The 288,358-nt window shown below is 40.1% G+C and overlaps 2 protein-coding genes and 4 pseudogenes across 3 annotated transcripts; 4 read left to right on the plus strand and 2 right to left on the minus strand.

The window, feature by feature from the left end:
- The first annotated feature begins 11,371 nt into the window (after positions 1 to 11,371).
- St18 (ST18 C2H2C-type zinc finger transcription factor) lies at positions 11,372 to 123,701 on the plus strand. Its single transcript, XM_032906474.1, has 22 exons — positions 11,372 to 11,450; positions 26,331 to 26,373; positions 40,363 to 40,417; positions 42,337 to 42,367; positions 66,173 to 66,360; positions 71,929 to 72,714; positions 77,586 to 77,720; positions 79,311 to 79,401; positions 80,618 to 80,722; positions 86,533 to 86,726; positions 87,795 to 88,006; positions 95,746 to 95,991; positions 101,395 to 101,510; positions 103,821 to 103,883; positions 104,563 to 104,631; positions 106,498 to 106,560; positions 106,668 to 106,748; positions 108,592 to 108,813; positions 112,136 to 112,224; positions 117,995 to 118,098; positions 119,977 to 120,120; positions 122,547 to 123,701. The coding sequence occupies exons 3-22, from the start codon at positions 40,363 to 40,365 to the stop codon at positions 122,685 to 122,687; spliced, it is 3,135 nt and encodes a 1,044-aa protein (XP_032762365.1). The 5' UTR covers positions 11,372 to 11,450; positions 26,331 to 26,373; the 3' UTR covers positions 122,688 to 123,701.
- A 27,756-nt stretch (positions 123,702 to 151,457) lies between these two features.
- On the minus strand, positions 151,458 to 156,090 carry LOC116903838 (60S acidic ribosomal protein P2-like). The gene is made up of 2 exons (XM_032906599.1): positions 156,037 to 156,090; positions 151,458 to 151,820 (listed from the first exon to the last, which is right to left on the minus strand). Exons 1-2 carry the CDS (start codon positions 156,088 to 156,090, stop codon positions 151,458 to 151,460), a joined length of 417 nt encoding a protein of 138 aa, XP_032762490.1.
- A 79,349-nt stretch (positions 156,091 to 235,439) lies between these two features.
- Positions 235,440 to 236,188, plus strand: LOC116889607 (annotated as a pseudogene). Its single transcript, XR_004386503.1, has one exon. The product of XR_004386503.1 is annotated as a ferritin light chain 1-like (transcript).
- A 1,044-nt stretch (positions 236,189 to 237,232) lies between these two features.
- Positions 237,233 to 237,653, plus strand: LOC116889613 (annotated as a pseudogene).
- Positions 237,654 to 239,811: 2,158 nt separating this feature from the next.
- Positions 239,812 to 240,689, plus strand: LOC116903909 (annotated as a pseudogene).
- Positions 240,690 to 249,911: 9,222 nt separating this feature from the next.
- Positions 249,912 to 251,582, minus strand: LOC116903984 (annotated as a pseudogene).
- Between the last annotated feature and the right edge of the window lie 36,776 nt (positions 251,583 to 288,358).

The raw sequence follows: 288,358 nt of genomic DNA on the forward strand, positions 1-288,358 counted from the left end.
TGCTGGGGCTACTGGGGCAGTTCTAAGAAAAGTAAAATAAAAATTCATCTTCTCATAAAAGGCACTAGTAAAGTCTTCTATTTGTAGGAAGATGAGCTTTTATATGAATTTATACTTAGAAAGTCAAAAAAATTCACCAAAAATGGTCTTTGAGCTAAAAAGTTTAATGAGATAGCAATTCACAAAGTCAAAGTGCAAAAACCAAGTTGTATTTCTACATAGGAACAAGTAAAAATAAAGACATGAAAGTGAACATAATCCACATTTTCAAAAAAGGTCCAAAAATTATGATACACGGAATAAAACAAGCCCCTAAGGTAAAAGCTTACTTCCGAGTACTAGAACACTTCTGAAAGCAGTCATGTTCTCCTGCATGGCTTGGCGGGCATGCTGTGGCAACACTGCAGAAGAGAGGTCTGAGAAGGTCACTCAATAGTGTTCTTACCCAAAGCCAGATGATTTTCAAATTTAGGTGAAACTTGTGAGAGACCTACAATTACAAAAACCATCTTGAAAAAGAGTAACAACTTTGGATAATTCATGCTTCTCATTCTAAACATACTAAAAAGCTAATATGATTAGGCAGTGCTACTGGGATAAGAAGTTGGCACAAATTTATGAAATTATAGTGAAGTTAGATATATATCTATGCATATATGATCAATTGGATTAAGTAAAGCTAACAAGAGAATTCATAAGAAAAAACATTATTTCTACACATGATATTGGGATAAATAAGAATCACATAGTGAAATATTTCAGACCCCCTACCTCATGCCATGTACAAAATAATGGCTCAAAATGAATAACAAGATAAAATGAAACAACAAAAATATAGAATGTGAAGGAAACATAAGTATTGTTATCAACCTGAACTTGATGATAGTTTTTAGATGTCACATCAAAAAACAAGTGAACAAAGAAACATCAACAAATTGAACTTCACCCAAACTAAAAGCAGCGTTTTCAAAAAGCTTATCAGGAATGTGAAAAAACCCACAGTGGGAAAAAACTGGTGAATTTTCTACCCAATAGAAACGTGTAATAAAACACATATGTAAAAAATTTAGCATAATCAATAACCAAAAAACATTATGGTTTAAAATCAGAAAACTATCTGACTAGACAACTTTAAAACCCAGCATTATGGAGGACTAACAGAACATGAAAGATGCTCAGTCATCGGGCATTATAAATTCTAAAACAAAAACCGCCACAAGACACTTTTGCATCCATTAAGAGCTCCCCCCATAGACAAGCCAATAACAGAAGAAGTATTGGCCAAAGTGTTGATATGTGGAACTCTCTTATTACTGTTAGCAACTATGAATCATGACTTGTGACACTTTGAAACAATTCTTTAGTGCTATCAGACCAACTGATAAGTTACTAAATGATCTTACTGGTCTACTCCTAGGAACACATACAAGAGAAATGAGAACAAATTTTATCATGGTAAGTAGAGAAAATGTAGTATATTCAAATGGTAAATATTAACCCATATTAATTAATAAACAACTAATCTCACGTGAAAACAAGGGCATAAGGCTTAAAAGCATAATCACCAAAGTGATATTGATCAATGATAAAAATAAAATAACTTTATGATCTTGAGTATTTTCAAAATTTAGTAGATGAAGGTTGGTGTGATCCTGAGGGAGAAAATTGGGGGGCAAAGAGTGAGTGATGACAGCTGTTGGTATGCAAATCTCTTGTGAGGTGATGAAAATATCTTACGTATAATTATTATATTTGGTGTATGATTAAACTAAATAAACAGTAGATATATTTCATAATAATCAATGAGTTATTTTTTTTTAATTCCTGATCTTGATGACTTTTATTCAGAAGTCGTAATGTCTATTAATTGTTACCTAATTTGAATTGAGTCCTGAATTTTGCTGAAATTCTCCTTGCTGTGTTATACTGAGTATCACCTGTGTTAATCATGTGATGTTTTCTGTACATTCCCAGGGTGGAAGTTTTGCAGTGGAAAGGTACTCACCTTGGATATTGTCTTTAAACAACCTGCAGTAAGAGTGTGCACTAGGCGACTAATGTATCAGAAGCACCAAATGTGTCACAAGATACCAATGAACTGATGCTGAATGTCACTTTAGAAAGGCGGTCTCAAGAGCACCTGCCTACAGCCTTGTATGGGGAATGTAACTACTCTAAAAGTTAGATTGTCAAGTATTTCTCTATGTGATATAGACCTATCTCTATGTGATATGTGACCAGCTTTTGTGGTAGCATGTTTTTTCTAAACAGAATTGGATTCTAACATTGTAGAGATGTGTGTGGTGTGTCCTTAGGGAGAGTGGATTCCCAGGGAATGGGGCCCAGGACTGTGTCTGAGGTTTGTTGAGTTGTAAATCTGAAGTTTCAGACTTTTCTCACTTTCAGCTACCCTCATCCAGGGTCCATGTATTAAATGTCTGTCTTTGAAATTAGAGCAAGTCTAGTTTCTCTGTAGATATCTCATAGTGCCTTTTCTTAAAGCAATGCAAAAGGTAGCTCTGGCTTCCAAAGAAGTTTTTTTGATTATGGTTCAGCCCTTTAAGGAGAAAGGATGGTTTTGATAGTCAACATATGAAATGAATTGTAGGAAATACTTTTAAAGAAAGTTTCAAGGATATGATCTGATCTCTCCATTTCCTTCCAATCACTGTGTTCTTGGAAATGGCCCCAGTGGACCTGAAGTCCTGGTTAGTCATTCCTTTAAAAACCAGAAAATTAGACATGTGAATTTTAGAAGAATGGTTAATTTTCTGAGATTTTACATTTTTAAATGCAGTTAGGAATAGAAGTCTATGGAATATTCCTTGGAGTCCGGAATAAAGAATGCCTGTGGGGAAGAGCCCTAATAGGAAGGCACAGCCTGCACCGTGAGAAGTGTGTATGTTCTGTCCAATCCTGACAGCCAGTCATGGAAACAGGCTCTGTGCCTGAACCCAGAAGTATTCATGTGCCACTCACAAGGAGGCTAGCTCCCACCCCCAAAGTGTGGCTGCCTTTGTATTTAATTGACCTGTGTTTGTGAAGTGGGAACCTCTGTTGCCTATAGCTTGGGGCTTGTGTTTACCAAGCCTGGTGGAGAATAGTGACAGGCTCCTGCAAGCTCTCCTGCTGCTGTATCTTGAGCACTTTTTCTTTCAGTATTGGTGCTGTCTAATTCGTGAGCCTAATGAAGCAAGCGCAGGAAGTACAAAGGCCCCTAATTATAAATATTATGAGCTCATGTAGTCACTGAAATAATTTCAGGTCCTGGCTTTTATAGATAGCCTTCTAGAGGCAGGAGGACACAGCCCCCTTTTTAACTCAGCCCATTCACTGTAAATCAGAACACTCCAGGCCTGCAAAATTAATAGCACCACTTCCATTACATATATTTTAGGTTATTTGTTGCCGTGGCGATAAAGTCGAGACATTAGTCCTCCTCTGTTGAGCCATTGTTATCATCCCTGACCATCTGCTGCAGAGGTATTCCATCTCTATTTTACATGATGACTGATATATGGGCGGTTGGAAGGACATATGCACAACAATCATGTGATGAAAATTAAGTGAAGTTTTGGGCCCAGGCGAAAAATCTGTATTGTTAGCATGGGCTGTTGATGTGCAAATGTGGATCATATTGAGAGGTCTGAATGGGGAGGTGTGGCGTGGAGGGCTACACGCAGGTGCTTATCTCAAAGGCAGTCCAAAAGGCACTGGATGTCTATCATGGAAACTACCTTTCAAGGCAACAGCTGAAGTGGCTCCTGTCAGCACACCAGGGAGGAGAGAAATAGTTTTGAAACAAACCTAAAAAAGTTTAAAACTTTTATCATTCTGTTCACCCGATGTCTGTGAGCTCAGACAGTGAGCAAGTTTCAGGTCTTAGTTGTTAATAGTGACTTTTGTTTCTGACTGGGTGGGTGGATGGCCGGTGGGGAGGTGCGGCTTCTAAAGAATTGAAGTATGTTTTTTTTTGGGTTTTTTTTCCCCCTGCGGTTTGCTTTGGTTTCTAATTCACTCTCCTCCAAAATGGGTTATTGAGGAGTTCAGAGATAAAATACTGGTGTGCTTAAGCTGTGTCAGCTACTACTTTTGTTCATATATATTTCTGAAATGCGTGAACTGGCAACAGAAAATACTTGATATGAGGCGGTACACTTTTTCTCTGAGTAAATAAAACTAAATGAGTGAGGAGTCACAAAAGAATTATCAGTGAGATCTCACGTCTTACAAACCTTTATTTAGAATTGATGATATCTTTTGCAGTGCTGAGAGTTGTTAACTAAAATTTTGCATTAATAGCCATTATCTAGGAGGGGTTGTGGATTAACTTTGTGAAAAATCAGAAACCTGTTTTTAATTTGCTTTATAAGAGAAAAAGTTTGCTGATTGGTGGCTCATAGATATTTAAATTCATGAGTTGGGCATATATAATACTGTATTTGAATATTTAGAGAATTGAATAAATAGCTAGTCTCCTTATGATTATACTTCGTCTTTGATAGATGGACATGTCAGAAGACTGTTGGGAAGTTAGACTTAATGTTTTAAAAAGCTGAACAGAGCCTTATCCTCGCAAAATTTTTACAGAAGGATGATTTCAGTGAAACATTCACGAGAGAAAACTTTTATATGCTGATGAGGTAATACTTAGCTCATATTTTGTTGTCAAATGAAACACCTGTTAAGAATGCTTGTTTAATGTAACATTGAGATAATCAGTTTCCTGTATGAAAGTGATCCTGATCTTTTTCTTTTTCAGTTTCAAAGCTTTTGCAGCAGTTAATAGGCAAAGTGTGTAATGTAGCGGCTCTGGTCTAGTGGTGCTTTTAGGAAGTATGTCAGTTGTGTGACAGCGTCATGTATAGATTAATTGACTCTCTGTAATTCAACAAGCTAAGAAGAAATTTTGATGGAGAAATATTTGATATAATTCTGTATTCTATCGTAGCAGCGAGGAAGTGTTTTTCAGGATGTAAATCAGAGATATAAAATAGGATTGAAATTAGACTTTCCCTAACTTTTAACATTTTTCTTTGCTAATATCCTCCCAACCACGATATCCTAGTTTATCCTGTAACCTAAGATTATCCTTGATCTCTTTTTTCTCATTCTAAATATTCAATTACTCAGTGGCAATTATTAATAGCTTGGCCTTCTTGGCTTACTACAATATTAAATTAATATAGATTTCTTATATGCAAATTAAGCGGAAATCACCTGTTGCTAGAGAGCAATTCTCTCTTCTCTTAGTCATATTTATGTTACAGCAGGAGCATCAGAGGCTTTACTATTTTAAACTTGCATACACTGTGTCCTGGAGCACATAGGGTTTGCATCTGAAACCTATATAACGTGCATACGTGGAGACCTTTAGCAAGAGTCTACAATCTCATTTAGGGGTTAAATGACAGTCTTTGCAGTGACCACCATCCTTCTGCTATCCTCGACGAGAGAAGATTTCCAAAGTTCTGTGTTTCCTTGTGTGTGTTCAACTACAGGTGACAGGGAAAGACAAGGGTAGTGTGAGGAGCTGTCCAAGGTATTGGGCTGCTGAGAAGTTAATCATAAAAATGCATTTCTCTGTGATCCGTGGAATTGTTGTCCCTATTTCTGAAGTTAGGATTATATTGCTACTAGAGGAAACCAAACCTAGTGGATGTAGCATCTTTTCAGATAATGTAGAAATCTTGTAGTATAGCTGAAATTTGACAAAACAGTTTAAAGCTTTCCTACGTTCAACTAGTGCTCTAGTTTACATCTTTGAACTATTCAAGTAGAAATAAGCAAAATTCACAACTACCAGATATGGGAATTCTATACCATCACCGGGGAAGCCACAGGAGAACAGTCTGTGGCATACAGCAGTGTGGACAAACATATCAAAATGCAACTCACAGCAATTTATTTGCTCTTAAATTATTTCTTATCCTTATATGACCTTCATGTCTGCTATAGAAATCCAAAAGATCATAATTGTTTGATAGGAAATGAAAAAGAATAGTTAAGTTGAAAGTTTAACATCATGAAATTTAAAATCCCAAGTGGTATATAAGCATTAAAAGAAACTTTGGACTGCTAATCCTAGGAAATGAGTTTTATGGATTGAATTCAACAAGGCTTCAGAAATGGTTCCATCTGCTGCCTAGCAGCTGGTGAAGAAAAGGATAAATTTAATTCATTAATTCATTTGGAAAAAAGGATCCAAGCAGTAAAGAGTTCATTGCTCATAATGCATATAGGTGGAAGCACACTGAAGTGTGGTCCTGTTGTCATTGTACATAATGGTTACCTTGTCTTTGCCTTTTGGTAAGGTCTTCATCATTTGAGTCAATACAATGTTGATTTTATGACAATAGCCAATCATTTTTGGATTTGTTCAATGCTATAAAACACTCAGGGAAGTTAAAAAGTCTCAGTTTTCAATCTAGGAAAGTATGGGCAATGGAAAAAAAGCCATCTCATATTGCATATGTGTCTATGGGAGACCCGTGTGTGCATCTCTTCCTACCATATGTACCTAAGCATCCAGGTTTAAACATAAATATTGTCCAAAAACTCCCTTCAATGACATTTTATATTAGGTAGGCATTCTATCCTATTTGCAGAAATGTCCAAAATATTTAGTATTTTAACATTAACATAAATAGATTATATCTTACATTCAAAATTTGTATCAGCTCACATATTGGAGGTCAAATAACACACCTTTTTTCACCCACTTTGTCCTCATAACATCTAGTCTTTCAGTCATATTCAGCAGCCTGATTTAAAAGATTGGAAAGTTATTACCTAGTACTTTCCTGTCTACCTGTGACATTAATCATTTTGGCATAAAGTATTAAAATCCTGTAAACATGGGTATACAATTTAATTGAATATGTTATACAGGATGCAGTAGTGCCATTCTATAAAAGTGTAATGGAGTTCTGATGTCTGGTTCTCAAATCATATTCAATCAGCTGATCAGGTACTGGAAAGTTTGTGTGGTTTATGTTTAAACTGCAATCACTTAGAACAGATTTTTCTTAACTTTGCTAACACACTTTAATAGAGCCAGGTTTCCCTTAGATACAGCTCACCTTTTCTGTGGTAAATATTTCCTGGTTGCCAGTTAGTTGATCATTGATAGAGGTAAGTGTCCCCCGACCAGGCTGTTTCAATAACCAGTGTACATATTAGCTATTTTTTGTTTTTTCTGGTTGATGATTTCAGGAATGAATTGCTTAGCTTTCTAACAGGGCCCACAGCTCACTGTGGTGTGTATACTGAGTTTGCTATAAAGGTTCTGTGTGTACCCTGGGCTGGGTTGAAATCAGGGTTTATGCATTTACTTGTGCTGTTGCATTGTTTAGCAGCTTTGGTTTTTAGTTTTTGATCTTTTTTTTTTTTTCCTTTTTTGCCTTTGAGGCTCTTCCACAGTGTCAGCTGCTGACTGATAGTAGGAAAACACCTCGTGGTGTAGATGAAAAGGGACCTAGCAATTTAGTGAAGCAAGGATAAAGAATAAATAGAGCACAGGCAAAGGAGATAGTTCTGTAAGGGGCCCAGATTTGCTGCCAGTCTGTTTCAGGGAGATAAAGAATGTCCTTTCCCAAATTAAATTAATTAACGAAATCTCAGTGACCTCCTCCCCTTCTCCCCACACTCTTCAGCCCAAGCTGCACAGCCTCTGCCGTAAAGTAGTCATTTTACCAAGGGACACATGGACAATGGAGCTCTCCCTGATACTTATGGACAGCTGTCGTCATTCAGAGGGCTCTCAGCATTTCATTTTTCATAGGAGTTAAAAGGGTTTTTACCTTGGAAGCGAAAGGGGGGGCAGGATCATAACTTTTGCCAGTTCTGAGGCTGTTTGGGCAAGAAAGTCTGACTGGGCAGGAGTCAGCTGTGAGCAAGAAAAAATCTGCAGGAATTGATTTGTTGTTGTTGTTGTTGTTGCTGTTTTATTTGTTGTTGTTGTTGCTGTTTTTGCTGTTGTGCTTAATGTAGTTAAAGCTAAGACAAAAAATTAATTTCAACTCTGGGTTCCTCATTAGAGAAAATACCTTTGATTCTGAAAGTTTCATAAAATTAAAGGTCATCAGTGCAAAATAGACAATTTGCTTATCCCACCTGATCTTTCATTTTGCCTAAATAACCTGCATACATTTTATTACCTTTGAATAAGCACCGGGTAAATATTAAGTCTGTGAGATACCGGTAGTCCCCATACTTTTTATTTTTTTAGTGATTTACTGCAAATATATTCAACATTTGACTGATTAAATGAAGACCTTCGGCAACCTTGAGGAGGGTCACTGTGTAGGTATGTACATAGAAAATGCATCAGCCATTGTACCCTGGCAGCTAGCCAAAGATTGATGCGTTAAGTAAATGACTACAAAACCTACAAAAAAAAAAAAAAAAACAGCTCACTAGGTATCACAGAGTGTCCCTTTTACCAGCAGCACAAACGCTGGACTAACTAGCCCACCCTGCTTTATTCCTCATCACTGCTTCCTGATGTCGTGAGGAGGCAGAACAAAGAAAGCTAGGAGGGCAGTGAATCAGCCTGGCAATTAACCCCTAGGGAGAAAGTGGACAAATCTCTCGTCCTAACGAGGGGCGAAAAGTCCGTTTCTGGACAAGTGGGTCCAGATGGAAGGGATTTTTGCTGTTACTTCTAGAAATCTGCCTCAGTGCGGCCAGGTTCTGATTGTGTTGTTATTGTTGTATTGTTTTGCTGTCTCACAAAGTTTTGAATCTCAAGTGCAGTGCAGCCCAAATGGCAAGTGAACATAAATGTGAGAGGTGGGTATTTGTTGGAGAAGAGGTGTGTGTGTGTGTTTCAAAACTTTCAAATGGAGGAGGCAACTTTAATTTTAGTTTGACCTCCTGCTCGTAAAGCATAAAGGAAACCGCCAAGTTCATTCTTAATGAGATAAAAAATTCCCAACCCTTAATGTGTATTTAATATCACGTATGGGATAGTCAGTGTCTTAGAAATGAGTCAATCAATCAAACACAGTAAACCAAAAAAATAAAAGCTCCTCTTTTGCCCAGATATTTCCATTTTCGCAAATCTTGAATTAAAAATTACTGTAGTATGTGGTATTGGATGGGAACGGTAGTCATTTGCTTGCTCTAGTTGGAAGGGAAAAAAAAATCAAAGCTATCTGACAATCAAGTAGCCCTGGCTTCTTTCTTTCAGAAAAAAAATGCATTTGCAGTATTGAAGTGTAACATTGCAGGATCCTTTTAGAGAAATATGGCAGCAGAGAGTTGCCAGAAAGTCTGATTTGCCTTTCTGAAATGTCTGTCTGGCTTAGATGTTGATATTCTGAGGATGTTTAGTTCAAGAGAGGATAATTTTGTTACAAGACATTCAGGTAAATTAAATATTTTATTCTAAGAACTGTCAGCTGAGTAGGTTGCCAATGGCATGATCAACTCTTGTTGATCTCATAGAAAACATTTTAAAAGTATTGTTAGCATAGTGTTGTATTTGTAAACAGATGTATTCATGATATCATTCGATTTTTAAAGGCACTGCATTTAATATTAGAATGGCATCTCATACTCATCTGCTCATGAATTAAAGCGACATCATGTAGAAATCCGTTTGCTAACTTACAGTCCTTGCACTGAAAATTTGTTATTTGTATAGGGATATAAAGATGGTTTGATTATTAATAATCATTAATAATCATGAGAGATTCATAGGTTCATAAAAGAGTCTGAGAGATCAGAGGTTACATGCTTCTTTTTATTTTTGTCTCGAAGAACTTTTCCTGTTACAAATGTGTCCTCAGCTTTCATTTTATTTGTATCATTTAAGACTAATACATGTCTGTGCATAGAACATATTACATACTGCAATTCTCTCTGTTTTCGAAGTAGCTAGAAATTGAAGGAAGGAAATTTTATGACAAGAATTAATGTTATCTTATTGATTTCAGGTGAAATATGTGCTTTGATTTAGCTAACTCGAAAAATCATAAATGTCATCCCTTTAACATGCCTTTTATGTGAGTGGAATCACAGAAAATGAAAAGCCATCTGAAAATGGCCACACTCGCTTCCTAGAAATTTTACTTTGGGGCAGAGTTATGCAAATAGTTTGCTCTCACAGGCAGTGCGAGGACTTCATATTTTCTCTGAACATTCTTCATCCGAATCACCTGCGTCATAATTTCTCTTTCCATAGTTGCTAATGCTTGTCCTGTTGATACAAGAGTGTACGTTTCAGAAAGCATACAGTCCTTTGGTTAACATAACTATTTCCAACCCCACCCTCACTGGTGCAGCAAAGCATCAAAACTCAACTAAAGTCTCTAAGTTGCTTCTCTGCAGATAAGACTAAATAGATTTACTTAACAGAAATGTAATTTTTATTATTCAAAGCAAATTAGGACTGTGTTCTAATTAAAAACAGAGGGCATAGGGCATAGGTCATTACTGTTAGTTTATATGAACTTATTTCTACCAGTATTGTATTTGGGGTGTGTGTGTGTGTGTGTGTGTGTGTGTGTGTGTGTGTGTTCTAGGAACTACTATTGTGTTGGATGATTCCTTTCTTTAAAGAAATTTGAAGAGTTTGATTTGTACTGAGAAAAAGGAACTTTGTTTTAAGAAACTTTTTACTTCAACTAACTAGTTAATAAATGAGGCTTAAAATTGTTTGGTCAAAAGATTTTAGCATATTCTCTAAGCAGTGTAGAGTCTTTATTACAACCAGAAATCCACTAAGAAAGAGAACCAACATTTCCTAAATAAAGGGCAGCTGTTATACATGGTCACGTCAGAGAATCGTGGATTTGAACCCTGGGTCTTCAGTGTGTGCTGCTGGCTGTGTTTTATCTTTTTAAACCTCAGTCTCTTGGTCTGTTTAATGGGGATCAGTGTAGGGAGCGGCTAAAGATGGCGCCAACATCCGGTGGTCGTTTGTGGTAAACACCTACAGCGCATGTGTTGGCATGCCCCCAGCATCTACAAGGCCAGGGTGATATTCATGCTAAATAGGTTATTTCATACTCCACCAATCCCCAGTGGACAAATTTACAGCCACAGTCTGTTTTGTATATAGGCAACTGCCTTTGTTCTCGGGGTCCCATTACTATCAATGAGGTGTCCTACAATAAAGGTGATTGAGAAGGATCCAATGGTGTTAAGGTCTTCCTTGCCGGTTGAGTGATGTGCAGTACAGTAGTAGAAAATAAATGTGATGTGCAAACTAAACAGGATGAGGTGTGTTGTGCCCCTGTGGATCATGCTTACAGTTTTGAATTTGTGCTTGAGGCTCACAAAGCAAATAATGCCACACTAAGACACATCACAGTCAATGTTTTTCACTCCCACAGTATAGAACCTTATCCTCTCTTCACTTTCAGAGGCCCCAGTTCTGTGAGAGTCTTTGAAGGACTGTGTCAATTCCATTGTATGTGGCTGGGTGCTCATACCAATTTAAGGTAACGTGTTTAGACTGCTATGTGTATGTCAACTGTATGCGGCCACATTGACTTTTTATACAGTTGTTTAGTAACTTTCAAAAGAGCATATTAAAATTCTAAATTGTATTTCAATGTGAACTTCCTGTAAAAAATATTTACTGATATTTAAATACATAGTAAAATATCACAAATTTAAATAATTATAGCTAAGTTTCTTAACTCTAAAGATAATAGTTTAATTTTACTCTTAATTTTTTATCAATAAGTTTAATTTCTTGTGCCATTGGAATTTATTTAGTTTTTAGCTTTCTTTTCATTTAACCCTTAAATTAAGCATACATTTTCTTTCTTCATGCTATAATTATTGAAAAGGACTTTATTCTACTTTGTATCTATATGATACTTGAACTCACTTACTGTTGAGTATTTTATAGTAACAGATAAAATTCCCTGCTAGTAACTTGTAAGAGATACTAGATTGCATTACAATATTTGAATATTGTTTTGTCAAATGTTGCAATAAATCAATGAGTTTTTAATAAAAAATAAAGTTTCTATTTTGGGGAGAATATTGTTGCTGAGGAATTTTTTCCAATTCCAAATATCCTGTGCCTCTGGAAAATTTTCTGATTTCATTAATCCTGTGTCTATGAGAGAATATTGTTAATTCACAAAAAATACTATAAAAAGTAATGTCTTAAATTTTTTAGTTATATACTTAAGTTATTATACATAATTAAATATAATAATAGAGTAGCTTTTCAAACTGGGGTATTTTAGTTTATTTGATTGATAATGGATAAATACAGAATTGCTATATATATATGCCTATGTTTGCTAAAACCTCTTTAATATACTTCTAGTTTGCTGATGAGAAGTATCCATTGATACTAGTCTAATGAGGGTCCGCAGTTTGGCAATTCCATAAAGAACATAGACACTACAATTTGATAAACACAAAATATTAATTTTGTCTCATATTTTCTAGACCCTCTTTAAGAGGGTGAAAGATACCAGTGTCTCCCAAAAGGGTTAAGGAAATGCATTTTGTTGCATCTGCTTACTAAATCCCTTCCTTTAGCAGAAATTCAAATTTTGTAAAGATTATTTGTTTTATTGATGCATATAAACTTACAGAATTTAATTTAATTTCCTAAGTTAAAACGTTTTCTTCATGTAGAAAGCATGGCTAAATGCTGGTTTGGAAACCTACCTTTTTCCCTAATGTGTCACATACATGCTTAGTATCTGTGTGAGTGAACTAATGCCTGGCCTGAGCAAACTTAGCTTCCATTGCCTACACCATGAGGCAGAACCACACAAAAAGTGAAATGGTTAATTGCTTAAAAGGAATAAACAGCATTTTCCTCCCTAGAATATAAATTAAAGAGAATATGAAAACGGCGAAAGAAGAATTGTGCTTTTAAAAAGCTGATTTGTAAACGACCATCAGTTGGAAAGACACCCTGCTTGTTTCTGTGGTAGATTTGGTATGAATTAGAATGAAAGTATTTACCTATTTTACATTTTCCTCCTCCAAATATCAAACAGTTGTGGAGAATTAGTCTTAATATTTCTATTCTGAGGGGTGAAAAAGAGGTGAGGATGAAATATGCCCTGAAGAAAATCAAATCAGGAAGAGACTGAGGCTTACGATGAGACTGCCCCAGAAAGGGGACACGAATTTGAGCACAGGACCTGCAGCACACAGAGCCCTTGGTGCTTTTGTGTGGGTGAAAGATACCAGTGTCTCCCAAAAGGGTTAAGGAAATGCATTCTGTTGCATCTGCTTACTAAATCCCTTCCTTTAGCAGAAATTCAAATTTTGTAAAGATTATTCGTTTTATTGATGCATATAATTATAATCACAAGCCATCTGCTGATTTGGCAGGCATGGTTAAAATTCTCTAACTCTCATAACCTTTCAAGTACAGTGCCCTTGGGACTCTATTTCACTTTTATATTTTGGAAAACATGTAGGGACAAATAAGGGCGGTCATCTGCAGAATGTCAGACCTGGGGAAATGCAAGAATGGGGATGGAGATGCTATGGTGGCTCTTATCAATGGTAGGGGAAGTTATTCGCACCCACCCTCCTTTTTTCTGACTTCATGATGCTAGTTTCTATGATGAATTTTGGAATTTTTTCTCAGGGATTAAAGCTCCCTGTCATAACCCTCCCAAAAGGCAGGTTTCAAGCCTAACCCAAAAGAACATGCCAACAATCCTTCCAGACACTTCTTATGTTGATCTTAACAGATTAATTCAGTATATTTCACCTAGTCTTTCTAAACTGTGGAGTGTTTGTTTTTTATTTTTCTCTAAATAGTCAGTTAAATAACCTTACAGATTAAGATTTTGGGTTGCAAGATAGCTTACACATTTTGATGGCAGCCCTTTGGTTGAAAGACCAAATTCCCAAGTATTTTGACTATGTTGTTTTGGTATGAAATTGTGCGCCGGTCAGATTTCCCACAGCTCGAGTCTTATGTGACCCCTTTCTGCAACTATAAACATTCAGAGCTTGGGGAGTGTCCATGCCTGAATCCCTTACTTCTATGGGAATATTTCTCTCATAATCTGACTTTATCAGCCTTAATACCCCAATGATCTGACTCTATATACAGACAGATCTGAACAGAATGCTGGCCAGCTTTAGGGAACTTGGAGAAGCCACTGGAGTCCAGAATTTGGCTTCATCAGATAGCAGAAGCATGCACATACACACCCAGTATGTTTCTCAGTCTTTCTTTTCCTCTCTCTCTCTCTCTCTCTCTCTCTCTCTCTCTCTCTCTCTTTCTCTCTCTCTCTCTCTCTCTCCATACCACATGAAATCATTCAGAGAATTCTTTAATAATAACGTTGCACAGGTCAAGTTTTTCATGGTGGTAGTGAAGTGTTCAACTTGACTACACGTAATAAGAATAACTGTCCCATCTGCCAGATGCTTGCTTTAAGCCAACTTCTGTTTTAAGTTCTTTAATGGATGGTTTTATTTATTATTCAGAATAATCATGTCTCTTAATCTTTCCCCATGTACCATGGTCTCTGAAGCAGAGTATCAGGACAAAGCCAGTGTCAGCAGATGATTCTGGGCCCCAGGTACATATAGGTTCAATTATAGTTAAATATCATTAAGACATTGAATGACCTGACACTTTTTTTTCCTTATCATCAACATCTGTCACTTTAAAGGTGACCTCTGAAGTTCCTTTGGTCTCACAAATTCTGTAACTTTGAAATTTTTGTAATTAAAACATGAATTTGAAAAATAAGTTAAAGACAACATAAGTACTCATGATACCTTTCAGATAGATATTTACCATGCTAATTAACCCCGATAGCAGAAATAGTCTGTTTACGAACCACATGGAGTCTAGGTCCAACCTAAACAGTAGATTAAGACTTAAACATTGGGTTTCACACTGAAAAATCTCAGCTCTGTGATGGAAAACACAAATAGTCAGAAGCATCTGATAATTAAATACAACTCTTACATATTGATAGTAGTAATATCATGCTGACATAAGTCTAACTACCAAGCAAAGTATTTTATATCAATAAATTTTCACAACTACCATACGTGTCACCAGCCAATAGCACAGAGTCAGTTCTTCTCGCCTTGCTGGAGGTCAGAAGCTGCACTGATGATGGGCCAAGCACTGTCACGATTCCATGCATGGCTGGAAGGGCAGAACCCGGCTGAGGTCAGGAGTCATGACCCTTTGAAGAGACATACAAATGAGTATGTTCTCTGCTTCCAAGTGTTTTCTATTGGCCTCACTTGAAAGAAAGTTCCACTGCTCTAAATAAATGCGTGAAACCCTATATATACTGCAGGCTACAGCACTCTTAGACACATCACAGGCTTTGCTTTTATACTAATCTCAATGAGCTGGTAACTGTTAAAATAATCATATACTTTCCTTAAATCATTACTGAATTAACCTGAAGGTGCTTTTTAATCTTTTATGAATGTCATGAGAAAATTATAAGAATAAAAAGTGGGGGAGGGGAAAAAAGAATAAAAAGGCAATTAATAAGGTTTAACCAAATCCCTTAGATAATAAACTAGCTTTAAAACTATTTGATCTTCTTATTGACTAAAAGAGAAACTCAGAACATTACTAAGAATGGCTGAAATGCTTGTTAAGAAATAATTTCAGAATGAATCGTTCCAATTTCAGTATTGTATATCTTCTTAGATCAATGCCCATCAAGTGACCCAGAGTTAAAATATATCATTTCAACTGGATAAGATTTTAAGCAATTTGTTTGAGTAATAATGCCCAGAGAGAGATGTGACAGTGTAAATATCAAGGTAAAAGGTTGCTTGGATTTTATATATAATTGATTAGCTATGAAATATTTGTGTGTCTAGGTTTCTGAAGTGTAGAAAAGGAACAGAAGCCTGGGTACATGGCTCTGAGCACACATGAGTCAGCACAGGACAAAGTAGTACAAACAGATCAGTACTCACATCAAAGTAGGTTTGTTAAAACAGGCTGTGGCCAGGTGCAGTTCTCAAACTCTCAGCCTTAAAATGAAGGACTCAATACAATATGGGAGAGACAAAATGAAGGACCCAAGACTAGCCCGTTCTACCCAGCCTTCAAAAGACGAAGCTGCAGCCCAAACAGATGGCTCTGAGCAGAGGCCATGCTCTTGCTTAGAGAGGGCTTCATGGAAGATCTTGTAGAGACAGCACTGCAGCAACATTGAATCGTTCAACAGACTCATTGAGAATCTGCCGTGTGCCACTAACTTGTTAAGCAGTGAGAGCAGTAGGTGAGGAGTCACAGGAAGTAGACTATAGTAGGACTAATGTGGAAGGCACAACAAGTCCAGGAGTTAAGAACTAGAAAATATTACTAAGTGAGTACTACAGGTAGAGGTCAATGTATACTACAAACCTAGCATCTAGAAACTGGAGATTAGATCCCAAGTAGAAATGACAGCCTTGGACAACCATGTGAATGATGAATCAAGACAGGATATGAAAAGTATTCAGATGGATCAATGTTGGCCTCTTTGAGGATTATTGAGTTTCAGACAACTGGTGCTGATGGTGAGTAGGTTAAGGTGAAAAGTGAGATCCAGGATGGGAATGGACATTTGAATGGGATCATTAAGGAGAATATTGACAATGAGAAAAGAGTCCAGACTGAAACTGGAGGACCAGCTATGAATAGAAAGATGGAGAAAGTGGGCTTACCAAGGGAAGAACTTAAAGAAGGCCACAGAAAAACTGGGATATTAGGAGGAAAAATATAGACATGATTTTGTCAGCTGGATAATAATGTTGACTACTCAGAAAATGACTGAAAACCCAGTTAGCTCTGTCAGAGAGAAGATCACTGGTGGCAACAACCAAAGCAACATCAATGGAAGCCACATGTTCATGTTTAGGAAAAGTTGGGGAAGAAAACAAAGTTTTATGATATTTCAGTAGTTTGACTCTAGGGAGCAGAGACAGCAATATAGACAGGAGAAAGGAGTATATGTGGAAATTCAGCAGAATGATAAGAATTTGAAAGACAGGATACATGGAGGGAGGAGGCAGGACACAAATGCAAGGAAATATCTTGGAGAACCCACTCTTACACAGAAGAAAAAGGCCTCTTCCTCTACATCCAGGCAGAAGGCGGCACATTTTCGTGGAGATTTGTAGTAAGTACAAGAATGAGTAGCACCATTCACCCTTAACCAAGGCAAAGCTGCCCGCACAATTTGTCGATCCAGTATGAAATGCATGACCCACTATGATTCAGCTGTGAATTCCTTTAGCATGCCAGCTTTTATTGCTTACTACATTTATAGAATGAGATTAAAATTAAGGCATCTACCTAATAAGAGAGACGAAGAGACCTAGAAGAACTTTTCAATGTCCTCTGGAAGGTAAGCTATCATAATAGATGGACGTAGTTAGGTGGGTTAAGGAAAGTGGATAATGTTCCTTCAGCTGTTGCCATCTGCAGGAAGGGGTAGGAAAATAATGAGACAGGCTTCTTTCCAGAGTTCATCTATGGATGGAAGTGACCAGAGAGGACCTAGATCCTAGCAGGCAGCAGACATTTGACTCTTCTTCAAGACATTTCACCTCATACTTTTGTTTGGTACCATAGGCAAAAGCTTTGCTAGTTTTCTCTTCGTGGTTAACATCCCCTCCAATCTGTCTCCTTGTGCCCTGCTTATGTCTTGCCTACAAGCTGGCTTCCCTTATCCAAACCTGTGTGTAAATCAGTTTGACAACATCTTGTTGTGTTTTTTTAAGAATGCAAACTTTTTAAATAGTGTGCATGGCTTTAAACAGATAAACAGATGGGATCTGATTCATATATTATGCACTTTACTCCTTTATAGTGACTTAGGTAGCCTTTAATTTGTGCTAAGTTGCACATCTGTCATCAATGATCATTTTAGAACATTTTTATTTTTCCTGAAAGTCTTCTGTCCTTCTTACTTAGCATCCTTCCAAACCTCTGCTTCCAATTCCACACAGGCAGGAGTCTACTCTGTACGTCTGTCGAGATGTTTCTCCTGAACATTTCTTGTAACTGATCACACCATTTGTGGGTTTCATGACTGACGTATTTCATTCACCAATTCTTACCAATATTTTCAAGGCTTTTATTGATTTCAACACATATCAGTATTTACTTACTTTTATTGGCAAATAAAATTATGCCAGTGATTAAATATACTACTTCCTTATTTCATTCATTAATTGATAGCGTCTTGAATTGTGTCTACATGTTGGCTATTGTGAATTATGCTTCTAAGATCACTCCAGTATAATTTGTCGATATGTAGTTTTATTTTCATGTATGTAGCTCATAGTTGTGTTGCAGAATCGGAGATTACTCTGCTTGCCTAGTTGAGGGAATACTAGGTACGCTTGGACTACTACATTCTTACCAGCAATGTATGAACTTTTTCACATCCTTACCAGTACTTCTTACTTTCTATTTGATTTTTTTCCACATGGGTATAAAGTGACATCTCTTTTTCGTTTTCAAGTTGTATTTTCTCTGCGGCTAATGATGCTGAGTGTCATTCTGTGTGCTATTGTGTCACATGTATGTTATTTTGGGGGAAATGTTTGTACAATTCTTTTCTCCACTTAAAAATTTTAAATGCATTTTCAAACATTTTTTGATTATAACTATTACATCTTAATTGTACATCTTAACATTTCTAAGCACACACTTTTCCTTGATTATTCATATTTCTACTCTTTCTTGCCCTCCTTTGACAAATTTTAATTGGACTAATTTTGTTATTGGGTTGTAATTATTTACAGTATATTATAAATACACAGACTGTAGATGTTTATACACTGACACATGGATCTCACTCTCTGTCATCTCTTTCTGGCTTTGTCTGTCTGTCTCTCTCACTCTGTGTGTGTTTCTGTGTGTGCATGTGCATGGCAGCACAGAGAGCGTGTTTGACCATGTGTGTGTACACCTGTGGGTCCAGGTGAACACTTGGGTGCCATTCCTCGGCTACCATCAACCTTACTCTTGAAACATGATCTCTTACAGACCTGGTGCTCAACATGTAGGCTAGTACAGATTCTCTGCCTGCTTCAACTTCACCAGCATTGGGATAACAAACACTCTGCCATACCCTGCCTGCCTGTCCGCTTGTCTGCCTGCCTGTCTGTCTGTCTGTCTGTCTGTCTGTCTTTAAACATGAATTCTCAAGTTTGATTTCAGGATCATGTGCTTGAAGAGCAAACATTTTACTGACTGAGCCATCTCCCCACCATTGACACATGTGGCTCTTTACTCTCTCAAATCAACAAGGTTGATTTCATTCCTTGATTTAAGCAGCTCCTCCTACCCTCTAACATTATTTTTCTATAGCATGTATTACTTACTTTAATCTGGGCTGTGCGTTCACTTACTCTGGCTTTGGATATTACCCCTCAGTGGGAACATTGTTCCAGTGCTTTTTATTCCGGCATCTCTATCGTCCATCTCATGATACTTAAAGACTGTCAGAGTGGAGAGCATGGACCTTAGAGCAAGAGGCCAGGCCCAGGAATTCTGAGATACTGACTGACTAGTCAAATTTGTAGGTTTTCTGTGCTGCAGTTTCACTTTGGTGGTTAAAATAATGACTAATTTCTGATTGATATTATCGCGTAGGTAGAGTAAATATGCACAATGCATTTATATTAAGCTCTAAGACAAAATAACAGCAATCAGTAAATATTTTAAAATGTGTCTTAATGAATTTCCTTGCCATGCTCATATTCTTTTCTGTTTAGATTGTTAGTTTATAAAGTAAGAAGTTTCATTCTGACATTTCTGCACAGGCATAGTAATGTACTTTGATCACTCCCATTTATGTCCTCTTTTACTTTTATATCCTTCCTCCTTTTCTTTTCTCTTTGGTGTCCCTAGTCTGTCTCCTGTTCTCTTGAAGAACATCTCCAAAGATGTAAGGCCTCCTATCAACACTGTTGTAACGTGGAGCACACACCTGTGGACTCTACTCAGGAACTGTCCTCCATGGTCCTGGAGTCCACTGTGTCTACAGTGCATCATGGTTTTATGTCCGTATAGCTCATGTAGTATTCACCGGTCTAGAACAAGTGTATGTTATTATCCCACAGTAAACATGAAAGATTTAAGAGTGTTTCAGGGACTACAGAGTACATGTGCCAGATTCGGATCTCATGTCAGACTGCTGTTGTAGGCAAAAAATACCCTCAGTCTAACTCTGCTGCCCCAAGCCGGGGTTCATAGTATCCAGTCACTGTGAAGCAACCCCCAGCTCACTTTTCAAATCTTCTGCAGCATACTGCTTTTGTGACTCCTACTTCAGTTCCAGTGTCCTATTTACTATTGCTTTTCTATGTCCCACCTAAGCTATAACTGTTCTCATTGAACCATAAAAGTTCACATTCCAGGAGTAACCCTGTCCTGGGTCTGGGATTTGATAAAAGGCATGTAGGTGATAGGTTTCAACTGCTTCTTAGCCAGTAAAATCCAGAATGAAGAATGGTAACACCAGGAAAGTTCTCTATAAGAACTTTTACAATATAGTGAGTTGATTCACCATAAACTGAACAGTGTCAATTCCCGAAGAATCTGGTCCAGTGTCTGAGATATCGTTCATGTATAAGACTGGAAGCTACCATTATCTCACTTAGTGTCAATGTTCTGAAGTAAATCCATTTGTATGCTCGGGTAAAAACAGTTGTCATTTCTACTATCCTTTTATTTCACACCTTGTTTCTCTAGAAGTACCCAGTTTAGTTTTCTGAAGCATTCAAACATGTAGCCCCTCTTCCAATTTAATATGACAGTCCTTTAATGCTACTGCTTTCTCCCCTATGTGTCCAAGCTACTAGTTTTGTGCAATGAACAGTATAGTAGTGTTATGCATACTTTTTATAGTTTTATTCTCATCTTTGTGCGTGAGAGAGTGATGCACGTGTGCACATGTGTGGAGGGGAACACTCATCCATGCATGAACATATTAAGAGAGTGATGCACGTGTGCACATGTGTGGAGGGGAACACTCATCCATGCATGAACATATTAAGAGAGTGATGCACATGTGCACATGTGTGGAGGGGAACACTCATCCATGCATGAACATATTAAGCCCAGAGCATGAGATTGGATGTCTTCCTCTGTTACTTTCTGCTTTGTTTTTTGTTTTTGGTTTATTTTGAGACAATGCCTCTTACTGAACCTATTTTGGTTAGTATGACCAGCAAGCAAGCCTACAAGATTTTCTTGTCTCTACTTCTACAAGTCTAGGATGACAGGTACATGTGACTGAACCCACCTTTCACATAAGTGCATGGGGATCTAAACTCAAGTCCTCATACATTCATGGCAAGCATTTAATCTATCAAGTCATTAACAAGGCCCTGCTTTTGCTTATTTGTAAGTAGGTATCTGTTTATTAATAAACTGTGCGTGATATTCTTTCCCACTTAGGTATAGTGGCTCATTATCTATCATCCCGACGCTCAAGAGTTCAAGACAGAAAAATGCTTATGAGTTTGAAGCCAGTCTAGACTATAGTGTGTTCCAGGACAACCTGGACTAAACAGTGAGATATCTCAAAAACAAAATAAACCAAAACTAAAAAGATTCTCTTTCCTTTGTAAGTATAGTATCAATAGACAAGATAATCAAGTTTAACTATGAGATTACTGATTATGTTATCTAGTCTGAATGGATACCTTTATGCTCACCACCTTTGCTGCATGCTGTGGAAGGTTGTTTCATTTGTAAATACTTAGTTTGTTGATTTAATATATTATTTTTTAAAATACATAATACAGAGGTAGTGACATTATCCTGCAGTCCCCTTATCTTATTAATTTGATAGATTGGTCCTCACTCAAATGACATCACTCTGGCTGAATACTTGCTCTTGGAGAAGAAGTGGAGTTGCTCATCCTTGCTCACAGGAGATTCTAGTCTAAAAGGAGCAGGTGGGGCTGGGATAGGGCAGGTGAGATTTCTCACAGGGACACAGAGCTATGAGTAGGAAGGGGAAAAAGAAGAGGTAAGTAGATGAAAGGGAGCCTTTATAGCTACCTAGAGGTGTTATTTTTATGAGCATTCTTGCCAACTTAGTAAATGAATCAGATAGATTAGTTCTTTATGAGCAGGGAGTCTGTAGTTTCGAGGCATTTTACTTCTGTGTACTTGTTTGCAGAACTTTCATGTGATAGAAAACCAAGAAGAATTAAAGACGTAGAGTCAGACACCTGAGTATTGGTTATGTTGGAGATGGGATAGAAGGGGAGATGGCCAAAGGTCCAATATCTTGGTTAGAGTAGATGAATAACTGATAAATATTTGAAGTGGTATAGATATGTTAATTAGTTGACTCAGTAATTAAACTTTATACATATAATGTGTATAACTCTCATTTATCAATACGTAATAAAATAAACAATTCTTTTAGGAAATGATAAAGGCCACCTTCATCAGTGTCTACCAGCACTAACAATGCTGATTTGGCAAAAGTCTATTGGTTGATGATGAGATTGTAGACTGTATAAATGACAGAACCAGCATGAAATGAGCTGGACTAACCTATGAGCCATCATACGAAGCAGCAAACCTGGAGGTTCAAATGACCACATTTGTGTAGTGAGATTCATTATAACTCTTAAAATCTATATAAGGAGGGCTGTCAGTTAGTATTGCTTTGCACTCTCAGCCCATGACATTGTTTATCTGCCTTAAAAAAATTTAGAGCTATAAAGAAACAATACATTAATTATATTTTAAGGTCAGGATTTCTATAGGTTTAAAGAATTTTATTCTTGCACCTCCTTTTCAGAAAAAGATAACATAGCCAACAATCTGTCCATTGTGTTTTCTCTCAAACTTTACATTTGTATTTTGGGACCTAGTTTTTTTTTCAATCAAACCAGTCAGGGTGATTTCTAAGTCATGAATAAGTAAATCTATACCTGTATCTCAAAGACCTTACTAGGTTGTCTCTGATTTGCATGACAGGTTTATCTTCCTTAACACAGTGGTAGCAGAGCCTAGAAGCATGCCCTTTGCAGAGGACTTGAGCTCTGACTGGTTTCTCTTCTACAGAATAGGTGCTGGAAGAAGATTTTGATTTAGAAGTCAATGGCTTACCTAGGTAATGCAATTCTGTACCCAGAACATTAGTTACACAGATATTAAGTGAATTCCTTATCCGTGATGTTATTGTTCTCATAGTTATATTGACATTCTCTGTTCTTTCTGTGGGACAACAGTACCACAGAAAGTACCTTAAAGTACCTTTAAATCCTTATCATGTGTTTACTGAACCTGCACACATAGAGCCCTATTCTCTGAGCTTCTTGAAGTGCTGGTATATAAGTTCACATCCAGGAAAATCTTTCCTGCTTTTGCTGTGGCTTTAGTCATGGTCTACTATTTTGAGAGCCACTCTCCACTTCCTTAATAAAACATACCAGGAAGATATTTCACTCTAATGTATCTTATTACTTCCCTCTTTCTAACAGTGTTGCAGAATGCCATAGTCAGGACTCTGACAGTGTGCTGCCTACATGAAGGGAAATCAAATATTTTTTTTATTAAAAACAAGTTTTTTCATCCTCCAAGAAGTCTCTAGTATAATGTGTCCTTCAAAGCAGCAGTAATCAATACAGAACACTTCTCATGTGAGTGTGTATCAGAAATATACTGTTCCAGTTAGGAGGATTTACTAGAATTTGCTAATACTGAATGTCTCAATTTGTATCATTGCTTGACATTTTAATTTCTCTTTATTTTATAATTCGTAATTAATTTATTCACATATTTTATTTGCCTTTTGAAAATTTAAATATTGTGCAAAATCTTCTATTTGTAATTTGTGTGCTTATATTTGGTAATCACACCTGTAATGAAGCACATAATTACTATGTCTTTCTTGGTCTGAATGGCTTCATCTGAAGGTAAGAGCAAGTTCAGTAATTTATAAAGTGTTTTTCAGGATGTGCTTCAGTGTTGGGACAGAACATTCAGTATTTATCTATTCCTTTCTATCGTGATGTTTTAGTGCTAGAGCAAACAAATGGCTCTGAAATAAAGAGGACATGCTTGTCTGATCCATGTGGGCATTTGTTAGCCTTTGAGTTTGGGGACTTTTTGGTATCTTTAATAATGAGTAGTTAAAGCAGTGGTTCACAAAGTGCAGTCTCCGATGACGAACATTATCAACATCCAAGATGTTAGACATGTAGACGCTCAGGTCCGGTCTCCCTCTGTAACTGGAATCAGTCCTCTGGCCTGAATTAACCTCTGCGTAATTCTGATGCAGGCTAATGATTAAGTACGGCTCCTGCCTGCTCCAGTTGTTTGGGATCCACGTGAAGACCTAACTGAACAGCTGTCTGTGGGGAGGCCTAGGTCCAGTCTGTGTATGCTCTTTGGTTGGTGGTTCAGTATCTGAAAGCCCCACAGGTCCAGATTAGTTGACTCTGTTAGTCTTCCTGTGGAGTTCCTGTATATGGGATATGCTCTTCTAGCTGGACTGCCTTATCTACCCTCCATGGGGGAGGAAGTGCCTGGCCTTCCAGAGACTTGAAGTGCCAGAGTGGGGAGATAGCCAGGTGGCTCCCACTCACTCAGAAGAGAAGGGGAGGGAAGAAAGAGTGGGGGACAGTGAGTAGGATATAAAGTGAATAAGTAAAAAAATTGTTTATTAAAAAAAAACCACTGCTTCATTACTTTGCTGTCAGTGTAGCCTGTGGACTAACAAGGAGCACTTGGTACTTTGTGAGTACTGTATGATGTCAAGCCAGACTTTAGGGTCAGACACGAGACCCTGCCTATTAGTAAAATCTGTCCATGATCTCTGTGTGTGCAAAAGTCTAAGAGTTTAGGGAGGTAGAGACTGGGAGTTTCCATCAGAAGAGGATATTTTATTCAGAGGCAATTGAGTATGTTTAACTAGAGCTCCATGCTACTTTACTGTTTGGCTAGCCCCTCAGCTACCTCTGGATTAAAAGGGCAAAAGAGAATCAAAACTTTTTCACTAAACTGTTCAAATTATATAAGGGCTCACTGTGTCAATATGATATGATGGAAAGAGAACAGTTGTTTGAATAGAAGACCTGTAATATAGGTAGTAAACCATCTATAGGCTGTAGGTATATGTATACCTAGACTTACATATGTATATGCGTGCGTACTGTGTGTGTTCTGTCTAGCGATGATAAAGTATCCAGCAATGTTCTTGACACAGACGTAATTTTGAAGTCTCTTAATTTTTTAAATTTGCTTTGCAGTCTCAAAACTATACTGGGCATCCTTCCCTCTTAATCTCTCTTCTACCTTTGAATTTAATTTTCAGTAACATAACTGTTGTAGAGAAATCTCTTGAAAAGTGAAGGAAGCTGTACAGATCAGGGGTTATTTGTCTCACATTGCAGTGGGAGTTTTGCCATACTGGGGTACTAAAGAACAAGTGACACGCCTTTGAGGAAAGCGATGAACTTCACCTCCTTCCAAGGCTTTTACTCTTATATATCAATCAGGGATGAACCCTGTTTCCAGGCAGAAAAGTCGCTGATCAAATAAAACCTTATTTGTCAAAAATAATTTTATCATGGAAACATATGAGCAGTAAGGGATTTAAAAAAAAAACCTTTTGAAATCTTTACAACACCCCCATATGTAAATAGGTCTGTCACTCCTGTGTTTGTCCACAGCCCCAGCTCCAGATGAACCAGGGTAGTGTGTGGTGGCAGGAACAGCTGACTCATTAGTAGAGAGCAGTGAAAGGTAATTAACCCTGGGAAAAGTACAGCTGCCATGCGGGCTGTTCCTTTCTGTAGGATCTGATTAGAAATTAGTGTTAAACCACTGATTCTTTTTTTAAAGACTATCGTTGGTAATTCCTTTCCCCTCTCAGGTGTGCTCCTAGAAAAGGTTCTCAAAAGTACTTATGTACAAAGGTCTCAAATAGACGCAATGTTTTCTCTTAATAGTGGGCACCTGTTTCTGTTGTTATAGGACAGTCTTTAACATAATGTATCTAGTTATCATATGTGATTCTACCTAGACTCTTATTCTGATACACAGTTTTCATGTTACTCTAAAGCAGGGGTTCTCAACCTTCCTAATGCTGCATCCTTTTAATACAGTTTCCCATGTTATGGTGACCCCCATCATAAAATCATTTTCATTACTACCTCATAACTGTAATTTTGCTACTGTTATTTAATTCGTAATGTTAATTGTTTTGGAGATAGAGGTTTGCCAAAAGATTCAAGACTCACAGGTTAAGAACCACTGCTATAAAGGGTTTTTTATGCAATAAACAAATGGTAGATAATTGCTATTTAACTAACTTTTCTCTTTTCTCCTTTCCATGTTTTCTCTGATGATGCCCCCTTTGTAGCCATGACATCTCTTCTGTTCAAATTCAGTAGCTGCTAGAAAAGGTAAGTGATGCCTATTTAAAATAAGACTTCCCCTCCAAAATGCCTCTCCAATTTCAGTGCCCTTCCAAAATATATGATAAGTTAAGAAAGTTGATTTTAGAAAACCAATAGAGATATTGTTATTTATTAATATTGGTACCAAGATTTGTGGCATCACACGTATGATAATGAGCTGTACTAGTACTAAAATATTAAGAATTCATGTAAGTGACTAGGAATTGTGGCTTACAGGACAGTTGCCTCCCTCCCAATTAGTACCTGAAACTTTGAGATGGGAAGAAAGGAAAGAGTAGTAGAATTATTCAGAGAGCTAGAGTTGGATAATGTTCAATCAAACCACATTGCCAGCTTTGAAGACAAAGGAGGCATAGTTAAGGAAAGTATCAACCTCCAGGAATGACCCTCATTGTCATCTTGTAGCTCCATGTTGTCGAGAATAAGGAACTGAGCTCTATCAAGCCAGGTTGCTGAGGAAATTGATTATCCCTTACAGTGTAGCATGACTTGGTTTCACACTGATAAGACCATAAAAAGACCCTGGGGCCTCCACAACTATAGAATAATAATAGGTCTTTCTTTAAAGCTATTAAGCTTATTAATATTTGTTAAAAAAATAAGAGAAAAGTAATAGAGTGAGCCAACCAATGGGCAGAATACATTCTACAGCTAGTAATGTAAATCCTAGGAAGACTCTTCTAGTTCTAAATGAAACAAATTCTTCGGAGGCCAAAATTGATACTGTAGGATTATTTATTTGGGAATATAAGTGATAATTATTGATACACAGTGACTTTATCTTCTATTTTGTAACACTTCAAAAATGCACCGTGTCATATTTCTATAAATATTGTAATTATGTCACTGAAAAACAAAGGAACACATGTTTTGTTGGCCCCTTCAGTGAGCCTGAGTGAACATGGGCTAGGGTAAGAAGAATATTCTCAAGAATCTGAAAATGATTATTTTGGGCTTACTTCAGTAGTAATGTACTGAGCACATACCATAGCCTTAAAATTGTTCCTAGGTGATACATCACTCCTTCCATGGACCTACCCAAGCCCAAGTAAAAGCAGACAGCCATGAGCAAGTAGAAGGCAAGGCAGAACCTCATTGTCAGAATTGCTGGACCATCAACATTCTCTTTCAATACAAGATTTTTGGGGATGCTGTCAATCATGACTGCAGGCAGATTTTGCAGTTCTTATCCTAAAGTTTTTTGGAAAGTTACAAATAAAATCAGCAAATTCAAGACATTTAATTTCAGCTAGTTAGTTTAACCATCTACTGTCTTTAACCCTTTTGCAGCTGCATAAAAATGTAGCTTTAACCCATTGACCAAACCAGTTTGACCACTGGCATCCTTTCAGGGGTCTTTGAGAACATTTTCTTATTTTCTTTAGGCTTCTCCAAATGTCCCAGGAAGCACAGTCTTCAGAATTTGTCTGAGCTGCCCTCATATCCACTGATTCCTCTGTCCCCTTCTCTCTTAGGACAGTCCAATCACATCAGGATCCTTGACTTGCTAATTTGTAATGAGGATGACAAGAGTAGTACCTTAAATTTCATTTTATACTCTTTGTTCCTCATGGGGCAATATGTATATTGCTGTGCAGTAACCGAGCCATATATTGAGCCATTGGTAGTATATTTGAGAAGAAAGATACTTACATGAAAATAATCGGTATGAAAGATTCAACTTTATAATGATAATAAAAATCCAAAGATTATTTCTCCAAAATCCATTAGTTCATTGGCCTCAACAACGAGGAGTCATGCCATTTTTCTTTTAGACTTCAGTAGATTCTCCCATTCCATTTTCATCATTAGACAATGAAGGCAAACGGCTTAGTTTTTCATCTTAATTCATACTTAAAGACTATTATGTAGATGTTAATGAAAACCAAACATTTACTTTTGATAAAAATATCAGACTTGCTAAAAATATTCTAAGGAACATCTTGAAAATTGTAAGGAAACTGGAAAATGTCCAAGGATATCAAAAATAATGTGTAACCATATATATAATGAAATAACCTAAAGAAATAAAATTCCCTTTGCATAATGAATAGCCTTGTTTTTTAATCAACAAGTGTTCTTTGAACTCCATTAAAAATGTTTTGACATTGTAAGGATGCTTAGTATAGATTTACTCAAAATAGCATATTTAGTTGTAACACAAGCTTTGAAATGAAGTGCTTAGTGTAACAAAACATGGTTTCCATAGTTACCACAGGAGAACAGAGAATAACTTTATTTCTTTGGAAGCCAGGAAGGGGCTTTAAAGAAAAGATTAAGCAAACAGATCCAGGCAGATTCATTATTTATGGTTCACATCTGATTGCCTTCTTAAAAGAATAAATTCTTGATATTATATGAAATTAGAGTGTTTTCACTAAAATCTAAGGGAGCACATTAAGAAATATCAACCTTCCTGTACTTCAGCCATTTCAAACTCAATTCCGAGTCAGAGAAAAGACTGGTGTAACAGGCAGCTGTCAGGTACATTTTTGTCCACGGTACTTTGTTGATAGCTGTGTCATAAACAAGTTGGTTAAAAGCTGCTTGAGGATGGTAGTAACTCATTGCTCATGGCAGATCAGGGGCCATAGGCAACTTTATTATTCATAATCAGTTGTGTCTTGATGGCATGCCTTACAGAAGGGACCTTGAAATCCATACTAGTGAAGGTGCCTTCAGTACTGCTGTCCTTGTTTTCTCTGAGTGTGGATGGAGGTCACTGTCACATTGTCCTCTGCTGCATCTAACCCAAGGAGTTTTTCAGTTTCCAGTTGAGACACAGGATGATGGGGTTTCCAGACTCTCAACCTTCGGCTCACCGGTCTTCAAAGCAGTTGTGATTAACAGGACTTTTGCAAAGTTTCTATGTAGTTACAAGGACAGTTTCAATCTTCTGTCATTTTTTTGCATTAGCTATGATTATGCTTTTACCACAAAAATGCATTTGTTTTAAAGGTAACAATACAGACTGGGAGAATAGCTTATGTTTCATCTATATTTATCAGCATTCACTGTACATTTGTGTCTTCATTACCAGGAAATATTAAGGGACATTGTGCCATCTATTCCTGTTTACAGTTTATTATGCAGAGATAGGAAACACTTAGCATGTAAAATGAATGTAGAAATTATTCCTGGATAGAAACACGGACATTTCCCACTCGTTGGCTCTTTCTCCTCCATCACCGGATCAGAGTGTAATTGTCAGTAATCAGGCCTGCTTGCTGCTGATAAAACCACTCTGAATGCTAGCAGCCTTCTTTGTGTGATGACTCAATTATTCCAGAAGTGCCTCATCAAATCTGCCCCATCAGCTGGGCTAATAAATAAGGAGAAGAAACTGGCCCCCCAAAGCAAATTATAAATCCATTTGCATTAACCATTTCGCTGGTCCATGATCTAGGCAGAAATAAGCATGGCAGATTGTGTTAAGCTTATTTGAATATGTTTATAATGTTTACAGCATGCAACTTTTTTCCCACAAGGTGTTGGAATTATCAGTCATGAATAGCATCTAAATGCAGTTATGTTAATTACCACATGGCTTTAAGCATCTTTCAGGGCTATTTTGTTGCTTAAATCAGGTAAAAAGTTAAATCATCTTGAGGGAGAAATAGAGGTCTTATATAAGGTACTGGAATTGTATCAGACTTTAAGGAAGGGTATTGTTATTTGTAAAGGGACTGGAAGTGCACAGATCAATACTAGAATACCTACTAGTGTGAGTATAAGCACTCTGTCTGAGGACTGTGGAAGCTACACTTACTTCATTCCTCTACATGACTTCAACCTCCAAGCACAAACAACCTGTTCTGCAAGCAAATCAAAGTGGCTTTAGATCTCCTTGCACTCAAGGTTTCTAGAAATGTTCTGTAGGATAGAGGTTTAACAGCTGGACCGCTAAAAGTCGACTAAATCTCTCAATGCTCATCAGTACATTACTTAGATACTACTTTATCCTTTTAAAGCGTCCAACTGTATTAAGTTTGGATATAAATCAGGGAAACATAAAGTATTGAAGTAGATGATGAAAGGCATTTGGGTAAATAATGTGAAATCTAAGTGAATATCCAGTAACTTAAAATTGGAAACAACCTCACATTGCCGTAGGACCGCTTTTCCATGTGGACCATGCCAGGCTCATAGAAGCTCCCGCTCTAATCAGACACCTGACTGTGGACGGCTTCTAAAGTACAGCTTATGGACGGCAAGCAGCACTTTTATTTGCCTAAAAATCTTGAATTAAACTCATACTTACATTCATTTGTTCCAGAAAACAAAGTGTATTATCTAATGCCAACCTGGAGAGCTCAGCAGAAGAAATTTGTTTCTAACAACATAACTATTATGTGGCAATAGACTCACAGAAATTGGATGCATCATCTCCTAAATAGAGAATTGTGTGCTATAATGGGAAAAAACCTACTCTGACGCTTATTGACTAGAACTGAAAAAAACAGAGAGACAAACACAAATGGTAACAGGAATTATGAGATGTAAAATGACAAATGGGAACTGGAGTCACCTTGTGTCTGCAGGTAGCCTTCAACATTATTATGCACACTATTAATATATACACAAGCATGCTAGTGTGCAGTATTAACAATGCAAGTATTTATATGCATATGATATAGTGCATCATTACACAAATTTTAGCTGTAACTTAAAACACTATATTGATTAATATAAAATATATCTTGATATTTAGAACTGCAAAGGACTTGCGTTACCTTTCCAAAGACTAGTAATAATGTGTGAAGCTGTTAAAAGTTGGAGCAGTGGACCGGACAGTAAAACTGAAAGACATGGTTAAAGCAGGACCTCAGAAACAGTGATGCAAAAGAAAATACGCTGGTATTTTTATGTGGACTTATTAAGGAAATAAATCTTTCTGACATTGAAATCTTTGGAAACTATATTTGAACTTGCCAGGCTTCTGGGAGGACTTGGGATTGCATTTCCTGACTAGACAGAGCAGGCTACTTTCCCAAGTAGGCAATGCCATAAGATCATTGCCACAAGGTCACTAACATGATGGTGAGCTCATGTTAGTCATACCACAATGATGGTAGTGGGGAGGTCATGGTAATTAGAACACATTGTCAGTGATGGTTATTTTGTGCTATGCCCCATTGGTGATAGTAGTGAGCTCATGTTAGAGCACATCGATGGTGTTGGTAAGTTAATATTATACCACATGGATAGTGGTGGTGAGGTCATGTCAGTTACAACACATTGGCAAATGGCATTGAGTTTATATTAAGCCAGAAGTTGTGTGTGGTACACACACACACAGTTTGAAAAATTCATTTGACCCTTTGCCAAACTTTTCACTTTACATTTAGTTTGGGAGGTTTAATAAATGTTACTTCCTTTGGAACTATAAATATGACTATCATTTTTTGTTTGGGGGACAGAGTTGACATATTGATCATCTTGATCCATTAATCTATAAGAACAAAATACCATCTCAAATGTTTGTATTTCTTTTCTTTGAAATAATGTAGCAAATTCATCATACTGCAACATATGTTTGCAGAAGTAGGTAGACATCCATGAAGCAGTTATTAAGGCTTGACATCCTCTGATTATTCATAAAAAGGGAAGTCATCACATGGACTAGTGGCTGATGACTTCGTGGAGCTAAGCTACCTGAACATCTGAGTCATTAATTAGAAAGACACTGTGTGGGCCACATCTTGGTTGCAATGTAATTTCACCTTTGAGGTTGCTGTTTCAGAAAAGTAGGAGCTTCCATGAAAGTGGTACAGGTAGCCCCGCTAGAAGTCCTTGGTCCTTGGTGAAGTCTCCAGGCCTGAGGGTCTTAACAATGTGCCTTCCCCATGGGGTATTATGCATTTAAATTGGGAAAAAGATGTTTTGTTTTGTTTTTTACAGAACATACAAAACAACTAAAGAGTAGCAAATAATAATTCTTAAAACCTGAGAGTGACATTTAGTAAGAGTGGGGGTTTAAAGGTGCCATGGATATGTGGGAAGAGAGGCGCCCAGGTTGCAGTGGGAGACCCCTGTTTGACTGTGGTGGGCTTCCACGGAGGAGCTGGGTGGAACTGTAGTGACAGACCCAGTGAGCCCCCGGAGAGGCCCTGCTTCCCATTTCTTTCACTCTGCTTCCCACATCCTGGGTCTTTGCGTGTCAAATCATATTCCTAAACTTATCTTTCCTCAGCACCCTCTGCACACTTCGCGAGCAGATCTCAGCTGTGCTGCCTCCGTTCCGGTCTCCAGGGAGGGAAGCCACAGCAGATGGGGTTAGGGCAGAGGGCTGACGCATCTGACAGCAAACGGCTAGGCTGCAGAGTAGAAGCTGTGAGCGTCAGGAAGCTCCTTCTCCCAGGAGACCCAACTAACCACTGAAGAAAGTTGAAAATGAGCCCTTTGAGAAACGCTATTAAAAGTAGTAAAAAATTGCGATTGTGCAGATGACGTGCTGCTGTGTGCTTATTCGGATGCTAATGAGTTTGACATTAGGGAACTCAGAGGCTTTACAGCTACTCCCTTATGTGATTCTGTTCTTTATTGGCAATCTTTGAGAAAATAAATGGAAAATGTATTGCTAATAAATACATAACACGATAGGGCATTAGACAGAAAGCCATTACTTTCAGGATTTAGAAAGAGCTTTGTTCACCACTATGACTGCTTCCAGGATCTTTTGTTTTAGGTTGGTGTGTGGCAAACAAAGGGAACTAGGCAGGTGGAAGGCTCCAGAACTCTTTATCAAGAGCACAGCAGAATGGGCCAAAAACGTTTCTTTAAAGTTGCAATCAAACACAGAATACGAATTTCCTAGCTGTGGTACTACTTTTCCATTCTTCTACTCGGGCAACTGTGTGGATTTGCTGCCTGCTTCTTCTGCACAGCCACAGTTGCTGACTTGAGTTATAAAAGCATCTGCTTTGTCTTTGGTCAAAGCTTGCAAGGAACAGGCATGTGTGGCTGAGAGGCTGCTGCTTCAGGACACTGCACTAGGTAAAAGGCCAGCGTCAGAAGTCTCCTGCAAGGAGGGTTGGAGACCTGTGACTTAAAATGTCAAAACTTGTAACCATGGGCATGCGTGCTCGTGGCATTGGTGCAGCAGGGCCCCCTCTAGGATGCTGAGTGCACTACACTGCTTTCAGTGTCTTTTTTCCCCCCACGCTGGAACCGAATAGAGGGGATGCAGCCTTGTATATTGTTATTTGGTGGTAAAATAAATGAAAAAACAGGTTGTTTCCCTGAAAAGTGAATTCAAACTCTAGCCATGGGATTAATAATATCATCTGCTGGCCCCTTTCAGAGCAGCTCAGGTAGCAAGGGAACATTTTGCAGCTTCTTCACTAGAGCTCAAAGAGGACCATGCCCTGACATCTTCCTTTTGATGGATGAGAGTAATAATAAAAGTCATCATAGGACTAGGGATAGAGCTCAGTGGTAAAGGGCTTGCCTACCATGCACAGGTCCTGGCTTCAATCCCTAATACTGCAAACATGAATCATAAAATTATTAGTAAGAATAATACAATTTTTAGTATGACAAGTTCATTCTGTTTGTATTGTGGCCAACCAAATTATAGGTAAAAGATGCCAACATGTCCTCTGTCATTCACTAAGGTTCTTTTAAATAAGCATTTTTCTGGTCCAGCCTCATAGGCTTTCTTTCTTTTACTTTTTCTCTCACTAGGATGAATTTCAAGATTTTCTACTAAATTGAACAAAAATATTGAGTCACTCTGAGGGGCCAGAGCAGGCAGTTGGCATGCCCAGGTTAACTGCAGAAAGAGTGGTGTGATCTCACTTTTATTTTTAAAAATTAAAGTAGATTGAAAGAAAAGTCATTTAATCAAAGAATATAAAGGCTTTTCTAGTCACCAGTGGTCACCTCTGTGCATTTGCTTTGAAATTCGCTGTTGCTGCTGAGTTTAGAATGATGATTTTTTTTTCAGTACAACCAACACTCAACTTACTGTTTTAACCGTTAAGTAACTCACATGCTCTAGGGCTGCAAACTGTTGTGTATCTAGTTACTGGTATTTGCCCTTACAGAAATGGTTAATGATTGAACAGATTTAAAAATCTAATGTATGTTCATTTGTATTAAAAATTGGTTAGGTTAAAGATACTTTAAAAATACAATTGTATAAGTATCCCAGATGACTTGCAGGGTTTTCTCCTACGAAAGTGAGAAATTTGATTGTCCATGAGACAAAGTCAATTCAAAATAATGTATGTCTTATGAAGAAACTATTTTCTAAAATTTGCCTGTTTTGCAGCAGATAAATTTCAAAATATGAGGAAGGGAAAATATCAAAGGCCTTTTAGATGTTAGTTGTCTTAAGTTATATTTAAATGAGGCATATTTTTAAAATACGCAAAAACATAAAGCTAGCAATGCATCCGACCCCATCCCATGTCACAAAACTGTGACTTTTAGGCCACAGTGCTGCAACTGTGCACACATACACTTGTTACCTGTGGGGAAAATAGAACTATTTGTTGCAGATATTTGGCAAGAGGATGTAAACATATGGCTCTGGTTTACATTCAACATTGCCACTTGTAGAAGTTTCTAGACAGACTCTACAATAGTGGCAGCCACTTGAAATCAGAGAGACAATGTAACGAAAGTCTCCACTATAAAGTATTTCCTCTTGCTACTGAAATTCTTGGGGATTCTAGAACGTTCTCTTTGCAAATTATCTCACCTGTGAGTAGCATGCACGAATGTGGTCCTTAGATAGAGCTATTGCCAAGAGTACAGTCTAATAAACTATACTGTCTGACAGCAGGCTGAATCTACTTCCCCCTTCCAGTTTGCTGTTTGGTAGAGAATTAAGGGACAAGAGAAAAAAGACCACTCGTAACTCTAAACTAGCATGCTATTCAACCTCTCCACTTTCTCTACAGAATCAAAGACTATACAATGATACACATGCAGATATAAAGAACTAGCATCAATAATTGGGTGCCTTAAATAAGTGGGAATTAGAAAAAACTGATAAAAGTCACTATGGGGTGCTATGTGAAATCGTTTTGCTAAAGTTTACACTTCTAAAGGTTGACACAGAACATGCTTCTGTTCATTCTCAGCAATCAATAAATGCATAGAAAACAGAATAAAAGAAAGTTAAGAATAGAGAAATATAGACAAAGTCTAGCTCCGCATCTCTCACCACAAGTCAGCACCTTCCTCTATTTAATATAGCAGCTCATTTCTTCACAACTTTCCTTCTTTAAAGTAAACATCTAGGCTACCATTTTATACTGACCCACAGGTGCATTTAGAACAGACTAGCATCATTTTAAAAAGGACAATTAATACTGGCCTCTTTGTCCTCAAGCTAGACAAATTTTATTCTGATAAACTGTCATTACCTAGTGAATTTATTTTCTTGAGTTCTAGGCCTTTTCTAGTTTCCTAGGTTTCTCTTTTTTTAGTTTTCTAAATTTCACTTCTGACAAGGGAAGTATCCACCAGGGATACACAGCATCTCAGGGAGAAGGCCAAGGACTGTCCTGCATAACACAGTAGCCTCTCCATTTTGCAACAAACTTCTCGGGATTGAATGAACCTGTTGTGAGCTGGGGCTGGCTGTAGGTCAGAAGAAAGGCACGTGCCTGGCAAATGCAAGGCCCTGAATTCAATCCCCAGTACCACTGTAAATAGAAAAGTTAGAGTTGACATTCCACAATAATAATGGAATATATCCAATGATGTAATATAGTAAAATATTGTCATTTTAGACATGCCAGGAAAGAAACACAGTGAGCCTTGGTTAAGAAGTAAAAGAAACTCAAACACATCTTGATTGATAAAATGCTTTTTGCACAAGTATGAGGACAAGAACTTGATCCCCAATACCTAAGTAAAATACCATGCATAGCAGTGTGCACTTATAAACTTAGTACTGGAGAGATGGAGACAAGAAGGTCCTAAAACTCATTAGTCTGCCAGTCTGCCTGTACCTGAGAGCCCCAAGTCATTGTCTCAGAAAATAAGATGGACGTCTACTAAGGAGGACACCTAAGGTCGACGTCAGGCTTCACACACACATATGTGCACACACATCCACATACGCATGTGCACTCATCCACATGCAGCAACTCCCCAGTAAATAAAACACACAAATAAAAACAGAAAGCAAAAACTTTAAAAGAAGGGTAATGAACAGTGGATATATGGGGAAATCTCTTCAAAATAAAAGTCCCTGTTTGAGGTAACTGTTGGCACAATGTTAACTGTGTAAGAGTTTTCAGAAATTACCTCAAACCAAAGTTACTAGAATGACTTTTCCACATGTTATGAACCTGCTCTTCTCCAAAGAACCAGAGTGTCATAGGGTTCTACATAGATCTCTGTTGAAGAAAAGGCAAAGTGTAAGTGCAATTGAGTTTATAAATTCTGTGTGATGTTCCTAGAACCTTGTCTTCTCAGAAGACAGCCTGGGACTTGCTTTCAACTCCATAGTAGGGCTCAGATTTCTGCACCAGAGTGTTGAGGGAGAGGTCTATGTTTTTGCCTGTGATATAGCAAACGCCAATAAAAAAAAAAAAGCGGTCAAGTACAGTAGCTAGGAAACTGCTCATACATCTCTGTAAAGGCCTGTAAGCAAGCAAAGATGCTAAACAGCGTCTGTCATCAGTCAGCTAAATAGACGTCATCGGTTTTCCTGCTTCATTGGTTATCGGCTTATTCCTCCCTCTGATTCTTCTGTATCCTCTATGAAACGTTGTTTATTAACATTCTTTATTTCATTAGTGTTTTCTATACTTGCCATTTGTTCAGACATTTGCTCAGCTATCCAGAAGACCATGTACACCAGGAAGCCTTTTGCAAAAGTTTCCCTGTTGATTTATGTTAGATTCTGGACAGGAACTACCTTTTTTCCTGCTGTAATATTTCACATGGTACATGGGAACTACAAATTACACTGAACTCCCCCCTGTTTGTTTGTTGGTTTATTGACACAGGGTCTCACTGTGTAGCCATGGCTGACATGGAACTTACTATGTAAACCAGGCTGGCTGGCCTCAAGCTCAGAGGATCCACCTGCCTCTTCCTCCCATATGCTGGGATTAAAGCTGTGCACTACCATGTGTTATTCATATTTATGTGGTTTCAGAGAAAAAAATGCAGTGGCAAATTAGAAGAATTGCTGTAGACATCTCAGAAGCTCTACAAAAGCTCTACAGAACAAGTTTTAAAAAATAAATCTCTCTTTAAAAGAAATCATAAATTTGCAATGTTAACGACAATCTTTTCAATAACATTGTAATGCCTAAGCAGAAAGATAATGAATATCACTTGCCAGTAGGCCAAAAAAAGTTTCTAAGAACTGTAATTTTCAAGATTACATTACATATTATTTAAATCACTTTGCCTCAGTCATGTAACAGTCATGTGCTCCTTTATAATTCATGAGGAATTGGGAAGGGTAGGTACCACTCCTACCGCTCGTCTTCAAATATGCACAAGACAGTGGTTTTCCCACCTTGAATGCACATGATTAGACCAAGACATCCACTTTAGTAAGGTTTGTCTGTAGAAAAACTACCCATGTTCCTTTGCAGTTTATCAAGACCCATGGAGTAATTCAAATGAAGATCATTTAGAAGTTCCTGCTCTCATGTGTAAAGTTCTAGAGAGCAAAGACCTGGTATGTGTATATGCACGTGCACACGTGTGCGCATGTATGCATGTGTGTGTGCGTGTGTGTGCGTGTGTGTATGTGGTTTTCACAGTGCTTCCTATTCATGGTCCAAAAAGATCTGGTTTTGAATTAGAATGGAAGAAAAGATAAAAAACATCTCACAGTTTTAAAAATTCCCACCAAAAAGAAAGGCTTATGTGTTTTAGATTTCTGATTTATTACCTGCCATGTGACAGACACTGAACTTACCACTGTTAATCAGAATAAAGAAGAAAAGGCTGGTGAAACTGACAGCCTTAAATTTTAGCCTTGTTCCATTGCATGCCTATGAATTGGCCCAAGTTAAACTTCAAAACTAACACTTACATAGGAATATATATATATTATCAAAAAGAAAAAATAATAGCCCAGAAATACAGTTATGGTGAAATTCAAGGTCAGAGTTTTGTACATTCCTACCTTCCCAGGTGTAGTATCGGTGAAGAGATGGATGTCCAAGGTAGGACTGCCCAGACCCCACTTTATCAATGCTGCTATAAAGAGGAATAATATGGAAACTTTTGTATATACCTCCTGGGAGGCAGTCTATTTTCAGTTTTTTCACAGACTCATCCCCTTCCCTGAGTTAAAGGCCTTTTCAAAATGGCTAGGCAGTGTACTTTTATGTTGTCATAAGCTGCACTATGGCTTCGAAGCTTCCTCAACAGGTTTCAAAAAAAATCAGTCTCTCTGTTTTGTTGTTTCTCTTGCATTGGACTGAACCAATTTTATAAGCGGAGATCCTTGGGAGGAGGATTTCAACAGTCCATGCCGTCCAAATAAACCAAGTTTTTAATCCTAGGCAGTGTCGCATCTGTCATAAACTCACATGGCTTCGAAAGAAAGGAAATCAACAGGAAAAAAAAATCACCTCTGTTTTATTGTTGTTTTCTCTTATTGTGTACTTTTAAAATATTTATAACAATGAACCGTTTTATTTAGACTAAAGTGGCTGCTGTTCAGCCAAAGCCGTGAACATTTTTTGTTTGCTAATTTAAAAAGCAGTTCAATGATTGGTGTGGCGCTTATTATGAAGCCATGACAAAAGAGTTCTGGTGGGTTTAATAGTTTTAGCTTACGAGAGCTGTTGTTAATTTCATCTGTAGTGTTGCAGGTGAAAAAATGCACAATGGATAAATAGTCTATATTGGTTTAACTGAACATAATATATAGTGTGTTGTGGAGTTGTTTGTCTCAATAGACTATAGTAATCAAAAGTAATGAACCTATTATGTGCAGGACCTTGGAGAGCGTCGAATGGCAGTAAAAGTGTGGCACATAAAAGGTTTATTAAAGGAAATTAAAGTCCATCATTGCCACACCTGCTCCCCTATTATAAGTCCATGGCAGGTCAGTGCCTTCAATCACAACCTAGCGTCTGAGAGCGGAGTCTAGCTTCCATTACCACGGCAGTCGCACTGCCGCTGTGCATGTCAGGATTTAAGGACTGGAGCCACGAAGCATTCCTGCTCACCGTCTCATTTCCACAAGCAAAGTACCTTGTTTATACTGAAGAATTCTAAAAATGTGCAGAAGTGAATTAAACTCAGAGGTTATTACTGGATTCTTGCAAAATGGAAAATGCTCATGGGGTCAGAGTATATGAAAACAAAAAGGCTTTGAAAGCCTGTATTTCTTTGATAATTTATTTGATTACATTTAAAACCTTCAGTAATGATAGGAATTGACGCTTCCCTGTGCCTCACTTGGATTTTATGTTTCTTCTACATTTGGGTGATCTCATGACTGGAGTTTTTCTGGAATTCAGAGAGAAATCGTAGTTTGTTGTTGATAGTATTTTGGCGAGGCACTGCAAGGGTTTGTCTTTTGGTTGTATTTTTACATAGGCAATTGTTTTTCCTAACTTAGAAAGAGTCATAATCAGAAAGCATCTCCAAGGGAGGCTGCATTTGAAATCCATTAGTCAGTCTGGATTCTTTGGCTTGATATTTGGAAATCTTCTCACTCTAGCAACACTGAGGATGAGACAACCCCCTTTCAGTCTTTGGAATTCTAGAAGCATGCAAATCATTAGCAAACACTTGTGGACAAGGCCATCTGCCCTCTCGCTGTTTTCATTTCTGGTTTCTAACATCTGTAGATGTGTCTCTAAAATCAGTAGTACTCAAGAACTGTCAGCCAGATTCCATAGAGCCAAGAGGAAATTCAGGAACATGGAAGGCTGCATGCCTTCATAATGACCTCCAGAATTTCTAATTACATGTTTTCATTGACTGGTCAGTATCAAAGTAATGATCTCAGTACTTGTGTTCATTTTACAGATGGATGCAGAGGTTGAAGATAAAGCGTTGCATACTCTGTCAAAAGGAACCGAAGGTGAGTTGGTGAGCAGCCTCTCTGACACTGTGCCAACCGCACCATGAAAGACGGGCATACCTATGCTTGGCCCTCGTGTCTAGTAAGTGAGGACACCTTTGGGTTACAGGAGTGATGCTCTCTAGTGACTGGGACTAAAACCAGATCGTCAGTCTATTACCACAGTTAATTGTATGTTTATGCTGTCTGGCTTAATAGTCCCAGTCTCTACCTAGTTCAAGAGAAATGATAACATTTGCTTTTCCACCATTCCTACTGGGAGTTCCAGACAGCTCCAGAAAGTAATGTTTGGAAGGTTCAACCTGTTGGCTACCCCTATTTTTTTTGTAACCAACAGATGGTAATGTAATATTGAAATATAAACAGACCCTTGATGATCTAAACAGCTGGAAAACAAGATTGACTGGCAATTATACCCCTCAAGGAAAATAACTTTTATTGTAATTAGGTATATTTTGTGACCCTGAATTCTAAGTAGAAAACTAGTTTCACCATGGCTCTGAAAACATTCTAGAGTGCTGTCCTTCACACTCATACTAGAGTATTGATGCTGACTGAGGAGAGCTGAGCCGCTGTAACCCTACCTTCCTGGGAGGGTTCATGATTTATGAGAGTGACTAAGTAAATGTAATGCATTTGTTAGCTATGCATCGACATATGTAGTCAGCATAGTTAATTCCGATTTAACCAAATACAGGGTCACAATGATTTTTATTCAGTCAAAGATGAAAGTGTTTAGTTAAAAATGCATGTGGTTGTTGTCATTGACCACGGCATTCCAAATGCAAAGTAATCCTGACTTTTCTCTGCTGAGAAGAACCTTTGCCCTCTATTATTATGGAGTTTCAGCTTAAATGACTTTCGAAGTGATTATATCCTATATCTTTAAATTTGAAATAATATGTTTTTAGGGCTCTAATTTTCATGCAGCAAACATCTTAATGGGATATTATGCTCAAGAATACGAGTCTATTTTATTATTTAGAATATGTTCTTGCTTTTTCTAAATAGCAGGATTCTAGAGTTAGACTGTTTGGCTCTTATTTTGATGTCTCAAAGCATACCACTCCACCACAGTTTCAAGATGTGGGTCTTTTAATTTGCAATTATTTTTGGACTTTATTTTTTTGGCAATGCACACACGGCCTTCAATAGAGCCAACATGTTCTTTTAGAAGTGTACTACTGTTTCTTGTGAAGCGTGAGTAATTTTGGAAACCACCTGTTGTCTCCCTCCATATGCTGCTTATCCTTGTGTAGGCAGGTATTTACCAACACAAATTCCTTTAGTTCCTAGAGTTTCAGGCAGAAATTCAAAGCTCTTTGAAAAAGTCCCTTATTTTGAAAGGCTGTTAGTACTAACAGTGCTGAAGCCTGTTCTTGTCTCCCATATGTAGGATCTGTTTGGAATCAACTTGAGATGCTTACTAGTAAAGCTTGCTGTCATTAAATATGTATACCGAAGTCTGTGATCTAACACATAGGTAGATGCCTGCGTAGAATCTGTGGCCTGGAATAAAATAAATAAAAGCAATAGTCTTCATAGTCCTTTGAGTAGTTCTCCATCCCAAAGAGAATCAAGTTTTCCTTGTTTCTGAATTTTTTTTTCAAAATACATCTAATGTCAGGTCACTGTAAAGTCTAACCTACTAATCTATAAGGAGCCAAGGCTACTCAGTGCATCAAACCTAGGATGAATCTGTTTTGAGGCCATGTTGTCTGTCCTCTTATTTCCAAAAGCCCAGAGTAAAAGAAAACTCATTCCATTCAATGAGAAGCCAAGTGGGGTCTGTCCTAGCCGTTCACTAGTGTTAAAGTTTCAGTCAAACAGTTTTAAAAATAAACTCAATTGAGACTTTCTCTTTTTCTTCCTTCCATCCTTCCTTCTTTCCTTCCTTTCTTTCATGTTTTTGTGAACAGTTCCAATGGATTCTCTGATCCCAGAGCTCAGGTAAGACCTCCCCTACGTGACTCTTTCATATATTGGTTGGTGTGATTAGTTAGAATGAGTTGTTTTCCCCAGCTCAGAGCCCATGCTTCAGAATGAAGACTAAGCCAGAGTGACTTTTCTTGGCTCATTCTAACCCTCAGGGAGGCAGAGAAGGGAGCAGTTGTGTTGACAATGAGGCTGAAAAGTATTTGATCTAATATTCTAATTAAATAAACACTTTTGTATAATGTCGATTATACCTGCTTTTCCTCACTGGCCACCTATTTTCTAGGTGCTGGTATGTCTTGTGTGGCGGGACTTTGCACTGATGGTCCATTGGCTAAATAACAAATTGCCTAGATTCTAAGCTATGCAGTTTTTGTTGTAAATAATTAGGAAATGCCATCAGCTAGTTACTTCCAATTTTAGCCTACACAATGGAAAATAATGCAATCTTTCTGAAGCATGCCCTTCCATTTCTGTGTTACGTATTATAGCTTAGGCAGTGTTCTGAAAATTCTACCTTACTGAGTGATACAGAAGTTCATTAGATCTGCTTTCACAAAATTATTATCGAAGTATAAACTTTAAACATAAAGTACAAAGAAAAGAAAGGACTTCTGGTGAGAAGGAGCACAGCCTTAAGATACACTTTCCTTGAGTAATACAATTGCCCTTGCCAACCCACCAAGTCCCCACTCCATGAACTGGCCTGACCTTCTGAACTCAGATACCTCTATTTATGTGTGTCGGGGGATGTTTGACACAGAATGCTATAGTGTCTTGCCTACTTACCCTGCAGAGGGACAGGCCATGCTGCTCATCCCAGGTACTGTGCTTGCTGATTTCCCTGCAACACGGGCAGTCAGTTACTTCCTCTTTTAAGTGAGTTAACTTGTCTGAGTATCCATTCATTTCCTTATTTAGAATTTGGGTTTACTTTTTAGGCAAAAATTGCTATCAGGAAATCTATATGTTTGCCTGGGTTAATGATATCACCATTAAGAATTTAAAATTTTAAACTAGAGCATTTGGAGCACTGCACATGATATGCGAATACATTTGGACCACATTAAAATTATGGAACTGATCACATGTAAAGTATGAGATTGCTTGCCTCATTTCTAATTGTTCCTTTTAAACCAACTCCTATTTAAAATTCCTGGGGTTTTTTTGGCGGGGGGTTGGGGCTTGATGTTTAAATGATGAAGGGGTAAGAGAACCTGAGATGTTCGTAGTACCATACAATGCGTTTCTAGAGGTTTGCTGTGACCACATAGATGGATTCCTTGTGGCCATAACCACAATCTTTTTAGGGAATCAAGTCATTCACAGAAAGGAAAGGGCCTTTTTAAGTGATAAGAGTTTATAAAAGTGACTTTAAATGAGACAAGTCTGGAGGAATGATGTGTATGCATTGACCTAGATGGAGTGTCTACCTCAGATGAAGATGCAGATAGAATTAAAAGAAGAAAATGTGTGGAAATGTTTTATGTAACTTTTTGTAAAAAAAAAATTCTTTTTAAGTATGCTATTAGCATTAATGACTACAGTAAAATTCGTTTTGTTAAGATCCTATATACCAGATGTTAACTTTATCATCCAATAACTTCATTTAATCCTCATAGTAACCTTATATATAATGGCTGAAATTTTCAAAACAAACATGAAAGTCCATAGCTAATGCCAGTATCCCACAGGTGCACAGGTAAATCATCTGAACTCCTGATTCACAGACCTGTTTCTCTCCTGGGCTGGGCTTCCTCTCCTCACAGCTAATCCAGTGGAAGGTGTAAATCACAGAGCTGCTATCCCATCACCTGGGTGGGACCTCAAGAGGCTAGACCTCGGGGTTGGGGATTTGGCTCAGTGGTAGAGCGCTTGCCTAGGAAGCACAAGGCCCTGGGTTCGGTCCCCAGCTCCAAAAAAAAAGAACCAAAAAAAAAAAAAAAAGAGGCTAGACCTCAGAGTGCCCCAGTCAGCCTGGGGCTGACCTACACCAGACTAATTATGGACAGGGAATTCCTTGTCTTCTAATTATATAAAAATTATTCATATCAAATATCTCATTTTACCTAATCGGCTAATAAAATAATTCAAAGGGAGGATCTCAGTGGCTGGAGAAATTCACAAATTTTCAGGTCTCCTGAATGAGTTCAAAGAAGTACTTACTGAAATTGAATCTCTGTGCTCAGCAGGACAGCCATGCTTGGGATTCTTTACAGTGTAACCTCACCCAGGCCGAGACCCTACCTACCATTCTGCATGTCTTGTGGATGAAACTAAGGTAGTGAGCTATATGAAAACATGTATTGGTATCCTTTTTAGTTTTTCTGTCCAGTTTCCTAGATTCACTTCTAACCAACTCCACTGGCTTTTTGTTGAGCATCACAGCCATGTGTCTGAATTCTAAGTGCCACTAAGAAATGTGGAATTCTTTTCCCAACATAGGAGTTCCGATTATTTCATAGAGAAGGTTAGTAACTTTACACAGTTCACTTTAAAATGAACTGGGCATGTTACTGCTTTCAGAGTGGCGATTTACAAAAAAGTAGTAATACAAATGAAGCTAATTTCAATATACTGTGTATTGTTCATGGCACTAATAAAAATTGATACTGACATTCTCGTCTCCTTATTATTCTGTATGCCAGCTACTATCATCACCATTAAAAAAGCAATTTATAACCACAGGTCCACCTTTAATCATCTCCCTTATTAGCATTTCCACTTTTCCTCTAACATGTTCAGGTTACAGGCAGTATAGAGAAAGCTCTGCTGGCTTCCTCAGTCACAACCAGTGCATTATCTCTGCTCTCTCCTTATTACCACTCTCTGAGATCTGAACCTATGCTATTGTATCTACTAATTCTGGTAATTGGCTCTCATGTTGGCAGTCAGTCCACCCCCTTCCTCTAATTAGGAAAACATATTCTTACCTCTAAAATGACTTTCTTATGTGACTCCTTAGAGAGACAAATAAACACAAGGCCCTCAGGTACTTTATTGTCCTTCAGTGGTCTATTGCTGTTACCAATTTGTCAACTCAAGTGTTATAATGAAATGTCCACTTTGATGTCTCTTCTTACTTTATTTTCTTGAATATTTTACTTTACTTAAAACCCCACCTTTGATATTGTAAGTTTTAAACTGCTGAATCTTTTATGAACTCTAGTCAATAAGTTAAAAAGCTAATGCTTTGATGAAATAGATGAAAACTATTCTAATTTACAAAGTTAGATGGTGTCCGTTTTTCTCATGTTTTCTAACAGCCTCATTTTAATACTTTATGCATTCAATTTTAATAAAATAAAGCTTCCATTACTAGTCATGATGATATTAATACTACATGAATATTTCTAACAACTAGGTAATAACTAAATAAAATATTAACAGAAACTTACTTGGTAGAAAACCATTTCAAAATCTATCAGGGAAGCCTTTTACAAGAATGAAAACAAAATGAAGTTTGGTGCTTAGCAAGAAAATTCAGTGAACTATTATAATACTATCATATATTTGTCTATTTGCATAAACCTGATAGCACTGAACTTGTTACTTATTAGCCCCTGAATTCACTCACATGGACTTAGTTCTTGAAACAATATCCACAATATCTAATTGGATCCACATAATAAGCCAGTTAGCACTCAGGACAAATGACATTAACTGTATTTTAGCTTGGGTTCTGGGTACAGGCTCAGGAAGTCCCTAAAGTGCAACCTGAGTAGGAGACTCAGAAGGAAGAGCTTGGGTTCTGTGTGCCCACTACTTCCTGCAGCTTCTCTGTAGCTTCCTGCGTTTCTACCTACCTCTGCTCTGGTAGACTGTACACCATGTCTGCAGTCTTGTGTCCTAGCTACTTTAACTTAAATTTTGTCAGCAAATTAATAAATCAAAGCAAAACATGTTCTGGGTTAAAAACAAGCTCTACTATGCTTTCTTTGTTCCTAGAATGCCAGTTGCAAAGTGAGCACTGCCTCTTTCTTCCAACTGTTTTTCATGCGTTGGCTCTCATTTCAAGTCTATATGAACATTTCAAGAAATGACACAAATTCCTCTCTTGCATAATTTTTGTTTCTTCATTGGTGAATTATCAAGGGCCTTAAACTTTTATTTTGCATTGTGAAAGAGTTGCTGGGCTAACCATGAAGTCCTAGTCTGTCTCACACCCTTAAATTAAAGTACTAAATGACTCTCATATCCCTGGGTTCCATGTCTTCGATTCAACCATCAATATTAGAAAGTATTCTTCAAGCCTGAGAGGTACTGAGCCTGTACAAATATAATTTAAGAAAATTAATCCAGAGCCATATGACAGCTAATCACTTATCATTTATGCTTTTGGGCGTTAGGAGTAATCAAGGCATGATGTAAACGGGGGGGGGCTATATTCAGGACATGTTTGATTACTATGTGTTTTAGAAATGGGTCTTGAGCATTTCAGGTTCTGGTCTCTGAGGAGAAGTTTTGGAAATTATACACCAAGGATACTGAGGAATTGGGGTGTGTGTGTGTGTGTGTGTGTGTGTGTGTGTGTGTGTGTATCACACACACACGCCCTCGTGTAGATTATGTTGATAGCTATGGTATTTTTCAGCTTAATTCTGTACTTTCTACATTATATTATATACATTATATTTCCTACCAGAAAATACTATAGAGCTAAGAAATAAATACAGCTATTCAAAAACTCTAAAGCAAGTTGCAAACAAAAAATTTTATTATGCCTTTGTTATCTCTTACTTCCATGCTCAAACACTATCTCAAGGAAATTGGTGATTTCTATTAACCCACTGTTGATATAAGTGAGGAGCCAATGTCACTAGCATCTCTAGAAATCACGATTGTTGCCGAATTCTACTACCCCAGACTATTCAGTTGAGCCACGAGGATTCATTTGTTGACTGCTAGGATGTTTTCCAAAGCATGTTTAAATTTTCTGCTCCAACCAAAGGATGAATGTGCTTTGATATTTATCCTCTCACTGCTTCTTCTGCACCTGTGCAGTGTTGATACAGTGGACACATAACAAACAGCACCCGTAGTAAAGCCATGGAATCAGGTAACAGCATCCCCAGAAGGGATATAAACAAAGCATTTTCCCAGGCAGTGGGAGAGGTCACTTCTAATATCTTACCCGTTTCCCAGCACATATAAAATACAAACATTCAGACCCTTAGTCTAAAGATACCCCCAATTTTTCATTTCAATCTCATCCCCATACTTCCTTCCAAGAAAACTCTACTCTTCATGCTGTTTCCTCTTTTGCTATTATAAATACAATTTACAGAGAAATTGTAAATAGAGGTATGATATTTATATTTTGTTTACTTTTGAGATTTTAATTTAATTGTGAGCAATGCTTCAAAAAAACACCGAGTAAAAGTCTCTCTGTGAAATACAAAATAAAACACTTTTTTGCATCTCAATTTTGTTAAAGGCTCTGGCTGACCAAATTCTCCTCTTTTAGTTTTTCTGTGTGGAACACGTGTTCATTCTTTACAGCTTAGGAGTCACAACGTTTCCTCTCTGAAGTGTCCCATGACCTCCTAGATGGACTAAATCTTTCTTCTTTGCGTTTCCAAAGCTTCTATACTTCTCTCTTTAAGTCACCAGCTCCTTTGGCCCCTCAGCCCTTTTGTTACACATCCTTCCATTTGTCCATTCACTCAGAAGAAAGTGGATTCTCAGCCTTCAGATGCAAGGCTAGTTTGGAAAGACAACAGAAAGGGAACAAATTAAATAAAAATCTAATCAATTTGATATAATTTTGTCTTTTTATATAAAATCTACTTCTTTAAATATAGAGAATTTATTTCATTCTTCTTTGAATCCCCATGTTACTTTAGAAATAAAATACTCATTCATCATTAACCTCTATATTTGTTTTTTGTCTTTTAGAATAAATCATGTTAAAGGATACATTGTATGAAGCATTTCTATTTAGCCTGTTCCTTCTTTATAACTAGCTTCAAAGTGCCAACATGAATGGGAGAAAACACCTAAGACCCTAAGCCTAGAGAAGGAGCTAGTCAGTTAATAGTTGCTGAGAGGAGGAGAATCAGTCTTCTCTAAAAACAAGCCTCTTGATAGGCTATCCAGTGACAAGTGGTTTACAGACATACGTGCACACGCACATGAACACACACACACACACACACACACACACACACACACACACACACGGTGGCATGTGCATGTATAAAATAGGAATTTAAAAAGAAGTCATGAATTTGAGAGAGTTCAGTCAGAGAAAGGGGTTGGAAGTAATGTAAATATACTACTTAGATATAAAAGTTTCAAATTTTGTTTAATTTTAAAAAGTGCCAGCCATGCCTCCTCTTCCAATTTCTTTCTACTGACCTATGCCTTCCCTTATTTTTGAAGAAATTTTTATTAAATTGTGATGAAGACAGATGCCATTTTTAATATGGCCATGCCTCCTCAAAGTCATTAGTGCTTCCACTGGTCCCTCAATTGCATGTCAACCAGTTGTATATTCTATCAAGTATTATAGTAAAGTGTTAAATGTAAAAGTGAGTTGCTTTTGTTCTTGTCAATATCTACTATGGCCTGATTTAGTCATTTATAGTCAAGAAGAGAAGACAAAACTTTGAGACAGAAACAAATACCACCAGTCCTGAGCAGAGGGATCTGAGGAGAGGGGCCATACAAACAAGCCAGTATTCCAGCAGGACATGTGAGTACTTGAAGGTCAGAGTCTCAGGCTAGCCAGTGCTAAGGAGTTTGGGACAGAACCCCACCTGATTCTCTGCACCTTCCTGATGTGGCAACCATGGAGTCAACTGTTCTTCCAGGTTCATCCGTGGGAGCAGTTAAGTAAGCCTTGCAGACTCTTCACGGTGCCCACTGTAATAGATGCAGAGCTCCCCATAACCCTCCAAGATCCCTGAGCCCTCTTTGCATGAGGATAGCACAACATAGCCAGAGGTCAGTGTGTGGGGGGATCACTGAGCTTAAAATAAGAGCAGGAAGGCCAGGCCTCCAGGCATTCTAGAAAACACGTGTTCTAACTTGGCAGCCATCTTGATTTCCTTCTACCACTCGTGGCCGCTTGTCTTTGATTCCCTAATTTCTTAACATTAGGTTCCTCGGGGTATATATTTCTTTCTCTATACCCATGATTCTCTGATGGTCTTATCTCTTTAAGTACATGTATGTGAAAAAGGAATCTATACCTCCAGCTCTCCTTTCTTCTTTGAACTTCAGCTGCACAATCACCTCCAAAATGAGTTCCCTGGGAGATTGCTTATTACAAACTGATAAGCAGATCCTCTACCATGTGATGAGGATAAACTTTCCTTTAAAAACACATTGGGTATTTCTCTAGGTTCCAAATTTTTAGTTCAGGAATAATGGGAAGAGGACAAAATTGTGGAACAAATCTCTACATTCAGATAAATGTAGCAAATAAATTGGTACTTCTGTTGCAGGTGTGACGTAGTCACATGTTCTTGGAAAAAGTAATTTGTCTTCGTTTCTAAATTACATTAATGGGAGAAGTTCACCTTTATGGATGAATCTCATTGTGCTTTATTTTCTCTCCCTGGGTTGCTGTGACTTTTTTTCTGCCAGCCTTTGGCTTACTGTGTCATACACATGCATGTGCACACTGGCTAAATGGCACCTTCTTTCCCTCCACCTCACACTTTAGAGTTTCTGTTCCTAGAGTTTTCTCTAGAGAACAGAAGAATGGCTTTGAATTACTCTGATCACTGCTAGCTACAGTGCTTCTTAGGCTTGAAGCCCTTCTATATTAACTCCATTGAGTTTGAGTGTTTCTGGAGTTATTATCACTTCTTCACAAAGCAAAAGTCAACAGCTGATGAGCTGTTTAGAACATATTGACTTTAAAAAAAAAAAAGAACATATTGACTTTTGCTTTGTGTAGAAGTGGAACCATCTTAATAATGGAGTACCTGTCTCCCAGACACACACTGGAACGTTTAATGATTTGAATTAAGATAACATTTTATTAATTCATTTGAGAGTTCCATACAATATAGTTTGATCTCATTCACTCCAACTCCTCCAACATCTATCCAACTTAGTCTTCTTTTTTTTTTTTAAGTGTGTTTATTTTTTTTTTACCTTCTCATGGGTTTTAATTTTTTTTTTTATTAACTTGAGTATTTCTTATATACATTTCGAAAGTGTTATTCCTTTCGGTTTCCGGCAAACATCCCCTTCCTCCCCACTTCCTTATGGGTGTTCCCTCCCCACCCTCCCCCATTGCCGCCCTCCCCCACAGTCTAGTTCACTGGGGGTTCAGTCTTAGCAGGACCCAGGGCTTCCCTTCCACTGGTGCTCTTACTAGGATATTCATTGCTACCTATGAGGTCAGAGTCCAGGGTCAGTCCATGTATAGTCTTTAGGTAGTGGCTTAGTCCCTGGAAGCTCTGGTTGCTTGGCATTGTTGTACATATGGGGTCTCGAGCCCCTTCAAGCTCTTCCAGTTCTTTCTCTGATTCCTTCAACGGGGTCCTATTCTCAGTTCAGTGTTTTGCTGCTGGCATTCGCCTCTGTATTTGCTGTATTCTGGCTGTGTCTCTCAGGAGCGAGCTACATCCGGCTCCTGTCGGTCTGCACTTCTTTGCTTCATCCATCTTGTCTAATTGGGTGGCTGTATATGTATGGGCTACATGTGGGGCAGGCTCTGAATGGGTGTTCCTTCAGTCTCTGTTTTAATCTTTGCCTCTCTCTTCCCTGCCAAGTGTATTCTTGTTCCCCATTTAAAGAAGGAGTGAAGCATTCACATTTTGATCATCTGTCTTGAGTTTCATTTGTTCTAGGCATCTAGGGTAATTCAAGCATTTGGGCTAATAGCCACTTATCAATGAGTGCATACCATGTGTGTTTTTCTGTGATTGGGTTAGCTCAGTCAGGATGATATTTTCCAGTTCCGACCATTTGCCTACGAATTTCATAAAGTCTTTGTTTTTGATAGCTGAGTAATATTCGATTGTGTAGATGTACCACATTTTCTGTATCCATTCCTCTGTTGAAGGGCATCTGGGTTCTTTCCAGCTTCTGGCTATTATAAATAAGGCTGTGATGAACATAGTGAAGCACGTGACTTTTTTTATATGTTGGGGCATCTTTTGGGTATATGCCCAAGAGAGGTATAGCTGGATCCTCAGGCAGTTCAATGTCCAATTTTCTGAGGAACCTCCAGACTGATTTCCAGAATGGTTGTACCAGTCTGCAATCCCACCAACAATGGATGAGTGTTCCTCTTTCTCCACATCCTCGCCAGCATCTGCTGTCACCTGAGTTTTTGGTCTTAGCCATTCTCACTGGTGTGAGGTGAAATCTCAGGGTTGTTTTGATTTGCATTTCCCTTATGACTAAAGATGTTGAACATTTCTTTAGGTGTTTCTCAGCCATTCGGCATTCCTCAGCTGTGAATTCTTTGTTTAGCTCTGAACCCCATTTTTTAATAGGGTTATTTGTTTCCCTGCGGTCTAACTTCTTGAGTTCTTTGTATATTTTGGATATAAGGCCTCTATCTGTTGTAGGATTGGTAAAGATCTTTTCCCAATCTGTTGGTTGCCGTTTTGTCCTAACCACAGTGTCCTTTGCCTTACAGAAGCTTTGCAGTTTTATGAGATCCCATTTGTCGATTCTTGATCTTAGAGCATACGCCATTGGTGTTTTGTTCAGGAAATTTTTTCCAGTGCCCATGTGTTCCAGATGCTTCCCTAGTTTTTCTTCTATTAGTTTGAGTGTGTCTGGTTTGATGTGGAGGTCCTTGATCCACTTGGACTTAAGCTTTGTACAGGGTGATAAGCATGGATCGATCTGCATTCTTCTACATCCAACTTAGTCTTCTTTTCTTTCTCATTTTGTTTTTGTTTTATCCCATCAGATTCAAATGGTGCTTCCCAACTACTCTTAAATAAGGGCCCTGCCCTGGTCAACCCTCTGCGGGGTCATATCCTTAAAGTAAACTGATTCTCCTCTTTATCCTAGTAGCTATCAGATGCCAATATCTTTACAACAAAGAGTACAACACATATGCGCTTACCTCTTCACCACCATGCCATGGTTTTCTTTCTGGCCTGGGATGGCACAAGTTTAATGCATGCTATGATTATTGTGTGAGTATACATGTGCACATGTCCTGTTGTATTTTTTAAATACTATTTCTTTGTTTTCATCCACCATCTGTCTCTTACAATCTTCTCAGCCCTTCTTCTAGTATAATATCCAAGCCTTGGGATAAAGAGTTTGATATAGAAGTCCCATTTAGAGCTGACCACTCTATATTCTTTTATTCTCTGAAGATTAACCAGTTACGTATACCAGTGTTATTTACCATCAGAAGTGTCCCTGATCAGAGTTGAGATATGCACAAATCTATGGGTATGATAACAATAAGTCATCAGGGATGGTTCTAATCCTATGTCTACTTGGTAGAATAATAATAGTAGGTTCTTCCCTAGAGCCTATAACCTATCTAGTCATAGGCTCTTGATGCTATGATGGTGTGAGGTATGAATCAGGTCTTAAGTCTAATGAGAATGTAATTTGATACTGCCGTAACATTTTTGCCAATATTGTACCAGTGTCTTCTAGCAGAGTCATTATTGGAGCCCACAAAGTTCACAGCTGGGTAAAATTTATTATTAAATTGAAATAAAAAATTAAATGGATAAGGGAAAAAGTACAGAATTTTAGTCTGAAGAGCAGCAAGTGAAACCTTAAAAGATTAGAGTCAGTATTGTGTGTGCAATGTCCCAGGACAGCACATAGGCCCATGTAGAAGGAGTAGAGGGAAAGCCACAGGAAATTAACACAGAAAAACAATGGGTCTGGATTGTGCTGAGAATTATATGCCATTTTAGAACTTGTGACTCTTTTGAGATATAAAGATTCTGTAATGTTTTGAAAGATGACATAATGATTTTCCTGTTAGTAATATTACCCCGGTCTGTGCAGAAGAGGCTGTAGATCATGTGTTTAGAAGCATATAGAGTAGTGAGAAGTTTACTAATCATACCCATAAGAAATTGTGGGTGACTTGGTCTATGATGGTACCTACAGGATGATGGAAGATTCTGAACACATTTGAAAGAGGAAGCTAACTCACGTTACTGTGAGAGTAGATATGGATACAGAAAGGAGTGAAGACTGTTTAAGACTTGTAACTGTGTTATCCACATGACTGAGAAGCAAGATTTGAGCTTCCAGATTAGGCTGCACAATCTGGAGCATGTTGAGTTGACATGTTTACTGGCTATGGAAATAGAATATACTCAGAAATATCATATCCAAAGTGTGTCTTGGCTCTCCAATCTCATGAAATCCCCCTCTTCTTGCACCACACTAAAGATGATTCAATATTTTTATTTTGTGAGAGGGTGAATGCTTCTATCTTCCCTCTTTGCATCCTGGACAAAAACCAAGGTCAATATATAAAATCATCTGGCCTGCTAAGAGTAGAAAGAGCCCTTATGCCAAGCGAGCTGCAGGATCTAGCTACTATTCATGGCAGGAGCTGGAGGAGTACATATGGGCTGGATCCTAGGGGTGCTGGATCAAAGGTATGGAACATCAACTTGGATAAGAAGAAGTTGATGTGGAAGCCATCTCTCGTGTTACAGGATTTAATACCCTGTCAAGGAGCCTGGAGGATGGTACTAGCATGCTGATAAATTGGCTCTTGGAAGGCTAGAGAAGCAACATCACACTCTAATTTAGAAAATCTAGAACTGCCACTGCAAACAATAGAAGAGAGAGACATGACCATTCATGGAATCTATGCATAGGCCAGAAAACCCACCCTATAAAATTTTTATGCCTTGCCAAGTTTGTAGGTCTGGGGAACTTCTTAGAAACCAAGTCCAGTGATTCCCTGTGTGGGAAGCCCTTCTCACAATGATGGCTTCATGGCTATTGTTTCCTTCACCTGTTATCAGGAGGATCTATGACAATGTGCTTGAAGAACAATTGTTCTGGTGAGGAAAGACTGTACAAACATTTCAAGAACTGCGGTATATTATGGTCATACTCTGACTCCACTTCTTACCCTAACTCTTCCCAAATCTAACTGCCACATCCCCATCACTTTCCAACTTCATGTGCTTTTTATCTTTTCTTTTACAAATAACCCAAGTCTAGTCTTAGCTGCTTATACACTCATGAGTGTAGATGACTTACCAAAAGAAAGCTGAATTTCCATTCTCCAGAAGTAGAAGTCACCAGCTATTAACAGCTCCTCAGATTGGAATGGAAGCTCATGACCCACCCCAAATACACACACACACACACACACACACGCACGCACGCACTCACGCACACACACACTCATGAGTTTTTTTGTAAGTGCTTTTTGAGATTAAAATATGATAGTATAATTTACCCATTATCTTTCTTCCCTCTAAACCCAAACCCTCTGGTACACCTCTTTGCTCTTTTTCAAATTCATTCCCTCTTTTTTTTATTGATTGTTGTTATATACATATATGTGTGTCACAAAGTGAGGTGAGTGCATTTCTAAATATGTAAATATAATATGCTCAGTCTGTATGATATTACTCATATTTATGTTTTAGGGCTGACCGTTTGCTATTAAATAATGAACTGATGTACTCTTCCCTGGGGAAGATGATTTCTCCCATTCTCAGCATTCTGTAGCTGCCTGTAGTTCTTCGTGTCATGCTGAGGCCTTTTGCGCTTCCTACAGTAACAAACACTCACCCATGTTAGACACTTACTTGTGTCCTCCTTGCTCAGCTCATTTTTGTGCAGTCTTGTGGGTAAGACTTTATGAATGGAGCTTCTGCCTTTTTTAGGACAAGGTCTAACAACAAATTCCTGGATCCTCTAGCTCTTAAAATCTTTCCATCTACTCTTCTGAAATGATCCCCAAGCCTCCCTTGCTGAGATCTGCATTATATTGCAGTTACTATCTGTTGGGGCTGCATTTTGGCATTCTTCTGTAATGGCCTCTGATAGTTCTAAGTGTCCTTGATGAGAGTGAGCGATCGTATCTGTGGATATAGACAAATGCTTTGAATGTGGCTGTGCATTATGCTGCTTTAGTTCTATGCTCTCTTCCAGTGTCCATGACTGTACTAGTCCTGTAGTTGACTAGGGTTCCAGTCCCAGGCATGATGTTCCTCCAGTTGAGTAGGACAAGTTAATTTTCTTAATGGAGATCTTTCTTGATTTCTCAATATGCTGAAGATTTGATCTAGCACATCTTCCAAAGACACGAATGTTAAAGGCGTGGTGCACAGCCTGGCTCCTTTAGAAGGTGGAAGGAGTATTAGGATGTACTCTGAAGAAGGTTGTGTGGCACTGTCCATGTCCTCCTCTTGCACCCATCCATAAAGTAAAAAATTTTGATACATTTTGCTACTGCAATGTAGGCAATAGGACAAGCCACTCATGGTGAAACCTCACAACCATGAATTGCAATGAATTTCTTTCTCCTTCCAAGCTGATTATAAAAGACTTTTTGTTGCAGTTACATGAAACTGACATACTATCTAAACTCTGCCCCATAAATTTCTGATTCTTCCCTTATTCATCATTTTCCAAAATATTTATCCTCACACATACTAGTGTACCTAGTGTAGAAAATTTAACTAGAAATTTTCATTTTTCTTTTTGCTTTAATAAAAACTCTAGGAAGGGAGTTTTTTTCAACTTCATTCAATGCTATATCTTTATTGCCATCTTTATATATATTATTAAATATCCTCTTATAGCTAATAAACTGAGCCTTAGTACTGTCCATATGCATTACTATTGTTGCAAATTGTTGAGTTGTGTTTTTTTCCAAGAAGTATATAAAAAGCCTCAGAAATCAGCTGTACTAATTACTAGTTATTGTTTTAAGTATAGAATTTGTTTTATACTGCAAAGCTTCTGTAAGGCAAAGGACACTGTGGTTAGGACAAAACGGCAACCAACAGATTGGGAAAAGATCTTTACCAATCCTACAACAGATAGAGGGCTTATATCCAAAATATACAAAGAACTGAAGAAGTTAGACAGCAGGGAGGCAAATAACCCTATTAAAAAATGGGGTTCAGAGCTAAACAGAGAATTCACAGCTGAGGAATGCCGAATGGCTGAGAAACACCTAAAGAAATGTTCAACATCGTTAGTCATAAGGGAAATGCAAATCAAAACAACCCTGAGATTTCACCTCACACCAGTGAGAATGGCTAAGATCAAAAACTCAGGTGACAGCAAATGCTGGCGAGGATGTGGAGAAAGGGAACACTCCTCCATTGTTGGTGGGGTTGCAGACTGCTACAACCATTCTGGAAATCAGTCTGGAGGTTCCTCAGAAAATTGGACATTGAACTGCCTGAGGATCCAGCTATACCTCTCCTGGGCATATACCCAAAAGATGCCCCAACATATAAAAAAGACACGTGCTCCACTATGTTCATCGCAGCCTTATTTATAATAGCCAGAAGCTGGAAAGAACCCAGATGCCCTTCAACAGAGGAATGGATACAGAAAATGTGGTACATCTACACAATGGAATATTACTCAGCTATCAAAAACAATGACTTTTGAAATTGAAATTAGAGGCAAATGGTTGGAACTGGAAACTATCATCCTGAGTGAGCTAACCCAATCACAGAAAGACATACATGGTATGTACTCATTGATAAGTGGCTATTAGCCCAAATGCTTGAATTACCCTAGATGCCTAGAACAAATGAAACTCAAGACGGATGATCAAAATGTGAATGCAGATCGCTCCTAAGAGACACAGCCAGGATACAGCAAATACAGAGGCGTATGCCAGCAGGAAACCACTGAACTGAGAACAGGACCCCTGTTGAAGGAATCAGAGAAAGAACTGGAACAAGCAATGCCAACCAACCAGAGCTTCCAGGGACTAAGCCACTACCCAAAGACTATACATGGACTGACCCTGGACTCTGACCTCGTAGGGTTGCAATGAATATCCTAGTAAGAGCACCAGTGGAAGGGGAAGCCCTGGGTCCTGCTAAGACTGAACCCCTAGTGAACTAGACTGTTGGGGAGAGGGCAGCAATGGGGGGGAGGGTTGGGAGGAACACCCATAAGGAAGGGGAGGGGGAGGGGGATGTTTGCCCGGAAACCGGGAAAGGGAATAACACTCGAAATGTATATAAGAAATACTCGGGGTTGGGGATTTAGCTCAGTGGTAGGCGCTTGCCTAGGAAGCGGAAGGCCCTGGGTTGGGTCCCCCAAAAAAAAAAAAAAAAAAAAAAAAAAAAAAAAAAAAAAAAAAATACTCAAGTTAATAAAAATAAAAAAAAAAAAAAGAAATATGAGACGAAATAAAAAAAAAAAGAATTTGTTTTATAATTGTGATGTGGAATGCAGTGGACTCATACATAGTTTCTCACTTTGGGTAATTTGCACTGGATAATCAGACTAATGTACACACCAATGGCACATGGAAACATTTGTAAAACAAACTTTCCTGTAGTCATACTAAGCTCTGTTCTGAGTCCATGAAAAATGACTTCCTTTTCTTGCATCAAAGAAAATGTTCTCTACCAGTAGCTCAAAGTAATTGTGTGTCATCCTTTAAGAAAAAGTTGAGGCTTATAATTGTAAGCCAAATAGGTTTTGTCAGTTGGCCTATACAGGAAGCCTGACATTTGGAAATCTTCCTGGGGTCTTCCATGATTGGCTGTCTCAATTCACTGGATTAAGTCTTCTCTGTTTATTAAATCACAACACCAATGCCAGGAAGCTCACTACTTCCTATAATTCCAGCTTCAAGGAACTGAACTCACATCTACTGGGAGAGCAGTAAGCACTCTAACCATTTGACTATTCCAGTCCCCAAGCCACCTGCCCAGAAATTATCTATTTTTTAAATTGACAGCCTGTCCTTTTTACTGGGAAGAATTCTTTTGTAGCCTACATCATGCTTTATAAGATACATGTTTCAAGTACCTTCCCCTGCTCTGTGGTTTCCTTCTTAATCTTGTCCTTTGAAAAGTCTTTTTAGGTGTGTGATGTATGGTAGGATGGGTAGAGAGCTGATCTCCATGGACCATGGAAACTGATGGAGACCCAGGGATGGTCTACATCCTAACTGGTACCTTCTGATACCAGAAATTTTACATTTAAATGTGATATAATTTACTAGTTTTGTCCATTAGGTTGGTGTTTTTAAATTAAAATTTTGCATCCCTTAAGGTTATGAAAATGTTGCTTCACACTTTTTATAGTATAAGTTTTAAATCCATAACCCTTCCAGAATTATTTTGATATAGTAAACCACCATTACCCACAAAGCAATGGAGAACATCAACCTAGTTGAGGTATATTTTCCTCAGTTGAAAGAAATGCCTATCTTTGCCATTCCCACATTGAAGGTCACTCTTGCCATTAAGTAAAGCATGGAACATTGTAGGACTGGCACTGCAGTTCCTCAATAGTCAGTTCTAATAACCAAGATGGTGGCTGAATGTCTAAGGTGAGTATGGCTTAGTGTACATGGGTACTCTGGACCAAAAACAGAACAGGATAGGACCAAATTGTATCCTGTACCTCAGAATGGCATAGTTTAAAACATGATTTATTTATTTCCAAATTTTTAAACATTTCTTGATTTGTGATTAATGGTTGATAAAGAAACTGAAAAATAAAGGCTGTAGTAATGAGGAGAAAGTACACAGTGTGCTGGACAGGTATTTGAGATTTTGCTTGTTTGTTTGTTTCAGAAAAACACCCATTCTACCGAAAAAACAACTATTTCTCCAGTGACACATACCTTCACTGTAAGGCAGCCATGGAGTAGGTCTGTTTCTGTCCCCTCAGTGTGGAACATCTACAGGGTTCCCTCCATCTGCATTTGTGTTTGCATTGAAAAGGCTGGACACTACCAAGTTGTATGACAAGACTTTGCAGCCAAGGCCATCAGCTCTCCAATTTTATTTTTACTCATTTCCAAATAGTTTTTGCTCTTCTTGGGTTATTTTTTATTTCTATAAACTGGAGAATTAATTTTTCTCTTTCTTTTTAGAACTCTCTTGGTCCTTTAATGGGGATTACATTGATCTGGGGAATTTAGAGAAAGATAGGATCTTTTTGTGTTGAGTCTTTTACTCATGAACAAGTTATAGTCTTTCCTTGACTTAGCTCTTCTGTAATCTCAAAAAAGGTGTCAGTTTCATGGAAGTTTTGCCCCTTGTCTGTTAGATCTGTCCTTAGGTATTTTTCACATCATGATGTGATTCTAAATGGCCTCATTTATTATTAGTTTATAGACGTGTTGTTATCCTTTGAATAGCAACCTCACTATATTTATTTCCTTGTGATCAAATTCTATTTGTAGAGATTTTGGGATTTTCTTCAGATACAATCCCAAGGCTGGGGATATGTCTCCATGTGTAAAGTGCTTGCTTTCAATGCAAAGACCTGAGTTGAAATCCCAGAAGCCATCCATGTAAAATAAAACCAAGCACAGCAGCATCTATAATCTCAATGTCCGTATGTTGAAATGAGAGACAGAGACAAGAGATTCCTGGGAAACTCACAGGCCCACTAGCCTGGCATGTACAGTAGCAAGTAAGAGACCCTGCCTCTCAAATAAGTTGAAAGACAAGGATTGATATCACTAACCCACACATGCACAAGAACATAAATATGCACATATATAAGTATCCCTCACACACACACTCAACCAGTTTTAAAATTAAAATCCTATTACAAAATGTTCTGTTTTTAATCATCATGCCTTTGTTTTTATATCAATTTTCTTAGTACAGATTCATATCTCTTGGGCCTTGCCAATGGATTTATAGTGTTCTGACCAATTATAAGGCATCCATGAAAATGTTGGATGCAGAGTTTAATAATTGCTACCTATTTTTCTATTTCATTCATTTGTGAGATCTCAAAACAAGTGCATTTTGGATCTATAATTTTAATTGGCTTAATATCTTCTGCTTGCACTGAGAATAGACTACTATTGAAAACAGACTAGAAAGCACATAGTGTGAACCTGGAGTTTCCAGTGTTTTGTGTTTTTTTCTAGAGCCTGAAGTTTTCACAAATTTAACTTAAGAAAACATCCTGTGGTGATTCTCTTGTGACTGTTCGCTATGTGTGGCTTGTGTGAGTGAGTTAACTCGGGTATATGTCTCACAATATAATAATATTTTAAATTAGAATTCCAATTTCTAAATGGAGTCTTTTCTCAGGAATGTAACCCCAAAAGTTCTCATGGGTAAATACAGACGCTATGAAACTAGTTTAATAAAATCAAAACCCCAAAATATGATGTTTAAAGTGTTTGGTGCATTGATTAAGTCCCCTGGGGGGCTCAGGGTGTTTAAAGCAACAGTTTGATTGAATAGGACAATAAATGCAGAGCTGACTGTATTTTTCTCTTTCTTTCTCATCTGCTAGAAAAATATAGATAATAGAGCTCATTTATTTTCTTTACATTTCAGAGCTCTGCAGATGGGAAAACACAGCCCAGTGGAAATGATTTCTGGCAACCTTGAGAAGATATGTTAGCATTCTGTGGCATTTCTCTCTGTGACATGTAAAGCATGGCTTTCCCTCATTGCAGTGTCACAGAGAAGTGTCACAATAAAGCCAAAATAGTGTGCCCTCAGGGAAAACTAGAAAGGGACCATTTTCCATGCACACACAAAGGGTAATATTTATTATAAAGCCTTTCATTTTAGCTCCAAATGCTGTCTGGGTTGTGAGTACTTTGCAGCAGAGAAATGCGCAGAATGTGAGATTTAAAGCAAATGTTATGTGTAAACTTAATTTATGTAAATGTAAATAAGAAGTAAAAAATAGAATGTACTCATGGACATGTGTGCATTTAGTCTGTAGAGTTCTGGGAAGTACCTGAATCAGCTGGTGCTGGCTGAGTCCAAGAAACGCTGAATTGTGGACCACACTGCTCTGTCTTGTCAGCACAGAAACTCTTTCCTTAGTCCTTAATATTTATAATATAGAAATTATCTTTGCCGTTTGCTAGATGGGAGATTGAATGTGTCAAAAGATCCAGCAGTTCATGGCAGTTTACACAGCCAGGATCTCTGACTCCGTTTCAGTACCCTTAATGGAAGATAAATCTAAACCTGTACTTGTAGATAAATTAAATTTGTTCTTCCATAGTTTCACACTTGTATAAATGTATTCTGACCACTCTTACTCTACCCTCTATCTCTCCCCTCCTACCTCTGTCATTCCAACTTTGCCTACAAGTCTCTTCCACATCACCTCTTTTTGTTTTGTGACCCTCTGAGTTTAACCAGACCCATCCACCATACTATCCAGTAGAGCCTGGTGGTCCCATCTGTGGAAAAACAATGATCTTCTCCACCCCTAATATCTATAAATAGCCAGTAATTCCACAGTGATGAGTATGGCCCTGTAATTGACTAACTATTGACAGGCCAATCTTGTGCGGGTTCTGTGTAGGCAGATTCTGTTGTTGTGGGATCATCTTCCAATGGTTGTGAGGCCCAGAAGGTAGTATTTCACAGCCCTCTCCTTTTGATCCAGCTCTTGCATTCTTTCCATCCATATGTAGTATAGTGTTTCCTGAACTCTGGGGTGGGGTATGTAAATGTCCTGTTTAGAAGTGAGTGCACACTGATTTTCAGCACTTTGAACACTTATGAGTCTGTATTTGCCAGTGTTTGAAGAGAAGCTTCTCTGGTTTAAAAAAAAAAAAAAAAGACTAGCATTATTTAGAAAGCATGAATTGTACTTTTGATTTTAGAAATATGTGCATACCTCTTCATCCTACACTCACAAAATTATTATTTTATCCAAGTATTGAGCTTGCTTTTCATCACCATGGACAGCTATCTCATAACGGCCAAGCTACCTCTTCACTTTAGGGCATTATAAGATTTTACCTGTTTAGATATGTAATTTAAATTAATTATGTTTATATATGTATGTCTTGTGTGAGTGTATGCACATGTGAAAGCAAGTGCTGGTGGAAACCAGAAGCAGGTCTTCAATCCCTTGGAGCTGGAATTATATGCAACTATAAGCTGTCTGATACGGGTGCCAGGGTCTGAATTTGGGTCTTCAGTGGCACCTGCCCATAGTTGAGGCACTGTCTCCCAGCCCTTACCACTTTGTTCTTTTTTTTAATTGCTGTGACTCAATGTGATCTCTAGATGAAGTGTTTCCATGTAAATGCACCTGAACATCACTAGCCAAAGCCATACATCGAGCACCTTCAGCTAGAGAGTGGTTTCTACATAATGTCAAATCCATACAGAATTTGGCCAAATCTATTGTTCTGGTCTGGCAATATGGGAAATACAACAAGGCTTGAGAGCCTGGACACTGGGTTCAATTGTCGATCCCACCAGTTAGTAGTTTTGTGTGTTTGTTTGTGGAATGCTACTTTCTTCGTAACTGAGTAATCTTCTATGATAATATTAAGAAGGATAAAGTCTGAAGGACCAGCCAGCATTGTGCAGCCCTTATCTTTAAAGAAGAGAATTGTATTTCCAGGTTGATTAGCCCTCGCTAACTAACCCCATGATGAAAGGCTTCTGGTGCCAACAAATCCCTTTCCTCTGTCACCTTCATCTTCTTAAATGTTATGGTAGTAATGCTATTTGACATGAAATTCACCTTTTTAATTCATTTTGAATATGTGATACATGTTGATGACCTGAGGGAATTGTGTAACAGATCTCTGGAGTTTCTTCATTTTGCTCAATTTAAATGTTGTATGTTTATTAATAATCTGCCACTCTTTTTTCAGCATAAAAGAAACAATTTTTTCTTATTTACTCTTTGAACTTTTCATACATTTTATGTAATGGCATTTTATCACACACATCTACCAGTTCCAGTGCTCCCAACTTCAAGTCCTCACATTTTTGTTGTTATTAATGACATGAAGTCCAATTAGTGGTTGCCAAATGTGTATGAGTGGGGCCACGCATGCACTATGGCATGGACTACCTACTAGTAGCCATGTCCCTAAAGGAGAGTGACCCTTCCTTAGGAGCCCTTAGTTGCTAATGGCTGGTCCTATGAGGTAAAATGCCTGTGGTACCCACCCACACTCAAATTGGAATTTTGGCTGGCTTCGTATTGTGCAGGTTTGTGCAAGTAACCATAACTGCTATGAGGTGATGTGTACAACAGCCATGCCCTATCTAGAAGTCAAAATTTCACAGCTCTCCTCCTCATTCATCAACTCTCACATTTGATTCATTCATTCTTCAGTGATGCTCCCTAGACCTTGGGTATGTGAGGTTAATAATGATTCAGCCACAGCTGAGCTCCTCAAGTTACTTATAACCTGACCAAGGTTGAGTACAATATGAATCTATGGGTGTAATCAAATATTTAGAAGGCAGTTTGACGGCATAACTATTTGGTATAACAACAATAGTTTACACACTAGGACCTTTGATCTCCCCAATCATGAGATTTTTGACCAAATTTATATTATCAGGCATGAAATTTCCCCTGTGGGCCAGACCCCATATCTAAACAGAAAGTGGTTAGTTGTTCCTATAACATTCACGCTAGTATTGCAACATTAGGCATGTCTTGTCTTGCCAGGACTATATGCCTTTTCTCCCCCAGAAAGTAACATAAACTATTTTGACACTATAAAAGTTAGCTAATGGGGAATAACTTCATGGTCATTCAAGACCACTGCTATTCTTTAATTCTATGAGTTTAATGCTCTTGTGTTACTTGCTTTTGTAAAGGAATTATACACATTTACTCAGTGTATCTATGACTTATTTTGCATAATATAATATCTTCAAGGTTTAGCCATATGATAAATATGACAATATTTCTTTCTTGTTTAAAGTTTAGTTGTACTTGGTGTACATACATAGATTGTCCATTTATCTGCCCATGGAGGTTGAAGTGTTTCTACATACTAGCCATTGTAATTAGTGCTACACATTCGACATTCAAATCAATAATACAATTCTTCAAAAATAGAGCTATGATTGCCTCACCAGTCCTACTTCTGAGTATTTCTGCAGAAGAATTAAATGACGAGGCCATTAGATCTTCATTTTAATATTTTTATTTGCTTCTTTCCCAATACCAGTTTAAATCACTCCAATTTTTAAAATCTATTTTCTGTCTCTGACTTTAATATCTGAATGGTCTAAGAGGCTCTCCTACTTTCTACAAATTGTCCTGGATCCTGAGAAGGACTGAATAACTTGACATGAATATTTTCTGAGATTTTTCTGGGACAGGGCTATGGATGCTCATTTGATTTTGGAATGTTGAGTTTTCTTGAACTCTCTTCACGCATTATCTCTTACCTTGTCTTCATGTCTTTGACCTGTCCCTCAAAAATGAGTTCTGTATTAGGACGTGGGTGGGTGCACAAGCAGTTTTGTAGGCTGGTGCCCATTCTCTTTACATCAGCATGGTATGCAAACTTGTACTTTCTTCTCAGATCAGCAACTTCAATCCACATAGTTCTCTAAGTTCTCTACCTTCTGTGATCCTCTTACCCAGGGGTCTGAGGCTATTAGTGCCATTCAGTCATCTTTCCTGCATTTTCTTTATGTGTTTATACCTAGGTTCGAATCTATAAGAACTCATTAGTTTAGTTTGGAAAGTTCACTCATTTCTTCCTATTTCAATAATATTTAGTTCTCTAGTTTCCACCTTTTAAGAGATTTTTAAACTTTAATTAAAAAGGAAGTTCATTTAGGAAGATCCTTCCTTTTCTAAAAGGAAGATGGTTTAAGATCTTTCTAGGTTCTTTTTCCCGTTTCTTCCCTTGGAAGTTTTTGCAACTACATTGTAAACATTTAAGAACGTGCATCTGACTTTACAGACTAGATTTCTTGAACATGTCACCATTTTTGCTTGGTGTTCAGGGGAGACCTTCTGACCAGTTGCTGCTATTACTAAGAATTGTTTTTGGTTTGTTTTTTTGAGCTGGAGTCAATAAATTGTTTCTCTGCTTCCAGGATTTTCTCTCTTGGACTTTTTTCATGTGAAGCTCATTCATTTATCTTCAAAGAGCATTTAACAAATATCTGTCATAGAGTCACTATTGAAATGCTATGATCTTCACAGATCTTGCCAGGAGAGTGTTTCTCTTAACTTCACACAGTAAATCTCCATTAATTGTGAGTGAGGTGAATGTAGGAAATCTGTTTTGAAAGAGCCTCCCTTAGGAGCATTTCCAAATGGAGCCGTGTGAGAACAAAAGTAAGGCTAGGATGTTGGCCGTGTTTTGTGAAATCCAATGTTATATTTGAGCCTTTTATTTGTTATGTGTGCCAAATGGGTGAAAAATCCAAAGGCACATTGATGTGTGACAACTTTTCACTTTTTTGTGTCACTGGAGATGGGTTGAATGTCCATAGCTTGTTCTGTAGCTTGGTGACTCTTTCAGTCAAATCAGTGCATAAGACCTGCGATGCCTCAAATCTGAGGCACCAGCATGGGAAAGGTAACTTTGGTGTCATAGCACTATTGGAGAATCTAGTTTTGCTGTTCTGGCATATTCATTGTACGTGGTGGTATAATTTTCACATTATCTGTTTCTGGAGGTTTGCAAACTGGTTTAAGTCTTGTTTCACCTCCTAGAATGTAGTGAAGTGAAGCAGAGATTGGCATATGTTACTCAAGAGTAACAGTGAGTTTTTAAATACTTCTGACGGACTGTAAAGTAGAATTTTGAGAGAGACTGCTAGCATTAATTATAAACCCAACACTCTAAGACCCAACGTTCCAGGTGCCTTGAGTTATACTTGGTGAAAATCAAATGCCTAGCAGCAATGAATGCTATTTTACATGTTCTTACCTGCCCTGCTCTGCTCGCCCCAGGGTTGCATATGATTGCTCTATGGCGAAGAAGAGGAGAGCTGAAGAGCAGGCATTGGGAGTGCCAGTTAACAAGAGGAAATCTCTGTTAATGAAACCCCGGCACTACAGCCCAGACATGGACTGCAAGGAAAACCCAGACAACAGGAATGAGGATGATGGCCTAGAAACGAATGACCACTCCACTGCAGGTAGCAAAAGGCATGGCCCAAGCTTTATATACTCCTGTCACCAAACGTCATTCTTAGTACATGAAGAAGACACAGTTCATATCGCTGTTAAACTATATTTGGGATTTGGAAACAAAAACCCAACAATTGTTTCAGTCAATGTTCACTTATTAAGGCTCCATTTATTTTAATCAGATTCTATTTAGGGTCTTTAGTTTCAGCCTGAATGTGTCCTGGACTCACTTCAAATCATGATGAAGTTATGCTTCTTTGTGTAGGAAGTAGCCTTAAAACTGTCTGTCTGAGTAAATGCCTAATTCCAAAAGAATGCTTCAAACTACAGGATGGATTTAAGCTTTAAGATAACTCTTCAATGATAAAGGCCAATGTAATGTTCACAAATGATATGTACACACACACATACACACACACACACACACACACACACATTTACTATCTATGCATACAACTAAAACAGTAATACATAATTTTTATCAATATGTTTAATATTATTTAGCCCCAAAATATTATATTAATAACATGACTCAGTGTAGGTATTGTAGGACCTTCATATTTTTATATACTTCAAATAATACTTAGTGCCATCGATTGTAGAGGTGACGTAAAGCTGTTATACTTGAGGCTGATTTAATGGGAGAACAAGATTAAAAGGTAACCCTGTGCCTATATTTCTACAATAAGTAATTTAAACTTATCTTTATAACACATTAGTTCAATCCTCTGCACACTCTTCAGGCATTCTGTTTGGGAGGAGTGAAATGTAGCTACAACTTCAATGGCTTAGAGTTCATTCTCAATTCTCAGTTGCTGGCCATCACTTGCATCCAGGAGTTGAAGTGTCATTGATTCGTGCATGAGATTAAGGTGTCAAACTGCAAAAATTCTCAAAAACCTATCAAACCTTTAAAGTATAAGGCTTGACTAATAGAAATTTGAATTCGACATGCACTTGTCCTATTAAATATATACTTTTACTGAATGTGTTTGGGTAAGCAACATATAATAACAATAATATGTGATTTATTCAAAAACATAAACAAAAGGTATATTTGCAGATCATATTTTTACAAATAGAATACTAGAAATAACACTGGATATTATTTTTAAGATATAAAACGGGGGTTAGGGATTTAGCTCAGTGGTAGAGCGCTTGCCTAGCAAGCACAAGGCCCTGGGTTCAGTCCCCAGCTCTGAAAAAAAAAAAGATATAAAACGATGTGGACTGAGGATAACTTTAAGGTCACAGAATCTTCTTCATCTTGGATAAATATTGAAGAGTCCATGGTCAAAACAATGTATTCTGATTGGTACATGGCTAAGAACATTTTTTATCTTTTTTTTTGTATATGATTTTAAGCCTCAGGGTTCATATTTAAATTATAATCATCTTTAACTTTTTAAAATTTCCTTGATCTGGCCACTTGTATGGGTTGAATCATGGACACAACAGATACAATCTGATTTTAGAGGAAGTTCTTAGTGCCATCCATGAAACCAAAGATGTTTGCAGATCTCACACCTTCTTTGATTATCATAAATACTTCGTATCAGTTAAGTGCATATATTGTTCAAATGTATTCAGTAAACTGTTCAGTCACAAGTACTTATAGACATGTTTGTAGGCTTACGAAGGCTAATGGTTACATTAATATTAAAACTACTACTGATAATGATGCTGAAATTATCATGTTGACTATTAATTTTCAACTCTTTATATATTTCAGACACGTAAGTGATATCATTTAGTCCATTATGCAGTGTCACATAGTATGTAGAAGCCTGGTCTTAGTGTTATAGATGAAATCATTAGAGACTAAAGAGAGTTAAATTTGAAAGTAGCACAGTTTGCAGACTTGGGGAGAAGAAAGTACTTAATAGACAGTCTGAAAAAACAAGTGAAATAACTCTTAGTTAACCGCTCTGTAAGCTTAGTCCTCCTTTCCCATCCTCCCTTCAGAATGCATGCTGAGAAGAGCTTTCGCAAGGTCCAAATGAAGTTTCAGGTTCTAAATATGACCGATCATAAATGCTCTTACCCCAGGTCAACAGAGAAAAGATTTTAACTTGCCTTTGGCTTTTGAGGAATTTTAAACAGAGAAGGAAGGGAGCCAAGCTCAGTTGCAACAGCAGACACCAAATTGCAATGCTCCTTGCCTCCAGACACCCCAGGTCTTTGCCCTAACAGGAGTGTGTCTAGTTGAGGCTTCCGTGTACAGCTCAGATACTGAGAGGATAAAATACTCATGAATGCTAAGGCTATTGCATCCTGGAAGTGTTTTGTTCTTCTTTATGGCTGTACCCCACACTCTAACCTGACTCACAAAACCTGCATGTGGTGACTAGTGTGGGTAATACTTTTTCCTAAGAATGGCTGTGTTACATGAGCCATCTCTTAAGGCATTTCTAGGCTTCAGGATACTTGTAGTATGTAATAGAAACAAAGACACAAACTAAGTCATATGGCCCTTGGTTTGGTCTCAGCCCTCTACTGAATAGCTGTGTGGTCTTGAGCAAGTCATGAGAGACCTGGAACTGCAGGAGATTGACTAGGAGATGGACTAGGAAGCAACTTATAGATTGCAAAATAGAGAATGGAGCACTGTGCTATATATACCTCAGTTCATTGTCCTAGGAATGGTTGCTGGATCATCTATTCATTGGCCCATCCTCATCCTCTGGTACTTCAGACCAAGAGGTGACTAGGATCATGCAAGCAGATGCTGCCTAGCCAGTGGCAGTCATGTTCTCTAGACCTCACATGTTAGCTTCTAGCTTAGAGGGGCAGATGCTGGTCTGTGATGCAGTCCTCAATGGCTTATATAGTCACCTTGTAGAGCCTTCCTTTCTGTGACCTCTGAAGTTTCTAGGAAGGACTTTTAGTGATGAAAGCAGGCCAATCTTATTCATGTTGAAGAGCCTGCTAGTCCCCTGATGTTAGAGCCTTTGAAAATAGCATCTGAGGAAGGGAAGGGAAGCCATCCTTACTGAGTGCCTGTTGTATGTTCCTGTGATCTCTGTAGTGGCTCCAAAACCTGTGCTGCTGTCTCCAGCTGCAAATAGAGACCTCAGGCTCAGGCAGGCCAAACAACCTGACCAGCAAGCATAGACACTAGCAACAGAGCTTAAGCTTCAACCCTCTGTGACAGACCATACTACTTCTCAGGAAAATAATACTGCAGACTAAACAAGGGGACCGTAGCAGATCTGGGAGAAGCCAGCACCTTGTCACAGATCTGTCATGTTTAAATGCTAACTTAGAGGTTTTTCTCATGCCCACAGTAAAAGCTGGAAGGGGTTTTCAGAACAAGGAAAGTTGGTTTGTGGCTTATCCCTATCCCTAGAAACCAATGTGTGTGACACATGTAAGCACCACTACCAGTGAGGCTTCTCTCTTCTGAAGAATAATTAATAAATATTTTCTCTTAGCATATAACAAACAGTTGAACCAAACAATGATGTAAACTGGAAATGACCCAAAATGCAAGCAGTTGGCAGTCACTCAGTGAAGTGCATTGTCGTGCACATGTGCGAGTTTGTCTCCCCGCCTCTCGGGTGATCTGCACTTAATAGGAATATTTTAAACTATGTAGCTAAGCAACAGAGGTAATTGTTGCTTTCTAGAGCTTTTGTTAGCACTCTAACACAGCCCAAATATGCATAATTAGGTATAATGTCTATAAATCATTATTGTACACATGTGGGTAGTTAAGTGGAGTGAGAGAATAGTTCAATGAATTGAGCATATTCACTGAAAATGCTTTTTATTTGTTTTCTGTGGTTCATAATACTTTAAAATTATCATAACCCTTTACACTTTCTCTTAATAGCCAACTGTGATATTGAGAAAAACTTCATTTGCATTTTAGACTATGTTTAATATATTATTTAAAGCTGGAGTTGCTCCGATACAGATTCAGTAGAGGATAGGCCCATCCTATCAACGTTATGTGCTTGTTTATCCAGCCTCTCTTCTAGGAACTGAAATGTTAAATTTTTCAGTTTGTGTTGAATAGATCCCAACAAAAGACTGCACCCTATAATCAGCATTATTTACAGGGACCAGTGTTGTGACTGAATTCTTCTCCGCATCCAAAAATGCTTTTAGTTACTATGGCAATATTTACTTGATCCTGGCAGTCCAGTGTTGATTTAGGGAGATAATTACCAGAAAGGAAGATGATGGAGATGTATTTTTGAGTGTCCTTGTCAGAGACAATGTTTATAAAAAAAATTGAATGAGACAAAAAAAATGCACATTGTCTCCCAGGCAGACACCCTCTGCCACAGCTTCATGGTGAATGCTGTACTTTCTTTCCTTCCGAAGATGTTTATTAACAAAGAATGCACTTCACTTGGTGTCTTTAGCAGTCTGCAAGGAGGTTTCTCATCCCAGCTTCCCATCCCCACTTGCCTTTGAAGTGCAGAAATGGTTGTCTTTTTGTTTGATTTTTTCTTGCTCTGGTTGGTGTCTGAAGACTCTTGCTGGGCTGTCTGGTAGATTTCACAGCCCGGTGTACACTAAGAATCCACATGCTCAGATGGATAGTTTGCACTCGGGTAGCTTTAGTGAACTGACCATACATATATATGCACATACATAAATACATATATGCATACATACACATATACATACAACAAGACAAGTAAAGGAGTAGTCCTGACAGCTACCTTGGACTGGCCTAGGCACTTACAGGTCTGCTCTTGGTCACAGTACCCAGGTTGTTAACATTTGACATCCTCAAACCACCTGTACCCTTCATGTTCTTTACTTTATAACACAAATACCTGTACATATAAGACAAGAAAGGCATTACTATTTAAAATACCTAGCCTGGCAGTTATCCCATTTGTGTTCCCCTGAATACAGCATTGTAATGTGACACAGAAGAGTAAGTAAGCAGGAAGACTTGAGAGCTTCAGAGCCCCTCAGCCAGGGTCTCTGTGTAGAGCTGTTTGTGTCTTAGTTAACATTGCATAAAGGCTGAGAACACTCTCCACGGAGAATTTAATTCAGATATTCTTTAAAGATACAATGCGATGATCCAGACAGTTTATAGCATGCATATTCAAGTTCCTTCTGGTTGATAAGGTGTAGGAATGTAAGAGGGTATAACAGCAGGAAGCTCATTGTGGGACTATGTTGTCAAAGTACCAATTTCTGTCAGGACAATATACTAAAAGGACTCAGCTCTTCATTTACAGAAGATTACAGAAGCACTAAGCTTATTTTATTCCACAGTATTTATTTTTTCTCATTGATGTTTTTAAAATGAATAGACACTATACATTATGCATATTTTGTAGGTATAGCAGTATCCATGTACTTACACATGTAAGCATATGTATTTGTGAGTACATGTATGTGACTAGTTATTTGAGCTCCTTAAAATATTTTTGGTGATCTACTTTTTAGAGATAGGACTCACTTGAGGTCTAGACTACCCTTTAGCTTGATAGCCTCTTGCCTCTCTTTCCTAAGTATTAGGATTATAGGCCCCTGCCACTATGCCCAGGCTCTTTAAATATTTTTGTTGTTTTTTTTTCAATGTTTGTTTTCTTTTTTCGTAGATGAAATCGTGGTAAAACCCATGGATAAGACTCTTCATTTACCTGCACAAGAAAGCTCACTCCCCAAGGAAGACCAATACGCGTGTTATCCAGAGCTCATGGTCAAATCTCTGATGCATTTAGGTAAATTTGAAGAAAGTGAGTCTGTGCAGACCGTAGGTGAGAGCTTAAATGGCAACGGCATCCAGTCTCTAAAAGCAGAGTGTGATGAAGCAGATGAGTGCTTTATGGTTCATTCTGATGATGGAAGAGACAAAGTCCCCCATTCCCAGCCACCTTTCTGCTCTTCTGGTGACAGTGAAAGTGACTCTGACAGTACAGAGAATGGGTGGGGCAGTGGCTCCAACTCTTCACAAGACACTGACACTCACAAAGGCCCCAAACGCAAGCTGACATACACTAGAAAGGACCTGCTGGAAGTTCCTGAGATAAAAGCAGAAGATGACAAGTTTATCCCTTGTGAGAACAGGTGTGATTCTGACACCAATGGGAGAGACCCACAGAACTCTCACATGGAACCCTTGGCTGTGAAAGTCCAGCCTTCCTTCCCAGAGGTTGAAGAGAGTGAGAGCCTGGCCACAGTAACAGCAGAGTCTGCTGAGGTGGAGAAAGCGAAGGGGAACCTGAGTTTGCTGGAACAGGCTATTGCTCTACAGGCTGAACGGGGTTCTGTCTTCCATCACACCTACAAAGAGCTGGACCGATTTCTCCTGGACCACCTGGCAAGGGAACGGAGGCAACCCAAGGTTACTGATGCCAGTGGAAGGCAAATCTTTAATAGTAAACGTAAGCACATTGCTATATTCATCACGGGAAGAAAGTTGATTTAGAGTTTGAAAGTATTAAATGTGCTTATTCTTTCTAGATTAGCCTTTTGACAACTTAATGTATTTTAAAAATAAATTCATAATCGTGAGACAGACCATTCCTTCCTTTGCAGCCACTCTTTTGGTTGCTATCAGCTCAAGGTCTGTGGATGCTATGGTATCTTAACACCTGAGAGACATATATCACATCTGATTTTCTCACTAAGTTAGCTCTTTAGAATCACATCGTGCCTTTTAACTGTACTTGACAGGACATTTTTACATGATTTTGACATATTTTATTAGACAAATCACTCTACCCCTTGTTCTAGGCTTATGGAGTTGCTTGAAAGCTTCATAAATAGTCATCAATCACTTGTAAGGCAGGTAGGATGTGATGAGTCTTTTAGGATAAAACTGGGGATTAATAGACTTGTAAGCTGATATTTTTCCTAGCTTACCAGTAGGAGCCCGCAGATACCTGGATCAGACTTAGACTTACAGAGAGAATGTGCTTGGAAAAGACCTTAGATTGCTCTACCAGCATCAGGGAAGTGATGCATCTTCCCTGATGGAGGCCTGTGCCTGTTCTCATGCGCAAAGCCTACACTGTTGGTGAGTGATGTTCCCAATAGTCCACTGGTGCCCATAAAACATGTATACCATGAGTAAGTTCAGGGTCCAGTCAGATTCAAACCCCCAAAGATTGCTTTTTGGTTCAGCAAAATTTTCTGGAGATTGTTGGACATCCTAGAATCTAATAACCACAGAATCAGGGAAAGATATAAGGGAATGCTATGGTCAAAGGTCTTGGTGGCTTCGAGGACTGGCATTTGCTTCATTAGAAGTTCTGATTGGGGAAAGCGATCCACAGTGAATTTTTGGTAATTTTAAGTTCATGTCGATACTTACCTTCCATTTAGGAAATACTGCCTTGCAACTCTGAGGAAATAGACTAAGTATGGTGAAGGCTGCTGCTGCTGCTGCTGGACGTCCTTCAGGGGTTCGAGTGGGAACAAATGTGCGGCTAGAGACACTGTTTATGGACTTAGTTCATAGCTCTGTACACTTCTATCAGTACATAGTTTGTTGATTTTTTCCTTACTTACCTTTTTTAAAAGATAAATTACAAAATCTGAAAAAAAAAGATGACATTCACTCTAAGCCGTATTTTATTGGTTTTAAGCTCTATATTTCCACCCCACTGAACATCCTAGAAATCTGAAGAGCATGCACCAATTTAGGCTTCAATATTTTTTATTTTTAAATCACATACAAAATAATGTTTCAGCGTACTATAGATGATGTTTTACAGGAAGTGTTACTCCATGTTTGTAGAAGCTTTATTTTAACTTTAAGTGCTGAATGATCTTTTGGTTATTTTATAGGGTTTCAAAAATCATCTATGTTTTCAGAGAGGGTGTGTATAGCAACCCTTGGCAATTTAGTGGCTTGGTGCACTACTGGAGGGAATGGAAGAATGAATAGGATGTCCTATGGCACAGGCCTGGCATTGCTTTAGAGTTCAAAGTCCAGGCTCAGCTGAGGAAGATATGGAAGGTGTGATCCATGTTGCTATGTGTGCATAGGTGTCGAGACCTGCAGAGTTCCCACTCTGCATTCACACACACACACTCTTCAATGCTCCTAGAACTGAAAGTCTGGGGGCATTGTCCTTTGACCTGCATCTGTATTGGCAGGTGACCAATCAGAGCATAGTTTGCTATCTTGCCTAAGATGCTCCTCTCATTTGGGAGATGCCTTAGTCGTGGGCTCCCCTGTTAGGGACAGGACATTAAGATCTTAGCATGCTGTTCTACCAGACTCTGTAGAGGAGCTAGCAGCACTGCGGCAAGTTTGTTAACTCTGTCACTGAACAGTCGGAGATGAGGCTGCAGTGTAAGCACTGTGCTACCCATCTGGGGCACTTGTCAAGTAAGAGGAGCAATAGGAACAATGGGGCAAGTCTGCCTGGTGTGAAGGAGGATGGTCCCAGGCAAACCAGGACACAGTAGCCCCGGGGTATGAAGTCCCCTCATTGTGTAGTGCTATACAAAGAAAATGAAAGAAGAGGCGTCTGTGAAGCTGCCCTGAGCCTGTGCTCTGGTTTCTTATCATGCAAACAGGTTCTGCCCTCCTGAGCATTTCATCTGCAGCTTTGTTTTGGGAGGCCCAGGAGAGAGCTGCAGACAAAGGTGCATGGTGGACTGTCAGTGGGCTCCACCTGGGCAGGTGCCAGCCCTGTTATCTCCAACACCCTTTCTGGCTTCCCTCAGACACACAGTGTGCTGAGGAGAGGAAGTGCTCAGCGCCAACCCTGTCAGTGCTTAGAAATGTGGTGTCACGTGGACAAGATCCAAGAGAGGAAGCACATCAAAACAGACACTGTAGTCTTCTCTCTGAGAGTGGCTCTTTACAATACCATCAAGCCCCTCACTCCAACTTGGTTTACTTCGACCAAACTTCAAGGATTTTGATCAGTGTCATGTGTGTTTTACATGCCCAAAATGGACTTAAAATTCAGGAATATATTTTCATTAAGTAAAACCTGTATCTACACAGTCATAGAACATCACAATCTTAATATACTTTTTTTTCTCTTACAGAGTACAGAAAAGAACATTCCCCCACATACAGTTGTTTTAGTTAAATCTTTCCTTTAGCTAACCATGCTGTTCCAGGGGCATCCCTATCTTTGCAGCAGTTATCTTTCAACCTCCTGACTGGTCCTGAACTGTCAGTGCTCGATACAACTTGGAGGCTCCTCAGCCCCTCCTTCTTTGCAGAAACCATGCCCCCATGTAATTGGATTACACACAGCCTGCTGTGCCCCATCTGTCTAGGACTGCTCGTAATCCAACAACTGGAGTGACTTGGTATCACAGAGACACGTCTGCTCATGCAGTGTAGTGCCATGGAGATGTCTGACATATCCTAAGTCAGTGGCCTGCTCTGGGTGGTTCCTTTAGAGCAGGAACCTTTAGAGCAGGATGTGGACTCCCCGTCCCCCACGTGACAGTGTTTTATCCCTACTCCAGGGCAGCAGCCTTGTGAGCGGGGTCATGCAGATTACTCATTGTCATCATTGGCTTCGAGGGTGCTCGGTATTCTTGTTGATCCATGTTGAGAGTCCATATCCCTTCTGAAGGCTGTGTTGCTTCTTCCTCTGAGGACTCACATACTCCTTCTCCTTTGCTGACAACCAGAAACACAGTGTCTCCCAAAGAGCACATACTGAGCACATGTTAGGGCAGTTTGGGCCATAACACTGCATTCCTGTGTCACGTTTAGTTACCATATTGGCCATATGTATGTGTTATGTAGATGTTCATGTGTGCATGTATGTGTATACATGTGTACATATGTGCATGTATTGAAGTGTTTATAAAAAGATAAAGAGGGAGGGGGATATGGAGGTGTAATCAGGTATAGGGGAGGGGGTGCCTCAGCAGGCCCATGCTGAGGCACCCCTTCTGCCTGAGGGACCAGCCACATGAAATTACAGAATAGAATAGAATTTATTCAGGGCATGGGGAGGAGAGTCAAGAGGGTAGTAGACACAGAGAGAGACAGAGAGACAGAGAGTAGAGAAGTAGAGGCTGGCCAGAGCATGTGAAGGGGAAGGGGGAAGTGAATGGGGAGAGAGTGGGAGCCAGAAGGCCAGAGCATGAGCAAGAAATCAAGAGAGGGGAGGGGCAAGTAGCCCCTTTTATAGTGTCAGGTGTACCTGGTTGTTCCCAGGTAACTGGGGCAGAGCTTAAACGAAGTGTTGACATGCATGTGAATGTGTGTCTATGTATGTGTACACACACGTGCATGTGATTATGTGCATATATGCACATGCATTTGCACAGGCATATGTATATACATATGCACGTGTATGTGCATGTCTATACCGATCCATGTGTTAGTGCCATTCTATTCTATATCATTCATGTTACACATTTATAAGCCTCTCTCATCCTCAATCATACATACCAGGAACTCAAACTTCTAGTATCTTCAGCTCTCCCATCTTGAATTTTTATCTCATGGAACTGGCACTGCCTGAGAGCCCCACCCTCACAAGCACTGAGTCCTCAGATGGCTAGGAAGCCCCACTCTCGATACTTCCCTCTCCTCAGATACTCTACTAGAATATTTCCCCCAATAGCTGCTCTTATCACCTCACTCTGAGTTTCTGTAGCAGTGCCCACAGCTTCCCATCATGGTCACCTCATATACCCAAGAGGAAAAAAAATTCTTTTCTAGCGCTTGGTCATGAAGCATGTCTTCCCCACCCCACATCAGCCTCCTGACTGCCACCCCACCCCCATCAGCTGCTTTGCAGGAACCAAGCTCAACTTTTATGTGAGTAGCTAGTCCACTCCCACCTTCACCTGCTGCCAGGGACCCTCAGGAACAAAGCCACAGAGGCCTTCTGCCAATATGGTGGGCTCTTTGTCTTGTAATTTTAAATATGCCATTTCTAAACTCTTTCAATAGAGGATGGTTTGAGGTTAAATAAATTCTCCTTTCTTGCTTTTCTTCTTTTCAGGAGAATGTTCACCTTCTGGCACAAGGTGACGTTTCATAATAAAAATTTAACTACAGTATGTGACATAACAACCTAAAACCATCTCTGTATTTTAACAGTCCCTCGCCCTGTCTCAGCCTTTGCTTAGGAATCCAAGAAAATTGAAAATGTGTTTTGCTTGCACGGGTCTTAGTTGAGGGTTTTATTCAAGGCAACATAAGAAGAATGTTTGTGGTGGCAGAACTGAATAGAGTATGAGTGACACCCGCAAGGCCACTCTATTGAACGATGGGGAAGCAGCAGCATATGAGTGTCTCAATTCAATTTCTCTGTAGATTCACCAAGGCCTGAGAGGAGGGAGGCCAAGTGCCCCATTCCTGGCTGTGACGGCACAGGGCACGTAACGGGGCTCTACCCCCACCACCGCAGCCTTTCTGGGTGCCCCCACAAAGTGCGAGTTCCTCTGGAAAGTGAGTATTCCTTAAACCTGAGGACCCACCTATTCATTCAGATGTCCAGCCTCCCATGGAGGTCCTCTGCCCCTCTCTTTTGGATAGAATTAAGGGTGGAAAAATAATCTTACCTCCATGGGTCAAGCAATTTCCATGTAACAATGTGAGGGGTTTTTAGTTGTTGTTTTTCTGATTTTGAGACAAGATCTGGCCTCATACACATGGAGATTGCCTCTCTTTTCCTGTCCTGTGCACAACTTAGCTGTGTGCATTAGAAAAATTCAGGAATAGTAATTTAAGTTGAAAGACATTTGCTATTGAAAAGATAGTTCATTACCAATAGTTCTAAGGAAGTAGGGATCTCATCATTACACAGGGTACCCACGAGGTAAAGTCAGGAAGACTCTGTGTAAGAGCCCTAGTGCCCTTTTGTGTGAGGCTCAGCAAATCCAGGTTTATTTGTAGCATAGGGATGACCCTAGTCCTCTCATTCCTGACTCTGAGATTATTATACAAATGGTGAGTACCCCAGAGTATGAGGCAGCTGGGGCGTGAACTGCAAAGTTGTTGATTGGGGTCTCAAGAGGACACCTTGTGGACAACTTGCACACCCTTTGTGACTTGGCTGGCCCTGAGAAGGACAACTACATGGTCACTAAGTCAGAAGATAGGTAGAGAAGATAAGTCAGTGTTACTATATAATTTGACTGCATAGTCCTTCCGAGCCTGAGGTCAGCATCGAGTCTCCATTCAGAGGAAGAATGTCACTCTGGCCACCTAGCCTGCCTGCAATTTTCTCAAGATGTCCTGTTACAATCTGACCCTCCCAGAGCAGCAGCAGCCTCTCCTCCCTCATGCCCACCATAGTTCTTCAGTGATCTGGGCCATAGAGATGAAGGAAGGACAAGCTTAAAACACTGGTTTGTCACATAATCTGTCATGTATTTAGTGGGACAGTTCTTGGACCAGCCCGTGGGTAAAAGTGGGGGGTACCTCCACATCCCCAGCTGGGTATAAGGACTTGGCAAGTCACTAGCTTTCCCCTACCCAGTAGCATTATCAGTTGCTCAGTCTGACCATTTGATGCCTCATTCAACCTCACTCTTACCAGTAATCACTTGGTAAGGGATAGTAGATGGACAGAGGCAAAATATCACCACTTCAGAAATAAAACAGGCTGCATGCACAGAACTCCAAATTATAGGGAAAGGATTGAAAGAACTGTGTGGAAAAAAGTTCTCCGCTGCTGTGTAGAAATGTACTTAGGAGGGAAGGTCGGGGTAAGGAGCTTCTCAGTTGAGATCAGAGGACAGCAGGGTCTATCCTAGCATGCATGTGGCGCCAGAACTACAAAGACTTGTTCCTCAGTTGGATGTGAGCAGAAGCATTTGGGGAAGGGATCTAGGGTTAACACTCTGACAATCAGAACAACTTAAACATGAACTAGCTTTTGGGGTTTCATTCCTGAAGTTCTCACTGGCTTTAGTTGAGTATGAATATATCCCATGGTGAATGCTTGCCTGATGTCATTTGCATGTAGAAAGGAAAAGTAGGTTTGATGGTGTGTTACGTCTCGTTCTTACCTTTAACATGCTATTCTGTGCTTAGTTCTTGCCATGCATGAGAACGTACTCAAGTGTCCCACCCCAGGATGCACAGGAAGGGGACATGTGAACAGCAATCGCAACACTCACAGAAGGTAACTCTGATGACTTGATGATCATTTACATCGCAAAACTTCAAGCGAAACTTTCCACGAATGAAATAATTAGGCCATCTGTTGAGATAACTGTTGTATCTCTATTAAGTGTTATCTCTTGAAATAGCTAATAAGTAGTCTTAATCTCAGGAAATTTTATATTAACGATCAACTAAAATAATGAAGCAGTTGTACTTGAAGATGCTCAGGCTCTGTGTCCATACAGCCACACACACAGGACACATCTTTCTGGCCCCATATCTCACAGGTACACGTGGATATCAGAGGCCAGCATCTGTATTTCTCAATAGTTATCATGAACCCACACAGGGAGCCTTTAGAAAGGCTTCACAGGTGTTTTGACTGTAAACCATGCAAGGAGTGGGTGTCAGTTTCATTAATTTTGAAACTAAAATAAAGCACATTTGTGTGTGATTACATATAAATATACAGTTTGTGTATATAGATACTTAAAATTTTTCTTTTTAATATGTATTTTAATGTGTACAGGTGTTTTGCATACATGTGTATAAATATGTATATATTTGTCTCTGAACCACATGTGTGCAATGCCCACAGAGAGGGTATGGGGGCTTCTAGAACTAGAGTTATAGATGGTTATGAATTGCCAGGTTGGGGCTGGGAATCAAACCCAGGTCCTCTAGAACAACAACCAGTGTTTTTAAACGTAGAGTCATCTCTCCAACCCTGGGGTTTTTATGTGTACATTTTATTTTATGTGTGGAATGTGTAGTTATGAGCTACAGTTTGGCTTATAAGAAGATTGCCAAAATGATTTCATATTTATGCTTTCAATTTGACTGACGTATAAAACTCAGCCTCTAAAATGTTGCTAAAGTTCTAAGATAAACCATGGAATTATCGTGCTAACTTAACGCAGTCAGACAAATGTGTATAGAGATCACTCTGTACTTACTGTACTGAGTTTCAGAATCCTTTCGGTATTTCCCAATTATGTAAGATCTTGATTTTTCTTTAAATGTATTCACTACTTGTCACCTCTGAGATGGGCTAGAGAACAAACATAGACACTGCAGTTTGAAACCCTTTGGGATCTTCTGTATGACAATGGTGCTAAGTGAACTATTAATATGACTTAACATTTGCTGTGTGCCAAGGGTGCTGCATGACTCTGCCAAGGCAGACCACATTGTCACGCTCACTCATGTCCTCCAACTCTTCTTTTTTGAAACAGTCTTTCTGGTTGTCCAATTGCTGCAGCTGAAAAGTTGGCAATGACCCAGGACAAAAGTCAACTTGATTCTTCCCAGACTGGGCAGGGTCCTGAGCAGGCTCACAGGTATGAACCTTCAGGACTTGGCTGACCACCTCTGTTCATGTTGGATTCCACCCAGAAGAGCCTCTGTTTCTTGTGTGTCACTTCACTGTGGTCTGCATGTCATGTTCTGTCACCAGTAGATAGATGTGGGCAGGCAATTTGCAGGGCTAGGGAATAATGGCATCATTCAAACGCTCTAGGGGATATATTGGAAGTCCATATCTTTACAAGGCTAGCATAATATGGGGGAACAAAAAGAATGACGTATGACAAAAGTTCTCACTCACTAATACCAGGTAGGCTCCTATGTGTGACCAGTTTCTTTTCTGCCTGGAAGACACTCAATCAGAGACATTTGTGTAAGTGTGTGATGTTATGTGCTCTCTTTAGGTCCACATATGAACCTAATCAAAGGTTCACTGCTAACAAAGTCTCCCAAGGCCCCTGAGTGCCCAAGTTCCTCAGAATATCTAGTAGTTAGAAAAATATTTTACAGAAAACGAATATTGATATTTAAGGCAATGATAAGTACATTTTGTAACATTATGCAAGTAGTAAAATGTTATTTGAGGATAGAGAAAAATTATCAAATAACTGTTGCTAATGAGCCAGTAAAATGCAATTATAACTAGTAAGCACGTCAGCATTTCTGGGGTGTTTAGTTTGCTTTCTGTTTTGTGATAAAAACACTCTGACTAAGCAAAGTGGGGGAGAAATGGATATGTTTTTTACACTTCTAGAGCACAATCTATAATGGAGGTGAGTCAAAGCAATAATTCAAGCTGGGGATATGGGCTACTGTGGCATAGTGGTTAGAGGTATTGACCGTTCTTGCAGTGGGCTGGGGGTCAGTTCCCAGCACCCCCATGGCAATATACAGTCATTTATAGCTCCATTTTCCAGCGATCCAGCACACTATTCATGCAGGAAAAAATGTACACAGAAAATAAAATAATAAATCCAATTGGGAACGGAAGAAGAAAGCAAGGCCCACACTACTTACAGGCTCGCTCTCTGACTGCTAAGCTAGCCTTGCTGCACAACCCAGGTCAGCTTGTCTCCGAAAGGGCCCTGTGACAACCACCAACCAAGACAGTGGCTCACACAGCCACAGGCCAGTATGATCTGAGCTGTCCCTCAGTGAGGTTCCTGCTCCCAAATTAACTCCAGACAGTATTAAGTTGACAAAAAAGCACACACAATATGGAGTCCCTTGATATTTTTCTTCTACAGATTCTCTTAAAAGAATTAAAACTGGCATTCAAGTCATATGAGTGAAAAACATGTCAAGTTAAAATCTCGAATTACTAAATATGCAGCAATAAGAAATTTTAACATGGAGTTGTCATTAGTATTGGAATACTCTCTTGATTCTCCCTAGGTGTGCTTCTGGAGAACTAAAATTGAGTTTCTTGTTTACTCACGGATTTAGAAATTATCATTTTAGATTATAGTATTTTTACAACTTCAGTGTAAGTAAGCCAACTTTGCATAAGATTTACTCATCCCTCACTTATTCCTTTATCAAAACAAATTTTTCATAGTTTGAGCATATTATTTTTGATCATATTATTTCCCCTCCCCACGTCCTTTTCTATCCAACTTCATACATATGCTTACTTACTCTCCCTACTTTAAAAAACAAACAAAACAGTGAAAATCAAAATAAACAAAAAAAAAACCAATAAAACAAAAAACTACCAAAACAAAACAAAATGAAACAAGAAGCATACATGTGTGCTTGTGCATACACTCATACAGCATGGTCTGTGTTGACCAACTACTCCTGGGCACGGGGCTTGTCATGGACTGTGGATGATATAACCAATACTGTTCCAATAGAGAAAAATAATTTTTCCTTTCCCAGTAAGAATCGACTGCAAATAGATCTATATTGGGGTGGGACTCTTCGCCTGCTTCTCTTTCCCTATGCTGGGAACTTGTATTTGAACTCATGCAGTCGTGTGCATGCCTGTCACATTCTCTGTGAATTTATGTGTCATCAGTTCTGTTGTGTCCGGGAGACACTGTTTCCATGTATTGGATTCTGTGATTGGTTTACTTACATCAAACTATCCTACAATTTTGGGATGAAGCCAACTTGATCATAATAGATAATTTTTTGGTGTTCTTGAATTTGGTTTGCAAATATTTTATTCAGAGTTTTTGTATTTATATTCATAAATATAATATGGTTTGTAATTTTCTTTTTGTTGGGATTTTCTGTGGTTTTAGTAACATGATAATAGTGACTTTATTAAAAATAAAAGGAAAATGTCCCGTCAGTTTCAAGTTTGCACAGTGATTTGAGGATTATTGACATTAATTTTTCTGTGAAGGTGTGGTAGAATTCTGTACTGAATCTTATCTGACCCTGGTGTTTTCGGGAAGTTGGGAAATATGGATAGGGGTCAAATATTTAATTGCTGATTCTGTTTCACTAGGAGATATAAGTGTGTTTAAATTGTTTATTTCATCTTAACTTTAATAGATCATATATATCAAGAAATTCATTTCTTTTAGGTTTTACAATTTGCTAGCGTATAACTTCTAAAGTACATTCTTATTGAATTTCTTCATTGTTACTAATGTCTCCCTTTATTCTAATTTTATTAATTTTTATCTTTTTCTTTTTCTTTTAGTTAACTAAAGGTTTATCAATCCTACTGATTTCTTTCAAATCACCTCCTTGTTTTGTTGATTCTTTATACTGATTGGTCATTTTTGTTTTATTGATTTCAGTTTGATTACTTCTTCCATTTCCACTTTCTGGGTATTATTTCTTTGTGTTTTTCTAGAGCTCTCAGGTGTGTCACTAAGTAATATGAAATCTCTCCAACTTTTCTTTAATGTAAACAGTTAGTGATATGAACTTGCCTCTTAGAATTGTCATTACTATGCCCCATAGGATTGGGTATATTGTTATTTTCATCCAATTATAAAATTTTTAATTTTCTTATGGATTTCTGTCTTCACCCAGTTTTCCTTCAGTAGTAAGTTGTTTAATTTTCATGAAATTGTATGCTTTTTGCTGTTTCTGTTGTTGTAAATATCCAGCTTTAATCCATGGTAGTCAGGTACAAGGTGATATTTCAATTTTCTTATATCCTTTCAGATTTTCTTTATACCATAATATGTGGTCATTTTGGAGAAAGATCCATGAGATGCTGAGAAGAAAGTATACTCTTTTGTGTTTGAGTGAAATGGTCTGTAGGTGTCTGTTAGGTAAATTTGTTTTATGATGTTTATTAACTCCACTGTTTCCTTGCTTAGCTTTTGTCTGCATGATCAGACTGACTGGTGAGCGTGGAGTACTGAAGTCACCCACTATTACTGTGTGAGGGACAGTGCATGGGAGTAGATTTCTTTTATGACTTTGGGTACCCTTGTGTTTGATGCATAAATGTTTAGAATTGTAATATACTCTGGTTAAATTATTTTGATTAGTAGGTCCTTTCCTGTATCTACTGATTAGATCTTGAGTTTTGTCTTTTAATCTGTTTTATAAGATATTAAAATAGCTACACCTCCGTGCCTCTTGGTTTTATTCCCTTGGAATACCTTAAGGTTTTGTTTTTCTTTGAAGATATGTTTCTCGGATAGGACTATGAATCCTGTTTTATAACCCAACCTATTAGTCTGTGTCTTTTTATTGGGTAGGGAATTGACATCATCAATACTGAGAGTTATTAATAGGCAATGTTTATTAACCACCATTATTTTGTTATGTGGGGATTTTTCTCCTCTTTGAATTTACTGTTCTGGCTTTATTTATTTCTTATGTCCTCTCATGTGTAGTTAACTTTTCTCTTGATACTAAAGGTTTCCTTTTAGTGCCTTCCATACATTTCTAGATAGGTGGACATTATTATTTGAATTTGATTTTCATCATGAAATGATTCTCTTTCTCTGCCTATTTATTGTGTTTGTTACTTTTGCTGGGTAGAGTAGTGTGGGCTATCATCTGTGACCTCTCAGAGCTCAGCCAGGTCTTCTAGCTTTCAGAATCTCCACTGAGCACCCAGATGATGTCTAACATGTCTGCCTTTATATGTTACTTTGTCTTTTTCCCTTGCAACTTGTGATATCCTCTCATCATTCTGTACATTTAGTATTTGATTATTGTGTGTAATGGGGAGTATCTTTTTCTGATTCAATCTCTTAGGTGTTTGGTATGCTTCTTGTACCTTTATAGTCATCTCTTTCTTCAGAGTAGAGATATTTTGTATGATTTTTTAAAAAATAATTTCTGACCTGACTTTGGTTTCTTCTCCATCCTCTATACCCATTATTCACGGTTTGGTCTTTTTATGGTTTCTCAGATTTCTTTTTTAAAGATGTAACATTTTCTTTAACTGAGGTACCATTTTTACTACCTTGTCTTCAAGATATGAAATTAATTCCCTTTTTCATGTTTTTAATCTGTCAGTAAAGATAGCTCTGAGGGTGGTGGTTCATTTCACTTTGATATCCTAAGTGTCTCAATTGCAGTATTATATTAGTTTAAGTTTTTCTTTAGTGGTTCTGTTACTTCGCTAAGTTCTACTTTCGTGTCTTAAATTATTTTCATTATCTCATTCAACTGTTTGTTAGTGTTTTTACTGTCTTCATTGTGGCATTTACTCACGTCCTCTTTAAGGCCCTTACGTCTATGTATAATTGCTATTTTGAAGCTCTTGTCTTGTTCCTTAGCTAAATTGCTTTTGGTTGAGCCTATTACTATAGGGAAGAGGTATATTTTCTTGCTTGTCAATATTTGTGTTTTTGTCCTGGGATCTAATCATACGGAGTTGCAACTTTTGCATGTTTGTTGGTGCAGATATCTGCTCTCATCTTTTTGGGGTAGGTGTTACATTCTTTGGTTTCTGCTGCTTAATCTATGTCCATAGCAAGTGTGATGGCTCTGGAACCCCTGGCAGAGAGATGTTCTATAGGTGGCAGAAGTCACAAAGGAACAGAGTTGAGGTAAAAGGACAGGCTGACAGTGATGTTGGGAAGAACCAGGGGAACTCTGAGATTATACCAAGAGGCTCATTCCCTACGACATTGAGGTGGGCTGTTGGGTTTGGTTGCTATCTACATCAGAAGTAAGAGTAAGTGCAGAGACAGGAGTGGAAGACAGGAAGATGTAAGTTACCTGCCTGAATCCCAGCCTGGTGTTATAGCTGTGGATCAGCAGTGTCATATAGGAAGAGAGGCAAAGGTAAAAGAACTAGGAGATGCTGGGTCTATAACAAGAGACTGAATTCCTTAAGTATTTTTAATGTACCATTTGAGAACTTTTACCCACTCTGCAAGATATCATCAACATTTTAACATTCATATTTTATTGTAAAATAAAAAGAAGATAGTCTTTATTCTGAGAACCCTGAAAGGTATGTTTGTTTGTGGTCTCTGATACATAGACAACAGCTAAATAGAATTCTACTTTCCTCAGCCAGAGCTGGCTCCATAGGTACCATGTTCTTATTTAGTCCAGACATAAAAAACCCACAGGACTGTCTAAATTACACTTGGAATGAAACAGTTATATTAAAACTGTGATGAGTATAATAATATGGTAATTGAGATATATCTTGAAATAAGACAATTTAATACACAATGTCGATATGTTGAATATCTCTGAATGAGGACTGAATAGCCCTCTTTTATTAGGGCAGATTTGAACACGATGATGCAGCAGCCCCAGCTCACTATAACTCACAGTATCTGCTCTCCCGTGAGTGCTGGATGTTGTCTCTGTGAACTGACAGGCAGGGGTAATTCCATCTACTGTAAATTCTGACCAACAGTTTCTATTTTCTTCAAACTACTTTTTTTACTCTTACCAGGGTGAATTTAGTGAAGCAAATTGAATTTAACTTCCGCTCACAAGCCATCACCTCTCCAAGAGCCTCTGCATCAAAAGAACAAGAGAAGTTTGGCAAAGTACCATTTGATTATGCCAGTTTTGATGCACAAGTATTTGGTAAACGTCCGCTCCTACAAACAGGACAAGGACAAAAGGCACCACCATTTCCTGAATGTAAGCTCCAAATTTGAATCCTAACATTCATTACCCCAAAGTGCATCTTGGGTAGAGGTTTATGTACACCATTATATAATGTCCTCCTTAGAGATGACAGAAAAGATAGTGAAATAAGTAAGTTAGCCATTATTACTAAATTTATATCACAGTTATACAGAATATTGTAAATTACTAGTTATTTCACAGATAGTGTCATTATTGAATCTAACTATAACCATGCTAAAGAGATAATTAGGATCATGGTTAATATATTGAAGGCTATGACAGCTATTACATTATATTAATTCACAGCAACCTAATAAGATAAAATATGTCATACTGTTTAAAATATTACTGAAGTCAACAAAAGCTATCAGATCAAACATAGAAAGAATTAAAAATCCAAGAAACTCAATTCATGTATCTGAAACTTACTAGGATAAAAATATATAACTTTCAAATTTTTCACTAATTAATTTAAGAATTATTAATACAGAAACCTTTAAAATAGGTTACATAGTATTATTGTTAATTCTGACACATCCATGGAGAAGGCTGAACTGAATGGCTATACAGAGTGTATACTTACACATTTCACCTTGAAAGCAGGCCCTCTGTGTATTCTGCTCAGCTCACTGAGAACTCCATCCCAGTTAAGTACAGCTAATGTACAAGCAAGCGTGCATTTTGAGTAATAAAAGTACAACCTATGTTAGTAGAAACTGCAATGAGAGCAGCCCCACCCCCAAGCCGTGGTCCTCAGACTGTTCAGCTCATTCACATACTCCTCCTGAGCTGCTGCAGGGTATGATGCCCTGTAACCTTGGTGACAGAGTTTCTGTCACCTGTACTGGAAATACAAGAACTATTAAGAGAATGGGCACCTTTCAAGGTTCACATCATCTGCTTTGTGACCCTCGCTAAAACCCAACTAAGTAACCTCCAGTTAACATACCAACAGATGATGGTTCTGCTTTAACTTACTCTTTGAGTGTTTAGATCAAAGAAATTCTGTCTTTAAAAAAAATCTTTGGTAACTGAAGCCACAACATACATGCAATTGCTAATCAAATCTCTCTTCAACAGCAAAGCATTTTTCAAATCCAGTGAAATTTTCTAATGGGCTGCCTAGTGCTGGCGCCCACACACAGAGCACAGTCCGTGCCAGCTCTTATGGCCATGGTCAGTACAGTGAAGACACCCACATAGCAGCAGCTGCTGCTATCCTGAACCTTTCCACCCGCTGCAGGGAAGCCACAGACATCCTCTCCAACAAACCGCAAAGCCTGCGTGCCAAGGTAAGCCAGGCCAAGAGCCTGGATGATGGGCCAGCGAGCCGAGAGAATCAACTGCCTTTCATGTTCTCAACTGCGTCCGTTCACTGCCCCAACTCCCTACTCAAGCAGGGATGACCTCTCAATGAGTTCAAGGGAAAAAAAATGGGTGCTTATCTTGGTGATGTAGTAATTTGGGGAGCAGTGAGTTAAGCTGCTTGAAGAGAATTGCATCCTTGTTTGTGTTCTGAGGCATTTGGTGAAGAAGGAATGAGAGTTACTGTTAAAATGTGTCTCTACTGTGGAAGCTATTCACTGTGTGCAGGTCAGAATTATTCAAAACAGTGTTGAAACTGATGGAGACATTGTCTTGTACATATCACACTTCATATCATGAGGACATCTAGGCTGTAGTGTTCTCTTGAGACCCACAGTAAGTACAAATACAGTGACTTCCCAGACTGACAAGACTAGAAGACTTGAGCAGTAAGTCCAGAATCAAATTCCAAGACCTTTGTGAACACAGTCCTTAATCCCATGAGATTAATCATATTTTTACAGCCTTCCTTCCCAACTGTGGGAAATGTATGTTCATATTCATGATGTCTTACACACATGTCTAAGCATGTCTTCCTTTTTATCACAGAAGCGTATCATACTTGAGGCCCGGTGAGGCACAGAGGAGGCTGTAAGGGCTCAGTGTTTCTCTCACTGGGAGGCAGTAGTTCCTGTTTACACATAAGACCTCACTTAAGGAACATATCACCTACCAAGATAACAAGTCTAGAAACCTGCTGACATACATTCCCCAGACATTCTCTGTTACAGATTCTACTGCTTAAAATGGGGGAATTCCTAAGGCATTATCAGACCCTGAAACCTGTGCAGTGTAAGCAGAGACATGTCCCTTTAAGGGCAGCCCCATCCTTATGTGGTCAGCTGCTCGCCCGTGCTGTGCCAGGCCTTCAGGAGAGCAGGTAACACAGTGCCACCAAGCATTTGACAGAAGAATCAGAATTAGCTTCTGGAAAAAGCCAAGCCAAGTAAACCCCAGGAAGAGGTGGTTGCCAAAATCCACTCAAAAAACAATCTTTAAACAAATGAGGTTCTTAAACAAAGAAAAATATATCCTCTGAAAATACAGCAAAATACCAATCTCTCTGAAATCATAATGCCAGTCCCAGATAACTGACAGGGAGATGATTTTGAGGGATTTTAAAACACAGCTTTATTTTTAAATTGACATTTTAATGATCTAATTTATTTTTCCATTTTAAGACTATTATAGAGATACCTGGTTCTAGAAATACTCTGATGTCATTCTTCCTAGTGCTTTCCTGTGGACTAATTTGCTGTCTTATAGAAAATGGGGTCTGCCACTACAGGTATCCACCCTGAAGCAGCTGGCTGGCAGTGCTAGGATGGATGCTGTCCATTTGCACATGTCCGTATTTCCCTGCTCCTCAGAGTGCTCCTTTCTCCCTAAAACCCTCCAGGTTTCATCAAATAACTGATGTCAAGTAAGTCACACACAGATGACTAACTGTTAAGTGGTGCTTGTCAGTCTGTTCTCTTTTAAAAACACATTTCTGATCAAGAAAACATGTTTAATCCCCACATTTCAAAAGAAACAGGTAATCCTTTCCTTTTTTTTTTTTACACAAGAGCATAAATTCTTTTAATTGGCACCAAATATCCAGACAAGCAATAAACAAGTAAAACTGTACAAACTATACAGCACCAATTGTAGATGTAACAATAACAAAGGGGAATATAACTTCTAACATTAGATAAAGGTAATCCTTTCCTAACGTCTGTTTGTCCCCTCCTTCTGTCATTGAGGCTCTATGCAGTAGACCTGGTGTTCCCAAGATAATGTCCTCTCCAACACAGCTCCTACCACTCTAAGCTAATGAGGACAGGGGAGAAAGGGCTCAGATGAACTTCTAAAAGGATCGAATTATGCTAGAGGTCTTAAAAACATTTTCTTATGTGAAGTGCCCATTCCTCACACAGTAATTTTTAGCATGGGATGAATATGGCTCCCACCAGAATCGCTGTGAGCAGTGTTGCTGAACTGCATAACTAGCTACTCACATTCCCACACATTAGTACCAATTTGTAGAACTCTGTTTTCTTTAGAGTTTGTGTTCCCAAAATAGAACTGAGTTTCACAAACTTACGGAAACAACTCTTTTAGGGGAAAAAAGCCAAGTTAATTAACTCTTCAGACCTGCATCTAAGCAAATCATGCTGGATGCGTGGACTTTGCAATTACTGGTAAACCTGGGATTAGATGCCATCTTCCCGTGAACATTACATGTCAGCCTAATTCTTCCTCCAGTAGATTTGAGTTTTGTTGTTGTTAGTGCCTTTATTTCTGAAAGTTTCTGCTCATAAGATCCCATATGCTTCACATTTAGAAGCAAATGCAGACAAGCAGGGCTAAGCACTGGGTCTGCCTCCACTACCTGCAAGACAGCAATTCCCGTGCTGTGGGTCTCCGCCCACTTGGGGGTCGAATGGCCCTTTCACAGGGGTCACCTACAACCAACAGAGAGCTCAGATATTGACATTGTAGTTCATAACAGTAGCAAAATTACAGTTGGTCAGGGTCACCACGACATGAGGAATTGTACTAAAGGGTCACAGCATTAATAAGGTAGAGAACCACTGGGATAGACTGAGCTTCAGACCCTGGATTCAAGGAACTTCCAGATAAGCAGAAGGTAAGGAATGGCCCTTCCTTGGACATCCGAGGTGTAGAGGTGGGAGTGTGGAGGCTGGTAGCTTCACAGTGCCTCCTATCTGAACCAAGGAAGGCTAGTTTCTCTTTCCCTTTGGTCCCATCATTTGCTGTGAGCATCTCTTTAGCTGCTTAGAGCAATCAGAGAATGAACTAAAGAACACACTGTGACCTGTAGACCAAAACCCACAAACCTTCAAAGTGCTGAAACACCACCTTGAGCACATACAAATATCTATTTCTGCAAGCACACAACTAACCCCACACTAACTAAGTAGGGTTCTTAGTCAGTGATCTACAAAACACTCAGAGATGCAAGGAAACTGAATCCCTATATAAATATAGAAGGATGACGGATGATGTCTTAGGGTTTCTCATGCTGTTAAGAGACACCATGGCTGTGGCAGCTCTTAAAGCAAAGAGATTTAGTCCGTTATCATCATGGTGGGAAGTATGATAGCACAAAGGCGGACATAATGATGGAGAAGTAGCCAAGAGTTCTACATGTTGATCAACAGGGAAAAGTAAGACCCTAGGTCTAGCTTGAGCATCTGAAACCTCAAAGCCACCTCCCAGTGACACACTTTTTCCAACAAAGCCACACCCCCACTAATGCCACTTTCTATGAGTCTCCAGGGGCCATTTACATTCAGACCACCAGAGATGATATAATATGCACACTGTCTTCCACTTAAGCAGCCAGTGTTCTCTACACACCAGGTATATAGCATACCCGTGCAGAGAACATGAGGCCATGTCTAGTATGACTGGTCATTTTTCAAAGCAGAGCCCATTCACTTTACATTTTAGAAGGAACTATTTGTGTTAAAATAACATCTTGTCTCTGAATAACATATTCATACTATCAGATCTCTTACATGTGGTTTAAGGAATTAAGAGAATAATTTGTGTGTTTAGTTCTTAATGAACATCCTTAGGAGTTAATTTTGTCTGAAACACTAGTTCTCTTTTTATTCCAGCACATTTGTTTGTCCTAAGAATGTCTCCATTTTTATTTGACATAAATATGAGTTTTGAGACATAAATGGGCCACCGTATCATATACCTTAAGGTCCTTTTGCCTAGCCACAGTGACTCCAGGTAGGAGTAGAGCGATGGGTGTAGGTAAGAATGAGCTTCCTGGGTTTCCTGACCCTTCTCGTCAATGCCCTGAGAGCTGGACCAGCCTGTGACGGATGCAGCCCACTTCGCCTCCTCCCATTCTCCTCCACAGAGGTAGAACATGCTTCGAGTCTATCTTTATCCTCAGCACTGCCACTTGCCAAGTATTCTGTTGTTTGTTTTGGTGTTTTCCCCACCTGTTTAGACAAAATGACATATGCACAGTGTGCCTTAAAAGAAAACAAAAAAATGACACTTACTTGAAGTGTTTAAAGTTCAAAGTCTGTTTTCGCTTGAACAAGGCCTAGAAACAGCATGCCATTAGTGCTGCCTGCTCACAGCACTACCAATGGACCCTGGGTGGTTAGAACCCAAGCAGATTTTAACAACTAAACACATAGTACCACACATTGTCAGTGAACAATGATGGAGGTCTCAAGGTACTGATCTTAAGGAACCAACTGCATAAGTATATTATAACTAAATATGTACTAACTGGTTCCTCGCTGGTCATGGTGGTCCAGCCTATAACCTTAGAACCAGAGAGGCTGAGACAGGGTATTGTTAGCTCGAGGCCATCCTGTCTACCTAGCAAGATCCTGTCTCAAAATAAGTAAATAAATGAAAGATTGACTCTTAAGCCCTGTAAACAGTAGCCTAGGACTATGTCTCTTCTGGGAATTGTAATTTACAGAGTACCTACTGTGTGCTAGGTATTATTCATAAACTCTCTGACCATGTGAATCCCTTTAAATCTTCCTAAACACTGTACCAGGGATAATAAGTTTCCATTTTTCAGTGGAAGAAACAGTGGTACAGAAATATTGAATACTATTCTCTTAGTGGCACAACTATAATTTCTGGGAAAGAAATTTGAATTTGAATTTGAATTTACACATAGCCTTAATTCTTTCCTAAAATACCTTATGGCTCATGTCCTGTCCAACCACCAGGAACTCACTAGACTCTGACTTCAAATGTAAATGTCTGTCTTGTGTGAATAAAGTCTAGAAATTTAGGGAACTAAACTTTATTTCAGTTTCACACCTTAGGTTAGTCATTTCCTCTCTGCACTGCATAATTCTGTGTTATAAACATGTTTCACATTTTTTTTATTTTGACAGGGGTAGTACTTACTGCTGAGTAAGGAAAAAGAGTGAGCTTGGTTTCTGTCTTCAGTTATATAAGGACTTTCTGTCTGCTCTTTGGTCCTCATAATTATAGTTTCACTGACCAGGTAATGTTCCAGTTACCAGAGGTGACATGGTTACATTAATCATGCCCCTGATCTTGGACATCTAGGCCACTTTTAATCTTCTAGGAGAGATGAAGATTACATTCAGTAGGTCTGTAAACTTTCTGTTTAACCATCATTGATAATAAACTTATTACCCTTCATTACAAGTCATTATCCATAAAGTAAGTCCTTGAAAGCCAGAACAATCTGTTTTTCAGTTTCTCTGTTCCTTCCACTGTAGTGTTATAATCATACCGCGCATGTCCTTAGTAATGCAGTGAATATACCTATAGCAGTAACTCAAAGGCAGCATCAATAGATGGCCTATGTTGTCCTTCCTGAGCTGAAAACCAGCCCCAAGAAATAAAGTATAAATACGTAGAACAAGGTCCCAGATAGCACTTCCGAGATCTAAGTGTTAGAAAGAGTGAGAGAGAAATACCACCTCAACTGCACCTCTGGCCCTGCCTCTCCACCAACTTCTCCCACTGCCCAGATTTCTGTGCTGACATTTGGAGATCAAAGCAGAGAAATATGATGCCTGGTGGTATCGCTCTGAATAAAAACCCATGCTGTGAATGTGTGATCCGCATCATGGTAGAAAGGGCCTTTCCTGCCACAGTGTAATTGTTGGATGCATCTGCGCAGTTACTTAAAGCCCATCTGTACTCCTATCCCCAGCACACAGCATCCCCTTTCCCAACTCAGGTGTCCTGGGACGTCTCTTTCAAACATTAAGCCTGAGATTTTTCTAATCAACCCTAATTATGCAAGACAAATGCATAATGGCTCCTAGAATCTCTAAATTTTAAAAAGTATTTGAAATACTTCTACTAAAAACTAATATATACATGTATACACATATATATATATGAGAGACTTTATTCTTGGAATAGTTGATATTTTTCAAAGCTTGAATCTGCACTATTTATGGGTTTTGCACTATAAAACTCTGCAGCCCAGTCACATGGCTCCTTTTTCCTAAGCCATCTGTCACAGAGGTCTGGAATTTTATGTGAATGTTGGTTGTGCAGCCTTAACCCAAGTTTTTTTTTTTCAATTTTTTATGAAAAATGTCAGCAACTACAATATTTAGCATTTTACTTTACGTTAGCCATTAAACTTGATTACTATTGCTCTGGTTCATTGCTATAGTTACACATCAGCTACAAAGCAAAAAAAAAAAAAAAATGCTTTGATGCCCAACTGGCAGAATGTATTGTGAGCTCATGTAAGAAAGGGTCTGGTGGCACCGATACAGTTAATATCTTGGATTTTTTGTAACTGGGGTTTATTAATGCTGGTATAAAAATGTATTTGATTTTATACAGATGGCATAAGATGCTGTGGTTACTATGTTATTATCCCGGATAAGCTGTAATGTCAAATTCAGGGCTTAAAACTATCACAGGAGATTAAACTATTTGCTAAAAAGGGGACAGAAAGATACGGCCAAAGCATCTTAGCCTGTCACGTTAGAAGTGTATTTACCTCCCATAAATGTTGAAGAGCTGAGAGACTAGATGGGAACTTTGCAGGTAAAACAAACAAAAGAAGAGAGACTTTTATTTCTAATCAAGCACAAGCAGCAACCCCAGCCTAGTTGCAAAGGTATCATGGTGACTGCTTCAAGGAGAGGTATAAGAAGGGCTTTGAAAACATATGTCCTGGTCAGGATCTGGTGACTGTAGGAGTTATGGATCCTGCTAACATAATTAAAAAGACTTCTTTGCCAACTAAAAAGGAAAAAATCAAGAACTTGTCAAGAAGTTAAGTAAATTGATGGGTGATGTAGCAAGGTTATTTGATCCGTTTGCAAAGTTAACAAGCATATTCTTCCAGGTTTGAGGAGCTCTGATACTGTTAACAAAAGTCATCTACCATGCAAATCTTGAAAAAGAACTGGGCCACAGACTTAGTCCCAGAGTGAGAGGCTACTCCTCAGAAACAGGGAACCACTTGGTCAAAGGCTTCCCAGGGGAGCTGGGCCTGGAAAGCCTCTTCACTATGAAATCTCCCATGAAACACTAAAAAACAAACACCTTTATCCTAGATCTTCACTATAAAACTGAAACCCTAAGTCCCCAGGGTGAAATCAGTCTACACAGAGCACTTCTTCCTCCCCACCCATCACAATATTCCCAAGCATCTTCATTTCAGATGATCTAAAGTGCACATTGCTTTCCTATTCCCAAATACTCCAGGAAATTCTCTTCTAGCTGCTTATATCTACGTATCCATGATATTGATTAATATAATGATTCAGGGAGTCGGGAAGTTATGCATCCCTTTTGCTAAATACAAATACTAATATTGAAAATGGTAAGCTTGTAATAATACTGCTGTCATGTAGAAAAGACTTTTGAAGCTAAACTTTAAAAACATGCATGTATGTAAAACTGTTTTAGCCAGTGAATCTTATTCATATTTAGCTTACTTTGTTTAAACCCAGAAATATGATGCACACTAATGGGACTTTTCTTTAAAGTCTGCCTAAGAATTGAATGTTACCCGATGCAAACCAGAAAGCTGGATTTATAAGCAGATATTCTACCATAAAAGCTTCCATTTTAAATTATCCCTTAAAAGCCCTGCATGGCTAGGCTCTAACTGCACACTGCTGAGATGCTTTCTGTTTCTGTTTCTGTTCTCCATCAGGGAGCTGAGATAGAAGTGGATGAAAACGGCACGTTGGACTTAAGCATGAAAAAACATCGAATCCTCGACAAGTCTATACCCCCGACTTCCTCACACACTACAATTGCAACCCCATCCTCATCCCCATTCAAAGCAAGCAGCCTTCTGGTCAATGCTGCCTTCTATCAGGCTCTCTGTGACCAAGAAGGCTGGAATGTGCCTATCAACTATAGCAAATCCCACGGGAAGACAGAGGAGGAGAAAGAGGTATTGTGTCAATGGCTATCAACGAGATTTCTACCCTAAAGTTTCTTTCACATTCCTGTCTTCACAAAAAGTGAAGCCTTGCTTTAGATTTCCATTTTATTTTTACGGGAAGGTTTGCCTCTGTTTATTTATGAATACCACATGCACGCCTGATGCCTGATATGAACATCACAAGAAGGGGTCAGACCCCATGGAACAGGAGCTATAGATGACTGTAAGCCACCATGTGAGTGCTGCACACTGAACCCAGGGCCTCTATGAAGAGCAAGAGCCATTTCCTCAGTGCCGATGCCTTGTTTTAGATCGTAATAAAACAATGCTTTTAAACTTTAGATGAAACTTATCAATGGAGTCAACTTTTCAGGTCATTTGCCTAGATAAACATCATTAAAGTGTATTTTATTCATACAATGGTGGGAGTTGTCCTCACAGCGGCCTGTAAGGATTAATGCATTACTCAACACTAAATGGTTACCTCAATAACACAGTTTAAATCAGAGTGAAACTGAGCTTGGGACAGTAAGAATCTTGAAATGCCAGAGCCATGTGTCTAAGTGTGGGCATGCCCGTGAAAGGTTGTGTGAGTAACTAGAGGGACACTATCCCAAAGTCCACAAGACAAACTCATGAGCCAAATTTGTGACAGGGTGAGCAGCACCCAGCCCTCCTCATTTCTGTAGAGTTAGCCATTGACTTGGCCTCAGCAGATGTTAGGTCCTACACAATTACAAAGGTAACCTGCTGATGGATGTAAGAGGTCCTATTGTGATATTGATCAGGTTTCTTGTCGATGAGCTTTCCAGGTGCTGTGTTTAAGGGACTGCAGAAATACTAATGATCTTGTTCAGCTATTTAAGTTTTCAGAGACTTTGGTTGGGACAGGAGAGGGTATCAAATTTGATTTTTTGTCTACTGTCTCAGAAATTAGAGTCAACATCTACAGAAGCAACCACAGGCTAGGAGATTCTCCATTCCTTTCTCCCCTCTTCTACATATTCCCTCCGGTGTCTCTAAGGATAAGTAGTGAGGTCCAGGAGATATACTAAACAAAAAGGTCTCATCTCCACCATGGTGCACGCCTGGCCTCAGGCCTGCACATAGTATTAAAAAGGACTCACACCAAAGGCTGGGGTAAAAAGACAAGCATGGGGTACACACCTGCAAGTCTTTAATTCCAGCACGAAAGAATCTAAGGCAGGAAGATTGTGAGTTAAGGCCAGCTTCAAGGCTCACTACACAGTGAGATTCTTTCTTAATGATCTAGCAAAGGTAGCACAAGCAGATACCCACTGTGGTGGTCAGAGACATTCATCTGGAACAAACCCTGGCCCCAGGATCCCTTGTATCAACATCATCCATGCCGATCGTACCACTATTTAGAGGGTGAATAGACTGACTCAGTAGCCGCTTCCATTAGTCTGACACTACTGTACCCACCTAGCTGGAGTTTTTCAGATCTTTACATAGACACCATCAGTTAAATATCCCTAACTGGAAGATTCTGATATGCTTTAAAACCACAAAGACTTTTACTGTCACAGGCAGTATATTGGTCTGCAGTGCTGACTACAAACTTCTCCCACTGCCATCCTGTATATGCAGACAAACCAAAGTTACACCCCTCTCCCATGCACCAGTGGAGCCGAAGAGGCAGCAGGCAGGGTGCTGAGAGCTGACATGGGTGGAACAGAATTCATTCCATTTCAAGGGAAACAGGGTGGTACAGAGTAGCTACAACTGCATTACATTCTTCTATGAAAGGAATTCCAGCATGTTCTGATAGCTAAACATCATGTGACAAAAGGCTTTTAAACATTTTCCTCTTGACTGTGTGTCTATGTTGACCTATCCTTGGTCAGTTTATGTATTAGAAACCTTCCTACCATCTCGGTGCCTTGTGTCAGCCAGGAGGATGTGATCCTGAGTTGTAATGCAGAAAATGAACCTTGGAGTGTGCGTTTCTTTCACATAGGGTATCCAGGACAGTATGGCTGTCACTACACGTCTGTGCCTTCTGCCACTACCTTCTTGTCTATCATGCTTATAATCAAGTGTCAAAAAATGAGTCTACTAACAACATTTTTATCTTTGCTTTCCAATCGTTTTTATAAAAGTTTTAAAAAAGAAACATTTGGATCCATCTTGGTAGTTGTATGTATCCAAATGTTTTATGCTTTTCCCTACACCACCATATATTTGTGACCGTGTTTCATTTCTCTGTGCACATGCAGGGACACACACACATACACATAGCAGGAGAAAGGAAGAGAAAGAAGGCGGGAGAAAGGGAATGGTTCTTTTTTTTCCTCCATCTTTATTAAATTGGGTATTTCTTATTTACATTTCAATTGTTATTCCCTTTCCCAGTTTCCAGGCCAGCATCCCCCTAACCCCTCCTCCTCCCCTTCTATATGGGTGTTCCCCTCCCCATACTCCCCCCATTACTGCCCTCTCCCGAACAATCATGGGGAATGGTTCTTCAATCTAGTTCTCAATGGCTTACTTCAGGTCTAAAAGGCACCTTGAAATTCCATCCCACTGACACAGTCTGGGAAGACTTTGGGATGCTTTCTGTGTGTAGACACACCGTGATTTCCTGAGTGAACAAAAATGCTTCATTTGTAGATATTTGTATAGTTGGTGGAGACTTACACAAAAGTGATATTCAATCATTGGAACTCCCTGGTACAGTTACATATCTTTGTTTTTTGTTGTGTCATCTGTACTAAGGTATTCTCTGAAAAGAGAGTATTTTTCACATACTGTATTAAATCTTGAAGGTAACAAGTATGAGGCTTGATAGATACCATTTTTGAAAAGTAACATGGATTAAGTAATTTGTATTCAGAATCCTTGTTTAGAAGACATCAAAGGGGGGTTGGGGATTTAGCTCAGTGGTAGAGCGCTTGCCTAGCAAGTGCAAGGCCCTGGGTTCGGTCCCCAGCTCCGAAAAAAAGAAAAAAAAAAGAAAAAGACATCAAAGGAACACCACATACATTAAGAAAAAAGACAAGGACTCCTTCTGAAGCATGTCACATTATCCCAACCATTCTGTGAAACAAGTTTACTAACATTTCCAGAGAGGAGAATTGATACACAGGAAGGTATGGTTGTTGGTCCTTGTATTACACAAATTAAGTGATCAGCTTGGACAAAAAACAAAAGGAAAGTGGGGCAAATGTATTTAGAAAGAAAGAGAGATAAACAGAGAGACAGAGAGAGAGAGAGAGAGAGAGAGAGAGAGAGAGAGAGAGACAAAGACAGAGACAGAGGAAGAAGAAAGAAAGAAACAATAGAGATTGCTAGGGAATACTAAGAAACATTTCAAAGGAGAAAAGAAGTTGTGTCAGAGGAGGAAATGAAAGAGGAAGAGGAAAGAGATTGTTTGGGTAAGGTGTGTGGAAGCTATCTTTGCCTTGGGAGCTCCAAGGATGAGGACTAAAGCCTGATACACTGACAAATCCGTAGGATGTGACTAAGGAAGGGTCCCTTTGCTGTGCTTGTGTAGGGACACTGTGTACACCTCAGTAGTTCATTGTGAGTGTTTGAAAACCTGGAAGTATTTTTTCCCATTTGCCCCTACCTCACAGCTCTCACACCACCGGAAATTGAGTGATTATTTCTAATTCATTGTTATCTAGTTCATATGCACAACAGTTGCTTAATTTTTGTGGTAATTTTCAGAAAATATTGTCTATCTCTCTCAGTGAAATAGCCTGTCCAGATGCCCTCTAAAAAAATATCCTGAATCTGGAAAAAATTCAAAATATCTCAAAAGGAAAGCACTGAGAAATAACTAGGGCTGTCAGCTTTATTCAACTGTCAGTTCTCCAAAGATTTCAGGGCTTAAAATTTTAAAAGTGCCAGATGCTATTATCTGTTATTCATGTTACCATTATGTTCTGGTCTTTACTGAAATCAATATAACCTTCCATCTGTACATTGAAGGATCTGGGTGCACACGTGTTCTCTCTAAATGCACACACACGCACACACACACACACACACACACACACACACACACACACACACACACGTGCACGCGATTTGCTAGGACATCTTACACAGAACAAAATTACTATTTTCAAAACTATACTTTTTTAAGTGTTAAATAACAGTATGAAAATCATTACTTAATTCTACACTGGACGCTATTTGAAAATTCATCTAGTATAATATGTTTCTGTATCAGAAATAATCCTGACAATTCTTTTAGTTGTGGCTACATGTATTTACTTTCTCTTCAGGTTTGCAGAGTAGGACTTAAAGCAAAACCAGAAAATACAAACAATTGAAAGCATAAAAGAGTCTACACTTTTAAAAGTTATGAAATATTTAAAAGGTGAACAAAGCCATCTTGGAAAAACCTTTTATAACACTTTGCCATGCCAAATTAAATAGCATACATCTAACCAACATTGTTTTACATACATTTTAGCTGTATAATAGTTTGAGCTTTAATATTGTTCATTTCCTTTAAAATCCTTCCATAATCCCACATTCTGTAAGACACAGATTTAACCCTCAACCAGAAACCTCCCCAGGCTCGGCTGTAAATGGACATGCTAAGGAGAGGCTAAGCTAGAATGGAACTGCTCCTGAGCCAAATCCATATTAGAGTGAGTGGGAGAACGGGCGGGTGTAAATCTCCATGCTCAGGGAACCTTTCATTTCAGCCATTTTCATAGTAAAGCTTTAAAAACAAGCTTCACCACTTCACTGGCCTACCTTGCTGCAGATGGTGGCGGGGGCATTGAAACAGCCATTCGCTGCAGTTTATACAAGGACACATTACCCTTCCAGTACATATTGGTATCAACTATTTTTTGATCAGTAAAGTAGCACAAAATACTTTAGCAGCACAAACAATCTGAAGGATGGTATTGTTCCACACTGGTGTCTGTTAATTGGGCATAAAATGGCATCAATTGAGGTATTTCTACTAGTGCCTGTTCTGTGGCGCAGTGTTCCTTTTGTTTTGCTGCTGCTGTGATAGCTGAACATGGAAAACCATGATTCCTGAGTTCATTGGGGCATGTTTATTTAATGAGAAAAGCGTGAGCCACCCTAATATAGTATACTAACAGCCCTACAGTTCAAGAAATGTCTTCATAGTCACAAAGATGTGACCCTTTAACAGTTTCTTTCTCAATTATAATCCCTCACTCTTCAGATAAAGGTCTATAACAATCAAAATATGTCCTTTTGTTTATTATCTGTTTATTCTTTATGTAAATCCTTTGCAGTACTCTAGCCAAGTCTTCAAGCCAAGCTCAAGCCTGACACCAATAGCTTCAAATCCAGTAGCCTTGACAGAGTTTCCTAAGTCTTCTGCCTCCTTCTCTCCCACTTACCTTTGTTTGTTTGTTCGTTTGTTTGTTTTGACTGTTGTTTGTTTTCCAGAAAGACCCTGTGAACTCCCTAGAAAATTTAGAGGAAAAAAAGTTTGCTGGAGAGGCCTCTATTCCAAGTCCAAAGCCCAAGCTCCACACACGAGATCTCAAGAAAGAATTAATCACGTAAGTCATGCTCAGCCGCCTGCCCGAAGAGATTCTGCAATTAAGAGACATAAATTTACAACTGCGAGTGACAGTGGATTATACATGACAGTTGAAACTATTTAGGAAAGCTGAACTAGTTAGCACATACCTAGCTCTCAGCACTACACTAGGACCTTCCAGTGTATGTATGAAAGAGGTAGGAACCTCTGTCCTTTAGACAAGATAGACATACTTACGGTTACAGATTTTCAGTTAAAGACGGTTTGGTTCACGGTATCTAAGTCCTGACTTCAGGAAGTCAGCTAACCTTGTAAAGCTCTAAAAAAGCATGACTTAAGAAAGGACGATTTTCATTCCTCTTTGGGTTTTTTAACTCAGAAGAGATACAAAGTCTACATGAATCAAACCATCACATTGTACCCCTGTGTTATTCAGCCTTTGGTCACTGCTACAAAGTATCAGACTTTATCCATTGATAAGAAAATAAAGGTTAATTATGGCTTGTGGATTTGGAAGTTTTGATTCATGGCTACTTTTCTCTGTTGCCTTTGGTCTTGTGTTGAAGAAAAATAGCTAGTTTCTACCCTTTAACTTTGTAATTTTATCAGAAATTCCCCCAAGAATATATCACCCTATGTAATATTACATAATATTTTTCACTATAGATTTGAATTGACACCTGATATCAGAAGCCTACAGGAACTCAATTAAGAATATCACTCTCCTGTCAGAAATAATATTGCCACTAGTTATTTATTCTTTTGACCTTATTATACCACAAAGCCTTAATTTTTTCATCTAATCAAATTTATATGTTACAGTATCTTCATTGGTAATTTACAGATAATTGGTTTAAAATCAGTATAACTTCTTTGCATCTTTTGGCAGTCTTAATGAACATAGTTGAAAATAAAAGAGAAATAAAATAAACACAGTGCCTTTAGAACACTATTTGGGCATACAAATTTCCAAACACTTGACAGACCTGCATTTTTCAATTAAACAATGTTCAAAGATTTTTTTTTCTGTATTTAAAGGGTAAATGTTTACCAAAATGATAACTCAGCCTGAATATAATCTCCATTATTTTTTTAGTTTTTAAACATATATATATGTGTATATATATATATGCATATATAGTTAGTCAGTCAGTCAGTCAATAAGTCAGTCAGTCTATATCCCATCCTGAATCAGGGACAGAAGAATTAAATGGCTCCAATTTAGATCAGTTCCTGAAAAGCAAACATCCCTCTAAAATCCCTAATATTCATATCATCTTTACCTAAAACAATTGATAAGAGCCTATTTAGAGGAGGTTAGTATCATAATGTTAATCCCCAAAGTTTCTTCAGAAGAACCTCATTCTCAATTTAATATGCACAAACAGAAAAAGCTTTGCTCTGGGCAGGATATCAGTGAAAACGCTATGTATGCCTGAATGATGGAGCTGCCTTTCTCTCAGATCCTTAACGTGACCACAGATAGCAGCTTCAGTCCATCTGTGCACTCTAAATGAGGAATGTCAATAGCATCTAAAGACTTAAGTGTTTAGAAAACTAAGGATTCTCTAATTGGAAAGGTATCTCTTGAGGATAACAAACTTCTTGTGAGATTTTTTTTAAAAATATAGGAGTCTAAGACAGAAGTCTGTGAGAAATGTGAAGAGACACAGGTCACAGTGGGCTACCTTTGACAGATGTCCTGGAATTTGTTTTGGGGCTGGCTGGGAATTAGGAGTTGCTGTGTTGTTACAGCTTTGAGGGAAACTACTCAAGAGGTTTTGTAACTAAATCTCTTGTTTATTTCTCTGTAACCAGTAACTTTCCCCTGTAAATAACAATTTACATATCAGAGGTTTTCTTCTTTGCAATTTCTAAACTTTCAGAGATACTAAGTAGCTTTAAGACGCTGAAGAAAGATTCCTTTCTATGATGTATCACAGGGCTACTGCCAGGATTTCTGTTCTCATTTGGGGGGCTGTGGAAATTTATCTTTTCAGAGAACAGAACAGCATTGAGTGTTGACTCAGATGTTATATGACCATTGTGTTATGCTATGACAACATGTTAGCATCACTTCCCACATTGTGTGAATTGGAAATCTGGACAAAACATTAAAAGACAAAAAACTAAGGAAGTGGCTGGACATGCTATGCTTACTTTTTTCCTTCCTATAAATTCTCTTTTTAATCTCTGAATTTAATGCTTTGGCCTTTGCATTTCCTAAGCAGTACAGGCTTGAAAGGAGAAAATGCTTTGTAATTTGTCAGGAAGAAAACCCTCTCTGAAATGCACTTGATACTCACGATGTGTTTTTCTGCTGCCACAGCTGCCCCACGCCAGGGTGTGATGGAAGCGGCCATGTCACAGGCAACTATGCATCTCACCGCAGGTACCAAATGCCCTTGTGTGTGCTCAGGGTCTCATCATCTTGGTCTGTTGCATCTTGCAAACTCAAGCTGCTCTCTAAATTAGGAAATGATGCATGAGTTAGTTAGAAGTGGAGGTTATTGTATTGTTCAGAGATTTAGATATGGCCCGTGGAAATAAGGATTCTTGTTCAAAGGAGTATTCTGGTCCTGGTTCCAGACCAACTCAGGGTTCATGTCAGGTTATAGCCCATCTAGCATTAAACAAAGAAAGCACAGGGGCTTCTCACTGTGGAGGTGGCATTTCTGGTCCTGAACAAATAAATAAAGGTGTTATGAGGCTGAACAATGAAAGGATCTCTGTTTTCTTGATGGTAGCATCTCCTTTCCTGTGGGCAGTGACTGAAAGTGGAGGTTTCACTGTGGATGATGCAGCAGTGAGAGTGGATGGCCGGCCACTGCTGATCACTGAGCTCTCAGTAGATTATAGCCCTTCGGTTGATAAATAGCAAATCTAGTTTGCAACAATAATTGAAACCGCCTTAAGACCATGTTCCTCACTAGTAAAATGAGATTCAATCCCAGCTAATTCTTTTCCATCCCTGGTCACCCATAACTTAATGTAAATCACAAATGCAGGACACACTTTGCATCAGATCCGTCCATGTCAGTGCTGGACTTTTCTTCCTCTTCCCTCTGTAGTGTCTCTGGATGTCCTCTAGCAGATAAGACTCTGAAGTCCCTCATGGCTGCCAACTCTCAAGAGCTTAAGTAAGTGCTGGGAGGCATGACCTCTGTGCCCTTCTTCACCCTGGTGGAACCCTCATTGTTCAGTGCCCATGTTGCCTTGTGAAGAGAAAATACACTTGTACCTGACTGAGTAGCAGGAAAAAACATGTGTGAAAACTTTGAAAGGACTGAACCTGAGCCTGTATATCCCGCCCAGACTGACTTGCCGGGATTGGAGGAAAGGGGGTGGTGCTTATGTTTTATAGTGATTTGTAACAAATGGCATAAAAACACAATCGTTTTGCTGTTGATTTCAGAACGTATTTACTAAACCAGACTAATGAAGGTGTAGCAAACATTCACCATCAGTTTGAAGAAATCATGAGGATTTAAAGTCTCCCACCATGGGCTGGAGAGATGGCTCAGCCGTTAAAGCCTAGGCTCACAACCAAAAATAAAGTCTCCCACTGCCTTACACTTTGTTAAGCATCATTTGGGCTCAGTTCTACTTTGTCTACAAGGTCTCCTCTAGGTTACATGTATAGTAATGTCTAGTTATTGATGTTTTATATTCCTGACATTCGATGTGTTACATAAGTATATTTATAGTTATTATGCAATAATTTCACACTATAGGACATCTTAAAGGCTTAATAATGAGCAACATAAAAATCCGAAGTTTTTTAAATCCAAAAATAATAAGAATTTGGAAATACGCAAATATTTCTCCCATTTTCAGATGTTAAAGAAAAATTTATTGTGTCAAGGTACAGTCTTGAATATTGACTGACTTTTTTATTAAAATATAGTTTTTGGGGGGTTAGTAATTAAAGGATTGAAATGTAAGGTACAACATATCATCATCCTTGGTCTAAATATTCCATTGTCACATCTCAATGATAGCTATCACTTCACGAACTTTCTCTAAATTTCATGTGACAAAAACACATAAAGATATTGGAAGCATGTAGATTGAGAAGGCCTATCTCAATGTGAATAACTAGATGTTTCATGCAGCCTAATAAATAATTTATCTGTTTTGTCCATTCAAGAAAAAAATATCTTTCACTAATCTCTTGTTTATATACTCAAGAAAAAAATTCCTAAAAAATACTTCATGATGTAATAGAAAGCACATAAACATGTGTGTGTCATATATAAGATGGATAAGCTACTGAAGCACTAAAAGAAAATGTTAATAAAGAGATGGCTTAGCAATTACAGTTTCTGCTGTTCCCGCAGAAGACTCGGTTCAATTCCCCACACCCATGTGAGGCAGCTCATAACCACATGTGACTCTGATTCCAGCAGCCTTTCCTGGCCTCTGCAGCAGCCCCGCCCTCACCTCCACAGGCTCGCACAGAGACAAGCATGTATACATGATTTAAAAGTAACTCTAAACTTACTAGAAAAGGTGAAAGACAAGCATGTCTAATGATAGATAATACGTTTCTGTGTATTATTGATTAAAGTTACAATGCCTGTTTCTCTGACTCATTGGATGTTTGCTAAAATTTAACTGAAAAAAAAAAAGTACTCCCTACTTTGTGTCTCAGTCAAGGCATTCCGTGATATCAAAACATCTGTCGGCCTTGGTAGCACAGGCCCTTTTTCCAGGACAAATGTCTGTGAGTACAAGGCCAGCTTGATCTACAGAGTTCCAGACTAGCCAGCGCTGCATAGTGATACCTTGTCTCAAGAAGTGATTGTACAATAAATAGCAGTATATTGTCAACCAGAAGTCACGTAGCAGCTTTATAGGTTAAGTATGTGTTTTCAACATGGGTCCTTAACTGAAAGCCAATTGCTTAAACCGAAAGAGTCCAGCTCAGCCTCTTTAATTTACATGTGTCACGATGCCCATCTCTTCCATAGCCAGGCACCCCACTGTGTTCCTGTGTTTTCTAGGTGTCCAACCCCGGGTTGTGATGGTTCTGGTCACGTGACTGGAAACTATGCCTCCCACAGAAGGTAAGACTATCCCCATTTCTCAAAAGGGAACTAATGTGTTGGCAATGATACCCAGTCATAATCTCATAATCACAGAGTCTTGTACTGTTTTTGGTTATTCCTTCTAGCTTGTCTGGTTGCCCTCGTGCAAGGAAAGGTGGCATCAAAATGACCCCAACAAAGGAAGAAAAAGAAGACTCTGAGCTTAGGTAAATACAACTGACAAAGAACTGGGGTGGGCTGCATCTTGTCTAACTCGGAGGAGCCTCGGGATGTCACTGAGTACACATCGAATCCTGGAGGACATAAATCACTAAGAGTCAGGATTTCTGACTAAAGATTCAAACTGCTCATAAGTTCAAAACTGTTTTCTCATTCATAACTGCATGTCTACATGTCTACATGTCTAACAATGCAGAAGTGAGAGAAATTTATCCCTTGTCTATCTGATTTAAAGGAAAGCAGCATGTAGAAGTTGTTTTATTATGGTATTTCTCTTGGTGTCTATATGTGTTTCTTGAGCTTTTTCTTTGTTTTTTTGTTTTCCAATTCTGGTTTATTTTTATCTATTTTATTTTATTATTATTTTTGATGCATATCTATATTCTAATAAGAGAAGGAAGGGGTACAAGTTTGTGTGCATAGGATAGTGGGGAGAATATGGGAGGACTTGGGGGAGGGGAAATAATAATCAATCAAAATACATTGTATATTAAATCTATTTTCAATTTTAAGAAAAGAAAAGAAAAAAAGGTGGGTAAGAGATTGACTAAATCTCTTAATAACTGGGTGGCAAGCAAGTTAAGCTCTTACACAAATCTCGTTTTTCCCTGCCTGCAAAATGGAATAACATTCTCTTCCAAAGAGTTTGTGGTGAACATTAAAAAAAATGATGCCCAACACCAAACATTTATCAACTTAGGAGAGAGCATAGTAGAGTGTTCTTAGAGGATATTTCATCTGAGTCGCCTTCAACTTGTGTGGGCTTAGTTTCAAGCAGTTAAGTTCACTTCCTGTAATAGATCATTGTCTTTAACCCAAGATGAAGAAATGTGATACGATATAAGCATCAGTTTATATCATAGCAATTTGTTCAAACCAGCCTAATTTAATGAATGTGTCAGGCTTTATTTCAAGTGTGATTCCTATGGGCAGCCTCAAACTGTCTAGGAGTGTCATTGATGTATGCAGACTAACATAATTGCCCTCGGCTGAAGCAAGTCCTCCTCTGTGAATTTGTGTGCAGTCAACTAAGTGCCCAGCTGGGCTGGTAGGCTCAGGAGCGATTGACTGAATCTCACAGAAGCACACATGGCTACAAGTGCACATACTAAGCATATAGACTTATTTATGGGACACCTGTCTACACCCCATGGCACATGAAATTATAGTGGATGGTTTCTTTTAAATGCATTTGATTATGTCCAGTTCTGTAACTATTTTGCTACATCTACTTTCACAATTATTTCTATAATATATTGATATACTTTTTTTAAAAAAAGAGGTGATGCATGGAAGTTTCTCAGCCTAGAGCCTGCTGATTCTTACTGCCAACACAAAGCTGTTTCATTAGTTGTGGTGTATCTTAGGCTTTTTCTCTCGCTACAGTGAAACACCGAGAACAAAAGCAAGTTAGGGAGAAAAAGGTTTATTGGACTTACCATTTCAGATCATGGTCAATCACTGAAAGAAGTCAGTGTAGAAATTCAAACAGGGCAGAAACCTGGAGGCAGGATCTGAAGAAATGGATGGGTGCTGCTTATTAGCTTGCTCTCTGTGGATTCTTATAGAACTCAGGACACATGCCCAGGGCAGCCCTACCTACATTGAGCTGGTTCCTCCCACACCAATCACTAATTAAGAAAATGCTCTCCAGGCTTACCTACAACCTTTCTCAGTTGAGGTTCTCTCCTATCTAATGACTGTAGCCTGTGTCAAGTTGACATAAAATTAGCCAGCACACGGTGGTGTCCTTTGAAGCTCTCTGCTGTTGTTGCTTCTGTGTAGTATGAAGCTGTTACTTCCTGATAATGGTTCTGTTGTGTTTCACAGATGTCCTGTAATAGGGTGTGACGGCCAAGGTCACATATCAGGTAAATACACATCACACCGCACAGCTTCTGGCTGTCCTCTGGCTGCCAAGAGACAGAAGGAGAATCCCCTCAATGGAACCCCTCTCTCATGGAAACTGAACAAGCAAGAACTTCCCCACTGTCCTCTGCCAGGATGCAATGGTCTGGGTCATGTGAACAACGTTTTTGTCACCCACAGGAGGTAATGCTTCTTTTCTGTCTTGCTGTTCTTGTTGTGATTGTTTGTATTGTGAGTTACTTGGGGAAAGGTCAAAACTCTCAACATATTAATTTATAACACTTTAGATATATAACGCCAAGTCTTGCTAAATAGATATTTGACTAGTCTGAAGAATGAAAAATGCATTTTCTGTTTCTGAAAATACACTGCACAGACTTCAAGTACTCTAGAAACTCCATTTGTGGGCTGGAGAGATGGCTCAGTGGTTAAGAGCACTGACTGCTCTTCCAGAGGTCCCGAGTTCAATCCCCAGCAACCACATGGTGGTTCACAATCATCTGTAATGTGATCTTGGTGCCCTCTTCTGGTGTACAGGCATATATCAGGCAGAACACGGTATACATAATAAATAAATGAATTTTTAAAAAAGAAAGGAAGAAAGAAAAACTCCATTTGTTTCTTTCATCCTAAAATATTGCTTATGTTGCTAATTTTAAGTAGTGGGGTCTTTCAAAGCTTCATTCCAGCTCCAAGTGCTGCTATCCACTCTACTACCTCAGGCAGCTGTGAGCTTTCACGTGTGCATTTCTGCCAGCCTACCTCGCTTGCATCCACCCAATTGCAGGCCAGTGCAGCCATGTTTTGCTTCTGGGAAGATGTGATTCACCCACAGCAGCCTGGAGGATAGATAGCAGCATGTGTGGGTGCTGGTGGGGCACATGGACCTGGAGCTTTGCAATGATGTCACCCCCTCATCACTGAACCCCTGACTCTCAGTGGAACCCTCTGTTGTACAAGGATGATGTTAGACCAGCTATGTGGCTCCCATTCCACCTTAAGAAAAAAAGGCTAGAAAAATCTTGATATATTTCTCCAGTCAGTTAGTGTCCCACCCCCTTCTAAGTCTTTTAGACTACTTCTTACGGTCTTATGGAAATGTTGATTCCCTTATGATCAGTATACTAACTAAGCAAGTTGGGACATTTTGAAACTTTTTCAATTTTAGAACTGGGACAAAACAGTTTTACCAGAAAATAATCCCTACAGGAATTGATCGCTTTCAAGGTGCCAGTAAACGAGCTTATGGAGAAATTTGAAATTTTCTGTGAGGAGGTCAGAGGAAACCCTTAACATTATGCCAGAAAATTATCTTTTCAGGGATTGCTTGTTTTGAAGTTGTCAGTGAAATCTGCTTGGGAAATTTTGTTTCCAAATGATGTATTTTGATGGCTTTCAGTGCAAGCTCATGTCCACTGTGGCATGCCTTGTTTTAATATGTTTGAATCATGATTTCCTATCTAGGAGCAGCAGTCACAAACCAAATATGCCTAAGTTGAGTCACCTACCATTTTGTTCTAAAAAGGCAAACAAGTCTGTGGCCACACTACCCTAAATATACATAATCTAGTATGAGAAGAAATGAAGACACAGCTCACCTCTTTGCTATGCCTTAACTGAATTGCTGATTTTATGGAAATGATATGAGACTCATGGTTTAGCTTGGTTTTGTTTTGTTTTTCTGCAATGGAGTCCACAGCCCATAGGCCTGCTCCCAGGCCTGCCAGACTTCACTTCCAGATCCATAAAGGACTTCCATCATGGGACATAGGGGTAGAGTGATACATGCATGTGTGCACTTGTCTGTGAAGGCCTGAGGAAAGATACCTGGAGTGACCTGTGACCTACACACATATGTAGAGGCCGGAGGACAACCTCAGGTGTCTTTCCTCTGGACTATCCATCTTCTGTTTTAGAGAGGATCTTTTACCAGCCAAAAACGTCAACAAGTATTCTAAGCTAATTGGCTAGTGAGCTCCAAGGACCCACTCACGGGCCTATACCTTCCAAAGCCTCATTTTCATGTCAGCACATACTCTTTCTAAGCTGTGTGATGACGGCTGATGGTTCCTTAGTGTTTTTAAAACAGTATCTACCAGAAATAGAGTGTAAATTGCAAAACAGATATTAGAAGGGGGAAGATGGGAAGTTTCAAATGAAATACTGTCCATTGTGTTAAAAAAAAATGGACACCTTCAACATTTCCCTTTACCAATTAAGTATTTATCACCTTCACAACCATTTTCCAAGACTACAGCATGTGAGAATAAAAGAAGACAAACTCATATACACTCAACAGAGAAAGAAACAGTCTTCATGAATCTTATGTAGGCCATGAATGTCAGAATGAGGCTCCAAAGTAGTTTTGACCTCAAGTTGTGCCTCTCATTGTCTTTTCCTCCATAAATAATTTATCACTTATCAAAGATGACCAAACCATATAACACTTTTATAATGTTGCCTATTATATATGACCATTAGAGTTTTATATTAGTTTCTATACTTCCTAGAATATTAATGTTGGATAGTTTCCTTATTCTTAAAGCACGCAATGGCTCACATTTATCAAGGACTTTAGTCCAGAAAACCTTCCTTCCACTTGGCATAGCATCTTGAACTTCAGCTTGAAATGATTGTTTTATAGATGAATTGAAACCACATTTCTGTGGGGGAAAATACTTTAAATGGTTGATTGTTCTCATTTTTGTTTTAATCTGAAAATGGTTTCTACAAAGATATAACAAAACCATGAAAGAATTAATGACTTCTTAGAACAAGAAAATTATTTGTTAATAAACAATGGAAAACATGTTTTGTTCAGGGTTGTCATTATCACACTGGTGCTATTTAAATAATCAAGTGACATTAAAGGAAAGAAGCCTGCGTCAGAGAGCAGTGATTCAATGGGCAGGGTCATGTGCACCTGAACAGATAATAGATCTCCTTGCCCTGACTGCACCTGCCATAGCTGCTTTTATTCCCATTTCAGTGGAGAGATTTTTAAAATGAAAAATAATATTTTAACAGTTGAAGAAAAATGTAGACACTTTCCATAAGCAGACTGAATCTTCTGTAGTAAGAGGGAATTTGTTGCTGACTATAATTAAAACTGAGTCATTATATAAAGATCAGACTGTTCTTTGCATGAAAACAGGAAGAACTAGACTCTGGAATGTTTTATGTGGACTTTGGCCAGATAACAACTGTCTTTGTTCATGACCTTTGTGGACAGTTTTATATCTACAGAAAGTAAAGTCTATACCACTGACCACACATTCATGAGTGTTCAAGACCAGTATTCTGCCAAATGAATGATACCGTTTGTGTCAGCAGCAAAAACCTGTACTTTGATTTAAGAGAAAAATGCAAAATTACTTGAGAACCTTTAGATTTTATATATACGTATATATGTATGTATGTATGTATCAAGAATAAGTAGCAAAAAAAATCATTTAATGAAAAATGACATCCATTTCCCACATGGGTATAAATCCTCTTCTCGCAGCTTATCCGGATGCCCTCTTAATGCACAAGCTATCAAAAAAGTCAAGGTCTCTGAGGAACTAATGACCATCAAGCTCAAAGCAACTGGGGGTAAGTCACCATCTCAATCAAGGTCTAGGCACTGGATCCCACTGACCTCTTTAAACAAAAGTATACACTGTATTAAAGCATACTTTCAGTGGTGAAAAACAAAAGAGTTTCCTTAGCTTTAAGCCAAAACCATAACCTATCTCTGAAATTATTCTCCATGTCTCCTCTACTATTCAATAAGGCTTTCCTGCAAGAAAAGGTATGAAATGGCACAGAGATAAGTTGAGAGACACACTAATCGTGTCCTTCAGTCTTTTCAATGACAGTTTTTCTCCCAGGAGCATATATGTACCTGCATGTACATGTGTGTACATGTGCATATCTGTGTTCATTCATATGTGTTTCCAGTGTATGTTGCCATAAATTTTCAATAAACACAATTTCTGGCATTGGTATTTGAACCTTTAATTGTTTTCTGTTTAAAGACAGATGTTTTACGGTGACTCTTGGTGCCCTAGTATCTGTATCTATATCTGTGTCTCTACCTAGTACTTAGTGTCAGTTTCCTGTCAGTATGAGGATGTATTAATTCTGAGTTCCCTAGGAGGCTCCCATTGTTATTTTGGTCCTTGAATAGTTTTCAAATGTTTCTTTCAGCATTGTTTCAGGTTCTCTCGGCCTTACTCCTTTCCACTCAAAGATCTTCCTAAAGCATTAAACACACCATGGCAAAGCAGTACTGTGCTTCTGAATTATATATGATGTTGTCTTTGGTACGTGATTAGAACTGAACCACAACCATTTTCTTTTCATTTTTGCTGCAGGGGAGGGAAGCCCAGGCCTCTTGCATGTTGAGTGTTCACTCTCCTGCTGTGCTCAAGCTGAGCACCTTTAATTGTTCTCACATTTCTTTTCTGAAAGTCTTTTGCTTATTTTAATGCAAATATTGGATTTTAAATGGGAGATGTCTGGAAAGAAAAGCTCTCTTGAGCCGCCTATTACTTCCTACTTAGGAAGTACTTCAACTGGATTACCTACAACATCCTGTAGGTGCTTCTCCACTCCCAGGCTGCCCACTGCTAAGACCTTCAGAAAGTCAAAGGTTAAGCCCCTAGATGTTAGGGACAGACCAGCTACCTCCACTGTTTCTAGCACCCAGATGCTAAGCAGCTGAGCTTTGCCTAGAACTCTGGCTGTTTCTTAGAAGTATCTCATTCCTCCAGTATGTCTCCATCAGTGAAATTAGGACACTTTAATGTGTTTTTATCTATATATCACCTTAGCCCTATGTGTGTGTGTTTTATATATATGGGGTAAAGTGCACAAACCTCACCAAATAAATATATAATAGAGTATTTGTATATTTTCTTTGATCTATAGCAATGCCAAGCTAGTCTGACATTCTACCAACAACTTAAAGGAGCACCATTGGCATGCATTTCATTATGCTTCCAAAAACACATTAGTCATCTGTGAGTAGAGGTGACATTACAAATCCTGCCCCATCCCCCACAACTTCTAAGCCGCCAGTGGTTTCTAAACCACAGATCGTATTAGCCATATATGTACAGACCTGTGCTGCAGTTTAATTTATAAATTAGTCACAGTAATAGATTATCAACAAATAATAAAATAGAACAATTATAGCAACTTACTATAAATCCAAATTTTAGGAGCTATTTCTGGAAATTTCTCTTGAATATATTCCATCTAAAGTTGAGCATGAGGAAGGCACATCATAGATAACAGAGGCCTTGAGTAAGGTTATAAGACATTGCTCTGGTACAGAGAAACATGTTTGAATTCCAGCTCAGATATTTAGTTTCCCATCTGTAGAGTGAAAGAAGGAGTGATTGTCTCATGAGACATATGAATTACTGCTTGGTAGTTCAAAGTGAAATTCAAGATATGAGTCCCCTTGTGAGCCTCACTTTGTGGGAATGAGGTCCACTGGAGGAAAGGAGGTTGTTCTGGCTCTGTGTGGAGAGGTTCAATATCTCACTGGAAGTCGATAAGTAATGTACTTACTAAAAAAGTACAAAGATACAGACCAAATTTAACAATGCTGCTAAAATACCTCCCACTTCTCAGAATTGATAATATATTAGCCCCTTCATTTATTAATTTGATGAGAATTATAGAGAGCCAGATTAATAGCAGGCCCTGTCAGAATAGTTGATTTATTTATCATTTGTATATGCCTCCCTCCTCTCTCCTCCCTTGAAACCCTTCACATACCCTCCTTACTCTCTTTCAAATTTATGGGAGTTTATGAGTCAGTTCTCCCCTCTTGTTAATGCTACTGTCCTGCATACTCCAAGTGAGTTGTCTCAGCCCATTAACCCTCCACAGGAATATTGCTATTCTGGGTGCTGTGGCATCTTATTTTTTTATGTGGACTCTAGGAGTCAAACTCAGGTTGTCTGGCTTGCTCAACAAGCACTTAATACCTACTGAGTCATGTTTCTCACCCCAATCACCTTTTTTTAAGCTCTCTTCCCATGGTCATACTTCCCCGCCAATAAGCTTAAGGAACCATTGTTATTGGAAGTCTTCCCATCACACACCATTGACTAAGTAGCTGTGCCCTTGTTAGTCAGCTTTCCAATGTGATTTTAAATGACTTGAAATCCTGAGGTTAAAAGAACTGAGATTTGGGTGGGCTCACAACATTGGAGGTCCCAGCCATGACCACTGATGAGGCAGCATATCATGGTAACAAAATGTGCTAGAGCAAAGCCACTCGCTTTATAACCATGAAGCCAGGAAAGATATGGCTAGTATTCTGTGACCCCTTTAAAGCCTCCAAATACCTAAAGTCCTCCTACAGGGTCTCACCTCCTAACATCTACACAACCTCCCCAGAGCATTAACCTAGAGACTATGCCTTAACTCATGGACCCTTGGACTTCAGACAAGAACCAAACTATAGCAGCCATCTTCATTAACAGTGAATATCAGGGAAACATAACCTTAACTGAATCCCATTACCAATCTCTCACTTAGAAGTACTTCTCAAAAGCATTCCAGAACATAGCCAAAATTGGACGTTTAATCATCCTACTGCAAATGTCTGGTCCCTATTCCTTCCTATGGTGAAGGTGTCCCATTATAACTATACCACCTGTTATAGCAAAATTCACCATAGCTTCTTCCTTCTCATTTATTCCAATCTGTCATAAATCTAGCAAATTCTGCCTGCACATTACATTTTGAATCCATCTCTTTCCCTTACTTCTTATCACATGGTCATGTATTGCGGACTAACACCTAATCAGGACTCCAGGAATAATCATTCTGCATCTTCTAGCTTCTGCTCTGTCTCACCATCTGTTGCTTCTCCACAAAAACCCAGATGTATTTTTTAAGGTCAGCCAGATTGTTGGAGATGCAGCTCAGCAGGGTAGCACTTGTGCTGAGTGTACAGGGCTGTACATTTGATGTCTAACACTTTGTGAAAAGAGAGAAGGAAGGAGGAGAGAGGGAGGAAGGAGGAGGGGGAGGGGAGGGAGGGAGGAGGGAGGAGGGGGGAGGAGGGGGGGAGGAAGGCTAACAGAGAATACAGATAGAGGGGGAGAGATCTCAGCAACTTTCTTCCTTAAAATCATTCTGTGGATCCTACTTCAGATCCCATGAGGTCCCCATGACCCATTCCTGTAGTGTACCTTCTTACATGGCTGGGCACACCCACTTCTCTACCTGCATCCTCGTGCTTTCTGTTCTCTCACTGGGACGCTCATCTTGTTCATATCAACTGCCCATGTCTCAATTATGTGCCTTCTCAGTTTTGAAGTCACAGTGAGGGGCCTTACAATACTCAGCTTCTGCAAAATACTTCAAAACTCTTCATACTTTTTGCCTGTGTCACCTTACCATTATTTGAAAAAATACTTGAAGTAAGATTATAGAAAGGAAAAACGCTGTGTCAGAAAAATATAGTAAGGGGACTTTTCACTTGCTCAATCACAGAACTGCCAAATGCTGACAGTACTCAAATGCATATTCCTTCTTCCCTAGCCACCATCTGTTATCTCCTGAGAGAAAACTGATCTCCCTACAGATGTGTGATGCTTAGACACTCAGCAGAGTTCCCTAGGTATCATGGTCCTCTTCCCACGGGAGCATCACAGTTACATTAGTATGGGCCTTTGTGCCTGTCCACTCTACTGTGCAGCTGTGTCAAACTGTTGCTTCCTATTCAGACTGATCTAGAAATATCTTGGTTGTCTTCTTTTCTATTGAGTGTCAGAATCCAGTGTGAAATCAGTCTATCAGTCTGTTGCACGTTTTCTTTTTTTCTCCCTGGCATGCGCATGCATGCGCACGCGCACACACACGCAGTTAAAAATAGATATCTTTTACGAGGGTCATCCACATCATTATTGGCGGTGGGAAAGTGTCTGGCTTGTTTCAGCATCAAGCTTTTGTGAAGTCCAGCTGTGCACATATTGTGAGTGCATGCCATGTGTACCTTCCTGTTTTAGGCATGCGCTTGGGAATGAAATTGCTGGGTCACAGAGAACGTGAATGAACCTTTACCTTCAGTAGATACCTTACTGCGTCTTCAGTTGTTATAAAGAATGTTTGATGTAGGTAATTTGTACAGAACAGAAATCTACTAGGCTCCTGGTTTGGGAGGATGGGAAGACCAAGAACATGTCACCAGCATCTGTTGGGTATCTGGTAAGGGAGAGCCCTGCTCTGGTGCCTGACAGCATAGTGGAGGGTATCATATGGAACAAATGTGCTTGTTCCATTCTCTCTTCATAAAGAGTTGCTGATGTCACCACAGGGACCCTACTCATGACTCTACCTAATCCCAATCACTCCTTAAGGATCCTGCTCCAGCCATTAAATATGACATCAGAAGTTAAGTTTTGATAACATAAGCTTTTAGGGGACATGCCTGAGCATTCACATCAGGTTATGGACTATTCGCTCAGAAATTCACTACAGAAGCTTAGTCCTGGTAAAATAATTGAAAATGCTCCTATAAAATTCTCTTGAACTAGTATGCAGCAGGTTGTACTCATTCCTCTCTGTTGTCAGTATAGTATAGACCCATTTCTCCAGACTGGTGAGATCAACTGCAGAGCAGGCTATGGCACTCTTCTACCTTTCCCAGACTTTCACATGTGTCAAATGTATTCCCACCCACTGCACAATGGTGGAAACTAACACCTGTTCACTGGACACTATCTCAGGGTCTACATTTGATTTAAATTATTCTCACACATAGATGCGATGCATTTTTCACAGAAATTAAAGTCCAAAGATTAGTAACTGACCAAATGCAAGAGCAACACTCAAACAGTATTCTTTCTCCTAAATTACATGTACTACCTTGACAAGAGCATGCATAGAAATCTATTCTGTGTTTCTGGTCTCCACATCATCTGCTGGGCACCACAGTTCTGCCTCTAGGCATGGCTCCGAAGGGTCACCTCAACTAAACAGATATTTAATTGCTGGGCATCCCTTGTGACCTCACTGTCCTTGCAGTGTCTGTATAAGACATTGCATGAATTTGAACACTGTTAGTTCATTTAATTTTTGCCAAGTTATTTTCATTTTAGAGTACAATGGGACATGCTGTAAGGGCTGTAATGAGGGTTTACTGGGTCTTGTGGGGCACAGTGGAGTCACCTGAAAGCTGGTACTTTTCCACTCTATTTTCTTAGCATCAAATTCCAAAACTACTTTCTTTTTTTCAGAATCCTAATATAGTCTGGGTTAAAAAAATCTAAACTAAGGTCTCATATCTAAACATAAATTAACCTGCCAATGCCCTTGTCTTCTGTTTTCAATGTGATCTGTTGACTCTTCACAGGTATTGAGGGTGATGAAGAAATTAGGCATCTGGATGAAGAAATAAAGGAACTGAATGAATCCAACCTTAAAATTGAAGCAGATATGATGAAACTTCAGACCCAGGTTAAAAACCACTAATTAGTTATTTCTAAAGTGATTATGATCTCTAGTGGGTACAAAACATTGACCTTCCCGATTCTTGCATCTGAAGCATTGCTAACACCATAGAAAACTGTGTTCCTCTGTCAGGCACTTACTGTAAATCTTGAATGAGTGGCTCATGCCTGTGGCTATTGACTCAGCAGCAGCAGCAGCCGCAAGAGCTACTCCTCCTTTACCTGGCTGGCTTAGAATCCCCATTCATGAGCAAATAAAGCAGATGGCTCTGCAGACTCCAGTAGAGTATGCAGTGCTTTGTAGAGAACTGTGTAAAAAGGATAGAGTCCTTAGTTTTAGTAAAAATGCAAATGTGACATTAAACTTTTTAAATATAATTCTTCTAGAACAGTGGTGTTTATGCTAAAAGCAGATCTTATACAATATTTTATATAAAAACTCCAAGGAATCTCTAAATCTAGACCACTGGGAAATAAAAGTTCATTCAATCTAGGATTTTTAAGATGCTAACACAAATTCTGTTATTGTGGAAGTAGCTTGGTGGTAGATTGTTTGCCTATCCATTGCAAGACTCTGGGTTCAATCCGCAGTATCTCAAAAAGCAAAAAAATAACCGATTGCAAGAAGTTAAAAGTGGGAAAAGGAAACCAAGCAGAGCGCACAGGGTCCTTCATGCTGCTTCTCCCATTTGCCCTCCTTCCTTACTCCTAAAGTGAAGGCTTCTTCCCATTGCTCTCTGCAGTCCTCACCTAAGCAGTTCAGTGCCTCTGAATTAGTTTCTTCATCTCATCTTCTGAATGCCACAGAAATCCTCGAGAGGAGCTTGATGTTTCCCTTTGGAAAGCATGAGGCTCCCCTTAAAACCATTAGTGAGGAACACATAGCCTCTTCTTCATGGATCTTGATCTCAGTGGGGAAGCCAAACAGTAAAGTGTGTGTGTGTGTGTGTGTGTGTGTGTGTGTGTGTATGGGTGTGTGTGTGTGTAATCTGATGCCATAAGAAAAGGGGATTTAATATTAAATAGGATGACTGGGCCTCAAGAAAAATGAAATGTGTCAGCAATGGTGTAGACGTGAAGGAGATAGCCAACTGTGATGAGGAAGATTGTTTTGGACAGACTAGAGCAAACCCATAATCATAAGAAATGTAGAGATTTAAGTAATAGAGAAATATGTCTGGAGGTAATACAGCTGAATGGGGCAAATTACAGAAGGGTATCAGAGATGACACAGGGCTGTTCATGTAGAATGACCTAGTCGAGGTTGATGGCCTTGGCATTTACTTTGACGGAACGAGGAGCCTCTGAAGCGTTTGGGCTTTAAGAGTAATTCAGTCATCCTTGATGTAAGTTCTAACATGACCTGGAAAAGTCTAAACTTGGTGGTGTATCGATGAGGACCAACGAGAGACTATGCAGAGCAAAGGTGACACAAGGTCACCTGTGAGAAGTGATAGCATCACACCAAATGGCTGGGTCTAGATGGCCACAACATAGGTGAATAGTAGCCTCATCCTGCATATTTTACAAGAAGTTCTTAGTGAACTTGAAGTGCAAGGACAAGAACCTTGAATCTGGGCAACATTCAGGTTGTCAATCACTGTAAAAGAGAGACCTGGTACTGGAGCGAGAATTGGGAAAATAGCAGATTCAATCTGGGGCATATTGACTTTAAACCATGTACAGAAGTTATACCTGCAATTCATGGAAAAGTCTGTGTCAAAAGTACAAATCCGAAGGCGTGAATCCAACACTTACAGCACAAAGGCTGGGCTGAAGTTTGGGATGGAAGCACCCCTTGGCATCTATATCTAGCCTCAGGTTTCCCCCAGAGACCTTTTATAAGCCTCTATCTCTGCTTCTCATGTCACTGCTTCTGTTCTAGATAACATCTATGGAGAGCAACTTGAAGACCATAGAGGAGGAGAACAAGCTTATAGAGCAGAGCAACGAGAGTCTACTGAAGGAGCTGGCAGGGCTTAGCCAGGCTCTCATCTCCAGTCTTGCTGACATACAACTTCCACAGATGGTAAGACCGAGAGCAAGGCTCTGCTGCCCCATCATCTACCTCATTGTCTTTGTGGCTGTGTCAGCAGTCACCTACCCCCGCCCGATTCGTTCTCATACTCAATGATTTCGCCATCTGAAAACATGTTAGATACGCATATTCAGATGATTTAAGGCCAGTGACATTCCAAAAGGCCAGGACTCTTTAAGGATGAAGGTTTGCTTGAAGCTATTTTATAAAGTTGTATGAAAGCTGGATGCCAGAGCTCACTCACTGAAAATATGTTTCCAAACAGATGATTCTCTACATCCCTCAGCACTATCTACTCAACTCAGGAACTATAACATTCCCAATAAACTCATTGTGAAACATAGAATGCATCCGTATCTCCTATCCTTTATGCTGTATCCCTTAGTCCTTATTCATAAGTATGCAACTATTTAGAATGCACAAAATGTTTATTCTACATTTTTGCAAATATAAATCAGTCTTTGGAGATGGAGGTACATTTGCAGGAAACTATTTTGCTGATGCTGTTAATTTCCTCAGAGCCTATATACTTACACCAAAATTACTAGTTAGCACATAAGAGGGCTTAAGGCAACAGAAAAGTAATAAAAATATAGTTGAGTTTTATTTAAAATACTAAAATTCTCAATTTATCCAACTTGCTAACACAAAGTCTTTACCTCACTCAATCCTAAATGGTTTTGACATGTCTCCCCCACCAAAAAAAAATAATAATAATAATAATAACTTTAGTTTATGATTATTGGGTATTATCATCTTTCTTTTTCCTATTTTTCTTCTTCAAATGTATGTTTCTTAGGATTTTCTTCTTTGTCAGTGCCACAGCAATTACTGACACAGATAATTGTACCTAACTATCATCCAAGAGCCATGCAAGGCGCTGTAGCAGTGACTGCGGGCTGATCACACGAAAGCTCCCTAACCACAGCGGAGAAAGGCATGGCTCAGCCTCCATCACTGGTCAAGAGTCATAGCTGGCCTGCGTCAGGGGGCTGTGGGACAATAAACGTCCTAATGTAGTCTTTATGCACTCTGCCACCAGATTCTTTGTCCAGTTGCATGTTATTATAGGAAACACAGGCACAGCAGAGACAGAAACTGAAAGGGAACAATCGCAACTAGCTAGTGCGCATACTCCAGACCTGACCAGTGCTGGACACACAAAGTCATCTGGATCTAAAAGCTGACTTTCTAAATGGTACTGATAGTAATCATTTTCCGTATGCCATAGCTATTTACTCATTTTTAAGTCCTTCTTTCCAAGTACCTTTTGGGTAAATAAGTAATTTGCCATGGGTTTTCAAAAAGGTGGGAACGTGGAGGCACCCTACATGGCAGGGGAATATTCCCTTTTGTCATGCATTCCCTCCCTCTTGTGCATTCAGTTTACACACAGCTAGTATGTACCCATTATAAAACATACTACAGGGCTGGAGAGATAGCTCAGCAGTTAAGAGCACTGGTTGCCCTTCCAAGGGACCCAGGTTCAATTTCCAAAACCCATGAGGCAGCTCAGGGCTGTTATTCCAATTCCAATATATCTGACACCCTCTTCTGGCCTCCACAGGCACAAAGTACATATGTAATGCACAGATAAACATATATAAAGCATCTTTATACATTGTGTCTGTCTGTCTACCTGTCTGCCTATCTGTTCCAGCATCATAGGACTCCCCTTTAATCCTAGCATTTGGGAGGCAGAAGCAGGTAGATCTCTGGACACTGAAGACCAGACTCATCTACATAAAGAGTTTCCGGCCAGCCAAGATTAAAAAATGAGACTCTGTCTCAAAATATCAAAACAAATTAATTAATTAATTAAACTATTATATTAGGCAAAGAAGAAGCCAAAATACGCCCAAGGGTAAAGTTAAAAAAGTCTGGCTCTTCTAACACTGATACTCTCCCTAAAGAAACAGAGAAGGCAAAATGAACTGAGCTGCCATAGTAGAAAAATCTCTATCACAACTATTAGTGAACTACTGGCTAAAATTTACAATCCCTGCCATTCCAGCCAAGGACTGTTAAAGAACCACTTGGCAAAAGCAAATCTTCATCCTCTGAGCATTCTTGCCACAGACAGCTTGTTTTGTACTGAGCAAGTGCAAATGAAGCCCAGACTCTTCTCAAGACAAGATATGTAGTTTGGAGACCTCTAGCTCAGCAGCTGGATTCATTTGTTAATGGCTCCAGATTGATCCCCAATACTATTCAATCACATTCCACTAATGCCGTGAATTAAGAGTGAACAGATAAACCATACACACACATTTTTATATCCTATCCCAAACTGCCACAGTCCTACATACCCTTGTCTTCCTACTTATGTAAGTTGGCAACATTCATCCCTATCTCCTGATCTTCCTTGGGAAAGCTGAACCTCTGTGATTGGTTTCCTTGTGCTTTGTTTCCATCAGGGGCCTATCAATGAGCAGAATTTTGAAGCATATGTAAATACTCTCACAGACATGTACAGCAATCTGGAACGGGACTATTCCCCAGAATGCAAAGCTCTACTGGAAAGCATCAAGCAGGCAGTGAAAGGTATCCATGTGTAGGACAACAGTATGCAGGAAACGGAGGTCACTACAGCCATGAACTCCCACAGATCCGCAGGGGACCAATACCCCTGGAGCCTGGAGGCTGTCCCCTGCGTTTATAATTGCAACATTGCACTAATTTTTCCCCAGTTGACATAAAAAAGAAAGAAAAACTATGATAAACTCTTTGGATTAAAAGCAATGCAGTCAATTATTAGATCTCATTTATTTTCATATCTTTTTCTTTTCTTTCTTCATTGCACTCTTTATTTTGTAAAGTATATGTAAAAATAAATGTGACATTTTATATTTTATTTATTACTAATCAAAGAGTTTTTTATCTTTTAACTGCATTTTGAAGTCTACCATATTTTTACAGGTGTGTTTATTAATTTATCTTCTAATAGGATTTAAATAGAAATGCTGTTCTCAAATCAAATATCTTTCTGGGTTTAAATGAGAAAAACAAAACAAAAAAATGTGTGAGGGAAATCCCAGTTTCAAGACTACACTATGGTCAAGCTTGGTTTCTACTGTGCACTTCCATTTCCCCTTTACTGGTTTTGTTTTTATAAGTGATTTTTGGTAATGTGAGCTGTGAAGGATTATGAAGATAAATGGCGCCCACTAGTGGGAAATCAGCATTCAAAAGCACAGGATGTTAGCTAACAGTGCACTCAGAACTTGATAGCAATAATTAAATAAAGTAGTCAGCATAGTATTCCACATGGCTGCACGGATTTAATTAATCTGAATTATTTATTTGGACTGTTTAAAGCATACATTTTAAGTGAGTCCAATTTGTCTTTTTGTTTTTCAAGTCACATTGGCTAGTTGGCAACCCTTTCCCAAGATGAGAAATAAGCTTTGATGTGACCAGCCAGGCTTTTCCTGCTACACGTTAGTACAATATACAAGTGACAATATTGGTGTAGATTTGTACTTATAAATACAGACACATCCAAATGGAAATTTTGTAGATACCATATCCCCTGAAATAGCATTTATCTTACTGGGTTAACTGGAAAAAAATGGAAAACAGAAGGCCTGAAAAGAAATGTTGTTCCAATCTGAGTGGTTACCTTGAACATTGGCAGCATTGGTCTTTGTTTCCCTAGGAAATAAGACAGTTTTCAATTTGATCAAACTCTTGAACTACAAGTGACAAAACATATGCTGCACACAGAGAGAGAGAGAGACACACACACACACACACACACACACACACACACACACACACACACACACACACACACCAGCACAGTCCACACACCTATATGCACACTTATCCACACATGAAATTCAACCTACAATCTCAACTGGGTCAGAGTTCAGAAGGTGCTGTAGTAAAGGCAATGTCTATTTCAGGGATTGTAAAGTAGTTAAGCATTGTTTCAAAAGTTTTTTTATATTTATTTTTTTTAAGGAAAAGGTATAGACAACCAGCTAAACTGCCTTTTTGGTGTGCACACACATTTCATGTGCAGATGTGCCTCTATGTAAAAGTACACATGAACTTTAGTGTGGGCTTAATTTTCTGTGCTATAATAAAAGTGTTTATTTTTGATTAGCCTCATGAATATTTAGATTTAGTGTGATGGCATTCACAGGCTTGAATTCACTGTTACTACTGTTACTTGCTCAGACCCATGAAAAGTGGCACAGTCACCCCACTCTCATGGACCCGTGGATATTGTTATGCATCAAGTGGCGCTTATCTTTGGCTTGGGGTTCGTTTGAACTCTCGAATCTTAGTTTAGTGAAAATGAGATGTCTGTTCTTAGGTAGGAAAGGTGTTTATTTAAAGCTCAATTTTAAAATAAGCAGCTACCAGGAGTGTCTACTATAAGTGGGACACAAAGTTTCCTATTAAAGTATGTCTTTGAACATTTTGCTACACAATACTTCAAAGAAGCACACAAATGGGCTCACTTATTACAAAGACAGAAGTTTACTTTGCTAAATATTTTAACAAGTTTGTTATATATTTTATTTAAAGAGATCTCTTACAATCCTACATATTTATTACTATAATTTACATAGCTTCAGTTAATTTATTTGTGTTCACATAGTTTTATGAAGTGTGTCCATATTTATTTGCCTCCTTGGTACTTGTGTTTTGTAACATGTACTGAATTATTTTCTTTTCAACTATGTTAATGATTGATACTGTAAATTGGGTCTTTTGTAAACAGAAACAAAGGCAGTGATGTATGCATTTTTATTTGAAGTAGTTTGTTTGTATACTGTTTCTCCAAATGATTAATATTTCTTACATCAATGCAACAAAATTGTGTTCAGTGCTGTACATTTGGTGTATGGTAGGAAATAAAAATTGATAATGAATTTTGCTGTGATATTTACTTTATCAAGACAGATGTCTCAATGCCTATGACCCCCCAGCTCCTGATACCATAGAAAGCCTCCAACACAGAACAGTTACAGCAGAACACTTCTACCCTCGATTGAGAGGATTCTTAGCCATTCGATGGTTGTTCAGCAACTTGGTGTAGAACAGATCTCCAAAATGGGGTGTGCCTTTGCCTTCGCTAGAACTAATTCTGTCCAGGTCTAATGAACAGCACCCAGGAAGTCCTTTCTGATACCAAACTGCTGCAAGTCCTAAATATAGCTTGTATTGATGCAAGGTAAGTGGGGGAAATGTAAACAATTCTAGGCTACCTGCTTTTGTGTTCTTATCTAAGTCATCAGTCTATTTTTGAGTTTCTAGTCAGGCTTACACATCTTTTAAATATGATTGTCCCTCACAGACAAAGGAACATTTACACAATGAAATCAAATTAACTGAAGGGAAATCTGGATCGAAGAGAGAGCTGGGCTTACATTGGGTTTGCTTTCAGGGAGCACCATCCACCTTCAGTCACTAAGCTTACACGACATGTTCATGTGATGTGTTCTAGGAAAGCGATGCAGAGCTGTTCAGCCAGAATCTTAGTTTCTACTTTACTTAGTATGTTTTACATCCGTCCTTGGTTATCACGGTCTATGAGAAAGTAGTAGTGTCTATTGTTCATGATACAAATTTGTCATAGAATTTTATCAATTCTACTGGAACTTAGGAAGAAATGATGAGAAAATCCCATCCTTTCCCATCACAGATTTCTGATCAGAACACTCTTCCAGAGATCTGGAACTGAGTGGGGACCCTGGGACAAAGATATGACAAAGATAAAAGATATGGTAAAAGATACAGCAGGCAGAGGAACCACAAGTACAGAGTGTGAAGGGAAAGCACCCATGGACAACAAAGAAAGTACAAGTTGAAACCAGATGACTGGTGGCAGAAAGTCTAGGAAAGTGGGACAAGGATTCAATATAAAGCTCCAGGCCTCATGGTTCAAATTCCTAGTAGCAGCCTTTGCTATGCAAAGAAAGGCTAGATTTCAAGGGTAGGTATGGTTCAATAGTAGAGTTCCTACATCACATTTCTGAAGCCTCATCTTCCATCCCTGGCACCTTCCCTGAAAAGATTTAACAAGCCGAGGATGGAGATGATTTGTTTAGCAATACAAATATTTCTTGCAACAAAGCAGGACAACTATGTTCAGTATATTTTAAGTGTAAAAGGATGTGAAATAGATAAGAACTTTTTCTGTAGTCATTGTCCATCTATTATCATCCCATCAAAAATAAAATAAAATCACAAGGTCATTACAACTCTGACATTCTTCCACTCGATCCAAAGTCCTATATGAAAAGAGCAGGACAGATGAATTTAGAAATTGCCTTGTTCTCGCACATAAGGATTTCACTACTAATGTTTTCTATGTCTCTTTCCACACATTCCACCCACTTCATTGTGGCCTGCAAGTAGTGCCTTCTGTTTCCTTCAGCTATCCAGCAGGTGACATACAGTAAGCAGATTGAACTTGCTAATAACTGTCCACACTGTCATTCGCAGTCAGGGATGCTTCACATTCTCAGAAAATCCTCCACAGGAGCCATATTGCCATATCCAGTGAAAATGATGAGATGGCTGGTTCTAAGGTTTGCAGAGACAATAAAATTGGACAAAAAGATGCACCCTAGGTTCAACCCAATTTGCTTGAAAAGCTAGTCAAGCAGCTTCCCTGTGTTTTAGGGAAAACCCATTAAAATGCATATTTTTACATACACTCTGGCCTAAACTTCCAGAAATCAGGAAGCCTTATACACACTTTTGACCATCACCACTTTGACCAACAGAATCTTTTTAGGCATCTGCAGGAGATAACCAGGAATGATATGAAACCACTAAACTAGACCACTCCATGAGGGGAAACGTTTATTTGAGGAGTCAGCGTGCTGGGGGTGGGGAGGTGGCAACAGGCAACAGGAAGAGCCTTACCGGTTTTATGGGGACAGGAGGAGGTGTGCATGAGCCAGAAGAGCCTGAGAGTTAAAGCAGGAGAAGATGGGTGCTGGCATAGCGCCCTGCAGGATAGCATGGACACTTGGAGCTGGGATAGATTGTTGGAGTCCATCAGGATCTAGGTGCACCTTGCTGAAGGCAATTGACTGTCACGGGTGAAAAAGGGAAGGAATAGCTTTCCTAACAACAATAAATGGTTTGGCAAGATTTCTGAGGAATGCTGAGTTTAGGCTTCTGTTTATCTGATGGTAACCCTTCTATTTAGTCAGAGGCTAATAGCTGAGCTCAGGCCTTCATTAAGTCATGTGCTTTTCACCACTGTGACCCTAACACAAAGATGACTTCTTTAGGCTGTGGCAACGCTGAGAAATCCTTACCAGGAAGGAGAGAATGGGGAAACACAAGAAAGGACCAGCGTTGCTCTAACTACCGGAATACACCCCAAGGACATCGCCCTCCCAACTAGGCCCTGCCTCCTACCTTTGACCTCTTCTCAGTAATGACAAAATTCATGGCGGGACTAATCCATTTGTTAGGGCAGAGCCCTCAAGATCTTCCTGTCTCTGGAAATGCCTCTTACTGGCACACTAACCCATACACGTTTACTATTCCCACTGAATGAACAATCAAAATGGACCATCACACCTACCACCTGGTATTAAGTGTGGTCCTGAATTCACTGTCATGGGCTCCAAAGCCATATTGTAAGTCAAATTACGTCTATGTTCTAAGACACTGGAATTGGGAAGAATAAAGATCCTGCTGGTGCCCTCCCATGCCCAGATATGCACCAGGGTCAGGACTCAGCTCAGCTCTGAACTGTAGATGAGCCTGGAGCCTGAAGGACATTCTTGCCACCAGATGACCCCTCTCTTGAGATCCAGTTTTCTAAGCTGCCTTGGTTCATGAACTAAGAGATGGTCATTTACTCAACACTTTTGAAAAAGGTTCTGAAAGAAGCTTTTCTGTCATGTTAAGAGCACACCATTCTGAACATTGTTTTAATAAAAGTATATCATAAAAAATATGCTGTCTTCAACAGGGTTGGTGTTCATACTCACTCAGACTGTGACACCATGTACAAGATCTGCACTGGTTCAACCATGCAAAAGCCCAGCACAGAGTGGGGAAGAGACACAAAGCCCTGTCCCTAACCAAGAAACTATTTGCAATCCATAACTAGAGGGAATAGATAGCTTTCTCCACTGCAGTGACGTTGGGTAGATCACACACAGGACAGAGAAGCACATGGCCTGGTGCAGTTGGACAACACACAATGGGCTCCATGGCTTTTGTTGTTGTTATTGCTTCATTGGATTTTGCTTTGGTATTTTTGTCATACTATGTTTTTGTTTGTTTGATTTTTGTGTTTTGTTTTATTTTCCTTTTGGCGAGAAAGAACATGAATTTGGATGGGTAGAAGGTAGGGGGAGGATCTGGGAGGAGATGAAGGAGGGGAAAATATGGTTGAAATATATTGTAGGAAAAGCTATTAACAAAAAAATGCACTTGCATTGGACATTTGTAAATTTTTCACTCAAAAATACTACTATCTTCAAAGTCGACTTTGGAACAAACATTTTAAATTTTTTGAATTTTAATTTTTGAATTTTGTATTTTTTAGTTGTAAAAACAAAAAAAATAGCTTTGCTTTGGTTTGGGTGTGGGTTTTCTGTCATTGGCTGTTTTGTGTGTATGGACAGTTTCGGATAGGCACCTGACCAACTAACACATACTACCCACTGATGTTTACCAGTTATAAAGTATTGTACAATGTAAAATGTACTTTCAACTGATTATCAATCACTATGAAGTATTCTGACTGTGAACAGGAAGGAATCCCCTGCTCTTGTGGATATCTGTGCCTCTAGCAGAATTTCCTATTTCAGTATGTATCGTCATGTGTAAAGTAATCATTTTTCTTTTTTGACAGACTGCCTTCTTCAGTGTTACATGAAAATGTTGTAATTGTGAGCTATACAGTCTAAAATGTATGAAGCACTTTAGGAATATTCCACTAATAATGCTTTTAGAAGACTAGTATCACAAAAGAACTGACATCCCCTCACGAGTTGTCCCTGGCCACTGCCTGTCCACTAGATCAGTCCTATTAGCATGGGCTCAGTGAAGAATGTATTATTTTAGATACAGGAAGGTAGGTTAGATAACCTGTAGGTAGGTTAAATTTATCATACATTATATATACTGAGAATATGCAAAGTGTTTTATATACATTACTTAAGTCTCACAGAAATTCTATTATGTATGAACTATGATTTTATGGGATTGCTCCTCCCCAGCTGTAGCCCAGGGGGTTGTGCCCCTCATCTAGCCACCCTACTCCCCAAGCATCCCCTCAATCCACTCTCCCAACAGTAGCTAGAAGTACTAAGTTTTGACTAGCAGCCCAGGCTGAAATAAAAATATTTATATGCATTGAGTTGAATACAATGTCATTTTAGTGTTAATTTATCTTTTTTTATTGGCTTCTAACATTCAATGTGATTTCTAGAAAAATAAAGTCACTTGATTATCAGAATTGTCAAAAGGTTTCTGGTTCATATCTTCTGAACGAAGTCATTCAAAAGGGAGGAGTCAAGCAGAAGTGAAGAGGAAGGGAGGAAGAATGGGAGAGAGGCGGGGAGGGAAAAGAAAAGAAAGAAGGAGACAGAAAACACAGAAACAAAGGAAAGAGAAAACTGAAACTAGCTGGCTTTTCCCCTGCCACAGCTTGGAAATCACATGCTAGTTTACTATTTTTTTCTTTTTTGTGGGATAAAATTTAAAAGCAGAAACTAAGATCAGTGAGAATTGTTTCTTAGTTTGATTACAAAAACAAAGTAGTAATCACATCTGAGAAGCTCTCATTTTTTTTCTACTCACCCCCCACCTCCTTCCCACCTTTCTTTCCTCCTTTTTCTTACAGTTCTCCATTTTCATAGCCAAATTCTGACTTAAAGGATCACTGAAACTCTTAGAGTTGTTTTTAGATGTAACTATATGAAATCCTGAATTCTAAGCTTAGAAAGCGTACTAAAAGTAAGAAAAGCAACCTGAGAGTGAAGTGGTTCACACCTGTCCTCCAGAGACAGAGACAGGAGGATCCTGAGTTTCAAACTAGCCTGCTCCATATAGTACTCACATAAAAGGGGGAGAGATTGGAAGAATCCCTCTCCTTTCTGCAAAAGCAGTCATTTTTAATAATAAGACAATGGAGATTGTACTGTCATAATTAGTAAATATATACAGCCATGACAATCTCCGTGTCATCTAGAAGAGGAAGAAAGTGTGGCTTGTCATTTGAGAGCATTGATTTCAGAAAGGCCTTCCATGGCAGGACTAAGATCGTAATAGATAATTATGGCTGTCACAGGGTCAGTGGTGAGCTTGACAGGAAGTTTTGGTAAGTAACCCATTAAATTGATACCCTGCGTTGAAAGCTGACAGTTCAGATGTCATGCACATTGATAATTTTTAAGTTCTAGAAATGAACAATAGAGTCATATTCAGCTTTTACCTTGACAGAAGTTCCTGCAATAGTAAATCTTGTGAGTAGACAGCGAACAACAAAAGACATGGTAATTTACACACAAGCTGTGGCAAGGTAGCAGCTGGAGCCATCTTGAAGAAGAATGTGCTGTTAAAAACTGAGCCACGCTCCCTTGCCCTCTTGTCTAGCTCTCCTCACTCTCCTTTCCCTCTCTCTCCACGTGCTCATGGCCATCCTCTGCTTCTCTACTCTCTTTCTCTGCCTTTTTCTGTCTCTACTACATTCTAAGCTCCCTTCCCCATGCTCTGAATAAACTCTATTTTATACTAAAAATCAAAAAAAAAAAAAAAAAACTGAGCCAGACTGAGGCTCTAAGAACAGAGAACATCCGTAGGTCACAGGTCAGAGAACTTCAGTTTGTCCTACTTCAGCCCCTGGGTAAAGGGAGACCCAAGAGGCAGTAGTGGACAGCAACCAAGCCAGAGAGAGACAAGGACCAGCCAAAAGCTACAGGTGGCAGGAAGCTAGCTCAGGCTGGGAAGTACATAGGAAGTGTTAAGAACCTGCATTCAATGGTCAAGAGTGGTTCTCACTAACTCAAAAGAGCTCTTCATTGGGTTAGAACTGATCCCCATGACAGCAAATGCATCAAAATCTGGAGTGACCTGGCATTTACTGCCAGAAACCCCAAGAACTCTTATGCTGTAGAGAGGTATATGACACCAACTACATCCCAGCAGAGTGATTAGTGCTCAATTCATACAAAGTTACCAAACTCAAAGTCTCTGAAATAAGTAAAATGATAGGTGAAGACTTCAGAAGTTTTCTTGACCTGAAAGACACTTGTAAGCTAGTAGAGCAATTTAATTCAACATCTTAAAAGGAAAGTCAGCAAAAAAACAGAAATATATGGGTCCAGAAACAGATGGCTCAGCACTTAAGATCACTTGCTGCTCTGGAAGGATCCAAGTTTGGTTCCCAGCACCCACCAGGCAGCTCACATCTGCCTGTAACTCCAGTTTCAGGGACTCAATACCCTCTTCCAGCCTTCATGGACTCTTGTTCGTGTGCAATCCATGAAAACACAGATGGGCTTACATATATACACACATAATAAATATTATTTCAGGAGAAGAAAATCAATAATGTGGATGAATAAGAAACATAACAGCCATGTCCTCAGAGGTTTGGGGCAGAGTAGACACACAGTTCTCCAGAAAAACTCTAACGATATCTGGCTACACAAAACCTTCTCCAGTAGGCTGCAAAATCCCACCAGTCAGGAGTGCTCTGGTCCTGGGTCTCGGAAGGCCCTTCTTAGAATGATAAAGAAAGCTGTCTTTCCTCTTACAGGTCTGCCCTCTTTCCTCAGTCTTGAGTCTGCAGAGACTCCAGGGTACATAATCCTCAAAATCCCTAAGAAGCTTTGTTCTGGATGCATCAACAACAGGAATGTTTAACTTCCATGACTCCAGCCCTGACTGCTTGGTGTTGGATTGTGTAGCAGGCCTGCGTGATCACACACTCTACCCTGCATGGGTGTCCTTATCTCTTCTTATAGGAGAGCCCTATTAACCCAGCCTCAACTTGCCTTTCTAAGGACTCTTATCATCAAATTCTGACCCGGGGGTTTGTAGCTTTAATATGGAAGCTGGGGGAGGCAAAAATCAATCTTTAATACTCATTGGGGGATTTGGTTTGTTTGGGTTTTTTTTTTTCAGATTATTTCCAAATATATTATATGTGTAGGCAGGAAGTAAATGATCAGGTGTGAGGCTTGGCCACCGGGCAGTGAACCCAGATGCAGGGAAGAAGAGGTAAGAGGATGAAGACTCTGAGAGTCCCAGAATCTGACACTGAAAGCCAACACCTGCTGAGCCCCTGAGTTGCGTGAGATGGTGAATGACGTGCTATGGTCCAGGCTTGGGATTTTAACACACTTTTAAGGATTCTGGGCACCTGTCTTTGAAGTGCTTTTCACCTTACTGATACAGCTAACAGACGGGTTCATATGCTCATGTTTTTTGTTTTTTTAAAGATTTATTTAATTTATTTATGTGAGTACATTGTCACTGTGTTCACACACACCAGAAGAGGGCGTCAGATCCCATTACAGATGGTTGTGAGCCACCGTGGCTGGGAATTGAACTCAGGACCTCTGGAAGAGCGGCCAGTGCTCTTAACCCCCCGAGCCACCTCCCCAGCTAGTGTTCGTGTATTTAAGCCAATGATAGAACGCGTTCAGGACAAAGGAGAGGGATGTTTGACAGCAAGTCCAATTCATAGGCTGAGGCTCCTAGAGGAGGGGAGACAGGGAGTATGGACTTTAGCAGGGAGTTCATGTATCCTGCCTAATGACTCTTTCTGTTGGTCCTAAGATATGTGTGTCCCTTCTGGTTTGGGATCGCATTCCTGCTTCTGACCATGAGTACAAAACAACTTCAATAGGACTCCTTACCTCTCTGCTTGACCACCAGAGTCTCTGGGTTTGGTGTATGGGAAAAGAGCCAGTGTGACTTGGCTGGGGTTATAGTTGGGACCCCTAAACTTCTCCTTTCTCTGTGGTATAATGAGGGAAAGAGACTTGCTGCACATGAAAAGAAATGACCTACTTCTCAGATAAATGGAATTTTAACCAATGGGGACAAAAGGGTGCAGGGGGAAGAAATGGAGTCATGGTCCCCACTGGTTGTAGGATCCCATAGTTTCACTCCATCCCTGGGCTAAACTGTTATTGTGTCTTGTAGGGGAGCAGAGTGATGTGTTTGTGTCCCCTCCACAGGTCATCCTGTGGCAGCGCAGCTCCCTTATTTCTTTCTTATGGGATCCTCAGAGCTCCTCTGTGGGACTTACTCTAGCTCTTCTCTGAGGACCACTCTGAGCTGTCCCTAACTCATCTCCTAGCTTGACCTCCTTCCCTCCTAACACTCTTTCCTCTTTTTATCTTCACAGAACTCCTGGCCTGTGTCTGGAGGACACATCTAAGATGCCAGGGGTTGCAAGGAACAACAAAGGGAGGGGCTTGTGTCAAACTATCATTTATATATATATATATATATATATATATATATATATATATCACCTCAATGAGATATCTGATGTCTTAGAGATGGAGACACAGGCAACTGTATGAATACAGTTTTTACTCTTTAGCTAAAGGATCTTGGCATCAGCCAGAGCCTGAAAAATATTACAGCGTAAGCCACGTTAGCTAATGTTACATAGATTTAGGAAAACAAATTGGCCAAGGCTCAGGTTTTCGAAACTGCTATGCAATAATCGAATGCTAATTTCTCCACTGCAGTTCCATTTGGACCTGGCACTGAGCAATGAGTAAATCAACTTTGCAGTGGCTTTTTCAGCCTTATCCGCTGACTGAATTATGCAGTCTCCCCTGGTGCTCTCAATTTCAAAACTCATTTCCTATCATAGTGGGTATCATTTTTCTGAGCATTCTTTCATAATTTTGAGACCATTTCTATATGATTCCTCCACCTGAGTTAGTCAGAACACACAGTGTAAAGCGCCTTATGTCAACATAAGTCTGTGGAGAGGGCTCATTAAGGTGGAGTGGGAGGTTCACATGTATATCATAAACTCTAACAATGGCCTGGCTTTGACATCTTCCAAAAGTCTTTTTTAATTTTTATCTTCTTTGGTTCAATAGTTCTTTTTAGTGAAGCTATGTGATGACCTACCTGACAATTAGTCTTGTTTGTTCTCTGGATTAATTTGTCAGAGCCATGATTGACTTATATGAGTCAATATGTACTCATCTGTTTACTGGACCTACCAGCACTGCCTCTGTAGTGTTCTTGATACACCTCTCACCTGTTTGAAGCTTTTTCTGAAAGCTTCTCACAACAATTGTTTGCCTTTTTTAGCTAAAAGAAATCTACAGAAACCCAGACAAGGGCAGAACATTCCATCACAATACACCTTGTACCATCCAACAGGGTAGACATGACCACTGGTGTGTAATTCTTTTTATGCATTAAGTTCCTTGAGGTTTACTCTTCTGCGACAGAAGCCAAGGAGAATTCATCCCTATAGCATAGGAAGCCTGATGGGTGCAGTCCTTGGGACAAGGGGTATGTTGCTCAGAGATGGCACTGGAACCAGAACCCCCTTCAGGATGCTTTCCTTCAGATGCTGTCTGCTTAGCCCACGGTGTGACTCAAGCTATTGGAAATAACAGCCACAGAGAAGGCTACCATACTGCAATTTCATTTCCTCACTGCCAATCAGCTGCAAGTTAGGTTTTTTTCTGCACCCTCTGTGGGAATTGATGGTATCTTCTCCAAGTGTGTGTGTGTGTGTGTGTGTGTGTGTGTGTGTGTGTGTGTCTGTCTGTCTGTCTGTCTGTCTGTCTGTCCCAACCTCTTCTTAGTAAGACAGGACCTTAGTAAATATGATCCATCTACTCTGCAATTTACCTTTCTAAAGAGTCTATCTCCAAATACAGTCACTCTGAGGTACCAGGTTTGTAAGTTCAACATGGGAGTTGGGGGAAGCAAAAAAATCATCCTTTAGTAATCACTAAGGGAGATGCAACTGTGTTTCTACAGTGGGTTTCAAGGTCCATTTAACAATTTAAAATGTTCCCATCTATTTCGTTACTTCTTTTTATGAGTGTGCATTTCTAGACTTCTCAGAGCCTTTGGTTACATGTCTTTTCTCCAGAAACAAATTGCCATATGTACATGAAAGTCCTCAACACCCTTAATCACCAGAGAAATCACAGATTAAAATCACAATGAGCTCACATGTGTTAGAATGACCAATATCATGAAGACATAAGATAGGTATTATGGAGGAGGAAGTGTAGGTTTTGTGAACTGTAGATGAAAGTATAAATTAGTACAGCCATGTTTAAAAACAGTATGAAACTTCTTCAAATACCCCTAAGTAGAAGAACTATGAGACCCACCAAGTCAGTCTGTCAGCCACTTTCCTCACACCACAGTAGAGCACCAGACAGGATCAGGAAGGGAAGGGTTTGCACCTTGGTAAAATTAGGTTCATCATGGCAGGAGATGCAGTATATTCCTTAAAGGTGGGAACCATGACAGCTTGCTACTCGTGTCCAACCAAGAAATAGAGATCTCATACTGGGAGTAGGACCAAACTATTGTGTGAATCACCTCAGTAACTCATTTCGTGGCCTAGACCCCATATCTAGGGACCATGGGGGTATTATAGACCACAGCAGCATCTACAAAAAGTAATTGGAGCCCGTGCAAATGGAAGACACCAAGAAAATGGCTCCTTCTAAGCACAATAAGACTGACACACATATAGTCAGTCACACAGACTGTGGCAGCATACACATGGCCTGCACAGGTCCAAGCCAGATGAGTCCCAGGGCTGAGAGGGGAAGTGGACAGAAGTCCCATGCCTAGTTTAGGAGCTATCCCAAAGTGTCAGCTACTTGCAAGGGAAATATTAATTTTCTCGAATGGAGTCTCACTGGGTAAACAAGCTATACTTAAGAGCAGACCCATGTCCAACTGTAGATAGTCAACACAAAACAATCTCAGTGGTATGTTTGGAGATTTATTTTTTAACTTTACTGGCCTTTTGCTTATGTATTGTGGTTTCTGATTTTGTGTTTTTATGGTGTGTGTGTGTGTGTGTGTGTGTGTGTGAGAGAGAGAGAGAGAGAGAGAGAGAGAGAGAGAGAGAGAGAGAGATGAAGGGCAGGAAACCATGAACAGAATATATTGTATAAAATTTTTATAGTCTTTTCTCAAATGATATATCCTGATTTCCCTCCCTCTACTCCTCCTAGCTCCTCCCTTCCTCTCCTCCCTTTCAGATTCACTCCCTTTTTGTCTCTCATTAGAAAAGAACAGGTTTCTAAGCAATAACAACCAAATATAACAAAGCAAAATACAATAAGATGAAGCTAGAACTTTATATAGAAGTTGAATGCTGCAACCCAACAGAAGGAAGAGTCCCAAAATAGACAAAATGGTCAGAGGCCCACTCATTCTCATAGTCAGGAGTCCCATAAAAATACTAATAGCTATATGCAAAGGACCTGATATAGCTTACTGCTTCATACTCTGTGAGTTCTTATGCTTCTTGCTTAGTTCATTAAGAGGCCCTGTTCTCCTGATGTCCTCCATTCCCTCTGACTCTTATACTTTTTTTTAAGAATTATTTTTTATTTTTTTAATTGTTTCATTTATTTACACTACAAATGTTGTTCCTCTTCCTTGTTCCTCCTCCAAGAGTTCTTTACACCACCCACCCCCTTGCTTCTGAAAGGGTGATTCCCCATTCCATACCACCCCCTGCTCACCCCTACCCTTGCATGACCCTTTCATGGAGCATCAAGTTTCTACAGAATTAGGTGCATCCTCTCTCACTGAGCCCAGACAAGGCAGTCCTCTGCTACATTTGTGCTAGGAGCCACACTGATCAGTGGCTTCGTCTCTGGAGCTCTCAGGTGTCTGGGTTAGTTGACACTGTTGTTCTTCCTTTGGAGTGGCCATTCCCTTCAACTTCTTCAGTCCTTCCCCTAACTCTTCTGACCTTAATCCAATGCTTAACTGTATCTGCACCTATTGCTGTCAGCACTGATTGAGCCTCTCAGAGGATAGGCTTCTCTCTGCAAGCACAACATGTCTTCAGTATTAACGTCAGGATATAGTGCCCACCCATGGGATAAATCCCAAGTTGGGCCAGTCACTGGATGTCCTTTCCTTCAATCTCTGCTCCATTTTTGTCCCTGTATTTCATTTAATCAGGAACAATTCTGGGTCAAAATTTTTGAAGGTAGGTTTGTGACCCTGTCCCTCTACTGGGGGCCTTGTCTATCTACTGGAGGTGGTCTCTTCTGGTTCCATGTCCCCACTGTTGGACATTTCAGCCAAGGTCATCCCCCATTGAGCCCTGGGAGCCTCTAACATTCTAGTCCTCTAAGAGTTTCTAGAGGTTTCCCCTGCAACCCCCTTAGCTGCATATTTTTATTCATTTTTCTGACCCTTCTGAGTTTCTCTCTTGTCATACCTGATCCTGTCTTCCCTTTCCCACCCCTCCCCTCTCCGACTGAGGTCCCTCCCTCCCTCTGCCTCCTCTGATTACTTTGTTCCCTCTTCTAAGTGGGATTGAAGCATCCTTACTTGGGCCTGCCTTCTTGTTAACCTTGTTACATCATGTGGTTGCATCACCGGTATTCGGTACCTTTTGTCTAATATCCACTTCAATCAGTGAATACATCCATACATGTCCTTTTGGGTCTGAGTTACCTCACTCAGGAGGATATTTTCTAGTTCCATCCATGTGCCTATAAAATTCATGACATCTTCATATTTAATAGTTGAGTAGTATTCCGTTGTGTAAATACCTACATTTTCTGTATACATTCTTCAGTTGAAGAAAATCTGGGTTGTTTCCAGTTTCTGGCTGTTATGAATAAGGCTGCTATGAACATAGTGGAAAGGGCACAGAGAAGTATTCATATGAACAAATCTGAAATGAAAAGGGAGACACAACAATAAAAAATGAGGAAGTTAAAAAAAAATCAGATTTACTAAAAAATGCCTGTGCTCAACAAAACTCGAAAATCTAGATGAAATGGACAATTTCCTAAACAGATACCAGGTACCAAAGTTAAATCAAGATCAGCTAAACCATCTAAACAGTCCTGTAACCCCTAAGGAAATAGAAGCAGTCATTAAAAACTTCCAAACCAAAAAAGCCCGGAGCCACATGGTTTTAGTGCAGAATTCTACCAGGCTTTCAAAGAAGAATTGATACTGCTCAAACTATTCCACAAAATAGAAACAGATTCATTTCAGCACAATATAAGCACAATTATGCTTATACCTAAACCAACAAAAACTCAACAAACAAAAAACTTCAGACCAATTTCCCTTATGAATATTCATGCAAATTTACTCAATAAAATTCTTGCAAACCAAATCCAAGAACATATCAAAACCATCATTCACCACAATCAAGTAGGCTTCATCCCAGGGATACAAGGATGGTTCAACATATGAAAATCCATCAACATAATCCACTATATAAATAATCCCAAAGAAAAAATTACATTATAATTTCATTAAATGGTGAAAAAGACTTTGACAAAATACAACACTCCTTCCTGATAAAAGTCTTGGAAAGGTCCATACCTAAACATAATAAAAGCTATATAGAGCAGACCAACAACCAACATCAAATGAAATGGACAGAAACTTGAAGCAATCCCACTAAAATCAGGAACAAGACAAGGCTGCCCACTCTCTCCCTATCTATTCAACATAGTACTTGAAGTTCTAGCTAGAACAATTAGACAACAAAAGGAGATCAAGGGAATACAAGTTGGAAAGAAAGAAGTCAAGGCATCACTATTTGTGAATAATGTGATAGTATACATAAGTGAACCCAAAAATTCTACCAGAGAACTCCTGCAGCTGATAAACAAGTTCAGCAAAGTAGCTGGATATAAAAATTAATTCTTACACCCTTTCTGCCTCTTGTGACTGATTTCTGAGCTCTGAAGGATTTGATGAAGCCCTCCAGTTTATTCTTTGTTTAAATGTCTGGCTGTGGATCTCTAGCAGTTGCCATCTGCTGCCAGAAGTCTCTCTGATAATGACTGGATAAGGCATTATCTGTAAGTATATCAGAATATCATTAGGAATCATTTTGTTCTTCATTTTATTTGTTTGTTTTAAACCAGTCATGTTTGGTTTTACCCTAGATCTTTGGGCTATCTAGTCTCCTGTTGGGGGTGATGCCTTTAAAACCCTCCATTATTGATGTTAATAGTATAGTTAGAGTTAAATATGACTGGGTTCATGGAAAATTCCCAGCCAGCTGCAGAAAACTAATACAAATCTGGTGGTCAGGATGAATAATAATATGATAAAGTTGTGACCTTGCTGAGAAATACATCTGACGTCAAGATACTCAATGTGATGACCTGTAACCTTTCTGAAAAACCAACATCCTGCTGTCTAATGATATGACAAACCTGTAACATTTCTGAAAATCCAACATCCTGTTGACATCATCTGACCACACAAATACTGTGTCCTTGGCCTGCATAAATGTTTCCTACTTCCCTCCTCTCTCTGTTACCCTGTTAGGGTATAAATTCAGCCTTGGGAAAAAATAAAATTGTTGCCTTGATCAGACTCTTGTCTTGGCATCCTTCTTTATGTCTCTTGTCTCCCATCTTCTTCCATGTACCCTCTGCACCCTCGTTGACAGTCTCTGGTTCTTGGTTACCCAAGGAGTGTTGAACAACCCATGCTGATGCCAATACAAAGAGTTGCTCTCTACAAATTGAGAGTGGGGCCACGTAACCAAGGGGAGAATTGACAAAAGTCATTAAACATGGAGAAGTAGATGCCTACATAGAACCTTCAGCCTTATGTTCTAGTCTCTTTGGTGTGGAAAGGGGCTTTTCAGGCTACTGGAAAACAAAACAATAAAAACAAACGTGGACACCAACCCAGCCACCAAGCCTTTGACTTACAATCTGTTCTGCCTGAAAGTCATGCTAGGCAATTGTACCAAAGAACTTCTGACAGTGGACAACTAATGTCTGATTTGACTTAAATTCCACTCCATGAGAAAAAATGTATTTCAATAAAAATGTTTTTTAATAAGAAGGAATTGGAATAGACATGATGGAGAGATATCTCACAGCCATGTGCATTAGCTCACTGTCCACACTGACCATGCTATTAAAATGTACCTTGTCAGGTGTGTTAAATGGGTAGATAAAGTAAATATGCCTTCATAGACAAACTATCACCACCTTTAAAACAAAGACAGTCCTGTCATTTATGTAACATGAATGTGACTGGAGGACAATATACTAACCATTGAATAAAGGAGACAGCCAGGAAAACAAGAGACATATTTCAGTCTTCCATGTGGGGAGGAAAGAGTGGGGGCTATAGAAATCTTAAAATGCATGCCTACCAGAGGTGGGGTGAGGGATTGCCATGGAGGGAGGTAAGGGATAAACAATGATGGCAATCCCAAATCCAGCCTCTAGTAACCATGGTTTTTTATGGTTTCTATCTTCCCCACTCTTTCCTCCCCAATGTATGATTTATGATATATATGTTGCTTTCCTGATTTTCTCGCTTTCTCAATGATTGTTATATTGTATACACATACATAATCAGGTGGCATATTTGTGGGGTCAGAGGATAAGTTGAATGAGCTAATTCTCTCTTTAAACATGTGGATCCCAAGATCAAGTTCAGTTCCTCAGGCTTGCCTGAAATCACCTGTAGCTGATGAGCCATCTTGATAACCCTGCATGATTTTTTTAATGAAAAACAATTTCTTCATTAAAAAAAATATCAAGATTTGGAAAATGAGATTAAGGATGAAATTAAGAAAATTCTCCATGTGCTAGCTAATTTGTATTATCAACTTGACAAAGTCTGGAATCTACTAAAATGCAAGGTATGGGAACACCTGTGAGGAATTTTCTTAATCATAATATTTGAAGCATCAAAACCTAAATAGAAGTTATACCTTCTGGTGGCAGCCCTGATTAAAAGGCATGGATGAAAGAAACTTTGCTTTGTGCCTGCTTGCCCTCACTTTTGCTGGAAAAAATGATTCAATCTTGTTGCTAGGGCATTCCTTGGTCTGTATTAGAACTATCTACTTTGAGATTCCAACATAGACTGAACATCAGCAGCTCTCAAAGAATCCTCTGAGCTACCAGAGACAGATTAGAGGAGTATAGAGATATCTAGTCTCATACTGAACAATTGAATCTTGGTCTTTCTGTCTGGAGACAGCCTATTGTAAACTACCTGAATTCATATATACCTTGAATCACAAACATACACACACACACACACACACACACACACACACACATTTATTTTATCAATTTTAACAGTTCTGATCTTCTGATCAGGGCATAAAACCTGATCAATATACTCCACAACCAAGAGAATAATCACTAGAGTGAAGACAGACCCTAAGAAATGGATACCGTTCTGCTGACTACACACCGGAAAAGGCATCAAAGTAACATACAAGTAACTGTGAAAATTAAAGGGAAAAAGTAAACATCCAATAAATAAATGAGTTTGTGGATTTAATAGACAGTTTTCCAAAGAAAAATACAAATGACAAATAAAAAACTTTAAAGAGTGTTCAGCATTCTTTGCCATCAGAAAAAAATGCAAATTAACTACTTTAAATTTCTATCTCAATGCACTCAGAATGACAATCATCAGGAAAACAAATGACAGCACGTTCTGGTGAGAAGTAGAAAGACCTCATTCATTGCTGACAGCAGTGTGAGCTTATGCAGCCCCTGTGGAAGTTATTGTGCAAATCTCAAAAACTTGAAAATAGATTTGCTATGTGGTCCAATAGAACTTGTGGATGTACCTGAAAATCTCTGAGTCAAGACACCACAGGAACACTTATACGTCCATGTGTATACCTAGACTGTTTACCAGGAAGAGATGTAGTTTAGATTTAAAAAATGAGGAATAATCAGGAGAAAATATAACTGGTTTAATTGGATTCCTGTGGGAGTAGGGTGTGGTTCTTATCAATCCATCTCCCAGGTAACCAGAATTCTCTCCCATCCTGTAACAAGACAAAACCCTATCCCCTACCTAAATACAGTAATGTCCTCGGGCAATTTTTATCCATACTGGCTATTCCGTGTCTTCAGGGGAAAGTTCAATAAAACGTCTATCTGCATTTGATAAAAAAAAAATGAGGAATAAGAATAATTGAGTAAAGAAACAAAGAATAAATAATAAACAACACGTGGTGCACATATACACAGAATTTTATATAGCCACAGAAAAAACGAAGTCCTGACATTTGCATAAAATTTATGGAATTTAAATTCATTGTGTTGAGTGAAAGGCAAACACCACATTTTCTATTATATGTTAAACTAAATATAAAATTGCACTTGTATATGTGTAATTTGATATGTGTTTGTTTAGTCACAAAACTAGAAGGGACATATAAGGGGAAGGTTAAGATCTTAACTGAGGTGTAAAATAGAATAGAGAAATACATATAAAAAGAAAGCAGAACTAACTCAAAAAAGGCAGACCACCATCCCGATGGTGGAAGGAAGAAAATGAAGGAGACGACTGAATTAGAAAAAGGTATAATGACATGTATGCATGAAGAAGCCACTGTGTCTGCTAACCTAAAATTTAAAAAAGAAGAAAATGGCCTACATACAAAATCACTCACTATTATTTATAATAGTATAAAGACTAGAAATAACCTAATGTTGCAGTGTTGTTAAAATAATTATTTAAAACTGTACAGAGAAATACAATGTAGTCATAAAATAGGCTGGAGCACCTGTTTACAAATGGACTTTCAACAATTTATATGACAAAATATTCTAAAAAGCATGATGTATAACAGTAAGTACAAGCAAAACTATCGAACATGGGTCAGATATAAACACAGGATCACAAACCCACTGGCCTACATCAGCAAGCCCTTCTCTTCCCAGAGATGAGGGAGCTATAATTGATTTCAGCCCAGAGTGGGCATGCAGAAAGGACTAACAGACCTAATTCTCTCTTGCCTTTCAACAAATGTAAATTTTCTAGAAACTGTCACCCCATTTACAAAGAGTACCCCTGAGATCCGAAATCCAAGGCACCAGAATCAGGCCTCATGGGGGGAAAAAGGCACATACAGGTCCCTACGGAGACTTCATTACTTGGGTGGAATACACAGGGATAAAGGTGAGGTCACATGACTATACTGTCACTCGAAAATGCACAAAGTAGAAAAGAAGATAGTTTGATTTAGGCTGTGCGGTGGGAGAATGCTCTCTTACAAGTATTCAGAAAAGCAATAGGCTGCCTAGAAAGAGAGACACTATGCTCAGCCTCCTGGAAATTGGGGGGTGGAGAAGTAGGAAGTGGGATGAAGGACAGAAAGATGGATCTTTTCTCAGATGAGAAGTAACTCTTTTCATTGTAGGAAATATTACAGAACAAAAGATCAGTAGGAAAATTTTGTCAGGAGCAAGAGGATCACATGAAGATAAATTGTTGCCTCAGACTGGAGGAGAGGCCAGGAGACAACAAGGAATGGGACCATGAGGGAACAAGGAACATAAGAACTGCAACGAGTTGACTTTGTTCTTTTGACCAAATCACAAATTATATGAATGCTAATGCTTATCGGGTTAGATATTCAAATATGTAGTTTGACATATACTGAGTATGACTCAAATAATGTTGAAAAAACATGCTAGAAGATTTGCCTGACTGATGTCATCTTTCTTTTCAGGACACACTCCAATTTTTAGAAGTACCATATTGTACTAACCATTTCGTAAAAAGACAGACTGCATGATACACACACTATGCTTGTATCTTTCCTCCTCCTCAGGTTTGGCAATCAGAAGAAAGGGAAAGATTGTTTATTGCTTAGAGATGTCAGAGAGGAAAATGACCAGTAATCTTTATTGTGGGAACAAAAAAACAACTTAGGATAATTTCAAGAGGTAAAATTATTCTAGGGCATGTGTGGAAAACTGCTAATTAAGGTTGAAATCCACCATGACTGGATAGCCTCTGGGCTTTTTTCTCTCTGGCCTTATATGGGGAATTCAAAATCCCTACCTGAGAAATGTCATGTAGCTTTAGTTTAATTACAGGATCAATTTTCTTTCTCCTAATAAAATCTGTTCAGCCAGGACCTAAGATTCTTGAAATGCTTCCCCACAATAATGAGGCATTCCAGGTACCCTAAGGCCCCCAACCAATGACCTTTGCCCATCCTAGATGTCCCTAATATCAGTCCTCCAAAACTTTATTAGTTTTTAATCACCCTAAGTAAAGTTGATCTGCCTCCTGAATGCTGGTCCTGGTGTTGTTTACTCACTGTATATTCTCATAGGACATCCAAACAACCACCCCACCCCCACCCCCTTCAAAGTCTCTGCTTCCACTGCCCTCATGATTTATATCAGCCTACAATCCACAAGAGTGGGGAGACCCAGTCATGGTGTTCTATAACTTTATTCTTCAAGAATTTATTGCCAGTCGACATGAGGTCATTTGAGTTGGCATCCTCTCACTTCACCACAAAGAATCCTGGGTAATCAATCACTACTGGATGAATCAACAAGGCTTGAGTCCTTACTGAATAAAATTCATACCTTGGTCTGAGGGCATACATAGATCTAACTTGTTCAGGTCCTACAGAACAACTGTAGTCCCATAAACCAAAGCAAAAGGCTTATGGAGCTTAGTACATCAGGAAGATAAAATGCTGGGTCTAAAGGCGTGGGAGTTAGATCCTCAAATGAAAGTAGAAACAAGTACCAAGAGATAAGATCAGAGTAAGAGATGTTATGAATGAACTAGGAGATTGGCTTGGTGCATAAGTGTTGCAACCAGGGCTGCAGGAAATTCCCAGGGTTGGTACTTTTCTTCAAATAGGACCAGATAGCACTGGACTCCCAAGGCAGATGTCAACCCTTGTACTGAGGATGTGATCAAGCTAATAGTGGATCTTGCCTCATGGGCTTTTGTCACACTGATTGTAATAATGCATATGTGAATTGTGGAGTGATGACATGTTCTGTGTCCTGAATTAATCAAAACTCTAATTTTTCCAGCCTCTGTACACGTGGAAACAGATGTTCTGCGTTATCAGCAATCTGAACCCTGCCAGCCAGCCAACCTTCTCCATCAGTCTCTTTTCACCTTTGTCAATGTCTTGGCTTTGAGTCAGAATTTTAGAAGAAACACAGGCTGTGTTATTACTAAATTAATGGGTTATCTAATTAACATCATACTTTGGAAGACTGACTTAATATTTCATTATTATTACTATTATATCATTAGGAAGTAGCGCTCAAAAATAAAAACTTCTAAAGTAAAAATATACTAAGAAATTGTGTTAGGTCAGAAGAAGCATGTGGGCCAGCAGAGGTTTGTTAATCTGCCACAGTTTATGAAAATACACCGATTTTTAAAACTCTCCTCTCAGTACTGTCTCTCCACAAGGAGTTCGTTAGCTAATTTTCCCACTTTAATTTCATCTCTTTAGGAAGTAAAGGTGACCAGAAAAAATAATAGTAAAAACAGAGTAAGTTAATTATGACTTAAGTAGGTGCTACATATGTTAAAATAGTAAATAATGTAAGGAAATTCAGAACAATTCAGTTAAATTCTTTAATAAACCGGGTTTACATTACTTAAATTTATTTCAAAGTTCAGAATCACATAGTCTTACTAAAATTATTTGGTAATTCATTCCATACATTAATACTTTCAGAGGTCAAGATAATTCAGAAAACTGTACTCAGAAAAGGAAGGGGATGAGAGAGAGGGAAAGAGAAATTGGCAAAGAGACAGATGACGTATGGCACATGGATGGGTGGATGGATGAAGACCATTGACTTGAGCTCATTAACATGTATTATAGTCTTGTACCCACAACTGACTTTGATTAAGCCATTGATGTCTCTGAATCAACTTTCTACAAAACCAAAATCAGTTTAGATTTTACAATCTCTTGAGCATTTTCTTCTTTAAGGAGATATTATTAAAATCCCTCTAATGAAATAATATCAGTCCCCGAAGTCATCTCATAGCCATGCTACTGTTCCCTGTATGCTTCCCTAGGAAGTTCCTTTCCAATGCCAGCCTATGATAGAAGCTAATGTTCTTAGCGGAGTGTATCTGGCTAAGCTACAGCTTATAATGGAGAACTTGAACAAATCAGAGTAAGGAAGGTTGTTTAAATGATACATTGAAAAGCAAAAACAAAATCCATGCCCATTAAGTGAATTATTATGGAACTCATAAGCTATGAAATTACTCATGTAATCTAATTATTTACATGAGTTATCTAATAAGTTTGTTATAATATGAATTTTATTTGTGACTTGGCCACATGAAAGCTTGTTTATGAATGAACAGATCAAATCACTATCTTCATTCTAAAAGGCTCAGCTGCTTTCTTAAGATGCCCCATGGGAAGTCATTCTGGAATGGCAGGTTATATTAAAATATCGAATTCACAAAATGCAAATATTATATTGTATATTAAAATTTCTTATAAGTAAAACCTTCCAACATTTGAGGGATGATCTGGAAATTATTTACCATGAGGAAGCAACTTAATTCCATGACATTCTTCATGGGAAGAAAAATACTGATATTTAACTTTTACTACCATTGAGTATTTTGTGATTAGGCAGAAGCCTTTGGGATTTGTCAAAAACAATGACATGTCATTTTCCAGGTAACCTAACTTTTGATACTTTGAAAACAAGCAATAGAAGGATATTCAGTGACAATAGGTCAAAGCCATCCAAGTTTTCCTATTATGCATTTATCTTGTTATGGGGACATGGGAGATAAATACCTACTCAACATTCAGGTAACACTCAGATAGTATGTATCTCCATTTCTGCTTTCTGTTGGAGTGACTTACCAATCTGCTAGAGGGTTCCCCGCAAACCATTTATGGGCCCTGATGAAGGACAAATAGGAGGATTTAATGCATGGCCATTAGACAGGGTGAGTCATTATACAATTAGGCATGCTGCTTTTGAAGACTGTTCAATAGCTCAGTGTTCAATGCTCCCTTCCTTTGATCTAAAAGGATCACAAGAATTAAAACCATGCATCTTTACAATATGCATGGCAAATGTTTCAGAAGACACTTTCACCCCAGTGAATTCCATGGCAAGATGGCAGGTAGCTGTGAAGACCATTCCCACAAGAATAGAAACAATCATTCCTATAATGGCTGCCTACACCTAGCAATATACATGGGGCTAGCACTGTTTTGGTGGACAGGCATGATAAAAGGGACAGAGGAAAAGTGTTTTTACACTTGGCCATTACTTTTGTGTTTCATGTCTGCAGTTCTGTAAATAACCTTCATAATTGTGTCTTGATATCGCTTTGTGGCTTGGGTTACCAAAAAGAGATCTCTCCAGACAGAAGTGGTGCTCCTCACCTGGTTCAGACTGGCTTTGCACTAGTTTAAATCCCTACTCAGTCTCCTGACTCTTGAATGCTCTCCACTGCCAGCTACTTAAAGAGCAGGACAGCATTGATGTCCCGTGAAGGACACCTGCTCATCACTGTGCCAATAAGGGGCAGCCACTCTGTGCTTCCAGGTCACTCCTCCTACCTATGCTCCCTCAAGACAGTCACAGCCATGCTCACCTTATACACTTTGCATACAAACCTGACCCAACAGGACTGTAAAGATGCTTAAGAAATAGCTAATAAGGGAATTGTAGCAAATGGGCAGTGAATATTCACAAATTTCAGGGTTGAATCCCACAAAATAGATAGGAAGTTGATGGCTAAGGCTATGAACATGCTGAAAGCACAGACTCTAGTTAACATTTTTCTTTTAGTGTTGATCTAAGACAATTTCCCATTGAGATTCTGTCCTGATTGATATTGCTTTGTTTGCTCAATTTCACTACCCAGGCCTCCTGATCTGCCAAAATTTACCTGTCATGAATTCCTAGTAGTCTATCTTAGCAGCCCTAGTGTTAGCTGGCCATGTCTGAAATTTCTATCACTTCCCTTTACTCATCCTTGATGGGATGAGTTCTTTTTTTAGATTCTATTGATAAGATATAATTGCCCATCTAAACATACAAAGCCCAGTACCATCTATCCCTTAAGAACATTTGTAACAATCTGTAAAGGTACAGCGTGGAATCTTAATGTCACCCGCCATATTGTACTGCCACAGCTTCTCTCTCTCCCTCTCCTCTCTTCCTTTCCATTCCAGTCTCCTCCCCTTCCTTCAAACTTCTCTCCCACCCATCCTTCCTTCTCCTCCAATGACAGGCCTCCTTCTATCCTGTACCTGCCCCTCGCCTGTACTTTACAGATTCCATGGAGGGGAGGTTCTGATGAAGTCACCTGATTCCTGAGTACATGACTAGACTGCTGTCCTTGGGGCAGTGGAATTAGCATCAAAATACAGATAACTCCAGGGCAAACCACAACATTTCCCCCTTTTTGTCCAGTTAAAAAGTCTTTTCACTTATATATAAATTGAGTACAATTATTACCATTCTACAATTTATAAAGCATATGATATACTCAACACCCAGTCCATTACTATATCAGTTAAACAGAGCATTTAGTTATCCATTCCAGCTTAAGAAAGGCTTAAAATCTATATTATATCTTGGCTAGCTTGTATACTATCTGATAACTATCCAATAAAATATGTATATTCAGAATTAAACAGACTGATAGGCTACATAGATGTTTCATTTTGTTTTCAGTTCATCTGGTTAAAAAAAAAAGATTAGAGTATACCTTAAAATGTTAGTGTACCAGAATAATAACTTTGAAATGTTAACTTTTAGAAGTTAAAAATGAATTATTTATACAAATAAATAAATTTTTATTTATTCATAATATTGGGCAAAGAATAGAAAAGAGACAAATTAATATTGACAAAAGATTTAAGAAATAAAATCTGTTATTGTTCTCAGAAGTATAAATTGCTATGTTTAAGGAGAATTTGGTCATTACATATCAAAAATGTTATACCTTTAACCCACCTATTTTATTTCTGAAAATAAGAATGAATTGTTATGTTTTTTTAAAAATAAGGAGAGAAGGGATATGTTTGGGGGTTGTGCAGTCAGTTGTGGGGCAAGAGAATGCCTCTGCAGGCCCAGGCCAAAGCATCACTTCCTCCTGAGGGACCAGTGACAAGAAGGTATGGTATAGAATAGAGAGTATTCAGGGCATGGGGAGGGGAGTTGAGTAAAGACAGGGAAAAAAGACAGAGAGAGAGAGCAGAGAGAGAGAGAGAGAGCAGTAGGCGCTGCATGAGCACATGGAGAGAGAGGGGGTAGGGAAGTGGAGAGAGGGGTTAAGGGGCAAGAAAACAGAGTAAGAGCAAGAAGGCAAGAGAAAGACAGAACAAAGTGAGTCAGGCATAACTGGCTATTGCCAGGTAACTGTGTGGCAGAGCCTAGACAAAATGCCAACACTAATAAAGATATCTACAAACATGTTCACTGCAGAATTGTTCATAAAATTATAATGGAAATATCTTCGTAGATAGTTTATGCACTCATGACACACTTATACAATGAAAAAAAATTATTCTACTTGAATAAAGATAGAAACGGAGGTCTTTACCTCTGTAAAATTCCTAAGTTCTCTATCCTTACCCTGGCAAGTTTTATACAATCGAACTACCACCATTAACACCAAAAGGATAAAAGAAATAATCTACAAATTAGCAGCTCGATAACATAAGGGGATGGAACTTAAAAAAATGATACAAAGTAGACTACAGCCATCACAGTCACCGCCAGGAAAACAGAATGTCCCTGTTATTAGATTGATGCTAATCATTATCAAGGCACCAAATGGCAGCTTGGAGAGTTACTGAGAGAAGACTTGCAGATTAGTTCTCCCATTTGAGTCAGGCTGGGACAAAGCACTTCGAGGAATTAAATTAAAACACCATAAAGGAATTTGTTTGTCTTCTACAAAGTTTATCCAGCACTGGTTTCAGTTCAGGGTAGCACTCATAACAACTAGTGGCACTGGGTGCACAGGATGCCAGAGCAGCTGGGACCCTACTCCTGACCGTACAGCTACATCATACCTTAGTCATTCCCCACAATAGGCTGGAAGAGGACACTGAGGTTCAGACAGAGCATGGGTACAGAGGAACCACTAAAGCTTAACTGCAGATTCAGGAGATGTTTTAATGGTGGCAAAGCATCAGCAACAAAGTGCTTAGTGTTCACTCATTCATTCAACCAATGCTATGCACTGCAAAGGTGAGCAGAGCAGGTAGGCTCTGAGGCATGGAAATACAACAGTCAGGAGAAGATATGCAGCCTTTCTCCTAGCATGGAAAGTAATATAACAAGGGATGCTGTGATGTAGGTAAAGACCTCCGTTTCTATCTTTATTCAAGTAGAATAATTTTTATTATTATTTAGTAATATGTGGGTTTGGAGAGATGCCTTGACAATTACGAGCACTCGATGCTCTTGTGAAGGATCCAGTGTCAGTTCCCAGTATCCATATGGTGACTTAAAACTGCCCATAACTCCATTTCCATGGGCTCTGACTCATTCTTCTAACCTCTGCAGACTTCAGACATGCACATGGTACACCAACATAATGCATACAGGCCAAACACTCATGCAAACAAAATAAAATATATCTAAAAAGAGTATTTTTTACATGTCGTGTATGTCCATAGGTTTAAGTTTTAAGGTTTTCTCCCACTATATTTTGAATCAGGGTTTTAAGTTAAGCAGCATCAAAATTAAAACTAAGTTGGCATATTTTTGGGTCTAGAATGGCGTGGGTGGATCAAACCCAGGACCATGTGCATCCTAGGCAAGTTTATCAGTGAGCTATATCCCCAGCCTGAAATAAGTCCTTTTAAGTTAGAAGTTACAGCCAAGCATGCTAGCTCAGGACAGTAATTCCAACACTTAGAAAGCAGAGGCAGCAGGATCGCCACAAGTTCAAGGTTCAACCTCTATTATTATGTCAGGTTCCAGGTCAGTCAGGTCTGCAAAACTAGACTCTGTCTTAAAATTAAATTAAATTTAATAAATACAGCTAGAAGTTGCAGCTAAAGGTGCTTCATCCCCTCATGAAACCACCTGCACACCTTGTCCTTCCGGCTGGCTCCATTCCCTCCTCATTTCCCCAGATCTGAGAACAGTATGCAAGTTCATGTGCAGTTTCTACAGTTCACTGAACCCCAGTGACCTGCTTCCTTCCTGGAATTATTCTGACACCATACTTCCCAGTGACCAAGTTATATGGGTTTTTTGTTTTTTTGGTTTTTTGTTTGTTGCTGTTGTTGTTGTTTGTTTGTTGTTGTTGTTGTTGTTGTTTTGTTAACATAAAAAAGGCTTTATTTGCAGGGGAGCAGGAATTTAATCGAACAAGCCAAATCCCATGTCGTCATCTGACTCCTCGGATGCCCCCTTTTCCTCTTTCTTCTCCTCTGCTGCAGCGGGGACAGAACCAGCAGCTGGAGCTGCTGAGCCAGGGGCAGCAGAAACAGCTACAGCCCCACCAGCAGGCACACCGGCCAGCTTGCCAGCACCCAGAGCGATGACATCCTCAATGTTTTTTCCATTCAACTCACTGACAACCGTGTGGGGTTGATCATCGTCCTTCTCGATGCCCATGTTGTCTAGTATTTTCTTAATGTCTTTGGCACCAGGAGAGGAGTTGCCCTTGAGGGCAGTCAGCAGAATAGAGGTGACATAGCACGTGTCAGTTGCAATTTTTATCTTTGAGGTTATAATAATATTACACCATTTATTCTTCCATTCCCGCCAAACCCATTTATGTAACTCTCATTTCTGGCTTTCAAATTAATAGCCTTTTACCATTAATTGTTATTACATGTATATGAATATATATTCCTAGTCCATCCTGCTTAGTCTGAATAATGTTACTTGTATGCATGTTTTCAGGACTGACAACATTAGGTACTGGTTAACCAACTTGCATTGGCGAGATAATATATCTTGATCATGATTTCCCTTCCCTCTACTTCTCCAAGTTCTTCCACTTGTCCCTCCCATTCAGATCCATTCCCTTTCTGTCTCTCATTAAAAAACGAGCAGACTTCTATGGGGGAAATAACAAAATAAGATATGGTAAAACAAAAACTAACACATCAGAGGTAAGCAAGACAAACGGAAGGAAGAGAACTTAAGAAAAGATACAAAAAAAACAGAGGCCTTTGCATTTGCATACTCAGGAATCTCATAAAAAAAACTCTAACCTCGAAGCCATAATATATGCAAAGAGTACCTGTTGAAGCACCATGAAGTCCCTGTACATGCTGCCTTAGTATCTGTGAGTTTATGTGAGCTTTGATCATGTTGATTTAGAGGACCTTGTTCTTGTGGTGTCCTCCATCCCCTCTGGCTTATACACTATTTCCTCCTTCTCTCCCACAGGGTTCCCTGAGTCTTGAGGGGAGAAACGTAATGCCAACATCTTATTTAGAACTGAGAGTCCCAAGGCCTCTTATTCTGTGCACAAAGACAGTGTGTCTCTGTATTTGTTCCCATCTGCTGCAGAAGGACGGTGGCTGAATGAAGCACTGTATGAGTATGTCTGAATGCCATTAGGAGTCAGTTGCCTTTTTAGAAGAGTGTATTTGGTTTTACCTTCAGACACAGGGTATCCAGTCTCAGGCTCCTTGTCACCCAAGCAGTGTCCCCAGTATGTCTTTCTCTCTTGTGAAGTGAGTCTTAAAACAAATCAAATAATGGTTGGTTACTCCCATGAGTGTTGCACCACCATTGCTCTAATATACCTTGCAGGCACAATACCATTTTAAATCAAAGGGTTGTGGCTGGGTTGGTGTTTTCATTACTCATTTGGTAGCATGTAGAATACATTCCTATTCCAATGACAGTAGAACACAGGAAAAAAGTCTCTATGTAGGCATCAGCTCTACTTCTCCATAATCAAAGAGCTGTGTAGACTTTGTCTTCAGCAATAGGACACCATGCTGTCAGTTTGTGAAAAGCAATCTATAGTCTTAGATGTAGTCTAAGTTGTTTGCAAATTCCCATGGAACACCTTTGGCTAACAACTCAATTAGACTTAACCCAATCCCATAACTGGAAGCTTCATGTGGCAAGAAGAGATAGCTAGTTGGACCTCTGTTGTCCCTATTATTTGGCACCTGCAATTTGATAGCCTTCATATATGTATACACTTTTAGAAGCTTCTATATTTTGTTTCCAATGGACTTTAAGCTTAGCTGTCTCTTCAATAATTCCCTCCCTTGCCCTCCTCTTCCATATCCTCCCAATTTGATTCAGCCCTTGCAGCCCCACCCCACCCACAATCCACCCATTTTGCTTTCCTGATAAAATCAATCTGTACCCGCTAGTCTCTTTCTCTATACATAACCTCTGTAGTTCATTTACCTGCAAATTTCATGATTTTATTTTTAATGGCTTAGTAATATTCCATTGGGTAAATATACCACATTTATTTAACCATTCTTCTCTTGAGGAACATCTAAGTTGTTTCCAAAGTTGGACCATTACAAATAGAGCAGCAACGAACATGGTTGCACAAGTGTCTCAGTGATAGAATGAATCGTGTTTGGGTAAACACCTAGGAGTTAGAGATAACTGAATCTTGAAGTAGATCTTCCATCTTTCTGAGAAACAATCATACTGATTTTCATAGTGGTTATACAAATTTTCACTCCCATAACCAATGTATGGTTGTTCCCATTACTCCACATCCTTGCCAACAAGAGCTATCACGTTGTTTTATTGATCTTAGTGGTTTTGATCAGTGTAAGATCAAATCTCAAGGTAGTTTTGATTTGCACTTCTCTGGGGGCTAAGGATGCTGAATAGTTCTTTAAGTGTTTCTCAGCCATTTGAGTTTCCTGTTTTTAAAATTCTGTTTAAAAAAAATTCTGTTTAAATTTGTACCACATTTTTTTTTATTAACTTGAGTATTTCTTATATACATTTCGAGTGTTATTCCCTTTCCCGGTTTCTGGGCAAACATCCCCCCCCTCCCCCTCCCCTTCTTTATGGGTGTTCCCCTCCCCATCCTCCCCCCATTGCCGCCCTCTCCCCAACAACCTAGTTCACTGGGGGTTCAGTCTTAGCAGGACCCAGGGCTTCCCCTTCCACTGGTGCTCTTACTAGGATATTCATTGCTACCTATGATGTCAGAGTCCAGGGTCAGTCCATGTATAGTCTTTAGGTAGTAGCTTAGTCCCTGGAAGCTCTGGTTGCTTGGTATTGTTGTTGTACCACATTTTTAAATGAGTTGTTCATTTTCTTCATATCTTGACTTGGGAGGAGAGAAGGTAGCAGTTAAGGAATTCAATTGGCTTCCCTGCTTCCCTGGACTGTTCAACTGGTGTGTTCTGTTTGCACATTTTTTTATAATAAAGTTCATAACATTTTTTAAAAGACAGAATTAACTTTGTAATTACACAAACAGGGTTGACTTCTTAGCTTTGTTAGTTACTCTTTAATAGTGATGGATATTACTTTTCTCTAATTTTTTTCTGTAATATAGAAATAGTAACATTCATATACCTATTGAAATCACATTTTTGCTGGTAAGATGTAGTATCATGATATTTACCAAGTACCTGTCCTGGCTCAGTACCTGTTCTGCTCCATTCAAACATATACTGTCTCTTTGTGTTACAGTTCAGATGGAAAGGCATCCTTCCAGCTGAAAGCCAAGAAATACCACAAGTCATACCACATAACAAAACTTACACAAGAGATTTATTGGGAGGGAAAAACCCAGAAGGGTGCCTACCTCTGCTCAGGCAAGAAGCATCAGAGAACTGAGCAGATGACAGTTATCTTGAGGGTGGAACTTTCCAAGATTAGAATTAGTAGGTTTTCAATTCCAGACTTGGGTTGATACCCTGTAGGGTAGAGACTGGGTCCAGCAGTTAGGGCAGTTAATGTATGGAATCTGGCATTTGGATGTCCTCAGGGATGGAGCCCAAAGTGGCATATGGCTCAAGAAGCTTACATTGCCACATTTTTTTATTATTGATAAACAATCTGGGGTTCTGACCAGATGGAAGAGTATCCTGGGAGGCTTAGGAACCACACCGCTCTAAGGTAAGACCAAGGGAAGGGTATCTTGAGACAGAGTGCCCAGGAATCACACAGCTCTGAGATGGGACAGTGTCCCAGTGGAAGACCACTGAAACATGGGAACTCAGGAACCACACATCTCTGAGGAAGCCTCCTCAGCAGAGACTTGCAGCTCCCAGGGAAGGTTATCTCCAGTTGAGCTGAGGAGCTTAGGACCCTCAGCCCTACTCATTCCTCACTTCTCTTTTCTTCTTGGCTTCTCAGTTTCTTACCAGAGCCACTCCAAGCAGTAAATCTTATAATGGAAATTCTACTGCAGTAGAATGAGGCATCAAAAGTTTTGCTAATGTGGACGGCTCTTGGGTGGAAACAGTGATGTACCACAGTACCAGAGTAGACATCATCCAGGATGATGAGGAACAAATCTAGGGATGAGGATGCCCTCCGCTCCCAAGCGTGGACAGCAGGGAATTGAAGAAATAGCAGTGCTTACATGGGATTTCTGGGGATGGGAAGCGCCTTTCAAAGCAGAGATTTCCAGATTGAGGATTGGTAGGATTTCAGGTCCCTGAGCTCAGAGATTGGTAGATTTTCCTGTTCATGGATTGGTGGGGTTCCTGCTCAGGAATTGGTGGCTTTTTATGGGAAGTTCAGGGATTGGTGGGTTTTTCTGCTCAGGGATTGGTTGCTTTTTATCACAGCCTATTCCCGGCATCAGACCCATGGATTTGGGACAGCTTCGTCAGTAGTGATTCATCAAGACTGTAGGCTGAGGCAGGAAAGAAGGTGTCACCACTGTGAACAGTTCATGACTGCAGGAAAATGAGACAGTAAAGGTTTTGCTACTGTGGACAGCTCTTGAGGTGGAAACAGGGATGCACCGCAGTACCAGAGTGGACAGCTTTGCCTGTGATGGCTGCAGGCTGAGTTGTAGTGCCGCCATTTTGACAGAAGCCTCCATTTTAGACAGGTATTACACTACTGCTGTAGGCTGGGGCAGGAAGGAGAGGTTGACTGCCACTTTGATGGCTTTTCTGGTGCAGTGCTCAGGGACTACAGCAATGTTATCATTAGACTACAACTACTTACAAATAAGGACCTGGACACCCTTGAGGTAAACAACTTTACCATCAAGGTATAATAGAAAGTTATAGGGCTTTGGCATCCTAGCTAGGAGTTGGTAATTCTAAAATAGCAACTGATTAAAAGCCTGGTTAGAAATCTTTTTGATCCATTGTTGATGAAATCTAGACCAGAAGTTTTTAAGTCAGGGTACAACTAGTAGAATTGAGACAAGTAAGAAAAGGGGGATTAAAAGGGTACTATCCAGTTCCATATTGGTCTGTCAATGAGCTACTGGTCCGAGATATCAAGCTGTCTTCTATATTTTTGGATATATACCTGGAGTTGTCAAATCTTGTCTTTAATATACCTGAGTGGTTGACATAGAATCAACAATCTGAAAAAGAGACAAAGACCACCTCTCTCACTCTCTCTGCTGTTAGTAAATTTAACCCTTACTGATTTTGTAGGACTTATGGTAGGCAGTGAATCTATTTGGCTCCAGAGAGTAAGGGTAGTATAAGCCACACATTGAGAAATCCTGGATGAACTAAAATGAAGTTGGATGGTAAATAGCTAAGGAACTAGTCAGTCCCACCACTTCAGTAGACACCAGCTCTTCTACCTAAGACTACAATAAAGGGTAGGATCTGAACAGCTCACTTGTCATGCCATGTTGCTATAAACCCTTTGATGGGAATGAGCAAGGATTCATCATAAGATACTACCACTAATTTTGGAAAAAGGAACACTGGGGCACAAATCCCAGACCTACTAGGCAGCTGTAAATCTTAGTGCCAGAGATGATTGAGGGATTGTGAATTTTCAGACCTAAGGGCTGGGTGGCAGTGCACAGAGTTAAAGTATTATTATAATCTGAGGGATATGGTGCACTAATAAAGTATGTTTCTGAGGAGTTAAAACAGTCTGTGATACCAAAAAGAGAGATGTAGATGAGATAAGAGGTAGTAATGGTATCTGGTTCCTAGCAGTTAGTGAGAGGTGAGGTGAGAGATTATAGCAGTCTAATGGGTGAGACTTTAAATGGTGGTCTGAGTTTGACTTAGGAGGGACACAAAACGAGTACTTTCCAAAGTGGCTAGGCAGAGTGTTATTCAGTAGCTGATATGCAATTAGGATGGCCTAGATTTGTCTCATGGTATTTGCAGAACCAATATGAATATTCTCTTTATGTTTCTGGCCATTTATACAGTGATCTTCCTTTTGGCAATAGAGAAAACAGGCATAGAGTATAAGCCTTGGTGAAGGAGAGATGGATAAGGAAACTGAATAGCTTAATATAGAGGAAATTCCCAACATTATTAGGACATACTGTTGGCTAGAGATAGAGGTCTCTTGGACATTTGACATTCATATGTAAGAACTATAAAGAGGGAAAAATAGAAGAGGAAAGATCAAGTTTAGATACCAAATCAGCAACTTGAGTCAGTTTGAATTGTTCAGACTTGGACACGGCTGAAAGGTAAGTATTGCACACTCTACCAATGCTACCTGAAGAGAGAGAACCTGGGAAGAGAGGAGTGTTTGAAGAACCTTGTTTGTTAAAAGGTGGGACAAGTGGCAAGGAGAGAAGGCAGTAATAAGGGACCTGAAGGTTAACTTCTTTGATTTATGTATAAGAAGTTCAGTTGTAGCCAGAGACATATTCATGAATGTGAATGTGTGGAAATACAGCTTTAATGCCTTTTTAAACAAGCATTATTATTATGGGGTGGCAAATCCTTTCAGCTCCTTCAGTCCTTTCTCTAAGTCCTCCAATGGGGACCCAATTCTCAGTTGAAGGGTTGGCTACAAGCATCCCCCTCTGTATTTGTCATGCTCTGGCAGAGTCTCTCAGGAGACAGCTCTATCAGGTTCCTGTCAGCATGCACTTCTTGGCATCAGCAATATTGTCTGGGTTTGGTGCCTGTATATATATATGGGGTGGATCCTCAGTTGGGGCAGTCTCTATATTACCTTTCCTTCAGTGCCTGCTCTAAACTTTGTCTCCATATCTCCTCCTATGAATATTTTTGCTACCCTTTTAAGAAGGACTGAAGCATCTACACTTTGATCATCCTTCTTGAGCTTCATGTTGTCTGTGGATTGTATGTTGGATAAACTGAGCTTTTGGGCTAATATCCACTTATCAGTGAGTGGATACCATGTGTCTTGGTGTGTGTGTTTGTTTGTTTGTGTGTGTGTGTGTGTGTGTGTGTGTGTGTCTGTCTGTATCTGTGTGTTTGTGTTACCTCACTCAGGGTTGTATTTTCTAGTTCCATCCAATTGCCTATGAATTTCATGAAGTCATTGTTTTTGATAGCTGAGTAGTATCCATTGTGTAAATGTATCATATTTTCTATATGTATTCCTCTTTTGAGTGACATCTGGGTTCTTTTCAGCTACTAACTATTATAAATAAGGCTGCTATGAATATAGTGGAGAATGTGTCCTTGTTATATGTTGGAGCATCTTTTGGGTATATGACCAGGAGTGGTATGATTGGGTCCTCAGTGCTATGTCCAATTTTCTGAGGAACATCCAGACTGATTTACAGAGCAGTTGTGCCAGCTCGCACTGCCAACAAGAGTGGAGGAGTGTTCCTCTATCTCCACATCCTTGCCAGCATCTGTTGTCACCTGAGTTTTTTATCATGGCCATTCTGATTGGTGTGAGGTAGAATCTCAGGGTTGTTTTGACTTGCATTTCCCTGATGACTAAGGATGTTGAACATTTCTTTAGGTGCTTCTCAGTCATTCCGTATTCCTCCATTGAGAATTCTTTGTTTACCTCTGTACCCCACTTTTAATAGGGTTATTTGATTCTCTGGAGGCTGACTTCTTGAGTTCTTTGTATAATTGAATATTAGCTCTCTATCAGATAGAGGGTTGGTAAATATCTTTTCCCAATCTATTGGTTGCAATTTTGTCCTAGTGACAATGTCCTTTGCCTTACAGTAGTTTTGCAATTTTATGAAGTCCCATTTGTTGATTTTTGATCTTAGAGCATAAGCCATTGGTGTTCTGTTCCCCAGTGCCCCCACTTTTTCTTCTATTAGATTCAGTGTATCTGGTTTTATGTGGTGGACTATGATACCCTTGGACTTGAGTTTTTTACAAAGACTTAAGAATGGGTCAATTTGCATTCTTCTACATGCTCATCTCCAGTTGAACAGTACCATTTGTTGAAAATGCTGTCTTTTTTCCGCTGGATGGTTTTAGCTCCTCTGTCACACTATAGGTGTGTGGTTCACTTCTGGGTCTTCAATTCTATTCCATTGATCTACCTGCCTGTCTCTGTGCTAATATGTTACAGTTTTTATAATTATTGCTCTCTAATACTGCTTGAGGTTAGGGATGGTGATTCCTGCATCGCCATCCCTCCCCCATACCTCCCATCCCCACCCTCCACCTGGTCCAAGTTCTTTTATTGTTAAGGATAGTTTTGACTATCCTTGGATTTTTGTTATTCCAAATGAATTCACAAATTACTCTTTCTAACTCTATGAAGAATTGAGTTAGAATTTTAATGGGGATTGCATTGAATCTGTAGATTACTTTTAGCAAAATGGACATTTTTACAATATTAATCCTGCCAGTCGATGAGCATTGGAGATCCTTCCATCTTCTGAGATGTTCAATTTCTTTTTTCACAGACTGGAAGTTCTTGTCATAGAGATCTTACACTTGCTTGGTTAGAGAACCCCAAGGTATTTTATATTATTTGTGACTATAGTAAAGGTTGTCTAATTTATTTCTCAGTCTGTTTATCCTTTGAGTAGAGGAAGGCTACTGGTTTGTTTGAGTAAATTTTATACCCAGCCACTTTGCTGAGGTTGTTTATCAGGTTTAGTAGTTCTCTGGTGGAACTTTTGGGGTCACTTAAGTATACTATCAAATCATCTGCAAAGAGTGATATTTTGACTTCTTCCTTTCCAATTTCTATCCCTCTGACCTCCTTTCATTGTCTGATTGCTCTGGCTAGGACTTTGAGTACTATATTGAATAAGTAGGGAAAGAATGGGCAGCTTCGTCTAGTCCCTGATTTTAGTGGGATTGCTTCAAGTTTCTCTCCATTTAATTTGGTGTTGGCTTCTGGTTTGCTGCATATTGCTTTTACTATGTTTAGGTATGGGCCTTGAATTCCTGACCTTTCCAAGACTTTTAACATGAAGGGGTGTTGAATTTTGTCAAATGCTTTCTCAGCACCTAATGTGATTATCATATGGCTTTTTTCTTGGAGTTTGTTTATATAGTGGATTATGTTGATGGGTTTCCATATATTGAACCATCCCTGCATCCCTGAGAAGTCTACTTGTTCATGGTGAATGATCATTTTCACATGTTCTTAGATTTGGTTTGAGAGAATTTTATTGAGTATTTTTCCATCGATATTCATGAGGGAAATTGGTCTGAAATTCTCATTCTTTGCATGGTCTTTGTGTGGTTCAGGTATAAGTGTAATTGTGGCTTCATAGTAGGAATTTGGTAGTGTTCCTTTTGTTTCCATTTTGTGGAATAGTTTGGACAGTATTTGTATTAGGTCTTCTTTGAAGGTTTGATAGAATTCTGCAGTTAAACCCATCTGGTCCTTGGCTTTATTGGCTGGGAGACTTTTAATAACTGTTTCTATTTCTTTAGAAGGTATGGAACTGTTTAGATGGTTTATCTGATCCCGATTTAACTTTGGTACCTGGTATCTGTCTAGAAATTGTCCATTTCATCCACATTTTCCAGTTTTATTGAGTCTAGGCTTTGTAGTAGGATATGATGATTTTTTTTAATTTCCTCAGATTCTGTTGTTATAGTCTCCCTTTTCATTTCTGATTTTGTTAATTTGGATACTCTTTCTGTGCTCTCTAGTTAGTCTGGCTGAGGGTTTATCTCTCTTGGTGATTTTCTCAAAGAACCAACTCCTGGTTTTGTTGATTCTTTGTACAGTTCTTTCTGTTTGTACTTGGTTGATTTCATTCCTGAGTTTGATTATTTCCTACGTATGCTACTCTTGTGTGTATTTTCTTCTTTTTGTTCTAGCGCTTTTAGGTGTGCTGTCAAGCTACGAGGTCATTCACTCTCCAGTTTCTTTTTGGAGGCACTCAGAGCTGTGAGTTTTCCTCTTAGCACTGCTTACATTGTGTCCCATAAGTTTGGGTATATTGTGCCCTCATTTTCATTAAATTCCAAAAAGTCTTGAATTTCTTTCTTTATTTCTTCTTTGTCCATATAATCATTGGTTGTTCAGCTTCCATGTCTATACGGGCTTTCTGTCATTTCTAGTCTTATTGAAGATCAGCCTTAGTCCATGGTGAACTGATAGGATGCATGGGATTATTTCAACCTTCTTGTATCTGTTGAGGCCTGTTTGGTGACTGATTATATGATCAGTTTTGAAAAAGTTAGACTGAGGTACTGAGAAAAAGGAATATTCTTTTGTTTTAGGACGAAATGTTCTATAGTTATCTATTAAATCCATTTGGTTCTTCTCTTAGTTTCATTGTGTTTTGTTTAGTTTCTTTTTCTATGACCTGTCCATTGATCAGAGTGGTATATTGAAGTCTCCCACTTCAATTGTGTGAGGTACAATCTGTGCTTTAAACTTTAATAAAGTTTCTTTTATGAATGTGGGTGCCCTTGCATTCTGAGCATAGATGTTCAGAATTGAGAGTTCATCTTGGTAGATTTTTTCTTTGATGAGTATGATGTGTCCTTTTATTTGGGAATAGGGTCCATCGTTGTCTCCCTTTGTGGTTTCTTTATTGTTTCTATTTCTATTTTTAGATCCTGAATGGTTTTGTTCAATTCCTTCACCTGTTTGGTTGTTTTCCTGAAATTCTTTAAGGGATGTTTGTGTTTCTTCTTTTAGGGCTTTTACTTGTTTGCCTGTGTTCTCCTGTATTTCTTTAAGAGAGTTATTTATGTCCTTCTTAAAGTCCTTTAATGTCATTATGAGTTGTGATTTTAAATTAAAATCTTGCTTTTCTGGTGTGGTGGGGGTATCTAAGGCTTGCTGTGGTAGGGGAACTGCATTCTGATGATGCCAAGTGGCCTTGGTTCTTGTTGCTTATGTTCATGTCATTGCCTCTCGCCATCAGTTTATCTCTTGTGTGTCAGTGCTCCAGGAGACTGGCTTTCTCCCAGCAGGATCTGAGTACAGATAGATGTGTCACAGGGTCAGCTCTGGGACCAGGTGGAAACCTGAAATATCCTGTCCCAGACTGCTCTTTGGTTCCTGTTTCCAGAGAGTTCCAGGCAGGTTTGTCTTTAGCTAGGAATGTGAGCAGAAGTAGTGATCTCACCTGTGCTCTCAGGATTGTCCACATTTCTGAGAATCCAGCTCTCTACCTATAGTATCTCGGTACAGAAAGCAATGTCACAGGGTCAGCTCCGGGTGCAGGCAGAAAACAGAAGCTGCCACAGATTTTAAAGGTTTTTAATCATGTATGCTTACAAATCTTGAGGTAAGATTTATACATTAACAAAAGTTTTTAAAAGAGCATGAGATGAGTAGCAATAGTCCCTTGAGAGTAGTCTGTCCCTTTATTTTGTTTTGATCTCCTTTCTGATGAGCTTTTGAGGAAAGCTTTAAATAAGCATACCTGAGTCTAGAGGAGGGGGAGCCATACTTAAACTCAGAGAAGCTTTTACTTGAAGCAAAAACAACACAAATCATAAACAACAGTCTGATGCTACTCATACCTAAAAGATACCTGAATTTCTGTAAAACTGAATTCAGTAAGGCAAGATCAAAAAAGCTTACAGATAGGAAATATCTGAGCCCTGGCTGTAGATAGAGGACTCATCTGGACAGAGTTGAGATGTGCACGAGTCATTGAAGAGCAAAGAATGTGTGCGGGGAGTACGCATGTTGTAACTGGCCTACTCTTTTGCTTCCTCCCCATCCTGCTAGGTCTGACTACTGCCTCCTACTTTCCAAACTTACAGACCCATCAATTGTAAGTTTAAAAACAGAATATTACCACAGTGGGAGAGAGTAGGGGAGACTAGAAAAAAACAAAGAGGGCTTGGAGCATAGAAAAAAGAAATAGGGAATGGGGAATCTATTTCCTTACTCTGCTCCAAATATTTGCAAAGGTCCCAAATAATATTACACTCTAGGATGTTATTAAGCAGGCTTTCGGATTGTTTATCTAAGAGAGATTGAGGTCAAGTTCAATTGCAAATATGAAAAAATGTAGGGCCCTTTCAGGTCCCAGGCCAGGTGTAGTGACTGGAGATTTTTAAAAGACATACCCATGGGGAGATTTTTAAAAGACATACCAAGACTCAGAGAGGGCTAAAAGAGGACCAAGCCATTCAGTGGGCTATCACCACAGGCAAGAAGGAATTAGGGATTTAGCCTGGCTAAGCTAGAAGAGAAATTCAGCACCTGATACTAGAGATTTCAAGGAGGCCTGAAGGCAAGGAGGAAAACTGAGCTCTAGGAGGGGGGGTTCTCAAAAAAAAAAAGAGAGAGAGAGAGAGGAGGAGAAGCTGTGGTATAACGGGCAGTTCCAAAGGGAAGGTGGGAAAAGAGAGTAGGAAAGGACCAGAAGTCTAGTAGTGGCTAAGAAAACTATAAGATTGTAGCTCCGATGGTGGAGGGACAGGGTCAGGTGAAGAGGGCCAGCTGTAACCTTAAAGACTGTGGCTGGGTACCAGAGGGGAACCAGATGCTCACTTCCCTGGGCTCCAGGATATGTTTTCCCAAACCAAAAAGAAAACCTACCTAATTGCCACCAGTGGATGGGGTGCCAAGAAATTGTTGAGCAGGAAAGTGAGTCTGTTGAGGGTGACTGGGGATAAAGGATAAGGTCTTAGTGCAGCTCAGACTTAGAGGGGGAATGCAGGTCTCAGGAGAGCCTATGAGGTGAAAGTTATGTTGCCAGTTAAAAGCCAGGGGATACCACAAAGTTACACTGCACAATAAACCTTACACAGAAATTTATTGGGAGGAAAAGCCCAATAGATTGGCTGCCTCTGCTAAGAGTGAGAGGAATCTGTGAACTGGGCAAAAGATAGGGTTTATGCAGCATTTCTTAAGGGTTGGGGAGGGTTGTTCCAGAGTGAAGCTTTCCAGGATGGGAATTGGTGAGTTTTCAAGTCCAGAGCTTTGGTGCTTTACTCTGTAGGGTGGAGGCTGTGTTGTTGTTGTTTTAATTACAACAGTTAAATATCTGAGTCACACTAAGGTTAGAAAGAAACTCAGTGGAAGTACAAACAGCCTGCACAGGCTCTTATGGTAGATAGCCCTAGTACAGTGGGGTTGAGAATATGCAGTTATATTTCCAGGACAAAGCATCAGGCATCAGGCTTGGGGTTTCATGGGGTTTCTCATTGTCAGAAGGGCCTGAGACCACACAGATGCTGCTCCGCACTATTCAGGGAGTCTGCCACTAATCTCTCAACTACTCTGGGTCTGGAACATCTCCTCATTGCCAGTTTGGTAAAGGCTTGGTCATCAACTTGACACTCTAATAAAGCACTAGAAACCTTTAAGAGGGACCTATACGGCTGAGTCTGAATGTACCCATGGAGGGAATTGTGGAATATGGCACTTTTCCCTCTTTGTCCCCTGCTATCAGAAGGTAAGCAACTTTACAAGCTTTTGTTCGTGATATGCTCCTTGCCTAGGCCCAGAAGTACAGGGTGTGGTAGTTTGAATATGCTTGGCCCATTGAAAGTGGCACTATTATGAGGTACAGCCTTGTTGGAATAGGTGTAGCCTTGTGGGAGGAAGAATGTAGGCAGACTTTGAGGGCTCCTAATGCTCAGGCTTTCCAAGTAGAAAGGAGAGCCTCCTCCTGGCTGCCTGCAGTAGACAGTCTCCTTCTGCCTGCTGTTGGATCAAGATGTAGAACTCTCAGTTCCTTTTCCAGCACCATGTCTGCCTGAACACTGCCATGCTGCCCGCCATGATCATAATGGACTGAACCTCTGAAACTGTAAGCCAGCCCCAACTAAATGTTATCCTTATAAATGTTGCCTTGGTCATGGTGTCTCTTCACAGCATGAAACCCTAACTAAGACACAGGGCAAAGTAACCTTGATCTGAAAGCTATGAAACTGTAAGCCACAATGAACATTACCTTCTAATGTTGAATAAATGCTAACAAACATGCCCTACCTCTCAAATACCCCACCTCTCAAGATTACACTGTGTAACCCCACCAGCAGCACATGGAGGCTAAGTTCAGATTTGGCCATAACAAATCTAGAAACCATAACCATGCTTTCTTCTTGGCACTAAGACTTTCTTCTTGGCACTAAGACAGTGTTTAAAGCTTTATCACAAAGCTTGTGTTTTTGAAAATTTTGCATAATTCTGCAAAGAATTGTGCATATAAAGGTCTTCTTGTCATAGTTATTTTTAAATTGCTGTTAGAATAAATTCTGGTATGACTTTACTAATAAATGGCAAGACTTCAGAGAAAGCAAACATTGTTCTGCCCACTGCAAAATGCTATCTGCATGAATCAAAGGATAATTAACAAAGATTCAAAAGCTTTCATTTGGAGCTCTCAATTCAAGCTTTGCATGTTTACGATTTCAATGTTATGCTGACTTCTTTTGTTCTAAAGAGTAATTTTCATTTCTAATAATTTTAATACCAAAAAAATTCCCATTAAACACAGAGTAGAATAATGGTGTTAAGGAAAACATGCTATTCAAAACATTAAGAAAGAATGTAATTTATTTTATAATTAATGGTTCATAGCATAGAAAAACAAGAGTTTTAGGAAATTGATAAGATCCCCTGGGTGTGATCTAGAAGAGATGGAAAAACAGAACTGATTTGCAGCTTAATAGAATGACAATGATTAGGAGAGAAAACTGAGAGGCTCCGGCACCAAGAGAGATGTGAAGACTCCACCAGAAAGCACTCCCAGCCACCAGCCGCCTCTTAGCTTGCATCTGATCCTTCTGGATATTGTGTAATGCTTCCTTTTGGTTCCTGTGATCTTAGGTGCTTTAATGTGCTGTAAGCCTAGAGCTTCAGTCTGATGCACATTTGTGTACTCTTGCAAATGTTCTTTGTGCAAAACCTGCCCTCAAATTTAAATCTACAAAAAGATGCTTAAGTCAAATTTTATAAATTAAATTACTTCTCAAGCACACTAGAGCATTTGTAGTCTGTGTTTTCCTGACACTCTTGGCATGAGCACAAGAGTAGTTGCACACTGCATTAATATTAAAGTAAGCCCTCTAAACAGTTTTCTGAAGGTGGTAATATAATTTCAGCAACTTTTGTCTGAGATTACCTGTGTGAATACCAAATTGGCTTAGCAGAGAAGCACTGTTAAGAGCTGAATCATAAACTTTACCTCTTCTACTGAGCCCTCAATATACTATGGGGAAATCATCATAACTATGACTCTGAAACAAATTGTGTGGTTGTGCTGGTCATCACCAGTTCCATTCTTGAGCCATGAATTCCAGCCATAAGACTGAAGGCAAGGGGTCAGACTACGTGCCAGTCACAGCTCAGAGATGTACTGATAAAACTGCTTACTACCTGTTGCTCATCCAGAACAAAAGTAAACATTAGATTTATGTGCTGGTATAGGAGCTGGTGATGGCAACCTTATGGAGTCCCAACATCTGGATGGTTTAAGCAATAACACTTATTTTCTCACAGATTTGGAAACTGGAGTCAAAGACCAAGATGTTAGCGATACTGGTTTCTCCTGGAGCTTCCAGCATGGCTTGCAGATGGTGACATGCTCATACCACTCATGTGTCATCTGTGAATGCATGTATGTGCCAGGTATCTCTGTCAGGGGTCCAATCTTTTCTTACTACAGATTAGGGGGCCTCACATGGCCTCATTTGGCTTCAGCTACTATGTTACAGATCTTATCATCAGCAACGAAGACTAAATAAGAGAGCTCATACCCAAATATAGCCACATCCTAAAGTACGAGGGTTTGAACTTCAGTGTATGAATCCTAGGACATAAGTCTTCAAACAACACTCACAAGGGAAGAAACACTTTAGGAGCCCCAGTTGAGGTCACAGACTCACTATACTGCTAGGTGCTTACCTATGGCCAGCCTAAGAGCTTACCAGCAGCGCATGAAGCAGGGCAATCCATTGCAGTCCTCTATAAAACACATCTTCTAGAATGGAGGAAGAAGTTTGCATCCATGAGATTTGCAGTGAGAGGGACATAATCAAGGTATTTCTATGTTGCAAAGGCTGGCCAGAAGCTCCTACTCTCCAGTGCTGGGCCATGCTACAATACTCCATTGTGGAGATCCCTTTGTTTTAACCAAACATGATGATTTATATGTTTGGTCTCCATTGTTATTAACTAGGGCTGAGTGAAAGGTTTCAGTGAGTGTTTCCAGCTCACGCTGAAGACATTCACCTTAATTCCCCAAGGCTGCCAAGTTTAGGACCCCATGAGCCTTTTACATTTCTGATATGGCCTTGGTCTTCATTCTGGAAACAAAGTCCTGTTAACAGAGAACCCTCCAACCACCCCGCATGAGGCCACTACACTTCTACGCTACAGGTACAGTTGACAAGGCACCTGGCTCTGGCGTTCAGACAGTGAGTGCACCAGTAAAAAAACAGATGGGGCCCCACTTCAGTGAGGGAGAAGTTCCGAGGCCAGGAATCAAAGAGGGCTAGACCCTGTCTTTGGTCTTTTTTAATTATTATTATTTTATTTTTCTTGGAGATTTTATATATTTACATTTCAAATGTTATCCCCTTTTCCATAGCCCACCTCCCCTCCCTGCTTCTATGAGGATGCTCCCACTCCCAACCACCTACTCCATCCTCAATGCCCTGGCATTAACCTACATTGGGGAAACGAGCCTTCACAAGACCAAAGGCATTTCTTCCTACTGATGCTGGACAATGCCATCCTCTGCTACATATGTGGCTGGAGTCATGGGTCCCTCCATGTGTAAACATTAGTTGGTGGCTTAGTCCCTGAGAGCTCTGGTGGGGTCTAGTTGGTTGATATTGTTGTTCTTTCTATGTGTTGCAAACCCTTCAGCTCCTTCAGTCTTTTCTCTAACTCCTCCATTGCAGTCCCCTTGTTCACTCCACTGGTGAGCTGCAAACATCCTCGTGTGTATCAGTAGAGCTCTGGCAGAACCTCTCAGGAGACACCCATATCTGGCTCCTGTCACCAAACACTTCTTGGCATCAGCAATAGTGACTGGGTTTGATGGCTGCAGATGGAATGGATCCCCAGGCAGAGCAGTGGCTGGATGACCTTTTCTTCAGTCCCTGCTCCACTCTCTGTCCCTGTATTTCCTCCCCTGAGTATTTTGTTCTCCCTCCTTAGAAGGAATGAAGCATTGACTTTTGGTCTTCCTTTTTATTGGGCTTCATATGATCTGTGAATTTTCTCATAGGTATTCCAAGCTTTTGGGCTAATATCCACTTACCCATGAGCGCATAACATGTGTTCTTTTGTGACTAGGTTACCTCACTCAGGATAATTTCAAGTTCCATCCATTTGCCTAAGAATTTCATGTAGTCATTGTTTTTGATAACTAAGTAGTACTCCATTGTGTAGATGTACCACATTTTCTGTATCCATTCCTCTGTTGAAGGACATCTGGGTTCTTTTCAGATTATGGCTATTATAAATAAGGCTGCGATGAATATAGTGGAGCATGTGTCCTTGTTAAATGTTGGAGCATTTTTTGGATGTATTCCTAGGAGTAGTATAGCTGGGTCCTCAGGTTGTAGTATGTCCAATTTTCTGAGGAACCACCAGACTGATTTCCAGAGTGGTTGTACCAGCTTGCAATCCCACCAGCAAAGAAGGAGTGTTTCTATTTTTCCACATCCTCACCAGCATCTACTATCACCTGAGTTTTTTATCTTTGCCATTCTGACTGGTATGAGGTAGTATGTCAGGGTTGCTTTGATTTGTATTTCCCTGATGACTAAGGATGTTGAACATTTCTTTAGGTGCTTCTCAGCCATTCGATATTCCTCAGTTGAGAATTCCTGGTTTAACTCTGTTCACATATTTTAATCAGATTCTTTGATTCTGTTGAGTCTAACTTCTTGAGTTCTCTGTATATATTGGATATTAGCCCTCTATTGGATGTAGGATTGGTAAAGACCTTTTCCCAATCTGTCAGTTGCCATTTTGTCTTATTGACTGTGTCCTTTGCCTTACAGAAGCTTTGCAATTTTATGAGGTCTGATTTCTCGATTTTTGATCTTAGAGCATAAGCCATTTGTGTTTTGTTCAGGAAATTGTCCCCTGTTCCTATGTGTTTGAGGTTCTTTCCAACTTTCTCTTCTATTAGTTTCAGTTTATTTGGTTTTGTATGGCAATCTTTGATACACTTGGACTTGAGCTTTGTACAAGGAGATAAGAATGGGTCAATTTGCATTCTTCTACATGCTGACCTCCAGTTGAACTGCACCATTTGTTGAAGATGCTGTCCTTTTTCCATGGGGTGGTTTTGGCTTCTTTGTCAACGATCAAGTGACCATAGGTGTGTGGGTTCATTTCTGGGTCTTCAATTCTATTCCACTGATCTACCTGCCTGTCTCTGTACCAATAAATACAGTTTTAATCACTATTGCTCTGTAATACTGCTTGAGGTCAGGGATGGTGATGCCCCCCAGAAATTCTTTTATTGTTATGAATAGTTTTGTTATGCTGTGTTTTTGCTTTTCCAAATGAATTTGCAAATTGTTCTTTCTAATTCTATGAAGAATTGAGTTGGAATTTTGATGGGGCTTGCATTGAATCTGTAGATTGATTTTGGCAAGATGGCCATTTTTACTGTATTAATCCTGCCAATCCATGAGCATGAGAGATCTTTCCATCTCCTGAGATCTTCAATTTCTTTCTTCAGAGACTTGAAGTTCTTGTCATACAGATTTTTTCATTTGCTTTGTTAGAGTCACATCGAGGTATTTTATATTATTTGTGACCACTGTGAAGGGTGTCATTTCTCTAATTACTTTCTCAGCCTCTTTATCCTTTGAGTAGGGGAAGACTACTGATTTGAGTTAATTTTATATCTAGTCTCTTAGTCTATGTCTTTTTATTGAGTCTATTGATGTTGAGAGATATTAGAGACCAATGATTGTTGTTTCCTATTATTTTTGTTGATTGGAGTGAAATTATGTTTATGTGGCTATCTTCTTTTTGGGTTAGTTGCAAGAAAATTATGTTCTTGTTTTTCCCAGGGTGTAGTTTCCCTCCTTGTATTGGAATTTTCCATCTATTATCCTTTGTAATGCTGGATTTACGGAAAGATATTGTGTAAATTTGGTTTTGTCATGGTATATCTTGGCATTTGTGTTCTCTCAGGATCTATCTGACATCTTCCCTGGATCTTCTGGCTTTCACAGTCCCTGGTGAGAAGTCTGGTGTAATTCTGATAGGTCTGCCTTTATATGTTATTTGACCTTTTTCCCTTACTGCCTTTAATAGTCTTTCTTTATTTTGTGCCTTTGGTGTTTTTACTATTATGTGACAGAAGGGATTTGTTTTCTGGTCCAATCTGTTTGGAGTTTTTTTTTTTTTTTTTTTTTCGGAGCTGGGGTGGAGTTCTTGTGTGTTCATGAGCATCTCTTTCTTTAGGTTAGGGGAGTTTTAATCTATAATTTTGGTGAAGATTTTACTGGCCCTTTAAGTTGGGAATCTTCCCTCTCTTCTATACCTATTATTCTTAGATTTGGTCTTCTCATTTTGTCTTGGATTTCCCAGATGTTTTGGGTTAGGAGCTCTTTGCTTTTTGCATTTTCTTTGACTATCGTGTCAACGTTTTCTATGGTATCTTCTGTCCCCTCTTTCCTAGGTTTTCTATCTCCAGGGTTGTCTCCCTTTGTGATTTCTTTATTGTTTCTATTTCCATTTTTAGATCCCAGATGGTTTTGTCCAATTCCTTCACCTGTTGTTTGTGTTTTCCTGTAATTCTTTAAGGGATTTTTGTGTTTCCTCTTTAAGGGCTTCTACTTGTTTGCTTGTGTTGTCCTGTATTTCTTTAAGGGAGTTATTTATGACCTTCTTAAAATCCTCTATCATCATCATGAGATGTAATTTTAAATTCAATTCTTGCTTCTTAGGTATGTTTAGATATCCAGTATTTGCTGTAGTAGGAGACCTGGGTTCTGATGATATTGAATAGTCCTGGTTTCTGTTACTTAGGTTCTTGTGCTTGCCTCATGCCTTCTGGTTTTCTCTGATGTTAGCTGGTCTTGCTGTCTGGAGCTTGCCCTTTCTGTGGGCCTGTTGGTTTGTAAGCCTGTGATCTTTGGAGTGAGAGCACTCCTGGCCAACCAACTCTCTGCCGGCAGGTTTTAGGTCCAAGAACTGAAGAAGAGCCCAAGCTCTGGGTACAGATGGAAACTGAAGGGTCCCATCCCAGGCTGCCCTGCTGATCCAGAGTCCTGTGCACTCCCAGCGGGTCTCTCTTTGAACAATCTATAGAGAGAAAGTGGGGTCCTACCTGTGGGCTGTGGGTTTAGGAGGAAGAGTGCTCCTGGCAGACCAGCTCACTGCAGGCAGGTTTTGTGTCTCAGGGCCGTGCGACAACTCCAGCTCTCGGTGCAGATAGAGACTGGAAGGTCCCTGTCCCTGTCTTTGACTTTTTCTGTAGAAATGCCAAATTTTGATGAGTTAGAATCTTATGTCTGTAAATCATATGCCTTTTACTATTTTTATTTTCATGTATATATAAAATGGAATTTCACAGGAACATCATTTTATATCCTGAGCATCTGCAGCATTGCTCACTTCTGTGAATCAGTCATAAAATTTACGTGATGACGAAGGATTTTTGAATAGCTCTCTTCTCTCACAGCTCCTAACAGTCATAAGTCAGTTCAAGGCCAACCATGCGAGTGAGAGTTCTCGGGATGATACTACATGGCCAAGGAATCAAGTCCCACAGAGCCATAAGGAACTACAGAGCAGAGGCACAAGAACCATGGGGGTTCTGCTGGGTAGAAAAGAAAATCCTCTCACTTTCTGTCAAGCCGGCTCACTCTCTCTCTCTCCCTCCCTTTTTATTCCTTCCCCTCTTATTTCCTTTGCCTCCCCTCCCATTTCTGTCTTCTTCTTCCTTGGGTTTTTGATGGTAAGGGCTGTTCCTTTCCTATTGAATAGAACCATCAATAGAACCATCTGCCGCCCATCGTCTTCCTTTAAGGCTTATGCTCTGGTAGGGAATAATTCTGTCTTGTGAAGAGGGGAAATTGTGGTCCTGAGAGGCCATAGACATGAGACAGCCTTCAAGATGGTATTTTTTATGAAACATTCTCTCACATACTTAGTTAATCCTCAGCAGGAAAGAAAATACATGAGTTTTCATAGTTTCCAGTAAGTATATTAGACATGTGCTCTACACAGAGGCACAAAGGAGGCTCGAAAGATGCAGTTAGAGTGAGGTTTCTTTTTGTAAAATTTGATTTGAATGAGCTCAGATTGTCAAGTTTGTGCTGCAACTGACTGTCTGGTAAGATTTCTGAGTGCTTACATATACTCACTGAAGGAAAAACAAAATGAGATACTTCAGAAGTTGGCAGCCCGGGGGACTTTGCTTGAGATAGTGACAGCCATGACTGTCAGGGACACCTGTTTTTTGTCAGTGTTACCTGTCCTCCCATCAAATACATTAGAGTGGTTGAGCTGTTTTTCTTAGTAACTTAGCTTTCTTACATAAAGATTGATGGCAAAACTAGAAAGAGAATGAAAATTATTATGTACCAAAGAGAAATTAGGTTGCAAGGTCTGAAAACACATGGGAAGATGTAAGTGCTTATTAGGAAATGAAAGGAACCTATCAAAAAGGTCACATACTATAATATCCAGCCATACAATATTCAGGAAAAACAGAACTCTGGAGACAGTAGAAAGATCAGTGGCTACTAGGTCTAGAACTAAGAGAGGGACTGAAAAGAATTAATGGGTGCCTATTTTATTTAACCTGTCATGAGGACAATTAAGTTATTGTATGCAGTCTACTAGACTGGATGGCATGTTGTGCTAGAGGCTTTCTTGGCTACAGTAACTTCTGTTCTGATGGCAATCTGAATTGGGTGAGTTTCTGTAGCCATTAGGGCTAGTGAATACTCTGCTATGATTAGGGAAAGGAGAAGTCCTTTTCAGGCCCATGGCTCCAGCTGCATATGGAGCTGAGGATGGCCTTACTGGGAGGAGAAGCCCTTGGTTCTGCCAAGGCTGGACCCTCCAGTATAGGGGAATGTCAGGAGGGTGGTAAGGGGGAGTAGTTGGGAAGGGGGAACACCTTTATGGAAGAAGGGGAGAGGGATAGGATAAGGGACTTACAGCTGGGAAATTGGGAAAGGAGATAAAATTTGAAATGTAAATTTTAAAAAAAGACAATAAAAAAAAAAGAAGGTTGTCCTTTTAACTCCAAACCAGAACTGGATACTGTCTGAAACCAGGGTTTACAAACATATGTGCTAAAAATTGAATTGCTGTACCTCCCATCCACAGACTAAAATGCAACATCTAGGGTGATATGTGGAGCCAGGCTTTGAGGAGTGATGAGATCATAAGTGTGGAGTCCTAGAGGTTTCAATTCATGTTCTTATTGAAAGAGTTTTAAAAAAAATACACAGAAATGATGTCTGTCACTACAGCATGTGAGGACACAGCAAGAAGGTATCATTTGTGAACCTGGAAGCAAAGCGTCATCCAGAATTCAGTCTGCCAGGATATAGGTTTTGTACTGTAAGCCTCACAAGGTATGAGAATGATGTTGAAGCCACCGGGCTGTGGTGGTTTTGTTTGAGTCTAACCTACAGCACCGAGTGAACATCTGCCAGATCTGACAGCTCTTAAGATGGATATACTATACTGCCAGACATGAGGTTTCCAACTCAATGGGTATGGGATGGGCCCTTACAAGTTCCCTATCAAGCAATGGAGCAGAGGATGACAGTGTCCCTGATCTGTCATTGAATCCATGTTTTTGGTAAGCCTGACACTGAATTGGAGCTGGAGAAAAGGGCAGGTGGCTAGTGTGATTATCTACAGAAATTGAAAAGCAAGGTGTATTTAAAAATTGCTGCTCCTGGCAGGTCCAGAATGCTCTGATACACAGTGCTTCTCTAACGGCAAAATCAAAACAGTATGGAAAACACTTTATAGACCTTGAAAGGCAACTTGCATATATATATATATATAAAACAATTTATACACACACACACATATATATATAAAACAATACACACACACGTATATACATATACATATATATGTATATATATGTATATATATATACACAAACAAACAAAATAGACTAGGTAAAGCAATCCTGAACAATAAAAGAACTTCTGAAGGTATCACCATCCTGGTTTCAAGCTGTACTACAGAGAGCTATAGTAACAAAAGCCACATGGTAAGCTGAACATGGGGGCACACACCTTTAATCCCAGCATTCCAGATTAAGACGCAGGCAGATCTCTGTGGGTTTGAGGCCAGCCTGATCTACAAAAAAAAAAAAGAAAAAAGTTCCAGGACAGCTAGGGTGTAACACAGAAAAACTTGTCTGGAAAAAGAGAACCAACCAACAAACAAAATACCAACATGGTAATGCCATAAAAACAGACACATCAATCAATAGAATCAAACTGTAGATCCATATGTAAATCCACACACCTTTGATCACCTGATTTTTGATAAAGAAGTCAGAAATATATGATGGAACAAAAACGGCATGCTCAACAAATGATTGATCTAATTGGTCTAATTGATTGACTGCATGTAGAAGAAGGCAAATAGATCCATACTTAACACTCTACACAAAACTCAAGTCCAAGTGGATCAAAGACTTTAACATAAAACCAGATATACTGAACCTGTTGAAAGTGAAATCTGGGAACAGACTTGAAAACATTGGCACAGGGGACAACTTCCTGAACAGAACACAGTTAGCACAGGCACTAAGATCAACAACTAATAAATGGACCTCATAAAACTGAAAAACTTCTGTAAGTTAAAGGACACTGTCAATAGGACAAAACAAGAGTCTACACATTGGGTTAAGATTTTCATCAATTCTAAATCTGATTGAGGACTGATATCTAAAATATATAAGACCTCAGAAAATTAAACATCAACAAATCAAATAATCCAAGAAAAAAGTGGGTGCAAGTCTAAACAGAGAATTCTCAATAGAGAAATCTCAAATGACTGAGAAACACTTAAGGAAGTTTCAATGTCCTTAGCTATCAGGGAAATACAAGTCAAAACCACTTTGAGATTCCCACTTACACCTGTCAGAATAGCTAAGACCAATAACACAAGATCATGTACCAAGGATGTGGAGCAAGAGGAACTCTCCTCTATTACTGGTGGAAGTACAAACTTATACAACCACTATGAAAATCAGTACAGTGGCTCCTCAGAAAACAGGGAATCATTCTACCTCGAGACTCAACTATACCATTCTTGGACATATATCCAAAGGACATTCCATCCTATTACAAAGGCATTTGTTGAAATTTGTTCCTAGTAGCTTTACTCATAATATACAGAAACTGGAAGCAACCTAGATGTCCCTCAAATAAAAGATGAATAAAAAGCATGTGGTACATTTACACAATTGAGTATTGCTTGGCTGTTTTAAAAAATGACTTCATGAAATTTTCAGGCAAATAGATGAAACTACAATGAAAGTAATCCTGAGTGAGGGTAAACCAGACCCAGAAAGGCAAACATGCTATGTACTCACTTATAAATGTATCTTAGCTGTTAAATAAATGATATTGATGATGTGACCTACAGACCCAGAGAGGCTACATAACAGGGAGGGCTCTAAGAGGGACACATAGATGTCTCTGGGAAGGAGAAGTAGAATAGATCTTCGGGGTGAACTGTAGATGGGTGGAAATGGAGCAAGAGAGATCAAATGCAGGAGGAGGGATGAAGAGAGTACAAGAAAAGACACTGGAAATAGAGGGTAACTGGGGGCTGATTGGAAACCTAGTACAATAAAAATATCCCAGGAGACTAAGAGAATGACCCTAGCAAAGACACCTAGTAATAAAGGATATATAGCCTAAACTGGGCATCTGCTATAACCAGGCAAATTCCAGTGGGTGGAATTTGGATACCAACTCATCCACAAACGTCCAACCTACAATCTCTCCTACCTGTTAGATGCGTGGAGGCAATGGAGGCATAGATCTTGTGGGAATGACCAACCAATGACTGCTCTAGTTTAAGACCAATGCCACAAAAGGGAGCTCATTCCCCTCATTCCCAACACCAGGGGTTGGACAGCTCAGAGACCTAGACTAGAAAAAACTCAGTAAAATTATTCCTAATTAAAAAGATGTATGGACATACATAGGTATGGCATAAGGATAATAGAAAGACTACTCTCAATTTGCCACCTTGCGAAGGGACCATGATTCATATCTTGGTTTGTTTTGTTTTAAATCAAATTTCTAAATCTTCAGTGGAATTTACCAGATGTGACAATGGAACAGCAGGAGAAATACTGAAGTTACAGACCACCACTTTAGAAAAAGCAGATGGTGTACACAGTTAAGGGAGAGCTTCAAGACACATATGCTTGGGAATCCTCACAGAGTGGAGAACAAAGAACCAAGGGAGAAGCTGAAGCAAATAGGGGACAGGAGGAGCCCCAGGGTTGGGATTTCAGCTGAGTCCTCCAGCTCCTTCACATCAGAGACTCCAGAAAACTCCATCCAAGGGTACACCAGCGATCTAGTGGCCAAAGGCAGTGTTAGCAGCCAAGGCAGTGCACAGGACACTACTCCAGAGATCAAAGAGACCAGAGAGCCCCACCCACAACTCAGCCCCTGGAAGGTGGCTAAAGAGAAAGACAGCACTGCTAGTGACAGCCGTGCCTCTAGGCGTTCTGTACCTTAAGAGGGCTACACAGGTCAACACACAGGTACCACCTGGATGGGCAAGACAGGGACTGGAGAAGAGAACAGGATATAGTCAACTTTTGGAGCAAAAAGACATGTGATGTATATCTGTATGAGTACAGCACACATAGGTCCTCAGGAAGTAACCCCAAGTCTAAGGAAGCAAAACTCCAGGAATGTTCTTCATGCCTTGAGAACAGCTATCTGACCACGGCTTCTGCCACTGCTCAGCTCTCACTATCGTGAGGGGAGGCATCTTTCCACCTGACTTATGCAGGTGCTGAGGAGAGAGAAGAAAGGGGACTGGAATTACTGCAGGGCCTATCTGCAACCAGGACCACACTTTATGATCACCAGTAGTGCACAGAATGTGACATCTATTTGGGTTCTTTGTTGACTTAACTATTGCCCCACTGTCACTTCCCTACTGTGGAGAAGAAATCACACTGGGTAAACTGTCATCCTTGACACCTAAATATGGTAACAAGTCTGTCTTAATTACCCCTCTATTGCTCTGACAAGACACCATTACCAGGGAAACTTACAGAAGAAACAGTTTACTCGGGTGTTATGGTTTCAAGGGGTTGGAGTCCACCACATCAGCAACTTCTGTGAGCTTATATCTTCATCCATAAGTAGGAGGCAAAGAGCAAGAAACACACTCAGAATGGCACAGGTTTTTGAGCCTTCCAAGTTGACTGCTAGTGACATGCCTCCTCCAACAAGATCACGCCTCCTGACTCATTCATCCTGAACAGTTCCACCAACTGAGGACCAAGTACTCAAACATATAAGCCCTTGGGGGGAGACAATCTCACTGAAACCACCACAGGCTCTTACTGGATATGGCAAGGTGACGGCTTAAGCTTACATCATACAGTTTACAGTTTACAGCTTACAGCCTCCATTTGAAAGTCTCGCCTCCCCACATCTGCCATCACTAAAATGCCTGGGGGTGAGGGCTATGGTGAGGCTTCTGGTCTGTCCCTTCAAGGGATGCTTTTTCACTGAACCTTAGCTGACAATTGCACCCGTGAGAGAGGTAATAGAAATGAAATATACATCTCTAAGTTCCAAATTCATACCTTGGCCTTGACAACCCTTCAACCACTACTGACAACAAACTTTGCAAGGCAGCCTCCCTTCATCTAGCAGTGTCCCCTCCCTGCTGCATGCACAGAGCTACCCTCTCTTCTGTAAATTGCCCACGCTCCCATAGAGACACAAGCCTCATTCTAATGTGTCACAGGAAGCTTTGCCTCTTTGCTGTTTGATCTAAGCCATGTAAAGCCAGTGGCAGCGATCAGCCTGCCGACTGCTTGTCTCCAGGGCAGTTATCTTGCAACCTGACGCAAGTTTGTTCAGGAGAAGGTTTCACCTCCTGTCAAAGATATGTGAAGAGCTCAGCACTATGCCACCGTGCAGTCATCCTTCAGGGAACTGTTGCCCACCACCCACAACTGTGGATCGCATCTCAGATAAAAGCTTTTGATTAAACAGGCCTTTCTGGCAAAGACGCCTCATGTCACTGGCTGCAAAGTGTTGCCAGGATCTGAAAGTGAGCCAGGTCCCATCCGGCTTCTAGATTTCAATAAACATCAATACTCATATGTTTAAAATGGAAGCAAAATCCCTCAAAAGATCTTAAACTGTGTAGATGTGAAGATGAAAGACGGTGCTGATCTGAGAGTTGGCGAGGCACAGAGTTTCTGAGCTCTTTGATAAAGACTGAATGGGCTGAGTTGCCTAGTGGAGAACAACATGCAGTCATACAGTCAAGATCCCTTCCAAGGGTGAAAAAACTCAGACCAGCATGTAATGTCACTGGGATCAGTGTGCGGCAGCAGGCCAGTGGTTGAGTTTGATCAGAACATGTATTGCCCTAGCTCTAAGATTGGACTGACGGCCATAACACCCCAGGAGACTCGGTTCACAAGCTGTCAGAGCCAGTAGTGGTTTCACATGCCAGATGCCTTCACCAGAGCAATTAGATGGAGGTGATGGTCCAGGCTTGACCAAGGCCAGAAACACAGGGCCAAAGGGGCACTGCAAGACCCTGGGCCAGTACAGTCATGCAGCATGGTAGCACCCAGCAAGTGATCGGGACTGGAGCTGTACACAGGGCAGGGACTTGTCCACAAAGCACGGTCCTATGGAGAGGGCATAGACATGTAGTCAGCACATGAACCTGTGGGGAAAGACGACATTTTACAAAGCTCATCTGCTTGATCAACTTGTTTCTAAACAAATTATAGATTTGTTTGGCATTGTAACACTTACTTTCCAGAGTTTCTGCTACATTTTCCTTTAGGGATAGAGGCAGACATAGAGTGAAGTCTAGGTTTGTGTCTACTAAAAGGAAGATACAGTCCCTAAATCCACCTGACAGAGGAAGGAAACGGCAAGTGGAAACTGGAGGGCAGCTCTACTTTGGCATACTCCGCAGCTATGAGAAGATTCAAGTCTTGTCTCTGCAGAGGTACAGCAGCTCTGCTCTAAGGACTCATGGGCTGCTCTACAAATCCACTGATGTGACATAAAGTGGCCCCTCACTTGTGCTTATACTTGCCTGCGGAACTGCAGTTCAAAGCACCAAAATCTGCCTCCGCTCTTTCAACCCAGAGAATCCAATTTCATGTAATTTTTCTATTTCCACTTAAATTATCACACAAAGTAACAGATTTAGTCTCCGCATTTTCCAGACCTGTGTCTAAACTGTCTTCTAACTCTTGCCCCTTTCCCACTACTGTCGGGCAAGATGCTCTGCTCTGGGGGACTCTCCCTTCTGCTCTCAGCACAGTTTTAAAAATATTTAAACTACTGTAGTAGAATTCTCTCTTATTACTTATAATAATTAATGTTAATTTCTGACTGTGACTACTTGATAAGTGAAACTTGTTAAACAATATACATATAAAGAAAAAACACAATGTAACCAGACCTGGTGACACCTATGAGCCCAGCACTTGTGAGATGAAGGCAGACAGAAAGATTGGGAGTAGGAGATCATTCTTGGCTGCATTAAAAAGCAAAAAACAAAAAGCATGTACATAGAGAAAGAAAAAAAGAAAAATCAAACTACAATATATATGTATGTGGTCCAGTGCTATTTTTCGTCTCTGGTGTCCACATGGGCCTTAGAACATCTCCTACAGAGAAGTAGAGATAATTGTAATCAAGTACCCGTGTTCACATATAGACAAATGCCTAAAATAGTCCCAAAGATAGATGAGAGCATACCATCACTGGTCCAAATCCACCAACACTGCACCAAGTTTTGCCAAAAGGAATGAATGTCTGTGATGTTTTCAATAAAATCACAATAAGAGCTGTGGATGTTTCTCAATGACAGAATGTTTGCCTAGCATAGCCAGGCCCTACATTTGAGCTCTAGCAACTTACCCACACACCTGCCTCAAAAAGAAGAAAAAAACTCACATACTAAATAAATAGTTTTTGCATTGCAAATAAAGGGAAACTCTACCAAATCTTCTTGTCCTGTGGAGCTAAGCAAACTCGAAAACAACAAAGCTTTCTGAGGATGCGGCTTTGAAAAGGTGGGGATTGGTCAGTGTAAAACAGTGTGGCAGGTGCATGCAGGAGCACGCACCTGTCTCAGAAGCCTTCCGGTGTCAGCCCCCACACCCAGGCTGGCTGACTCTAAAACGGTCGCCTCAAGTGCACAAGGAGTCTTGACAGCAAGCCAGCCACAGGCAGTTTAAGAATGTGGTCTGTATGACCATTTCTTTTCACGTTTTTCTTTTCCTTCCAAGGGCGGTGGATTTTTCCTATCTAAGGGTCAGCTCAAATGAGAGTAAAAAAGCCTTTCACTTTGGCTTTCCTTCCTCATTTCTTCCTTTCTCTCTTCTTGGGAATTTTCAGGTTTGTTTTTCAATTGTAATTTAATTTTGTTGGAAAATTACTTAGGTTCCAAAAGAGTAGCCTGTAGATTCAGTAGATAGCTTTTAATATTAGTTAAGAATTTCCCAACGGACTGTTTTTATTTTTCATTGGCTATATTTATTGTACATGTTACATAAGTATATACGGTATGTGGAACACATCCCCTAACACAGTTGCTCCCCCTTTCTCATCCTTCCCTGTCCTGTTCATTTCCTTTGTTCCACTAGACGATTTGGCTTCAACTTTCATGAAGAACTATAATTTTATCATAGCTGCATAATCCTTAAACTACAAAACATTCAGTGACTTACTTGAAGCTGTGGGAGTGCTGTTCATATAGATCCAAACTCATGCTGAATGTGTCCCCTTTTAAAAACGAGGAAATGACCTTCAGCAACTCTAAAATGTAGAGTTTGGCATTTTACTAAATTTCATGGGGAGAAAACGTAATGAGTCAATAAACCCAATTTGGAGGCTGGTTATTGTCACATAAATTAATTTGCCTGCTAAATGATCAGATTCACATCCACCTTTTCCCTACCATCTGCCTCACAACAAAGTTGGCATTGTACTCCTTTGAGGGTGGACTGCAAAAATGTCAATATTTAAGGCTTATTATCCTCAATTTCTGCTAAGTTCTAGTTCCCCACACTTGCAGGTGACCCAAGTAAGAACTATACCTGGAAATTTTCAAAACAGACTACTAGTCTCCCAGTAGCAGACCTGGAAGGCAGCTCCTCTCACTGGGCTCTGGAACAAAGGAGGAGGGATGCAGTGTGACCTTGGACTCCAGCTAGCAGCCCACTCCTGCTCCCTGCTCGGTAAAGTCACAGCACTCAAGTTCCCCCTGGCTTGCTTTTTTTTTTTTTTTTTTTAATTGTTTCTCCCAATACTTGTGATCTGTGAAATCTCGCCTGACTGTCACACTGAGTAATCCCATCCCATTTCTCTATACAATCAGGATCCTGGCGGCTCTCTGCCTCATAGAATGCTGGTTAGGGAGCCGTGGGCAGCAGCCAGAACCTGCTCCAGCCAAGCCCTAAATGTGACCCTGATGGAATCCAAAGGCCAAGACCATCCCGATTGTGATCTTCACTCAGTCCTTGTTAGATGATAGGAAAAGGTAAAATATTTTCAGTAGAGGAAACATGGCAACCATTAATGACCTGTTTAATATTTAATGACTTTAAAAACCAGCAGCTAAATCCTAAATTGTAAATAGTGCCCCTATCCAGAAAAACAAGAAAAAAATTACAGGTGATGGTTGACTCAGGCATTGAATTTTGTTGTTGTTGTTGTTTGTTGTTTTGTTTGGGACATAGAGATTTACTGTGTATCCCTGACTTGTGATTGTCCTGCCTCAGCCTCCCAAGTCTAAAGTGCTGGGGTTGTAGTTGTGTGCTACCATGTCCAGGAGTTGTGATTTTGCTTTGTGTCCACTCATATGTGACTCTACCAGTCAGGATAGCATCTGTACCAACCTGCTAACTGTCCATCTGCTACCATTTCAGTCTTGCTGCTATAACAGGATGTGATTTAGTTAGATGATTCAACTTTTTCAATGTGGTATGTGTAAAAGTCTTGTCCAAAAACTTAGTGATAATTACATCCTCCAAGGAAAAGACCCTGGGCATTATAGTTTGACCTCATTTTCAAAAATGCAGTTTAACTCTCCTAAAGGCTTTAAGGTTTTACTATGTGTAGAATGCACAAAGCAAATATAATCTAAAGAGAAAAACCGCATCCATAGGGCTTCAGCAAGAAATTCAATAGATGCAATATACACTAAAAAGAAAATAACACATTAAGTCCGCTGGAAGGATAGTTACAGTGATCATGAAAGGCTCCCTGGTAGTAAGGATCTGGCCTCCAGGCATGAGGAGCCTCCTCATAAGGAGTTTGCATATGTCACTGCAGCCTACACTGAGGCTTCAAGGTAACAACCAGCAGACAAGTGATATAATAAAAGAGAAGTTGAGAATAAGCAGAATTAAATTTCCATAGGGTTCAGAGGCTAACAAAAGACATAAGAATTTGTCTAGTTTGTCATTTCAATTATTTGCTTTTTTTTTTACCGTGGCAGAGATTAACCCAAGGCTTTGTGTGTTCTAGTCCACATCACCAACCTACACTGAACAGTGCTAAACAGGAGAAGAGGAGGATTGGAATATTTTGATGCATTTATTGTGCCAACAATGTAATGAATTAGTTGTGCCAGTATCTGATATTTGATGTGTGGAGACTAAGTCATAGACTGAAACCTATCATGGGTGCATCTGAATAGAAGAGTAAGGAGTAGGTAATTAGGCAATGACTGCAGGAATGACAAGAAGGAATGATCAAAGATAAAGAGACGGGCATACTATAGTGAGTACCCTACAGTGACTGGGGGAAGCAGCATACATGGTTGGCGGAGAGGTCACAGAGATAACTCCAATAACTGTGTGTCAACAGCACAACAATGTGGAATAAATCTCCATTTCCAACATTAGCTGTATAATTTAAACCTTGAGCTGAAGCTAATGCAGAATTTAAAGAGCTCTTCCTGTTCTTCCAGAGGATCCCAGATCAGTTCCCAGGATTCATGTCATGCAACTCACAACAGCCTAGAATTCAAGCTCCAGAGAATCCAATGCCCTCTTCTGGTTTCTGTGATCGTCTTCATTCATATATGTGTGTGTGTGTGTGTGTGTATACATATATATGCATATATATGTATACACACACACATATTTAAAAGAAAATCATTAAAGCATTCAAAGCAATAGAAAGTTAAGTGACAGCAAATAATGAGTGTATTATCCTAACAGCTCTGCCTCATAGAATGCTGGTTAGGGAGCTGTGGGCAGCAGCCAGAACCTGCTCCAGCCAAGCCCTAAATGTGACCCTGATGGAATCCAAAGGCCAAGACCATCCCAATTATGATCTTCACTCAGTCCTTGTTAGATGGAAAAGAATGTTTGATGGAAAATAATGAGATTATATTCTCCCACATAGAGAAGGAAAATGAAAAGCACCTAATGACCAAATATCATTTACTTTCAGCCATGTGGGGAAGCATTTGGAGAAATTAGAATCAAACCCACACTGAATGTTTTTAAGAAGGACAAAAGGGAAGTATTTTTGGATCTTAATTTCTCAATATAGGTTAGAAGTCAATGATAGGGAACTAGGTGTGGCAGGGCACACATTTATTCCCAGCACTCAGGAGGCAGAGGCAGGAGGATCTCCGTGAGTCTGAGAACAGCCAGGATGACAAGAGAGATGCTGACTCAAAAATAACAAAAGAAAGACCACATAGAGAGACCCTGATTCATAAAGGACAAAAAAAAAGAATGAGAGAGAGAAGAGGAGAGGAGAGGAGAGAAGAGAAGAGAAGAGAAGAGAAGAGAAGAGAAGAGAAGAGAAGAAAGGAAAGAGAAGAATAAAAGAAATAGAAATCAATGAGAGGCCAGATAAAACATAATGTGTGTCTTAATTAGGGTTTTTATTGCTGTCAAGAAACATCATGACAGGGCTGGAGAGATGGCTCAGTGTTTAAGAGCACTGACTGCTCTTCCAGAGGTCCTGAGTTCAAATCCCAGCAACCACATGGTGGCTTACAGTCATCTGTAATCAGATGCCCTCTTCTGGTGCATCTGAAGACAGCTACAGTGTATAAATAAATAAATAAAAATAATAAATAAATAAAACTTGAAAGAAAGAAAGAAAGAAAGAAAGAAAGAAAGAAAGAAAGAAAGAAAGAAAGAAAGAAAGAAAGAAAGACCTTGTCCACGGCAACTCTTATAAAGGAGAACATTTAATTGGGGCTGACGTACTGGTTCTGAGGTTCAGTTCATTATCATGTCAGAAAATATGGCAACATCCAAACATCCAGACAGGCATGGCACTCAAGAAGATGACAATTCTAAATCTTGTTCCAAAGGCAAACAGGAGAAAACATTCCCCAGGCAGCTAAGAGAGGGGGTCTCAAAGCCCACCTCAACAATGATGCACTTCCTCCAATAAGGTCACACATCCTAATAGTGTCAATTCCTGGGACAAGCATATTGGAACTACCACAATATGCCTGTCAGCTTTCTGCTACTATGCCAAAATTATCTGAGAAAATTTACTTAAATAATAAAGATTTATTTGGGTTTCAAGAGTTTCACTTCATGATCACTTGGTATGTGATCTTTTGTCCTGGGATAAAGTAAAATACAGTGGCTAAATCTCATCTCAAAAGAAATGTTGTGGGCTGGAGAGATGACTCAGTGCCTAAGAGCACCGACTGTTCTTCCAGAGGTCCTGAGTTCAAATCCCAGAAACCACACGGTGGCTCACACCATCTGTAATGAGATCTGATGCCTCTTCTGGTGTGTCTGAAGACAGCTACAGTGTACTTACTACATAAAATAAATAAATAAAAATCTTTAAAAAAAAAAAAAAAAAAAAAAAGAAATGTTGTTTTAGTCAGGGTTTCTATTCCTGAACAAACATTATGACCAAGAAGCAAGATGGGAGGAAAGAGTTTATTCAGCTTACACTTCCACATTGCTGTTCATCACCAAAGGAAGTCAGGGCTAGAACTCAAACAGGTCAGGAAGCAGGAGCGGATGCAGAGTCCATGGAGGATGTTACTTTGCTTCCCTGGCTTGCTCAGTTTGCTCTCTTATGGGCCCTCCCCCCTTGATCACTAGTTGAGAAAACACCTTACAGCTGGGTCTTATGGTGGCATTTCCACAACTGAGGCTCCTTTCTCTGTGACAACTTCAGCTTCTGTCAAGTTGACACATAAAACCAGCCAGTAGAAATGTCTTATCTTATGCGAACTGAAAGTATAGAGAAAGAAGGACTGGAAGAGTCCCAAATCCCAATGTACTGTTGAAGGGCATGTGCCCAGTACCCTCACTTTCCTCTTACTGCCTAAAGTTCCCTCCACATTCTGAATGTGCCACAGACTGGTAACCAAGCCTTCAGTGCACAGGCCTTTGGGGGGACATTTCATGCTAACTACGGTTCTTCTGAATAGCAATGGGAGGGTATTAATATCAGCTAGGAAAAGAAAATGTTGACAGTAGCTCAAAAAATAAAGGTTACCCATCTACATGTAAGCCACTCTAGCACAGAAATGTGCCAGTCCTAAATAGGTGGCCAAGGAGTACATGCCCCATCCTGATGTCGACTATTTGTCTCCCAGCACATCAGTCCTTAGGTCCCATGTTTTGATAAAATGCTATTATTGTCAATTTTCTCTGTAAGAATCTGAGACATCTAGATGCTCTGGGAATTTAGAATTGGTAAACTTAGGAATACTTTAGAGAACGAAAGAACACTGAACTTGGTTTCAAGGTTAATACTTGTGGCTGGCATGAAATGTGTTAGGTTGATTCAGACTGCAGACACTGTTAAGCCCAATTTTACCCACACTTATGTCCCAATGATATTCTAGGCTGAGGTCCAAAAATATGATCATATTTTGAGATAGAGTCTTATAAAAAGTGATTAGGTTAAAACAAATTTTATATAGGTAATCCGTAATCACTGATTATGGAAGTGTTATAAAAGACAAAGAATCATCAGTATGAAGTTCACATTCAAAATAAATGGATCTATCATGATGCTAGTCCTCATGAGTTTACAGTATTCAAGACTACTTACCTACATGAGTAACTCTAGTACTCAGTAACAATTTCAAATCTTGTGCAACTCTCAGGGATAGAGCACTTGCCTAGCATGTGCAAAGCTGTGACTTCTATCTCCAGCACTCAAAAGCTAAAATATCTGAGGCCAGCAAGACAGTTCAGGAAGTAAAGGCTACAGTTGCCAAGCTTAATGACCTAAGTTTAATCTGTGGGACTAGTATGGTGAAAGAGGAGAATTGACCGCTGTGAGTTGTCCTCTGACCCTCACAAGCTTACCGTGGTACACAAGTTTGCACATGTATATACATAACACACACATACATACACAAACCAAAGAAAATAGATAAATTAATAAATGTAGCAAATAAAAATCTTTACCTGCTACTTTGTCAAAACATTTATTTATGTGTATCAGTGTTTTGTCTGCGTGTATGTCTGTATACCAAGCATCTGCTTGGTGCTTGAGAAGGAGGCCAGAGACGGCATCTGATCACCTGTAACTATAGTTACAGATGGCCACGATCTACCAAGTGGATGTTGGAAATCAAACTCTGGTCCTCTAAAAGAACATATAGGGCTCTTAACTGCTCTCCAGCCTCTGAAAATATTATTGATAGTTTAGATATTGTAAACATAAATAACAAAAACGAGGGCAAGAAAATCCACGTGAACTAGTTGTGTCTGATATTTAATTTATATGAACTCTAAATCTTTACTTTTAGAAGCTGCCAATTCCACAAAATAAGCCAACTTTCCCAAATATTACTACCAAGTTACATGCAGGCCTCATTCAAGATTCAATTGTATTTTAAATGTGTTGGGAAACATGCATTTTTTTTCCTCTAGAGAAGAGCTCTGATTGTCAAAACATGAGTGTTGCCTCATTTTTTATTTGGAGCAAATTCAATTTATATCAGAGAGCTCAGAAAATAAAGTGTTTGGGGTTTTCTAGATCATATCTGTGCTGCAATTTTTACAATAATTTCTGAATTCTCATGGGCACTGCTTTCTAATTTCTAGTATCTTCTTTATATTGACTTGCTAATATTATTCTTGTTTTTCTACAAAAAAAGTTTAATGTTTCCATAAATACTATACTTTTGACAAAATAGTTATATTTTGATTTAATAAAGAATGAATTTAGCACAAAGATTGTGATGGATATCCCTGGTTGTCAACTTGACTCCATCTAGAATTAACTAAACCCCAAGCAGCTGAATGCACCTAAGAGGGACCGAGTCGTGTGAGCCTGCAGAACTCTGGGCCACATAAATACGTGGTGGCAGCTCCCATAAAAACACATGGAAGAAGGAAGATTTTGCTCCTTGCCTTTCCCTCAATCTCCCTGGTAGGAGATATTTCCACCACTCAAGTGCCAGGGAAGGCCTTCCCTGGTAGATTTTCTTTGCAAGCTTTGTAAACCCTCAAGGCATGAGAGTGGCTAGAACTCCAGCTGAGGACTTTCAGCAGTCAGACCCTTGCCCCAGACCTCCCTGACTCTAACAGTGTTTCCAGCCGTTGTAATGATCACAACGGTCATTTTCAGCTCCTCAACGGGACCCTTCCCAGATTACACTAATTTTAGGTGAAAAGCCACCAATCCTTGAGTAGTAAAACCCACTAATCCCTGAGCACACACACACACACACACACACACACACACACACACACACTCACATACACACACACACACACACACACACACACACACACACACACACACACACACACACACACACACACACAAACCAATCCCCGAACAGGAAAACCCATTAATCCCTGACGTCCCCCAAGCTCAGGACTTGAAATCTGACCAATCCTCACCTTGGAAACCTCTACCCTAGAAAGCGCCATCCCCCAAGAACCCCAAAATAATCACTTCCTTTTGTCCAATTGCTTGCTGTCTGCCCCCTCCTGGAAGCATAGGCAGCCACTCCTGAATTTGTCTCTCCACACACTGTACCCTCCAATAAACTCTTTTCTGAGATTTGCTGCCCTGCTTGGTGTGACTCTCATTGGAGGAAGACAAGAAACGATGAAGGGAAGAAAAGAAGGGAAGAGGAAAGGGGCTGAGTCCCCTGAGCTCTTCAGCTCAGCTGAGGATACCCTCCCATGAGAGCTGTAATGCCTTTGCTGAGGAGGCTTCCTCTCAGAACTATGTGATTCCTAACTTCCTGTGTCCCAGCACTGGGACACTGCTCCACTTCAGAACCATATGGTGCTTCCTTCCAAGTCCCAGGACACTTGGGATGTGTCAGGTGGGAAATCTGATCAGGAAAACCTACACCTGGAAAGTTCATTCCTTCACTGGCATTAGAGCCTACTTCTTCAGGATGCCAGTGTATACTGTAGAAGTTTGTCTTTTGTGTGGTTGTGTGGTGGAGCCCAGGGTTTTTTGTACAAGCTAGGCAAGAGATGACCTACTGAGCGACACCCAGAATGCCTTTAAGGAGCATGCTTTAGGTGTTCTTTTTAAAATTAATATGCACTTTTGCATAGGACGCTCCTACTGAGTCTCCAAGTCAGCAAGGTATGAAAAGTGCAGGCCACCCACTCTTGGCTCCACCTGAATGTCTTAGTAGTTGGAAGGCTGTCAGTTTTTGGAGAGTGATCATGCATGTAGAACACTGCAGCCATGTTTATAAACATGGTAGTAGTTCCAAGAGGATCAGGCTTTATAGCCTCTCTGTCCTTCCTTAGAATACCAATCCTAGATTTGGTTTTCAATCACTTAATAAAGACCAAATTTAAAATAAAATGAAATGTTTCAAATCTACCTTTTCTTCTAAAAGTTAAGCTCATTTATATCCCTCCTCTGATGCCTTTCCCCCAGTACATCCAGCTCCTTTCTGTGAACATTAACTATGACAGCGTTCTCCCTTGGATAGTTGCTTCTTTTATTGCTTGCTCAGAAAAAAGGATTCAGGGGGAAGGGATGCCTTCCCCCTGAGGAGCGGCCACAGGAAGGTATAGCACAGAATAGAGTTTATTCAGGAAAAGGGGAAGGGAGTTAAAGGGTAATAGAGACAGAGAAAAAGAGAGAGGGGAGGGAGAAGGAGAGGGAGAGGGGTAGGGAGAGGGAGGGGGAAATAGAGAAGTAGAGGCTGGCCATGACCACATGGAGAAAAGGGGGATGGGAATGCAGGGGGGGTGAGAAGACAGAGCAGGAGCACACACGACCAAGATGGCCATTGTCTTTCATTTCTAATGCATTGGAGAACTTGGCCGTGTTTAGCATCACAATCTACTCCTGACTGTCTGCATTGGAAAATGTACAAAAAGGATAAACATGTGAAATATGCAAAAAGGGTAGAAAACAGCATAAAAAGAAAATCAAAAGGACTAGGAGAGGAGGAAAGATAAAGAGATGCAGGCACATAACCATTAAACCTAAACCAAGGCGCCTCCTTTAGCTATTCTACCTGTGAGGCAGTGCAGAAGAACCAGGTCTTACCTCTCAAGATGAGACTTAAAGGTTAATGGGCAAGTGCTATGCACTAAGCACTATTAATATTGTTGGTGTTACCAAAGGTTAAGCACCCCAAATGATTGTTTTCCTGTAAATAAACCAGAGCTTTGGGGAATGGTGTAACTTGACTCCCTAACCATTGTCTGCTCCCTCACTGCCCAGGCTACCTTGAATAAAAGGGCCATCAATCAAACAGCCTATAAATCCAGACTCCTTGAGAAACCACACCAGCTGTTACTTCTGATTGACCTGGCTCCAGAAGGCCAAAGTGCAGTCAGAGCTGTTTGAAAGAGTTTGCTTTAGAGTTTTTGTTTTTGAAAGACTTGGGGAACTCTTCTGTGTCCCAGCAGCTACCTCCACCTAGGACAGAGGTGAAACAAATCTTATGGAAGTCTTACAAAAGGACCCCAGTGACTGGTGCTAAAGAATCAGGGCTAAACGTCCCAAATACAAGCTTTCATGATTGTCATTGGTGTAAGAGGCAACACTAGGATTGGACCAAATGGCCCTTCTCTGACTATGTAACTAGATGATGGAAGCTCATTTAATAGCATCTTTGGGGCCATGTTTTGCCCATAGGGCCTGAGGCAGCCACATTCAGAAGAAGAAACAGAGACAGAGACAGCAGAACAGTAATGGTGGCAGAGGCAGCAAACTCCTGAGCAGACAGCAGGTTGTTCTCTGAAAGTGATGAGGCAGCCAGCTGATGGACAGCTAAAGAAGAATCTGAACAATTCAAGGACAAGGAAGAGGCGATATAGGTAGAGAATCAGCAATAGCGAAAACTATCCTCAACAATAAAAGAACTTCTGGGGGAATCACCATCCCTGACCTCAAGCAGTGTTACAGAGCAATAGTGATTAAAAAAAATTGTATGGTATTGGTACAGAGACAGGCAGACAGATCAGTGGAATAGAATTGAAGACCCAGAAATGAACCCACACTCCTATGGTCACTTGATCTTTGACAAAGGAGCTACAACCACCCAGTGGGAAAAAGATAGATTTTCAACAAATGGTGGTGGTTCAACTGGAGGTCAGCATGTAGAAGAATGTAAATTGACCCATTCTTATTGCCCTGTATAAAGCGTAAGTTCAAGCAGATCAAGGGCCTCCACATCAAACCAGACACACTCAAACTAATAGAAGAAAAAGTGGGGAAAAGGCTTTAGCACATGGGCACTGGGGAAATTATCCTGAACTAAATACCAATGTCTTATGCTCTAAAATCAAGAATCAACAAATGGAACCTCATAAAACTCAAACTTCTGTAAGGCAAAGAACACTGTCTTTAGGACAAAACAGCAATGAACAGATTGGGGAAAAATCTTTATAAATCCTATATCTGATAGGGGGCTAGTATCCAAAATATACAAAGAACTCAAGAAGTTCAACAGCAGAGAATCAAATAATATGGCTCAGAAGTACCTGAAGAAATGTTCAACATCCTTAGTCATCAGGGAAAGGCAAATCAAAACAATCCTGAGATTCCACCACACCAGTCAGAATGGCTAAGATCAAAACTCAAGTGACAACACATGCTGTCGAGGATGTGGAGAAAGAGGAACACTCCTCCATTGTTGGTGGGATTGCAGACTGGTACAACCACTCTGGAAATCAGTCTGGAGGTTCCTTAGAAAATTGGACATTGCACTACCTGAGGACTCAGCTGTACCTCTCCTGGGCATATACCCAAAAGATGCCCCAACATACAAGAAAGACACATGCTCTACTATGTTCATAGCAGTCTTATTTATAATAGCCAGAAGCTGGAAAGAACCCAGATGTCACTCAAAAGAGGAATGGATACAGAAAATGTGGTACATCTACACAATGGAGTACTACTTGGCTATCTAAAACAATGACTTCATAAAATTCATAGTCAATGGATGGAACTAGAAAATATCATTCTGAGTGAGGTAACCAATCACAAAAAAACAAAAACAAAAACAAAAACAAAACACATGGTGTGCACTCACTGATAAGTGGATATTAGCCCCAAAGCTCGAATTACCCAAGATACAATCCACAGACAACATGAAGCTCAAGAAGAAGGACTACCAAAGTGCAGATGCCTCACTCCTTCTTAAAAGGCAGAACAAAAATATTCATAGCAGGGGATATGGAGACAAAGTCTAAAGCAGAGACTGAAGAAATGGCCATTCAGAGCCTGCCCTACCTGGGGATCCAGCCCATATATATACAGCAACCAAAACTAGACAATATTGATGAAGCCAAGAAGTACATGCTGACAGGAGCCTGATATAGCTGTCTCCTGAGAGGCTCAGCCAGAGTGTGACAAATACAGAGGCAAATGCCAGCAGCAAACCATTGAACTGAGAATAGGGTCCCCATGGGAGGAGTTAGAGAAAGGATTGAAGTAGCTGAAGGGGTTTGCAATCCCATAAGAACAATACCAACAAACCAGAGCTCCGAGGGGCTAAACCACTACCCAAAGAGTACACATGGGCAGATCCATGGCTCCAGCTGCATATGTATCAGAGGATGACCTTGTTGGGCACCAGTGGGACAAGAAGTCCTTGGTCCTGCCAAAGCTAGACCCCCCCCCAGTGCAGGGTAATATCAGGGAGGAGGCACAAATGGGGGGTAGTTAGGGAGGGGGAAACACCCTTATTAAAGAAGGGGGAGGGGGATGAGATAGGGGGCTTATGGCCAGGAAACCAGGAAATAGAATAAACATTTGAAATATAAAAAAAGTATCCAATAATAATAATAATAATAACAATAACAAATACTGGTATAATTATAATTTTAGGAATTCTAAAAAAAAAAAAAAGAAGTGACCAAAGAAGTATAAGAAGCTATAAGGAGCCAGAGGATATAATGTTCAGACTCTGGTGGCCAATAATTCTATCCAGAATTCTGTTAGTCTTGAATAAAAAGATAAGAAAGAAAGAATATGTTTGGAGGAGGCGTGGTAAGGTGTGGTGGAAGGGGGTGCCTCTGTGAGCCCATGCTGAGTCATCCCTTCCCCCTCTGAGGGAGCAGCCACAAGATGGTACAGTATAGAATAGGGTTTATTCAGGGCATGGGAAAGGGAGTTGAGAGAGAGAGAGAGAGAGAGAGAGAGAGAGAGAGAGAGAGAGAGAGAGAGGCGGCAGGGAATGGGGAGAGATAGGATAAGGTGTAAGAACAAGAGCAGAGAGAGCAAGAGAACAAGAGAGAGAGGAGGGGGCATGCAGCCCCTTTTATAGTGAGTCAGTGGGGCAAAGCTTAGACAAAATGCCAACAGTTAGGTTTTGAACTTAATATCTCAGACTCCAGACCAAGGGCAGAAGCACTGGCCAGTGTTAAAGAATCCTGTCTTCCTAGGCCTACATATAAGTCACAATACTGTCTCCTGGAATTTCAATATCTATGCTTGCCCAAAAGTCTCAATGTCATTTATCAAGAACTGCAGAATCTTGCCTCCTAAGCCTCCACAAGAACTCCATGTAGAGGGCTAAGGTTCCTGTAACCAAGGCCTGCACACAAAGACTGACACTTGACGCACACCTGTTGCAATTCACACCTGCTACAGACAAACATGAGGGTAATTGAAGCTCTAAAACAGCGATTCTCCACCTGTGGGTCGAAACCCCTTTGGGGATCAAACAACGCTTTCACAAGAGTCATCTAAGACCATCAGAAAACACTGATATTTACATTATGATTAATAACAGTAGTAAATTTACATTATGAAGTAGGAGCAAAATTAATATTAAGATTGAGGGTCACCACAACTTGAAGAACTATGTACTAAAAGGTTGCAATGTTAGGAAGGTTGAGAACCAGTGCCGTCTAAAGGCTTGAACCTGTAGAGCTGTCCTGCTCCATGGATGTTTCTGTCTGGGTAGACAAAAGGAACCAGCTAGTTGATTAGCAATAAGGACACTTTAACTATCTTTTAAAATGTTGGACAGTCCTCTCCCATGAAACTATTTCTCTTCTAATTCTGGGTTCACAGACTACTTTCAAACTCACAGTAAATGCTCCTAATATCTTGTAAATTCTGATTGTGAGATAAAACAGGTAACACTTACTGGGTATTGTACATCTTGTTTTTGTCAGTCTTTATATGAATATATAACATATTTAGCTATATAATAATCAAAAAGAGATTCTCCCATAATAAACTATGGAAGAATTCAGGAAGGTTATGGGAGGTGGGTCTTAAAGGTGAGAAGGAAGATGATCACATAAGATACTTCAATGCAAAACAGAGATGATTGGTCTCAGAAGCTCAAGAAAGGAATTGGTGGCAACACACTGACGGATGCACTATCACTGAAGAAATTCTGCCTGAAATATTTGGGCTGAGCTGTTACAATTTCGATGAATAATAAAAGTAAGTTTTGCTAGATAAATGTGCACATATATGCAAGACTTGTAATGCATCCTGTGCCTACACAGAGAAAAATCACTTTAGGGCCTTTAGAAAGTCCAGACACAGCAGGATTGATGCGTATGTGAATTCACTGAGACCAGAGCAGCATGCACAGGGCCTGTACAGGTCCAAAACAGATGGGGCCTCAGCAGTGAGAGTGAAAAGTGGACATGAGGTCTCATCCGTAACCCAGAAGCTATCTCCAACTGACAACTGCTTGCAAAAGAAAAAATTACTTTTCTCCCATGGAGGCTCACTGTGCATATAAACCACATTTAAGGGTAGGCCCTGTGACCAGAAGTGGGTGGACAAAACAAACTCATTGGTGTTTATGAAGGATTTTGATTTGGGTTTTTGTTTGGGTTTTGTCTCACCATGTTTTATTTGGCCATTTTTTTCTATCGTGTCTTTTGCTTATATATTATATGCTTTTTTTTTTTTTTGCTCTTTAAATGTATTTTTTAAATGTACTTGTTTATTTTCTAAAGAGAAAGAGGGTGTAGTGATCTGGGTGGAGATGCAGGAGAGGAAACTATAATCAGAATATGCTGCATAAAATTTACTTTCAATTAAAAGAAAAAAAAATGAAAGTCCTTATAAGGGCTAAAGAGACAGCTAAGTAGTTAACAAATGCATTGGGCTCTTTCAGAGGACCTATTCTTAGCACCCACATCAGGTAGCGTTAACTTCATATCCACCTGTAACTCCAGCTCCAGGGGATCCAACATCCTCTTCTGGAGTCGTTAAAGAATGAAAGCCCTTGTAACATACCTGTGGCCAACAGGCTCACATGACTTTAATTCACATCTCTATGTAATGTTCTATGTAGTTTTACATAATCTGGTAACAACGACTTACTTATATAATTTTCATAGAACATTTAAGAATTATCCTCCCAAAAAGGAAGAAAATGATACCGTAAAAGATGAGATCTTTTTCTGAGGTCTACGGCAAGGTGGTAAGTAGTGGTGAGATGGGATTCTACAGTCATTCTGTGCCTCGTGCCTTTCAGGTACATAGTACTGCATGATAAATGATGCTGCTTGCACAAAAAGATCAGTAGAGATGAATAAGGCGAACAGCTTTTATAAATTTAGAAAATGAAGCCAGTTGCACAGGGGCCAACACCTAGAGGCTTGGGCTGGGCAGGAAGAGAAATTGGGTCCAGCTGTGTACACAGATGTCAGAGCCCTGCATCCTACTGAGCACAGTATTAGGCTCCCTGCCACACACAGGCACTGACTGGAACAGTGAGGGGGTGCATGTGTGTCTTTGCTCTCTGTCTGCAGGCCATGCCAATGCATCCTGGTTGGTATGCCCTACCTGATCCCCCATGGAGCTCCAAGTGGGAACGGCAGAACTAAAATGAAACTCAGCTTTACTTCCAGTTCTCTGAGTAACCAGTCGCTCCATGCAGAGCTCTGCTCTTCTTCATGCAATTGACTGGATAAGACTTTCCTTTCTGAGTATAATCTGGTGATTTCTATACCCAGCCCTTGTGTGTATATATATATATATATATATATATATATATATGATCATGTATGTAAGTATACTGGGTATATTTGTATGAGTGTGTGAGTGTGATTGTGAGGGGTGTGTGTGTGTGTGTGTGTGTGTGTGTGTGTGTGTGTGTTTGGAAGGTAGGATTTGCACACATACCACAATACATATGTTACGGTTAGAAGACAACCTTTAAGAGTTCATTCTCTCCTCCCACCCTATATGAGTTCCAGGGATTGACTTCAGGTCATAAGGGTTATTTGGCACTAATTCCTTTGCTGGCTGGGCTATTACCAGCCTGAAAGAAGCCTTTAATGATCCACAGAGGAATGTCTTTTGATGTTCACTGTGCTCTTGAGCCATTCATACACCTAAGAGAACACAGAGATTTCAGATGGGAATCCTGCATACAAAGTGTATTCTTTAGCACTGAGCTACATCTCTGCCCTTGAGGATTACAATATAGATCCGTAACTTAATAAAGTATTGTTAAGTTTATGAGAATGGAAAATGGGGAGAACATTATAGCAACTGTATACGCACATGTGCTGTATTTACTTCTAAACCCATAGTTAATCAAAACTGATCTAAGGAGTCTGAGGGTGTACTTCAGTAGCAGAGTATGTACTTAGCATGACCAAGGATAATCCTAGGCTGAATTCACAGCACACTCAAAAATATTTTTTGAATTTATTTTTGAACCGTCATAGGAATATATTTGTATGACCTGGAAACAGGTTAGAAAGACATAAAATTAAAAGGAAGAGAAAATGTCCCTCATACGTACAGGGTGTGACTTATGCTTACCCTTAAGAGTCAAGAATTTTTGGAATGTTCTATGCTGGCAAAACAGATCAGTAAGTAAAAGGATTTGCTACGAAAACCTGACAACCTGAGTTCAATCCTAGCACCCATGGCAGAAGGAAAGGATCAATTCTCCAGGGCTATCCTCTGACTTCCACATATGTATACATACCCAAATGCATTGACACACATACAAAGGGACAGACAGATACACATAGAGAAACATACACATACAGACATACATAGAGACACACAGAGAAAGACACATAGTCACAAATAACATCTTTTTCATTTGTTCTGCTCATACATACATACATACACAGACACATACAGGTGCACACAGACACACAAAATATATATTATATAGATATATATTTATATAGATATATATTACCTGTTCTGCTCCCTGATCCACTGAACTATAAGCCAGCAACTGCTGTGTACTCCTATTACTGTAAGCCATTGGTTACCATGCTTTTCCATATTGGATAATACCCTCTCATGCCATGAGCTATAATAAATCTTACCTCTTTTAATTTTCTTCTTATCAGATACTTGGTCACATCAAGCATAAAAATAAGACAGAAAAAAGTTCCAAAATTTGGGGTCATTGCAATAATATGGCTTTGTGCGATAGTCCTTTGGAACTTGTTTTGTAGTTCTGGGCTATGGAAGGCCTGGAGTACAAGAAGAGTTCAATAAGCCATCCCAGGGAATTTGCAATTTCAGTATGAAAATTCTTCCTGATCATCAACTTGATGGATGTAGAATAACTTGGTATATTTATGTGTGTCCATGAGAAGTTTGACTGGTGTTGAAAATTTCAACCTGAATATAGACAGCACCACTTAATGGCTACCCTCCTAGGTAAAAGCATGGAAAGCAACAACACTTGTCTGATTTCTGGCTGTGGACAGGACAATGTGGCCGGGGAGCTCATGCTCCTGCTGTCACAGCTGGAGTTGGTCTTACAATCAATCACACCTCAAACTTTAAACCAAAAGAAACTCTCCCTTAAGTTACTTTAGCCAGATTTTTTGTCATAGCAATAAGAAAAGTAACTAATGCAACCAGGGTTCCATGAAAACAACTCCCTGTGTTTATAAGATTTCAGAGCATAAAGATTCAGAGCATAAAGATTCTACAGTTACTTGGCCTAGGATCCATATTTGTTATATGCTGGCAAAGAATATGAGTACGGTCTGCCTGTATCTTGAAAATCTGAATGTGGCTTAATTCAAAAGCAGTGGACTAAGTTATTTGGCAAAGGAAATTTCAGCATTCCAGCTGTGACATTGTTAGTGATTACTGCATTTACCCAGTGAGGAAGAGCAAACAGTGAAAGAGGAACCTATGAAACTATGTACTTGGGTTAGGAAAGGTCCCAAAACCTCATTACATCATAGACATATGATACATATGACTGTGAGAGAAGGAAGTTAAAGCTGCAGGCAAGTTAAGTACAAAGTATCTGTAATTGTTAAAGAAAATAATGCCACTGAGAGATTCTTAACAACAGAAAAAGTGCATTGAAGGCAAGACTTCATCAAAATGAGGAATAGAGTTAGAATTGTAAGCCAGTACCAATTAAACATTTTCTTTTATAACAGTTGCCATGTTCATCATGTCTCTTCACAGCAATAGAACAATGACTAAGCCAATATTTTTCTGAAGAAAGCAGCAATCAGGGAGTAGAGTAGCACTAAAAAGAAGCCACATCTAATTCAGGCAATAGAGCTAAAGAGGTAGGGTTCCCAAAGACAAACGAGCCCAAATGATCCCACGAGAGCCTTAGATGATGGATACGGAGCCACAGGGTCTTATTTTTCCCTACTAAGTTTTCTCTCTCTCTCTCTCTCTCTCTCTCTCTCTCTCTCTCTCTCTCTCTCGCTTTTGCTATACCACCATATTTCCTCTTTGAGAATGGAAAGTTTTACTCTGTGTCCTTTATATAAGCAACATAACCTTTTTTTATTATTGGGGCTCAAAATTAAGAGATTATTCTCAATCTTTAGAAAGTGTTTGAACTTAGTCTTCCAAGCAATGTGAGAACTATTAAGACTTTGAGGACTCTAGTAAGGACTAAATTCATTTGCATTATGAAATGAATATAAGACTTTCAGAGACAGTAGGATAATATGACTTAACAGTTGGGCATATTGGTATCAAGTAGACAAGGTATGGACTTGTGGTATTTAATCTTGTCAACTTGACTAGGATTATAATTACACTTCCGGTGTACTTGAGAGGACAATTTCAAACTTGTTTAAGAGAAGAATGAAGACCCTCCCTAAATATTGATGGAAACTGACCACTGTGCTGAGGCCCAGATGGAATAAAAAGACAGAAAGGAGAAACCACAGAAAGCACAGTACTCCTTATCCTTACTTCCTAGTGATAGACTCAAGGTGAGCAGTCACCCACTACTATGCTTTCCATGCCATGACAAATGAGATATCTGCAAAAGGCAATCGCAAATGTATCCTTTCTTACTTATATAAGAATTTTAACAGATCACCTGCTGCAGTCTCTCCTCTCTGTCTTTATTACAAAGGGACTAAGCCTACAGCCATTTTTCTCCTCCAATCACTTTATCTCTCCTGCTAAGACCCAAGCTATATCCCAGGCAAACCAATGGCCACAGGTATCAGGGAATCATGTAGTCAGTTTTTACTCTTTCCTGTCTTCCAGTGCCAATTCTCAGTCTCATACCCAGCCCTGTAGCTGATCACCCACTGGGACCTGATTTCCTTTTCTTTCCCTATTCCCTGAGGACTCCAGAGATCCTATTGGCAGACCTGCCTTAATCATTAATAAGATAGAAATTGCACTTAAAAGTGTCCCCCTCTCCCTCTAGAAAAGAGCCCGGGGCTAGGTGGATTCAATGTAGAATTCTACCCAATTTTCAATACCAATACCTCCAATTATTCAAAAGAAGAAGAAGAAGGAGGAGGAGGAGGAGGAGGAGGAGGAGGAGGAGGAGGAGGAGGAGGAGGAGGGAAGAAGAAGAAGAAGAAGAAGAAGAAGAAGAAGAAGAAGAAGAAGAAGAAGAAGAAGAAGAAGAAGAAGAAGAAGAAGGGACATTACCTAATTATTTTTACAAGGCCAGGTACCCTGATACTCAAACCACATAAAGACCCAACAAAAGAAGAGAATTACACATCAGATTCCCTTATAAACATAGATGTAAACATCCTAAATAAAATATTTGCAAACTGAATCTAAGAACACATTAAAAGATCATCTGCCATGATCATGTTGGCTTAATCCCAGAAAAGTAGGGATAGTTCAATATATGTAAATCAATCAGCATAGCAGACCAGAAAACAAAAACCACATGATTTTATCATTAGATATAGAAAAGGCCTTTGGCAAAGGCCTTATGATCAAAGTTCTGAAGAGAATAGGATTATATAATTAAGACTATTTTCATTAAGCCCACAAGCCATGTCAACCTAAATGGAGAGAAACTCAATGCAATTCACTAAAATCAACAATAAGTCAAGGTTGTCTATTCTCTCCATAACTATCCAATATAGTACTACAATTCTTAGCTAGAGCAATAAGACACCTGAAGGACATAGATGCAATACAATTAGAAAAGAGAAAATTCTAATTGTCCTTGTTTTCAGATATGACTGCATATATAAATGACCCTAAAAATTCTAGCGAGAAACGCCTACAGCTGATAAACACTTCAAGCAAAATACCCAGATACAGAATTAGCTCACTAAAAACAGTAGCCCTCCTATATATGAAAAACAAATTCACTGAGAAGAAATCAGGGGAGAAAAATACCTTTTACAATAGCCTCAAAAAAAACAAAACAAAACAAAACAAAAACAAAAAAAAAAAAAAAAAAAAAAACCATCGGGGTATTGTTGTGCATAACCCTGGTGTTCTTTGTATTTTGACGCTAATTTTGCTTCCCCAGGAGGGGTTACCTGGGATGAGGACTGAATCAGGTACTCAGGTGACTTCACGTGAACCTTCCCCTAATGAATAAAGATTTCTAGGAATCAATCACTAGGCAAGGAGTAGGTGGGACTCCAGGTCTGAGAGGGGAAGAGGAAGGCAGGAGAAAGAAACTTCCTTTTGAGTGGGAGACAGCCTGGAGATCAAAATGTAGATAGGAGAGGCCTCCCGTTTAAATGGTGGGCCTACCAGGATTCACCACTGGAGGAGTTATACTTAGAATAGCTTACAAAATTAAGATGCTAGCTGCTGTGCCCAACGATTGAGTTGCGTGTTGATTCTAAAACAAGATTGTGTGGTGTTTTCCTTCAGGCACTGACTCAGCTGGGTTCCACAGAGAAGGGTACCGTGGTGGGGCACCCCAGCCAGCCACGGGAATGTGGAAGCATGGCGGCAGCTGGCCATGGGAACCTGGCCAGCCAGGTGGAGAGATTTCAGAGCTCTGAGAACAGGTGAGACCTACCTGCCAGAGCCCTGCTGGTGCTCTTTTATTATTTCATGCTATAGGGTAACTAACCAAACAAGTGAGAATTTGTGTATATAAAAATTTAAAGACATTGAAATAATTGAAAAATGTATCAGAAGTTGGAAAGACCTCCCATGTTCATGAATCAGTAAGATTTATATAATAACAACTGTCAGCAAAACAATCTATAGATTCAGTGTAATCCCCATCAAAATTTCAACACAATTTTTCACAGAAAACACAAAAACCCCAGGATAGCTAGAACAATCATGAAGAACTGCTGTAGGTGTCACCATTTATGACCTCAAATAGTCATAAAAACAGCATGGTATTGCCATAAAGACAGGAAAGATGATCAGTGTAATCAAATCAAAGACCCAGGCATAAATCTACACACCTATGGACACATAATTTTTATATTAAAAGCCAGAAATACACACTAGAAAAAAAGAGCATATTCAACACATATTGCTTATCAAACTGCATGTAAAGGAATGCAAACAGATCCATACCCATCACACTGCACAAAACTCAAGTACAAGTGGATTAAAAACCTCAACATAAAACCAGATACACAGAACCTGATAGAAGGGAAAATGGGGGCAAGCCTTGAACTTACTGGCCCAGAAGGCATTCTAAACAGAATGGCATTAGCACAAATACTAAGGTCAACAATTAATAAATAGGACCTCATAACAAGGAAAAGTTTCTGGTTGGCAAAGGACACCATCATTTGGACAAAACAGAAACCTGGAGGATGGGAAAAGATTTTTACCAACTACACATCCGATAAGGAACTGCTGTCTTTTTTTTTTTTTTTTTTTAGATATATTTCTTTACTTACATTTCAAACGTTATTCCCCTTCCCAGTTTCCTGTCCATAAGCCCCCGTTCCCTCCCTTCCCCTCCCCCATATGGGTATTCCCCCTATACATTCCCCTTATTGCCCCCCATATTCTCCTGCACTGGGGGTCCAACCCTGGCTGGACCAAGGGCTTCCCCCTTCCACTGGTGCCCCAACAAGGCTATTCTCTGCTACATATGCAGTTGGAGCCCTGGGTCAGTCCATGTATAGTCTTTCGGTAGTGGTTTAGTCCCTGGAAGCTCTGGTTGGTTGGCGTTGTTGTTTTTATGGGGTTGCAAGCTCCTTAAACTCTTTTAGTACTTCCTCTAATTCCCCTCAAGGGGGTCTGTTCTCAAGGAACTGCTGTCTTAAATATGCAAAGGACGACTAAAAAAGGAAACATCACTAAAACAAATAACCAAACTTAACAATGGGGTACAAAAATAAGGAGAGACTTCTCAAAAGATGAAACAAATGGCTAAGAAACGGTTAAAGAAATGTGCAGTGTTCCTTGTCATCAGGGAAATGCAAATCAGAACTACGTTGAATTTTCATGTTACATCAGTCAGAATGGCTAAAATCAATTTTAAAAAATGACAGCTCATGCTGGTGAGATTGTGAAGTAGAAGAAATACTCATCCATTGATGGTGAGGGTAAAAACTTGCACAGCCACTCTAGAATTCAATATCATGGCTCTGTAAAAACTTGGGAGTAGACCTAGCTCAAGATCCAGCAATACTAATCTTGGGCATATCCTCACAGGACTCTACAGCCTACTACAGAGACACTTGCTCAAACGAGTTCACTGTTGGTCTATTTAGTACATCTGTATCCTCTGTATACTTCCATTTTGTCTGGATGGTTTGTGCCTGAAATAATGTAAGCTCTGTGCAGATGGTAGACTGTAGTTTTAGGAAATAAGGAGAAGTCAAGTCTGCATATGTTCAATACAGCACAGTTTCACTGTCTGAACAACACTTCAGTACCCAACTGGTTAGCTATTAAATGCAAACCCACAGATCTAGAGGATCCAATGTCTACATTTCCTCTTCTTCTCGCCTTTATAATTGACTCCTTTTTCCCAGTAGTTTGCATATGTCCCTATCATTAGTTCTTAAAGATGACACCAGTATCATATAAGGACTTTGTCATGTAATCTTCCACGGTTACCACATGTGCTGACTACTTTTTATGTTTTGACACTAGCTATAGTCATCTGAGAGAAAGAAAACCTTAGTTGAGAAAATGTCTACAGAAGATCTTGCCATAAACAGGCAGGCCTATAAGGGAATTTTCTTAATTAGTAATTAATGAGGGATAGCCCAGCTCAATGTAGGTTGAGACACACCTCTGTGCTGGTCATCCTGAATTCTGTTTTTAAAAATACACTTGTATTAGCCTGGGTTTGTAGAGAAGTAGAACTGATAGATTGAATTTATATGTAGAGAGAAAGGGGATTTATTAGAGTGGGTTACAGGATATAGTCTAGCTAGTCCTCCAATGGTTGTCTACAAGCAGAAGATCTAAGAATACAATAGTTGTTCAGTCCACAAGGCTGGATATCTCTACTAGTCTTCAGTCCAAACCAAAATCCTGAAGAAGTAGATCTTAAGGGCAGTGAAAAAGAGAGCTAGTGAGAATGAAAGCAAGAAGACAATGAGAACGCAAGCTCTCTTCTTCCACAATCTTTATATAGCTGCCAGCAAAAGCTGTGACCCAGATCAATGGTGGATCTTTCTACCTGAAAATATAAGAAAAAAAATTCCCTCACAGGCATGCCCAGTTACTAGGGATTTAGTTAATTACAGATGTTGTCAAGTTGGTAACCAAGAATAATCATCACAAAGGCTGAGCAAGCCATGATTGGTTAACTAGTAAGCAGTACCCCGCCATAACTTCTGCATCAGTTCCTGCCTCCAGGTTCCTGAATAGTTTAAGTTCTTGTTTTGTGTTCCCATGATTGTAATTTGGGATATATAAAGCAAAATGAACACTTTTCTCACCACATTGATTTTTTTTAAAGATTTGTTTGTTTGTTTGTTTGTTTGTTTGTTTGTTTGATGTATGAGTGCTCTATCTGCAAGTACACCTACATGCCAGAAGAGGGCATCAGGTCACATTGCAGATGGTTATGAGCCACCATGTGGTTGCTGGGAATTTAACTCAGGATCTCTGGAAAAGCAGTTAGTGCTCCTAACTGCTGAGCTATCTCCCCAGCCCTACCCACATTGATTTTGGTCATGGTATATTAGCTCAGCAATATAAACCCTAACTAACACCATGCATCAAGTAATAGCAAGCCCATACTTTGTTTTCCAAAAGAAACTGGCAGAGCTTCACTACTCTGATACACAGGTCCTTGAGAGATCACAAACTTGGTTATCAGTGCAGCATTGCTGGCGCTCTGAAACTAGCCTCTGCCTTCCTTCTGCCGTAAGCTTTGTGGCTAAGAGAACACATACTCTTTTCCATCAATAATATGTGTTTGCCTCATAAGGTTTTAGAGAACTCCCTGGTATGGTACCATCTTCCTTATACTTCCACATTGTATAATTGTTCACTTCATGCTTATAAAAGCCTCTCTTCCTAACCTCAAGCCCAGTGCTGACACTGTACTGTGTGAACTCTAATTTTTCATATCTTGTCTTAAAGATACACAAATTCTGATGACTTTGGACTCTTTTCTTTGTTATTCCTCATGTTTAGGAGACATGTTGGAGTATGGATGACATATAACCCAAAAACTAGTGCTCTCTTACTTTGGAAAGAAAAAAGCAAAAGCCCACATTAAAAGGAAATTCTTAGGAGCACTCAAGCTGCAGGTGCCCTGTGATCCAGAGTACACCTGGAACTGTAGGGACCTGGTCAAACAGCTCCCTGCACCCAAATCCCATGGGAGGGAGAGCTAAACCTTCAGAGGGGCAGACATGCCTGGGAAGCTAGAGGAGATTACTCTCTGCCCACATTTCTGATGCTAGAGGAAAAGGCCCCTGTGCACAGGGTCCCGAGCAAAGGTGGGGCAGGACCTTCTGTTTGCTGCCCTCACAGAGAACTGAAACCCGGATCTGAGAAGCGACTCCAGGCCGGAGACCAGGGGCAAGACCAACTTTTCTGCTCCAAGTTACCTTCCTGGTGGACTCAGAACACACGCCCAGAGGAACACCTGAACACCAGTAGACAGGAACGACTACACGCCTGAAAGCAGAACACTCTGTTCCCATAACTGGCTGAAAGAAAACAGGAAAACAGGTCTACAGCACTCCTGACACACAGGCCTATAGGACGGTCTAGCCACTGTCAGAAAGAGCAGAACAAGGTAATACAGAGACAACGTGATGACAAGAGGCAAGCATAGGAACCCAAACAACAGAAACCAAGACTACATGGCTTCATCAGAGCCCAATTCTCCCACCAAAGCAAACACTGAATATCCAAACACACCAGAAAAGCAAGATCTAGATTTAAAATCACATTTGATCATGATGATGGAGGACTTTAAGAAAGACGTAAAGAACTCCCTTAGAGAAACGCAGGAAAACATAAATAAACAAGTAGAAGCCTACAGAGGGGAATCACAAAAATCCCTGAAAGAATTCTGGGAAAACACAATCAAACAGGTAAAGGAATTAAAAATGGAAATAGAAGCAATAAAGAAAGCACAAAGGGAGACAACCCTGGATATAAAAAAACCAAAGGAAGAGACAAGGAGCCGTAGATACAAGCATCACCAACATAATACAAGAGATAGAAGAGAGAATCTCAGGAGCAGAAGATTCCATAGAAATCATCTACACAACTGTCAAAGATAATGTAAAATGGAAAAAGCTACTGATCCAAAACATACAGGAAATCCAGGATTCAATGAGAAGATCAAACCTACAAATAATAGGTATAGAAGAGAGTGAAGACTCCCAGCTCAAAGAACCAGTAAATATCTTCAACAAAATCATAGAAGAAAACTTCCCTAACCTAAAGAAAGAGATGCCCATAAACATACAAGAAGCCTACAGAACTGCAAATAGATTGGACCAGAAAAGAAACTCCTCCCATCACATAATAGTCAAAACACCAAATGCACAAAACAAAGAAAGAATACTAAAAACAGTAAGGGAAAAAGGTCAAGTAATATATAAATGCAGACCTATCAGAATCACACCAGACTTCTCACCAGAGACTATGAAAGCCAGAAGATCCTTGACAGATGTCATACAGACCCTAGGAGAACACAAATGCCAGCCCAGGTTACTGTATCCTGCAAAACTCTCAATTAACATAGATGGAGAAACCAAGATATTCCATGACAAAACCAAATTTACACAATATCTTTCTACAAATCCAGCCCTACAAAGGATAATAAATGGTAAAGCCCAACATAAGGAGGCAAGCTACACCCTAGAAAAAGCAAGAAACTAATCGACTTGGCAACAAAACAAAGAGAAGAAAAGCACACAAACATAATCTCACATCCAAATAAGAATATAACAGGAAGCAACAATCACTATTCCTTAATGTCTCTCAACATCAATGGACTCAACTCCCCAATAAAAAGACATAGATTAACAAACTGGATACGCAATGAGGACCCTGCATTCTGCTGCCTACAAGAAACACACCTCAGAGACAAAGGCAGATCGATCCATGTTTATCACCCTGTACAAACCTTAAGTCCAAGTGGATCAAGGACCTCCACATCAAACCAGTTACACTCAAACTAATAGAAGAAAAAGTGGGGAAGAATCTCGAACACATGGGCATTGGAGAACATTTCCTGAACAAAACACCAATGGCTTATGCTCTAAGATCAAGAATCGACAAATGGGATCTCATAAAACTGCAAAGCTTCTGTAAGGCAAAGGACACTGTGGTTAGGACAAAACGGCAACCAATAGATTGGGAAAAGATCTTTACGAATCCTACAAGTGATAGAGGGCTTATATCCAAAATATACAAAGAACTCATGAAGTTAGACTGCAGGGACACAAATAACCCTATTAAAAAATGGGGTTCAGACCTAAACAAAGAATTCACATCTGAGGAATGCCAAATGGCTGAGAAACACCTAAAGAAATGTTCAACATCTTTAGTCATAAGGGAAATGCAAATCAAAACAACACTGAGATTCCACCTCACACCAAATAGAATGGCTAAGATAAAAAACTCAGGTGACATTTCACCTCACACCAGTGAGAATGGCTAAGATCAAAAACTCAGGTGACAGCAGATGCTGGCGAGGATGTGGAGAAAGAGGAAAACTCCTCCATTGTTGGTGGGATTGCAGACTGGTACAACCATTCTGGAAATCAGTCTGGAGGTTCCTCAGAAAATTGGACATTGAACTGCCTGAGGATCCAGCTATACCTCTCTTGGGCATGTACCCAAAAGATGCCCCAACATACAAAAAAGACACTTGCTCCACTATGTGCATAGCAGCCTTATTTATAATAGCCAGAAGCTGGAAAGAACCCAGATGCCCTTCAACAGAGGAATGGATACAGAAAATGTGGTACATCTACACAAAGGAATATTACTCAGCTATCAAAAACAACGACTTTATGAAATTCGTAGGCAAATGGTTGGAACTGGAAAATATCCTGAGTGAGGTAACCCAATCACAGAAAAACACACATGGTATGCACTCATTGATAAGTGGCTATTAGCCCAAATGCTTGAACTACCCTAGATGCCTAGAACACATGAAACTCAAGACGGATGATCAAAATGTGAATGCTTCACTCCTTCTTTAAAAGGGGAACAAGAATACCCTTGGCAGGGAATAGAGAGGCAAAGATTAAAACAGACACAGAAGGAACACCCATTCAGAGCCTGCCCCACATGTGGCCCATATATATACAGCCATCCAATTAGACAAGATGGATGAAGCAAAGAAGTGCAGGCCAACAGGAGCCAGATGTAGATCGCTCCTGAGAGACACAGCCAGAATACAGCAAATACAGAGGCGAATGCCAGCAGCAAACCACTGAACTGAGAATAGGATCCCCGTTGAAGGAATCAGAGAAAGAACTGGAAGAGCTTGAAGGGGCTCGAGACCACATATGTATAACAATCCCAAGCAACCAGAGCTTCCAGGGACTAAGCCACTACCTAAAGACTATACATGGACTGACCCTGGACTCTGACCTCATAGGTAGCAATGAATATCCTAGTAAGAGCACCAGTGGAAGGGAAGCCCTGGGTCCTGCTAAGACTGAACCCCAGTGAACTACATTGTTAGGGGAGGGTGGCAATGGGGGAGGATGGGGGGGGGAACATCCATAAAGAAGGAGAGGAGGAGGGATTTGGGGGATGTTTGCCCGGAAACCGGGAAAGGGAATAACACTCGAAATGTATATAAGAAATACTCAAGTTAAAAAAAAAAAAAATGATAGTTACTATGGAAAAAAAAAAAAACTCAGGTGACAGCAGATCCTGTCGAGGATGTGGAGAAAGAGGAAAACTCCTCCATTGTTGGTGGGATTGCAGACTGGTACAACCATTCTGGAAATCAGTCTGGAGGTTCCTCAGAAAATTGGACATTGAACTACCTGAGGACCCAGCTATACCTCTCTTGGACATATACCCAAAAGATGCTCCAACAAATAACAAAGATACATGCTCCACTATGTTCATAGCAGTCTTATTTATAATAGCCAGAAGCTGGAAAGTACCCAGATGCCCTTCAACAGCGGAATGGATACAGAAAATGTGATACATGTACACAATGGAATATTACTCAGCTATTAAAAACAATGACTTTATGAAATTCATAGGCAAATGGATGGAACTGGAAAATATCATCCCAAGTGAGGTAACCCAATCACAGAAAGACACACGTGGTATGCACTCATAGACAAGTGGATATTAGCCCAAATGCTCGAATTACCCTACATGCACAGAACAGATTAAACTCAAGAAGGATGACCAAAATGCGAATGCTTCACTCCTTCTTTAAAAGGGGAACGAAAATACCCTTGGGAGGGAATAAGGAAGCAAAGTTTAGAACAGAGGCTGAAGGAACGCCCATTCAGAGCCTGCCCCAAATGTGGCCCAATACAGCCACCAAACTAGATAATATGGATGAAGCAAAGAAGTGAAGGCCGACAGGAACTGGATGTAGATCTCTCGTGAGAGACACAGCCAGAATACAGCAAATACATAGGCGAATTCCAGCAGCAAATCAAAACAACACTGAGATTCCACCTCACACCAAATAGAATGGCTACGATAAAAAACTCAGGTGACAGCAGATCACTGAACTGAGATGGGCACCCCCATTGAAGGAATCAGAGAAAGGACTGAAAGAGCTTGAAGGGGCTTGAGATCCCATATGAACAACAATGCCAACCAACCAGAGTTTCCAGGGACTAAGCCACTACCCAAAGACTATACATGGACTGACCCTGGGCTCCAACCGCATAGGTACCAATGAATAGCCTAGTAAGAGTAGCAGTGGAAGGGGAAGCCCTTGGTCCTGCCAAGACCGAACCTCCAGTAAATGGGATTGTTGGGGGAGGGTGGTAATGGGGGGAGGATGAGGAGGGGAATACCTATATAGAAGGGGAGTTGGAGGGATTAGGGAGTTGTTGGGCTGGAAACCGGGAAAGGGAATAACAATTGAAATGTAAATAAGAAATACCCAATTTAATAAAGATGGAGAAAAAAAATTCTTAGAAAAGATATGGTGGCCCATACCTGTACTCTAATCATATCAGAGGTAAAGCTGGAGGAGTATCAGGTTTTGAACTCCCAATTAAAAGTGAAAACATTGTTAAGCTGAGAAATGACTCTCTGGATAGGCCAGATGCTATACAAATATTAGGACTTGAGATCAGGCATGGAAGAACCCTTTAATTTAATTTAATTTCTATTCAATAGTAGTGGTTAGTAGTAGTAGTTAGTAGTAGTAGTAGTAGTAGTAGTAGTAGTAGTAGTAGTAGTAGTAGTAGTAGTAACTGTATGAGGGGGGGTGAGAGTGTGTGTGTGTGTGTGTGTGTGTGTGTGTGTGTGTGAAAAAGCTATATGAAAATCTTCCAAAGCAAGCAAATATTATGAATTAGAGGGAACAGCAGAACACAGAAGGCATGAAAGAACATGGAGAAATGCTCTGCGTAAAAGGTGGGAGGAGGACAAAAGCCCAGACAAGAACAGGAGGTAGAAGAAGTGGTTTAGCCAAAACTATGAACATACAAAGATCTCCAGAAGCTCATTAGTGTGTGAGCTAATTTTAAAGCATAATATAAATTCAGTGTAGTAGCCAATACCTTTAATCTCAACATTGAGAAGGCAGAATCTGGTAGTTCTTTTGGGAGTTTGAGGTCAGCCTAGTCTACATAGTGAATTCTAGACCAGTACTACACAGAGTAACCCTGACTCAGAAGACCAAACTATATGAGATCTCAATCCCAGGTTCTCTTCATATGTGGACAGTACTGCTCCTAGAGGACATTGGTTATTGAATGAAAATATTGTGTTAGGAATGAGATACCTCCCTGACTTGTTAAGGAGGCCCAAACCAATTCAGGGTATTTTCATTATTCTTCCTTGCTCACACTATAAAGATGGTAAGACCTTTCTACTGAAGACATCACATACCTTGATTGTAGGACATTGAGAAACCAATCTCAGACTCACTGGAAATGTTTTCTTTGCTTACTAGGTTTCATAGTATTAGAAGGTGCTTTTCAGGCTGATGGGGGAGAAAAGGCAACAGTGGTCTTACCCAGTGTTATAATAATGCCCATGTTATAATAATGGCCTGCCAAGCAAGGTATATCTACTAATACAACAACAGATTGATAGTTATGGGGTGACCAAATACTTTCTGATAGGATCTGAAGTTCACTCCACTGGAGGGATTTCATGCCTGATAACATGCCCATAACTTGAGGTATCATTGGCCCAAGGGAAGAACTTAATGCTTGTTGCCTCACTAAATGGATATATCATCAAACCTCCTTAATATTGATATATATCAATATATATATATATATTATACTTCATTCAACATTTGATCAGAGAAGCTTCTTTGTGCAGTATATAATGGTAATACTGAGACATAACTGATCAATGTTCTGAGAAACAATGACTGTCAGTGTTCATTCAGCCATAGAAGTGTCATGTATCAACCTATCTACATCCGAGGCTCAGGGAGAATATAAAAGGGCAATGGAAAAGAACGTAAAAACTAGAGGATGGTCATAGGAGCTATGGAATGGTCCTCTTTGCGTGTGATATGAGCATTGCTTTGATGAATTCACAACAGTTGTGGTTACCTGCAAAACATGACATTAATAAAAACTCCAGCATGAATGGCAGAGGAGGTTCCAAGGCTCTACCCTACCTAAAGAACTATACTAATGACTGCTAGAGGCTGAGTGTTGTCATTTTAATTTGGGGATGTGGCCACTGGTGAGGATGGTCCCACACTCAAGTTAAGTGGACTCAGAAGACTATTATAATAATAACTTATAAAAAGAACATTAAATCCTGAGGGAGATGGGCTGATGGGTCCCAGATAGAACTGAAGAGGGGTAGTGAAGAATGTAATATCAGAGTATAATAAATACATGTATAAAATTTTTAATGAATAAAAGACTAAAAGAAAGGTAAGGTTATAGAGAAATGAGAATTCAGCATGTAGCTGGAAGAAATATGGAAAACAATATGAGGCTCTCTCAAAAAATGAAAATAAAACTACCACATGATTCAATAGTCATTATTGGATTATTGAATATTGGTTATTGGGTATACATCCAAAGGAAAATGAATTATATTTCAAAGAGATATTTGTCCTCCTGTGTTGATTACAGCACATTCTCAATGGATAAGAAATGGCCCTCTGTCCATAAACTGGTGAATGAATAAATAAAATACAGTTGAGTACCTTTCATTGTCATAGTTAGGGTTTCTATTGTTGAGACAAAACAACATGACCAAAAGCAAGTTGGAGGGAAAGAGGTTTATTTGGCTTACACTTCCATATTGCTTATTTTTGAAGTCAGGATAGGAACTCAAAAAGGAGAGGATGCATAGAGACAGGAGCTGATGCAGAAGCCATTGGGGGCTGCTGCTTTCTGCATTGCTTCACCTGGCTTTCTCATCCTGCTTTCTTATAGAACCCAAGGCCACCAGTTCAGGGATGGCACCACTCACCATGGGCTGGACCCTCCTCCACTAGTTGCTAATTAATAAAATGCCTTACAGCTAGATCTTATAGAAGCATTTTCTCAACTGGGGTTTCTTCCTCTCTGATAACTTTAGCGTGTGCCAAGCTGACACAAACCAGACAGTACGATTATAAAACAGAGTGAAACAAAACATGAGTCACTAAAAATGTGGAGCATCTGAATAGGACTTGTGTGCTTGCTTGAAGATAACTCCACTTGAACTCACAAGAATTCTCCTGCCTCTACCTCCCAAGTACTGAGACACTAAAGGTGCACACTATGTCTTATCAATTCATTTATTTTTGAAGGTTTATTTTGTATCTATGAATGTGTTTAGTGCATAAATGAGATTACAGATGATGTGAGTTGCCACAGAGGAGATGGAAATCAAACCTAGGTCCTCCAAAGGAACAAGTTCTCTTTACACTGAGCCATCTCTCCAGCACCAGCATGTCTCATTTTCATAAAGGAATACTCCTTGTGAGAAAGTGGTGGGTATGGGCAGAGGAGAGAGTAGACTCCAGGACCTAACCCCAGCCCCAATTGCAGGTGTTTCTCCAGTGCTGAGTTCTACCCCCCTGCCTCACCCAGTGCCCTTGTTAGGCCTCTGTTCTCCTACTGTTACAAAGAGCATGACCAAAGGGAACTTGTTGAGAAAAGGGGTTTATTTTACACCATGGTTCATAATCTATCATGAAGCATAGTCAGGGAAGGAACTCAAAGCAGGAACTTGGAGGCAGGATCTCAAGCCATGGAGGAATACTGCTCACTGGCTTGCTCTGCATGGCTTGCTCAGCCTGCTTTCTTATACCATCCAGGACCACTGGCCCACATGTGGCACTACCCATAGTGGGCTGGGCCCTCCCAAATCGTTCACTCAATTATTAATCCAGAAAGTGTCTCCTCGACATTCCTACCAGTCTATTTGATGGTGGCATTTTCTCAGTTGGGGTTTCCTCTTCCCAGATGACCCCAGTTCATGTCATGTTGAGAGTAAACTAACCAGCACAACTGGTAGTGCATACTCTGGAATCTTAAAAACCCTTGTTAGGGTAGGCACTGGCAACCTCTTTGAAATTCTTCTGTCCATCTCAGGCCATTAGCACTGCCAGATGTGCCACACGTTGCCATGCAGCTCCATCTGTTCTATAGGATATGCAATGTTACAGCACTCATTCATCTTCATGGAGAGTAGAGTCAACATGTCATTCATTCATTTTGTCTTTCACTTTCTTGTTATGTGGAAGGCATTAAACAGTGAATCTCCCAGTAATAGCTGATCTGCCTGAATACTGCAGATGAGCATTGACTCTCCTCTCCAAACCTTTGTGTCTGCATTTCCAACTTTTCCTTTTATTTCCGTGCAAAAGGAAGAGCCTATGAATGTTCTTTCAATTCAAATGAAAATATTAGAATTTAATGTGATTCATATGGAGATGCTTGTTGTGCTACCTTTTAAAAATTATTCTCAGGGGTTAAATAATTGATTTTCCCCTTTATTTTAAAAAACAGTTTGCATTGAGCCATTCTTCAAGATAGTGGAAGGAAAACACCCAGAGAGGAAGCTTGCATAGCCAAAGGATAATACTCAATATTTTGACTGTGTGCATAGAAGAAACGTGGGTGAGCTGTCACAAAGGACAGCCAAAAGCTGGCAGTCATAGTAAATAAAACTTTTGTATTTCTATCTGAATATGAATAGTGCTGCGTTTTCCCCAGCTCTGGATTTCCCCAGGCCCTGAGCCGGCACACATTTGTGGGAAGCTATTCACTAAAATGCACCTGCTTGAGTGACAGGGAGTTGGCTGTCCCTAAAAGACACTGATATTTTACCAAGGGATTATTTATCTCTAGCTTGAACTTGGCTTTAAAAAAAAAAAAAAAGACCTAAAACAAAACCAGCTGACCAAACAGAAACAAAACCTAGTTTCTTAACTGCTTAATGTTTCTTTATGTCCTTTTCTTCCACAAAATGCATGATTTTGTGAGAAAGCACATCCAGTGAATAAGGCATGTAACTGGTGTCCAGGCTGGGATGAGGTCCTCTTCTATGCTTCAAGACAGATATCTGTGTCCCGAGGCTCAATTTACTTTGCGATAATAATAAACAAGGATAACCAGAAATGATGGAATTAATTATATGTCAACTTGACTGGAGTCTCCATTTCTATATGTGTGTCTGTGAGGGTGTTTGTGAATAAGGTTATCTTTAAACAGATGACTGACTACAGCATATTGTTCTCCCTAAGAGGTGCACCTCAACTGATGAGGGAGAGATTTGATTAAAACAAATTCCTGGGCCTCTTCATCACCTCTTCCAGCTCCCACAGCAGTGTTGGCCTTTGACACAAAGTTGGACATTGGCTCTGCAGAATTTTGCATTATCAGCCTACATAATCACATAAACCAATGCTTGTGATTAGTGTCTTTCTCTGTATGCAGATTCTATTCTCTTTCTCTGTGAGACTCTATCATACTATTATGAAGATATACAAAATTTCACATGACAACATGACTCAATCTGAATTATCATTAATTAATGAAGACAGGGAAAGCTGCTTGGAATGCTGCAAGCACTTAATTCCTTTATTTGACAAACATGCAACGTTTCCCTCTGCTGAATCTGACCTGTCCTATGGTCTGAACAAAAGTTGTTCTTTTATGGAATTATTCTGCATTGGAGAGTAGGTAGATCAGAATGTGAACAATGAGAATGATGGAGGAGAGTGCTTGTGGAAAGATTTGCTGACTGAAGACATTGGATCAGAATCTCAAAGAAATAGAAGATCAAAGTAAGCAGAAGATCTACTAAGTTAATTACCATAGCCCGCAGGTAGGAAAAAAAAAAGGTCAGGCTCTTGAGGCAGACATTGTAGGGGATGATGCTAGAAGCCATGACCAGCTCAGGGGATGTTTGAGTCTTGAGAAGTCTGAAGTACTCTGGATTTGACATCAAGAGCAAGAAATCTCTAGTAGTGTGTGTGTGTGTGTGTGTGTGTGTGTGTGTGTGTGTGTGTTTTCATATGATAAGCTGTTTTCCAATTGACCTATCTCCCTAACCCTTACTGGATGCTTTTGAGCACACTGTATTATTTTCTTTTGGTCACTGGGTTCCAGGTGAGCATTAGTCTAAAGAAGAAGGGAAGAAATGTAATTTAATGCATGTGGCATTTTCATCATTGTTACTACTGTTATTCACATTATAAGAAAGAACTACATTTGACAGAAAGATGAGTATCTGGGATGAAAATGTCATGGCCAATGCTTCCCTGTAGTGGGCACAGGAATTCTTGGGTGGCCTGTCTTAGTTAGGGTTTTATTGCTATGAGCAGACACCATGACCAAAGCAACTCTTATAAAGGAAAATATTTCATTGGGACTGACTTACAGTTCAGAAGTTTAGTCCACTATCCTCATGGTAGAAAGCACTGTGGCAGGCAAGAAGACATGGTGATGGATAAGTAGCTAAGAATTGTACATCTAGATTCATAGGCAGCATGAAGAGAGAGACACTGGCCCTGGCTTGAGCTTCTGAAGCCTCAAAGCCCACCCACAGTGACACAGCTACCCGAACAAGGCTACTCGAACAGTTCCTAATAGTGCCACTTCCCTGTGGGTCTACGGGGGCTATTTTGATTCAAACTACCAGAAGGCCTGATCAAACATAATGTGTGAACCCACTGTAGTGGCATAGGCTTATAGCCCCAGCTACTCCAGGACCTGGGACAGAGATTGCTAAAGCAAGACATTTAGATCAGTGAAATCCCATCTTAAAAAACAAAACCTCAATGGCTCAGTGGGTCAGGTGCTTGCTACCCAAACTTAGACCTGAGTTTGGACATCTAGTGCCCACATAACAAGCCTGGCATGATGCCATGTGCCTGTAATTCCACCACTGGGATAGAAAGAAAGCAGAGATAGGCAGATCTTACTGGCCTAGCTCTTACTCCCCCTCAAAAAATGAGCTTCAGTGAGAAATTCTATTTTAAAAAAATAAGGAAGATACTGAATATCTATTATTGGACTTAAGACATTTAGTGTTCTACTGTTGTGAAAAGACACCATGACCTTGGCAACTCAAAAAAAAAAAAGGATTTTAATTTGGGGCTTGCTTATAGTTTCAGAGGTTTAGTTGATTATCCTCATGGTGAGAAGTGTGGCTACACACAGGTAGACATAGTACCTGAGTGTTCTATATCTGAACTGAAGGCAGCAGGAAGAAAAAGCCACTGGGCCTACCTTGGGCTTTTGAAATCTCAATACCCACCCTCAGTGATACATGTTCTCTAACAAGGCCACTTATATTCTAACAAGGTCATAACCTTTAATCCCTCTCAAGTAGTGCCACTCCACTCCTTAATGACCCTTAGTGACCAAGCCTTTTCTTATCCAAGCAACCACAACACAAACACTAACACACACACACACACACACACACACACACACACACACACACACACACTCAATATAAAAATAAAGAATCAGAAAGGAGTGTCCACCACTTCCTTACCCCTGAACCTAGGGCTTCTGATTCAGCTTATCTAGAGTGGAGACAGGAATAAAGACATTGAGCAAATTCCCAAGGGCTGCTGCTACTGCTGCTGGTAGCCTATGCCCATGCAAATTACATGGATCTATATATTACATTTTTATATCAATCATAGAATACTTAGTTGGTAGAAGGAATCATCTCTATTAAGCAAATATTTTATTTTAAACAAATAATAATTGTTGGTAAGTAAACACTAACTTACAAATCTGAAACGCTCTGCAATTCAAAAAGCATTCGGTCTCATTTGTTCTCTGAATATAGGTCAGATGAGGGAGGAGTAAGATGTAAATTAGTCTTCTAAAGAAGTAGAGACAACGAACAAGAGTACCTGAACTAGAAGCCAGGTCTCCAGCTGACAAACAAGATCATTTTCCATTAGACCTTGCTGTTCATCTACAAAGACTGGTTTAATTTATTTCTTTTTCTTCAGATAGGCCAATTTCAAACTCATGAAAATCCTCTTCCCTCAGCCTGCAAGTGGTGGGATTACAGATGTGAATCATCTCTCCTACCTGAGATCATAGTTTGACATAGAAAAATTAAAGATCAGTGGGCTTCAAGGTGTAGCACAGTTGGCAGAATGCCATTCCCAGTACCTCATAAACCAGATGTCATGGCGCATTGCCATAGACAAGCATAGAGAGGAGGATCAGCAGTCACCCTTAAGGATGGAGGAAGATTGTCCATGGCTACATAGTAAATTGATGGCCAGCTTGGGATGTATCAAGTACATGACTGTCTCAAGTAAATACATAAAGGAATATAGGAATGAGTAAACTTCAAAAAGAAAAAATGGAATTAAAATTTAAAAGATATTGCTGATCAGATAATATAAGTGAAAAATCTTTCTTTGTACAATTTTATTTAAAAAGTTCCATTGCTTGTCTCTTAACAATACCCCTGTTTTAGTGTATACTCCTGGAAATAATCATTGGTAATATTCGAGGTTACTGGTAACTGAAGAGAAGAGCCATGCTTAGACATTGGCATTGTTCAGATAAGTGCATGCAGCCACACCAGTCACGGGACCTATCCATTGTTAGACACTCACACTCCTGTAGTATTGCTCACAATAATGCTGACATTAATCTCCCTGAAAAACAAACTTTCCTGTGTGTTAGTTAGGACTGTGGTGAGCAACAGAACCCATGGTAAGTTGCTCTCCAAAGTGAAGAAACTGCTGTGTAGAGGGTGTGATGTTCTTGTGAGCACAGGTTTCTCTATCAATCAGGGGTGTGTATACCTGTTTTCCACCCAGAATGCTGGAGTAGGTTTATCGAAGACTCTCCCTCCCTAGACCTTTGTCTTTAGTTTTGTTTCTCAATCAATAGAACCTAGGAGAGATGCCACATGCACTTTGTAGCCTGGTGTCCTCTCCACTCTCTCAGAGACACATCAGATCCTAGGCCCTTAAGCTACACAGTCTATCTATCTGCATGGTAAAAGTCCTATGTACTTTGAAAAAGAGTTTCAGTATAGTCATACCTTAAGCTTACTGTGCAAATGGGATTTGGGGAGTGAGAATAATTGTTCTTAAGAAACTTTCTGGGCTGGAGAGATGGCTCAGCGGTAAAGAGCACTGACTGCTCTTCCAGAGGACCTGAGTTCAATTCCCAGCAACCATTTGTAATGAGATCTGATGTCCCCTTCTGGTGTGCCTGAAGACAGCAACAGTGTATTCATATACATGAAGTAAACAAAATAAATCTTTAAAAAAAGAGAGAGAGAAACTTTCCAAAATTGTACTGCTCTTAAATAGGTCTAAAATAAAGGGTCTGGTGTCAGACTCTAGAAGTTTGAACCAGCCCAAATAAGTTATGCTGAACTGAGTTTCCTTCTTAGTTCTGTTTTTGCTGTCTGTAGAACATGCAGAGACCCCACACACACACTGCAGAACTAAGATGTGGACACAATGAACCCAAGATTAGCTCTGAGATTTGGATAGCCAATGTGAGTGCATGGCTATACTTCAAGACACAATGGCTGGGGGACATAGAGAAAACCCAGTTGGGTGAGATAAGTCACCATGGATCGCCTGGAAAAGGATAATACCTTGGTTTACATCTAGCACGGCTGAGACAATGTGAGGAGTTATATCCTCCTGCAAAATGAGGGTGCTGTGACCAGAAGGAGGAACAGACCTGGCAGGCAAAATGCCACCCTTTCTGGTTCACAGCCCGGGCTTATTCTTGGTGTTGCTACATGTAAAGTAGCCAAAGCCATTCTGTGCAATTTCCTGATGCACCTTATTCCTAACAAGGGGGAAAATGTGGCTTAATCACCATAGAGCTGGGTGAAATCCCAAAGAAGTTGAAATCTCCAAGCCAGTGGGAAATCACTGTTTCATAATTGTTGTGGTTTTCTTCCAGAGAATGAAGCTATCAGAGCTGAATGGGACATTAGGAGCTCTGTAATTAATGGTCTGAATTAGGTTTGATTTTGTATGTAACCAAATTTCAAATGGTGGAGGACTTCTGAGTTATAAATTCTGAGTTTGAAGGCTAGATGCCAGTTGTTTCAGCCTGAAATGGTTTTATACAAGCAAATCAAGGACTTGGATTTGGACTTCTGGTTCATTTCTCTAATCAGAAGTCAGAAGGAAAATATACTTTTATAAAATGATAAAATACCATTCAGGATCAGCTTGAGTTTATATACTGAGTTAAACGTTAAGTCCAACTAGAGTTCGTAAATGTACAACAGTCTTATTAATGGTTACATTTATATTAATATAAAATATATCGACATACATAGTGTTTATATTATTACATGGCATTTATGTTATTACTAACCATTGGATTGTTTTTTCTATCAAGACATATATTCAATCTGTGTTGTCCTATTTATCATTAATTTAATCTATTTGAGAGAATAATCTATGCTGGACTCTGCCAGGGTTCTGTAATACAAAGAAACAAAGAGGAATGGTATCTTGAAGAGAGCACAGTCAAGCCAGAATGAGAACAATGTATCTATTCACTGGCTCTTACATAACAGTTCTCTAAGATAAGTGTAAGTACCTCTATAGTAGAGATGGTCTCAAAGTCTACAGAGCTTTGGTTGGTTAGGCTGCACCTGAACTTTGCTCTAAAGCTTGTGCTATTTTCTGTAAGCAAAGCATTCTTGGGAGAGTTAAATATGTATCCAAGAGCAGAAGTTTTGAAAGAGGCTATAAAAGTTAAGTGCAAACAATGAGTCTTTGCGTGTAGAAGAATGCAAATGGATCCATTCTTAACTCCTATACAAAGCTCAAGTCCAAGTAGATCAAGGACCTCTACATAAAAACCAGATACATTGAAAACTAATAGAGAGGGGTTGGGGATTTAGCTCAGTGGTAGAGCGCTTGCCTAGCATGCGCAAGGCCCTGAGTTCGGTCCCCAGCTCCGGGGGAAAAAAAAAAAAAAGAAAACTAATAGAGAGAAAATGGGTAAGAGCCTCGAACATAAGGGAACATTTCCTGAACAGAACACCAATGGCTTATGCTCAAAGATCAAGAATCAACAAATGGAACCTCATAAAATTGCAAAGCTTCTGTAAGGCAAAGGACACTGTCAATAGGACAAAATGGTAACCAACAGATTGGGAAAAGATCTTTACCAATCCTATATCTGATAGAGGGCTAATATCTAATATATAAAAAGAACTCAAGAAGTTATACTCCAGAGAACCAAATAACCCTATTAAAAATGGGGTACAGAGCTAAACAAAGAATTCACAGCTGAGAATATTGAATGGCCAAGGAACACCTAATGAAATGTTCAACATCCTTAGTCATCAGGGAAATGCAAATCAAAACAATCCTGAGATTCCACCTCACACAGTCAGAATGGCTAAGATCAAAAACTCAGGAGACAGTAGATACTGACGAGGATCTGGAGGTAGAGGAACACTCCTCCACTGTTGGTGGGATTGCAAGCTGGTACAATTACTCTGGAAATTCGTCTGGTGGTTCCTCAGAAAATTGGACATAGTACTACCTGAAGACCCAGCTATGCTACTCCTGGGCATATACCCAAAAGATGCTCCAACATATAACAAGAACACATGCTCCACTATGTTCATAGAAGCCTTATTTATAGTAGACAGAAGCTGGAAAGAACCAGGATGTCCTGCAACAGAGGAATGGATACAGACAATGTGGTACATTTACACAACGAAGTACAACTCAGTTATTAAAAAACAATGACTTCATGGATGGAACTAGAAAATACCATCCTGAGTGAGGTAACCCACTCAGAAAAGAACACACATGGTATGCACTCACTGATCAGTGGATATTAGCCCAAAAGTTTGGAATACCCAAGATACAATTCGTAGACCATATAAAGCTCAAGAGGAAGGAAGTCCAAAATGTGGATGCTTCAGTCCTTCTTAGAAGAAGGAACAAAATATCCATGGGAGATAGAGGGTGGGAGGAACTTGGGAGGAATATAGGAAGGGAATGGGAAAAAAGGGAGTAGGATCAGGTATGGGAGGAGATAGGCATGATATACAGAGGGTCAGGAATTTGAACAGAGGTGTGGAGCAATGGGGGATGGGGAACTGGGGGTAGCCACCAGCAAGACCCAGATGCCAGGAAAGCAAGAAGCTCCCAGGATCCAACAGGGATGAGATTAGCTGAAATGCCCTACAAAGGGGAGGGAGAATCTGTAGAGACCATATCCAGAAGTTAGGCAAGGACCCTGTTTGGGGGATGGGACCACCCACTCATCTCCAAATTTTTAACCCCAAGTGGCTCCTGTCTAAAGGAAATACGGGGACAAAGTGTGGAGCAAAGACTGAAGAAAAGGCCATCCAGAAAAATGCCCCCATTAGGGATTTATCCCATATACAGACACCAAAGCCAGACACTATCGTGAATGCCAAGAAGTACTTGCAAACAGGAGCCTGATATAGCTGTCTCCTGAGAGGTTCTGCCAGAGCCTGAAAGGTACCAAGGTGGATGCCGCAGCCAACCATTGGACTCATAAAGGGGTCCCCAATGGAGGAGTTATAGAAAGGACTGAAGGAGCTGAAGGGATTTGCATCCCCATAGGTAGAACAACAATATCAACCAATCAGACTAAACCACCAACCAAAGAGTACACATGGAGGGAACCCATGCCTCCAGCCACATATATAGCAGAGGGTGGCATTGTCTGGGATCAGTAAGAGGAGAGACCCTTGGTCCTGTGAAGACTCGATTTCCCCAGTGTAGGGGAATGCCAGAGTGGTAAGGTTGGGGAAAGTGCGTGGAAGGGTGTGGATGGGAGGGGGAACATCCTCATATGCAGGGGGAGGGGAGATGAAATATGGAGATTCCAGAGGGGAAACGGAAAGGGGATAACAATTGAAATGTAAATACATAAAATAGTTAATAAAAAAAGAATATAAGGAATTGCATTACAATGAGTGACCTAGGAATCAGACAGCTCACAAGAAACTACCATCTCCAGCCATATACCATCAAGCTGTAAAACCTAGAAGAAATGGAAAGTTCTAGAAATGAATAACCTACTAGAACTAGCTCAGGAAAACCAAAAATCCTAAATAAACTTGTAACAGGTACAGAGACTGAATCACCATCAGAACCTCCCGAGCAAGCAAAGGCCAGGGTCCAGATGCTCCTGGGGCATCTGTCAAACTTTCAGTAAGTATCCAAAACTAGTTGTCTTCAGAATCTTCCAAACACTAAAGACACAAGAACCTCAGTTCATCACCTTTAAGTCAAAGCCAGACAGTACAAATGGTAAAACGGACCAAGGCAGCCACCAGCATCTCGACAAAAGAGCTGCAAACCACTCTCATTCTCTTGCCTTCTTGCTCTCTGTCGTCTCCTGCTTCCCCTATCTCTCCATTCCCCTCCCTCCATTTCATGTGATCATGGCTGGCCTCTACTCCTCTGAGCACTCTCTCTCTCTCTCTCTCTCTCTCTCTCTCTCTTCCTTTCTCTGTTTCTATTACCCTCTCAGCTGCCCTCCATGCCCTGAACAAACTCTATTCTATACAAAAAAAAAAAAAAAAAAAAAAGCTGCAAACCAATCCAGCAACAAAATAAAAGGCATTATATCCAAGATGCCCGAGTAATTTGATTTATGAAAATCAATTAGTTTGTTAAAACGACAGTAAGAATAAACAATAAATTATATGATTGTCTTAGTAAATGTAAAGAGAAAATGACAGAATGCAGTATACTTTTATGACAAATCTCAATAAACCAAGAACTGGAAGAAAATGCTTCAACAGAAAAGAGGCTCTGGTAAAAACCCGGAATCTTTTCATTAAATATCAAGAGTGAAGCAAGGATGTCAGCTCTCGCCACTTCTGTTTAACATGGTGCTGGAAGTAAAAGGCATCCAAGTTGGAAAGGAAGAAATCAATTATCCCTGCTGGCAGAACACATCGTTTTATACATATTAGAAATATTCTATCTTTAAAAACAGAACTAAATGGATTCAATAAAGTTGTAGCACAAAACATATCAGAATAACAAAAACCAGTTATGCTTCTAAATGCTAAAAATGAACCATCCAAAGAGAAAATTAAGAAGACAATTTTCACCATAGCAAAAAAGAGCGTGATGATTTTGCTAGCTGAGAAGCCCAAAGTATTGCTGTGACATTAAATGGGGCAAAATAGAAATGACACCATGTATCTGTTGGACAAGAAAGGTCAGTCTTATTAGAATGTCAGTTCAATCCACTGACTGTACAAAATCCCCCCAAGACTTTTGGGGGAAGGCATTGGAAACAGGGTTTCTCTGTGCAACCTTGGCTATCCTGGAACTCGATTTGTAGACCAGGTTGACCTTGAACTCGGAGATCCGCTTGCTACTCGTCCCAAAAGCTAGAATTAAAAGCATGAGCCAACACTGCAAAAGAAGACCTTTTTTAAAGTAGAAAAAAATCTTATAATTTAAGGGGAAATACCAAAGACTGATAACAGCCAAACCAATCCTGAGACAGAGAGAAAGGAGAGGGCCACAGCCCATGCTGATTTCAACGTTAACGTGAGTCTATAGTAACAACACCAGGATGTTTCTTGCAGACATGTAGACCAGTGGAGCAAAATGCACCAGGAAAAATCTCACCTACAGCAAACTGACCTCTCACAGGGGTGACAAGACTGTGTAAATGGGAAAGAGAGTATTCTCAATAAATACTCCAGGGAGGTTGGTTATATGAATGTAAAAGAATGAAATTGAACTCTCACACTGTAAACAAACACCATCTCCGAATGGATTAAAGTCTCACATGTAATTGAAACTTTAAAGTGCTGGGAGAAAGGCATTGGTCTTAGCATTCATTTTCATGAATATGACCCCAAAAGTACAGGCGATAAAAACAAAAATTAACAAGCTTTTGCACAGTGAAGAAAATAACAAAAGGAAAAGTCAACCTCAGGAGTGATGGGATGCATTTCATGTAAGAAGTAACTGTCAATAGCCTGGTTTGAAAATGGGCTAATGGGGTTGGGGATTTAGCTCAGTGGTAGAGCGCTTACCTAGGAAGCACAAGGCCCTGGGTTCGGTCCCCAGCTCCGAAAAAAAAAAAAAAAAAAAAAAAAAAATGGGCTAATGACTGAACAGACATTTCTCCAAAGAGATGTTCAAATATCCAGCAGTAAGATCAAAACACATTCACTGGCCCTGACATTGAAGAAAGGCGAATGAATGAAAACCATGAGGAGGTATCCGGCCACATCTGCCAGGATACCTGTTCATTTTTAAAAGACAAAGAGAATACACATTGGCAAGAATGAGGAAAAATTAGAATCTTTTACATATGAATACAAAATAGCATGGCTGCTAAGGAATCTGATATACAGAATTTATTTTTAAAAATTAGCACTAGAGTTCATGGGAAAGCTCGCTGGTAAGAGTACTTGCACCTACGGTAAGTAAAGCTCTAGACTGAGTCCCTGACACCGAACAGCCTCTGCTTTCTAGCAGGGTGGTACTCCTCTGCAATCCCAGCACCAGTGAAGCTACAGGATCCTAAGTTCCATCCTGGTGCAGGCTATGCGGCAAGATTCAGGCAAGTTCCAGGCCAGTCTGGGGTACGTAATGAAGCCTTGTCTTAAACACAGCAAAATGAAGAAGAGTTACCATATTATCTAGCAGTTCTACTCCCAAGTACACAGTACACCCACACCCAACGGAACTGAAATTATAGCTTTGAAAATGTGTCTGCCCTTCCACGTTTGTTATAGAATGATTGACATCAGCGAGACCTGAGAACAAGCTAGATAGGTCAGCCATAAAAAGACCAGTACTCCATGACTCCAGTTACAGAATATCTGAAATATTCAAATTCATGAAATTCAGAGCATCTGAATGGTAGCTACTAAGGGCTTGGAGACAGGCTGAAGTTCAGTTAAATGAGCAGAGTATGTTATAGGGAGCTGCTTGCTGTTCAGAGCACTGTCACATTGCCAACAATGTATTTGACACTTGAAATTTGTTAAACCGGTATGTTTCCTATTGAGTATTTGTACCACAGCAAAATTATTTTCTCTCAAAAATAAACATTTTTTTTTTCAAATTGCAAAATGAATGACCAAAGATCCCCCTCTCCTGGCTAGTACAAGTAACTGCTCCTTCTTCATAAATATGCAGTTCAAGCTTCTCGTTTTATAAGAAAAAGGTTGTGGCTATCCAATTATAAAATCGCACCTGCTTCCAGATAGTGTCAGTCTTGGAAAAGCCTATCTCCTTGAACCGTAGCTCACCACTTGCTAACTCAAACTACTTAACCATTTCTCTACAAGCCCTCATCTGCGTACAACAAGCAATACCTGTCTTCATCCTGGGCTGCATTTCTAGGCTCTCTAACATTTCCGCAGAAAGCAGGGGCTGCCTTCCCTTATTAATTGCGAAACTGGATAAATGCTCTCTCATCACAAAAGTCAGTGGTGTGTTTTGTATTGTCTGTGGGCCCTTTGTGTGGTATAAAATATTATTGAACATGAGACCTAGCATCATGATTTAAGTCACAATCACCTGAGAACTGCACAGTGGGGAGAAGCAAGCTCTTCCTCAAACTTGCCCCAGTTCTCAAGAGAGTAGGCTCTTTCCTTGTTCAGACTGACAGGCTTCAAATGCATGATTTTGGGGGGAAAAAAACAACTCAAGTGTTCGAATGGAAAACCTTGCCCTAGTGCTGACAGATGGTAAAGGTGCTTGCCGCATAAGCCCAGAGACCTGAGTTAGATTCCTGAAAACAATTTGAAGGTGAGAGGGGAAAACTGACTTTATAACTTCATCCTCTAACCTCCACATACATGTCATGCCACCCCAACACAGGCACTCCCACGCACACACACACTAATTAAATTTTGACAAAAATCACTAATGATTAATGATTTTTTTTCTAAAAAGGAGCATTAGTCTTTGGAGACTCTGGGAGATTGTCTTGTTTAAACAGAGATTCACCTTTATCCTTGAGTAATCCACTTTGTAGATGTCTGGTTAGCTGTTGTGTCTTTACATCATTAGAGTCTGACTCACAGGTATTATTACTGGTTATAAATAGAATTCCCAAGGCCTTTCTTATTGACAATCTATAGCTTTGTGCAATTTGTTGTCAGATGTAATTAGGTTTTTTTTTTAATCTGTGTTGTGGTAGGACCGATAATAAACTTGTTTTATTTGAAGAGTGAGTTGACTTCTCTGCTATTTTCTTATTTAACCCTGTATTTTATATTGTTGCTGATATCATTAGTCCATGCTCTTTTTGTAGGAACCTTTTAAGTTTTCAAGTTCATTTTGTAACATTGGTTTAGCTAACACCAGAAAGTGTTTTCTGCATGAACATTTGACTCGCTGAAAGAGACGTGAAACATCACAGTACCTCAAGGCACTGCTGCTGACCTGGAGGAGTTCGAGCCCTCTCACATCCTCTCTGGAGGCCTGACAACTGTGCTGGAAACCTGGGGACACAGAACCTGCCAAACTGACTGGGTATCTCAATTGCCTTACTTACGATGACATGCAGAACCAGGTGACAAGTGCTGATATTTTCTGCATCCTCCCAGCATGCCTTTCATACTGTCTTTGTTGAAGAGTTGGTATCACTGTTATTGTTTCCTTTTTACTTCTTTTTGGAACACATACTATAGTAAAATTCAATGAAAATATGTTCTTAGGAAAATGTGGGTACTTTTTTTTAAGATTCCCTTTGTTTGTTTGTTTGTTTGTTTGTTTGTTTGTTTCGTTATGTATATGTATGTGTGGATACCTGCAGGTAGATGCCCATAGAGGTCATAAAAGGGTGTCATACTCCTGTGGCTGGAGTTATAGGTGGCGGTGAGCAACCCCAGTGTGGGTACTGGAATACAAACTTAGCTCCTCTTGAAAAGCAGCTTTTAACCTCTTAACCAAGGTTCTCAACCTTCCTAATGCTGGTTACTCATTTGCAGTGATCCCTAACTATAAAATTATTTTCATTATTACTTTATGACTAACTTTGCTACATGTTTACTACATGCTTGTTAAGAATCATAATTTAAATACCTATGTTTTTGAATGGTCTTAGGAGACCCCTATGAAAGGATCATGGAACCCTCCCCAAAGGGGTTATGACCCACAGGTTGAGAGCCAGTGCTCTGAGCCATCTCTCCAGCCCCACTGAAACTAAATATATATTGTACATACCTGTATAATATATAGATATGTATATTATACATTTATGTTAAATATTATGTAGATGGATAGGTAATATAGCTCCCATGTGTGAGGTTTTGGGTTCAGTTCTCACCTCTGAAAAAGTTAATTGATTAATAAATATATTAGTCTCATTTTCACTGCCAATAATATTACCCCAAAATCTGAGTGAGACATTAGTTTGATTTTGCTCATGGTTTTACAAGCATCTCAATGACTTATATGCTATATAAAATGGTAGTCTGTTGCTCAGTACAGCTGAGGCCCAGTAACATTTAGTCTCTGGTAAGATATAATTCCTAAGACTGAAAAACTGATGATGAACCCCTGTGATAATTTGGAGCATCCAGTCTGATGTCTAACTCCAGTTCCTCTCCATTCTCTACTAAAGTGACTTGATTTTCATCCTCAAGGTGTTCCCTAAGGCACCAGGGCACAGATCGCTCTCCTTCCCATTGTCTTCATGCTTCTCTCAAGAAATTGCTGTCTGGTGTTGGGGGGCAGTTGAAGGAGTTTGGTGCCCAGAGAAATCACAGAAAAATTCTAGCCAATGTGAGAGAGGAGACAACACAGGCTAGCCTTGTGTGTGACCAACAACTGGGCTAGGGCTAAAGAAGACAGGGAGACAGACAGAGGCAGGAGCAGGAATGTAGATGATGCAAGTGCATGATTTAAGTATCTTTCCCTGGGAAAATATAATACCCAAGATGGCACAGAAAATAGAAAAAAAGTGTACTCACGACAATGAGCGCCTTGAGGTTACTTAAAGGAGAATGGGTGGCTCAAGCAGTCATCATGCAAAAGCTCTCCCCAGCAAAACTCAACTAAAGAACCTCCTACCTAGCACTTGTTTCCCATGCAACCTCAGGAGGGTCAGCATAAGTGTTTTGAGCTTTCTGGGGTTCATAGGGTTGGCAAGCTTCTGAATATTGTTGGGCTCTCTCAATCATCCAGGAGGGACTATTTCTTTCTCTCTTTTTTGTTTAAATTTTTTGTGTGTGTGTGTGTGTGTGTGTGTGTGTGTGTGTGTGTGTGTGTGTGTGTGTGTGTGTGTGTGAAGGGTTTATGTACACATGTGAGCACAATGCTGGTGGAGGTCAGAAGAAGGCATCAGATCCATCTGAAGCCAAAATTACAGGTAGTTGTGATCCATGAAAAGTGGATGCTAGAAATAAATGTTGATCTTCTGGAAGAGTGGCACTGTTCAGGGACAGGGAGGCAATTCTACACACCACATGTGTAGAGGGGTTCATGCAGAGCAGGTTTCACAGTAGAACATGTCTAGTGTCCCTCCAGCAGTACAGACCACACCTACATGGCTGTGGGATTCAGGACCACACTGATTCTCTCACACTGCCTAGAATTTTTGCCTCTGATTGCTGTGGGTACTAAACTGGATCTCTGTCAACTGTCCTCTGACACCAAAAAGCAATTGCTTGAGAGAAGTCTGAAGACAAAGAGGAGAGATCTGGTGCACTGGTGCCTTAGGGAATACCTGTTTTCACCCTTGAGGATGATGATCAAAGCAGTCTGGTGAGAATGGACAGAACCTGGACTTGGACATCAGACGTAAAGCTCCAAAGTGACTCAGCATCTTCACACCGCTTTGCAATTCACACTTCAGGATGTGGTCCAGCGTCATGCTGTCCCAAACAACAACCGCTGGTGGTACTATTCAGTACTAGAAAGGGACCAGTTCCATCTGCATTGAGTTGTAACCACACTTCACATCAGATTTCAAGTATCTATCTGTAGACGTCTAACTCACAGAGACCTGCCTGCCTCTGCCTCCTTAGTGCTGGGATTAAGGCGGGTACCGCAGTGCCTGGCGACACTGTTCTTTCTCTTTAGTAGTTTTTCATCTGTTTTTAAAACAAAATAGAAGCAGTGAGATGACTCAGCCAGTAAAGATACTTGCCATTCAGCTGATCCTGGATCCCACGTACAGAGGGAAGAAGAAAACCAACTCCACAAAGTTGTCTTCTAACTTCCATACATATACTGTAGCATGTGACCGCACACATATGGATCAGAGAGAGAGTAATTTAAAAAGAAAAAAGAAAATTCTGCTGAAATTACCTCAAGATAACAAGCCTCGACCTTCTTAATATTTTAGTGACAAATTATTTAACTTTGTATGTACCTTTTACTGAAAAATAAATTTACTTAAATTAAACTAAAGTCAATGCTTTATTCTTCTATTTGAAGAAGGCAAGATCATAGGATCTGAGTATGTGTTTCAGCTGCTAGAATGATTGCCTAGAAAGCCTTGGGTTTGAGCAGGATTACTGGATAAATGGTACCTAGTGGTACATGAAGAAGTTTAGGTACACTGTGATGGTTAAACTCAACTGACTAAGATCACCTAGGAGTTCAGCCTCTGGGCATATCTGTAGGAATTATCTTGATTAGGCTAAGTGAAGTGGGAATACTTGTCCACTATGAGTGACAACATTTCTTTGGCTGGGTTCGTAAACTATATATATTTTTAAAAGAAAGAGATAGAAAGTGAGCTCAGCCTAAGAATTTATCACTTCCCCTTTCCTCTGGTGGCAGCCATCAGATGAGCCAAGATAAAAATATATCCAGGAGGAAGCAGTTCACCTGTGCTCTTTCTTCTGAGGGTCCGCTGCGGGCAATACTGCCAGCTGTCTGCACAGCACAGGGCTCCCTGCCTCCACCCGACCTGAAAAAGCCGGAAGGCTAGGATACAAGGCTAAGCAAGGTTATGTCATTTACAGGATTTGTGGTCACATATGCCCAGTTCCTAAGGGTGAAATTTATGGCAAACCTGTCTACCCTGGTGTTAAACAGCTGAAATTTGCTTGAAGCCTTAGTCTGTTGCTGAGGCGCCTGGGTGCCATTGTGGGTCTTTGAGAGTCCTGAATTCCTACTGGGTTGGTGAAGATTCCACATATAAATTTTTTGAGGTTATCTTCATTGGTCCATTCCATAAAGCTATCAGAAGAAATCCTGATATCCACTCACGATCTTCTGGGCTCCTCTAAAGGGCTGCCGTCACTTTTCCAGCTCTGCCCTCTGTAGCACTCTAAGCTCAGGTTGATCCACTACACTGACACCGCTGTTCTTTTATTTTTTAAAAAAGATTTATTTATTTATTATATATAAAATACATTGTATCTGTCTTCAGACACATCAGAAGAGGGATTAGATCTCATTACACATGGTTGTGAGCCACCATGTGATTGCCGGGATTTAAACTCAGGACCTCTGAAAGAGCAGCCAGTGCTCTTAACCATTGAGGCATCTTTCCAACCCAACACTGCTCTTCTTCTTCTTCTTCTTCTTCTTGTTCTTCTTCTTCTTCTTCTTCTTCTTCTTCTTCTTCTTCTTCTTCTTCTTCTTCTTCTTCTTCTTCTTCTTCTTCTTCTTCTTCTCCTTCTTCTTCTTCTTCTTCTTCTTTCTTCTTCTTTTCTTCTTCTTTACATAACACACCTTTTTATTATTCATGTAAAGAAATGTACATTGAGTTAAAAAAGAAAAGCAAATAGGGTGAATTTAAGTTGAGTTAATGAAAAGTCAAAATAAATGTGTAAATATTTGAGTAAGTGACCAGGTATCAGTTTGTTGACTCCATAGTCTTTGGCCATCTGACTTGTGCGTCTATCTGTTTTGCTGTCCTCAGCATGATTTGTATTCCTTGGTCAAGGCTCTTCTAGTGCCATTCCCAGTTTCTAAATCACATATAGCAGGAAACAGAACTAAAGAGATGAAAGAATGTTCAGTTTTCTTCATGGATGCTATTCCAAAGTTGATTAAAACTCTCTTTATTTCCCACAGGAAGGAGCAATTAGTTTGCCCTGTTTGCAAAGAAAGCTGGACATGGTTTTCATTATTCTAAATATTTTTTAGCTCACAATGCACAAACAAAAGAGTGGACATTAGGAATAGATAGCATTTTAAAGTAAACCATATAGATCCCTAAGGGCCACTGCTTTCAAGTCTAACATGTAACTGCAGTTAGGTGGCTTGAAAAAGAACAGGATTTGTTGAACAGGATTTGCGAGGCAGGATTGGAGGGCAGCCGGGGCTACACAGTGAGACCTGGTTTAAAAGAAAATAAAATACAACTGGAAACCCAACAAAGCAAATCCAACCAGAAACTTATTGCATCCTAGTTCAGGAAGCCTAAAATTCGAATAGAGTTTCAATGGATCAAAATAAAGAACAATGTTAGCTGTCTTGGTTTTTTTTTTTTTTTTCATTTAAAGGTATTTTATTTCAGACATTATTTTTCATACCTTTTTTATCTTTATTAACTTGAGTATTTCTTCCTTACATTTCGATTTTTATTCCCCTTCCCGGTTTCCGAGCCAACATCCCCCTAACCCCTTCCCCTCCCCTTCTATATGGGTGTTCCCCTCCCCATCCTCCCCCCATTACCACCCTCCCCCCAACAATCATGTTCCCTGGGAGTTCAGTCTTGGCAGGGCCAAGGGCTTCCCCTTCCACTGGTGCTCTTACTAGGCTATTCATTGCTACCTATGCAGTTGGAGCCCAGGGTCAGTCCATGTATATTCTTTGGGTGGTGGCTTAGTCCCTGGAAGCTCTGGTTGGTTGGCATTGTTGTACATATGGAGTCTCAAGCCCCTTCAAGCTCTTCCAGTTCTTTCTCTGATTCCTTCAACGGGGGTCCTATTCTCAGTTCAGTGGTTTGCTGCTGGCATACGCCTCTGTATTTGCCATATTCTGGCTGTGTCTCTCAGGAGAGATCTACATCCGGCTCCTATCGGCCTGCACTTCTTTGCTTCATCCATCTTGTCTAATTGGGTGGCTGTATATGTATGGGCCACATGTGGGGCAGCTCTGAATGGGTGTCCCTTCTGCCTCTGTTCTAAATTTTGCCTCCCTGTTCCCTGCCAAGGGTATTCCTTTTCCCCTTTTAAAGAAGGCCAACACTGCTCTTCTTGATCATCCCACGGTACTGGCATCTCCAATACACTGGAGCTCTGCTGCAACTAGGCTTCACTAACAGCCACTCATAAGCTCTCTTCATGGTGCCAAGCCTCAAATCCTTTGCATGGCCCCTTCATTCTGGGGCCATCAATTGCAACTGAGGCTGCACCTTCACCAGTGGCCTTCCATGGCCTCTCACAGCACCCAGCCTCAGCTGCTCTTCATGATACCTTCATGCCTTCAAAACCAGTACCATCTGGATGACTCTTATACATGCCGCATGAGGTACAACTTTGGCTATCTCTGGACCACAGCCTCTCTGTGCTCTCACGAAACACTTCCCAGAAGATTTCACCTCAGTGATGCTGGTCTCTTCTTAATCACTGCTAATTTCTTTGCTCCAGCTGACCAGCACCAATTGTCCCAGTAATGTAAAGGTTTCACTTTAGTAATTCTAGTATCTTGTTAATCACAGGATTCTTCAGTTCCAGCTAACCAAAACCACAGAAACTTCACAATCAAAATAGCAATGGTCTTGATTTAATCTTCCCTCTGAAATTTCATAAGCCTGCCCTCGATAATTTGTACTGTTCTCAACATTATCTTCCAAGCTCTTACAGAACATCCCACAGAGCTCTTAATGGAATTGCTTCTGCTAGTTTGCTCAGCTTGCTTTCTTATAAAATCCAGGACTAACAGTGGGGATGACACCATCCACAATGGGCTGAGTCCTCCCACCTTGTTTACTAGTTGAGGAAATGCCTTACAGCTGGATCTCATAGAGGCATTTCCTCAACTGAGGCTCCTTTCTCTGTGATAACTCCAGCTTATGTCAAGTTGACATGCAAAATTAGCATACATACAATATCATAGTTAGATTGGGGTGGGTTGAGATGGGAATAGGAGGGATCAGGTGGGGCAAAGAAGGGAAAAAATTCTAGGAAAGACAACTGGAACCCAGGGAGAAGTTGAAGTAGAAACCTAGTGGGATGGAAACTCCCAGGAATTTATGAGGGTGAACCTAGCTAAGACTCCTAATAATGGGAAATACAGAGTCTGTACCAGCCTGTAACCAGGCAAGACTTCCAGTGAAGGAATTGGGACACCAACCCAGCCACAAAACCTTCAACCTAAAAAATGTTCCACCTCTATGTTGTGCTGGGGTAAAGGTGGCACAGAAAATCATGGGAGTTGTCAGCTAATGCTTGGTTCATCTTGAGATCCATGAGATAAGAGGGATCTCACCTGAGACTGCCTGGAGAGGGCCAGGAACCAGAGGCCAGATAACCTAGGATAAAACCAAACATGCTAGGAATAAAGAAAGTATGTGAAATAATTCCAATATTCTGCTGTACTTGTAGACAGTAGCCTAGCATAATAATCATCAGAGAGATTTCATACAGATGCAGAGACCCATACATTAGGTGGAGCTCCGTGAATTCATCAAGAGAGGAGGGATTGTAGGATACAAAGAGTCAAAGTCATCCCAAGAAAACTCACAGACTCTACTAACCTGGGCTTTAAAGGGCTCAGAGACTTAACCAACAATCAGGGAGTCTGCATTGGTCTGAACTAGGCCCTCTGAATATATTCTATGGCTCAGTTGTTTGGTGTTCTTGTAGGACTCCTAATGTGGGGGCAGGGCTGTTTCTGAAGTGTTTCCTACCTTTGAGGCCCTTTTCCTCCTACTGGGTTGCCTTACCTAGCCTTAATATGAGGGAAGATGCCTAGTCTTAGTATAACTTATTATGCCATGTTTGGTTGATATTGCTAGGAGGCCTGCATGCCCTTTTCTGAAAGGAAATGTGGAAAGAGTGGATGGGGGAGGTACTTGGAAGAGAGGAGAGAGGGGAAACTGGTCAGGATGTAATATTTGAAAGAGTAAATGTATTTTTTAAAAAAGAAAAGAACTTAAAGTGCTCTTCTACTCCTTAAAATGTCCTAGGCTAGCTGGTGTATCATGCAGCCCCCTAATCTCAAGGACAATCCAACCTACCAAGGGTTCTGAAATGCAAAGATAGACATCAAGAACCCAGCATCCTGCTTCTTTGGGGAACTATTTCACACACTCTCCCAGTTACATCCATCTTCTGTGTGGTTTCTGAGTCTCCTCAGACCTTCTACAATATCACTCTTTCATTCATTCTCATTGGCTTCCTCTTCAAAAGGCTCTAAGATTAGCCTTGGAGTTGCCACCCTTTATGAGTGTGATAAAGTGGTCTATAAAGAACTGTGGTGTTAGTCTATAAAAATCTCTCACCGTTTCCCTTTCCTGAGCACTCTCCTTTCAGTGTGTCTTCCTAATATGAAATGGGACCCAGAGAAACCTTGTTTTCTAGGATGGGCCTAAATGACCTCAATTTACAATTTTTATTGCTTAGCAACTGTAGCTTTTAAGTCAAGAGAATACTAATTAAATCAGAACATTAATGATATAATTTTTAATCATTACTTGACTCTGGGATATTTTTTATGTGTTAAGCAAAATATAGTTCAATTTATTAGGTTATAATTATGTTAATTATACTAATTTGCTAAATTAATTATCAGCATATCATAAAATATTTAAGATGGTTTGAAAGCAAGCCTGCAAATGAGAAAGTGACGGTGGGCTGGGAAGGAACTCAGGTGGTCAAGTGTCAACCTGTCATGTACAAAGTCCTTATTTCACTTCCAGCACCACAAAATAAAATAAAATAACTGTCTATTGATTTTCCTTAGCCAAAGTATAAGAGATAAAGGAAGTGAGGAGGAAGAGAAGGAGGGAGACACAGAGAAAACAAGAACTCACAATTACATAAAAAGGCTAAAGATGGGCAAAATAATCCTGAAGAAAAAATCCAACATGGATCACCACACCTGACTTCAACTTATTCTACATGATATTGGTAACAGAGAGAGAGAGAGAGAGAGAGAGAGAGAGAGAGAGAGAGAGAGAGAGAGAGAGAGAGAAAGTGGGGGGGATAAAAAGGAGAATACAGTCAAAGCTCTACACAACTATAGCTACATTTTTTTTTTGACAAATGCAATGAAAAAGCAAACAGCATCTTCAATAAATGATGCTAGGGGATTGGGTGTCAATATAAAACAGAAAAGAAAGAAAAAACACGGAGCAGCGCTTTGGAGATCCCGAGGATCTGTATCTTGCTTCAACAGTGTTTGGACGGAACAGACCCGGGGACTCCCACTTTATTCACTTCCAGCCGCCTTACAAGTCTCTCCAGTCGCAGCCTCCGGGACCATCTCCTTGCCGCCTTCGGCTCCTAGGACCAGCCAGCCCCGTCTTGGCGGTTAGCTCCATACTCCGGATCAGCCATGACCTCTCAGATTCGTCAGAATTATTCCACCGAAGTGGAAGCTGCCGTGAACGGCCTGGTCAACTTGCACCTGCGGGCCTCTTACACCTACCTCTCTCTGGGCTTCTTTTTTGATCAGGATGACGTGCTTTGGAGGGCGTAGGCCACTTCTTTCGCGAATTGGCGGAGGAGAAGCGCGAGGGCGCCGAGCGTCTCCTCAAGTTGCAGAACGAACTCGGGGGCCGTGCACTCTTCCAAGATGCGCAGAAGCCATCTCAAGATGAGTGGAGTAAAACCCTGGAGGCCATGGAAGCTGCCTTGGCCCTGGAAGAAGAACCTGAACCAGGCCCTCTTGGCATCCCCTGGGTTCTGCCAGCACAGACCCTCATCTCTGTGTCTTCTTGGGGAAGCCACTTCCTGGATAAAGAGGTGAAGTTCATCAAGAAGATGGGCAACCACCTGACCAACCTCCGTAGGGTGGCAGGGCCACAACCAGTGCAGACTGGCGTGGCCCAGGCATCTCTGGGCAAGTATCTCTTTGAGTGCCTCCCTCTCAAGCATGACTAGGAGACCTCTATGCCTTCCAAGGGGCTCCCTCCTCTGCTCTGCACCAGCTGCCTCAGAATCTCCACCGGAATGAACCTCTCAAGCCATAGGCAGCTTTGTAACCGCCCTGGAGCCTCTCCCAGGTCTCAGACCAAGTAAAAATAAAGCTTTTTGAAACAGCAAAAAAAAATAAAAAAGAAAAGAAAAAAAGAAAAGAAAAAAAAAAACCACTAGATTTCTATCTTCCACTCTGTGCAAAGCTCAACTTCTAAGATCTCAAGATAGAACTTGACACTTTAAAAATACTAGGAAAAAAAAAGAGTATGGTATGCACTTCAAGATATAGGCACAGGACAGGTCTTTCTGAATAGATACTGGGGACTCAGAAAGCAAGACCAACAACCAACAAATGGCAGCTCAAAAAATTAAAGCTCCTGGACAGTACAGGAGACTATCAAGTGAAGGGATAGCACACAGGATAGGGGAAGACCCTTGCCAATTATACATCTAACAGAGGATTGGTGTCTAGTGTGTATAAAGAATTCAAGAAACTAAAATATCAAGGAAGCAAGGTACGTACTTAAAACATGGACTGTGGAACTGAACAGACGATTCTCTGAAGAAAGATATTCAAATGGCTGGCAAATACTTTTAAAGGAGTACAGCACCCTTAGCCATCAAGAGAATGCAGGTTAACAGTATTTTAAGATTCTGCTTCACGCCAGTTAGAACAGCTATCATCCAGAACACTACGAGAGCTGGAGAGATGGCTAGCTCGATGGTTAAGAGCATTAGGGCTCAGTTCTCAGGACCCAGATGATGGCTCACAGCTGTGTGTCCCAGGGGATCTGGTGCCCTCTTCTGGCCCCCACAGGAATTTTATACACAAGTACACAGACATGCAAACAGCACTCATACACACAAAATAAATTAATTAATTTTAAAATATACATAAAAATGATAACAAAATCTGTCCAGAAATTGAGTAAATAATAATGTTTAAATGTTGCTAGTAAGAGTGGACAAAAGTGCTTCCTTTTCTGAGCACCCACCAAGACGGCTAAAGTAGAACAGAAGAAGCTGACCTTCCGCAAGTTCACCTACTATGGCATGGACCTGAACCAACTGCTGGACATGTCCAGTGAGCCGCTGATACAGTTGTACAGCCCGCCAGAGGCAGCGCCTGAAATGTGGCCTGCGGTGTAAGCAGCATTCACTCACTACGCAAGCGCTTGAGACAAGCCAAGAATGAGGCGCCACCCAGAGAAGCCCGAGGTGGTGAAGACCCACATGAGGGGCATGATCTTCCTGCTCCAGATGATTGGCAGCATGGTGGGTGTGTACAATGGCAAGACCTTAAACCAGGTGGAGATCAAACCAGAGATGATTGGCCACTACCTGGGCGAGTTCTCCATCACCTACCTATAATCACGGCCGGCCTGATATCGGTGCCACCTACTCCTCCTGCGTCATCCCCCTCAAATAGCTGAGGCCAACGAAGACTCATTTTTAGTCAAAAAATATAAAAAAAGAAATAGTGGAGCAAGGTGTGATCATTATGGAAGCCAATATGGAGGTTTCTCAAAAAAGCCAAAAATAGAACTACCATACGATTCCACCATAGGTATGTTTGCACGTGTGTGAATATTGATGCTCTATTAACAATAAATGCATAGAAATGGAATCAATGTGTCAACTGATGAATGGACAATGAAACTGAACTGTGGTAAATAAATACAGTAGAATTTTAATCAGCTATTTAAAAAGACAAAAGATTTGTATGAAATAGATGGAACTGGAAAATATCATACTCTAGGAGGTAACCAGAAAATAGATTTTCAGTCATATGTGGATTCTAGCTTTGGATTTATAGATTTTTGTATTTACATTGGAGTGTGTGTGGAAGACAGGAAGAAAGGAATTATGAAAAAGGGAGAGATACTAGGAATATAAAAGTGTGTGTAGAGGGGCGTTAACAAAAATCAATGATACACAAAAAGCCATAGAGAAATTTACTGCTTTATTAGCTAAAAAATACAATTTAATATTTAGGGCTGGATATATGACTCAGTGGTTAAGAGCACTTATTATTCTTCCAGAGGACTGAAGTTTAGTTCCCAGTAACCATTTCAGAGGGCTTTCAAACTTCTATGACTCCAGCACCCTCTTCTGACCTCCCTAGGCACCTGCATACATACAGCATACAATCGCAGACACACACACATATGGAAAAATACTTTTGTAGGAAAAAAACCTTCTTTTTAAACTTAAGAATCAGAATAATAAGCTCTGAGAACAGCTGGTTTCCTCAAGAGTAGATAATGCTATTTCCAGAGATCATATGCTTTTAAATGAAAACCCCAGCACCAGGCACAAAATACTTAATGAGTTATTGGTCAGTAAGTACCAAGAGGCCTCAAACAGAATACTGGCTATTTCCAGCCTTTGGTTGCCCAAAACTATATGACAAGACGCTACTGCTGCTGCTGCTGCTGCTGCTGCTGCTGCTGCTGCTGCTGCTGCTGCTGATGCTGATGCTGATGCTGATGCTGATGCTGATGCTGATGCTGCTGATGCTGATGCTGCTGATGCTGCTGATGCTGATGCTGCTGTCACCGCTGCCGCCGCCGCCGCCGCCACCACCGCCGCCGCCGCCGCTGCTGCAGACACAGTACATTTTGGAACAGGATACAGAGAACTGAATTTAGAACTGAGCTGGAAGCTCCCTCTCCATCCTGGCTAATATCCATGCTATGGGAGTTGCTGCGGGAGAAATCTCAAGTCTTACCTGGATATAGACTATGCTTGCTACAGTACCCACCTGATAGGCAGGAAATGCCCTATGCCCAATGAGTGCATTGAGGGTAACCAACCGCTTTGAGATTTGACTGGAGGCCCACGTCACAGGAAGGAATACATGTGTGGTACTATAAACTTACTTTAAAACCTCTGGCTGAGGAGGTCATGGGCCCAGGCAGGAAGAAAACGTATCTGTAGAGTAGTATCACTCTCAACCTGGAGTCCTAAATGGAACTTCTACATCACCCTGACCCAAAGGCCTAGGAATATGACAGAAGAGGGTAGAAATATTGTTAGCACCAGAGGATGCATAAAAGTGCCATGAAATACCACCACTAGGATACGACACAATTATTACAGACATGAACACGTAGCAACAACGAATACCTACATGAGATCAGGCCTTTTAACATGCATTATGGATAGAGACATTCATGAGGCCCAACCCCCTCCAGAGGAGATAGTAGATGGTAGTGGTTATTGCAGAAAGGGTTTTATTGTCTTAGTTAGGGTTACTATTGCTACAATGAAACACGACGAACAAAGCAACACAGGGAGGAACAGGTTTATTTCTCTCCTAGTTCCATAGAATGATCATGATCAAAAGCAGTGAGGGCAGGAACTCAAGCAGAGCGGGAACCTGGAGGCAGGAGTTAATGCAGCAGCCATGGAGGGGTGCTACTTACTTGCTTGCTTCTCTTGGCTTGCTCAGCCAGCTTTCTTGTAGAACCCAGGACCCAGGGCAGGGCCCTCCCGCATTGATCACTAATTAAGAAAATACCTGGGGCCATACTGCGACCGCAGGCACTTGCTCCTAGTAGCCTGGTGGCTCTGCTTCTGCCTTGATGATCCACGGCTTTCAGAGGCTACAGGACTTCTTCCGGCCTTGGAAGCTGTCGGTGTCCAAGACCAACATCATTAAGTCTGCAGGTGTGGAAAAGTTAGCTGACAAGCTGCATATGGCATCCCTCCCTCCCTCTCTGAAATGATGTTTGGAGACAACTTTCTAAGGATCCAGCATGACTCTGGCTTTGGAAGAGTTCAATGCTACAGATGCACTGAGATGTGTGAACAGCTATCAGGGCCTGCTCAAAGTAGCTTGTGCTGAAGAGTGGCAGGAAAGAAGAACGGAGGGTGAACATTCCAAAGAAGTTATTAAACCATATGACTGGACCTATACAACAGATTATAAAGAATCGTTGCTTGGAGAATCTCTTAAGTTAAAGGTTGTACCTGCAACAGATCACATAGATACAGAAACATTGAAAGCCAGAGAACAGATTAAATTTTTTGAAGAAGTTCTCCCTTTTGAAGATGAATTGCATGATCACAGAGTTTCCAGCCGGAGTGTGAAAATTCGAGTAATGCCTTCCAGCTTTTTTTCTGCTACTGCGGTTTTTCTCAGAAAAAAAACTGATGGGGCGCTCATCGGAACGAATGACACAAGGCTTTACCATGAGACTGACAAGACCTACATGTTACGACGATATACATCCAGAGAGAGCAAAATGCTAATTTAATGCATGTTCCACCTTCCCTCTTCACAGAACCTAATGAAATAGCACAATATTTACCAATTAAGGAAGCAGTTTGTGAGAAGCTAGTATTTCTAGAAAGAACTGATCTTAACCCTGCGCCCTCAGAATCAAATGTGATACAGCATACTCTCCACGCGGAACCTGACTGGGTACCTTGGCTATTTGTAGGGGTGTTTTTATTATGAGAATTAATTTCCTTGCTTATGAGTAGATTTTTCTGTAGCCTTAAAGGAAAATAAAAGATTCCTGCAGGCAGGTTCCACCCAACTCCTATTTATCCTGTTTTCAAGTTCCTACTCCGGAGAGATACATGCTCTGGGGCTTAATTTGGGTTCTTAACTCATCACAAATTGTGACCTCAGCAGTGATCTTTGTGTGCCTCAAGAGGGGGAGGTAATCTGCATCCATCCTGAAGTATCATCTACGGTGAAGAGGCTGACTTGTAAATGCCATCACCGAGCCCTGATGCCCTGTGACTGTCACAGGATTCTGACTACATGCTCTTGTGATACTCTGGCTCTTGGCTGTGGGGTTTCTGGTGTTTATTCGCACTTCTGGAGAGTTGTGACATGTCACCTACATAATTAATCTTGCGTTATTCATTAGTTGGAATTTCTGGACAGCATCATATTGTGTGTGTTTGTACACACATGCATTTTTAAAATCTTTTCTTTTAAATGTCTTTGTCTCTGAGTAGTGTTAGATTATTTATTTTGATAATTCATTGTTAAATTGTGGAGAATTAAATGAAATAATTGACTTTTTTTAATTAAAGAGGTAGGCAGTAGAGAGGAGTGTGCTTTTGAAAATTGTATTAGTGTATCCCTGTGAGGAGTACCAAGGTGTTTCCTTGGCCATTTCTAAATATGACATATGCTATTTTCTTTTTATTTGTCCAAGTGTCTTTTTGTAAAAGCAGAATAAATAATAAGGAATTATGAAAAAGAAAGAAAATACTTTACAGCTGGATCTTATGGAAGCATTTTGACAATTGAGGGTCTCTCCTCTCTGATGACTCTAGCTTGCGTCAAGTTAACGTAAAACTAGCCAGCACAACTGACTCCTTGTCAATTTGACACCCAAACACACTGCTTTTCAGTTAGAATCTTTATTTCTCACTTATCCCCAACATGGAGTGTTAATATTAATATTACAATGTAAAACATAGATAACTTTAAAAGCTCCACAGTTCTTACAAATTCAAACATATTAGAGTCTCTTTAAAATACCTGATCTCTAAAATTTCAAAATCTCTTTTAAAAATTCAAAGTCTTTCTGCTGTGGGCTCTTGTAAAAATAGAAACTTTCTCAAGAGAGAAGAACCAGGGCACAGTCATAAGCTATACAAAGCAAACCCAGGCAAAAACAGTGTAAATACTCAATGTCCAATTGTTGGGGATTCACTAATGATCTTCCGGGCTCCTCCAAGGGGCTTGTGTCACTTCTCGAGCTCTTCCCTCTGCATTACACACAGTGAAAGGACTCAATTTCCCTGACCCCCATGTTCAGGCACCAGATGTTGGGGTTCTTTGCAGGAATCACGGAAACTAACCACAAAGAGGTAAGAATGAAAACTTAATACCACTGGACTTGGTCAGTCAAACTGGATCAAAATTCTAAAGAGTCTTATCCCATGATTTAATTTTCTTACACCTTTAAACACAGTAAAACTTTGTGGGAAATGTCTCCATGTGACAGTTCTCATAAGAAAGCTTCAGGGGTGACTACATTAAAATTTCCATTGCAAAATTCACCACTACAGCAGAGCACCTTAAACCTTTATCATTACAATGAATTCTATTGACTGGGAAAGAGAGCTCAAGGTTAGGGCCTAGAGGGGAAGAATTTATAATAAGTATAAGGATGGATTCTAATGAGGAAGGACACAAGTTCATGGTGCCTCTGTCATAAGGATGAACTTTATGTACTGAGAGGCAAGCCCAGGATAAAACCATAACAGTTCTCAGGGTTTGGGGAAAATTCGGCTGGAGGTTTGCTCCTAATAGAATATCAAAGGATCACCATGTTGTTTGACCATGTTCACCCAACATTCCAGATCACCAGGCACCAAGCTTCCTTCCACTGAAGAAAACAGGCCTGCATGCTTAACAATGGAGACTGCTTCCTACAGAGGCAGGGCAGCCAGATGGGAGTTACAAAAACTTGAAAGTTCTGAATTTTAAAAACTAAATAGAATTACAAAGCACTATTTAATGTTGGGCTGTATTTTGAATTCTTGAACTAACTGATAAAAAGTTAATTTTAATTTTTTCTTTATTCTTCTGATTTTTGACGTGTGATCATGATGCAAGCGGTACTCATGAGGACCCCATACCTCCTTGGGGAGTGGAGAGTGGTTAGTGAGTACTGATGGCTGGAGTAGCCACTGGTAAGTTTTCTATCCACCTGTAAGTAGCTTTTCATTATGCTTCTTTAAGTAACTAATAATTCACTGGGTCACAAAAACAAATCCATGAATGTAGAAAGAAGAGAAAAGGTCAACACAGGAGGAAAGGAGGCAAAAGCAGGTAATGGGGTGAACATGATCATATATTATACGATGAAAATGTCCTGTAACTAATATATCATTACTACAAACCCAAACACTTTGCTTGAGAAAAGTTTAATGCAAAAAGAATTAGAGATGAACTGAGGGATTTAACAAAATGTATTTTAAAGTAGTTTTAAAATAAAGTTAAAATGTAAGTATCACATTATATAGATATATTGATAAACTGTCGTAAAAACCAGGCTGGCATATACTCAAGGCTGGTCTTTAACTATTGATCCTCTGGCCTCTACCTCCAAGGTGATAGGATTATAATAGTACCAATATGGCCATTGCACTCTCCGAGTTTCTTGTGCTGGCTAGATTTATGTCAACTTGACACAAACTATGGTCATCTGAGAGGAGAAACCTCAACTGAGAAAAAGCCTCCATAAGATCAGGCTGTGGGCAAGCCTGCAGAACATTTTAGTTACTGACTGATGCGGAAGGACCAGCCCATTGTGGGTGGTGCCACCTATGGGCTCGTGATCTTGGGTTTCATAAGAAAGCAGGCTGAGGAAATCATGATGCGCAAGCCAGTTAGCAGCACCCCTCCATGTCCTCTGCATCAGCTCTTGCCTCCAGGTTCCTCTCCTGTTTGAGTTCCTGTCCTGATTTCCTTCAACGATGAAGAGTGATATGGAAGAGTAAGTCAAATAAACCCTTTCCTCCCCAACTTGTTATTTTATTTTAGCAGCATAAAACAATTGTGGTAGCTCAGGACAAAATTTGGAGGTACCACCCTCTAGTTGTATAGCTTTGAGGCTTGGATTGCAGCATTTACCTAGCTTCGTCATCTATAAAAATGAGAATACTGGGGGTTGGGGATTTAGCTCAGTGGTAGAGCGCTTGCCTAGCAAGCGCAAGGCCCTGGGATCGGTCCCCAGCTCCGAAAAAAAGAAAAAAGAAAAAAATAATAATAATGAGAATACTGCTTACAACTGTGAGGACTGAGTGATAAAATTCAAGTTATTAATGGGAACAAAAGGAGAATACTGTAAGGATCCATGATTCCTCAAAGAATGATATCCCCATCGCTAAAAGTATGTAAACACAAAGAGTGTTTTATGCTGCAGAAATCCAGCATGCTTTAAATACCAAGATAGAGAGACAACCAAATGAGCTCAAAGGCCTGATTTAAAGCATGTTAGGGGATTCCAGGGTAGGTGACTTTTATCTTACCCTATCTCTAGGGACATTCCATTACCAAAGTGTGGGGTGTGAGAAGGTCTAGAAACTGCTGCTGAGCCATTATCCTTGCCTCAGGCCAAGTGGCTGGGCAGCTACTAAGGACTGGACTTGCCTGGCCTTGTTCAGTCCTTAACTGCTAATTAGAAGCCTGTCATGAAGTCAGCCTAGCCTTCTCAATAGTGCTTACAATGTGAGGATTTAATGGTAAAATTCAAGTTAACAATGAAAATCATAGCTCAAAAATAAAGAAATAGTTTTCTATTTTATAAGTCAATTTACCTCTGAGAAAACTATTCCTGTTGATGTTGGAAAAAATTTAATCTTGACAGCCAAAGTCAGTACTTCTAGTATAACCCATGTACATTAGGTTAACTCCAAGACATTCTTTTTCAATTAGGAATAAAATAAAATAAAATAAATGCCCTAAAGGAAAATCTGATTGGACACAATTCCTCAACTGAGGAATTTGACAACCAAGATTAGCCATTAGAAGTTCATCCATTGGGCCGAAGAGACTGCTCAGTGGTTAAGAGTACTGACTGCTTTTCCAAAGATCCTGCAACCGCATGGTGGCTCACAACCATCTGTAATGAGATTTGATGCCCTCTTCTGGTGTGTCTGAAGACAGCTACAGTACATATATGTTTACCCATTATTAATTTAACACACAAATACATCCTTACTAAACCACAACCTTTCCTTTCTAGTTTGTCTCAACATTTAATTTTAATATCAGAAGATAAAGCATAGTACCCCTTTAAAATTCTTACCCTCTTTAAAAGTTATTTCTTGTGCTGTGCCTTCCTTCTTGGTCTACTTGGATCCTAGATTAATAGTAAACTCAAGCAATTTGTGGCACCATCCTGTGCTCGTGTCTTTTCTGAGACCTTTTTGCACATCCTTCTCCAGGTATATAACTGTCCGTGATCTCTACTATACGGCTTTGGCAAAATGAATCAATTTTGATGACAGTCAGCAGATTAGACAAACAATCTTACAACTATTCCCCATGCAAGCTAAAAAATCAATCATCTTCCAGGAACCTTCTATATTCCCCAGTCAAAAGCTCTGGAGAGACAGGGAACTTTAGCCATTGCTCCTGACTGTTAACATGCCATGGTTTCTGCTCTTTCTCCATACATGAAAGGCATGAAGAAAATTATCTCAGAGCACCTCAAGACATGGTAGCTTTGTAGGAAGAGTGATATGAAAAGGATCTTCCCTCCACTTCAAGTCAGTCTATATTGTTAAAAATTATTATTGTGTATGGCTTATATTTTACTTTAAAGAGTCACAGAGATTGTCTGAGCAATAGAATTCTTCTTGCTTGCTTGCTTTCTTGCTTGTTTTCTTTCTCCTCCTCCTCTTCCTCCTCCTCTTCCTCCTCCTCCTCCTTCAATAGCTTATAAAAGTTTTTCTTTAGTTAAAAATAATAATAAATTGGCTAAAGGGGGCACCTTCAAACTTGCAACCTGTGGGTTTCATGACAAGGCCCTATAAGTCCTAGTGTGCAAAGCCCTTCTAGGTTGCAGGCCTTTGTGAACTCTGGTAGCTTAAGCACTCTGAATGAAAAGCATTCAGTTTAGGAACAATAGGCAATCTGCGTTCCAGTAATTTTTGGGTTTCTGTCACACAAAGAGTATTACAGGTTTGTGGTAGATGAGACTTGATTCCAGTTTATTAGACATTACTCTATGAATCTTTCTTCATTGTTCCACCTGTTTATGAAGGATGATGTGTTTAGTAGGCAATAAGCAAAATGTAGCTAGGGAGTTTACCAAAAAACAATTGATTTAAAACCATGCTTACTGATGATTTTCCTTATTGGAACAGAGACAGAAAAGGTTCTATATTAGCAAAAATCAAACTGTGATTTAAAGGCATTAATTTAGTTAACCAAATGTATAGGTGTGATTAAAAAGCAATATTGCTGTGATTATAATGCAATCAGCAAATTATTAAACTGCTATCAAAATGTAAATAAGTCCTATGTTTTTGCCAGAAGTCTCTAATTCTCATTGTTTTACCTGGAGCTGTAAACGGTTTTTAGTAAGTAGATTGTTTAATATGTCTCAGCTGTCACATCTTTTTTTGTTCCTCTTAATTTGTTAAGTGAGAGAAAATATTAACGACACATTATTACGGAATGTCTTCTCAATGAATTTTAAAGTGTATACAAATCCAGTTTTATCTATAATATTCTATGAAGTCTAATTAAAAGTCAAAAAGTTAAGCATTTGATTAAATATTTTGTGTATGTAAATGTTTATTTGCACTTATGTTTAAATGCCACATGCATCATGGTGGCCAGGGAGGCCTGGAACTGGAGTTACATATAGTTATGAGCTGTCGTGTGGGTGACTGGGTCCCCTTGCAAGAGCAGCTAGTGCTGAAGCATCTTTCCAGCCCACAACTCACTTTTTACAAGCTAACGGGGCAGTGTAGAAGGGCACACTGGTGCACTCCTGTAACCTCAGCACCCAGAACCTGAAGGCAGGAGGCTCAGGAGTTCACAATCATCCTCAGTTTAAAGATTTATTTATTTATTATATATAAGTACACTGTAGCTGTCTTCAGATACACCAGAAGAGGGCATCGGATCTCTTTACAGATGGTTGTGAGCCACCATGTGGTTGCTGGGATTTGAACTCAGGACCTCTGGAAGAGCAGTCGGTGCTCTTAACCGCTGAGCCATGTCTCCAGCCCCTCATCCTCAGTTTAAACATAGGAAGGTCAATGCTAGCCCAAGCTCTATGAAGCTTTTAAAACACAACAACATATAAATGTGCTTTTTCCCCTTAACTTTAACTGTGATCACTTTTAATAAATTAGTGTGGGTGTTTAGGTGCTAAAATTATAAAAATCTGTAAAATGTAACTGTCAAAGTAATCCTAAATTATACACACACAAGGGGAAAAAAAAAAAAACCTCTCCAAAATATTTCAGCCATCCTATCAAAGGACATGGAGGAAAAGAAAACCTCAACTGTTTCTGGCAGTTACTTCATCTTGACGAGAGGGAGTGTCTCAAAATTGTGTGGGTGTGGTACCAATCCATGATGCCTGTGAACCCAGCACTGAAGAGGCAGAGATGGGACTGTCACAACCTCAGGACTGTTAGGACCACAGGGCACAACTGCAAAGCAAAACACAGTAAAGAGTAAATGAAGGGTTTTGGAGCAAGGCTTGTTAGGACAGCCCACATTCCAGAAGCAGATGTCCCTCCCTCCCCTAGCCTGCCTTTACCAACTCAGGGTCAGCAACTGACTTCATCACCAGCCCTCAAATGCAATTAGTGAAACCTAGTCCAACCTTCACAATTCTCTCTGTCTCTATCTCTGTCTCTACCTCTCCCTCCCTCCCCTCTCCCCATTGCTCAGAATCAGCCTCTCTCTCTCTCTCTCTCTCTCTCTCTCTCTCTCTCTCTCTCTCTCTCACACACACACACACACACCAATAAATCTCTGCAGTGAGATATATTGGGTGGTGTGACTTTGTGGTGTTCCTTGACCCCCACCTGTGTCTTCCACTGCTAAACTCTATTGAGTACGTTGACCCACGAATGCAGCAACAATCACATCAGGTCATAGATATCACGAAAGAGATTTATTAGGGCCGGTGAGGGGTGGGGGGGGGCATGCCATAGGCAGCCTTTGAGGAGGGATGAGAAAGGTTGGCTGGAAAAGCCAGCAGAAATTATCATCAGCACATAACTTAGAAAAGTCAGATCAGCAACTTGGTTCAGAGCAGTAGAGCTACTTAGGAAAGAGAACTCGTTTAAGACACTCCAGGTTTTGGCACCAGATGAACATGAACCCAAGAGAGGGGGGAGGGAGGGGAGGGGGAGAGAGAGAGAGAGAGAGAGAGAGAGAGAGAGAGAGAGAGAGAGAGAGAGAGCTCCTAGGTATGGTGGGGGAGAAAGTTTATTATAGATATATGGGAGTCAAACAAAGACACATCTGGAAGAGTCCAGAGTGGAGAGAAGAGAAAGGTAAAGGAGAGAGGAGAGACCAAGTACAGAAGCCAAGAGGCTAAAGGTACAAAGGGGCATAAAACCAAAATGTCTGCATCGTGTAGGGAAGAGTCTCTGAGGGAAGGGCAGCCTCGTCTCTGAACTGGAGTGTTCAGGGGGGTAGGTATGCCAGCCATACTCTGTAACAAGTAGGGAATAAGGCAACTATATTCGCCGTTTCTCTCTTTGTGGGGAAGGCTTCTACCCAACCTGAGAAGGTATCTATAAAAACTAGAAAATACTTATTTCTGTACCTGGCTGGTTTTACCTCAGTAAAGTCAATTTTCCAATAAGTCCCTGATCTGTCCCCCCGCAGGCGTTTTCCTCCATGAATCTTGCTAGACCCAACATTAGTGAGCATGCATGTTCGACAGTTCTTTACTAGGTCTTCCACAGTTTTCTGTAGTTGAGGGATGTGATAAGGGGATTTATTAACTAGCCTCACCATCTTTTTGGCTCCCAGGTGAGTAAGACGATGTATATTGGTTAAATATTTTAGCCCCTCTTCTTCTGTGAGAGTCTGTTTTTCTAGGATTCCTCCTTCTGGAGGAGATGATGTTCTAATTACTAGAGTCAGAGGCCCTTAAGCTGTCTTTTTAGCCACTTGGTCAGCCATCTGATTTTTACTTTCTATTGGTCTAGTTCCTTTTTGATGTCCTGGACAGTGAATGATCGCCACCTTGCGGGGCAAATGGATGGCTTCAAGTAGGCTAAGAATTTTTTCTTTATTTTTAATGTCTTTTTCAGCTGAAGTCAGTAATCCTCTTTGTCGGTAAATTGCCCCATGAACATGAGCCGTTGTAAAGGCATACCGGCTGTCAGTATAGATATTGATAGTCTTCCCTTCTGTACACTTTAAAGCCTGAGTTAAAGCAATAAGTCTGCCTTTTGAGCTGAAGTCCCTTCAGGCAGGCTACTGGCCCATATGACAGACCTTCCATCTACTACCGCTGCCCCTGCTCTGCACTTACCTTCTACCATGAAGCTGCTTCTATCAGTGAACCAAGTCTCTATCCCCGGCCAAGGTTGATCAGTCAAATCTGGTCAAGTTCCAGTTTCTTCTGCCAGTATCTCCTCACAGCGATGTACGGGGGCTTCGTCAGCTTTAGGTAGTAAGGTAGCGGGGTTAAGGATGGCGGGAGAGGCAAAAGTTACCCACTCAGTCAGCAACAGGCTCTGGTAATGGGTCATCTGTGCGTTGGCCATCCACCGGTCTGGGGGCTGTCGAACAACACTCTCAAGGGCATGGGGTGTCACTATAGTCACATTCTGACCCATAGTTAGTTTGTCAGTGTCTTTTACTAAAATATCGGTGGCTGCTATTGCTTGGAGACAGGAGGGCCATCCGCTGACCACAGGATCCAGTTTCTTTGATAGGTAAGCTACGGGGCGTCTCCAGGGTCCTAGGGTTTGAATAAGGACTCCTCTCACCACTCCATTTCTCTCATCTATGTATAAGGTGAAAGGTTTCTTAAGGTCAGATAGTGCCAGGGCCAGAGCCTGTAGCAGCGCCTTTTTTAGAGTCTCAAAAGCTAATTGATGTTCCTTAGTCTAAATAAATTCTCCTTCTCTTTAGTTAAGGGGTATAGAGGGGCTGCCAGGGTAGCAAATCTAGGAATCCAAAGCCTGTAGAACCCTGCCATTCCCAAGAATTCTCTTACCTGGCGAGGAGTGGTTGGGGTGCCCCCTCCACTTGCAATGTTACCCTAGGCTCAGGGAGGGGGGCTGAGCCCCGTCTCCCCTAATCTTCGTCATCCTCTAGGGCCAGCACCTTTGTCCCTTGTCTCTTCTTGGGACATTCCCGAGCCCAGTGCCCTCTGCCTTTATAATGTGTACATTGGTCTCTTTCCAGTTTTGGTCTGTCTCTTCTGGGTCTCCTTGGCCCCTGCCACTTTCCGTCTCCCAGATCCCCTGTCTGTCTAATCTTATCTGTCTTATCCTTGTCTACCACTGTGGTCAGTATTCTGGTCAAAGTCTTCTCCTGTTTCTTATCCCTTCTGTCCTCATCTTTTCTCTTTTCTCTTTTTTCTCTCTCCTGTTTCTCTTCTTTAGTCTCTCTCTTGTGATACACTTTCTCAGCCTCCCTCACCACATCCCTTATAATATAATCTTGTAATCCCTCAATTCGTTGTAATTTCTTCTTACTGTCAGGGGCCGACTGCCCGATAAAGGCCATAATCACGGAGGCCCTCTGTCCTTCAGACATGGGGTCGAAAGGAGTGTACCTCCGGTAAGCTTCCATGAGTCTTTCCAAAAAGACCGAAGGAGGCTCAGTTGCCTCTTGCATGACCTCTCTTACCTTAGCCAAATTAGTGGGCCTGTGTGTAGCACCCCTGAGACCCGCCTTTCCCTACCTTGTGCCGTGTTGTAGTCACATCTGGGATGTGTCAGGAGGAATCCTTTATCTATTTTAGCCGGGGTCTGGACAGGATGCCCAGCTGAGTCTCAGACATTCTTCCGAGCCTCAAGGAGAATTCTTTTTTTCTCCTCAGTGGTGAACAAAGTCTGCAAAAGCTGTTGGCAATCATCCCAGGTAGGCTGATACGAGAACATCAGGGACTCGATCAAGCTCGTGAGCCCTGCAGGATTTTCTGAAAAAGGAGGGTGATTAACTTTCCAGTTATAGAGATCAGAGGAAGAAAAAGGCCAATACTGCAGAAGTTGTAGACCTGTCGGATCACCTGGATCTGGGGGCAGCCCAACCACCCTAAGGGGAAGGGCTGCTGTGTAATCTGGGGCAGCTCCTCGTCGACTTCTTGTCCCATTCGTGGGGCCTCTCCTTCCTTCCCCTGGAGCCTGTAAAGGGGCCAGCGGGGCTGAGGGCTGGGGTTCTGGTGGGGAGCTTGGAGATATGGCGGGGGGGGGGAGTGGGCCACTCAGGGGGCTCGTCTATCTCGGGGTAAATCTTAGGAATGGGGGCTGGTGAAGAGCCTCGTCCGAGTTCTTCTTCAGGCTGTAGTTTTGATTTCTCGTCCGCGTCGCCTTTCCAGACGGCCAGAATCCTAGGGCCAGGGTGGCGGGGAGGGAGGAAGGGCTGGACCCACTGAGGTAGGGATAGTGCCAAATCTTCCCACACCGTGATGTACGGCTGCTGGTCAGGATGTGATCCCAGTCCTTCCTGAAAAACAATGGCCTTTACAGCCCTAATGGTAGGCAAATCAAAAGACCCTATGGGTGGCCAGCCCACCCCAAATGTGGGCCATTCTGAGGAGCAGAAGGCCTGTCAGGGTCTTTTCTTAACTTTTACAGATAAATTCTGTCCTCTTGCCCTAACGTCAGTCCAATGGTTTGTGGTCAAAGACAAAGGGGTTGTCACAGTTTGTCCCATAGTAAGAAACAGTAGGCACACAAACAGAATACTGACAAGAGACACCAACATGTCCAAACACACCCGTGCATGCTTGGACTTAAACAACCAGCCAAATGCAACCTCTGATGGAGCGGGATTCCACATCCACTCCCTTTTCAGAAGAAGGAGTATTTCGTCTCCTTCGTTCTGAAAAGCCACAGTCAGGTCCTCCTGGCTATCTCTCACCTTTGGAACGTCTTCCAAGGTTGCAGCTTGCGGTCCTAGGACATCTCCTTCCGCAGCCTCTGGGTCCTTACGGCCCACAGCCGCAGCTGCTAGTAACTTACAGAGCAGGATTCCACGTCCACTCCCTTTTACAAACCAGAGCGGGATTCCACGTCCACTCTCTTTTACAAACAGAAACCAAGACACACACACACACACACACACACACACACACACACACACACACACACACACAGCGCCACTCCCAAACATACAAGGCCCACACCAACGTACCTCCAATGGGTCTTCGAGGTTCTTGGGGGTCGCACAGATCCCGGACAAGCCCCCACAATGTAGGAGAGCGTCTTATCTTTATTTGTAGAGCAGGGAGTTTGGTAGTGGCTAGCTAGTTCCTGGAACAATCTCTTGACCTTGTTTTTAGGCTTGGCCGGGCATGTCTCAGGCCCGTTCTGTCCTGTCCCCTTATCTGTTGTTCTTTTATAGTTTTTATAAAGTTTTTATTTTAACTCCTGCAGCAGAAGAGTGAGTCTTCTTCTGACTGCCTTCTGATTAAGAGGTAGAACTCTCAGTTCTTCTCCAGCACTGTGTCTGCCTACATGCTGCCATGCTTTCTGCCATCATGATAATGGACTGAACTTTCGAAAGTATAAGTCAGCCCCGATTTAATATTGTTCTTTATAAGCATTGCTTTGGTCATGGTGTCTCTCCACAACAATGAAAACCTAATAAGACATACATACATACATACATACATACATACATACATACACACACACCTACACACACACATACATACATACATACATACATACATACACACATACACACACACACATACATACATACATACATACATACATACACTGCATTGTATAGCAAGAATTTGAAAAAGTTTGTTTTTTAGAAGTTATTTTCAGGGGGTTGGGGATTTGGCTCAGTGGTAGAGCGCTTGCCTAGGAAGTGCAAGGTCCTGGGTTCGATCCCCAGCCCAAAAAAAAAAAAAAAAAAAAAAGAAGAAGTTATTTTCATGTTGTCCTGAATACTTTTATGTGGATTTGACCCAGACTAACATTATCTGGGAGGAGAAAAGTTCAGTTGAGAAAATGTCTCCATAAGATCAGGCTATGGGCAAGCCTGTAGAGCATTTTCTCAATTGGCTTAATTGATGGGGAAGGAGCCAGCCCAGTTTGGGTGAAGTCACTCCTGAGTTGTTGGTCCTGGGTTGTACAGGAAAAAAAACAAAACAAAAAGGAGGCTGAGCAAGTCATGGAAAACAAGCTAATAAGCTGCACTCCCCCTGGGTTTTTCACGTTCCAAATTTCTGCCCGGTTTGAGGCCTGACCATGGTTTCTCTCAATGAGCTATGACTCAGTATATGAAGGCCAAATAAACCCTGTCCTCTGTGAGCTGTTTTTGGTCAGACTGTTTTATCACAGCAATAGGAATTGTTACTAAGATAAATATTTACAGGTGATTTTTAATTATGCATGTATGGGTATGTATAGGTATATACATTTGGTTTTCAGGAGAAACATTCTAAACCCAACTCCTGTCAACCTAGAGATTTTGAGAAGATTGGTGTTTACTCTTTAAAATATTTACTTACATATATCCCATAGTCCAGAAACACAGTTTAATATATGTGCAAGTGTATTTAAGATATGATATCAGATTACAGATTTAGAGTGTTTTGTGATGGCCACATCTGTAATACCAGCATGGTCCAGCCTGTGTTATGTATCGTAAGACTTTGTCCCCAGAATGGGAGGAGGGCGACTCTAAAATCAGTGGTGGAGAAAATTACCTTCATGAAAATAATTTAGAATGAGATGAAAATATGTTGGTTCTGTGTTTTAAGAAAGAGAAGTAATAAGTCTTTAGAATTATTAAGCTTTAAGAGTTCCTGTGGTTGGAGAGATGGCTCAGTAGTTAAGAATACTTGTTTGCTGCTCTTACAGAGGACCACATGGCAGCTAACAACTGTCCATTACTCCACTTCCATCACTTGATACCCTTTTTTGACCTTGGCCAACACTGTATACATGGGATACACAGACGTACATGTGGGTGAAACACCCACACACATAAAATAAATTCTTTTTAAAGGAGTTCCTCTGCTGACATATTACTAAGAAGTAGTGAAAGACTTTCCTGAGACATGTGATTGTGATGAGTGTAACATTCACTGAAGCCTTTTCACTGCCCAAGATCAACCAGTTCAGAATGTGTCAACTCTTCTGCTGAGACAAAAAAAAAACCAACAAAAAGCAAAAGAGCATCAGGGAATCTGTTTATTGACTAGATCTGATTATCTGTATAAGCAAGAGTGCTCGGACTGCCACTTGCAGGTCATCTGTATTGTTATGTAGCTCATGTGGGCTATCTTTTGTTAGTTCACTTTTTTTTCCTTTTTAATCGTCATTTTATTCTTTGAAACAGGGTCTCATTTAGCCCATGTCTGTTGTAAACTCACTGTATAGGATGACTTTGAATCATTGATCCTCCTGCCTCCACCTCCTAAGACAGTGTTTCTCAAACTTCCTAATGCTATGATCCTTTAATACAATTCCGCAGGTTGTGGTGAACCCCAATCATAAAATTGTCATTGCTACTTCATAACTGTATTTTTGCTATTGTCATGTGTAGTAGTACCCAATAATCTTACTCAAATAGACCCTGGTGGTGGTGGCGGTAGCTCTCCTTGCTACCCACCCTGGTGGGTTTTTGAATGAAACACACACACACACACACACAACACACACACACACACACACACACACACACACATCACAGCCTTTATATTTTGATATTCTTTTAACAGCTCAATGGTTGAGCCACTTCCAAACCTCTCCACATAGCTAACAACGCCCCCCCCCCATATTCCTAAGTAATAACTTACTAATCATCCTAAACAGGTTGCAATAGCAGCTATAGAAGGACTGGATCTAAGCCTTGTGTCCTTAAATGATTTGTATAGGCAGATAAAAGTGCATGCTCAGAAGTTCTGGTCCTTATGTGGATGGGGACAACCAGAACCCTGTCATCCAGTGTGTTGTGATGCTGGCAGATACAATTGTATCTAGCCACTGCTTGCTTGCTTGCTTGCTTTTCTCTCTCTTTCTTATTTTATTTTTTGGGGGGATGGGGGATTAAGATAGAGTCTTACTATGTAGCCATGCTTGAACTCACTCCATATCCCAGACTGGCTTCTCAACCTCCTGACCACCAATTAGTTTCCTTTTTTTTTTAAAGATTTATTTATTTATAATATATGAGTACACTGTAGCTGTCTTCGGACACACCAGAAGAGGCCAACAGATCTTATTACAGATGGATGTGAAACACCACATGGTTGCCGGGAGTTGAACTCAGGACCTCTGGAAGAGCAGTCAGTGCTCTTAACCACTGAGCCATCTCTCCAGCCCCACCAATTGGTCTCTCACCAATAGGTTCTGTCAGAACAAGAAGTTGAACATGGAGTAAATCAACAGATTTGAAAGGTGATTCTAGGAAATGCCACCACAGAGTCGTAGGAAAGTGAGACAGGGAGGGAAAAAGGCAAAAAGGACTATGATATCAAATCTATCTCTGGGGGCCCTCTGGGGACCTTCGGAGTGCAGGATACATAGTAGGGTATAAATATGGTACCATGAGGCTCTAAGGTACTTTACTCAGCAGCAGGTGAGCTATACATTTACTGCCTATGTTCACTTCATTTGGGAAGTGGGATATGAGGTGCACACTTTGGCCAAGTGTGCAAGACCCCAAGCTTGGAAAATGAAAGAATGGGGAATCCTATATGATGAACTTTGCCTTTGATTAACTACTCAGTAATCACAATGGCAGAAATTTAGGGAATTAGCCATGGGAGAAAAATCAGGGCCACCTCCCTAGGGCAATGGAGGAGGCTTCCGAAGAGAAGTAACACAGAAGTACAGGAAATCTAAAGGGTGCAAGGCAGTTGTCCCAGAAGAGAAAAGGACACATGGGACCAGATGACCTAGGAAAGGACACCATCCTACCTGTCACAAGCACAGGTCTTGGGTTTCTGGACAGAGGGCCCCAGGACAGCCTTTATTCTGGGGACAGGAAGTACAGTTCCCAGGGAAAACAGCTCTTGCTGCAAACTTGCCACTGTTGCTGAGTGCAGAGTCAGAGCCTCAGATGTAAGGTGGGAAGAACAAAGGTAGAGGTAGGTAACAGCAGACCCTTCCTTTGTTCATAATTGGAAGGTAAAACAGTAAATAAACCAAGCCTGCTAGTTTGCACTGTGATCCTAGTTACTACCAAAGCAAAGACAGGAGGGTTGTAGATTCCAGGATAGCCTGGACAACATTGTAAGAAGCTGTTTAAGAAAAAGAAATAGAGGAAAAAAAGAGTGAAGAAGTAACAAGTAACAAAGTTGACTTTTCAAAGGGCAACGAAGAGCTGGGATGGAGTGCAGGCAGGGAGATTTGCATAGTGTGCTCAAGGCCCTGAGGGCTCATCTCCAGCTCCAGGGAAGACACCTGATGTGTAGACACTAGATCACTAAGCACAGGTAATTAAGCTAATAGTACTGTAGACAGGGATGAAACCCTGCGTACAAACATGTGCTACTTCATCAAAAGTGACGGGGATTAGCGATATGAGTTCCACCTCACAGCTCAGTGCTGCAAGGAATACAGCCAATCCAGTAGTTATTTCCACAGTGTTCTCGGGTGCTTTTCATGAGCCTTGTCTCCCTCTAATGACAGTTGGGTATTCTGATTGGTAAAGCAGAAACCTACCATTTCTTCTTCAAAAATTATCAAGATTATAGTCAATAATGGTTCCCGGATATGCAGTGCATTAAAAGTTTGTTCTGTGATGGCTCTATGGTTAAGAGCACTTACTTCTCTTGCGAAGGACCTGGGTTCAATTCCGAGCACCCATGTGGCAACTCACAACCATCTATGGTTGCAGTTCCAGGGCATGTGATGTGCTCTTCTGGCCTCTATGGATACTACACATATGCTTACATGTAGTGTACATACATACATACATACATAATTACATGCAACTAAACACTTAAAAACATATTTTTTAAAGTTGTCCTTAATCTGCTTAAATAACTTCCTATAAGCACTGCCACTTTGAAAGTCCCTGATGTAGGTCAGTCAGTCAAGTGTTTATCCTGAAAGTACAAGAACTTTAGTTTGATATCAGAACCCTTTTTTTTAAGCCAGATGCACTAATAGCAATAAAAGCTTGGTATGGCCCCCAGTGCTTACAATCCCAGCACTGAAAAGGAAGAGACAGGCAGATCCCCAGACTCACTAACCAGCCAGCCTAGCCTAGTTGGTGAGTTCTAAGCCAGTGAGAGACTCTGTCTCCAAATAAGTGTATGGCACTGGAGGAATGACACCTGAAGCTATCCCCAGAGCGCCACCGGCAGCCACATACATGTACACCTTCGAACACACACAAAAGTAAATAAAAATGTAAAAATGTTTAAATGAGAAGAAAGCATTAGCCCACTACCACTGTGTAAATTAAATTTCTACTAAATTTTTAGAGAATACATGAAGAATTAAAATTACTATTAATAATAATAGTAATAATAACAATAATAAACCATAAACTAAACACACACATAGAAAAAAACCATCCAGCTGTGCTGTGGAAACAGGAGGCTCAGAAACTCAAGGTCATCCTCAGCTACAGGGTGAATTTTCAAGGATCCTGGATTGCAAACCAAGACCATTTCCTTCAGTGCAGTCCCTGAATTTGCAGTGTGTGCCACAAGGTGGCAGTAGGTCTCTTGCTTCATATACCATTACTGAATAAAAAGAGCACTTGCAGAGACCACGAGACGGTTGAGACGGTTGTGATTGTAGACGTGAGCGAGAGTAGAGGCAGAGGCATCTGGAAGCGGGAGGAGTGGGTCGTTAAGAGAGAGCAAGAGGAGAAACTGAAAGCCAGGAGACGAGAACTGAGAACCAAGAGCGAACAAAGGAACAAGGAGAGGAGACAAAAGAAAACGAAGAAGCACACAGAAGAATGGCCAAAATGACAGGGTTTTACAGAATCGGAAGCTGGGGTCGGGGAAGAGAAACCCCTGAGCTGGGGGAGTTGAGGAAAGTGCAGAGAGGAGCTACTGCTACTGAGCGAGCCCAGAGCGCCCCCCCGACCCCCAGTCTGCTCTGCTCTGTTAACAGGCACTTCAGTTAGTCTTCTGTGCCAGCTTTCCTTTGGGACCCGACAGCCATCGTTTCCAAATCCTTAAGAATGTTCAGCAAGCCCCTCAACTTCAGATGAAGATGGAATCGAAGGCTTCGTCGGGCCATAATCACCAATATGCCCACAAACGCCTATAAACCCAGTTCCTGGAAGACCGGAGGGGAGGAGGGGAGCAAGAATTCAAGGTCATGGTTTGGTTAGTTGTACATTCCAGGCCATCCTGGGCCCTGTGAGTCACTGTCCTCAAGTAACAAAGCAAAAAACAGCTTCCTATAGTAGGAGTGGGGCGGGGTTAATTTGACCCTCTTCCTGATAGGTCTAAGCAGTTCATCACTGTATTCTGTGGCTACCTTTTGTCCTGGAGCCAAAGCCAGCAGCTCTCTATTCAGTCTCCTGTATCTCGGAGCAAACTGGAGACATTTTGTTGTTATTCTGACCATGGAGTGCAAGGCTTCACACATATGAAGCAAACTCCTTACTAGAGCTATACTTCCAACGCCAAAGTTTTGTTTTTATTGTTTTAAATTGTTTAATGTTTCCTCATACTACAGATTGAACCCAGGGCCTCACTCACGTTGAGCAAGCACTGTCCAGATGACAAGGCCAAAACTCCTTCAGAAGAGATTTGTTTGTTTGTTGTTTTGTTTTTCAAGATAGAGTTTCTCTGTGTAGCTCTAACTGTCCTGAACACAGTCTGTAGACCTGGCTAACCTTGAACTCAGAGATTTCTGCTTGTCTCTGCCTCCCCAGTGCTGGGATTAAAGGTGCATGACACTACTGCAGGGCCCCTTCTGAAGAAATTTAATCAACTGTGTTTGGCACCTGTATACCTTCAAGAGTATCCTTATGGGTTAAAAGTTAAATAATGGGTTAGAGAAATGGCTCAGAGGTTAAGAGCATTGGCTGCTCTTGCAGAAGACCAGAGTTTGGTTCCCAGCACGTAGATCACAATCAACTCTAAATCCAGTTCCAGGGGATTCAACTCCCTCTTCTGGCTATTTGAATACCAGATATCCTAGTACACACACATACTTGCAGGCAAAACATGTATACACATAAGATAAAATAACTACTTTAAAAAACTACTTTAGGGCTGGAGAGATGGCTTCTGCAAATTGTCCTTTTGCCTCCTTGTATACCTACACAGCTCTCTCTCACACACACACATGAATGAATGAATAGGTGTAATTAAAATACCAATTAAATTAGAAAATTGTACTCCTCTTCCCTGTCATGTGTACAGATTCATCCCTGTGTCATCCTTCCTTACTGTCTCTAGTTCCTTCAGGGTTATCTGTGGGTGTTCTAAGTTCAGAGGTTTTTGAGCACCCACTTTGAGTACTGCACTGTCTCCATCCTCAAAAAAATATGTGATCCAGGTGTTACAGCCCATACTTGTAATGCTGCATTTGAGAGTCAGAGGCACGAGGCCTATTAGAAATTTAAGGCCAGCCTAATCTTATCTATATAGAAAGTGGCAGGACGACCAGGGATACACAGCTAGATGCTGTCTCAAAATCATACACACACACACACACACACACACACACACACACACACACAGAGAGAGAGAGAGAGAGAGAGAGACAGAGAGAGAGACAGAGAGAGACAGAGACAGAGAGACAGAGACAGAGGGACAGAGACAGAGGGACAGAGACATACAAAGAGAAACAAATGCCCAGGTAAATTTGCACACAGCTCCAAGAAGTTTCTACATTTCTAAAAGTCTTTCGTAGAATGAAGGTTCCAAAGTCTTTCCTCTGGACCAGATATTTCGATATATCTAAGGCATCTTGTTCAAAGACTTGAGGAAGCTCGAGCCAAGCAGTAAAAAAAAAAACAAGAGCTTGGTTCAAAAGGTGAAACGGGTCAGGCAAATGCAGGACAGCAGGTAGTCGCTGGTGCTAGAGTGCCCAGATTTCCCTTCATGGGTCCAGGATGAGGCCACTAAGGAGGTAGTAGGGGTAGTTTTTTTTTTTTTTTTTTTTTTTCAGTTGATGGGCTTAGGTTATGTGTAAGCCCTGATTCATGGCACATATACTTTCCCATGATGTATCTGATTTTAACCATAAGTATACTCAATCATACACAGGCATAAAGTAGTAAATAAAAGGTTTTCCCTAAATGTTCACTCAGAGGACAGTTTGACTTTGCAATCTGGATCCACCTCCCTGGCTCTAGGGGGTATACCCAGATGTATTCCAAGATGTGATCAATAGTAATAACTCTTACTAAAGAGTTGTAAAGAGGAGCTACTTAGCACATTGTTTTGAGTGAAGTGGGTGCAAGTAAGGTTCCAAGGTGCATTATGCATTGAGAAAAGGGAAGTATATACCTCTTCAGTATTAGATTTCCCACTCCCTTATTTTCCCTCCATTCCAAGCCTTGTTTGTTTTTGTCCTATCTTCCTCTATCCCCTAAACATACACATTGTGTAAAGCCCTGTCTTTAAATTACAGTTGACAGATTTGTAAGTTTGTTGCTAAGTGGGAGCACAAGGTGGGTTGGGTGTGGAGGGTACAAAGGAGCAAGTCGACTGCAGTGTGCACACACCCTCCCATGTAGCCTGTGCTCTGAGTCAACTTTCCTATGTACAGATTATTTGTTTATGAATCTGATTCCAGTTCTAGAGTTGGATTCTTCAGCTGCTGCTTCCCTCTGGCCTGTTGTGCCCTCCATGTGGGCACCTATGTCCCCTACTCCTAGATGGCCTTTTACTTCCTCCCACTCCAATAAATCTCTTGCATGGTATTTTCTCTTGGCTCCAACCGCCAATGTATTTCTGCAACAAAACTGAAAGGAAAATTATACAGATTTAAGGTTTGAAAATATGAAGTTAAAAGAATAAGTTTCAAAATTCAGACTCAGGACTAAACACTGTGAAAAGCAAGTCCAGGCAGCCCCGCCCTGCTGCTAGGACTAACAGACCATAAAGATAAAGAAAAGGAATGCAGGAACCAGCTCGAGTTATCAGGACTGACCCAAACCATCTGGCAGAAGGGCACCTCCCCCAGCTTACTCAGAGTCACACCTTAACCAGATGTCCTTCAAACCCTGATACGCCCCTAGCTCCTAAAATCCTGTACGTTCCAGTCAGTACGTACTCTCCTGCTATGCTGTAATCTCACTGCCATGTTTAAATGAGCCAATCACTTATAGCCAGCCGCCAGAAATTAGCCAATTGTGTGTAACCGTGCCAAACCCCTAACCTCCCTATATAAACCCCTGACTTTTTGAGCTTCGGGTCGACACCTCTGTCTCCTCCATGCAGGATATGGCGACCTGGAGATCCCCTGTAATAGATCTCCTAATAAACCCTTTTTGCTTATTACATCCAAAATGGTCTCTCTGTGTCTGGGGTCCGCGATTTCCCGCGACTTTAGAAAAGGTATCTCTTCGGGGATCTTTCAAAACCCTAACACTCAGGCCAAGCTGGACAGTGCTAGGTTCTCCCCAAGCTTACTCACCTCCTTTCTAAGTCTTGATTTTCTAAATACATTGTTTTTTAAATCACTTTCAAATTTTACTTGGTATTTCAATGAGAAATGAAGCAAGCTGACAATTATTAATAAACTAACTCTCTAGACAAATTAATATTTTCTTTAAATCTTGATTTTTTTTTTAAAACAATTCAGGCACGTGGAAAAACAAGGAGGGTGGAGAGATGGCTCAGTGGTTAAGAGTACTGACTGCTCTTCCAGAGGTTCTAAGTTCAAATCTTAGCAACCACATGGTGGCTCACAATCATCTGTAATGAGATCTGATGCCCTCTTCTGGTGTTTCTGAAGACAGCTACAGTGTACTCATATATAATAAGTAAATACGTCTTTTAAAAAAAAGAAAAAGAAAATTAGTTTGTAAAAATGCAAGCAACTTACTTTCTTATCAGATTATATATAACTATTTAATTTTTAATGTCTTCTGAAATACAATCTTGAGCATTAAATATATAATTTTATGTAAGTTTTTTTTTTAATTCTCAATTTTTCAGAGTAAAATAGATGCAGTTCCCAGTATATAGGAAGCACAGCTCAAAATAAGCACTGGAGAAACCAGACTGTCAATCATTCCAGCCTATTTTCCTCAGCAGAAGGAAGTGAATGACGCCTCCTCACCTGGAAGTCAGAGTGAATTGTGGTCAGACAGCCTGGTGATTCTTTGGGATTCTATTTGGAGCCAAACTCTACCTGAATCCCCCAATACCCTGAACAAGCTCTAATTATACACTAAGTAGAATACATCCATGTCATTGGAATTTCCAACTCTAATAAGTCTGTATAAAGGACACACAATCTAGATATTTTAATTATAAGCTATATGCCTACATTAGGCAGATCTAGTACTACACTAACTTATTTGCCAGCTATAAAACTCCTTGTTACTGGACCATTCTGGTCCATTGTAACCTCCTCCTCCTCTTCCTCCTCCTTCTCCTCTTCTTCTTCCTCCTCCCCCTCCTCCATTCTCCTCTCTCCTTCTTTCTCTACCTACCTGCCACCCCTCTTCATCCTCCAGTCTCACCTTTCCCCTCCGCTGCCCAGTCACAGGGGGGAGTGAAGCATGACGTCAGCCTCTGGAAGTCACTGAGGCCACGAGGCTTGTGGTGCTCCCTGATACCAATTTCAGTCATTTCCAATTTTTTGAAATTAATTGACTATGTTTGATATTTTTTCTTACCGTCACAGTAGGAGAACAATTGCTCCAAAAGAAAAAAAATTATTTTTGGACTAAAATGGTTTTATATAATCTAACTAATTATGTTCCCAAGGCAATAGAAAAATCTCTAGGGAAAGCTATGGTGACCAGAGAGAGTAAAGGAGTCTCTCTTTTGAAGAATGAAGAAGGATAGAGGCACAGAGTGAAGAACATAAGAAGTGAAATCTTCTTGAGACTTGGAAATCATTCCGTGTGACTTAGAACAATGTAATGCTTGGAGGATAAGGAGACAGACTTGAGGTAGCTCCAATCTGAGCCAACCCCAGGTGGCTCCAATACGTTACCTAATCATCCTGAAGCTGTGAGCACAGAGTACAACTAGCAATGCTAGTAAAACCAGAACAATTTAAAAAAAAGCAAAACTTAAATTTGGAGGTGTCCCCAAGGTCACACTGCCTTGCTACTCAGACACAGCACCTCAAGCCTTTGCAAAGGGACTGTGAGACTAGCCACCGTGTGATTCTAGCTCATGTGACCTGCATGTTGCTAAGTTTACACATGCCTACCACTGGCCCACATTCTCAGCGACCTTCTAGGGACTCCCAACAATGCCATCCTCCTGGCCTCTGATAGCTAAACCCCAGCCTACCCCTCAGCAGATGCTATAGAAGTGCCCTCACCTGAGAGAATTCCCCAGGAGAAACCTGAAGCACTTCTTACCTGGCAACCCTCCTACCCTCTGAACTTCTGAACACGTATTCCACCAGTGGTGTCTCGAATCACACAAAGCTTCTCTCTCAAGGACTGGATACTAGCTACTTCTAACATTATAATGTCCTCTGCCCCTGAAGACATCCACGGACAATGTTGCCCGCTAGGATGGTAGGGTGTGTTATGATGGCATACGGGGAGCTAGGGACAGGGGTTCTCAGAAGGTTTCTGTGAAGCTTGGGAAAAAAGACGGTTCATGGTCATGTAAAGTGGTATACATCTTTAATCCCAGCATGTGGGAAGCAGAGGCAGACATATCTCTGTTAGTTCAACACCAGCCTGGTCTACATAGCAAGTAGCAACTTCTAAGCTAGCAGGACTGCAAAATGAGATTTTTTTTTTCTCCATAGGAAAAAAGACAGAACCCCTGAAATAAGGTGTTAGCATTCTGTCTAAACTCCACCCCACAGTTACCTGGTATGCCTGACACTATAAAAGGGGCTGCTTGCCCCTCCTCACTCTCTTTCTCTTGCCTTCCTGACCCCACTCTTTCCCATTCCTCTCCCCCACTCCCTGTGCTCATGGCCAGCCCTCCTCCTCCTCCTCCTCCTCCTCCTCCCTCCTCCTCCCTTCCTCCTCCTCCTCCTCCTCTTTTTCTCTCTCTCTCTGTCTCTCTGCCTCTCTCTCTCTCTGTCTCTGTCTCTCTGTGTCTCTCTCTGTCTCTCTCTCTCTCTGTCTCTCTGTCTCTCTCTGTCTCTCTCTCTCTGTGTCTGTCTCTCTGTGTCTGTCTCTCTCTGTCTCTGTGTCTCTGTCTCTCTCTGTGTCTCTGCCTCTCTCTGCCTCTCTCTGCCTCTCTCTCTCTGCCTCCTCTCTCTCTCTCTCTCTCTCTCTCTCTCTCTCTCTCTCTCTCTCCCCCCTCTGTCTCTCTGCTTTTCCTCTGCCCCTACTATCCTCTTAACTCCCCTCCCTATGCCCTGAATAAACTCTATTCAATACGATACTATACCATTGTGTGGCTGGTCCCTCAGGGGGAAAGGATGCCTCAGCATGGGCCTGTGGAGGCACCCCCCACAGACAGGTCAATATAGCCCTACCCACGGCTCTTTATCTTTTTATAAACATATCACATGGTGCCTGACTCAGATTTAGAAAATCTGCAGGTTTGTATTCCCCACCCTATCCCACCTCCAGCTATCACATGGAGATCCAGCACTAGCTAGCCTAAACTTGAGAGAACTGGTAAGCCCCTTCCACACACTGGTCAGAGTACATGTCCCATGGTCCCAGGGGAGAGTTCTACCTCAGAGCTACCCCTGTGATGCCATTGAGGATGGAGCTTTTCACTGACTGTCATTCTAGGGCTTTTTCCCTGGGTGAGATTTTCCTCTTTCTTTTTTTTTTTTTTTTTTTTTAAGATTCGTCAAATCCAGGCACTTAGAACATCTAGGACAGCTCCAGAGAAGCGACCTACAGATGCTTCAATATTCTCTCACAGACACAGACACTTCTACTGGACCTGTTCCTTCTGATCTATCCTCAGATGGTTCCACAGATCCTGGACAGCAAGGAAACAGCCTACTCTAAGACTGGACAAACATCCCATACCGACTTTTCTAGGTTCCCTAGAGACACTTCGCCCAAAGCAAGCAGGAAGTAGTCAGAGATCACAATGACCCTATTCCTGCTTCACCATTGCCTCTTTCTAATTTTTCTTTTTTAATAAAACCAAAACAGAGAAATGTTAACATTTTGTCTAAGCTCACACAGCTACCACAGTTACCTGGCAACAGCCAGGTGTGCCTGACACTATAAAAGGGTCTGCTCACTCTCTTGCTCTCTTGCTCTGCCCACACTTTCTCCTCCTCATTCTTTTCCCCCCTCCCCCTCTCTCTCCATATGCTCATGGCCAGACTTTCTCTCTCTCTCTCTCTCTCTCTCTCTCTCTCTCTCTCTCTCTCTCTCTCTCTCTCTCTCTCTTTCCCTGCTCCTATTACCCTCTTAACTCCCCTCCCCATGCCCTGAATAAACTCTATTCTATACTATACCATCCTGTTGCTGGTCCCTCAGGGAAGGGATGCCTCAACATGGGCCCATGGAGGCACCCCCTTCCCCTATACTTCATGACACCTCCATAGAACATATCCCCCGCCCCTTTATCTTTTTATAAATACATCATAAGGAGAAAGTATACCATGTATCAACATAAAGCACTACTTCTGGGAAAAGAGTCAGCTTATGCGTGAGTCAAACATGAATCCCTCTGGCTCACAAAAGACATGCCGTACTGTGGAAATGAGTACAAACAAAAGTCATAAAAAAAGGCATTACTGAATGGAAGGAGAAAATGACTTCTCCAAGGTATAGTTGAAAAGGATTTTATTGTAGATAGGAGAATAAGTACAGCCAGAGGCAACTGGAACTGTTCAGACTGAACTGGAATGTGGAGAGCAAGAGAGGAAGGGAAAAGAGAAGAGAGGACCAAGAGGAGGGACCAAGAGCCAGCAGTGGAGGACCAAAGAGAATCAAGAGGGCAAAGAGAACTGAGAGAGAGAGAACCGAGATAGCACCTGGCTGAAATGGCTGGGATAGGTAGGAATCAGAAGATGGGAGAAGAGAAGCCAAGACCCTAGGCTGAGAAATAGGGTAGTAGGAGGATAAGCAGATCTAGAGGAGTCATGGGGACTGATTGAATCTTTTGGTCAGTGAGTGCTTTGGTATGTTAATAGGGACTACTACAGTCATTTTAGCCATGTGTCCTCAGTTTCCTTGGAACCTGACACTTGCCACATGCATGGGAGGGGTCTGCAAGCAGGCTGGTCACAGCAAAGGAGCAAAACTTATGTCTCAAAAGCTAGTCAATGGAGTTTGTATTTCTTAGAACGGTGGAAGCTTAGTGGTCTGCCAAGAAAACATTTTAAACTTTCTAATAGTCATAAAAATGTTAGGTCAAAGGAATGGGCTTCCAGTGGGGTTTCATTGCTATGAAGAGACACCACGACCAAGATAACTCTTATAAAGGACAACATTTAATTGGGGCTGGTTTACAGGTTCCTTTTTTTTTTTTTTTTTCCGGAGCTGGGGACCGAACCCAGGGCCTTGTGCTTGCTAGGCAAGCGCTCTACCACTGAGCCAAATCCCCAACCCGGTTTACAGGTTCTAAGGTTTAGTCCAGTATCATCACAGGGGGAAACATGGCAGCATCCAGGTAGAATGGTGCTGGAGGAGCTGAGAGTTCTACATCATCTCCCAAAGACTGTCTTTCAGTCAGGAGGAGGGCCTCAAAGCCCACCCCCAAAGTGACACACAAGACCACAGTCCTAATAGTGCCAATCCTTGGGCCAAGCGTGTTCAAACCATCACAATAGACCAAGGTTATTTGGCTCTGGTTTGTAACTTTTACCTCTACTTAGAATCATGAAGTTCCACCAGTTGTCCTGGTAGAATCTTTAACACAACTGTAACATATGCTCTTTAATTGATGTAGGGCAGGGTAGATGCTTATAATATTACCTAGATACTGTCATCTTCAAGCAAGATGATCCTTAAGTTTAAGATGATCCTTAAGTTCAAGATCATCCTGGATTACGGAGGGAGACCCTGTCACTATTAATTAATTAATATTATTAATTAATTAATTGACAAGCATGTTTTGTAATATTATGAGCATGAGACTTGCATCCTCTGGGACTTGGATACCTCAGTTCTGAAAAGCTGGTGACTGAAAAGGGATGGAAGGATAGGAGAAGAATGCTTCTGAAGGGACATATTACTCATACTGTCACCTTCTAGTGAGCATTAGGGTGAGGGAAACAAAACCCATTTTAATGTCCTGGATTAGGCACTGAATGTGTATAAAGATATGTAAAGTTTATAAAGATGCATAAACTAAGGACATAACCACTCCAAGGTATGGTAGAGGGCAAGTTCTTTATTGTAGATATGAGGAATAACCAGAAGCAACTGGTAGAGTCCATAGGAGAGAGAGAAAGTAGTAGACTGAACAAGGCCAGTAGACTAGATCAGGCCATGGTTGTGTTGAGGGATGTCAAGCGATAGACAAAGGGACCAAGAGCCGAGAGAGCATATGGCCAAAATGGCAGGATTCTACAGGAATAAGAAGCTGAGGGAAGGGAAGCCCATGAGCTGGAGAAGTTTATGGTAGGGTGGGGGTGAGAAGAGCTGAGAGGAGTTAGGATGCTAGACGGACTTTGTAATAGGTACTTGTGACAGCTGGAGTCCAGCAGGTGCTATGCTAATAGGCACCACAGTTAGCCACTTGTTCCAAGTTTCTGTGGGACATTACACACAGCATTTCTGTGTGCCATCTAACGTACTTAATAAAGAAAATCACTTCAGTTTTACTTTTCGTTTTTGCCTTTTGGCTTTTGAGGACTGGGAAGAAATCCAGGACCTAAAATGTACCCTCCAGTTTCTCTTAGGTTAGTTTCTTCCTCTGGAAGTTGCAAGGTGGTCTCCATATATGGGGAGTGTTTGTTTTTAAATAGATTAGCCAAAACCAAAACTTTCTTAAAATTAAGATTGAAATATACTTTTTTTTCTTTAAAATATTTATTATGTATAAGTACACAGTATCTGTCTTCAGATACACCAGAAAAGGCCATCAGATCTCATTACAGATGGTTGTGAGTCACCATGTGGTTGCTGGGATTTGAACTCAGGACCTCTGGAAGAGCAGTCAGTACTCTTAACCACTGAGTCATCACTCCAGCCTGAAATATAAGTTTTTCTTTTTTACTTTTATTGGATTTTTTTTATTTATATTTCAAATGTTATTCCCTTTCCCAGTTTCCCATCCCCTTCCTCATCTTCTATAAGGGTGTTCCCCTCCCAATCCACCTCCCCTTCCCACCCTCTACCCCACCCCAATGACATTCCCCTACACTAGGGGTTCCACTTTGGCATGATCAAGGGCTTCTCCTTCCATGGGTACCCAACAAGGCCATCCTCTGCTACACATGCATCTGGAGCCATGGGTCTGTCCAAGTGCAGTCTTTGAGTAGTGGTTTAGTCCCTGGGAGCTCTAGTTGGTAGGCATTGTTGTTCTCATGTGGTTGCAAGCACCTAGAGCTCTTTCAAGCCTTTCTCTAATTCCTCCAACAGGGATTCCATTCTCACTTCAAAGGTTGGCTGCTAGCATTCACCTCTGTATTTGACATGCTCTGACTGTGTCTCTCAGGAGACATCTATATTCGGTCCATGTCAGCATGCACTTCATAGCTTCATCAATCTTATCTAGTTTTGGTGGCTGTATATATATATATGGGTCACATGTGGGGCAGGTTCTGAATGGCTGTTCTTTCAGTCGCTGCTCCAAACTTTGCGTCCATATCCCCTCCTATGAATATTTTTGTTCCCCCTTTTAATGAGTGAAGCATCCGCACTCTGGTAATCCTTCTTCTTGAACTTCATGTGGTCTATGTATTGTATCTTGTGTAATTTGAGCTTTTGGGCTAATATCCACTTATCAGTGAGTGCATAACATGTGTGTTTTTCTGTGATTGGGTTGCCTCACTCAGGTTGATATTTTCTAGTTCCATTCATTTGCCTATGAATTTCATGAAGTCGTCATTTTTGATAGCTGAGTGGTACTCCATTGTGTAGATGTACCACATTTTCTGTATCCATTCCTCTGTTGAAGGGTATCTGGGTTCTTTCCAGCTTCTGGCTATTATAAATAAGGCTGCTATGAACATAGTGGAGTATGTGTCTTTGTTGTATGTTGGAGCATCTTTTGGGTATATGCTCAGGAGAGGTGTAGCTGGGTCCTCGGGTAGTACAATGTCCAATTTTCTAAGGAACCTCTAGACTGATTTCCAGAGTGGTTTGCAATCCCAACAATTGAGGAATATTCCTCTTTCTCCAGATCTGTAGGGAGCCATATTAGATTTGGGCCTGGCCGTTTTGTGACTGTATGGCTCAAGGTGGCTACGTGACTCTTGGCTGCATGGCCATAGATGTTCAACCTTGAAATGACTATCATAAAGCCTTGAGATTGTTGGACAAAAGCCTCTCCCATGAATTTACAGCACAGAAAGATAACATTCACAGGATGTTTCAGTCTGAGCAAACACCAGCGTCTCCATCGCATGACCGCTTGACCTTCTGCTCTCGCTGCTGGAATGCCCTCCTCCCTCCATCCTTCGTGGTTCACAAAGGACACTCCCCCTCCCTGAGAGCCTTAAAAGCTGTAACGTTCACCCCAATAAACGAGACCTTGACAACAGAACTTTTGCTTGGTCTCCTTCTTCTCTTCACCCCCATTGGCCTACAGGTAGAAAGCCTCTTTGGGACCCTGAATAACTGGACCCACTGGACAGGTCACAGATCCTCGCCAGCATCTCTTGTCACCTGAGTTTTCATCTGAGCCATTCTGACTAGTGTGAGGTGGAATCTCAGGGTTGTTTTAATTTGTATTTCCTTGATGACTAAGGATGTTGAACATTGCTTTAGGTACTTCTCAGCCATTCCATATTCCTCAGCTGAGAATTCTTTGTTTAGTTCTGTACCCCATTTTTAATAGGGTTATTTGGCTTTCTGGAGTTTAACTTCTTGAGTTCTTTGTATATTTTGGATATAAGCCCTCTATCTGTTGTAGGATTCGTAAAAATCTTTTCCCAATTTGTTGGTTGCTATTTTGTCCTGATAACAGTGTCTTTTGCCTTACAGAAGCTTTGCAGTTTTATGAGTTCCCATTTGTTGATTCTTGATCTTAGAGCATAAGCCATTGGTGTTTAGTTCAGGAAAATTTCCCCAGTGCCCATGTGATAAAGCCTCTTCCCCACTTTTTCTTCTATTAGTTTGAGTGTATGTGGTTTAATGTGGAGGTCCTGATCCACTTCAACTTAAGCTTTATACAGGGCGATAAGAATGGATTAATTTGCATTCTTCTGCATATTGATCTCCAGTTGAACCAGCACTATTTGTTGAAAATGCTATCTTTTTTCCTTTGGATGGTTTTGGCTCCTTTGTCAAAGATCAAGTGACCATAGGTGTGTGAGTTCATTTCTGGGCCTTCAATTCTATTCCACTGATCTACCTGCCTGTCTCTGTACCAATACCATACAATTTTTTTTAAATCACTATTGCTCTGTAATACTGCTTGAGGTCAGGGATGGTGATTCCCCAAAAGTTCTATTATTGTGAGTATAGTTTTCTCTATCCTGGGTTTATTGTTGTTCCAAATGAATTTACAAATTACTCTTTCTTACTCTATGAAGAATTGAGTTGGAATTTTGATGGGGACTGAATTGAATCTGTAGATTGCTTTGGACAAAATGGCCATTTTTACTTTATTAATCCTGCCAATCCATGAGGTTAGGAGATCTTTCCATCTTCTTTAATTTCTTTCTTCAGAGTCTTGAAGTTCTTGTCATACAGATCTTTTATTTGCTTGGTTAGAGTCACACCAAGATATTTTATATTATTTGAGAATATTGTGAAGGTTGTCATTTCCCTAATTTCTTTCTTAGCCTGTTTATTCTTTGAGTAGAGGAAGGTATTTGTTTGAGTTAATTTTATACCCAGCCACTTGGCTGAAATTGTTTATCAGGCTCAGTACTTCTCTGGTGGAATTTTGGGGTCATTTAAATATACTATCATATCATCCGCAAATACTGATATTTTTACTTCTTCCTTTCCAATTTGTATCTCTTTGACCTCCTTTACTGTCTGATTGCTCTGGCTAGGACTTTGAGTACTATATTGAATAAGTAGGGAGAGAGTGGGCAGCCTTGTCTAGTCCCTGATTTTAGAGGGACTGCTTCAAGTTTCTCTGTATTTAGTTTAATGCTAGCTACTTGTTTTCCGTATATTGCTTTTACTATATTTAGGTATGGACATTGAATTCCTGATCTTTACAGCACTTTTATCATGAAGGGATGTTGAATTTTGTCAAATGCTTTCTCAGCATCTAATGAAATTATCGTGTGGTTTTAATCGTTGAGTTTGTTTATATCATGGATTTCATTGATGATTTCCATATATTGAACCATTCCTGCATCCCTGGGATGAACCGTACTCAATTATGATGGATGATCATTCTGATGTGTTCTCGGATTCAGTTTGCTGCAATTTTATTTAGTATTTTTGTGTTGATATTCATAAGGGAAATTGGTCTGAAGTTCTCTTTCTTTGTTGGGTCTTTGTCTGGTTTAGGTATAAGCATTATTGTGGCTTCATAGAAGGAATTGAGTAGTGCTCCATCTGTTTCTATTTTGTGAAATAGTTTGGACAGTATTGGTATGAGGTCTTCTATGAAGTTCTGATTGAATTCTGCAGTAAATCCATCTGATCTTAGGCTCTTTTTTATTTGGAGACTTTTAATAACTGCTTCTATTTCTTTAGGACTTATGGAGTTGTTTAGTGGTTTATTTGTTCCTGATTTAACTTTGATACTTGGTATCTGTCTAGAAAATTGTCCATTTCCTCCAGATTTTCCAGTTTGTTAAATATAGGCTTTTGTAGTAGGATCTGATGGTTTTTTTAATTTCCTCAGATTCCGTTGTTATGTTTCCCTTTTTGTTTCTGATTTTGTTAATTTGAATACACCCTCTGTGCCCTCTGGTTAGTCTGGCTGAGAGTTTATCTATCTTGTTGATTTTCTCTAAGAACCAGCTCCTGGTTTTGTTGCTTCTTTGTATAGTCCTTTTTGTTTCCACTTGGTTGATTTCAGCCCTGGGTTTGATTATTTCCTACCTTCTACTCCTCTTGGGTGTTTTTGCTTCTTTTTGTTCTAGAGCTTTTAGGTGTATTGTCCAGCTTCTAATGAATGCTGTCCTTTGTTTCTTTTTGGAGGCAATCAGAACTACAAGTTTTCCTCTTAACACAGCTTTCATTGTGTCCCGTAAGTTTGGGTATGTTGTGACTTCATTTTCATTAAATTCTAAAAGGTCTTTAATTTCTTTCTTTAGAAATTAAGCATTGTTCAACTTTCATGTGTATGTGGGCTTTCTGTCACTTTTGCTGTTATTGAGGACCGTCCCTAGTTCATGGTGATGTGATAGGATGCATGAGATTATTTCTATCTTCCTGTATCTGTTGAGGCCTGTTTTGTGGCTAATTATATGGTCAATTTTGGAGAAGGTACCATGAGGTGCTGGGAAGAAGGTATATCCTTTTGTTTTAAGGTGAAATCTAAATATCTATTAAGTCCATTTGGTTCCTACCTTCTCTCAGTTTCTCTATGTCTCTGTTTAATTTCTGTTTCCAAGATCTGTCCATTGAAGAGAGTGGGGTGTTGAAATCTCTTACTATTATTGTGTAAGGTACATTGTGTGATTTGAGCTTTAGTAAGGTTTCTTTTATGAATGTAGGTGCCCTTGCATTTGGAGCATAGATATTTAGGATTGAGAGTTCATCTTGGTGGATTTTTCCTTTGATGAATGTGAAGTGTCCTTCCTTATTCTTTTTTTGATGACTTTTGGTTGAAAGTCAATTTTATTTGATCTTCGAATGTCTACTCCAGCTCGTTTCTTCAACCCATTTGCTTGGAAAGTTGTTTGTTTTCCAGCTTCTTACTGTGAGGTAGTTTCTGTCTTTGTCACCTCAGTGGCCTCTGTATCAGCCATACTAGGCTCCTGCCTGCAAGAATAACAGAAAAATTAGTAGATTCAGGGATTGGTTCTTGCCCACGGGATGGGTCTCAAGTTGGACCAGTCTTTCCCTAAGTCACTGATTCATCCCCCATCCCTACATTTCTTGTAGGCAAAATAAATTTTGGGTTGAAAGTTTTGTGAGTGGGCTGGTGTCCCTATTTCTCCACTGGATTTCCTGCCAGGCTGTAAGAGACAGCCTTTTCAGGTTCTATATCCCCACTGTTGTGAATCTCAGCTAAAGTCTTCCCCCATTGATTCTGGGAAGCCTCCCTTGTCCCAGGTCTCTGGCATGTTCTTGAGATGCCCCCACCCCCACTCCAGCCAGCTGGAGCTTTCCATTCACTCTCACAGCCATCTGGCCATCTCCCTTGTCTCTCATCAAAGCTGAACATGAAGCTTTCCCATTCCCTTCCCCATAATTCCCTCTCCTATGCAGTTCCCTCCCTCCGTCTGCCTTGTAGAACTATTTTATTCCCACTTCTAAGTGAGATTCAAACATTCTCCCTTTGGCCTTCTTTTTTCGCTTCTTTTGGTCTGTGGAGTGAAGTGTGAGTACCCTGTATTTTGTGGCTAATATCCACTTATAAGTATATACGTACCATGCCCGTCCTTTGGGGTCTGGGTTACCTCACTTAGGATGATTTTCTCAAGTTTCATCCATTTGCCTGCAACGTTTATGATGTCTTTGCTTTTAATAACTGATTAGTATGCTACTGTGTAGATGTACTACATTTTCTTTATCTGTTCTTTAGGTGAGGGACATCTAGGTTATTTCCTGTTTCTGCCTTTTATGAATAAAACTGCTATGAACATATTACACGTGTTTCTGTAGTGAGGTGGGTCATCTTTTGGGTATGTGCCCAGGAATGGTATTGCTGGGTCTTGAGGTAGAACTAGTCTCAGTTTTCTGAGAAACCAACAAATTGATTTCAAAGATGGGTTTGCACTCTCACCAGCAATCGAGGAATGTTCTCATTTTTCCACATCCTCGACAGCATTGCCTATCACTTCAGTTTTTTGATTTTAGACATTCTGATGGGTGTAAAGTGGCATCTTGGAGTTGTTTTGATTTGCATTTTCCTGATGACTAAGGACTTTGAACATTTCTTTAAGTGCTTCTCAAACATTCAAAATTCCTCTTTTGAGAATTCTCTGTTCAAACTTTGTACTCCCCTTTTTAAATTGGGGTTATTTGTGTTGTTGGTGTCTAACTTCTTGAGTTCTTTGTAAAATTTGGATATTAGCCCTCTGTCAGATGTACGATTTCCAATCTGTAGACTGCTGTTTTGTCCTATTGTCAGTGTCATTTGCCCTAAAGAAGATTCCTCGCTTTGTGAGGTACTGTTTATTAAATGCTGATCTTAGAGTCCGAGCCATTGGTGTTCTGTAGCAATGAGTTCAAGGCTATTCCCCACTGTCTGTTCCATTAGATTTAGCATATCTGGTATTATATTGAGGTCTTTGATCCACTTGGACTTGAGTTTTGTGTAGGTTTTTAGAAATTGATCTTTTTGGGCTGGACAGATGGCTCAGCGGTTAGGAGCACCCGACTACTCTTCCAGAGGTCCTGAGTTCAATTCCCAGCAACCACATGGTGGCTCACAACCATTTGTAAAGAGATCCAATGCCCTCTTCTGGTGTATCTGAAGACAGCTACAGTGTACTTATATATAATAAATGAATAAATTTTTTTTTAAAAAAAAAGGAAAGAAATGGATCTTTTTGCATTCTTCTATATGCAAGCATCCAGTTAGACCAGCACCATTTGTTGAAGATGCTTTCTTTTTTCCGTCGTATAATTTTGGATAATTCAAAAATCAAATGTCTATAGGTATATGCATTTATTTCTGGGTCTTCAATACAATTCCTTTGATCAGTTTGTATGTTCCTATACCAATACCATGCAGTTTTTATTACTATTACTCTTTAGTATAGCTTGAGGTCAGCGATGGTGATACCTCCTGAAGTTTCGTTATTGTTTAGGATTCTTTTAGCTATCCTGGGCTTTTTGTTTTTTCCATATGATGTCGAGAATTTTTCAACCTTACTGTAGCAGGGTAGCTATACTTTGAAGGAGTCATATTGTCCTGGCTTTTGTTGCTTGTGCTTTATACAGGGCCTTCAGCCATCTGAATACCTTTAGTCTTGTTATATTAGGTATTGGGATGGGGAGAAGGAGTGGGGGTGGTAACCTTGATGATCCTGGTAAGGCAGACCTCTGATGGGCTTTATGGCTCAAGATTAGCAGATCTGATGAAGGTAGGCAGATAGTTGGTAGGAGAATGGAGGTACACCGGAAATAGCAGGTGGCTCAGGGCACCTAAGGGTGCCCAATCTGAATTGTTTATTTTGTCTTATTTTATTTTTTTAGTGAGTAGCAAATACTAATACCTAATTTCTTTTTTTTTTTTTAAGATTTATTTGTTTATTATAGATGAGTACACTGTAGCTGTCTTCAGATGTGCCAGAAGAGGGCATCAGATCCCATTACAGATGGTTGTGAGCCACCATGTGGTTGCTGGGATTTGAACTCAGGACCTATGGAAGAGCAGTCAGTGCTGTTAACCACTGAGCCATCTCTCCAGCCCAATACCTAATTTCTATTACTACATGTTGTACCAATTATGCTATAAAGTAGGGAGTATTTATTTTAATCAATCTATTTTATTAACTGAGTTTTATTTCTTCAGGAATATACCTTGTATGACCTCCTATCTCTAAACTACATTTTTAGAGACCTCTAAGCCTATAATAAAAAGAGACCTTGAATCTATAACCTAGTCTCCTGACTAGTCAGGGTTTGTCAATTGTCTCTGTTTGCCCTGCACCAATTACACTATATGAGTTTGCTCAGGGACCCATACCCCAAGAGGATTCCTGGAGTAATAGCCTCATCTAGCTATGTACTCTTCTGTGCTTAATGATCTCCAGGGCATAAGGAAGACATTCAAATGGTGGCCAGATAAAGTTAACTTTCGTATTTTCCTAAAATGACTCAGACATAATTTTTCTCAGGAAAGGGTATAAATGAATCATAAGGCAGAAAGAACCCAATAATCCAACACACGGAGGCTGAAACCCAAAAGTTAGAGATTGAAGGACTGCAGTTACAGCAGTCTGCTCAGCTTTGCTGGAACTGTGTCATGCAGCATGCCGGCTTCATGACATTCATCATTTCCAGTGGATATGACTGTGCCACGATTTAATTTTGGGTAATCATTCTACACTTATTCTTCCTCTATAAGTTCGGAAGGACATACATTTTAAAAGGCTATAGTTACAAAATGGCCACAGACTCCAATCTGTGGCTATCACATGCCTCTGACTACGCACATGCATCCAGGTATTATATACTACATGAAAAATATCCCATGCATCCCTGTTAGAGCCCAGCCCAGCTCCTGGCTTTCTCCAGAATTTATCTTGTCCACACCAAGTGTGGCATCACTTTTCTGTGTCTGCTTTAGATTTTGGTGTGGGTTGGCTATTAATAACTTTGGAACCAGCTCTCACTTCAGAAGTGGTTAGACATAATAGTTCTGTGTTCTTTGTTGACCTAGAATAAAATCAACCAAGGCAAGAACAAAGAAAAATTGCATCGATTTGGGATTTATTAAGATTACAGTCTGGATAAACACAGATTCAGGTAATCTTGAAAATGTGCTAAAGCTCAAGAACATGCAGAATTTGTTTTATAGATTTAAATCCCAAGGAGATTGTTAGTGGCTCACAAGTGAGCCAGGAATTACAACCTATCCTGGCAAAAGCTAAAGTGTTTTGTAAGAAAGGATTTGGCTGTGGTGTGGGTCACTAGCTAATTCAAGGAAAGCATCTAATTGTACTGAATGTCAGGAAATCAGAAAACTTTTTTTCTTGACAGAGGACAACTTTTTTTCTTGACAGAATCTTACCCTGTAGGTCCTCCTCACACCATAAATCACTATGTACACCAAGCAGGTTTAGAACTCATGAAGATTTTCCTGCCTCTGCCTTCCATGTGCTGAGATTAAAGGCCTCTGCCATCAGGCTTCACTTCAAAGGACAGCCTATAACAAGGAGTATCAGCCACCTGGTTCAAAGTTACTTTGACCAGTGCATCAAATCTGATTAGCAGTGGCCTCCTTGCTCTTTTTTTAATTTTTAGATTTGTTTGCCCTATTAATTTATGTATATATGTGTTTTGCCTACATATATCTATTACATCATGTGTGTGCCTGAAGCCTATATAAATCAGAAAGAGTAGACTAGAATTACAGATAGTTGTGAAATGCCATGTGGGTGCTGGGAATTGAACCCTGGTCTTCTGGAAGAGTAACTGTTTAATCAAGTCCCAGTTTTGACTCTCTTTTAAGTGCCTAGAACATTACTCCATCTATTCTCTTTCTCGTGACATAATATTCTGCATTCTGTATGGCTTGGATCCTGGGACCCTGGCATAAATGAAAGGACGTGCATATAACACACATGCAGTGAAGCTGATCCATTGCACACTCTGATCCATTAGTAAACACTCATACTCATATTTCCTTTGGATTAAGAGCCTTAGAGGCCTGGACATTCCTTTACATGTGGAGAGCTTTTGGAGCTTCTTGGCAGGAATTTGACATTGGACCAGGACAAGGAAGTAGGCCTACTTCAGGCAGGAATTTGACATTGGACCAGGATAGGGAAGTTAGCTCACGTAGGAATCTGATTTTAGGCTAGAACAATGAAGTAGGCTTCAGGCAAGAATATGACTTTGGACTAGGAGAGGAAAGTAGGCTCAGGTATCTTGATCATCCTGATAAGCCCTTTGAAACCGTGATCATGGGATTTGTTTATTGCCTTGGTTGTTCCTTGACTATTTGTGTTTATTTTCTTGCTTGTTCCCTTAACCTAGAACTGACCTTTTTTTTGCTTTTTTTTTTTTTTTTTTTTTTCTTTTTATTTTCGGAGCTGGGGACCGAACCCAGGGCATTGCACTTGCTAGGCAAGCGCTCTACCACTGAGCTAAATCCCTAACCCCACCTTTTTGCTTTCATGTTATTAAAATGGTATAAAATCAGACTAGTAAAAAATGAATTCCCCTCAGCCTCAGAACTGGCTGGGGTCATGCTACAATGTTGGCTAATTGTCTTTTTTCATTTTAATCCTCGTTTCTGCACTGAAGAGCCTGTTGACTAACTGAGCTGGTTTGGTCATGTACCCATACCAACAATGTACATTTACCCAGGACTCCACTCATTCAAGTATTCCTCTGCTCCATTCAACATTGTATCATATGACATAGAGTACCAGGGAAATGTATAGTAACATCCTTTGGGTCTACCAGGAAACAGAGCTCATATGCTTGTCTCCTCAATTATATTCTGAACCTACAACTTGAAGCAAGCAGCTTTGAGCCACTGATCCCCTGGTCTTTCTGCTATTGGTTGGTATTAGAGTTCAGAGAACAGCTGCCCAGGGGTTCCAGGTTCTTGTATCCCCTAACAAGGAGCTAATCAAAGAGCTAAGCTTCTTGCTGTGGAAGCAGAGAGGTTTTTTTCTTATTCATACTTTCAATGTGAAATGGTAGAGGGCTAGATGGTTAAGAGCACTGACTGCTCTTCCAGAGGTCCTAAGTTCAAATCCCAGCAACGACATGGTGGCTCACAACTATCTGTAATGGGATCTGATTTAGAATATAAGAATTAATAAAATACATTATTTAAGTTAATTTAACGTATTAGTTTTTGTATAATAGTTACTGAATAATTTGTTTATCGACTTAGTTTTTAAGGAGAGTGCATGTCTATAGGAGAAAGTGGGCCAAAACATAATGGTCAAGTTTAGCAGCTCAACAGACCTTCTGCACAAAGGTTTTGGTCTGTTTGTTTATTGTTTTTGTTTAGCTTGGCACAGGGGTTTCAGCTCAATTTCCTGGCACTAGCTGTTCTTTCGGGTTCTGTTACTTGTAGTTCTACATGTAACTGTAAGGCTCAAAGTGAGTCTTAACTACCGGGAACCACCGCCCCAACAAACCCCCCACCCCCAGTGAAATGTGAGAATGAAGTACAATGCAAACTCAAGAGGTTTATTTTTCCAGCATGTCAGGGTTGACCTTCAGTCAGTCACTCATACTGAGTGACTAGAAGGTGACCCCGAATGGTTACATCAAACAGTTTTTATACTCTTTAGGGGGACAAGTTACATTAGCAAGGATACAGTTTAAACTTATTGGCTAAGCATATTGACCTTTGAATCTATTGGCTGGCATATGACATGCACTCAAACTTTATCTGGGACCAGAGGGTCAGGTGACTATCAGTCAGTACATTTTGTGACTTTTCAAGAATGTCCCTGCTCCTCCTGAGAACTATGGGTGGACAATGGAACTTGGCCTAGCCTTGACCTGAGGCAGGAAGCTGGTACTTGGCCTAATCTTGACCTGAGGCAGTGGGTGTAAAGCTGGCAAAAGCCCCTAGGGTCCTTCACATGAACCCATAACCTACCGACTTTCTACCAGGCCAAGCTTCTCAATAGCTCTTATACTTCAGTAAGAACTAGGGTCCTTCATAACTTCACGCATCACAAGGCGTCCACACATGAATGTGTGCTTTAGTGTTATGATGAGTCACAGGTTACTCAGCAAACTCTGTAGGGCTTTTTACCCTATGTCAGTGGGACCAGCCTGTGTCAGTTCTGCTAGCTGGTTTTAGGGAGTCTGGACAAAGTGGGAAAGTTCCAGTTTTCTTTGTCAACTTGATATTTATAATATGCTATTTTTGTGTCTGTTAGGTTTTTGCCAAACTCTCTGTCCCAGGCTTACCTTAAACTTGCTATGTAATGTAGAATGACCTTAAACTTCTGATCCTCCTCCTGCCTATACCTCCTGAGTGGTAGTATTACAGGTGTGTGTGTGTGTGTGTGTGTGTGTGTGTGTGTGTGTGTGTGTCCAAACTACTTTATGCAGAGCACAGGGCTCCATCCATACCAGACAAATACTTTACCAACTAAATTACCTACCCAGGCCTATCGTTGCTAATTTTTTTGCATTTGTGTGTGTGTGTGTGTGTATGGTGTGCATGTGTGTATATGTGTTTAAGTGTGTGTAGGCCTGACAGTCCCTCTCTACCTTATTCAACCAGGCAGTCTCTCAGCTGAATCCAGAATTTGCTAATACAACTTGTGTAGCTAGCCAGCCTGCCCTGGGGATCCTTGTCTCTGCCCTCTAAGCTCTGAAATTATAGGCAGGCCTCCATGCCTCGCTTGCCATTTACTTGCTGTATGGGAATTTAAACTCTGATCCTTAATCTTTCATGGTAAGCTTGTTTTGCACTAAGCCATCTCACCAGCCATCTATTTGTAAGGCTTTGTGAAACAACTTGTAGACTGATTCTTTTCTTGAACTTTCTTCCTTCATCTTGATATGAAACACTCTGCCCCTAGGTCCATTTGAGGAGGTTTTACCTAGAAGTAGAATAACGGGAATGGAGGAAACATGGAATATGAGGGAATATAGCAACCTATGGAACTATCTGGATTACATTTAAATCACATATCTGTGAGGAAGTTAGACATTTTCTTTTCTCCTTGTTCAATAATTTTAATTCGTGAAATAAACAACCAATAGTCAGACAGTTAAAGAACAGTTCACTTGGGTTGGAGAGATGGCTCAGCGGTTAAGAGCACCCGACTGCTCTTCCAGAGGTCCTGAGTTCAATTCCCAGCAACCACATGGTGGCTCACAACCATCTGTAAAGAGATCCGGGGGCTGGAGAGATGGCTCAGTGGTTAAGAGCACCCAACTGTTCTTCCAGAGGTCATGAGTTCAATTCCCAGCAACACATGGTGGCTCACAACCATCTGTAAAAGAGATCCGATGCCCTTCTTCTGCTACAGTGTATTATATATATAAATAAATAAATCTTTAAAAAAAAAAAAGATCCGATGCTTCTGGTGTATCTTATATTTATATTTAATAAATGAATAAATCTTTAAAAAAAAAAAAAAGAACAGTTCACCTTTCCTTTTGTCAATTGAGTAAAATCTTAAGACAGAAAACAAAAAATATAGGTAGGAAATAATTTTTAAGATGCTATTTGTTTGATTATTGTCTCAACCTTAATTGTGCAGATGGTCTAATGAAATCCCCTTTCTGTGGGAAAATAAACTGGCTTTCAGCACACAGTGGCACCTGCAATAGGGACAACTACCCTCAGCTTAGAATGATCCTTTAGATTCTGCTATTCCTGGAACCTAAAGTTGTAGCAAGAACTCTTACCCTTCCTTAACTAACGTGATATAAAAGAACATGAAAAGTAAAAGTTTTTTTTTTTTTTTCCCCTTTGGTTCTTTTTTTTTCGGAGCTGGGGACCGAACCCAGGGCCTTGGGCTTCCTAGGTAAGCGCTCTACCGCTGAGCTAAATCCCCAGCCCGAAATGTAAAAGTTTTAAAGTTGCCCTCTTGAGCAGAAGAAAGAAACAGGTTAGGCCCCAGAATTGTATGTTCCAGGAAGCCCCTCCTAGAGCTATAGAATAGGTAATTACATTGGCCGATTCAACAGCTTTCTCTCAGGAACTAGCTGACCATGAAGTTAGATTAGAATCTTAGAAAACAATCTTGAGAAACAGAGAGTTTCTCCTTGTGATTTTTCACTGGTATTCTTCACACTTTCCAATGACGCCATCCCTGCCCCCTCAGGTTGTGGTTTCTCCCTTTAAATACCCTTTCTCCCAGCCTCTCGGGGTCGAACTCTACTGTCCCTGTGTGGGATATGAGTCTCGACCCCAATGCACTGGTTCCTATCAATAAACCTCGTGTAAATTACAGCAAGGACGGTCTTGTGTGAGTTCTTGGGGGGTCACGTCATCCTGAGACTTGAGTGAGGGTCTCCCCACTCTGGGGGTCTTTCAGAGATTTTATCTTTTAGGCCAGGAATCATCCTCAACATTGAGTGGGTTCTGAGAAAAGAGGTATCTGGGAATGATGAAAAGAATGACTCAAGGTCAAATAGTGGATCCAAGCCCATGACCTATGTTCTGCTTGCTATTCTAAGAGATCTCTCTGTCCATGTACTGCTTGCTGGTGTGTGTGTGTGTGTGTGTGTGTGTGTGTGTGTGTGTGTGTGTGTGTGTGTGTTGTGCATTTGTGTGTGTGTGTGTGACTGTCTGTCTTGTGTCTGTGTGTGTCTCAGTTCTCCAAGCAGTTCTCTTTCTATCCTAACAAATTCTTTGAATAGCTCATCTCCTGTAGAACACAGGTCCAGTCTTTTATTTTACATATCTATCCAGTCTTTTACTCCAGGTTTCCTTTTGATTATCTTATGAACCAGCAAGCTTTGACCTCCAACCTATTGCAAAAGAATTCAGAGATATGTCTGCCTTTGTTAAACACAGAAAATGAGAGTTGGGTGACACCCTGCTGTGAAATTACCATTTTCACCACACCTGGGCCTAACCTTGTTTTGTCCTAGGCTGACCTTGAACTCAGGAATCTGCCTGCCTTTGTTCCTTTAGATTTGTGAAGTCGCTCACAATTCATTTTGCATCCTTATGTTTTGCATAATTGAAAAATTATATATATTTTGAACTCATGTATTTAGAAGTCTTTCACATACCTTCAAGGGCTATCCTGAAGGTCCCAGTATTCACTGTTTTGCTGAGACATTTGCCATACCTTCCCCTCCTGAGTTCCTTCTGTCTCAGATTATCATGGAGTCATTAATGTGAACAGAGGGATGTGAATATATGTGTATTATTACAGAAACAAACCTTATGCCTACAGCAGCCACACTCAGGTGGGCTCATACTGGGACCCAGTCCCAGGGCAGAAATCATGTCACTCGGTCTCCACCAGGGCCACACTAGACTTGGCACTTTTAGAAAATGATGTGTGTGTGTGGAGAAAGAGAGAGAGAGAGAGAGAGAGAGAGAGAGAGAGAGAGAGAGAGAGACAGAGAGAGAGACACAGAGAGAGAGAGAGACAGAGAGAGAGACAGAGACAGAGACAGAGAGAGACAGAGAGAGACAGAGAGACAGAGACAGAGAGAGAGGCTCATGCTATATATGTAGGGGTCAGAGAAGTTGGTCCTTTTCAGCCATGTGAGTCTCTGCTGCTGTGGAAGAAAATACCATTCCCTGCTAAGCCATCTTGACCACCCAAATTGTATGTTTTATTGAGATAATTGCTTGTAGTTTCTACCAAGTATCAGGCTTTTAATTATAAACTTAAAAGAGGAAAAGTTTATTGAAAAATGTGTGTGTGTCTCTCTCTCAAGCTTTATGGAGCTGTTATGCAACCTCTAAAATTTAAACAGCTCATTCTTCATACTGATGTAATTGACCTTCAGAGCATTCAGTAACCATACATGGAAGCAAAGCCAATTAGTATGTAAAATTAAAAGGATAGCCAAGAGACTGGGAAATAGTTCAGTAGTCAGGAGTGTAGACTTCCCTTGTAGACATCTATGTTTGATACTTAGCATCTATGTTGGGTAGCTCACAACTGCCTATAAATCCAGCCTACAAAGAATCTGACTCCTCTAGCCTCTGTAAGAACCTACATATATGTTCACCCAAACAGACATAAACACATGTACAAACACATGATTAAAAATAGAATAAATCTGGCCAGGTGTGGTGGCTCATGCCTTTGATCCTGGCATTTGGGAAGCAAAGGCAGGAGGATCTCTGTGAGTTCGAGGCTATCTCGGTCTACAAAGTGAGTTCTAGGACGAACAGGGCTGTTAGACAGAGATACCCTGTCTTGAAAACATAAGATAGGGCTAGAGAGATGGCTCAGTGGTTAAGAACACTGTCTGTCCATCCAGAGGTCCTGAGTTCAATTCTCAGCAACCACATGGCAGCTCACAACCATCTGTAATGGGATCTGATGTCCTCTTCTGGTGTGTCTGAGGACAGCTACAGTGTACTCATATAACAATAAATAAATTGTTTAAAAAATGAAAAAGAAGGGGTTGGGGATTTAGCTCAGTGGTAGAGCGCTTGCCTAGCAAACGCAAGGCCCTGGGTTCGGTCCCCAGCTCCGGAAAAAAAAAAAAATGAAAAAGAAAAAACAAGATAGATAAAATAAGTGGAGAAAGCATTGACTAGATCATCTCTCAACCACAGGACAGTAGGACAGTATGTTAAACATAAGAATTATTTAAGAGGGGTTGGGGATTTAGCTCAGCGGTAGAGCGCTTGCCTAGCGAAAGTAAGGCCCTGGGTTGGTCCCCAGCTCCAAAAAAAAAAAAAAAAAAAAAAAAAATTATTTAAGAAAGACCAGTTAGATGATTTTTTTTTAAACAAGCTTTAATTAAATACTGGCCAGAATGATGGACTTTGGACAGGACTATTCCAAAATTCCCAGAAAACGGTCACATTTTACAGAGGCTTTTAAAGGCAAACTCATAAGATTTCCACATTTCCCATCAGGACAAATCAGGAGCAAGTATACTTCCTGACATGCTTGTATACCTTCCATCTACATCTAGTCACACATTTTCTGCCTGTACCTACATCCAACAGCGGCAAGCATACATCTTCATGTTTTCCTGCTCGTGTACCTTCCAACTACATGTGACCAAGCACATCTGGTGCCATGGGTCAAATAAACTTGTCTAGGGGAACAAAAACATGTGCTTATTATCTCCCATAAACAATTTTCTCCAGCATTTCAGGAAGTAAGTGTCCTTGAGCAAGGGGCTTATAGATTAGGGGAATTTTTGTTTCACGGATCTCTTAAGCACAGTAATTAAAACTTAAAAAATAATTTTGGCTCTCACAAATACTTGTTTAAGTTTGTGCCCCTGTTAACTAAGCAGAACCAGGTCTTCTAGATTAGATGTTCATAATGCCAATATGTTGCTTTTTTTATTCTCAAAAGTAAGCAGAGGCTTCAAAGGGGCAGACATGCCTGGAAGCCAGAAGAGACTACACTCTGCCCACATTTCTGACTACAGAGGAAAACAACTAACGCCATCTGGGACCTTGGTGCACAGGGGCTCCGGGAAATGGCATCACAGGCCCTCCTGGTTACCGCCCTCACCGAGAGCTCAAAAGCAGCCCCCCATGAGCAAACTTGAGCTTCAGGACCATAGGTAAGACCAACTTTTCTGCTCCAAGTGACCTGCCTGGTGGACTTAGGACACAGGCCCACAGGAACAGCTGAAGACCAGTAGACAGAAATGACTACACGCCTGAAAGCAGAACACTCTGTTCCCATAACTGGCTGAAAGAAAACAGGAAAACAGGTCTACAGCACTCCTGAAACACAGGCCTATAGGACGGTCAAGCCACTGTCAGAAAGAGCAGAAAAATGTAACAACAGAGACAACCTGATGGCGAGAGGCAAGCACAGGAACCCAAACAACAGAAACCAAGACTACATGGCTTCATCAGAGCCCAATTCTCCCACCAAAGCAAACGCTGAATAACCAAACACACCAGAAACGCAAGATCTATATTTAAAATCACATTTGATCATGATGATGGAGGACTTCAAGAAAGACATAAAGAACTCCCTTAGAGAAACGAAGGAAAACATAAATAAACAAGTAGAAGCCTATAGAGAGGAATCACAAAAAATCCCTGAAAGAATTACAGGAAAACACAATCAAAGAGGAGAAGGAATTAAAAATGGAAATAGAAGCAATAAAGAAAGGACACAGGGAAACAACTCTGGACATAGAAAACCAAAGGAAGAGACAAGGAGCCGTAAATACAAGCATCACCAACAGTATACAAGAAATAGTAGACAGAATCTCAGGAGCAGAAGATTCCATAGAAATCATTGACACAACTGTCAAAGATAATATAAAACAGAAAAAACTACTGGTCAAAAACATACAGGAAATCCAGGACTCAATGAGAAGATCAAACCTACAAATAATAGGTATAGAAGAGAGTAAAGACTCCCAGCTCAAAGAACCAGTAAATATCTTCAACAAAATCATAGAACAAAACTTCCCTAACCTAAAGAAAGAGATGCCCATAAACATACAAGAAGCCTACAGAACTGCAAATAGATTGGACCAGAAAAGAAACTCCTCCCATCACATAATAGTCAAAACACCAAATGCACAAAACAAAGAAAGAATATTAAAAGCAGTAAGGAAAAAAAGGCAAGTAACATATAAAGGCAGACGTATCAGAATCACACCAGATTTCTCACCAGAGACTATGAAAGCCAGAAGATCCTGGACAGATGTCATACAGACCCTAAGAGAACACAAATGCCAGCCCAGGTTACTGTATCCTGCAAAACTCTCAATTAACATAGATGGAGAAACCAAGATATTCCATGACAAAACCAAATTTATACAATATCTTTCTACAAATCCAGCACTACAAAGGATAATAAATGGTAAAGCCCAACATAAAGAGGCAAGCTACACCCTAGAAAAAGCAAGAAACTAATCGTCTTGGCAACAAAACAAAGAGAAGTAAGGCACACATACATAATCTCACATCCAAATAAGAATATAACAGGAAGCAAGAATCACTATTCCTTAATATCTCTCAACATCAATGGACTCAACTCCCCAATAAAAAGACATAGATTAACAAACTGGATACACAATGAGGACCCTGTATTCTGCTGCCTACAGGAAACACACCTCAGAGACAAAGACAGACACTACCTCAGAGTGAAAGGCTGGAAAACAACTTTCTAAGCAAATGGTCTGAAGAAGCAAGCTGGAGTAGCCATTCTAATATCGAATAAAATCGATTTTCAACTAAAACTCATCAAAAAAGATAAGGAAGGACACTTTATATTCATCAAAGGAAAAATCCACCAAGATGAACTCTCAATCCTAAATATCTATGCTCCAAATACAAGGGCACCTATGTACATAAAAGAAACCTTACTAAAGCTCAAAGCACACATTGCACCTCACACAATAATAGTAGGAGATTTCAACATCCCACTCTCATCAATGGACAGATCATGGAAACAGATATTAAACAGAGACATAGACAGACTAAGAGAAGTCATGAACCAAATGGATTTAACAGATATTATAGAACAGTCTATCCTAAAACAAAAGGATATACCTTCTACTCACTGCCTTTGATACTTTCTCCAAAATTGACCACATAATTGGTCATAAAACAGGCCTCAACAGATACAGAAAGATAGAAATAATCCCATGCATCCTATCAGACCACCACGAGCTAAAACTGGTCTTCAACAACAGTAAGGGAAGAAAACTCACATATACATGGAAGTTGAACAATGCTCTACTCAATGATAACCTGGTCAAGAAAGAAATAAAGAAAGAAAATAAAGACTTCTTAGAATTTAATGAAAATGAAGTTATGACATACCCAAACTTATGGGACACAATCAAAGCTGTGCTAATAGGAAAACTCATAGCTGTGAGTGCCTGCAGAAAGAAATAGGAGAGAGCATATATCAGCAGCTTGACAGCACACCTAAAAGCTCTAGAACAAAAAGAAGCAAATACACCCAGGAGGAGTAGAAGGCAGGAAATAATCAATCTCAGAGCTGAAATCAACCAAGTAGAAACAAAAAGGACCATAGAAAGAATGGACAGAACCAAAAGTTGGTTCTTTGAGAAAACCAACAAGACAGATAAACCCTTAGCCAGACTAATGAGAGGACACAGAGAGTGTGTCCAAATTAACAAAATCAGAAATGAAAAGGGAGACATAATTACAGAATCAGAGGAAATTCAAAAAAATCATCAGATCCTACTACAAAAGCCTATATTCAACAAAACTTGAAAATCTGCAGGAAATGAACAATTTCCTAGACAGATACCAGGTACTGAAGTTAAATCAGGAACAGAGAAACCATTTAAACAACCCCATAACTCCTAACGAAATAGAAGCAGTCATTAAAGGTCTCCCAACCAAAAAGAGCCCAGGTCCAGATGGGTTAAGTGCAGAATTCTATCAGACCTTCATAGAAGACCTCATACCAATACTATCCAAACTATTCCACAAAATTGAAACAGATGGAGCACTCCCAAATTCCTTCTGTGAAGCCACAATTACTCTTATACCTAAACTACACAAAGACCCAACAAAGAAAGAGAACTTCAGACCAATATCCCTTATGAAGATCGATGCAAAAATACTCAATAAAATTCTGGCAAACCGAATTCAAGAGCACATCAAAAAAATCATCCACCATGATCAAGTAGCCTTCATCCCAGGCATGCAGGGATGGTTTAATATATGGAAAACCATCAACGTAATTCATTATATAAACAAACTGAAGGATAAAACCACATGATCATTTCATTAGATGCTGAGAAAGCATTTGACAAAATTCAACACCCCTTCATGATAAAAGTCCTGGAAAGAATAGGAATTCAAGGCCCATACCTAAACATACTAAAAGACATATACAGCAAACCAGTAGCTAACATTAAACTAAATGGAGAGAAATTTGAGG

The sequence above is a fragment of the Rattus rattus genome, chromosome 1 (genome assembly GCF_011064425.1).
Source record: "Rattus rattus isolate New Zealand chromosome 1, Rrattus_CSIRO_v1, whole genome shotgun sequence".
NCBI lineage: Eukaryota > Metazoa > Chordata > Mammalia > Rodentia > Muridae > Rattus > Rattus rattus.

Coding starts and splice junctions, on each gene's coding strand:
- St18 (XM_032906474.1), top strand. CDS start 40,363: ATGGATGCAGAGGTTGAAGATAAAGCGTTGCATACTCTGTCAAAAGGA. Junction 42,368..66,172: donor TCTCTGATCCCAGAGCTCAG/GTAAGACCTCCC, acceptor TGCTCGCCCCAG/GGTTGCATATGATTGCTCTA. Junction 101,511..103,820: donor CTCAAGAAAGAATTAATCAC/GTAAGTCATGCT, acceptor CTGCTGCCACAG/CTGCCCCACGCCAGGGTGTG.
- LOC116903838 (XM_032906599.1), bottom strand. CDS start 156,090: ATGGCGGCACTACAACTCAGCCTGCAGCCATCACAGGCAAAGCTGTCC. Junction 151,821..156,036: donor AGGCAAAGCTGTCCACTCTG/GTACTGCGGTGC, acceptor ATAACCTCAAAG/ATAAAAATTGCAACTGACAC.